The following is a 288,358-nucleotide window of genomic DNA, read 5'->3' on the forward strand; positions in this document are numbered from 1 at the left end:
ACACAATTGCGTTTATTGTAATGCCGGGCATACATTATGTGAGATAAAATGTTTGTCAGACCAACAGACTTTTCAGGGGCGCTAAGAGTGGGAGGAAAGGGTACTAATTGCCTGGGCTTTGTTGTAGGGGCACTGGTCTGATGCCAACCCCCCCTTCCTTACCTGTCAGCAGCCCAGCACATGCTGCAGTGGGAGGGGGAGCGATGGCACTGAACGTGCCAGGCCCCCCCCCCCCCGAATTTTGCTGGGCTGAGGGGCCCCCAGTGCTCCCCTTCCCAGTGCTTCACAGCGCTGCAAAAAAAGGGGTTTCTAAGGGTGCATGGTTACGTCTCCCACAATTAGGCCATGCCCCGTTAGCAATGGGGCCCGATACGGCTCTCTACAGCCATGGACATACACTGTGAGATATGTCAGTGTGTGGCCCATGATATCTGCTTTCCTTGCCTGGGGAGGAAACATTTCCCCATTCCTCCCTTGTGAAGAAAAAAGGGGCATTGTTGGTTGGTCGAGGCAGTGCATACACAGCCAGATGCGGCCAACTGACTGATCATTGTTAATCCGTCATGGTAATACACTATGCAACATCATCTTGATCCACTGATAATCTGTGGATAGGCACATTAATTGCATAATGTATGCCCTACATTTCAAATGCTGTGTTAATGGAGAGCTGCAGTGTATTGTCTAGACTTTTGAGCCATTGTCTACCGTCTATCATTATAACACTTAAAAAAAAAAATACTTCTACTCTGGCCTATTAAACCATCATGGATGTATGAGTCCCATGGTGCTGTTAGTTTTGGATTCTTATTAACTGGCTGTTGGTAAAGATGAGGTTGCAGGTAAGGAATTCTTGCCTTGTTATATTTGGAGGGGTGGGAACTGAACCTAATAGATGGAAGTGGTTGCCCAATAGAGGACAACCTGTTCAATTCATCTACTTACACAAGCACAAACATTGCAAAGGGGTAAGTGTTATCCCATTTCAGACGTACCAATATATAACTTGGACTTTACTTTGCACTATTAACTAACTCAAGGGTATAGTAATAGATAGATCGCTTCAAATAATTTTTAAGAACATAACTATGTAGAACAGAGGCCTCATGTCTCCATTATAACAATAAATCCAAGTGGCTGTCTTGCCTGTGTGTAGGCTTCATAAACTCTTTTTTTTAAGCTATTGGGTTGTTGCAGCACCTGATACGATATTGTCAGATTCAGGGATTTGTTCAGATTCAGGCTGGGACCACTGATCTAATCTTGATAAGTGCTGGAGTAGTGAAGTTGGCACATGAAAGTCCGCTACAGTTGGTATTACCTTCAGGAAATACAAACCGATGAAATACCATGTTTATTACTGAAGTGTCTCAGGCACACGGTGGTGTAATAAGTATTGTAGACCACTGGACTGGATCCTGAGAAAATCTGGTGAGTAGAAACTAAAGCTGGGTACACACTGACAAATATACTGGACTATCAATTGAACGGCAAATATATCTAGTGCCTGTCGCCCAGTGTGTACCAGCGATATTTCTGTGAACGACGTCGTTCACAGACTTATCGCGTCGGCTGTGCTGCACAGCCGATGGACAGATATATCTGTCCATCGGCAAGTATGTACGGGCGATCAGCCGATCGCCCGTACACATGCAGCCGCCGGGAGGGGGTGGACCTGCCCCGCCCCCCCGGCCAGCGGGACCTGCGGCTGCCTGGAAGATGATGGTTGTTCACTTTATATACACGACCATCATCTGCAGATATCTTTGCAGTGTGTACCCACCTTAAGTACTGGGCACAATGGAATGCGTGGTAACACAGTTGCAGCTGAGATTAACAATGAGAATACAATGGACACTTGTTGATAACAGACTGGAAGACAGCAATGTGAGCATTGCACTGGTTTGCAGATAGAGCTGCAGTGTGACAACTGCAGACTGGAGTTTGTAGATATTCCGCAATGGAAAACTGTAGACTGGTGCTTATACTCTGCAGTGTGAGTTTGTAGAGATTCTGCAGTGAGAACTGCAGGCTTGAGTGGATACTCTGTAGTATGGAAACTGCAGACTGGGGCTGATACTCTACAGTGTGTAAACAGTATGGTGACTAAGGAGCCAGGACTGTTACGGTACTGGAAGTAATGAGCTTCTGACACTCCTAGAAGACTAGTTGAACTGGTAAAGCACAGAAATGTTTATATAGGACACTCTGGATCAGGATTGGATTCTGGAATCATGTGAGATATAATCCTCCTGTAAATGGCTGCAATAGTGTTACCTGACCTCAGGTAAGATAGCGATGACCACGCCACACTGAACTGCAGCAAAAGGGAAATCCTAATATGACTGGCCGGCGCACATATGCTAGCCAGAAAACCAGCAGAGCTGGGTGAGGTAAGATGGTCTGGGTACCAGCAATGTGACAGATACATTATTGAGGTAATAGATAATTACTTTTATATTATATCTATTGCTACAGTAGGGTCTTTCAACCCCTATTATATTTTCTCTCTCTTTGGCACCATTTATTTATTTCTAAACTGTTATTTACAATTAGGAACACAACAGCAATAAGATCAGACTGGTTATTAATAAAAAGACAAAGAAAGCGCTGCTGACCCTGCTCACAAGCTGCAATCTATAGGGAAATAGTCATTTGATATAGGCGGATAAGTGCTGCATATTGCAAATGGTCAAGCCAAATTGCAAACGTTCATGGTGGGATCCATAAACCCAGTCACACAGCAATGTTGTGCAGGGGTCAGTGGGATGTGTGACTGTAGAAAGAGAACATATGTAAAGTTATGTGTGGACCAGGGCTGGTTCTTAGACTGTTCGACCAGCGTTGTCGAACAGGAGTGCCACCCCATAGAGTGTGCCCATCCCGGTTTCAGCAGGATAGTCCCGCTGTTCCACCCGCGGACCGAAGTGTCCAGCGGACGGGAGGTTGAGGACCGCTGCAGCAGCGCAGCGATGCCAGACCCTGGAGAAGCTAAATGGATGCCGTGCGCCCCATTCAGGGCAGCCCAGCTACTGACTGAGTGCTGGGCTTGCCCCCAACCTGACGTTAAACAGGAGGCGTGCCATGAGGGCACGCCCCCAAATAATGTAATTTAGGGGGTGTGGCAAATGGCAATTAGGCCACTCCCTCTTTTTGGTCGCACGCAGCTTTGCCGCGCATTGGGGATAAGGTGCGACCCATTCCTATTCTGCAAAGGGCGCTGCTCCTACTGGAGCCGGCCCTGCTGTGGCCTATAGAAAGGGGAGCTATATGGGTAGAATAGCCTATGGAGATTATCTGAGTGGATCTGGAATTTAATAAGTTTGATCTGGTAAGTTTTCAGGGAATGTTTGGAGGCTAGAAGAAAGTCTTGTGTGAGGGAGGGCATTCCACAGAGTGGGTGTAGTCCGAAAAAAGTCTCATAAGCATGAGTAGAAGCAGGTGAAGCGTGCGGATGAGACACAGATCTTCGGCGAGCTGCAGATATTTTGAGAGAAATTAAATGATGCAAGTTGGTGTAGTGTAGTTTAAGGCTCTGTATGTTAGCAAAAGTATTTTTTATTGGATTTGATAACATATAGGCAGCCATTGTAAGGACAGACAGCGGAACATTTTGCAAGGAAACCAACCTTTAATACCTCTGAACTCTAACCCAAACCCCTAAACTAACCCAAATTGCTAAGCTAACCCTAATACCATATTCCTAATATAATAACCCAAACCTGTAAACTAACCCCAATACCCTAACCCAGAGGCCCTCAAACTCTGCCATTAGAGTCCACTTTTTAAGGATATCCATGCTTGAGCACAGATGGCTTAATTAGTATCTCAGTCAATTTGATTTAATCATCTGGACTCAAGCATGGATATCATTAAAACCTAGACTGTAATGGTGGAGTTTGGGAACCTCTGCCCTAACCCTAAAGGACAGATTGGATGGGCCATGTGGTTCTTATATGCCATCAAATTCTATATATCAGTGTTTAAAATCAGTCTAGCTGCTGCATTCAAAATAGATTGTAGGGGCGATAGTCTGGATTGGGGAAGACCATTAAGGAGGCTATTGCAATAGTTAATGCAGGAGAAAATGAGAGCATGAATTACAGTTTTTGCAGTGCAGTCTGTGAGATATGTGCGTATTATGGAAATAAGATGTAATTCTAGACTCAACAACACCCTAAGTCTTATCATTTCATGTAGACATCCGACACATATCTATATGTATGTGTATATCTATATAGTAAACAGTGACATGCAGTGAGGTAAATGGCTGGGGAGGCACATATGGGGTGGGTCTGAGTGCCGGGAGCCTGTCTTACCCCCTACTCACTGTACTCCCCCTCACTACACACAGCTTCAGTGTCTATTGAATCTCCTACTTGCATCACTGTCTTTTCTTTTCCTCCCCCTGCTGCTGATTGAGCTTCGGTGGGTCTCTGAGCAGTGCACTTCCTGGTCACATGACACATCCAAGGTGTCCATCAGTGCTCAAGCCACACACACACCCTCATAGTAAGCCATGCCTCTTTTGGCTCTCTTTCTGTGCAGTATTACTGGCCGTGGTGTGGCCCCGTCCCCAGCTCTGCAGGCAGTGTCTGAGGTGAGGCTGAGCTCTTGTTGCCTCACCTCTCATCTCTCCCTGCAATTCTAGGTCCGCAGATTTGGCCAGTTTTAACTAAAAAACTATTACAATAAACAAAGATGATGTTTATAAGTTATAAATATCTTCTTTGTATTATTCTAATCGTTTTTATATCAAAACTCTGACTGCACATCCCTGATAGTAAAGCAGGGTGGTGCCTTGAGACATGCCACCCCCAATGTTCAAATCTGCGATTTGCAGCTGTTTAAGTGGGGTTGAGGCTGTGATAAAGCAATTAGTGCAAATTGCATCATCTGACCTTTGGGCTGTCCACATCAGCTAGGTGGGAGTCTGGCCAACTCTGTTGAGAGGCCAAAGAGAATCCACCCAAACTTTCCGGGAGAGACGGCATGTATAGGTTAAATCTATATTGTGTTAAAGAAAACATGTAAGGAATGATTGACATGAATGTGCAAAGATATAAATAATCTAGTATGTGTGATATCAGTGCTTCCACTTTGTGCATGTGTGTTTATTTGTACAGTGAAAAAAAAAAAAAAGATAAGGTTGTCAAAGCACGGGGAAATAGTGTTGCCAGTAATACTACAATGTAGATCAGTGGCTCTCAAAATATTTTGCTTTAGAACCCCCTCTCACAATACATTTTTTACCCCAACAAAATGCTGCAGAATAGTGCCACTTGAAAAATCATCAACTGCTTTGTCCAGATAGTCCTACTTTTGAAATCTGTTCAAGATTCTACCAATCGCTATATAGGGAACTGTATGTAGTTTAAGAGTAGCTGGAGGGATGCTTATTGCCCACTCCTGGCCGAGCTACTCCCCCTCAGTAAGCCGACTGGTTTCACAATGGAAGCACTTCTGCAAGACCCTTTTGGACTTCCAGTCCGGACTAAGCTTAAGAGAAAGCTCTTCCAATGTGAAGACACTTCCACGCTTCATTGGCAAATATGCCTTCCTTCTTGGGGCAGCATGCCAATGCATTCACGAGAGGGCATCAAATTGTGTATGCGCACACTTTTAGTCCCTCCTCAAAGCAAAAAGAAGGAGCTGTAACTGCTTGGTATTAAATATGACAGTGGTAGTGAAGTGGTAATACGAGCCTTGCTTTGAGAACCACTGATGTAACTTAATATGCAGTATTCTCTATGTAAGAATGGTAGTCCTATCCATGGCATATATATTATAACAGCCAATATAGATGTAAATACTTTAAAAATAGATGTACACAGAATTATGCTATAAACAAGAGTATAAACTTCAAAACTTATGTACACACAATCTAACAAAAAAGATTTGCATAAAAAGTGACTATACTCATACTCTGACATGTGACCGTGGTCACAAGCATCCTGCTAGCCAGCAAATGGCAGTACAAAACAAAATAATAATTATAATGTTATTTATATAGCACTTTTCTCCTAAAGGACACAAAGTGCTTTACATTTGCCTTTACAGCACAAAATACAAAACACTCTTAACAAGGGACATTAGTGAAATGCTTGGGTGAATAGGAAAGTCTTGAGTCTTTTTTGAAGGATTCTAGAATGGAGGGTTCTTGAACTGTGCGGGGAAGCGAGTTCCATAGAGTCTGAGCCACAAAGCTGAAAGCTCGACCCCCAGATGAATTCCGGGAGATTCTAGGTACTAGTCCTTTGTCAATGTATCGCAGTAACCGAGTGGGACAGTAAGAGATCAGAAGCTGCTTCAGGTACCTTGGGCCCTGGTCATGTAGGGCTTTGAAAGTCAGTAGCCAATCTTGAAAACAATTCTCCATCTGACAGGCAGCCAGTGAAGGGAGTAGAGATGGGTGTTATGTGGCTGCAACGGGGCTGGTTGGTTAATGGCCTGGCAGCTGTATATTGTACCATCTGCAAGCGGTGCAATTCTTTTGCTGGGAGCCCAAGGTATAGGTCGTTGCAGTAATCTAGGCGTGATGATATAAATGCTTGTATGATTTTAGGCAGATCTTCTGAGGGAATTAAGTGCTTGATTCTGGCTATGTTCCTCAGATGAAAGAATGAGAATTTGATTGTGGCTGATACCTGATGTTTAAGTGTCAAGCCACTATGCAGGACAACACCAAGATTCCGCACATGTTCAGTGTTCTGTAGTTCTGAACCCCCAAGCGTAAGTCCCGTTGGTTGACTGTGCTGCAGTCTTGTCCTGTGACTTATCATAAGGACCTCTGTTTTATCAGTGTTCAGTCGCAGCCAACTGGCACTCATCCACTCCTGGAGCTCAGCTAGGCAGCCATTTAGGGTAAAAGAAAGAAAATCCAAAGCCGATTACTAGATATCTGTCACAGCTCGGCGGGTGAGGGGAGCTGGCTCACGGGGCTTACCAGTCCGGGTGTTTGGTCCACTGGGGAGCGGCGGGGACGCCATGTGCAGCAGGGAGAAGACTGCGGGAGTACCGGTCCTGATGGCTGACTGTGCTGACCCCCAGTGTCCGGGGTCTGAGGTGGTCTGGCTGGGACTCCTTGTGGTAGTGTGTTCTAGGATATGGATGCTGCCATATTGGAGACCATCCAGCTGACTGCTGGGACCAATAGGGCGACGGCAGGGGATCTCTGGCCAATCAGCTCATTGCAGGGCTGGTAAAAGGGAATCTGTATGATTTACCGTCAGACCCCTGGCCGGCGGTTCAAATACCGACAGCCCGACAAGGATGAAAATCCCAATCGTCCCCAGGTAAGTATTCACTAATCTATTCTACCCCTAACCCTCCTTTAGGGGTGCCCAACCCTAACCTTCCCCCCCAGTGCCTAACCCTAATCCCCCCTCTAAGTGCCTAAACCTAACCACCCCTTCCCCGCCGCCTAAACCTAAGTCCCCTGAGGGGTGTCTAACCCTAACCCTCCCTCCCCCTAGCCTAGCCCTAACCTCCCAGGGGGGGAGCCTAACCCTAAGTCCCCCCGGGAGCCCTAAACCTAACTCTCCCCCCCCCGCGCAGCTGTCCGAGCTCGGCGCCTGGCATCACTTCGATCGGGATGCCGGGCGTCGGTCTCCTGGCGTCTGTAAAATGACAGGCGCCTGTCATTTAACCCTCACCGGGATTAAACAGTCGGGAAGGCGGCTGTCGAGATTAGGTCTGCCGGCTTCCCATCTGCATAACGGTAAAAGGGGGCTGGACGCTGGAGTTATTGCCAGTACAACAAGCCACTACTTTGGTTAGCAGCTTGTTACTGTGCTCCCGTAGCTGTCCACAGCTGTACCTAGCTTCTTGCAGCTCTGCGCTGCCCTGCAGTGTTCAGCCAGGGTCCATTGGTGCTTCAGCCTTCATCTGCTTAACGTGGTTCCCTCGTTGGCTAGTTTCATTATCCTACGTTCTCAAAGGTAATCCCGTGTAGCTGGTGCTGCTCGGCAATCCAGCATAGTCCCATGTAGCTGGTGCTGCACCATAATCCAGCATAGTCCTGTGTAGCTGGTGCTGCACCATAATCCAGCATAGTCCTGTGTAGCTGGTGCTGCACCGTAATCCAGTATAATCCTGTGTAGCTGGTGCTGCACCGTAATCCAGCATAGTCCCATGTAGCTGGTGCTGCACCGTAATCCAGCATAGTCCTGTGTAGCTGGTGCTGCACCGTAATCCAGCATAATCCTGTGTAGCTGGTGCTGCGCCGCATTCCAGCGTAATCCGTAGTAGTTGTACTGCTTAGCAACGCCTGCACTTCTCATGGCATATCTAAAATCTCTTTCTCATCTCCACTTTGAGAAGTAATCCCAATTCTAGTAGCTACGGCTATTCCATTAGCCCATGAGCAGGAACTACATTCGCTCACCTCGTCTGCTTCCATCGCGTCAAGTCCTCCCCACCAGTGGCCAGTACCTCGCCGGAGACTAACACGGAACCAGCCTAAACAATATCAGTTCACCTCATATCATGACAGAAACCCCAACAGACATAAGCTTACAATATTATGTGCTTCATGAACTACTATTGTAGTGAATTGAAAACTGATTAAAAAGTAAAATCTTTGAATGCTAAACAATAAGAAACAGGAATCTGTAAAGCACAAAACAGTTAGAAACTAGACGCTGCAATGGTTCATAGGCTACTGTCACATCTGTGAGTAATGGCAAATGATCAGAGCCCACAGAGGGGCATATTTATCAATTATCGGGTTTTACACCTGATCATTTTAATTTCTTATAGCTGCTATTTGCACATTTGCCTGACTGTATCAAATGATCATACTTGCCTACCCTCTCGATTTGGCCGGGAGCCTCCCCGCAGCCGGCGACCCCTCCCCCACGATTATAAGAGAATCACCAGCAGGGGGGGCCAGTGATGCAATTCTCACTGAATTGTGTCATTTTGGCCCCGTCCCCTGCTCCGCCCACAAATGCCAGCCACGCCGCCTTGATTTGCCGAGCTGGCTGCCCCCTCGCAGAAGGGGCAACCAGAGTGTCAGCAACCCTGCAAAAGACACATGCAAGAAACAGGGTCTCTGAAAAGGAGCCCATCTCTGCGATGTGTCAGGAGTGAAGCGATTTCAATCACTTCACTCCTATCAGGACCCTGTAATGCTACTATGCATGTGTTGGTCTACTGACTACGCATGTGCGGCTGCCACTGCCAGGGAGTGTTCCGAAGAAACTCTCTCCCAGTAAGTTCTGCGGAATGTAGGCTACAGCCGCTGATGCCATGTTCAGATTGCAATACATTAGCTGCCGGGTCCAAACTCCAGAATACTTTGCACTGTTTTCTTTAACTAGTGATAAGAATTAAAAATCAGACAAATGGTGCTTGCACTGTGTAGCATTACAGAAACGCACTCATTACAATATGGTCAAGACAAAAAAATATTTTGAAAATACACCAGAGACTGAAACCTTGTGACAACAAAACATAAATGTACTAGTGTAAAGGCAGCAGCTTTAGTAGCTGTTACTACACTGTCAGTCAGAGTAGCCTCTCCTTCTTGGCAGTGTCTGACACCATATGTCAGAGGCATCTGCTTACAGACACTGCTAAACCACTTCTGCTCATGAAACCGTGCATGACTGGAAAAAAAACACTTTCGGTAACCAGATATCGAACAACATGATAGTAAATCAGCAGTTACCTACTTTTTTTCCTTTTTTTTTTTTTTTTTTTAACTGTCAGATTTAAGTACTCGCTAATTATGTAGCTAATTATTCCCATTGAAACACTTTAGAGACCTTTGCTAGATGTAATTTATATAATAAACTACAATGGAAAACCTATAACTATTGTTCTCTGTACATTTAGTGCCTGGTTTAAAGTAAAGATGTGATTGGACACTTGTATTTCTATGTCTGCATATGGAGATAAATGCTTTATAATAGGTGTCCGGTCAGATGATTGGCAGTAACCACATCGACATTCATAATGTTGACATGGTTCAACATGTCGACACTGACCAGATGTCAATATTCTGATGGTTAGGGTTAGGCGCTGCCAGGAGCATTAGGGTTAGGCACTAGAGGGATATTTAGTACTAGGAATAGGAGGTAGAATATTTAACGGAACGCCACTGCGGAGATATTGCCATCAGAACTGCTTCTTGCATGACCACCAGGACCCGTAAGAAGACATTGGTGCTGCAGCTGGGAGAAGGTAAGAAGCCACTAGACCTCCAGGGATAGTTTGTTGACAGTTCATCATCTCGAAGTATCTGTGTAGACATAATGTCGACAGTTCGACCATGTCGATATGATGACTGCCAACAAATCATAGATACCTGCAACCAGTGTAAAAAGGTGCCGGTACTCACCTAAACTGTTGAAGATCATGTTGCCCAAACCCCCTTGCCCAGCCCAGCCAGAGGCCACACTGTGGAGTAAGAGCTTCTTTTCCTACCCAGTCTGTTTTATGATAGGTAATTAGAGCTCAATCAGCCAGAGAACACATGCACTGTTAGGGGAATCAATTCTATATAACTTCTATAGTGTTCATTAGTAATGTTATGCTATATAATGGACCTGAATCAGAGTTGTACACTCTTCCGATGTTCTAGCAATTAAGCAATTATCGGTCGTCTTTGCATGTGTCCCAGCCGCAAAGCGCACGTGCGGCAATTGAATTGCGTTTATGGCTGCAGTGAGGATTCGCCACACAAGTAATTGATCGAAAGCTAATGTTTTGTGGGAGGTAACTGAGAGTGATGCCTAAAACGCAAGCATGTTCCGGATGTTTTCGGGGCATATTTCTGGCAGTTTCTGCGATTATGTAGGCAGTGGTGCAAAGGGGGTGCAGTTGCTATGAGGCCCATATTTCCTTTTCAAAGTTATATATATTTTCCACCATTGGGTGGTACATAGGGGCCCTTACAAACTTTTGCTTTAGGGCCTTCAAATACCTAGTAATGCCCCTGTACGGCGGCAATGCTGCGCGACCATGGACCCACTCAAGGAGTCGATATTTGACCTACATCTGATGCTGCGTATGTGTACACAGTTGCGGACAGCTACTAAGGCTCCGTTGGATGTTTCAATACAAGTTTCTGCAGCTGTTGCACTGACCTATTTTGGCACATCAACGTACAACTGTGAATCAAGCCCTATACAGTGCATTCGGAAAGTATTCACAGCGCTTCACTTTTTCTACATTTTGTTATTCCAAGATGGAATAAATTCATTTTTGTCCTCAAAACTCTACACACAATACCCCATAATGACAACGTGTAAAAAGTTTTTTTTTAGATTTTTGCAAATTTAATTTAAAAAAAAAACCCACTAAGAAATCACATGTACATAAGTATTCCCGGCCTTTCCCATGAAGCTCAAAATTGAGCTCAGGTGAATCCTGTTTCCACTGATCATCCTTGAGATGTTCCTACAGCTTAATTGGAGTCCACCTGTGGTAAATTCAGTTGATTGGACATGATTTTGAAAGGCATACACCTGTCTATATAAGGTCCCACACTTGACAGTCCATGTCAGAGCACAAACCAAGCATGAAGTCCAAGGAATTGTCTGTAGACCTCTGAGACAGGATTGTCTTGAGGCACAAATCTGGGGAAGGGTACAGAATAATATCCGCTGTTTTGAAGGTCCCAATGAGCACAGTGGCCTCCATCATCCGTAGATGGATGAAGTTCGGAACCACCAGCACTCTTCCTAGAGTTGGCAGGCCGTTTAAACTGAGCGATCGGGGGAGAAGGGCCCTAGTCAGGGAGGTGACCAAGAACCCGATGGTCACTCTGTCAGAGCTACAGCATTCCTCTGTGGAGAAAGGAGAACCTTCCAGAAGGACAACCATCTCTGCAGCAACCCACCAATCAGGCCTGTATATTAGAGTGGCCAGACGGAAGCAACTCATTAGTAAAAAGCACATGGCAGCCGACCTGGAGTTTGCCAAAATGCAACTGAAGGACTCTCTGGTCTGATGACAAAGATTGAACTCTTTGGTGTGAATGCCAGGCGGTATGTTTGGAGCAAACCAGGCACTGCTCATCACCAGGCCAATTCCATCCCTACACTGAAGCATGGTGGTGGCAGCATCATGGTGTGGGGATGTTTTTCAGTGGCAGGAACTGGGGGACTAGTCAGGATAGAGGGAAAGATGGATGCAGCAATGTACAGAGACATCCTGGATGAAAACCCACTCCAGAGCGCTCTTGACCTCAGACTGGGGCGACGGTTCAACTTTCAGCAGCACAATGACCCTAAGCACACAGCCAAAATATCAAAGGAGTGGCTTCAGGACAACTCTGTGAATGTCCTTGAGTGGCCCAGCCAAAGCCCAGACTTGAATCCAATTGAACATCTCTGGAGAGATCTGAAAATGGCTGTGTACCGCGCTTCCTATCCAACCTGATGGAGCTTGAGAGGTGCTGCAAAGAGGAATGGGCGAAACTGCCCAAAGATAGGTGTGCTAAGCTTGTGGCACCATATTCAGAAAGACTTGAGGCTGTAAATGCTGCCAAAGGTGCATCAACAAAGTGCTGAGCAAAGGTTGTGAATACTTATGTACATGTGATTTCTTAGTTGTTGTTTTTTTATTAAATTTGCAAAAAAAAATTTTTTTTAATCCAATAAGTTTTTATTGATTTTTTTTTATTTTTTATGCATACTAAAACAATAACAAATGACATAAAACAATACCATTAGTTAAACCGCTTGTACAATATTACATACAATGGTGTTTAATAAAGAGAAATACAAAGATACTGATACATGTGTGGTCTCAATTCTTACCATTTGAACAGCACAGAAAAAATAAATAAGAAATTCAGATAAAACAATCAAATTGAACACCAGGTTGCACATAGTACATTAATAATATAAAGAAACTTGAGCATTATATAAGGGTTACCAGTAAGAAAAGATGCACAAAGCAAAACTTGTTGCAATATAAAGAAAAACATATCCATCATGTTGCCCCAGAAATAGGCATAAGAAATCTGGACAGGTCTGCCCTTGTACGATCATAAGGAGAGTCCAGCCATCTAGCCCATACATCATAATATTTCTGTACTATATTTCTAGCCGTATAAACATATTTTTCATGTGCGGCAACTGCACTAACCAGGGAAAGCCAAGTCTCCAGATTCGGCCCACTAGTCGCCATCCATTCCCTTGCTATGCATACCTTAGCAAGCGAGCAGAGATTGGTGGTATATCGTATAGCATGTTTATCAATTGTGTCTACATCTATTACAGGCAAAGTACATGAAATAGGAGTAAAAATATCTTGAGGTATACCCGTAGAAACAATAACATGTATTACATCTTGCCAAAAAGAATTAACTACAGGACACAGCCATAAACGATGCCAAAAGTTTCCCTCAGGTGAATTACACTTGGGGCATTTTGAATCGGTCCTTCCCCCTATTCTGAGTAAACGGGCGGGTGTTATGTATATCCTATGAATTATAAAAAATTGTATCTGTTGATACCTTACAGACATAGTGGCTAGGCGAGGACTAGCAAGAGCTGCTTTCCAACATCCTCAGCAAGTGCCCCAATATCAATTTCCCATTTCTGTTTAAGAAGTAATAGATCAAAATTATGATGGTTATTCAATAAAGTAGAATAAATCACAGATATTAAACTAGAACTAGCAGATTGCAATAATATTTTAATAGGAGATTCCTGTATGGACAGAGGAGCTTCAGAAAACTGGGCATTAATAGCATGTCTGAGCTGAAGATAACGAAAAAAAAAAATGTTTGGGTATTTCAAATTCTAGTTGTAATTGATGGAAGGACTTCAGAATTCCCGCGTGAAATAACTGTCCAAGGGATACTACCTCCGATCTACCCCAGGACTCTCCGACCTGTAGAGCAGAGAGTTCCTTGAGACCCCTGGTGTGAACAAGGGGAGTATCTGGATCCATGCCCTCTGCCTGCACAACATTCGAGACAAGTCTCCATATCATAATGGCTTGCCTAACTAATGGCATGTTAACTACATAAAGATTATCACTTAAGAGTAACTGTAATGGCGAGCAAAAAAACTTTTTACACGTTGTCATTATGGGGTATTGAGTGTAGAACTTTGAAGACAAAAATTAATTTATTCCATTTTGGAATAAGGCTGTAACATAACAAAATGTGGAAAAAGTGAAGCGTTGTGAATACTTTCCGGATGCACTGTTAATGCTATTCGGTGTATAAGAAGACGGATGTGTACACATGTCCAGAATTGGTGCTAGGTTCTTCTGATGCTCCCCCAGAATCTGCAGAGCAGGGGAATTTGATTGTGGAATGGTGCCCACCCGAAAAAAAAAAATATATATATTCAGCGCAGGTGGGCTGGCCCTACTGCCACATCTACCAGCTTACCATGATAATTGGCCATGTATGTGTCTGAAGTATTACAAATGCTGCACTTTGTATGAGGCAAAAAACTATAGCTTGTTGCCTGCCAATTACGCCATACTTACCTACTCTCCTGGAAGGTCCAGGAGACATCTGATTTTCTGGAAGTCCACTGGACCCTTGAAGAATGGGTGGATATCCCGCCCTCTTTCTAGTGGTGGGCAGGATGGGGAGCATAATGGCGAAAATTGCAGATATATGGGGAGGGGGCGAGCAAATATGACATGATTCAATGAGAACTGCGTCATTTTGACTTCATTCCGCTTGTTAGACCAGCAAATCGCAGGATTATGAATCAATGAGGTTGGACTTAATGGCACAAAGCTCCAGGCTCCACCCTCCATAACAAGTCGCAACTCCTCTCTGGGCTTTTACCAAAGATGAATTTTAAAAAGTCGCCAAGTATGGATTACATTCCCTTTATGGGCTGGTCACACTTACTGTAAAATCAAGCTTTGGAATCCCCCATCTAGAAATGTTTCCTACTGCTGATGATTGGCAAATATGCCAAGTGTATACCTCTTGTAGATGACTGCAAAGCAGTCATCTCAGTAGTGTAGCTGACTACACCTGTTCTGCATCAACCAAACTTCTCATAGTAACTGTACCAACCAGTGGCGTAAATTCATCCCAGACGCCCGGAGGCAAGTTATAATTTGGTGCCCCTACCCCCCTCCATCACAGCGGTAAACACTGTAATGTAGCAATTCGCATGCAGACAGGCTATAGATAGACAAAGGCAGCAGCTGATGGTCTGACATAAGAGCTCACCACTAGTGCATGGTGGCTTCTCAGGTGCCGGGAAGGGGTGCCATGTATTGGGCGGCTGTGATGGTACACTCCGGGTACATAGTTACAGCCCTAAGTGTGGTGAATATGTTGTGGACAATGGAGGAGGTGCCCCTTCAGAGCTGGAGCCCGACTTCATCTATCTCTGGTACCAACATATATAATTATGGATACCGTTGTTGTCAAAGGAAGCCTTTGATAACTTATCTCACAAATAACATGAAATTACTAACTGGCTGCAACTTACTTTTTTGTGTTTCGGAACTCGTCAACTTCCCTTTATTAGTGGTCAGTTACACTATGAAGTTGGACTAAGTATGCAGAGCCCACCATTGCATCCAGTTAATATGGTCACCTGATGCCATGTAAGACTCCCTGAAATGACCCCAGTCTTGCCTTTTGTTCCCAACTCCTGACACTGGGCTCCTTCACAGAGCCTGCATGATGTTGTGTCCCAGAAGTGCAGTGCGCATAACGTCATGATGTCACACATAGGCGTTAGCAGACGCTGACACAGGAGGTACCACTTTGGCACTTCATCCTCCGCCAGATCATGGACACACCTGGACAGCCAGGTGAGAGATGTATGTCCCGGAGAAAGGAGTAGTCCATGACCCGGCAGAGGGGGAAGGGGCACACGCACACGCCTATGATGTCACAACGCAACTGAGCATTGATGTCACAATGCAACTGTGACTTCTTCACTTTGAAAGGGGTGCTCGGACCTCTAGATACGCTAATGGTCATAGAAACTACCACCAGCCATGTCTATGCCTGGATTGTATCAGTCACATGGGGCAGGAGTCAATCTGAACTCCCCCAGGCTCCTATAGTGGTGGCAATGTTTAGAAGTATGGTTATTCAACTTATTCTGCAGACAGATTTAACAACTTACCTGGCATGGTTTTGCATCAGATGCGACTATGCCAAGCTGGGCTTCCCCTGGCACAATCACATCAGGCGAGTCAGATCACTCCACAGCGGCTGCTGGAAGGTGATAATTTTTTTTTTTCATAAATGCTCCCAAAATTGTTTCATTTTTAAATGATCAAACTATATAAATAATAACTATTAAAACATGATTCTATATGTATTTTTTAACAAATATTTATTGGTTAATAAAATTATACTGAATCAGGTTTTGTTTCTGCTACTTTTATGCACAGAAAGCACAAGCAAATGCAACATGCAAACTATATATATTAATCCATTGTTGTACTTTTGTCTTCGTTTTGTTTATGGTATTTTTAGTACCATAGCCACAGCCGGTATTACTTTGATGTCAGTTCAATTATTATTTATTGTTCATCTATTTTCATTCATTTGAAACCGTGGACAAAAACTAGCAAATACTGCTGTGTTTTCGCTCTTCTAAAGTAATACTTTGAAATATTCAAGTGAATTATAGATCAATGTATTTTCTCAATATTATTGGTTATGTGGGTTAAAATATCTTACTATCGCTTATGTGCATAGTACTGGGGGGACCACTAAGCACCAGCAATGCAGGAAGTAGCAGTCACTGTAGTGCAGGGCAGTGACCACACTGACCTGTGTGTATGGACTACGGCTGTCTCTCGAAACTGCGGTTACTCATCCATTGGCGAGGTGGGCGTGACCTTGAGCCATACTTGGAAATTCCGTCACGCGGTGGGCGTGCCCGATGGTGTATAGCGCGAAGGGGCGTGTCTCTCGGTCGGATCCGTGGGCGTGTCTCCGGACGCGCCGGAAGCGCAGTCCTCCACTCGGTCCGTGTGTGTTTGCGGCCTGTGTGAACGGAGAAGCCTGGAGCTGGAGTAGTGGCTGCCCGGACACGGCACGGGGGGAGGGAGAAGGGATGGGGGGGAGCCCGGGCCAGGCGTGACCCACTCCCCGGGGAAGTGTGCAGGTTAGGACAAGATGGAGGACACTTGAGGCCAGAGAGAGGGTGAGTGAGATCACTGCAGTAGCTGTGACTTATACAGGAGGAAAATGCAGTAACCTTTCTCTGCTAATTGATTGGTAGTGCTGGCTGTGTGTGTGTGTGAGATTTGATCATTTTTGGCACAAGTCAGTCGGCATGTTAGATTGTACACAATGTACACAGAGGATCACACCGTATGTATTATTAGATACCATGCATAGCAGTTATTGGGGCTGCCGTGTAAATCTCCTAGGTCATTTTAGAACACGTAACATAAATATAAGGTACACATGATACAGAGTCCCCAATCTAGCAGAGCCATGCACTGTAGTGTCAGGTGACGTTGCCCTCAAGTCCTAATCATCTGTTTATAATCTGATGTCTGCGTGGTATGCAGCTTGCTATGGGATGATTTGTGCTCTCATGCTATTTATTTATTATTTATTTATTAACAGTTTCTTATATAGCGCAGCATATTCCGTTGCGCTTTACAATTGGAAACATTGATAGAACAAAACAGGGTAATAACAGACAGACATAGAGGTAAGATAATGCTAGATAATATAGCATTTATACATAAGTTTACAATGTGCTAACGCAGTAGCAAATGTTCTTATTATATTCAGTGTAAGCATGCAGTCCAGCTCCCCAGAGCAAGAGGGATTTTTTTTTTCCACTTTTTTTTTTCTTGGAAACTGTTACTAAAACATCACCATGATTGTACGAATACGGATATACTGTAGGCAGTAATCTATGTATGCGTGAGAGAGACAACGTACATGACCTTACGCTCTACATAGGTAATACAACTATGTGCATGTATATTACACACACTGTAAAATGTCCCTAAAGTTAATCCCTTATGTGTGAAAAGTTACTACTTGAAAGTTTGTCCTATAGAACCATCTACTACTTACATACAGACTAAAACTGTGTGTAGTAAATTTTAGTTGTATAGGTTTTAGCCTGTGAAAGGTACAATATTTTCTCCTGTTAATGAATTGGGCATCCTGTATACAAAATTACATATTTGGTGTATAGTACCCTCCATTTACCTTTTTAGATCTAATTATTTTACTGTTTCAACCTATTTTGTATCACAATGTTTTTTTTTTTGCATGGCCTAATTTTTTTCTCTTTAAATGTCTATACATTCTACTTAATGTACCTGAATTATATTAGTGGATGTCATCAGTTTTCTTTGTTAAGATATTGTGGTATGCAATGCAGCGTACATTTGGAAGCTGTTGGCAGTGTAGTCGATGACCATTGCCGTATAGCTTGTGATTACCTAATGTGGCTACTGTCATATTCCAAAATAACTGCTAGCGTGTTATTCTTGTACGTTTACACTGCAGCTTTTATACATATCTAGCTAATGTTAAGTTTAAGTAGAGAAAAAGGCTGAAGTGTAGCAGATGCTGAAGCCACTTTCCTGGCCTATTTAGTCTCCCTTGTGTCATTCATATTATCTTAATTATCTGTCATTTATAATATGCCTACTAAGTCTATAGTGTAGTATTAAAGGAGTCAAAACATACAGTGACAAGACTGGCACACACATTTAGCCAACAGAGGAGATGACGGGAGTTGACTATCTTAACCGCTGACTTAAACTGTCCCCCCCCCCCCCCCCCCCATTTTGTGTCCTCCAGATTCTGTGTGGTGTTGATGTTTCTTGTAAATACTCCAGCCAGTCCTGTAACTTCCATTTCCAAGCTGCGGAATATGCACAGGGCAAGTGTTCCTTATTATCGGTCAAGAGCGCATAACCTCTGGTGTAAGAGCTGTCCCTCAGTATCACAGGGATTAGACGTGGGAAACACCGCCCCCTCCCTCCATCCATCCATCCATCCCCCACTCTGATTGTCTAGGCTCTCTTTCATCCTAAGCATCTGCAGTAGTAGATTGGGTTACAACAATAATACTGCTATCAAAGAGGCTGCAGCTGCCCTAGCCCCCTCACTCTACACTGTTTCCCTCCTTGTCTTGTTTCTTCATGTCTCCTCTGTCTCCCTCTTTCCCTTTCTTCCATTCATAGTCCTTTCCCTGTTTTCTCCTATACCTCGGCCTCCATATCACACCTCCCCCTTCGGTTTTCCTCGCTTGCTCTCTGCTTCAGTACACATCCCTCATGTACCTCCTCACACTCCAACCTATATTTATGTACAAAACACTTTATGTGATGGGAGTGGGTGATTCAAGGACAGGAGAGAATATCTTGATACATGCCAGGAGTCTTCCTATGTAACAGGCTGGTTATGGAGGAACAGAATTGTCTTTTGTTCTGTATCTGATGTTTACATTCAGCCCAGTGTTGACCCAGACTCTCCTTTAAGGTTCATTAGTTAAATATAGAATGTTAGATACATGTACACGTGCGTGTATATGTGTGTGTGTGTGTATATATATATATATATATTACACACACACACACTTGTGCATTGCTTAAGCAAGTTGGAAAATACACATGTAAAGAGATGCTAGTTACCAGGTTAACCTAATCAATGATAAAATGTCTTACAAAAGCATATTTTTTTATTTTTTATATTCTGATGCCATCGGATTGTATGTATATACATGTAAGAAATAACTTTGCCTTATTGTTAATCAAATGACGTTCCACACTTCTATATGTACCCGATTGTTTATTTTACTTTGCTGGTAGTAGTCCATAGTTCTGTCCGGTGTCTACTTCTTGGGAACTTAGGGCCGTATTCAATTGCCGGCTGAAAAAGTCCTGGACTTTTCTCAGTCATCGTCCCTTTTGCCTCCGGAAAAGCATCACGCTCGTCCCCGCAATTCGCCCTATTCAATTGCAAAGGATGTGAGAACGCGTCCCGGCGAAACTTAGATCGGTGGAAAGTCCTGTCAGATTTGGGGAAATCAGCCTGACACCCCCCCCAAAAGATGCACTGACATGGGGGATCACTGTGGATACCCCTGAATAGCCCTGCTGAAGATGTTTGGGGTACTTAAATGGTCTCCATAGGTGCTAAGTTGCGTATTTGCATATGTGGTGAAGAATAGCATTTAGCAATATTTTTCCTTCAAAATAAGTAGTCCCAGCAAATTTGCTAAAGTGAAGTTTTAGAAATCATGGAAAAACCACCTGCCACAAACACCTGCAAAGAAAAAAAACACCTGGGGCATACTTGGGGACTCCCCTGGATTCTATTTCGCTAGTTTTTATGTTTGTCCCCCAACTTTGCACTTTTTCGCCCCCAAAACGAAAGTACTTTTTGGGGGTGTTCTATTGGTTTTTTTGACGCAGTTTACCTTTGGCGGGCTGTCCTAACACTGCACGGGGGTTCCCACAACTTTGCACCCAAAAACTACACTTTTTTTTTTTTTTGCCTCCATTAAGTGGCAAATCTTTTCTGCCTATCTGAATGCATTGACTTTCCGCTTAGGCGAAAAGTCATTGCAATTGAAATGGGCAGAAAGTTTCCGACAGGCGAAATTATGTCATCAGCGAAAACTTTTCGCCTGCAATTTCGCTGAAGGAAACCACGGATAGGAGACTGGACTCTTGTCTCAAATCAATTTTTTCGCTGGCAGGAACGACCACCCGCCCAGCTATGGCCACTGCCTGGGTAGCAAGAGCTATTGAGGAGTGGGCCAAATCTCTTAACAGAGTCTTTACCAGATGCCTCTAAGGAGCAACTGGATATGATCTCCTTTATTAGAGAAGGGGCCTCTTATTTGGGTGATGCCGCCTTGGATGCAGGGATCCTTTCCTCTAAAGTTTCAGCTGAGTCCGTGGTGGCACGTAGGATCCTCTGGTTGAAGGATTGGAGGGCAGATGTCGGGTCCAAAAAGGCCCTAGAATTCCTTCCATTCACAGGAGGTGTGCTCTTTGGTCCAGAACTGGACAAAATTGTATCCTCCATGGCAGCCTCAAAGACGGCAGGTTTACCATCAGCAACCTCGTCTAAATTGAGGAGGGCATCCTTTCGGGGGTTTCGGCCGCAGGGCAAGGCCAAAGGTCAGAGCTCAGCGAGATTTCCACCAAGAAAGGCAGGACCCAGGAAGCCCTGGCAGAACAAACGTCTAGAGTTCAGGATAAACCAGTGGCATGATGGGACGGGCCTGCCCCTGGGGGATCCCAGGGTGGGGGGCCGACTGCTTCAGTTCTCAGAGCCCTGGCACCTCACGACGGAGGATGCCTGGGTTCGGGGAGTTGTTTCCCGAGGGTACGCCCTGACGTTTTGGAGGACTCCTCCTCAAAGGTTCTTTTGTGTAAACCCGCAGGTGGGTTCAGAAAGAGCTTTGGCCCTTCAGAAGGCTATTCTTGCCTTACTAGCATCAGAAGTAGTGATTCCGGTGCCAGAGAACCAGTTCCGAGAGGGGTTTTACTCCAATCTGTTCTTGGTTCTGAAACCGATTGGGTCATACCGGCCTATTCTAAATCTGAGAGAGCTCAACAAATTTGTCTGAGCCCCCGGGTTCAGGATGGAAACATTGCGATCGATTGTGTTGGCAATGGAACAGGGGGACTATATGGTGTCCCTAGACATACAAGATGCCTACCTTCACATCCCAATCACACAGGCTCATCAAAAATTTCTTCGTTTTGCGGTAGGGGAGGAACATTTTCAGTTCCAGGCCCTGCCGTTTGGCCTGTCCACAGCCCCTCCGGTATTCACCAAGGTGATGGCAGTGATGATGGCATGCCTCAGGTGCCAAGGCGTCAGGATTTTGCCTTACTTGGACGACCTCCTGTTGCTGGGGCAGTCCCCACAGCAGTTACAGGATCATTTGAGGCTGACCGTATCATGTCTGTACAGTCACGGCTGGATCATAAACTGGCAAAAGTCGTCACCCTGTCTGGTACAACAGATGTGTCATTTGGGAGCGAGATTGGACTCCGTGGTGCAGAGAATATATCTGCCGGAGGAGAAGATCCTTGCTCTACAATCACGAATACGCAGGTTGCTTCGCAACAGGCAAATATCCGTTCTAGTAGCCATGCAGGTCCTGGGGTCGATGGTGGCCACCTTCAGGATGGTGGAATACGCTCAATTCCACTCCAGACCACTGCAGCAATTCATTCTGTCTCCCTGGAACAAGAATCATCGCACGATCAGGTCCCAGCTGCTGCATCTGCCTCCAGAGGTACGGTTGTCCCTGACCTGGTGGTTGCAGACAAAGCATCTCAGGCGGGGTCGCCCCTTTTGGGTGTCGGATTGGACATTAGTCAAAACCGATGCCAGTCTTCAAGGTTGGGGGGCGATGACGGGGTCACACACTTTCCAAGGAAAGTGGTCAGTGACTGAAAGCCGGCTACCGATAAATATCCTGGAACTAAGAGCTATATTCAAAGCTTTAGTGCAGGCTCAGGAAATCTTAAAGGGCAGGTCGGTGCAGATACAGTCGGACAATCGCACCGCGGTCGCCTACCTAAATCATCAAGGGGGCACGAGGAGTCGGGCCGCCTTGGCAGAGGTATCAAGAATCCTGGTATGGGCAGAGACTCATCTGCCCACGATATCTGCCATGTACATTCCAGGAATCCTGAATTGGAGGCCGATTTTCTCAGTCGGCAAGAGATAAATGCAGGGGAATGGGCCCTACATCCACAGGTTTTTCGGAACCTTGTGGACAGGTGGGGTCTACCAGAAATAGATCTGATGGCATCAAGAAGGAACAACAAGGTTCCCAGGTACGGATCCTGGACAAGAGATCCGAGAGCCGAGTTTGTAGACGCACTGATAGTAAAGTTGCGTTACAAGCTGGTATATCTGTTTCCCTCGTTTGCTCTTCTGCCCAGAGTGGTCAGAAAGATCAAACAAGAGGACAGCACCGTCATATTAATAGCTCCGGCATGGCCTACGGTCTCTCTCCATATACACTCCATGGCCTCTGCCATTGAGACCGGATCTGTTGCTACAGGGTCCCTGCTGGTACCCGGATCTTCATCGGCTATCTTTGACGGCATGGCTCTTGAGGCCTCCGTCTTGAGGGAAAAGGGGTTTTCCCGAGTCTGTTATACGGACGATGCTGAAGGCATGGAAACCATCCTCAGCCCGTATATATTATAGGGTTTGGCATACTTTCTTTCAGTGGTGTGAACTGAAAGGGTATGTTCCACATAAATTCCTGATATCCAGAGTGCTGGATTTTCTTCAAAGCGGTCTGGAAAAAGGGCTACGCCTGGCCTCTTCAAGGGTACAGGTGTCAGCTCTTTCAGTCTGGTTCCAACATAAAATTGCTCTGAGACCAGATATAAAGACCTATTTTCAGGGGGTGTTGAGGATTCAGGGGGTCATTCAGTCCCGCTCGCAAGCGGGTCGATGTTACCCCAATGTGCATGCGCACGACGGAGGGAGCTCTGTCGTGCGCAATGCGCGAGACCCGGACAGCGACGGCCAAGCTGTCGCTCCGGGTCTCGCACCAAAGGGGGCGTGCTGGCGATGGTGACTGACAGCACGCCCCCTTTGGTGGGCGTGCCGGGGGCATGGCTGCCAAACGGAGGCGTTCCCATGGGAACGCCTACCGTCTGGGTCCGGCCCCACTGACATCACTAGTGATGTCAGTGGGAGTGACTTTTGCTCTGATAGAGCCAAAATCTCTCCAGGGCTTGCGGTCACCGAGACCCTACCGCAGGGTCTCGTCGCAAGCCCGATGGTCACGGTCTTGACCATCGCGACCATCTTTTTGGCCGCTCGCATATGCTGTGGGTGGTCACCCACAGCATTGCGAGCGGCCAGGAGGCCGCTCCATTTTTAGGTAGGAGGGCACTGATTTAGAGCGAGCGCTCTGGTCAGAGCGTCCGGCTCTGAATCAGGCCCTCAGTCTTCCTTCGTTTCCCCGGTTGTTCCGTGGGACTTGACTCTAGTTCTGAAGGTTTTACAGGCTCCTCCGTTCGAGCCTTTAAATTCAATAGACATCAAGTGGCTAACAGCAAAGACTGTATTCCTCCTTGCTATGGCATCTGCACGTAGTGTGTCGGATTTAGCTGCGCTTTCCTTCAGGGAGCCGTTCTTGATATTTCATCAAGATAGAGCAGTACTAGGAAGGGTTACCTTCCGAAAGTGATGTCTAAATGTCATATTAATGAAGAAATAGTAGTTCCAGCATTTCAGGGCACAAGTCTCTCACAAGGTCAGGCTTCCCTGGATGTGGTCCGTGCGTTGAGAGTTTGTTAAACGCACGAACAAATGGAGGAAGTCCAATTCACTTTTTGTGCTTTATGGTTGTCATAAGCATGGCTGGCCAGCCAATAAACAGACACTGGCCAGGTGGATTCGCATGGCTATTTCATTGGCTTATACACAGGCTGGTATGAGTGTGCCAGATTCAGTGACGGCACATTCTACTAGGGCGGTAGGTCCATCATGGGCGGCCCGCCGGGGTGCTTCTGCTGAGCAATTATGTAAAGCAGCCACATGGTCTTCCATCCATACCTTTGTCAAATTTTATGCCTTTGACACTTTTGTCTCTCAGGATGCCTCCTTCGGGCATAGGATTCTCCTCTCTTCCGAGAGTCAGGAGCGTCCCCGCCCATAGGGTTAGTGCTTTGGGATATCCCCAACGTAATGGCTGTGGACCCCATGGACCCCGAAGAAGAAAATAAGAGTTATGGTATAACATACCTTTTGTTAACCCTTTTTCTTCGAGGTCCATGGGGTCCACAGGACACCCACCCAGACGCACCTGTAGTTCTGGGGGAGGTTTTCCATAGTTTCTTCTCTTGAGAGTCTGGACTCGTAAGTATGGGTCTTTTCTTTCTTACCCTTTGTTTGTCTCTGCCTGCTTGAGCTTGGTAACGAACTGGCTACCTGAGGCAGGAGGTGGGGTATATGAGGAGGAAACCCGGTGCACCCTGGGAGCAGAGAGCTCGTTTGTATTAACTGTTTGGTGACTGGGATTCATACCCAACGTAATGGCTGTGGACCCCATGGACCTCGAAGAAAAAGAGTTAACAAAGGTATGTTATACCATAACTCTTATTTTTGGAATATTTGTATGCAATATTGGGAATGGGACCCAAATCAAAACACAGAAAGCATTTATGTATTATATACACCTTATACTCAAAGCCTGAAAGGAATTTTATACAATATTGTCAATAATTTGCGGCTAAAACAAATTTTTTATGTAGATTAAATACATTTTTCATATACACCTTATACACATAGCCTGAAGGTAATTATATACAATTTTTTTTTTAGTACTTTTGTGCCTAAAACACTGGTTGTGTACATTGATCTACTATCTCAGTCATTCTAAAAAATAAAATTCTGTATTTCGGAATATTTGGATATGGGAGACTCAACTTGTATAATATAGTCTGCATTATTTTGTGTCCCAGAAGTGCACTGCGCATATAATCTTCCCCATGTCAAAAAAATACAAATTTGTTAAATGATCAGACAGAATTTACATAGCATAAAAAAGATTCACTGTCTAGAAAGACTAAAATAATAGCTACAATGAAAATGGGTTGTATTATGCTAGTTGATATCTCTGATGTCGACATGCTTAGCATGTTGACATGCTTAGCATGTTGACAGTGACCTTGTTGACATTCATCATGTCAACCTAAAGTCCCTGGTAGCCCAGCGGACTCTTACCTGGTCCCAGCGACAGCAGCATCTCCAGCGTCATCTTCCGGGTCTTAGTGGCCATGTGCCCAGCATTTCCGGTGGAGCCCCAATCCCTAACCACCTCCACCTACAGCCTAACCTTAACCTTCCTGGCGGCGCCTAACCATAACTGTCGGTATTTTGGGAATGTGAACATTTTACATGGTGACATTCTAAGGATGTTGATATGTTGAGCCGTGTTGACACTGTAATGTCGACATTGCGGTGTGGACGTAACTCGACTGTGTGACCAGATCCCATGGAAATTATCTAGAAGTTTGAGAAAGAAAATAGTCCAAAAGTGCTGCGAGATGAGATCAATATTTTTTTTATTTAGTTTAGATTCAATATACGGGTGGAATTCACTTGTTTTGTGGGCACCCATTAGCAATTAATTGTTGCTTTCATCAGGCGCGAGTACCGGAAGCCCTTGGAATCCTGCTCGCACCCTTCTCAGGAAGCGAGCAGAAATAAGCTAAAAGTCACCTCTTCTCCCAAGCATTTCACTAATTGTCCATTGTTTAAGTTTATTTGTACTGTAAAGGCAAATGTAAAGCACTTTGAGTGCTTTAGGAGAAAAGCGCTATATAAATAAAATTATTATTATTTATACAGTCCAAGTAAAAGTAAATTTGTTGCAATGCATATATACAAAGAAAACATACCTAGAGCTAGCATATCCATATTAGCCATATATTAATAATGTTTTTAAGGTTTTTAACCTCTGTTAGAGGTGTAATAACACTATACCTCCTTAAGGGCCGTATTCAATTAGCCACGAGAAGTGCTGTTTGGGGAAAAGTTTTCGCAGATTTGGACTTTTCGCCTGTTTTCAGCATATATCCGTATTCATTTGCAGGAGTTTTCGCCTAAGTGGGGGGAAAAATAAGGCAACATTTTTTCTCTAGGTATAGGTAGGTGAATTGGAAATGCAAAAGCTCTATTTTGGGGTGCAAATGTGGGGATTTGAACCAGAACCCTTTGGACACCCCGCCTTCCCCTGATGACTAATCAGTCCAAAAAACTTTTAAACATTTTTAAGAAGACCCCAAAAATGACAAGTGTTGGAAAATGTGTAAAAAGTGGGGGGCTTGGTACTTTGGGGGCTATATGGATGGGACAGGTGTTTTTGGGACTGCACGAGGCTGCAGCAGGTGAATGTTTGAGATTTTTAAAATCTTCATTTTAGAGACATCAAAATATGTTAGTTTTCATATACCCCAAATTTGACCTCTGTAATTATTTTCCCTAAAATAAATTGGTTTCTATAATTTTTCAGCACTTATGCATATAACAGCCAATTCTGACACTTTAAGAACACAAAACACTCTTATTAGGTCACTTCTATATTGATTTCTAATGTTAGTGCAGTTTTTTCTGGGGTACAGATTGATTTCCCCGAAATCTTAGGGACTTTTCGCCAGTTTCGCTTTCCGGCGATTTTGCCTTTTTGCGTCTTTTGGAAGTGAAAACAAAGATAAGCGGAAGCGCGCAGGGAAAAGTATTGCCTGAAAACATCGTGGCTCGGCTTTTGGCGACTAATTGAATACGGCCCTAAGGCAGATCAGTGGTATTTATAAGGCTAGTGGCACACAGACACTTTGCTCATGTGACAGAAATTATGCACAAACACTTCCTGCTATGTTCAAGCAATTGAAGTGTATGATTTGGCCCATATGAGTCCTCTGTTCCTAGTGCTAAAATAAGTTTTTGCATAAATAATGCCGTCTGCACTGACCTCATCATGTATACTTCTTCCTATGTGCAAAAATACATTTGGCATGTAAAAGCTGTGCTCAGTTCGTGGATGCAGGAAGCTCCAGGTTGCCTTAATTACAAAGTAAAGCTCTTTTTAACTTCTATTTTTATTCTGTATTATGTTGGTTTTTATTATTATTTTCTGCGTTTAGGAAGATGGAAAATATCTCTGCAGAGCTAATTACTTGGGTATAGTAACGTGTCTTAAGCTTAAGGGCTTGTTTACATATGCGTTGGAACAATAGGTAAATCACATTACATGCGCTTTTAAATTGGCTAGCTGCCCACTGCAGGGGTTGAGGCCATGGGCTAGCCACACACTGTACAGACAGAGGCAAAGAGACAGACAGCCATTTTCCAGAAAAGATCTTCTCTGTGCCCCCACAACAGTACAAGGTCATTATTATGCCATGGTGCAGTGACTGCAAAGGTAACAGCACTATTCACTGTGGCTGTCACTAGATACAGTATGTAGTAGCTGACCTTACACAGTTCTCGCTTTTGATCCATGTACAGGTTGCTGAAAATCAGTGTTCAGCCACGCTCCTTAGAGGCATCATTTCAACAGTGCATCTAATCTGTGAGTGTTATGGTTTCAAATTCTTGTTCTTTATGGGATTGGGCATATTAGGTGGAATTAAATTGTGTAAATCTACAACCAGTTCCTGCCAAGGTGCAGCGTTGGGGGGGGCAAGCCATATCATATGCCGAAGGCCTCCATCAGATTGCCACTATAAGGTTAATTAGTATCTGGTAGCATGGAGCCACTATGCAGTCTTACCTAGGTCCAGTATGTGGAGTCGACTAGGAGTAGTTGAATCCATTTGCCACAGGAGAAAGTAGAGATGGATTCCAGGATATTCTGTAAATACTCTTGACCAAAACCTCCCATTTATCTATATACACAGCCTGGTAAAGTAATTTTGTGTAATGTATATAATATGACTATTTGTCCCTGGAAGCTTTAGGTGTTAAAGATGACAATACCAGGGATGTTTGAAATGTTTATTTCTGTATTGTTAAATTGGGTTTCTGAGCAGTGATATTACTGGAGTTACCCATAACAGGATGTGGTCAGAATGGCAACCGCTGGGATTCCGGCGGTCAGAACACCAGGTCCGCCATCCCGACCACCTGAATCCTGAAGGTAAATACCGGGGTGTGGGGTAAAGGGTTAGGCACTAGGGGGGTGGTTAGGCTTTTGGTGGGGGGGAGGGGGTGGTTAGGTTTAGGCTGTGGGGAGGGAGGGTTAGGTTTAAGCTCCAGGGGGAGGTTAGCTTTAGGCTGTGGGGAGGGTATGGTTAGGGGTTAGGTTAGGATTACTTACCTGGGGCTGTTGGCATTCTAACCTGGTCAGGATTCTGGCGCTGGGATGCTGAACGCTGGTGTCCCGAGCGCCGGGATCCCGTAACTATCACCCCATAACATAGTGCTGCTCATTGTTATATTATTCTTCCAGTAGCATGAAAGATAGTAAATTCTTTGCAGTCCTTTGCCTTTATACGATTGCTACATCAACCTTCCAACATCAGTGGTTCAAATAGAATTGTGTGAAAGTCTAATTGTGCTGCTCGGTTCAAGCCCAATAACAAGTGTTTTCTGTCCAAAATGTGAGTTTCCCAAGCATTTTTCTTTGTTCACTTTATACAGTGCCATTAAAATATCACTTATTAAATATAACTTACTATGGTACAAAAATACAATCTTGTAAGTTCCAATAGTAATAAAAAAATAACAACAAAAATTGACCATGGTAGACTATAAAATAAATGTCAGCGAAACAAGCATGCTCCATAAATGTGTTATTTAATGTAGTCATTAACCCCTTTGCTGCTGAATCTATTTGGGCACTTTTTAGGCTGATCAGGTCCCAACATCAATATCCATAATTATTTATGCAGTACCCATACAAATTCTACCTTATTTTTTTCTGATGTCTCTATTTCCAAAAAATATCCTTAGCATGCTGATTTCTCCTCACACGGCAAAGAAAATGTATCCACAATGGCCAAAAGTGAACTAGAAGAATATTTTTTTGTTACCATCACTAAGACATATGGAGTGGTTCTTGCTTCAGCATTAATTCACATATCCAAAGTGGCAAAAATACTGTTTTCATAATAAAATCTGCACTTGAAAATGAGACAGCATTTATTTTTAATGTGTTTGAATGATATGCACCAAATGTGTAGAAATAATATGATCGCTCAGCAAGGAATAGTAAAACATACAGTAACGGCTATGGGAGAACATTGTTTGAAAGAGGGGACTCCCCTCTTTGAAATTAGGGTGTTCCTGAGTGTATAGGTAACAGCTATGGTAAAATGTTACATGCCCTCTCCCATCTGCCAGCTGTTTTAGTATTTCTGCAGTGCAGGCTAATATTGTCTGCACGTCAATAAGGGTCAATGTCGTTTGAACGAGGGGACTGTACACTTTCAAATAAATAAATTTAAGCCAGGATGGGAGATTCTATAATGATTTATTCAGTGCAGGGGAACGACTTCTTTCAAACGAGCCTACCTCTGTATGTGGGTGCCAGGATAAGGGAGCAGAAGCAGTTTTAATATGCTCTTCCCTATTTCCTGGCTACAAAAAAAATTCTGGGCCATAATGACGTCATTGTGGCACTGAGGTGATCACATTAAGATCCCCCCTCCTATGTTCGAGCAACAATAACTATAGGGGGCGACAATTAAGGTAGGACTCCCCATTTTTAATTTTGCAGTGTTTAGTTCCCATTCATTCTTGGCAGCGGAGGAGTTAAGGTATGGAACGCTCCGGGTCATAATGGTACACCTGTAGTGATCGTGAAAAGCGGAAAAATTTGTGGGTCCCAGGGACCCTCCCTACTCCACCGTTTCTGGGTCCCATCACATATTATGGTGGGGTGAAAGCAGGCAGCAGCTGGGGCAGTGATGGTGGGCAGGTAGCAGTTGGGGTAGAGCTGGGGGGTAAGGCAGGGAGAAGATGGGGTAGAGGGGAGTAAGGCCAGGCAGTGCTGGGGTTAGGGAAGGGGTAAGTGCAGACAGCAATTGTGACAGTACTGGAGGGCAAGGAGGGGCAAGAATAGATTACAGCTGACACAGTATTGGGGTGCAAGGAGGGGGCGAGATGCAGACAGTACTTAGGGTAGAGAGGGGGCAAGTGTAGATAGCAGCTGAGGCAGTACTATGGGCAAGGAGGTGGTTAGGGGCAGGCAGTGCTGGTGGTAGGGAGGGGCGAGGATAGATAGCAACTTGGGCAGTACTGAGGGAAAGGAGGAAGTTAGGACCTGGTAGGGAGGGTGAAACTGTAGGTAGCTGGATCAGTACTGGAGGCAAGGGGCAGGCAGTGCTGGGGTAGGGAGGCTGTAAGAGTAGTCAGCAGCTGGGGCAAAGAGGAGATTAGGGGTAGGCATATTTACAGTGCATCACACAAAGGAGTACCCCATAAATATAGTGGCCCACACACAGCAGTGCATTTAGAGAGTGTAACACACAGGAGTACCCTTAATTTTTAACAATACTATAGTGGGATTACATTGTAATGAAATAATGTAAATAGTCCCTCACCAGTAGTGTACAGCTCCCTGGAGGACACTACTTACCCAGTCACCAGTACTGCAACTCCCCAGGGTCCCACTCTTTCCAGCTGGTAGATCTGCAGCTCACTGGTGGTCACTACTCCTCCGCGCTGGTAATCCCCTCGGCACGGTCACTATGCTCCCCGCTGTAGGGGCAAAAACAGGATTTTTAAGGGAGGGTTGATAGATCGATCTTTGTATATAAACAAACACACACGCATGCATGCATACATACACACACAGCATGTGCACACATAGCTTACATATACACATAGTTTACACATACGCAAGCGTACTTATACATACACAGCACACATACACAAGCATACTTACACACACACACAACATACATGCATACTTATACATACACAAGCATACTTACACAAGCATCCTTGCATGCATACATACAATACATACACACACATCAGCACTTAGTGTACACACACCAGCATACATACATACTTACAGTATACATATGCATACAGTACATACATACACACACATCAGCAAGCTTAGTGTACATACATACACACAGTAAATACTCACCTAAGCATACTAGTACACACACCATACATACTGTATACATACAGTACAGACACACATCAGCATACAGTACTTACTAAACTGAGGGCTGAGCAGGAGTAGGAGATCACTGCCGGAGTCCATGTGGGTGGAGCTGCTGCTCGGCATATGTAGCAGCTTCCTCAGACATCCTGTGCAGAGAGCTCTTCTAGTTGGCTCTCTGTCTGTAAAACTGTAGCTCCGTCGCTCCTGCGGGTGGCCTCATCCAGGGGCAGAGACAGAGACAAGGCTGTCTTCTCTCTAATAAACACATTTGGTTCACAGGGGGGTTTCTGCGTGCGCTAGAGGGCTGTACTGCAGCTCCCAACAGCGCATTTATTTTCTTCCCTGCTGCAGTCAGTGCTGTTGCTCCCGCGGTGTGGTCACTCTCCTCCCCACTGCTGACCGTGCCGCAGGGAGAAGGAAGAAGCCTCGTGGCAGGTGAGAATTCCTCCGCGCAGACGTGTAACATCCCGCCCACTCCAATAACTACCAATAGCTACAGCTAAATTACAGAGGGAGGGGACCAGCCCGGGAAGCATATTCTCCTCTGCCTCGCAGCCCAGCCCGCCCTTGTCGGTCACTTAATTGTCGGCAAGGGATTGGCTGTAGCGGAGCACGTCCCCAAGGACCCACCCATTTGTAAATAATGAGTACTCTGTCCTCAAAAGTGTGTAAAATATGCTTTATAGCGCGTATTTGCGAACTCTGCCTGTAGTTTAGTGTTCCATTCCAACTGGCAAGGTTACTTTCTTCTTCAGGGTCCACGGGTATGTGGTTAGAGAGATCCGGGCAACAAACAATAAAAGTTTTAACTCCCAGAATGCACTGGTCCTCCTCCATATATACCCCCCCCCCCCGTTCCCCTCCCCACCCCCGTTCCCCTCCCCACCCCCAGCCATTCAGTTTTTTAGTTTGGTGCTCAGCAGGAGTTCAGACGCACCTTTAGAACAGGGGACTGCTCTGGCAGTCCCAAGCTTTTTATTTTATGATTTGTTTTAGTTACTATTTTACTGGGTAAGCCGTGCTGAGCGTCCTAATAAGACTCATGCACTGCGATGATTCCTACCTCCACCGATGCCGCAATACCAGTAATGTCTCTGGTGATTTCAGCGGGTCACAGCGGATCTTAGCTAGCAGTGATGCTGGAGGCCTGTACTGCACTCGGATGCACAGAGAGGTCAGGTAACGTGATTCCTCGTTTACGGGGAATAGCACATGATAGTCTCCTTGCTTCCGGCAGTGAAGGCCCGGCCGCTCCAACGCATCCTCACTAGACCACCGGGACGTTATCGTCTGACGCCGTGGATCGGCAGCAGACTCATCTACTGCCGTGAGGCCAGCCTACCCGGTAGGTTGGTGCAGCTTAGGGGAGGTAGACTCTCCTCCGGCCGCCCCTCCAACGACCCAGACGCAGACCCAACGAAAAAGTATTCATGCGTCTGTGTTGTTCCTCCTACCCGCCTCATTATATGAGACACTCACAGTCCACCATCTGTGCTCTGCTGAAGCTGTTGCTCTCAGAAGGTTTGGGTTTGTCTCCCTGTATACCTTTCCCCTGCGTCAGGTATATAGTGCTCTACATCCTACCAAGCCTTGGCTGTTGGTCAGTTGATTCAGAGCTCATTGCGATTTAATTGCATGGGCATTATGTGACTTGTGTTGGCTCCTATTGATACTGCCTTTTATTTCTGACTGTCAGTTAGAACTATGACTGTTTTTATCCTCATCCCTCTGTAAAGGGTGTGTGGGATTTTCTGTGTACTTCACAAATACTGGTACTTGTGAAGACTATTGCATTGCATTTATACCTTAACCTTTAATATATCAATGAATAAAAGGTTTAAGGATAAATCAGAAGGTTGAAACTCCTGTGCTGGTGTCATGTAAATCCTGTTCAGCAGGCCTTTGGGCTCAGAATTTCATACAGGATGGTTTGTGTGCTCCCTGTTATAGGAGATAGCTACCTCACCAAATCCAGTACACCAGATAGAAAAGTACATTGTTACCTTTGTACATATATATGCTAAGCATAAAGGGAAACAGGAGTTCATGCAAGTTTTATTTATGTCTGTTATAACTATCACTGCTGTTGCTCCATTTTGACCCTCAACTACCAGGTGTGTAGGGGTTAAATTGTACTTCACATTTGCTTGTTAAGACTGAGCTGCCCATCCCCCTCTCTCCTAATTAGTTAAAGAAGCTCAGCTGCAATTGAGTGTTTACTGAGGGGAGATTTGGTCTCTCTCTTTGTATACCTTTTCTCTTAGAACAAAGATATATAGCACTGGAATCCTACCAATTTTTTGGTTTGTATAAGTTGATTCAGTGCCTATTTGTATGCCACTTGTATCCTACCAATGTAACTATGATATAGTGCCCATTTGCAAATCTATTGAGATGCACGTAGATCCTACCAAAAACTTGGTAGACCTATGTGACCTATGCTAAACTCTGCTGTTGAAAAAAAAATAAAATAAAAAAATATAGGGGTTAGAGAGTACTTCACATTTATATTTATCTGTGAAGGAGGTCACATTGCATTGTTAACCCTACACTTGTTGTAGGTTATTTGCAAATATTTCCCATGTCTCGGGACAAAGGTAAACAGGAGATTGTTGTCCCTGTGCTGGTTCCATGTAAATCCTCTCAAGTAGGCCTCTCAGGTTTTTATACCACCTCGCCAGCACCTGTTCAGGGGTCACCTTGAAGGTCCTCATGGTCTCCGGTTATGACACAGTTGGTGAACCGCTTATCAGCCCCCACAACTGCATCCCACTTTGGTTTTCCCACAGTGATTACAGCCTGCTATGTTTCCTCTTCCCATGCGTGCTTCCTGGAAGGAGAATTATGTACACTCAGACCCGCTCGCGAGCGCAGGACGCTCACAAGCGTGTCGATGTTGCACATGCGCACAATGGAGGGAGCTCTGTCGTGCGCATGCGCGAGACCCGGATAGCGACGGGCTCTCCGTCGCTCCAGGTCTCGCACCAAAGGGGGCGTGCCGTCGATGTTGATTGACAGCACGCCCCATTTGGTGGGCGTGCCGGGGCGTGTCTGCCAGACAGAGGCGTTCCCATGGGAACGCCTACCGTCTGAAGCCGGCCCCACTGACATCACTTGTGATGTCAGTGGGAGTGATTTTGGCTCTGATAGAGCCAAAATCCCTCCAGGGTCCTACCGCAGGGTCTCCGTCGCAAGCCCGATGGTCGCGATGGTCTTGACTATCGTGACCATCATCGTGGACGCTCGCATAAGCTGTGGGTGGTCACCCACAGCTATGCGAGCGTCCAGGAGGACGCTCCATTTTCATGGAGGAGGGCACTGATTCAGAGCGTTCGGCTCTGAATCAGGCCCTCAGTTCATAATCTGGGTTTTACCATCTACCTATCTGTAGAGGTTACAGGCGAATAAGACATCAGCCGTTTAAGCATATAAATGGTCTGCACCATCCTCTCAGTCCATCCTGTATTCAGATTCTCATCTGTCATCTGAGGAGGCAGAGGATACACAGGTTTCTCCCTCTGGGCCTATCTCGGAGAGGAGGAGCGTAATTCATCAGTGTATGTTCCACTCTAGCAGGGGCGGTTAATTCAATCCTCTTTATAGAAGATGAAGTACCGGCTCCTAAAGCCTTATAAACCTGGTCTTCAGACACATGAAGGTGATTTAGGCTGGATTACCTCAATCTAAATAGCTCACTGCATTTATGGTGGAAGCATGGAACACTCCACATAAACTGTTCCAGATTCCAGGATGGACTAATGTCTTTTTACCCTCTGCAGCGGTGAGAGTGCATTAGTTGAAAAAAAACAGACGGTTGTTGGCACAACTCCCCTGATCACGTTCTATCTATGGTCTTGTTCTCTAGTTGACCATTCATGCCCTGCTCAGTTAAGGGGGAATAATCCCAGTTCCTTTGGCCATCAGGGAAGGAGTTATTACTCAGATTTATTTTTGATGCAGAAACTAAATGGGTCTCATGCTCTATTCTGAATCTGCAATCTCTCAACAGGTTCATCCATGTGCCCAAGTTATGTATGGAGACCCTGCGGTCAATTATTCTGGCAGTAGAACTGGGAATTTCAGGGTTCCCTGGATATACAGGATGCATATCTGCATGTACCTATTGCACTATTCCACCTGGGGTTTCTGAGTTTTGCTGTTCGTCAGCAACATTACCATTGCCCTTTTGGTCTATCCACAGCCCCTCGGGTGTTTACCAAGATAATGGCAGTCATGACTGCTATTCTCAGACGACAAGGAGTCAGGATACTGCTATACTTGGATGACTTCCTGATATTGGGTCATCTCCAGCTGACCATTGCCTATCGACAAGAGCAGGCTTGACTAGCAAATTGCTCCGCAATCGAAGAGTCAATTCACTCAGCAATACGGGTCATGGGGTCCATGGTATCCACTTTCGACTGTTGGCAATATGCCCAGTTCTATTCCGGGCCCCTGCAGCGATGGATTCTGTCTCAGTAGTATGGTCAGTATCATCTGATAAAGTCTCAGACGATCCTCATCTTGCCAAAGATTTGGCTCTCCCTTTCATGGTGGCTACAGACAGCTCATCTGAACAAGGGTTGCCCATTATGGATCCTATATTTTGTTCACCTTACCACGGATGCAAGTCTTCAAGGATGGGGCGTGGTGACAGGTCATCATACCTTTCAGGGAAGATGGACAGCTCAGGAAAGTCACCTGCCCATAAGCACTTTGGAGCTTTGTGCAGTGCACAAGGCACTCATTCTGACACAGGACCTCCTTCGGGGTAGGCAGATCCAGATTCAGTCTGACAACGCGACCACAGTGGCCTACTTCAATCATCAAGGAGGCGCATGAAGTCCGGCAGCCATGTGGGAAGTGGCGAACATTCTGGTTTGGGTAGAACGCCATCTTCCAGCAGTATTCATCCCAGGAGTCCTCAACTGGAAAGCGCACTTCCTAAGTCGTCTGGACATACATGCTCTCCACCCGGACGTTTTTCAGCTCCTGGTGGACAAGGGGCAGACTATTTAACTCCCTTAAACATTTAACACCATCAGTGCCCCAAAGCACACCACATTTTTTCCTTACATTACTATTGTTTAAGAGGCCGGGATACCTCTATTTGTGGAGCAGCTAGGGACACTATACACAAAACCCAGAGCGCAGTACTTCAGCCAAGTGTTTACTGTGGTAACTTCTATTGGCCTGTGGAAATATAAAAAATTCTGTTTTGGAAATATTAAGTTTGAGGTGGCGAGATGAAATGATCTCCTCAATGTCTGATAGTGCCCTCCTAGCCCCTGCTGAGGCAGACTTTCCTCATGCAAGCAGCATGCTATCCAGCTACATCACACTACAGATCATTTCAAGCACAGCATTAAAATTGTAAAAATGTAGACTTGGGTGCAAAATGGTACTTCTATAATATTATGAAAATTAAACATATGGATAAGGTTTTCTACAATTGTTACCATACATAAGCAATCTACAGCCCAGATTGGTCTTGGAAATCCAACGTGTTGGACAACCTAATTCACCAATTCCAATCACTTTTTAATTGGAATCTGCGATCTGCAAACCCCATACATTGCAGATTTTTTTTACCCAATTATCTGCAAAATGCAGAATTGCCCCAATTGTTTGTTGTATGGGAGCCTTTAAGAGTCTTATTGTCCAATATCATCTGATTGATAAGATTGAAAGTATGTTTGGCATTTAGGAGTGGTAGATACTAGAATATTTTTGGAAGTAGGAGGTTTTTGCCAATGATATTTTGTGTGGTGTAGGCGACTAATTTTCTTTCTGTACCACAGCTGATATTTGGTCAATGTTGAAAAGTAAAGGGCCCCATATACCAGCATTCTCAAAAAAACAATTCAGAAATTCTGTGCTTCCCCTACCCTGATTTAAAGGTTCCCCAGTCCACCTATCTGCGCCCATGCACTACAAATATGTTTTAGTGATTTACATTTTCAGCAAATCACCGATCTGCCAATCTAGACAGGCTCATCATTATACTTGCTAGAATAAAGATGGGAAATAACAAGTTGTAGGGTCCAGTTGTTGTGTGTTCTGCTAATACACATATCTATATTATTTTCGTGCGAATGTTCGGCATGTCTTTTCTTTTCTGGCCCATGACATGCTCAATGGGATGTTAGAGAAGGGCACCTTTTACATCACTGCATTACAGTGGCATCTAGGGGGAAAATTCAGTTGTTTTTTTGTGTGTCCAAAGTATTGGGAACCCAACAGTCATTCAATTGTTGTTTCGGCGGGCGCAAATGCTGCAGGCGCCCATTACTTATCACACCCAAATGCACCGGCACAGCTAAATGTCTAAACTATTGGGCACACTGCCAATTTTTCGCGCATTTCTGCTCGCCACCTCCAGGAGGATGCAAGTAGAAATAATGGGCGTCTGCGGCACTTGTGCGCGCGATTGCTGCAGCAATTTAAATAAAGGAGTCGTAGTCCTTACTTTAAATGTCAAATTAGATGTGAATAAAGTTAGTGACCAAGGTATGTCTATGGCTGCGTTTCAATTGAATAAAAGACAATATTCCACTTTTTGCAGGGATTTGGAGCCCTAACCCGCCATATGAGCAGGGGCCATTCTCTATTATTTACAGGGCGCCTGTTCATATGGACGTGGAATTTGGAGGGGACAAAATGGATAAAGGGGTGGGATGCATTTCGGGTGAAGGGAGATTTAATTCAAAAGTTAATTTGCATCACTCGGGCAACACTCCCATCGGCCAATTTTGTATTTCTTTGGGGATTTTTTGGTGTCTCCTGCACCTCGTTGTTATATCACTTTCATTAGTGATTTATTGATAGCTAATATGTCACTATTACAAGTAATCTCTTTTTATTACCTAGATTATATCGTCCCTCTTTTGAGTGATGTCCTGGATGATGTAGCCAGGTTTCCATGGCAATACTAAGTGGAAGCTTGCGGTTAGCTTTAAGGTTGCCATTAGGGACAGAATGACAAAAAAAACATGCCGACGTTCAAACAATGTTGATATGTTCAATGCCAACGTTCTCATGTTGTCATAATAAATTCAGAGTGCTGTTAAGTATTTCTACTCGCACCCCTCCAGGGGAGCGAGCAGAAATCCGACAAAAGTACAGGCGCAATGCTGTTTTCTGCCCTTAGCGCTGCGGAAACAGCAGTCAGAGTGCCCGTTCTCGCGACTACACACCCGGTTTAAGGCGGGAGAATGGGCATTCTCTTATCTAACAGCACGCTGAATTAAATAGCTCCGGGTACTCCCTTGCGGCGCTTTTTCATTTGCATTCACTTGAATCGAGCCCTTTAGACTCTTTACTTCTTGGCTATTGGTGGTAGTAAAACCATGCATGCTGGGGAACACTGAGCAGGTAACATATGAATCCCCCACATGTTCCAGCCACAACTATAACATTTTTTCCAGTAGGATGTAGATTTATGTAGACACGTTTGGCAGAACTTGATGTATGACATTTGCACTGCTGCTGAGTGTAAGGCTGGGTACACCCTGGACGATGTGTACTGGGACGATATGTTGGGTCGACATATCGTACCGCGGGTACACGAGAGTGGTTCTATGAACGACCGAACGATCACTCGTTCCGTCCTTCATTAACATGAATGGAGCCATTTGCGATATCGTCAGGTTTCATGTGCAGCACATCAAACCTGACAACATCGCATGCGACCGTGGGAGCGCAATATCGTGCAAAATCACTGCACGATATGTTGTTAAATTTTGCCCAAATCGTAACGACATTGTCATAGTGTGTACCTGGCTTAAGATCTATTTTTCTTGTGAGCCATTACAGCATTCTGAGACTTCTGGTGTGCATGGATAAAAGTCCCCCTGCAACCACACATGATTGAGGCAAATATCTTTTTTTATTTTCTAAAGCTCGTGAAACTTTTGCAAATATATTTGTTATGAATAGCTTTTTTTTATTTTATTTATTAAGATAAATGGGTTGCATTAAGTATATTAAAATGATAGATTTATATATAGTAATGATCTAGATGAAAAACAAACAAAGCTTCTTAATTTAGGCACTTAGTAATTCCATTTGCTTCTCTGAGTAGCTTTTATATTAGGCAGTTTGTTTTTTCTAGGGTTAGAGATTCATTATTCTAAGACAGTTCAGTAATATTCATAAAAATGCGTTTCACAGCCATGCTGTAATGCCCGGTACACTAGACGATATATCATGCTATCCGGCAGATCGGACGATATATCGGGCACATCGGCCAGTGTGTACCCGCTATGCCGCTAACTATGCGTGCTCCCGTGCGTCGTTAGCGACATAGTCTTTCGGACCTACATGCATTCAGCAGGGACCATGCAGCATGGCAGTCGCTCCGTCGCTGCTGGCATATACACTTGCCAATACTGGCACCGCCGCTCACACGATCGCGCTGGGTACACATCGTTTCATGTGTACTTAGCATAAGTCTGGCCAGTGAAATCTTGCACCTACAACACACACATGGGAACACATGTATGTTAATTTTAAGTATTTAATGTTTTGATGTTGATAATACCAAAGATAATGTACATGAATGGATTTGTACACATGCTTTGTGACAAGTGAATGGCTTGTAAGTATTCATGTTCACCAAAATGCAATGTAGATGTGAATGCTATCAGTACATGTAGTATGTCCATTCTATTGTTCAAATGTATATATGTATTACTACAAACCTCTGTCCACACTACACTGACTGCTTTCCATGTCTCTACACACTGTGCCATCTCCTCCCTCCCTCCCATCCCTCCCTCCCATCCTACCTCAGCTGTCTTGCACACCTTCCTACTTACCAACATCGACTTATCCTTTCGCCACTTGGACCCCACCATCCTGCAACTTTAATTGTGTAGCCTTCATTTCCTCTCCTTGCCAAAAGAATCACCAAGCTTAATGTCCCTTTTAGTTCTTACTATGAGTCCTCTAGAATGCAAGGTAGATCCTCATGTCTGTCCAAACTCTGTTGTACTTATTTGTCCCTATCATGTTGTATGTTGAATTGTTTAAGTACAGTTGTGTCCTCCTACATCTGTCCTCAATACGCCATGCAGTGCAACATGCCGGGCGTGAGTGAGCTGCCAGGTCCTGTGCATCTCTGCTATCGTTGGGCGTCTTTTTTTTTTTTTTTTTTTTTTTTGCTGAAAAGTGTCTAAGTCACGATGTGATGTGACTAGAATGCACCAGGAGACTGTGCTGATTAATTTGATATGTGACACTTGTATATCTGTGTGCCACTGAGTCTGTAAACGGAACTTGGCGTGGAAAAAAATATATCGGCTGCATCATAGCACTTCGTAGTGTTCGTTCTAGCATCCTGCACCTGCACAACCCATGCAGATCCTCTTTCCTTCCTAGGGAAGTCTGTCTCTGCTCTGGTACTTCTAGTACACTCTGGTCTGTATTTCAGCAGTTAGTTGCATCAGCTGAGTGTGCTAGAAGCACCAGAGCAGAGAGCAACACCCCAGGCAGGAAAGAGGAACTGCACGGCTTGTGACAGGTGCAGGGTGCTAGAGTGAACACTGCTTCGCATGCTGATTCAGACTGCGACATAGACTCATTTACAAGCAAATAAAAACGTGAAAAAGATGCTTGGTGCTAGCTGAGTCCCACCGTATCTGGTGCACCGAGAGGGGATTTTTGGTGTGACTGAAGCAAAGATTGCTTAAAAATGAGCCAGTCCTGCAGGACGTGTTGTGTATTTGCTGCAGCAGCAAATCACCACCGGCAGCATCTCCCCATCCAATCGCCGCCTGAGACCTCCATCCTTCCTTCCCTGCCCACGAGTATGCTCTCCAGGCTCTGTATCAGGCATCCTCCTTGGTAGCAGCAGCAGCATTGTCGTGGTGCTGGCCCCTCCAGCAGCCTGCGCTCCATCCCTGACCCAGCATCCTTAAGCTGGGTACACACTAGACGATATGTCGTCCGATCCCACGGGTCTTGCTGGGCCGACGTGGGATGTAGCTAACTATATCTGTAGCATGTCGCGTCCATCCCCCCTGTCCGACCCGGCATCGGCAAGTGTTGTATACACTTGCCACATCCCCCGGCTCCCGACGGGCTGGGTATACATCATCTGATGTGTATCCATTTTTAGAGAATCTAGAATGTGTATGTACACATGGCCCAGAGCTGGAAAAGACCACACAAGTGTTGCAGTCCCTTATACTGGGCCTTATAGTAATAAATACTGTATATGCAGTATGCACTTCCATGAGCTCTTTTGTAGTCTTTCACCTTTTTGGGTAGTGTTACAGGAGACGCAGCTTAATGGTTCGTACACACGGTCCGATAAGCTGTCAGGTTTGTACGATAACGATCCTATCGTTTAAATCTGACAGCTTCTGGCCCCTGCAAACGATGGTCGATGCGCGGCCACGTATGGTCATTATAGACCAACGTCTGTAGTCCGTGCAAGCAGGCATACCTGGTCTATATCAGTTGGTTGATACCTGGCATACCTGGTCGATCGTTAATCGCAGGTCGTTATAGTTGTAAGGGGCTTGCAGCATGTGTTGGATATTCAATAACGATCATCCAACACATGCAGGACGATCAAATAATGATCCGTAAGCCATGAATGTGTATGACAGACCTTGGGGCATCTAAATTCTGAAAACGGAGGTACAGATATTAATCTTTGTTTCTGTTAGCTGCAGACTATTGGAATCAGCTGCTCTCCTAACACATTCAATATTTTGTGCATGTCACACTAGTGGATTGGCACTGGTCCTTCAATGCAGTTAAGTAGTCTTTATATAGTCATTGCAGCATGACAATTGTAGATATGATAGACCGGAAAGTCTATACCTTCTATAATGCAGTGTTAGGGATTACAGTCACATTGGCATAATGGCTGCTTTTCTTGCAAAGCAACATGAATCTGAGCTTTTACATTGGTCATTAGTTTGTGTCTCCATTGAAAAAAATCCCCAGCCCAATGTACCTGGTCCCTAGTACCCATACCGTAGACCTTCCGGACTATTCACATCGCTAAAACTAGACTACCAGTTCATTAATGCTGAGCTAGTTAAATGTTGAAACCGCAAGTATGTGGCATTTAGCACTCACTGACCCAGACTGTTAAATAGGAGTACCTGAAACAAGTCTTCCTCCAGTGAAAGAGGGTAGAGTGCCCTGGTGACTGGGATTTGTTAGCCCTTGTGTAGATTATATCCACTTCAAAGGGTAGGTTGCGGTCCTTACCGGTGTGGGTGCTGTGGTGCGGTCCTTCTGTCGGGGGAGCTGGCATTGACTGTACGCAGAGGTCTGCCAGCATTGGGCCTTCCTGGCAAGGGGAAGTCTAGCTGCGTCTCTGTGTCACAGGAGTTTGGGCGCCACCATGTTGTCGGGCCAATCGTCTGAAGTTCACCTGCTCTCTCTGGCCTCTCATGATCCGCTACTGGGTACTTAAGGGTGTTTGGAGCTGCCTGTAGTTGCCAGTGCAACGTGGTCACAGCGTAGCTGTGAGAGAGAGTTCTCTGCGCTCCTGTTCCCCTAGACTTGTGATCTGGTTCTTGCCCTAGCTCCTTGTCGGCCTCTGGCTCCCTGCATAGCCTGCCTTGCCTTGCTCTCTGCTGGAGATCAGCCCTGCACCTTCCACCAGACCCACTCCTGCCTGAACCTGCCGCCTCAGTTAACCCATTCCTGCGCAGCCATCATCACAGCCTTTCCGGCTTTCCCTTTCAGCCATCATCACAGCATTACCGGATATCCCCTTCAGCCGCTATTCAGTAAACCAGGATATCCACTTCACTCTCACAGTCTTATCTGGATTCATCTCTGTCACTAATCTGGACATTCGTTTACTCCCATTCACTACAGTTCCCTTCAGCCACATATATCTGGTTGTTTATTACTGGACTTTAGTTTATCTTATTGTTCATGCCTACGAACATTCACATTAAACAACCCACCTTTCAGTTTAAACCTGTTCCGGTGTCTGCTCCTGTTTCCACCCCTGGTCCACAACAAACACAGTCCGTAACAATTAGGTTTGGCATCATGCGCGTGGCCGCTAAGGGGTGGGGGGAGAGGTGCTTTGGGCCCACGTTCACTTGAATAGAATAGGTTACATAGCACTCTGTGCACAGGGCACACAGTAGCATTGGTGTGAGTGGTCTGTGAAGGCGCTGCTGGTCATGGGGGTCACTCTTGTGACATGGCCCCTATGCAAAGCAGTACAACTAAAACACTTCAAATAAAAAAAAATGTTGGAAGAATCGATTTCATTGTGGACAAAGCTACGAGCAACAGGCGGTATGTGATATAAGTGGACAATAATGTTTAAATAAAAGTACCTGCTTTGTCTGCTTCTGTCCTGGCTGACAGACCACGTGATGATTGCATAATGACAGATGCAGAGACGTCAGCGTGCCGTGGTAGACCGCATCGGGGAAAGCGAAGTACATTAGTTTTTAATTTATTTGACTGCTGCCTACTATATATTTATATTTTAAAATAACCTTAAAACGTATTTTGCCCAAATTAGTATATGCACAGATGGATATTCTATTTCTCTGTTTCTTAAACTGGCAGCATTGAAACATAACAGTCAGCATGTGCCACTCCTGTGCCTGGCACATACCTGCTTTTTTTCTTTCTTTTTTAAAACATTTCCCAGAAAAGCTCTAAAACAAATGCCAGTATTGGGTGTATTCTATTGCTGCTGGTACCTTTATTGAAAGCTGTCAAAAATTAGAAGAAAGCACCTTCAAGTTCTTAGACTTTTTCTGAGCTCCAAAATTAGGAGTTGGCATTGGGACCTGTAATTCAGTTTCAATAATGCATTTAATTATTATATAGCAATGGTTCTCGCTTGGTTCTCAGGACCCCAAACAGTTCATATTTTCCAGGTCACCTAGCAGGTTTACAGGTGTAATCATTACTCACAAATTACTAACAAATGCACGTCGCTTCTCCTGCCATTTCATTACTTCCTCCCACTGCCGCCTCCAAGATTTTGCCCATGCTGCTCCCTACCTCTGGCACTCTCTCCTTATCAGACTCTCCACCTCTCTACAAATCTTCAAAAATACTCTTAAGACTTACTACTTCATCATAGCCTTCCAGCTCTCATCCTAACCTGCTGCTTCATGCTCCTTTCTCACTGTCTGCCCCATTTGTGTCACCCCTGTCTGCCCCTCCCCTTTAGAATGTAAGCTCTTACGACCAGGGCCCTCTTCCATCATGTGCTTCTTCTTCCCTTACTCATCTAACGTTCCCGCTAGGCTGTTTCAATGGGGCGTCGCGCCCCACTGAAACAGCCTGCGGGTTCTGTCCCCTCCCGAGGTCCACATTGTCGCGCGATTGGCGAAAATGGCGGTGCAGCGGTCACCGCCGCATCCGCCCAGCATCCATTTAGTGACCACAGTGCTTAGGTGCTGCCAGGCACACCCCCAAGAGTGACGAAAAGGGGATGTGTCCTAAAGACACACCCCTTTTCATTGGCCACCCCCCTTTTGGGTACATCTACTTTTCATTAGCCACGCACCTTAGGTGCGTGCAAAAAATGCTTTTTCTCTAGGTCCAGCACCCTGCCCAGCACCAGACCTAGAGTGAACACTACTCATCTCTTCCTAACTCCACACTGGGGCACCTTGGTTGCTAACACTCTGCTGCTTAGTGGAGTGTTATGATCACTATTGCAGCAATGTTTATAAACCACTTCCTTGTCCTGCTTTGTTTTGTACTGTAATGCTGGGCATACATGGCAAGATAAAATGTCTGTCAGACCGACAGACATTTTATCTCACAGTGTATAGCCCAACATCTGTGCTCCGCCCCCGGGGGAGGAGACATTTCCCTGTTCCTTCCGTAGGAAGGAACACAGGAAATGTTTGTCTGTCGGCCGCGCTGGGCATACACTGCCCAATGCGGCCGACAGTTACCGGGTAAATATCGCATACACACACAACGATTTTGTTACCAACGATTTTCTGTCAGATTTTTTAAAGTGTAATGAACGATTTTTTGAACTACAAACAATTTTTGCATATTCCCTTAATGAAAATCGTTCAGTTGGTCAGTCTGACTGAACTACAAACGTGAACGCGCTTGAACAATAATCGTTCATCGTTTTAACTCAGAAAGTGAACGATTTTTTCAACGATTAAACGATAAACAATATCGTTATCGATCGTTCAAAAAATCGTTTGTGTATGCACCTTAAGACATTAGCTAGTTAGAAAATAAAAGGACAATATCAATTTGTTTATAAAGAGTAATATGTAATGGTTAAAAATATTTTTTATTTTTTTTTAATTATACACTTATTTTTCTTAATCAGTTTTTCCACTCTACCCGAAGTGTCAGTGACATTCTAGTACAGGGTTTTGTAATTCAAGTATCCCTGTGTTCCTATAGAACAGTGTTGGCTAACCTTGACACTCCAGCTGTTGTGGAACTATATATCCCAGCATGCCCTGCCACAGTTTTAGCATGCCCTAATAGCAAAACTGTAGCAATGCATGCTGGGTTATGTAGTTCCATAACAGCTGGAGTGTCAAGTTAGCCAACACTGCTATAGAAGGAAATCCTCCAAAATTCAGGGTGTAGGGTGTATTTGGAGGGGCTGGGTATGGGTTCCGGTGAAAATATCGACAGCGGCATCCCGACACCCGTAATAAGTATATTACTACTAAGCCTAACCCCTACCCTAACCCTCCCTCCCCGGTGCCTAAACCTAACCTTCCCCTCCCTGCACTCTAAATCTAACCCTCCCCTTTTAGTGCCTAACCCTCCCCCCTAGTGCCTAACCCTAAACCTATCTCTCCCTTAACCCCTGATACTTACCTTAGGGTAATTTTATTACATATGCATTGTATGTGACTGTTTGCTAGCTGCTGTATTGACACTGTCTTTTATTTCTGCCTGGTAATTATAACTATCAATGTTTTTTATCTCCATCCTCTTGGGGTGGAGGTGTTTCTTTGAGTACTTCATTCATTTAGATTTTGAGAAGGTCACATAACATTGCAAGTATTTCCTTTTACTGAACATGTCAAAAGATAAAGGGATACTGGAGGGGGAGCCCTCTATGCTGGTTTTATGTAAAGCATGTATGACTTATTTGTCCCCTCAGGACATTAAGGATGGTTTGTGTGTTTTCTGTCATAAAGAGTCACCTACCTAGTTCAATGCACATGTTCCTGGACAAGAGCCTTCTTGAGTAGCCTCTTTTTCCCATGTAATGAAGCAGTTTGTGGATCGTATGGCTGCTCCCACTATGCCTCCTTGGATGGGTTGTCCACCGTATGCTATGCTTTCACCTCCTATGCATTTTTCCTGGAAGGTTGTTGATGGCCATTCTAGTCAGAGTATGGTACCGTCTAATGTTGATAGCAGACCTTTAGTTACTAAGGCGCCTAAGCGTGTTATCTTTTTATCAGTCTGCTCTGCTATGGATTCAGATGATGTGCAAGGTTCCTCTCCAGGGTCTAGCTCGGGGGAGGATGACCATCCGTCCACAGTGGATGTTCCTTCTTTGGTGAAAACAGTTACATCAATCCTAGACATTCAGGATGATGAACCAGCTCATAGTAAGAAGGCTCCAGTATTTAAATTCCACCGGAAGGTGGTCAAAACGGAGTTCCCTGTATCTGAACAGCTCACTAAGCTTATGGATGAGGCATGGGGTAACCATGACAAACGTTCTTATGTGAATAAGAGAATAACATCGTTGTATCCTTTCCCAGCTTCTGTATGTACTAATCTGGCGGTGCCTCCTACTGTGGATGCTCATGTAACGCATTTAATAAAAAATGCTACATTACCTATTCCGTCAGCATCTTCCCTGCAGGATTCCACGGATAAAAAGATTGAGCCGTGTCTTAAATTGATTTTTTTTCATCATCTGAAGCTGTTACCTGTCCAGCTATGGCTGGAGCCTGGGTAGCCATAGCGCTTCAAGAATGGATGGGGATCATTGGAACATTCTTTACCAAATGCTACCAGAGAACAGAGGATGTGTATCTCTCATATACAGGAAGCAGCTTCCTATCTGGTAGAAGCTGCTGTAGATGCTAGAATTTTGGCTTTGAAAGCATCAGCAGCTTTAATAGTGGCATGCAGGGCCCTTTGGTTAAGATCTTGGAAAGCTGATACAGGATCAAAGAGGGCGCTAGAGGTTTCACCTTTCTATGGAAAAGTACTTTTTGGAGCAGAGTTGGATAAAATAATAGCTACTCTGGTGGCTTCAAAGTCAGCAGGTCTGCCATCTACGGTGACTATAAAGTCTAGACAGGTTTATTTCTAGACTGGATCTGGACCTGCTTCAGGGCAAGCCGGTCCAGATCCAGTCCGAAAATGCGACAACAGTGGCCTACCTCAATCATCAGGGAGGCACAAGTTACACAGCCATGAAAGAGGTGACACGGGTTCTGATTTGGGCAGAACATCATCTTCTGACCATCTCGGCAATATTCACACCGGGAGTTCTCAGTTGAGAAGCATACTTGCTAAGTCACCAGGACATACACACCGAAGAGTGGTCTCTCCATCTGGGAGTGTTTCAGCTTCTGGTAAACAAGTGGGGTCTGCCAGAAATAGATCTTATGGCGTCACGTCACAACCACAATGTCCCCAGGTACGGGTCCAGGTCCAGAGACCCATGAGCAGCCTTTGTGGACGCACTGGCAGTAAGATGGGACTTCAAGCTGGCATATCTCTTTCCTCCGATTTACCTCCTCCCAAGAGTTCTCAGAAAATTCAAACAAGAAGGCGGAACGGTAATACTGGTAGCTGCGGCTTGGCCCAGACGTCATTTGTTCACCAACATACAAAAACTGTCAATAGACAGCCCGTATCCTCTTCCTCTATGGCAGGATCTGTTAACGGAGGTTCCTTGCCTGCATCCGGACTTACCTCGTCTGGCTTTGACGGCGTGGCTCTTGAATCTTCCATCTTAAGAGCAAAAGCTTTTTCGGTTCTGTAATTCAGACAATGCTTAGCGCATGAAGGCCAGCTTCTGCCCTCATCTATTACAGGGTTTGGCTTTCTTTTGGTCAGTGCTGTGCCCACAAAGTATTATCCTAAGGTGTTCAGGATTTCCTGGATACTGGCTTTTCTCTAGGCGGGTTTACACTGTGGTCTCCGCCTGGCCACTTTGAAAGTGCGGGTTTCTGCTCTGTCAGTCTGGTTCCAGAGGAAGATTGCCTCATTACCAGATATTAGAATTTTTTTTTCAGGGCGTTCTGTGAGGTCAGCCTCCTTTTTGTTCCACCGGTAGCACCGTGGGATTTGTCGTTGGTTCCTATGGGGCTACAAGCTCCCCCATTTGAATCCTTGGACTCTGTAGATTTGAAATGGTTGACAGCAAATAAACTTTTTTTTTTTCTTTCTCCTTGCTGTCTCTTCTGCACGCAGTGTCTCTGATTTGGCAGCACTTTTTTGTCGCTCCGCATTTTTTTATTTTTCACCAGGATAAAGCTAGGGAGGGTTACCTTCCTAAGGTAGTGTCACGTTTTCCTGTAAATGAAGAAATAGTAGTTCCAGCTTTTCAGGCTCCAGACCTTTCTGTAGGTGAAGCTTCCCTGGATGTAGTTTGTGCTCTCCGTATCTATGTGGAGCGTACAAACTCTATTAGAAAATCAGATGTTCTTTGTATTATATGGTTTTCACAAACTAGGATGGCCAGCTAATAAGCAGACTCTGGCGAGATGACTACGCATGACTATCTCTCAGGTGTACACACAGGCTGATCTCTCTGTCCCAAACACGGCGACAGCACATTCTACTCGGTCTGTAGGGCCATCGTGGGCGTTTAGTTAACTGAACAATTGTGCAAGGCAGCCATGTGGTCTTCTGTCCACATTTTTCTTAGATTTTATGCCTTTGATACTTTTGCCTCTCAGGATGCTTCCTTTGGGTGACAAGTTATCCTTTCTGCACAGGAGCGTCCCCCACCATAGGGGATCCCTGTAAACCCTGGAGATGAAAATAAGATTAATGGTAGACTTACCCAGATAATTCCTTTACTCCGAGGTCCATAGGGTCCACAGGGCACCCACTCTGACACACCTGGCTGCATTGGGTATTTTTTCAGTGATGAGCCAGCCAGCCAGGCGCCACCACTCCAGGCGACTGCAGAGGAAAGCAGGCTGCTTCTCCTCCCCATAGCAGCTGGGACTGTAAGCACCGATCCCTCCACTCCCTCCCTCTCTGCACTGTGGGATGACCCGGCCGCTGCTTCTCCGCAGCCGCAAGGACCTTCAGTGCTGATCTCTCTTTCCCCACCACCATCACCTGTGTGTGTGTGTGTGTGTGTGTGTGTGTGTGTGTGTTGACCGGGGAGTAGTGATGACCTTCGCCCATCAAGGTTTTCAAAACATCGATGGTTGCTGGCTGGTCAACTACTTTTGCCATCGATGGTAGAGATCCATTTGTTTTGTCATCGATGGATGGGCAGGATCCGATGGTTGGTTTTCCTTAATACTCCCGGTTCACCTAAGCTCCTTCCCCCTGACTTTTATTAGCCCACAACCCGCCATACACGCGGCACCGGTGACCATCGAGTGGTGCAATCCATTGATGATTCACCATACATAGTTTTTGTGCCATCGATGGCCAGCTCAATTCCCTAGTTCCCACAGTCAGTCCCGATACATCGGAAAAAACTATTTTATGCTCAACCATTGATGGTTTAAAGCAAATCATCCATTGATGGTACAGCTGTCGATAATCATCACTACAGTATACCATAGAAAATGCAATTTTTATGGTATACTCTGTTTTTAAAAAAAACATTTATATAAAATTGTGTTGGATAAGTATTAAATGGATCTTCTGGACCTAATTTAATCATAAAAAAACCCGTCAATTTCTAAGCTGTTTTTGGAAAGAACTATTGTCCGTTAAGTGGTTATTTTAAAATTTTTTTATATATCTGCATATTCCATTGCGCTTTACAATTGGGAACAAACTGTAATAAAATCAGACTCGGTACTAACAGACATGTAGGTAAGAGGGACCTACTTACAATCTATAGGGAAATAGAGCTACCTAGCTGTAGCAGAGCGCCACGCCTTGTGATTTTAAAACTGCAAAATGCGCCTAGCACTTAAGGCGGCACCCTGCTGAAACAACCTGCCGGATACCATCCCCACCCACGGCGTCTTTAAGCAGTGGGTGGAGAGCTTGGGGGCAGTCCAGCATGTCCATAAGTGCTGGGCACGCCTCCAAGAGTGATGAAAAGGGAGCACATCTTAATTCTACGTCCCCTTTTCTTGTGTCCACACCCCCTTTTTACAGTTTGGTGTCCTGCCCTGCGCCAGACCTAGAATGAACACTAAATGAACACTAGCTGTCTATTGTATAATTGTCCAGCCAGATTGCAGAGGTACATGTAGAATGATTTATCTCCTCTGTGACATCTTTACCAAGCTGACTACAACCTCATTGGAGCAGCTGGGGTTTGAATTGTGCTTGCAAAGAGCGTCCAGTTACAGACAAGTAAAACAGAAGGATGTTTGAGTTGTGAGGGGAAGCCAGACAGTCCTAAGACTAAACAATGTCACTCCACAGGAGGTGAGAAATGGTATAAACAGAATGTCACAACTACCCTGTTTAGCAATTCTGCATGTTTGGTCCTAACAGCGCTTGACTGTAACATAAAGGACTTTTACACTTTTTGATAACTGTAGTTCTTCCAGTATGCTAACATCTACTGACCGCGAGGCTCAGTGTTTAAGTATATTTGTGCAAAATGGCAATTATGGTAATAACATCCTTAATTTTTACTTGTATCATGATCAGTCCCTACACATCACATGGAAACATATCCAGCGAGGCTACTACTGAACCTTGCTGCTATTTGGTTCACCCACTTGGAGTGCAGAATTTCATGTATGTTGAATTAGTATTGTAAACAACTGAAGGCTTGAAGTGAACCTCTGTAATTTAGTGTGGACAGAATTTAGTTGCCCACATGCTAGGGCCACTTGCCTAATACCCAAGTGTGTTTTGACCAAAAATACAGAGATGCCGTAAATATCTTATTCATTTTAAAGGATTATTGGCAATATATTTGTTTTTGGGTGCCCATTATAGCGCTTGCGCGCCCACAGCAATGCCAGAAGTCAGGATCAATACATTTAGGGCTAAACAAAACTTGCTGTAGTCCAGTACATAAAGTTGGATCTGCTGAAAATGGGTATGGGCCAAAGCCAAACGGGTGAGCCATGTATCGTCCACTCATCAGTCAGGGGGCCCACGTCACTCTCCCACCATGATCTCAATGAGGGCAATTCAAATGTTTTTCTACTTCAGGGTCCATAGGGTATCCACAGGATACCTTGGGGTATAGGTGATGATGTCAGGCATCGGGCACCATAGAGTTCAAGTTTTCAGCCTCCCAGGATGCACTAGGGTCCCCCTCCTATACCCTGCCCCCGAGCCAAGGCCTCTCAGTTTCGTTTGGTGCCCGGCCGGAGTCAGATGCACCTGTTAGAGGGGGGCTAAGAAGAGCCCATGAAGTTTTCTACAATGTAGCTGTGGCTGCACATCTGCAAGTACAGCATGGACAGTCAGTACTGACGTCCACGCTGTCTTCCCTACACCCCCGCCGGTACCGATCCGGGGATGCTGGTAAGCATCTGGGGGTCACAGCTAGCGGTGACCCCAGATGTTTGGGACCATGGCCGGATCTAAGGGGGACAACAAGGTAAGCAGCTGGGTCCCGCGGTGGGACCCTGCTGAACATGGTCCTGAGTCCCCAGGGAGGGGGCTCCCTGGGGACTGGCTGCAGCGTGGAGCCAGGTATTAACCTGTGCTTCCACTACCCCCCTGGGACAGCGGACCGCGGCAGAGTCCGTTTATTCCCTTGCGGGGGGCAGCTAGGCCGGCTATGGCCATATGTTGGGTTGCCAGAGCAATGGAGCGCTGGGCTGATACTTTGGAGGCGTCTTTTGATTCCGACTGTTCGGCTGAACAGACCGAGTTGATCGGCAGTCTCCGGGATTCGGCCACTTATATCAACGAAGCGGCCCTGGATATCAGTACCCTGGCGTCTCGGATTTCTTCGGCAGCTGTAGCTGCTCGTCGCACCTTATGGTTGCGATCTTTGAAGGCGGACACTGATTCCAAAAAGGGCTTGGAAGCTTGGCCTTTTAATGGAGAAGTCATATTTGTTCCGGACCTGGACAAAATTGTAGCCACACTGCAGCAGCCAAATCTGCATGTCTCCCATCTGCTGCAGTTCCTTCCAGTTCAGGTACGTCGTCCTTTCGGCCTTATAGGGCCCAGGGTAGGCCTAAAGCACAGTCCTTTCTCCGACAGGCTGGCCCCAAAAAATCGGCCAAGCCCTGGAAGCAGGCCTGGAGTACCAGACGTCCGGCCCCTAAGCCAGATGACAAGCCTGCGGCCTGACGGTCCGGGCCTCCCTTTGGGGGATCCCAAAGTGGGAGGCCGCCTGCTGCAGTTCGCCCGGTGTTGGTCAGTCACCACGACAGACACTTGGGTTCTCGAGGTGGTTTCTCACGGGTACGCCCTCTCCTTTTCAGCACAGGCCCCCGTCTCGATTCTTCACCACAGGTCTTCCATCAGACCGGAACAAAGCCTTGGAACTGCGGAAGGTTTTGCACACTATGCTCCAGGCTGGAGTTATAGTGCCTGTTCCATTCTCCCAGAAGGGCCAGGGGTTTTCTATTCCAATCTGTTTTTGGTGCAGAAACCCAATGGGTCGTATCGTCCGATCCTCAACCTCAATGCACTCAACAAGTCTTTGCGGGTGCCAAAGTTTCGGATGGAGACCCTACGGTCCATCATTCTGGCGCTGGAACCCGGGGATTACATGGTGTCGTTGGACATACAGGACGCTTACCTGCATGTCCCTATTCTTTTACGCCATCAACCGTTCCTCAGGTTTGCAATCCGCAACGACCACTTTCAGTTCCGGGTGTTACCTTTTGGGCTGGCGACAGCTCCACGTGTTTTCACCAAGGTGATGGCGGTCATGGCAGCTTCCCTGCGGCTGCAGGGAGTCCGCATGTTACCATACTTGGACGACCTTCTCTTGGTGGCAGGATTTCCAGAGCTCCTTCTACGCCACTTGAACCTGACCATTGCGGTATTGCAACGGCACGGCTGGTTGATAAACTGGCAGAAGTCCACCCTAATCCCGTCTCAGCGGATTCTGCACCTCGGAGCCTTATTGGACTCCGGACAGCAAAGGATCTTTGTGACGGAGGAAAAGATCTCTGCCTTGCAGTTGAGGGTGCACAGTTGTCTGCAGAACCGCCGCGTGTCTCTGCACTCGGCAATGAGGTTACTGGGCTCCATGGTGTCGGTATTCGACATGGTGGAATATGCCCAGTTTTACTCCAGACCTCTGCAGCACCTGATCTTGTCCAAATGGAATGGACTGCCTCAGAGTCTATGGTCCCAGATGATGGTACTCACGCCGGAGGTTCGCCTGTCCCTAGCCTGGTGGTTGCAGACGACCCATCTCAACAAGGATCGTCCGTTCTGGGTGGCGAATTGGGTCCTGTTGACAACGGACGCCAGTCTTCAGGGCTGGGGAGCAGTCACGGGTCTACACTTGTTCCAGGAGGTGGACTTGGGTGGAAACGGAGCTTCCGATAAATATCTTGGAGCTCCGCGCAGTGTTCTATGCTCTCCAGCAGGCACATCGGGTTCTCCAAGGTCACCCGGTGCAGGTCCAGTCGGACAACGCTACCACCGTGGCCTACATAAATCGGCAAGGAGGAACCCGAAGTCGGGCGGCTCTCGTAGAGGTGTCCCGAATCCTGGTTTGGGCGGAGCGCAATCTCCCGGCCATATCGGCAGTATTCATCCCGAGAGTCCTCAACTGGGAGGCCGACATTCTCAGTCGCCAGGACGTTCATCCGGGGGAATGGTCTCTGTACCAGGACGTCTTTCAACTGCTGGTGGACAGGTGGGGTCTTCCAGAGATCGACCTCATGGCGTCACGGCACAACAACAAGTTGCCGGTGTACGGGTCTCGCGCAAGAGACGAAGGGGCGTCTCTGGTGGATGCTCTGTCCGTCCGGTGGACGTTCCGGTTTGCTTATCTGTTTCCTCCGTTTTCCCTTCTTCCTCGGGTAATCTGGAAATTGAAACAGGAAGGAGGAACGCTCCTGTTGATGGCTCTCGCGTGGCCCCGGAGGCACTGGTTCTCAGACCTCCAGGGACTGTCTGTGGACATTCCTCTGCGGTTGCCGTTACGACCAGACCTTCTGTCACAGGGTCCTTGTCTTCACCCTGACCTGACTCGGCTGTCTTTGACGGCGTGGCTGTTGAGACGGCCATGTTAAGGTCCAGGGGGTTTTCCAGCTCTGTAGTACGAACTATGTTAAGTGCTCGGAAACCGTCTTCAGCAAGAATATACCATCGTGTGTGGCATACATTCTTTCAGTGGTGTCGACCGAGAGGTTATGCACCTCGGGAGTTCCGTCTGTCTAGAGTGCTAGCCTTCCTGCAAGCGTGACTAGACCATGGGCTTCGCCTTGCTTCTTTGAAGGTGAAGGTTTCTGCCCTGTCTGGTTCCATCGTAGGATTGCTACAATCCCTGATGTGCGCACCTTTATGCTAGGTATTCTGCGAATCCAGCCGCCATTTGTTCCACCGGTGGTGCCTTGGGATTTGGCTGTGGTCCTGAGGGCTCTCCAGGGACCGCCGTTTGAACCACTGGGCTCAGTGGATCTTAAATGGCTGACAGCCAAAACAGTTTTCCGTCTGGCCATCGCTTCGGCCAGACGTGTTTCTGATTTAGGGGCTCTCTTGTAGACCCCCTTTCTTGATTTTTCATGGGAACAGGGCAGTGCTGTGCACTCGTCCTGATTTTCTTCCCAAAGTTTCCCGTTTTCATATCAATGAGGAAATCGTTGTGCCGGGTTTTAACTCACCTGGCCTTTCAGTGGGTGAGGCCACTTTGGATGTTGTGTGGGCCTTAAGGATCTGTGTTGACCGCACGTCTTCGTTTAGGAAGTCGGACGCCTTGTTTGTCCTATGGCTTCCGTAAAAAGGGTTGGCCTGCTTCAAAGCAAACTTTGACAGCTTGGATCCGTATGGCAATTTCAGAAGCTTATCTTCATGAAGGTCTGCCGGTTCCACCTTCTGTGAGGGCTCATTCCACTAGGTCTGTGGGTTCTTCGTGGGCAGCTCGACGTGGTGCCTCTGCAGTTCAGATCTGCAAGGCGGCCACGTGGTCCTCTGTCCATACCTTTGTGAGGTATTACGTGTTTGACACCTTTGCCTCTCAGGATGCTTCCTTCGGGCGGCGGATTCTCCTTTCAGCACAGGAGCGTCCCCACCCTTAAAGGATACTGCTTTGGGACATCCCCAAGGTATCCTGTGGATACCCTATGGACCCTGAAGTAGAAAATATGAGATATGGTAAGAACTTACCTTTATCTTTATCTTCTACGAAGTCCATAGGGTTCCACAGGACTCCTGCCCTGTCGCACCTGTCCTGCAGATGGGCTTTGCTCTGTTCACCTTTTTTCCCGTCTCCCTCTAGTGAGAATGTGATTCTTGTGTGTATCCAGATCTTTTTTCTCTCTTCCTTCTCCTCCTCCGGCCTATGGCTTGGTACGTAACTGAGATGCCTTGGCTCAGGGGCGGGGTGTAGGAGGGGGACCCTAGTGCATCCTGGGAGGCTGAAAACTTTAACTCTATGGTGCCTGATGCCTGACGTCATCACCTATACCCCAAGGTATCCTGTGGAACCCTATGGACTTCGTAGAAATCGAGATAACAAAGGTAAGTTCTTACCATATCTCATATTTTTAGGGGCATTTAGCAGCTAATCCCATCTAAAGTCCTGCTTTGGGCCCCAAACAGTCCACTTATCACACAATTCTGCTCGCCATCCTTGGAGGCTGCAAGCAGAAATGTGTGTGTATTTGAGCCGGAATGGAGCAACAATGGAATTTCTCCGTTGGGCTCCAAAAAGAAATAGCCATGGCTAAAACAATTGAATTGCCCCCTATGAATATAAACCCTCAACTCCAGAATGCACTATCAAGGAGGAGTAAATATAGGAGATGCGCTTCTTAAAAGCCAGTGTGCGGTGCGGAGTATGGACAGGTCAATTTGCATATAGCCTGGACTGTATCCCCCAACTGAGCACATAGAGAGTGATGGAGTTGCAAATATCTATAGAACATACTGTTCAGGTGATCACACTCAATCCTAATGTGAGAAAAAGAGCGGAGCACACCATCCTGATACAGCTGACCCACAGTTCCTACTCCATGAGACAACAAGAAGGGTCCACCCTCAAGGACAAGGCGTTCACAAAAAAAGGGATTACTCCATAAAGACGAACAATCATCTATAATGAAGTCCACTAGTCTCTTGGCTGCTGACTGCCAGACTTTGTAGGCTTGCACCAAAATAGGTAAATAGTGCTTTAGGGAAGATGTAGCAAGCAAAAACTGAAATGTACTATCAGCCTACTGAAGTAAAGCCCAGTGCGCTTCCCCAAGGTCAGATTCAACAACCCATTCCTGGAGAGTCACCAGCTGAGCAGCCTAATAATCTATCAGAAAGCGCAAGGCCCTCCTCTCCCCTGGGACGACATAGGCTTTTGTTTGCAATATGAGCTGACTGTTCCCCCAAATATAGGTACTCACTCGCATGTCGGGCAATTAAGAAGAATAAAGAAACAGGAAAAAAAAAAGGGTTGCCAGTAAACCGGAGAATGCTCCAAAACATAGTATTTTGGTCATGTTTACCCTACCTGTAACTAACAGAGGTAGCCACCGCACAAGGTACCGAGCCTTAAAATAATCTATCTATGAGAAACATATTCATTAGGTGAGTGGGTTTATTGAATATCTAGATATCTAAATTGTCAATATCAATATAAAAGGACATTAAAAGACACTGGCTGAAAGTATTTATGCCGGACAGCAAAACCAGTGACTCCTGAAAAATAACGTGAAGTATCCCCCAATAGAGACATCAGAGAGTGTGGTATATCTGACAAAGAAAATAACATATTTGCATACAGCACAAGTTTTTCCTCACGACCATCAATCTACAGATATCTGGAGACAATGGAATACCACAAGTTAATGGCTCTATGGCAATAGCAGATAAGGAGAGAGAAAGCGGGCAGCCCTATCTGGAACCCCTACCTTAAAAATAAAAAAGGCATCTGTGACAAAAGTAATACAAGCTCTAGACCCAGGGCAGGAGTACAACAAATGGATCCAACTTATAAACCCATCACCCACTCCAAAACAGAGTACAGCCCATAAATGAGGCCATTCCACCAAATTAAATGCTGCAACAAGAGACACGAACAAAGCATTCTCCACACCATCATGGACAAGTTGTAGATAAGTATACAAACGTCTTACATTAATTAACAGTCAATTTTCCTGGCATAAAGCCAGTCTGCTCGGGACGAATAAAACATAAAGGAAGAATATTTGCCAATATTTTTTTGTTTAAAAAATCAAATAGAAATAATAGGTGGGGAAAAAGAGAAGGAATAAAAGGGGAGTGGTGGGGGGGAAAAGGCAACATACAATGTACTACACAATCCTGTGAAGACCAGCATCACTCTAATCCAGGAGGCCGTCTGTGAAATATGGAATACCAAGGGTCCCAAATTTGTGTGAAATTTTAATACAGAATCATTGAGAAGAGCGGTTCTGTATTCCATAGAGGCTAAGAACCACACTTTGACAGCTTGCATTGACGGGGCTCGATTTGCTTCCAGTTCACAGCAATTAAGTCTAGCCACACTAAAAACATGGCCACAAATTCTGTTCTGAGGTTTGGAGAGGGATATAGAGGGTTTGCAAAGAAGCATGTGTAATGGGTCTGGTGGGGGAGATGCCGATCGCTTTATTCACCAAAGATATGACTTAATCCCAATATTTAGATATCATGGGGTAGTTCCACCACATAAGCATAAAAGAACCAGTGTGGCCACACTGCCTCCAACAAAGATCTGATGTCCCTGGAAAAATCTGGTGCAACTTGGTAGGGACCAGATACCACCGTGAGTACACTTTCTAAGAATTTTCTTTTGGTATTAATGGATGCTCTAGCTACCCACTGTCTGATGTCCACCCAATCATCAACCTCTAAGGTAATATCTAAGTCCTAGCTCAAATGGTTCTTTAAACCAGGAGGGTGAGGGGGATAGTAGTAAAAACTTGATATAGAACCCTTGCAACCAGGATTGTATATGCATCAACATTCAAATGGAGTGGGTTTATGTATTTTGTGAGATTTGCAAAGTGAACGGATAAAACTACAGATTTGCATGTATGCAAACTGAAGACTATTGGACATATTTTTCACATAATTCTGTAACATTTTGAGGAGCAAAATCACCTTGAATATGCTTAATTCTGGTTTTCCTGCATGACACCCAGGGACGTATATATGAAGACATGCATCCCAATGAGAAATGTGGATGACACCACAGAGGGGTCAAGAGGGACGGGTAAGGTGCTAATTCTAGACTTTTGTTCATTTTGTCCCTCACCTGTAAAAAGGCCTTCACGCAATAGACTTCCTGGACCAAGGCTGGTCTCATATTCGGGGGAATCCATGGAAGGAAACCAACTTATTGGTTACCCACCAAGTCACTTTCAAGTAGTACCCATTTTTTTGCTACCTTCCGTTGTGTGCCAAGATGCTACGTGGCTCAGCTGCGTTGCAAAAAAATATATTTTGAAAATGGGAAGCCCCAAACCACTGTTAATTGTTGATTTGGCCAAGCAAGCTCTGCGTCGTCTAGATTTTTTATTAGACCAAATAAAAGAGCCGCATAGTGATTGGATCTTACGGAGGTAAAATGCCGGGACCGTAATTGGAATAGTCTGGAAAAGATAGAATAGCCTAGGTAAGATATTCATCTTGATCGAATTAACTTTGCCTGCCCATGAAATGCAAAGCGGGACCCATCTTTCTATGTCCTTTTGAATCGCGTATAGTAAGGGGGTGTAGTTAGCCTGCAATAACTGGTCGTATGTCTTTGTGATAGTTATCCCTAAATATTTAAAAGATTTCTGACGCCAAATATATTCAAAATTAATCTCTAAAAGTTGTGTGAGACAGAAGATTAAATGCAAGTGCTTCGGATTTAGTACTTTTTAGGGAGGTCAACGGTGACATCAAGGTTAAAAGCACATCATCTGCAAACAAAGAGTTTGTATTGTGACCTCTGTACCGAAACCCCCTGAATATCTGAGTTATTTCGGATTTTGGCCGCAAAGGGTTCAATGCTCAAGACATAAAGCAAAGGCGAAAGAGGACAACCCTGTCTTGTGCCGTTACCCAGAGAGGAAAGACCATTAATTGAAACCAAGGCCGTTGGACCGTAATATAAGGCTTTTATAGCTGACAAAAAGCCAACACAAAAGCCATATGTCGTTAAGGCCTGAAACATGAATGGCCAGGATAACCTGTCAAAGGCCTTTTCAGCGTCAAGTGACAATAATACATCTGGTAATTTGAGTTTATTGATGTAAGAAATTAAGTTAATTGTCTGTCTGGTATTATCCAGGGCCTGTCTCGTGGGCACAAAGCCCACTTGGTCGGCGTCAATCAACTAGTAAATATGAGTTCACTCTATTTGCTAAGAACTTTGCAAACAGTTTAAAGTCAACGTTAATTAGGGAAATGGCCTGTAATTGGTTCGACAAGTGGGGTCCTTTTGAGGCTTGGGTAACACAATAATAACTGATTTGAGGGAATCAGTGTGAAAATGCTCCCTTTTCATAATCCTGAATAAATACAGAAAAGTATGTAGATAACAAAGCTGAAAAAGTTTTGTAGTAGGCCTCGGGCAAACCGTCGGGGCCAGGGGCCTTAGATGGTTTCTGCGATTTCAGGGCTGTATCTAACTCCTCATCGGTAATGGGTGAGTTCAATTTAGTAATAGCAGATTCAGACAGTTTAGGAAGTCTGCATGAGTCCCAATATTCCTGAACAACCGATGAAGGTGGAGACTATGCCTGGTGGGGTGATTTAAGATTATATAGTGCTTTATAATCGTTATAAAAGCAGTGGGTTAATAGCTGACGGGTCGTAGGTAAGCGCACCCTTACTATCACAATTTGCCAATATTTTGATATCCGTTTACAGAAGGGAAATGGGATGATAGGCGTCTGGATAAGCTGGATCCTTACCGGATTTGGGAATGAATATTATCTCAGCTTCTTCCATAGATGGAGGCAATGAGCCAACCTCCAGGAGTGCAACAAATACCTCCAAGAGTTTAGGGACAAAGAAACACAGATGGGTCTTCTACAGTTCAATAGGGAGCTTATCAACTCCAGGAGTTTTGCCAGAAGGGAAGGACTTGATTACAACCTCCAAATTCTTTTCAGTAAGTAAACCCTTCTATCCTCAGTCAACTTTGGGAGAACTATCTGGGCTAAATAAAGAGTGAGATCGGTTACAGAATAACAGGCCTGAGAGGCATAGGTTTTCCGAAAGTTATCATAAAATACTGCAGCTATTGTTGTGGGCAGGGGTGTGAACAACTCTGCTGTCTAAAGCTGGGTACACACTGACAAATACATTGGCCAATCAATTGATCGGCCAATGTATCTGCTGCCCGTCGGGCAGTGTGTACCCGCGATATGGCGTTCACCGACATATCGCATTGGCTGTGCTGCACAGCCAATGGACAGATAAGTCTGCAGACATATCTGTCCATCGGCAAGTGCGTACGGCCGGTCGGCAGACCGCCCGTACACACACAGCGGCAGCCGTGAGGAGGGGGGCCGGACACGCCCCCTGGTCGTTGGGACCTGCGGGCAGACACAGATGATAGTTGTTCAGTGTGTACGAACAACCATCATCTGCAGATATATCTGTATAGTGTGTACCCACCATAACAATCTGTGTACAGTGAAAGAGACAGTGTTGACCCAAGCCATATAGGCCATAAATTGGCTTGCCTTTTCCACCTGGATGTAGTGATCTTGAGAAGAGAATTGAAGTCTCCTCCAGGAGACAGAAACTGATAGAAAAAGAGGTCAGACCAATCCCTTATGCGCTATAGCCATTCCACCTTATTGGTCAAAAGGTGACCAATAATGTATCTCTCCTCAAGAGCATAACATCTTTTTTTCATATCATCCTACCTTTTCTTGTGGGACACCTTAATCTGAGTCCCCTTAGATCTCAAAGAGCCCTGTAGAAAGGCCCTAAAAGCATTCCAAACTAACAGGGCAGTGTTCTATAGGATTATCAGTAAAAAAAAATTCACCCCACACCACCAGGTTTGTAAGCCGCCCCCATCTGTGATAGCCAAAAGGGGTTAGATCTTAAAAAGTAGGCACCCCTAGGTAGCTTTAGATTCAGAGTAGTTACCAGAGAAGAGTGGTCCGAGTCCTCCTTCCTTCCGGAAAAATATCCTACCTCAGAGATCGCCGGGAGAAGGGGTTGAGAGACTAATAACATGTCAATCTTAGAGAATGAGGAGTGAGACGAAACATCTGAGTCTTGCGCCAGGCATCCTTGAGGTCCATCTCCACTATTAACTGGGGAACGCAGTAGAACCCAGAAAACGTGATGTGATTTATATTTATTTATAAACCTTACTTGTTATAAGAAGATAATGAAATAATTCACACAAATACAGATTCTAAAATAAATAACAATGCTTTTACTTTGACAGCAGTCTCATACATGTATTTCGCCAGTGCAGAGTTACAACAAAAAAACATAACACTTAGGTTATTTTAGCAGCAGTAGGAATACTTGTAAAATAAATTTTGTGACATCTAGTTCAGCATACCAGTCAGCCAATTTCATACATACGTATCAGCACCCCCTTCAGACCCTCGATGTGCTCTCTCTCCCTTATCCTCAGACTGCTCCCCCCTCCCTCTCTCTGGGGAGTTTTTATACTTAATCCTGGCTATACCTCCAATTAACCCAATGGGGAATATTAATTTATTTCATATTTGTACGTGCTAGTCCTTAATTGGTTATGTGTCTCTTAACCAAAACATTGACAATATAATAGGTAATCTTCTTTTTCTCTGTTCCCATGTAGCCTCTAGCTGCTGCTTCTTGCAGGCCAAGGCTTTCTTGATTAACTCTTTTTATTTATAAAGTCTGAGACTTGTCTGCTGTTCTGCACAAGCTAAATACTGACATTTTAAACCCATCATTCCTACTGCTAGAACAAAATGGCTTACAATTCTTATTGTAAACAAGATGGCTGCTGCATCAGACACAGGATTTGCCTACTTTAAAGGAGATAGACAAGGTCCTATCTGCTCTAGGTTGAAGCCATTCGACAAATACGGTCTTCTGCAACTCGCACAACTAATTTATATATTCTCAATTATTTCTATACATTCGCAATAAAAGTAATAGTGATATACATAAGCATGCATATATTCGTGAATTGCTGACAGGATGTGTACAGTTCGCATATTCCTGTGTTATGAACCCCAAGAGTGGGTGCATCCTCTCTCCACCTATCTAAAGTGTTGTCCAACACAGCATTAAAGTCGGACACTGGCGAAGTCAGTCAGAAAATTACAACATTATCGAAAGCACGTCAGATTAGAAAGGATGGGATATAAGCTTCCAGTTAAACAGGGAAATCATTAAATGTGCTGCTAAGAAAAATAAAACGATCCAAAGGAACGATCTGTAATCGAAGACAAACAAAACATAAAGACTTATGGATAAGAACCAACACCCCCCCCCCTAGGGTTTTTTGAGGGAGAGTATTTTACTACCCACCAAGTAGGTCTCCAGAAGAAGGCAAACAATACCATTGACATGGGCCTTGAGCTGGCACAAACCCAGTGAGCGCTTTATCTCATCATTAAGTTCCTTGATGTTCCTTGAAAAAAATAACATTTAAATTAAAGAGGGGACATTTAAAAACCTCAGGAGCCATCACCAATACCAAGAGAACAAACCAGGAGCAAAGTGCCCGCAGGTGTCCCGCCACCTCATTTAACAAAATAAATAACTGTGCTGCACAAAGTAGAAGATGGAAAAGTATATATGAGAAACATTTACAACAACAAAACAAGTAGCCAACTCATCCCACCCTGCTTACAAAATCCCAAAATAAGTATACCAAAACCCTAAAAATTAAATAACTAGCAAAGCAATGAACAAGTAAGAAAATAAGATGCCTAAATTTGGGGCAACTACACCCATGTCCCTTAAGGGTATGACTTAACCAGCCCAGGAGTAAAGAGCTAGCAGAGACTGCCCTGAAAAACAAAGCTGATAATACTCCTGACATCAAAGTTAATGGAGACACATTGGAATACATAGCCTACCCATATATCAGCAATAACATAGATGTAAAAAACTGGATGAACTAAAACAGCAGCGTATAGGCAGCAATGTAACTAAAACATTCAAGCATTATATTCAGACAGAAAAGATTAATCCCGGAGATCCATTTCGTGTTGGAGCCTGAAGGTCTAGCCTGGAAGTAACACCTCGCAGAGAGGTGAAGAAGTGGGTCCTCCCACCCAAAACAACGTGGAGCCGAGACAAAAATAACATTACGTAGGGTAATCGTAAGTCCTGTTGCCTCATGCTGACAAGCCACCATTTTTGGTTCTAGGAGGTCAAATGTATTGCGAAGGGAGCAGTAGTATCCTTAAGCATAGAAATACGGGTCTCCATTTCACCAATCCGTTTCCTTATCTTCTGCATACCCTGGCAGAGTAGTGCGATATAATTTTGCACCTCCGCCACTTTGCCAACCTTTTTTCTGAGTCTGTAACGGCCTGTAACAAATGCTCAGTGGTGAACCCCCCCCATAAGCGAGGGAGAGATTTGTGGAACATCAGAAAGAGACTGAACATATGCCGAGGGGATTGGGGGAGAGATGTGTGGAGAAGTAGATGTGGAATAATCCACCAAGGCCTGGTATATTTTACTCCTTATGAAATAAAAGTAGGAGGCAGGGGCCGCTCTGTCCAGCAGTAAAATCACACTGCGATACAGGAATCCCAGTGGCGATGAGGTGCAGGAGTGACAACAGCTGAGACCAGGACACATAGTGTACTTGTGTTGGCTGGGACTTGTGGTGCCTGGACACAAGTCCCACCCAACACAAGTACACTGCTATGTTAGTAAATGTCCCAGAGGCAGTGGGATGCAGTCAGGAAGCCGACGGTCGCAATGTCGACCGCCGGCTTCCCGACTGTCAAATCCCGGCAAGTGTCTAATGACAGTCGTTGAAATCCCGACACCAGTCATTAGACCTACGCCGGGAGCCCAAAACCCGGCTTACCGATAAAAGATAAGCCGGGCACAGACAGCCGCAGCGGGGGGAGGGTTAGGTTAGGTTCTCCCAAGGGGAGAACAATGGTGCCTGACGGGAGATCAAAGCCCCAGCAGGATCCTCCGGCACAGGAGACCTGGCGGAGGCAATCAGAGCAACAGGTGAGCCTTCCAGAGCAGACACACAGGCAGGCAGCTCAGTCCGGAGACTGGGAACTGAGAGCTGCAAGAGGACTAGAAAATGTATTTCTCTTTCATCCACTAGGGGACACTGGAGTTGCTTACGCTGGGGTATAGAGGTGTGGTTAGCTGGAGCTGGCACTTTAAATAATTAAGAATTGTGAAGCTCCTCCCCCTCTATTCCCCATCAGCCCTCAGTTTAGAAAATGTGCCCTAGGAGCTGGTCACTACAGGCTGTGCTCCAGCAATACATTTAATTTTTTTATTTTAATAGGTTAATTTTTTTTATTACATCTTTTACACTGTATTAGGTACTCTTCGCCACCTCTCTAAAGGTGGGGTCTGGGTACCTGGCGCCCTGTTCTTAGTAGAGCAGGAAGGAGTGCACAGTGCTTATTCTAAAAGCAACTGACAGCTCCTTATCGCCACAGCACACTTCTACAGTGACAAAGTCACAAGAAGAAAGAAGAAGTGCTGAGCAACGAGAGAAGAGACCTCTGAGGGAGCGCAGTGAGTACACTCAGCTGCGCATCCCCTGTCTCCCTGCCCTGCTTCCTGATTCTGGTTTAGAGCAGTGCTGCTCTCGATCTATTAAGTCTCCCCTCTGCCCGCTAGTTAGAACATCGCGGGCAGTAGAGGGGCTGACAGGTGCTGCAGCCAGCGGTACACAGGCTCCCCTTCCCCCGCTAGTAGAGCGGCAAGCAGCTGTTACACAGCGGGGCAGTCAGAGGGGAAAGTTAGTATATGGCCAGCGTTAAGCAGCCATGTTGCATGCCTCAGGAGGAGGAAGGGGGCGGAGTCTAATGAGCGGGCTCTCTATACGCTGCAGTCGGCTGTTACAACAGCCTCGCTGCCGTTTCTAACACACTACCTGCATTTCTCCTCATTACAGGAGAGTGCAGAAGCCACACAGTGAGCACATCCCTTATACAGGGTCCTTTCCAAAAGGGGCTGTGACTGGTGTGTACAAAGTGCAGGGAATCTGAATTATTGGGAGGCAGTGGTGTGAGCCGCCTCCTCTGATTCCCACTAGTAATCTGTCTCTGTATTCTGTCCCTGTGTAAGCATAGAATCTGATTCTGTGTGAGTGGCTGTGTGTGTATGCCAATGACAGGACTTAGGCTTACCAGAGATGGTTTGTTTGTTCCAAATATAACAACAACCTAACTAAGACAGATGCTGCTGGCACCACGCTATGTGATGCTTGTTTAGTAACGATCCCTGTTACTGTCTCGCTTACTTCTCCATGGGCCACTGACATGGCAGGTGTTATTGCGCCTGTAACGTCAGAATTGACGGCTAATAGGAGGCAAATATCTGGACTGGTACAGATTGTGTACCACTTCTACATTGTCCTCCACTGCCTATCATAAGCCTGCACTAAGCGTTCTCTGCTAACTGTCCTCCACGGATGAGGAAACCCTTGCAGCTTCGCGCCGCAGGTTTTAGAATCTGCCTTTCGGGGTGGAACCTTTTAATTCTAGCGGTCAGGTAGATCCTTAATCTACCGGAGGAAAGTAGTTCCTGCAGTTCAGGAACTCCTCTTTGATAACCAAGCAGTTTTCTGTAGCATGGAAACAACTGGATAAGCGGTTCAAAATCCACGATGTTTCCCCTCCGGCTATCCATTCCCATCATCTATGATAGAACAGCGTGAAACACCTCCTCAAGTAGATGCGTTTGTTTCTTCTTTTTTGGGGGGAAACTATGCTCCCTGTGCCGGGTGCTACATTATTTAAGGACTCTTCTGCTCGCAAGTTGGAAGCAACACTGTGATCCATTTACACTGCAGCGGTAGTCCAACTTAGGCCTACGCTTGTTAGCGCCTGAGTAAACGTGCTGTAACTTGCTGGGCGGGCCAGTTGATACGCCCCCTATCTGGGGGCCATATATTAAATGGATTTTTAGAGCAGGATCTTGGCCTTTTGGCTAAGATCAAGTGTAGTTTCTGTTCTTATCAGTTTAATATCTGAGAGCTTGCACTGTCCACTCCACAAAAAACTTGGACTTCCAGAGCAGAGTTACGACTAGCAGAACTCTCCGTGAGTCAGCAGTTTTCCTGACCAGAGTTTCCTGAGATGTTAGTCAGTGCTTGTATGTCTGCTTCTGTTATTTTTGCCGCAGAATTCTCTGCTTGTGCTCTTGGCAGGCGGACGCAGAATCCAACAAAAGAGCGCATGCCTTGCATTTATGAATCGTGCTGTTGAGGGTCTATGGTCATAGGTGATATTCTTTTTGGCCCAGAACTGGACAGATGGATATCCCAAGAGGGGATAAGTCGTCTTTCTTCCCTTTGACTGCTCCGTCACCCAGGAGGACTGGTCCCTCATTTCATTCCTTTTGTGCATAGCCCTTTAGTTAGAGGGCCAGAGGTACCCCTTGGCACATTAGGAGTGGCAGAGGTGGAGGTCGCAAACAAACAGTTGCACGTCGACAGGATCAGAAACCAGTTGACCAACAGTTGACTTGACTGTCTCCCATCCCACCTGGGATCTCATGTGGTGGGACCTCGCTTACAGACTTTTCAACAAGCTTGGAACCAGACCGCTTCAGATCTGTGGATTCGCAAACTGCTTTCCGCGCGGTTCCAAATAGATATCGAGGTTTCTCCTCCACATCGGTTCTTCTCTACGAGTCTGCTGGTGGCCAGGGTTCTGCAGGAAGCAATTCAGTTTCTGCAAGAATCGGCAGTGCTAGTCTCAAGTTACGTTGCAGGCAGGCCCCTGTTAAACCTAAAGTCTCCTAACCAGTATCTGAAGCTGTATCGTTTCACTATGGAGTCGCTTCAGTCATTGCGAGTGTGAATCTGGCAGAGTTCCTCATTTCTCTGTATATAAACACATCTCCATACCCCAAATTGGGAACTGCATCAGGCTTTACTGCATTTTGCAATTTGGCATACTGACCATTGCCATTTGGTTTATCCTAGCCTCCCCGTGTTTTCACTAGAATGTCTGTCATGACGACCAGTTAATCAAGACTCCATCGGAATCTATTCTCTTGGACCATGTCTCACTGACATAATCAATTTAAAAATCTGAGTGCGTCCCAGAGACTCCAGTTCTGGGGTTCTGGGGATATTACAGAGGATTTTCTTCCGGAAGACAGGGCCCGGGATATCCGGTTGTTCTTTCAGCTAGTCCTCAGACCAAAGAGGGTGTCCTTGCTTCTGGGTCTTCGTCTCTTCGGGAAGATGGTAACTGCTTTCAAGGCACTACAATTCGGACGATTCCACTAGCAGGTGTTCCAGCTGACCCTGCTAACACAGGGGTCAGGGTCTCACCTGCATCTAAATCAACAGATCTATTCAGCCCTGGAAACCATCTCCACTGGGGGATACAATGCAGCAACCTCTTGGTGGGTCGAAGATTCGGAGTGTGGGATTGGATAATTGTGACAACGCCAGCCTCCAAGGAGGGGGCGCTGTTGTCCTCGACTCACTTTCAGGGAAGGTGGTCCCTACAGAAAGGACGGTGGCCCATAAAGGTGTTGGAACATGCTCTGCTAGAAGCAGCGCAGTTTCTAAGGACCTCTCCCGGTACGAGTTCTGTCAGACAAAGCGACGGCCGTCGCTTACATCAACCACCGGGACCGGCACTCGAGGTCGCATGACCATGCGAGAAATATTTCAGATTCTCTAGTGGGCCGAAAGTCAGTCAGTAATCCGGTCGGTAATATTCATCCCTGGAGTGGACAACTGGGAAGCAGATTCCCTAAATCGCCAGGATAACCATCCCGGGGAATGGCAGCTTAACCCACACGTGTTGCATGCACTGGGGTTGTCAGGCAGACCTCATGGCATCTTGATTAAACATCAGCGACCAATATAAGTGTCAAGAACTCTGGATCCGCAGGCACAGGCAGTCGAAGCCCTAACCGTTCCGTGGACCTACGACATGGTTTACCTGTATCCTCCGATTCCACTAATTTCTTATCTACTAAAACGAATAAAACACGAGTTGGACTTAGTCATTCTCGTGGCACGGAACTGGACTCGGAGTAGTTGGTTCTTTGGTCCTTCTTGGCAGTCGATCCGGGCCTCTTCCTCTTCGTCCGGACCTTCTGCAGCAGGGTCCTTTTGGTCCACCGCAACTTAGCGCAACTGAGTGTAACAGGCTGGTTCTTGAATCCAATATCTTTAGACGGAAGGGCACCCCAGACTCTGTTATTCACACCATCAGACTCGGTTATTCCCACCATTCTTCGCGCCAGGAAGCAGGTTTCTGCTGCGCATTATCATCTCATCGGGCGCTCTTCTATCATTTGGTGTTAGTCTGGGCCTTCCGTCAAGGAAGTTTTGTTATCCTGTTTTTACTTCTCTCCAAAAGGGATTAAATTCTGGTCTTTACCCAGGATCATTAAAAGTGCAGGTATCTGCTCTTTCTGTGTTCTTTCAACGCAGGATTGGCCCTCCTACCGGCGACGCTGACATTATTCAAGGGGTTTTGCGGGTGCAGTCTCTTTTTGTACCACCGATGGCTCCCTGAGGCTTCTACTTGGTACTTTTTTCTCTTTAGTTTTCCATGTAAGAACCTCTTTAGAGGTTGATAATAAGTATTTGTCTTGGAAGACTGTCCTCCTCCGGGCCTTGGCTACGGCTCGTAGGGGTTTCGGTAGGTGGGGCTCTGTCCTCCAAGCTCTGTGTTTCATGATGATAGGGTGGAGCTCAGAATGCAAGTTACTTTCCTTCCTACGGTTGTGTCGGCTTTCCACATAGATCAGCCTCTTGTGGTGCCTTCTTTGGTAGGGGACTCCGGTGTTCCTTATACCCTGGATGGGGTTCGAGCTCTCCGCCTCTATGATTGCTTGGATGGCGTCCTTACGCTAGTCTGTCTGTTTTTTTTTTTTTTTTGTCCTCTATGAGGCTGTTCGGAACGGTTGGTCAGCATCCAAACAGGGTAGGCTTGTTGGCTTAGACTGACAATCCGTTTAGCTCATCTCAACTATGATCATCAGTCTCCTATGTCCTTGTCGGTTCATTCCTCACGTACTGTGGGTACATCAGACAGCACGTAGGGGTGCCTCGACTTCACTTTTGGGCCGTGTAACCACTTGGTCATTGGTGCTCACTTCTGTGAAGTTTTTTATAGATTTGATACATTTGCGGCTTCAGCATCATGCTTTGCCGCATTGTTTTGCAGGTTCCTCTGAGCGCTCCCGCCCGTGGGGAAAACTTTGTGACGTCCCCAGCGTAAGCAACTCCAGTGTCCCCTAGTGGATGAAAGAGAAAATTGGATTTTGGTACTTACCGGTAAATCCTTTTCTCTGATTCCACAGGGGACACTGGACGCCCACCTCAGCGCTCTTCGCCTGCCTGTTCAGTTTTTTCCATATGTTGTATGGTTTTGTTGTTGTGTGATCTTCTCTTCCTTTTATTCCTGTTGTTCTCCATCTCCTCTCGGTCTTCATTATCTAAACTGAGGGCTGATGGGGAATAGAGGGGGAGGAGCTTCACACTTAATTATTTAAAGTGCCAGCTCCAGCTAACCACGCCTCTATACCCCAGCGTGAGCAACTCCGGTGTCCCCTGTGGAATCAGAGAAAAGGATTTACCGGTAAGTACCAAAATCTGATTTTTGCTTTCTAGGCATGGCCTTTAAATTTCTTCCATGTCATTCCCCTCAGAGCAGAGTTACAGCAGGCTGGGTACGCATTAGACGATGTGCAAACGAGGCGATGATCGTCCCAATTTCCCTTCATCCCAAGAACATATAATATACTGCGTACATACTATGCAATCCTTCAAATGACCGAACGCTGTATTTTGCATCGTTAGATCGTTAAGATATAATGTTAACATAATTCCTGGTAGTCTGATTGGGCGTACACACTTCATGATTTGCACAAAATCACTAAACATATCTTCTCATCTGCCCGTGCATTTACAGCAGATCAGAAGATGCGAGGAACGACACACGGGGGAGTGCACAATAGTGCTTGTACATTAGACGATGTGGACGATTTGTCGTTCCAATTCGGCTCAAAATTACAATTCTTCCAATTTATCATCTTTTATGTACTCAGCTTAAGAGATGGCCAATTTGGCAGCGTTACAATTGTTATGGGTGCCACAATTATTTGGCACCCAATGTAGCAATTCAAATGTTTATGGGCGGCCTTTATTTGTCACGCCCAATTAGATAGCATTTAAACACGTATAGCCGCTAAATCCGTCTAAAGTCCTGGTTATGGCGCCCAAACCATGGACTTTTTACACATATCTGCCCGCCTTGCTCCGTCAGACGCCCCACACTGACAGAGTACCAGGGATCATGTGTAAGACAGGCATTATTATTGTACAGTTACTGGTGATTTCCTATGTGATATACTGTACTGCAAGATTTTACATTCTAAATATCAGTGCTCACATGTGACAGATAGGACATTAGTATGTGTTTATCTCAGGCCTGTGTACAATGCTAAATATTAGTAATTTTGCATTAGAGTACTCCTAACTGACTCTGCTGACTTTTTCACAGTAATGGGTATCTCAAACTGGACTGTATCCACTTCAGAAGTGAACCCCTCCACTCTGCCTGTGTATAATTCTAGCATTAATAATATGGATGTCATAGCATGGCTCTGTGTAGCCACCATGTTTAGTGTGTTGTACAGACTGAGGGGGAGGAGCCATGTGCTCCCCAACTGCCGATCCTCAGAACACTACTCAGCTGGTTGAATTTTGCAGTGTGACCGTTCAGTTTGTGAGCTGGTGACTGTGTGCCAGGTACGTGTTGCGCATTGGTCCAAGGCTCACCAGGGGGCTCGACTGGTACTCTGGAGCCAGGCCCTTTTACATTATAGGTTATTGTTAATTTTAGTTCTTGCTAAATGGGGTGATACTCACACTCTGTGTGTATCTATATATAATAAATAGGCACATCTATATATAATGTGTACCTATATGTAATATATATTTTTGTGTGTATATATGTGTGTGTATATATACACACACACACACACACACACACACACACACACACACGCGCACACACACGGTGCCTAACCCTACCCTTAGTGCCTAACCCTAAACTCCCCCTAGCACCCCGATACTTACCTTCGGGATGCCGGCGGTCGGGTTTTCAGCGCCGGTATTCAGACCGTTGACATCCCACACGCCGGGATGCCAACTACTACATATTACACATGCTATCATGCAGCTTTTCTATGCTTAGTCATGTGACACAGCACTTATTACACGTTAAGCATCGTTTCCATATTGAGCCACATGACACCTCCCATATTACACACACCATGCAGCACTGTCATGTGACTCTTCCCTCATTACACATGCTATCATACAGCACTTCCATACTGAGTCCTGTGACACCTTCCTTATTATACACCATCATGCAGCACTTCTATTCTAAACCATGTTACACATCCTTTATTATGCGCGCCATCATGCAACGCTTCTATACTGAGCCATGGGACCGCTTCCAAATTACACATGCTATCATGCTTTACTTTTATACTGAGGCATATGGGACATCCCCCTTTGTACATACTTTATCATACGGTTCTTCCATTGCTGGTGACATTGTGAGTAGCATGCTCATTTTATATATGTATAAAGCAGTCATAGTGCTAAGATCTGCGCATGGGTGCAGCAACTGCAATACAGTCCTTGAAAATACATTGGGGCTCAGGATCAATGTGGCACTTAGCAGCAAAATGTTTTTAAATGTTCATCATTGTTGCTCTAAACTGGAGTCCAATCGTGGTCCTACAATGGACCGTACACCACCTCCGTCCTGTACAATAAGATAGTGTTGAATAAGTTGTTTTGAGAGTGGTTTATGCTAATGCAAAAAAGGAACGTCCCATTCAACTCTTTCAATAAGGAAAGTCACCAAACATGAATACATATCCAGCAACAATAGAAACAAGTAATACATTTTACATTAACCTCAAACCCAGTGCTCTATAGTGTTCAACCAGATGATTACTGTGGGAAAGAAATTATTCTTTAGTTGCGTAGTGTGACTCAAAATAGTCTATTTGAAGGCAGTGGGCTAAATAAACCACAATTTGGATTTTCTTGTCAGCAATTATTCCATGGGACTTCCTTAAAATACATTTCTCATAAATTTCCCAGAGACAGGGCAACTTAAGCCCAATCACACGTCCATCTGTTTCGATCACCCTCTCAAGATCTATGCTTGGTAGCTGTACAGTTTCCATACAACAATAGCATAAGTAAAGGCAGCCTCCAATGGGATGAGTACGGGATGCCAGCGTCGGGATCCCTGCGGTCCAAATCTCGACGCCAGCATCCCGACAGGGTTAGGATACCTACACTTGTCTGTCAGTATCCTAATCCTCTCCCTACCCTAACCGTAATCCTCCCTCCCTGATGTCTGAACCTATTCTACCCCCCTAGTTATTAAACCTAACCTTCCCCTCCCTGCACACTAAACCTTACTCTTCCCTAGTGCCTAAGCCTCCCCCAACTCCGCTACTTACCTTCGGGATGCCGGCACCAGGATTGACAGGTGTCGGATTTCCGGCGCCGGTATTCTAAGCTTCGGCATTCTGTGTCGGGGTGTTGGGTTCCCGGCGCCGGTACTCTAAGCGTCGGCATCCTGTGTTGGGATACTGAATGTGTCCTGTCTACACTATACATAGCTAATTCTATACATAGCTTACTCATGTCTGCAGCCCATACCCTCCCCGGAAAAAAGCACCTGTAACACCAGTGACTGGATATGAAGAGATAAGAATTTTTTTTTTAGATATTAATCCCTAAAAAAAAATCAAGACTTCACATTCTCCACTTCCAAGCCATTTACAACTACTTGCTGAGTAGACAGTCTCTTAGCTTGTCTAAAAATAATCTTTCATTTTATTAACATTTAAAATAAAATTATTATTTTCACTCCATTCAGCTCCAATTACAAGTGTGCCCATTTATACCCGTATCTAATAATTTGGACATTAGGGCAACTGGAATAACTGTATTGAAAGGGATCCTAAGACAGTAATTTTTAGGGCCGTATTCCATTAGAAGCGAAAAGCTGTTTTCACATGTTTTTTTGCGATAATTTCGCCTTTTCTTTTTTTTACTCCGTATTCAATTCCATTCCGTTTTCGCCTTTGTGAAAAGTCAAGGCATTGAAATCGGCTATACCAGTGGTTCCAAAACTTTTTTGAATCATGGCACCTTAGAGTATTAGCATTGTTTTTACGGCACCCCTAAGTTTAAGTTTGTTGTTGTCAAATTCAGAAAAAAAATTGAGTAAAATATTAAGTCTAGTGTGGACTAGAGAAGTCACCCAAAAAAAGGAAGAAAAAAAAACAGGAACACCCCAAAAAAGCCTTTGAAATTTGGGGCGAAAATGAAAAAAGTGGGGAGACAACTTGAAAAACTAACTAACTAAGGTTCTGGAGGTGCTCTAAGAAGGGACCAAGTGTTTTTGGGATTGCAGGAGGAATTTCACTTTTTCTAAAACTTCACTTTAGAAACATTAAAATAGGCTAGTACCCATTTTCCAGTACCCCAAATTTGATGGAACTACTTTTCTCCAAAAAACACTGCCTTATGCCATCTTCACCACTTTTATCAAGAATAGCGGGAACACGCACAATAAGTTTTCGAGCCCAAAACATGTGATGTTGACAGAAAGTCCGGCAGGCCGAACTTTTTTACGCCTGCAAATCTAATTGAATACCGCCCTATGTCTCTTATACCACTTTCAGACATACGACCCAGGAATTTCCCTGCTCAGTCCCGGGTTTTCACACTACACCTGAGATGCGGGAAATTCCCAGGTCGACCCCATTCAGACATAAGCCGGGTCTGCCCTGGCATTCTAACAGCCAGGGCTGCCAGGCTGCTCTCGTGTCACACTCATACACACACATCAGTGTTCTCCCCAGGTTGTTTTTGGCGTGTGCACCACCCGGCACTTTGGAAGCCTCCAAGTGGGGACAGTATCTGAGAGCTGTATAAAAAGGACCAGATCCTACAGACTTTGCAGCTTTTTCAAAATTCGACGACTGGGCTCTAATAAGAGGAGGAGAATTAATATATAAAATGTTATTTCAAATCATTATAAGGTCAAGGCTTAAAACATTTTATTATTGCGAAGGCCACACCAGGCTACTTCTTGATGCCACTTGGCTGGAAAAATTTTCTGTGGAGAACACTGCACATACATGTCATATACACACTCGCACAGTCACGCACACCTTCTCCAGCCAAAAGACCTCACAACGTATAGTGTCTCTGTAACTAGTGTGCGGTAGCTGCTTCTACACACTCCAGCATGGACCGGACTCCTCTTTCCAAACCATCGGGTACTTGGCCTTTACCCCTTGTTATAAGGGCTGCGAAACCACTGATTCTCTCCCCACATCCAGCGTTGAGAATTTTTTTTTACCTATAGTAGGAGGACATCCTTCCCCCTCCAGGCAGGCCCGAACAGCCTGTCAGAGGCCTCTCGGTGCCTACCCGGGACTTACGTCATGGGAAAAACCCTGGCCAATAGCAGGGGCGCCGACAGGTTGGTGCCTTTCAGACATAAGTGAGACCCAGGTAGTTTGGCCGAGCCCCAGCAGCAAAAACACTGGACTCTTGCTATGTCTGCAAGGGGTGTAAAATTAATAAATACATGATGCACAACAGTTGATCTGTTTTCTCTATGCAGTGGTTGCCAAACTTGGTCCTCAAGGCACCCTAGCAGTTCAGTGTTTAAGGATATCCTTTCTTGAGCACAGGTGACCTAATCAGTACCTTAGTCAATTTGATTTAACAATCTGTTCTCAATAATGGATATCCTTAAAAAAACGGTACTGTTAGGGTGTCTTTGAGTATTGAGTTTAGGAACCTTTGCTCAATAGGCAAACTGAAACAGATCAAAGGGCCTGATTCAGCAAGGATCGCTATTGCGTATGCAGCTGCAAATCCTTATGGAACGCTGCTAATGCCTGCCACATAGCAGTGGGGCAAAGAGACTCCCCCTGTTGCTTTCTCACATCCGCACTATGTCACACTCCGGTATATACATCGGCACTCAACGGCCCTTCGCGCACAATTTCAACCAGGTCTGACCAGCCACAGAAACTGCAAGTCTCGTCGCACACCCATAAAACTGCGTTCAAACGGACAGACACGCTTGCGTTTTTATGACCATTCCCCTGCCACCACCCCCAAACACTTCATAGCCTGTTACTCACTGTGCGATGTCTTCCTCTCTGCATCTGTAATCTCAGTGCGGTCGCAGCGCACACGCATGTACACTAATGAACAATCAGCCGATCTGATTACGCAGTTGCATCTGCGAACGCTGCTGAATCAGGCCCAAAGTCAGCAATACAGGACCTATTGTGTTGTCACCACCAGTTTTTCAAAACCACATCACTATAAGTAAAGTTAGTGCAATAGAACAGTAATCATTTGGGACCTTACTTAACCTTACCGGTTTTTGGAATGGTGACTACTATTGTAGACTTAACACATTTTGGGACAATGCATTGAGCTAGCAACAGATTAATGATTATAGAAAAGATCCTCGCTAGTTTAAATCAAGCATTTCTTAAACTTTTCCCGGGTCCTGTCTGGGCCAAGGGCTTTACCTGGATATGTCTCCGGATGAATCAGCAGTGAGTAGCATTCACAGAACAGTGCAGGCTACTCACTGCTGATTCATTCGGAGACATATTGTCTAATGATGTTGCGATCTCTCTATATGGGTATTTATTTTCCCTATCAAATAGGGAATAAAACATGTTTCTCTGCAAAACAGTTCTCCATCCACCCCAAGTCAGCCTTGTTAATTCTATAGTCTGTAAAATTTGGTATACCATTCCCTTCTATAGCCTCCGATTGAAATGCCTTCTCTCAAGCAAGGAGCAAACCTCCCTGTTTATCCATGGTTCTTCAGTTACTCCCTACGCCGCAATTTATATAACAAAAAAACAATATAGACAAGTATCATTGATATTATCCTGACTACATGAATAAACATGTCGTTTAGATTTGACTAATTTTTTTAATCTCATTCAGCATCTTCTTTCTCCGTGGGCTCCACTTCCTCTTGCAGCTCCAGCCACATCAATTTGATGCATCCTCTGGCCATGTAACTCCCTGAAGCCCGATCATATTGTGCGGCTGTCCTCTCTCTCTCTCTCCCAAAATGAGCCCCGCCATAAAGACATAGTCTCCCAGGTATACGATACCCCACACAAGCCTGTCCATCCAAGCGCACTAAGAAAAGTAAAATGGTACAAAGTCTCCTCGCTCTCCTGGATATGAGAGCGCTCACGGGCCGCTGCGTCCTTGCGCGCCGCCATCTTGGAATATAGAAATAAATAGTGCAGACATGACAGTGTCTTAATGTAAGTATACAGTGAAATTATTAATCAGTAGATCATCCTAAAATAAACAACTTCTTCTGTTTTTTTTTTTTTTTTTTTTTTTTAAATCTTCCTGCTCCCTTCCCCCAAATTTTGGCCCATATTTTCAGTTTTCCGTTGCAGTGTGTTGGGTCATACTGAGGCATCGAGCACTCCTGTCACATGGAATGAATGTATGATCTGCCTTAGGACATGGACAGAAGTGTTTTGTCTGCTTTGTTGGAATATTCTTTTTCTTACTTTTTTCTTCCCATCTTTCTTTATCCAAAATAACAGAAGTGAAAGATGTAAGAGATTTGTGCAGGCTACTAAACCAATGCAAAGCAAATAACAGTGTGTTAAATCATCAGTGAAAATGGTGGAAGCACATTGTGGTTTTGCTGCCCTCCCCCCTGTATTTCATAACAGTAATAAGGGAAGCACTTCTGCCCAGGCCTTACTGTGTAGCATAAGATGCAGTGGTTGCTATAACCCATGGGTTGGGTGCTTGTCAGTATAAGCTGCTCAGTGTGGGCTGTGGAGCACAGGTGAATAAAAGGTGTTCTGTACCTGCTGACATAGAAGGGTTGCTACTAAATGTGCCATGTGCTTATTCTGTGCACAATGATCAAATCTCACATTCTGGAATAGCCAAGAATATGTATAATAATCAGTAAACCTGAATATACTTGTTATTTTTGCATAGTGGTAACTCTGCAACATCATTTTCTACTTGGTGTCCAGAGAAAAAGACTAGATGAGATTATGTGAATTTTGATAAAGTATCTTTTACGTGTAGTAAGTGCTTCGTAGGCCCATGCTACTGTACAGTAATCAAGTCCATTGGAGCAGGATCTACAAACCAATGGTTGACATCTTCAAGTTCTATCACTGCCAACACTAAATATTAATGTGGTGTGGCACATAGGAACGGAGGCATCAGTGCTCCCTTATGGTTTGCTACAGCATTTGTGTTGAGGTTTTTTAAACTGCTTGGATGGCTGGTTTAGGTGGTCACTTTACAAAATTTACCTGACAGTATCTTAATAGGGTGCTGCAATGCTCACGTTAGGACCAGTCCTGTCTATGCTTTCTCATGCTTCCCCTTTTCCTTGTTCTCTATGGAATTTTTTTGGGCTTCTATTAGTAGTAAAACAAAATTGGGGATGAAAACTTTTGGAGCCATGCTGTTTATCTCCGTTCAGCCACTGAATGAATTTGATGATGTCAAGTTATGGAATGTTGGTGCTGGGTTTTGAAATCTTAAGAGTGCTCGAATACACAGAAAATGTTTTAAACCAAACTACAGATTTCCTATTTTTCACATGTTTTGGAATTGTGATTGGTAAACTGTGTGGGTTGAACCATACTTGTTTAATTTCAATATTCTGCCTACTAAGTGGTTTCCATATGCTTTAGCTACTGCACTATATATCAGCATATATCTGCAGAAATTCTTGTACTTGTACATTTGTATCATTTTTCCCTGCAATGCGAAGATATTGTTTTTGCCTTAATACAGTTTTTTCTTTTTCCATTAGTTGCATGTAAAGATTTTCTATAAACTCTCATTTTTGATCACCTCCTTTTGCCAGTATGGTATGGTATGATATTACAAGACTGTTAGCATGTACATTATTAGTATAGGCTCCATCCAAAGGAAAAATTGACCAGTTTTGATTCTGAATTGATTAACTTTTCTTGCAAAGGGCTTGACATACAGTCAGGTCCATAAATATTGGGACATTGACAGAATTTTCAGATTTTGGCCTCTATTCACCACCACAATGGTTTTGAAATGAAACAAACAAGATGTGCTTTAACTGCAGACTTTCAGATTTCATTTGAGGGTAATTACATCCAAATCAGGTGAACAGTGTAGGAATTACCACAGTTTCAATATGTGCCTCCCACTTTTAAGGGGCCAAAAGTAATGGGACGATCAACTCAAAAGCTATTTCATGGACAGGTGTGGGCTATTCCCTCATTATTTCATTATCAATTAAGCAGGTAAAAGGTCTGGAGTTGATTCTAGGTGTGACATTTGCATTTGGAATCAGTTGCTGTCAACTCTCAATATGAGATCCAAAGAGCTGTCACTATCAGTGAAGCAAGCCATCATTAGGCTGAAAAATCAAAACAAACCCATCATAGAGATAGCAAAAACATTAGGTGTGGCAAATCAACTGTTTGGAACATTCTTAAAAAGAAAACGCATCGGAGAGCTCAGCAACACCAAAAGACCCAGAAGACCACGGTAAACAACTGTGGTGGATGACAGAAGAATTATTTCCCTGGTGAAGAAAAACCCCTTCACAACAGTTGGCCAAATCAAGAACACTCTCCAGGAGGTAGATGTATATGTGTCAAAGTCAACAATCAAGAGAAGACTTCACAAGAGTGAATATAGAGGGTTCACCACAAGATGCAAACCATTAGTGAGCCACAAAAACAGGAAGACCAGATTAGAGTTTGCCAAACAACATCTACAAAAGCCATTACAGTTCTGGAACAACATCCTATGGACAGATGAGACAAAGATCAACTTGTACCAGAGTGATGGGAAGAGAAGAGAAGGAAAGGAACTGCTCATGATCCAAAACATACCACCTCATCAGTGAAGCATGGTGGTGGTAGTGTCATGGTGTGAGCATGTATGGCTGCCAATGGAACTGGTTCCCTTGTATTTATTGATGATGTGACTGCTGACAAAAGCAGCAGAATGAATTCTGAAGTGTTTCGGGCAATATTATATGCTCATATTCAGTCAAATGTTTCAGAACTCATTGGACTGTGCTTCACAGTGCAGATGGACAATGACCCGAAGCATACTGCAAAAGCAACCAAAGAGTTTTTAAGGCTAAAAAGTGGAATGTTATGCAATGGCAAAGTCAATCCCCTGACCTGAATCCGATTGAGCATGCATTTCACTTGATGAAGACAAAAGTGAAGGGAAAATGCCCCAAGAACAAGCAGGAACTGAAGACATTTGCAGTAGAGGCCTGGCAGAGCATCACCAGGGATGAAACCCAGCGTCTGGTGATGTCTATGCGTTCCAGACTTCAGGCTGTAATTGCCTGCAAAGGATTTGCAACAAAGTATTAAAAAGTGAAAGTTAGATTTAGGATTGTTTAGTTTGTCCCATTACTTTTGGCCCCTTAAAAAGTGGGAGGCAAATATAGAAACCTTTTGTAATTCCTACACCGTTCACCTGATTTGGATGTAATTACCCTCAAATTAAATCTGAAAGTCTGCAGTTAAATCACATCTTGTTTGTTTCATTTCAAAGTCATTGTGGTGGTGAATAGAGGCCAAAATATGAAAATTCTGTCAATGTCCCAATATTTATGGACCTGACTGTATATACAGAAAAATGTTAGAAATGACAACCATATATTTATTTAGGTGAATTCAACCACTCTTTTTAGACTAAAGGTGCGTACACACCTAAAGATTATCTGTCCAATCATCCAACTAGTTGATTGGTTGGAATGAAAATCTGGTAATATATGGGAGTAACTGATGATCAGCAATTTGCTCCTAAATGCCAGAAAACGGATGAAACTGGTTGTCAGACAAGTTGTTTAATGTTTGATCTAAACAATTTGTTCAAACAGTTTTTGTCCATTTTCCGGCGTTTGGGAGCAAATTGCTGATTGTCATTTGCTTTCATACCTTACCAGATTTTCATTCCAACCAATCAACTAGTTGGATAGTTGGAAAGAAAATCTTTACGTGTGTACCCAGCTTTAGGAGCTAATGCAGAGTGCTACACCAGTGTGCATAGTATTTCTTGCATGAAAACGCTCTGTCCATGTCCACAATGCGAATGCACGCATACCTGCCTGTGCAGGCATGTGTGATCCTGGCCCTTACAACCACCCTTACCTTAAGAAGCGTGACAGGGTTGTGAAGTGGCGTTCTAAAGTAGACCTAGTACCGTAAGGGCGTCTTTGCACTATTGCAAACAGTTTCATACCGAGACTCTCACACGTGAGAAAGCCGTGTTTGTGGGGAGCGTGTCAATTGTTGCTGATGATGTAAACTGTTTGTGATTGGCTGTCTGCAAATCTGATGCTGATTGATGGTTTCTTAGTTGCTTGGGTATATATTATGCTTTTTTGTGTGCATGTTATTTTTCCTTTCATACAGAGGAGAGTTGCTCCTACTGAAATAGGTTTTATTGATATGTAACTGTGAATTTGTATTTTGTAAGTAAAAAAAGATATGGTTGAAAACAAGTGTGTATGTGATGTATACCTGGTGTAAACTGGGCATGTATGCTGCTGGTCCCAACATTCACAGATCTTAAGATGCATATGCCTCAGCATTAGCTCTTTTTTTACATGCAGCATTTTTAAGGGTTCGTTTGCAATTAGATCTGCATCAGGACATTATTGGGCAAATGAGGCTTGAGTGTTATGCTGGGTACACACTTGTCAATATATCGTTCGTTCGATTGACAAACGATATATTGTGAGTGCATCGGCGGTTGTTAACACCCGATATGTCTGTGAACAACGTCATTCACAGATGTGTAAAGTCGGCCCAACAGCACAGCCGATGCTTAGCGTTCATTCTAGGCTGTTTTAGCCCTCTAAAACAAACTGCCGAGTGTAGTCTTCACCCGCGGGACAAATAGCAGTGCAGCGATCACCGCTGATGAATAGATGCCGGGCGCAGTTAGGGGAGAACTATGGGGCAGCCCGGCATGTCCATAAGTGCAGGTCACGCCCCCAAGAGTGATGTAAAGGGGACGCATCTTAGAGACGTCCCCTTTTCTCGTGGCCTTTTCGGGCGTGTGCAGAAGTGCCCCTTTCTAGGTCCAGCGCCGGACCTAGAGTGAACTCCGATTTTATGTGAAGATATATTGGTGCATCTGCATGTGTGTACAGGTGACCCGCCGACCGTCCGTACTGTTACTGCAGGGACCGCCGACACTAAAATCTCAAATGGATGGGCAAATTTAAATGCCCAACCAGTAGTGATGTCAGCCCATACATATCAAGTGGCCAATTGATAAGTGTGTATCGCTAACCAATCGGTCGCTCTGACAGTCAAGCATAAGTGCACAGCTCTTGTACTACAACTTTGCGACCAACAGGTGGTGAAAAATTCCAAAATTTTTTGACATTTCTACATCTGATTGAAATCTTTACACTTCTAATGAATTGATATGCATATATAAAGCATGGAAGACTTTATTTGAGAAATTAAGGGATGTCACCTATCACTTGCAAAAGCTAGCAGATGTAGATTATTCATAGTAGAAAACATTTATCATTTGCACTTGTGCTTTGCTGAAAGACTAGCACTACTTTGCCTGGGAAACAATTCAGTTAATGAATGACTTGATGTGTAAATTTGTCTGTAACAAACAACATTTTGATTTTTTTTTTTCCCCCTGTCTGTCCAAAAGTATGAATTAACTTACACCCCACTTTTACTTTTCTTTGTCTACAGTTAGAATGCTGTCTCTTCAACCTCTATAGCCTCCGCATCCTGTCAGTCTGCCTCTATACTTGGCTAAATTGTTGCACCTTATCCAGGCTGGAGAAGAGAGGCTGGCGACGTATCACATCCTGGAACAATTTAAGGCCTCCGAAGGGTGCGCACACTTAAGATGTCCTTGAGCAGTGGCGCACCAGGAGGGAAAGGCCTGGATACAAATCCCGTGGAGACCTATGACAGTGGTGATGAATGGGACATTGGAGTGGGCAATCTGATCATTGACTTGGATGCCGATCTAGAGAAAGACCAGCAGAAGCTTGAGATGTCTGGATCTAAAGAGGTGGGCTTGCCAGCCCCTAATGCAGTGGCCACTCTCCCTGATAACATTAAGTTTGTGACACCTGTGCCCAGTGGCCAAAGCAAGGAGTCAAAGTCTAAATCAAAGAGAAGTAAAAGTAGCAAAGATGGAGGTAGGAGTAGTCAGACCTCATCTGGACTCTTTCCAACAGGAGAAGCGAGTAAAAAAGAAGTGTCTGGACGTTCAGCAGATGGTGGGGGGAACTCAGGAGTTTCCTCCGCCGCAGCAGTTCCTTCAAAGGGAGGAGAGAAATCTGGCAAGGCTGCCCGCAGCTCCTCTAGCTCTAAAAAAGAAAGCGGGAAGGCTAAAAAGGACAAGAGTGAAGTATCTGGGGCAAGTGGAGAGAAAGAACCCATTAGTGTTCTGCAGCCAGCTCCAGGAGTTGGGGGACGGGGAACATCTGTGCAAGAGACTGTGGGGACTGCAGTAGAACAGCTTGCTGGGGCAATGGCAACAGACAGTGGGAATGCAATGAATGTTATAAAAGCAGAGAGTGAGGATCCTGAGCTGGATAATCGAGGACTGAAAAAGGTCAAAGCTGAAATGGTAAGCGTGTGACAGTTTATACATTAAACAGTGAGTTTCATTCTATCCAGCTGTTGAACCTCACTCGGTCAAACTGTTGATTTATTGACCTTATTAATATACATAAAATACATGAACGGTATATATGTATTTACGTGTCCATCATACGCTTTGTTTTTAATTATAAGCATAACCGATATTTACTGCAGATATTTTGTCTGTACGATTTTGCTCACTGTCTACATATCGGTGTATTACTTTTGTATTAGTTGGTCTTGTACAGTGAAGGTGGTGGATGGGTCACTAGTGCAAGCTTTGAGACTGGGCATACTAATGGTCTCTACATGCAACAAAGTAAAGTAAAGCAGGAATGGGGGGGTATTCATGAAAGCTCGGAGAGAGATAAAATTGTGAGAGATAAAGTACCAAACTGATCCGCTTATTACTGTCATGTCACAGGCTGTGTTTTGAAAAATGACAGGAGCCGATTGACTGGTACTTTCTTTCACAATTGTATTTATTTACAAGCTTTCATGAATACCCCCATGATCACTTGCAGAAGTCCTCTGTAATGGATGGAGTCCCGCATAGCTTATGAACACTGCATTTCTAAGCACACAAACCCATCACATGCAAAAATATTCTTCCTGCGTGCCTAGTAATATCATAAGTCTAAAATATATTACAGTAGGTGCTGTAACTGTATGCACACCAACGCTTTAGAATGCTTTATCTGATCTGTTAAGCATGCACAGAAAAGAGAACACTCTTATGGTAATTCCATTTGCCTGCAATCAGAGCAATACAGCTATTGTCAAATTCAGGGTGATGAAAATGAGCAGACTTGTTTGATAACCTTTTTTTAAAGAAGCAAGGGGTTAAAGCAGGGCTTGACAAGTTTTTCTAAAATCTAGGAGCCAGGACAAAAATGTAGGCGCCAAACCCCCCCTTCACCCAGGACAGTATTGCTGAGCACCTGCTCCCTCTCCCCTTCACAGGCATAGGACACTGCCGCGGCTGTTGCTTAGCAGCCGAGTGCAGTCTCCCACTGCAGCCCGGGACACAGCAGCATGTGCTGGGCTGCAGTTAGTTATGCGGAAGGGGGGCTGTGCCGGACCCCGCTGGGCCCCTCCAGCAAGCCCAGGCAAACAGTACCCGCTCCCCCCCACCTCTCCTCTTGGCGCCCCTGCTCATACTTACCTGCTGGCTCCAACAGCGACTGCAGAGTACTGGTGGCGGGGGACAGCTCTGGCAGCAACGTCGGTGGGCGCCCTCCTGAGCGCAGGCAGCTGTGTCATAGTACATTTCACTGGCCGGGTCAGGGCGCCCTCCTCTAGGTGGCGCCCTGTGTAACCAATGTATATGTAAAACCTCCCTCCCTGCAAAATCTGGTCGCTAGGCACCAAAATTTGGTCGCCATGGCGACCTTGCCCTCGGAATTTGTGGAGCCCTGGGTTAAAGAGTGCCACTCAGTGGTGTAGTGCATATGGAGTGGCTTAGTCTTCATTCTAGCACCCTGCACCTGGCACAACCTGTGCAGTTCCTCTTTCCTGCCTGGGGTGTTGCTTTCCGCTCTGGTGCTTCCAGCACACTCGGCTGATGCAACAAACTGCTAGAAGCACTGAAGCAGAGAGCGACATCCCGGTAAGAGGAACTGCATGGGTTGTGACAGGGGCAGGGTGCTACAATGAAGACTAGTGGCTGCTAGCCAAGGGGTTTACCACAACCCTAAAGACATATAGCTCTAAAACAAGAAAAAAGTAGCGCTTATCCTTCAATAACACAGATTGGTCTATAATAGTGATATTGAAAATAATAAGTAATGTGGTAAAAGCTCTGGTAAGCACCAAAGGATAAAGTATGTAACTAAAACACATTTTATTGTATCATAAAGAACAATAGGGTCCTAATATGTCATAAATATAAATACTGTATCTGCAGGTATATCAACCAATCGGAGTACATAAATGTTCCATTAGTCAATGTGGAAGCAATAAAAATGTAATTATCTACTGTATAAAGTGTCACACACAGTCATAGGAACACTGTGATCCCAATAGCTCACCAGATAGAATCCAGTCCTGTGTTTCCCAGAAGGGAAGGTACAGGTATAAATGTATGATGCTAAATCTACAGTGACCTCTACACTAGAACACCAGTGGTTTCCCACTTTATACAGTAGATCATTACATTTTAATTGCTGAGGCTTCCACATTGACTCATGGAACATTTATGTGCTTTGGTTGCTATACCTGCAGATGCTGTATTTATATTTGACATATCTAGGACTCTAAATTGTGTTTTAGTTACGTACTGTATCATATAAAACAATATTGTATCATTTGGTGCTTATCAGAGCTGTTATCACATACGTTATTATTTTCAATACTTCTATTAAAGACCAATCCAAATTTTGGAGGATAGGTGCTACCTTTTTTCTTTCTTTAACATTTCTTAATGCTCTAGATTGTGTTTACAGATGTTTGTGTGCAATACTGTGCAGGGCAGCAGTCAGACAGATCCTGGAGACCTGCATATACCATTTAACAGCAGCTTGTTAGAAGTGTATAAATCTAAAACACTGCAACAAAGGAACAAATGTATGGAGGAGGATGCAAAATGGCTAAATAAAATAGAAACACTGTTAACACTGAGAGATGATAGCACTGAGTAAGATAACCTACTACACTTCTCATTATTATGAAGTCTACTCCATACTGTGCATGTTCGGCCTTCTAAAGGGTATATGGATTGTAAGATTTGGAACTGTGCCATGAGAAGATAAACCCTTCCTGTCTTACTCTGCAAACATACACAGTGGTCAGCATTGCTCCCTTACAATGCTGCGGCAACGAGTTGTATTCTGACATCTGTATGGATTTTGTATGATGTGTTCTACTTTTATAGTGCATACACACGGTCAGATTTTTCTTCAGATCTGAATAACAATTGAAAAAATCGTTCATATCTGTAGGAAAATCTGACATGTTTGAACAATGAACGATGCACGTTCCCGATGGTCAGATAACGATATCTGACATCTGATGTGTTTGAAATCGTCCAAAACTGACTGCAGTCATTTTAATGCAGTCAAAAATCGTTCGTAGTTCAAATAGTTAGCAAAATCGTTGGTCAAATAGTTCAATCGTTCAAATCGTTCATCTGACACATCTGACCGTGTGTATGCTCCATAAGTCTCTCGTGTCCCAAGTCCAGAAAATCCCTAAAATGAACAGATTTCTGTGGTAGAGAAAAGAGTATCATTCTGTGTAAGGTTCTGTGTTATGCATCTTCTATGAATAAGTTGTAAACAATATTATAGTGTTCACTCTAGGTCTGTCGGCGGTGCCCGAAAAGGGGGCGTGACCAAGTAAAATGGGGCGTGTCTTTAAGACGCGTACCCTTTTCCCCACTCTTGGGGGTGTGCTCGGCACTTACGGATGTGCCAGGCTGCCCCCAAGCACTGCTGTCAGTGTGATTTGGATGCTTGGCGCATGCGCCCGCATACATTCACCAGTGGTTACTGCTACACCCGGTTTTCCCGGGACGGCACCCGCAGGCTGTTTCAGCTGGGCACCGCGCCGGAGGGCATGGCGCGGCGCCTCGCTAAAACATCCTAGCAAGAATGCTAATAGTTATAATTATAAGATCTTAATAAATATTATCTTGTTGAGCGAGTTTAGTTTGTTTGACTTGTGTGTATGTGAGCAACTGCCTTAATCCTTTCCAGTCTTCACAGTGTACGAGTCTCTAGTCTGCAAGTGAAATACAGAACAGTAATAAGATGAGGATTGTGTGTGAAGTGATCTTTAATTTCTCGGGTATTTCAGCTCTGTCTTGTGACCTACATGGCAAAAACCCATTAGCTTTTTTTTTTTTTTTATTAGGCGGAGAAGGGCCTTGAGCCTGTCACACAGTTCCTGTACCTGGGGCTAACCAACCTTCCATCACACTCCTCTGTGATGTTCAAAATATACTAAGGAGTATTGCTCGGCTCAATACAGTACAAATACATTTTATACCTGTTTTTGTTTTTCTGTTATTCTCTGTTAACAGCAGGGTTAATGTAACAGAGATCACATGTTGCTATGAGGGTTGAGTCTATGTATCCTACATGTATCCTTTCCTTAGGGAATCTATGCACGTGAGAAAATGTGCACGTGTGCTTGTGTTAAATCTAATGTAAAAATATTGATAACAAATTAGATGTGATTTATTTTTAAGTCTAATGATGGGTACACACTCGTACGATGTGACAAACGATACTATAGTCGTCCCACGTTCATAAAGTACCAGAACACACTATATAGAGCGTACAAGCAATGCAATCGTCCGAACAACAGCCCAATATATTGTTGGGCTGATCGTATACAATGAATTGTCTCCTGTACTCAGGCAGTCATTGTGTAGATCAGGGCTTGACCAATTTTACTAAAATCTGAGCCGGGATGAAAGTGTAGGAGCCAGACTACAGTCCCCCCCCAAAAAATTACAGGAGTGAGTGAGGAGCTCTGTGTGTTATGCAACTGTTATACACACTATACTAGTCCACAAAATGGTCACAGTTGAATGGATACAGTAAAATGGGGGCCCCCTCACTGCTCTGCACAGCTCCCCTGCTCCACCCCTCACCCTCCAGTAATAACGAACCACATGGTGCCAGAAAGTATAACAAAACCCCCCTCCTCTCGTGGTCACACCACTATCCCTCTGAAGCCGCTCCGCAATTCCTGGCCACGCATAGACCCTACTACAGGAGAGGTCTATGCAGCCAGAGATAAGATACAGTTGACAGCCGGGACGTACTGGAGGATCAGCATAGACTGGGCATGACAGCAGGGATCAGAGCAGGTCAGGATGGACAGAGGCACAGCAGTCACCGCAGGCGACACTCAGCACATGCACTCCTCTGCATGATATGAACACCGCAATACTATAAGCACAAATCTCTGCCGGAGCTGATGAGGATCTGCTTCCTCCCTGACTGCAAAATCTAGTAGCTAGGCAGCAAAATCTGGTAGCCATGGCGACCTGGCCCCCAGGATTTGTCGAGCCCTGATGTAGATCACTGGCAGTTCATGTCTTCAGAGGAAAGATTGGACCAATATATTATGTGGTCTTGCAAACACACTACATGATGTGCACCACATCATTCATCGCATCGTGCAGCTGAGCCGATGAGATGACCTGGTGAACGATGACCAGGGACAATGGATTGGGCGTACACAATACGATGAGTACAACATGTTGTTCCGATCCACGTCAGAACGATTTATTAGACACGATAACGATATTGTTATCGTTCAGTCGTTCACTATATCGTTTTTTTTTGTTTTTGTTTTTTTTTACACAAAAACGATGAACGATAACGACGATGCACGTGGGTCGTTCGTCATTGTCGTTCATCGGGCTAACATGCAGGCCAACCTGACGATATCGTCAGGTTGCTGCATGTTGGGGAATGGGGGAGAGAGACGGGCGCTAAACGATATCATTAATTATATCGTTCAGCGGGTGTGCTCAATGTCATGAACGACATTGAGCACACCCTGCCAGGGACACACTAGACAATATCGCTCAGGGAGCATATAGTCTAGTGTGTATGCTCCTTTAGAGTGTGCTCAACTTCGAACTGGCTACACACTATATGATCCGTAGAATATATCTTTCCGATCTGCGTTGGAACGATAGATCTTATAGTGTGTACGCCCGATTGTTGTATTCACAATTGTCGTTGTTGCATCATCCCAACCGCTGTACTGCACAGCAAATGGGGCGATGCAATGCACAATGCCATGCCGTAACATGCAGCATAGAACGATATATTGCTCTATCCGTACCCTGGCTCGTGTATCGTTACATTAAGTCGATCTGTCCTTGGGTACTTGGATCGTGTAGCAGTGGTTCCCAAACTTTTTTGAATCATGGCCCCCTTGAGTATTGACATTTTTTTCATGGCACCCCTAAGCCAACAGTTTGTTATTGAGAAATACAGAAAAAATTTTAGCAAAGTAGTAAAGTGAAGTAAATTGTGCTTACCTGTCATCCTTAGGTTTGCGCTGCTTTTTGTCAACATATTTACATTACATTGACCATAAATAATTTGATTTGGTGCTAGACCACCAACCTGAGGCACCCCAGACTGCCACGATGCACAGTTTGGGAACCACTGTCGTATAGTGTGTACCAGCTCAACGCTGATCAGTTTGCTTGCAGTTTTGACTTTCTTTGGTCACATCACTGCATGTGAATGTATAGAACCTCCTATATCCTTGCCAGTGATATTTTGATAACAGTTTAACATCCTACTCCAGTCAGAAATTGACGGTTATCTTCGGACAACTTAGAACTGAATAGTGCGTTGCATGCATAGACCATTCTCAGCAGCCAAGTGGCTTTAGTACCTAAAAATGTACCACAGTCATCTGACTTTTTTGACTTGGTTTCTATAGATCTCTATGGGTGTCTCCTGTCTGCAAGTTTTGACTGTCTGATCCCTCAGTTCTAGTTAACTGAGATTATTGGATTATTGTGGATGATCATAGATATTGAAATGTCTGGACTTTTTGAATAATATTGACATTTAAATTTAAGTCGACATAAATTGGACACCATAACACCTATTTAATCAACGTGTAATATAGATGTGTATTATAGTATGTATATATGTATATGTGTGTGTGTGTGTATATATATATATATATATATATATATATATTATTCTCTGCAGATCCTGATGAAGAGTATCAGTCATGAAATAATGGGTAAACAACGCAGTCTGGCGGACTTTGAAAGTATTTGCTGGCACTTGCAGCAGCCAAGTCTTAGTCCGGGTACACACTAGAATGATATCTTGACGATTTGTCATTTCTAGACTAATTGGAACGACCAATTGTGAAGATCGTTCAATATGTACCGGCAATTGCGGTCGTATATCTCGTATAGGGTATCTTTTAGTTGGCCCTGCTGCAGGTCAATCAGAAGATATCGCATACCACTGCAAAGTGCAATGTGTACACACAGTGCAATATGTCGCCTGACGTTATAATGTGTACCAAGGCTTAGTATAAATCTCTCATTTAGTCACTGGCTAAGATATATATGATCTTGTCACAAGCCTTAATATACAGATGGTCTTTCCAGGAGAGCCTTTCTGCCACTATAGTTGGCGTCTCATCCTTCAGCTGAAGTACCCTGGTAAATGTGTTGGCATGTTATTACTTCATTTATTTAAAATACATTTATCCACACTGTGTTTTGGGAGACAGTGCAGTGTCAGAAATGCCATGGTGAAAACATTATCAGAGGGACGTGGCATCAAAGGATGCTCTCTAGCCTCACACCAGCGCTTTCTATTCCCACTTTGTAGCTGCTGACAGATCTCTGGCTGTTTGCCACTTCCATATTCTCTCTCTCCCTCCCTCCCGTCTCTTCCCAGCACCCCAGGGAAGGGAAGCATGGCGCAAGAGTGGAGAGAGTAAAAGGCTAATTTACAGAGGCCTGAGAATATAGAACTTGTCAGCAGCTAAGGAGAGTGGGAGGGAGGGGGAGAGATGCCAGAGAGACGGACAAATGAGAGTTGGCAGCTACAGCCAGATGTCAGCCACGGTCACGTAGCTGGACTAATAAAAGTGTGAGACAGTTTGCTTCTCTGCTAAAGATCCCTCAGGGAGCAAAGAAGTGTTTCCAGATAGAAGTGATTTAGCCAGGAGCTTACTGTAGCAAATCTCTGCTGCCTGCTTGTGTGACTTACATTTTGTAGGGCTCTTGTTTACTAGGTCATTGCACGAAGAAGATCCAATGATACAGTATGCATGTATTAATAGGGAATGTAATCAAAGTGTCGACATCACAAAGTTGACAATTATGATATCGACATTTAACATGTCATGTTTAGAATGACATGTGAACACCGACACAAACCGATAGCGGAGGGTTAGACTAGACTGCGGGAGGGGAGGTTAGGGCTAGGCTACGGGAGGTTGGGGTTAGGCACACTCACCATCGGAAGTCATTATCAGCTAACCGCCATACTAGGCGAGTCACAGCCAGACCACCAGGGACGTTCTGACTACATTCTAATCATGACAATATTTTCAGTGTCATCATGATGAATGTTGACCTGGTCACTGTTGACATTATAACCAATTCAACATTCTCATGTGCACGTCGACAAAATATACCACTCCCTATTAATAGATTTATTTCTTATGTTCAGAAGCTCTTATTAACGTTTCACGAAGCAAAGCAACATAATTTTATAACGCTGAACCCTGAGAAAATGTCTATAGTTATCTCTTGTTTACACAGTTATCTTGGAAATGTGGACAATCTTTTACAAACTTTTGAAGGCCACAATTCCTCCCTAGCAGAATTGCTGGAACGTGTTCATATCTTTCAGGTTCCCACCCTTAAAGGGTATGTCTACTCTTAAATTAATTCCATTATATGAGATCTATCTATAAGTAGATAATGGGCCTGGGTTTGCGTACAACTGCCATTGTTGGAGATCTGAGCATGTGCTGGTCTCTTTCTGCTACTACGTTCACAGTATCCCTAAGCAATTTGATTGAAATTCTGTGGCAGTTTGGAGGCGGGGAATGAACGGCAAAGGGCAGCGTACCAGAAAATGGGCGTGTTGCCCCCGTTTTCTGAGTGCGGTGAGGCCAGTGTCTCTGTCTTCCAATGCAGATTTACTTGCCTTGGTCATTCTAAGTAGCCTTAGGCTCACTGATTTTATTATCCTTTATATGGCGCCACAAGTGTTCCACAGCGCCTTACAGAGTACATAAACTAATAAGTGAACAAGAAACTAGTAACTTACAGTACATTACAATGCAGGACAAGGACATGGTTTATATACATTGCTGCAATAGCGATTTAAACACTCACAATAAGCAGCAGGGAGTTAGTAGTCAAGTGTTAGGTGCCTTTGTGGGGGGGGAGTAAGGAGTAGAAGAAAGTGTAAGGAGAAGCATATGAGGGAAGAGGTCCCTGCTCGTGAGAGCTTACATTCTAAAGGTGGGGGGGCAGACTGACAAGCGTGACATGGAAGGGGTAGATACGGAGGAAAGAGCATGAAGTGGGTTAGGATGAGAGCTGGAAGGCCTTGATGAAATAGTGGGTCTTGAGAGCCCGTTTGAAGATTTGTAGAGAAGTGGAGAATCTGATAGGGAGAGGAAGAGCGTTCCAAAGGTAGGGAGCAGCACGGGCAAAATCTTGGAGGCTTGAGTGGGAGAAAGCAATCAATTGGCAGGAGAGACTACATGCATTTGTTGAGCGAAGTGGATGGGCGGGAGTGTGAAGGGAGAGAAGGTCAGAGATGTAAGTGGGAGAGGATTTAGTGAGGGCTTTGTAGGCGAGTGTAAGAAACTGGAATTGGCATCTGAAGGGGAATGGGAGCCAGTGTAGGGCTTGAAGGAGAGGGGAAGCAGATGTAGAACGTCTGGAGAGGAAGATGAGCCGAGGAGCAGCATTGAGGACCGATTGTAGTGGAGAGAGAGGTGGGAGACTGGGAGGCCAGCTAGAAGATAGTTACAGTAATACAATCTGGAGATAACCAGCGAGTGGATGAAAGTTTTAGTAGCATAATATTTTTGAGATGGAAACGGCAGGACTCCTATTACTGATGCCACGTCTCATGGTCGCAATGGTGATACGATGCTTATTTGGATGCAGCACTCTGATCTGCAATGCCGTTAGGGGGCATCTTTTATCCTCAGATGCATCTGAATCAGGCCCATAGATCGATTATCTCTCTCTGTATACATTTCCGCAGGCAGAGATATTTGAGTATTGCATATCAGATTAATTAGCACAGTCTCCTGAAGCAGTTTGCGACTACCACATTTTCGGGCGAAAGATGCTTGGTGCAAGCTGAGTCAGATGGCACCTGGTGTGCCAAGAAGAGCTGTTTGCTGTGATGGACACACACACACCAACACACACCAACACACACACACTTCTAGCCTGTCCAGCTCTAACTAACATAAAATTCCCTCTCTCAGCGTGGAAGGACCTAGGGGTTTATTTACGAAGTTACACTTCTGTTTGTCTGTATACCCGATATTTAACCATTGTGCACTGCTGTGTTACAGATCTTGTTAATAGATGACATTATTCTTTACATTACCTCCCAACATTTTATCCAGGAAAAATCAGGACATAGTAAACCCAGCCGAAGATTTGTGTAAGGTACACCCATATTTCACCTAAAACCATGCCTAGGCCATCTAGCCATCTGATGAAGGCCCGCCAACTTTTCTGTAAATTTCCGTTCTAGGGTCTGGGAAATGCCAAAATCAGAGCTATAAGGAGGTATGCTTTAAAGACCACTTACAGTGAAGGTGCCATACTGACTTAAGTAATGTCTGTGGCCAATTACTACAGTTTTTTTCTCTGTTACTACAGATAGTCACATGACTTTGCTGTATTTTCCTGTTTCATTCTAAGTATTCACTGTGCAATTATTTGGGGCTGATCAGCCATTTCTTGGCTGGCTGCTCTGATTGATTGTACAATCGATTGACGTTTGTTGGTCCCGGCAAGCCGATGACATACAATAAATGCAGTGTGTACAGACATGGTCTGACAAACTGCATGTAAAACATTGCATCAAAAAATGTATCGTTCATATAGGAAAAGTTCCTGTGCTATAAACTAATGTGAAAATAATTCCAATGTTATCAGCAGTTGTAATCTGTGATTTTTAATGTCCATAGTTTCAACTTTGCCTTCCAACCCTTCAAATACGTTTTAAGCAAGTTGCCAAATGATCTGTTTATTTAGGGACAGATTCAGAGATGTACGCTAATCACACAGCCGCGGCGTCTTTGTACACAGTGGCTGTGTGATAGTATTCTAATCCTGCATGAGAATGGGGTAGAGGGTGCGGAGGGTGCGCTCGCCCTATGGGTGTAATGCTGGAGTAATAGTATGTTGTGGTCTTTTGTGTTCGATCTTTTGTGTGGAGTAATGGGGTGTAGGGAGGGAGGGGGTTCGAATGGACTGGAGGTGGTGGGTGAGAAAATGAAGACCGAGGCAGAAATGGGGGCCAAAAGGTTTATTGGAAAAAACACAGTACTAATCTTGTTCGGTCCCAGGTGGGGTGAGCGATCCACTTGGGGGTGTGTGTGGGTGGAGACTGGGGAGGTGAGTGGAACCTTTTAGGGGGCTCCTTTCCGTGCAGTTCAATAGACCGGCACGTTACCCCTGCTGGACCTTTGGTCAACAGTCTTAGGATGTCTCGGGGGGAGGAGAGTGGTGGGTTGGCAGCGGGTCTGGCGGTTGTGGATGTACACCCTGGCGGCGTCCCGCACAGGGGTATAAGTCTCGAAGTCACTTACCTACCGGTAGGATTTGTTGGTGAAGATAGCTTGGGCTGCTGGTAGCTGGTGTTGGAGTTTCCTTTTGCAGATGCGGTGTTGGATGGCTGCTGCAATGTCAGCGGTTGGAGGAAGCTCTGTGTGTGGTGGTAGCTTGCTGGTGCACTGTGGGGCTTGGTGCACCGCGTTGCTGGCGTTCTGCTCCCGCTGCCTGGTGGGTGCCTGTTTGTGTGGATCGCTTAGGGATTGCTGCTGGACGAACAGCTGCGAGTGGAGCTGGTGTTGGTTGCTCCCGGGGGGCACTGCGTGGTCGCCTGGGTCATGCAGGCGGAGTGGTGATCAGGAGGGGTGCGCAGGGCTTTGCTAGGTGTGATGCCCTGCGGGTAGTGGGTAGAGAGGGTTCTGGAAGCAGCAAGGCTCGACCGAGTTCTCCGCGGGAATGAAGAGCTCTGGTGTAAACTGGCTGTGGTGTCAGGATGTAGGGGGTCTCCGACGCGTTTTGGCAGGGGCTCTGCCTTCTTCAAGGAGGTAAGAAGTGTGGCTATGCACGTGTGGGGTTTAAATGTGGAACTTCTGGGTTTTCTGTCAGGTGGTGGAGATGACCAATCGGGGCAAAGAGTGGGTGTGGCCCATGTATCTGTTAGGTCGTGGGTGATTGTGCGAGGCTAAGCCTGTAATTGGGTGATATCGTCACGTGGTTTGGGCAGCCAATGGTGTGCTGCGCTGCTGTGGGTGTGTTAGCTGGGGCTCGTGTCTGGGTGCGTGTGTGGCTGCTATGGGGATCGTGATCAGCTGTGGATGGTCAGCGTCGGTCACGTGGTGTTGGCAGCCAATCGTTTGCACTGCTGGTGTGGGTGTGTATGCTGGGGCTGGTGTACTGTAATGCATTATGCGGTTGCTATGGGGATTGTGAGCGGTTGTAGTTGGTTGGAGGTGGTCACGTGGTGCGGGCAGCCAATCTTATGCTGTGTAGGGTTTCCGTGTGTTTACATGGGTTGAGGTGACAGCTGGTTCTGGCGTGCGTTGAGCGGAGGAGGTATGTGGAAAAAGTGACTGAGTGAGTGCTTGGTGGAGGATTTAATGATCGGGCAGGGGCATATGGCGAGTGGGATGGGGGGGTCAGGGGCACCGGGGTGTGTGTGGCAATTATTGTGGAGGTGGGGATGTGAAACCACACTGTTGTGGTAGTTAAGTCCCGTGGTGCGGGCGGCCAATCATGAACTGCACGGAAAGGAGCCCCCTAAAAGGGTCCACTCACCTCCCCAGTCTCCACCCACACACACCCCCAAGTGGATCGCTCACCCCACCTGGGTGCCTGGGACCGAACAGGATTAGTACTGTGTTTTTTCCAATAAACCTTTTGGCCCCCATTTCTGCCTCTGTCTTCATTTTCTCACCCACCACCTCCAGTCCATTCGACCCCCCTCCCTCCCTACACCCCATCACTCCACACACAACATCGAACACAAGACCACGACATACTATTACTCCAGCATTACACCCATAGGGCGAGTGCACCCTCCGCACCCTCTACCACATTCTATTGCTACACAAGACTTTTGGTACTCCTGCTTTTAGGAAGGTGCAGCACCCCGACACAAACATCTCACATTCCATCTGCCCATACAGCAGAGCGCAGTTCTAACCCATTATTTGCAAGTAATCCTGCATGAGGCGTTTTGTGTAAATTAACACCCCCGCCTGCTTTTCTGATGCGTCTCAAGATGCAGCATTGGATCATCTATATGAACATCGGTCATCTGCTGAAATCAGTGAAGCTGCGTCTAAGGACTCAACCACTAGCTTCAGCACGCTCAAGAAATTGCGGCAGTAGTCCCCCCATTTACTCTCTTTCGACCACTAGGGGACACTGGTATCTAATACACTGGGGTATTGAGGCGTGGTTAGTTGGAGCTGACGCATTAAATAATTTAGAAGTGTGAAGCTCCTCCCCCTTTATGCCCCACCAACCCTCCGTTTAGAAAAATGTGCCATAGGAGCTGGTCACTCAGGACAGTGTTCCAGCATTTTGCTTTAATTTTTTATTTTATTTTATCTTATCTTTTAACTTTAACATAGGCAGACTGCCTATAGGGACCCTTCGCCACCTATCCAAAGGTTGGGGTCTGGGTCCCTGGCACCCTGACTCTAGTAAGGCGGCAGTGCACAGGGCTTCTATTAAAAGCCTCTGACAGCTCCCCTCCGCCACTGCACCATGAGAGCCGCTGGGAGTGCACAAGGCTTCTCCTAAAAGCCTCTGACAGCTCCCCTCCGCCACTGCACCATGAGAGCCGCTGGGAGTGCACAGGGCTTCTCCTAAAAGCCTCTGACAGCTCCCCTCCGCCACTGCACCATGAGAGCCGCTGGGAGTGCACAGGGCTTCTCCTAAAAGCCTCTGACAGCTCCCCTCCGCCATTGCACCATGAGAGCCGCTGGGAGTGCACAGGGCTTCTCCTAAAAGCCTCTGACAGCTCCCCTCCGCAGTCGACAAGACGCAGTGACTATGCTGCTCAGTAACGCAGACTGTAAGGTGTTCCGGTATTATCCAGTCTCTGTTCCAGACACACATGCACTCAGGCTGTAGAAAACAGCGCAGCGGCTGCTCCCACATGCACTCCCCTTTCCCCCACCAAGAGCTTTGCTTCAGCGGCTCTGACTTATTGCCCCGCTGCTTCTGGGACATGGAAGCAGTGGGTGTTTATGCAAGTCTAGCAAAGTGCTAGCGGCAGCTAGTAACACGGGATTGGAGGGTTAAGAAAGCAGTGTCTATGCAGTGAGCCTCTGCTGATACAGTACTACTATTGGAAATGTGTGGCCAGAGAGCAACCACACTTTACAGCTACACACACGCTGTAGGAAACAGCGCTGCGGCTGCTGCTCCCAACACGCGCTCCCCTGTCACCTGCGGCTCTCACTACTGTTCCCCCACTGCTTCTAGGACACGGAAGCTTGTACAGCCAGCGGCAGCTTGTACAATTATTATCTGGGCACTGGGATGGAGGAAAGGTTGGGGGAGGAGCTTCATAGTGTGGGCTCTCCCTGCACACAGGCTGTACAAACAGCGCTGCTGCTGCTCCCACTGGATCTTACACATCTTCTCTCCTCTCAGGCGTCAAGTTACAGAGGCTACAGTGATTCTTTGGGCACCTTCTGACATCCAGGGGCTGTGAGTACACTGGGATGTTCAGACAGGTTGCTGCTTACAGGGAATCCATTAATTGGACAAGGGAGCAGTGTGATTCTACCCCTTTGTCTCCCATTAGCCTTCTGATCTCTAACTATATATTTTCCTGTTCTGTGTGAGTGGGTTGTGTGTCTCTACGAAGGACAAGGTAGCCTCCAAAGCTTCTCTGAAGTTGTTTGTTTGCTCCATAGCAATGACAAAACTTACACAGCCAAATCCTACTGGTACCACAATCTGTGATGCGTCTACAGTAGAAGATTGCCCTGTTACTATGATTACTCGTTCCTCCGTGGGCCGCAGCCTTAGCGGGCGTTATGATTTAGTGCTCTTGTAGTCCGCCTGGGGGGCAGGACTGGCCAAATCAGGTGGATATAGGTTGCACTAGTAGAATGCCCTCCAATTCTAACCAAAACGGTACCACATTAATATCTGGAACTCAGCGGGTAGAGCCATTAATCTTGGCGGTCAGCAGGTACTTCTTTTTCCGGTAGACATACTACCTAAATAGTTTTATCTATTTGGTAAACCGCAAAAGAAGTCTGTTTTTCCCTTTTCACAGTAATCCAGCTATCTGTGGTCTGGAAGCAACCAGATACACGTTTCCAGATTCCAAGACTTTTCGACCATCCGTTTCCTTTAGCTCTGATAGAAAAGCGGGAAACCCTTCCACTAGTGAATGCATCTGATTCTCGTCTATCAAAGAACACTTCAGGTCCCAGATACGTCGTTTATGGACCCTTTGGATTGTAAGTTAGAAACAACGCTTCGATCTGTGGCCCTGATTCAGAGCCGGACGCTCTGACAGAGCGCTCGCTCTGAATCAGGGCAGTCCCTCCTCCTTTTTGGAGCGGCCTCCCGGCCGCTCGCATAGCTGTGGGTGACCACCCACAGCTATAGCGAGCGGCCAAAATGATGGTCGCGATGGTCAAGACCATCGCGACCATCGGGCTTGCGACGAGACCCTTGCGGTAGGGTCTCGCTGCCGCTAGCCCTGGAGTGCTTTTGGCTCTATCAGAGCCAAAAGCACTCCCACTGACATCACTAGTGATGTCAGTGGGGCCGGCCCCAGACGGTAGGCCTCCGTCTGGGCAGCCACGCCCCCGGCACGCCCACAAAGGGGGCGTGCTGTCAATCACCATCGACAGCACGCCTCCTTTGGTGCGAGACCCATAACGACGGCTTGGCCGTCGTTATTCTGGTCTCGCGCATGCGCACGACGGAGCCGCCTCCGTCGTGCGCATGCGCACTTGGGTAACATCGACCCGCTTGCGAGCGCTCAGCCCTCACGTGCGGGTCTAAATCAGGCCCTGTGTACACGGCAGGAGCACAATTCAGACAAACAATTGTTAGCGCTTGACGTTAACAAGGCTGTAGCCGGTTGAGCGGCACAGTTCATAATGGGTCTGGACTTCAGTGTTATCAGAGTTACGATTCCTAGCCGAACACATTAGTGCAGTGGTTCCCAAACTTTTTTGAATCACGGCGCCCTAGAGTATCAGCATTGTTTTCACGGCACCCCTAAGTTTTAAGTTTGTTTTTGAGAAATTCAGACAAAAAATAAGTAAAGTAGTAAATTGTGCTTACCTGTCATCCTTAGGTTCAGTTATGTGGTGGTGGACAGGTTTGCACTTCTTTGTCCACATATTTATATTACATTGGTCATAAATAATTTGATTTGGTGCTGGGCCACTAACCTGAGGCACCCCTACAAGTGTCCCGAGGCACCCCAGGGTACCACGGCGCACAGTTAGGGAACCACTTCATTAGTGGATCGGCTGTGTACCTGGGAGAGGCTTCCATGGCTATCAGCCATATTAGTGCACGTATATCCGCTTCCGCTATTGCAGCCCGCAGAGCTCTCTGGCTGCGCTCTTGGCAGGTGGACGCAGAATCCTAAGGGGGAAGTGAAGGACTGCAATTCACGGGTGATACGATTTTTGGTCCTGAACTGGACTTATAGATATCCCAAGCCACAGGGTGTAAGTTTACTTTCCTCCCTTCATCTGCCCCCCCCCCCCCCCATCCAGAAGGGCTTCCACTGGTCCCAAGTTCCATTCCTTTCATGCCCCGCAACCGTTTCTTGGTGGAGCCAGGGGTGCTTCCATGCACACTAGGGGTGGCAGAAGTAGAGGTCGCCAACAGACAGTAGCACATCCAGTGATAACTTTAAAAAAATGGGGTCCTACCTGACCATTTGTGGGTCCCATCATAATTTATGCTTTAGAGCTCCCCATATGTCTCAGACCTCCCCACATGCCACCACACATCCCCACATGCCCCTAAAATGCAGATCTGATACCCCCAACAGCATCAGATATGCCCACAAGCCCCTTAAATGCATGTTTTAATGCCTCCATGATCTTTCAGGTAATATGACTTGTATGTTCCCAAAACCCATAGTGCATAAGTAGGCTTACCATATCATCCCTTTAAACTGGGACACTCATGGATTACACAGGTTCTGTGGCTCATTAAAACCCGGTGAAATCTAGGCATGAAGTAAGCCAGTCATAGAACCTTTGTAATTAATTCACGTGTCCCGTTTTAAAGCGATATTATGGTTAGCCACTTTAGGTAATAGGCATATTTATCAAAGGATAAATGCCCGGTCGTTACACATTATTTCTACTTCAGGGTCCATAGGGTATCCACAGGATACCTTGGGGTATAGGTGTGACGTCAGTCGCAGGGCACCAAAGAGTTAAGCTTTCAGCCTCCCAGGATGCACTGGGTCCCCCTCCTATACCCCGCCCCCGAGCCAAGGCACCTCAGTTTAGTTTGGTGCCCGGCCGGAGTCGGGTGCACCTGTTGGAGTGGGGGCTAGAAGAGCCCCTGAAGCTTTTTCTTCATGCAGCTGTGGCTGCACATCTGGATGAACAGCATGGACAGTCAGTCCTGATGTCCATGCTGTCTTCCCTACACCCCGCCGGTACCAGAACGCCGGTACTGATCCGGGGATGCTGGTGGGCATCTGGGGTCACAGCTAGCGGTGACCCCAGATGTTCCGGACCATGGCCGGATTCAAGGGGGACAGAGGTAAGCAGCGGGGTCCCGCGGTGGGTCCCCGCTGATCACATGGTCCTAAGTCCCCAGGCAGGGGGCTCCCTGGGGACTGGCTGCAGCGTGGAGCCAGGCGACCAACCTGCGCTTCCACTACCCCCTGGGACAGCGGACTGCAGCAGAGCGGTAGCGCTGCGGCGTCCCAGGGGTTAAATGCATGCCAGGGGAGCGGGCCTTCCCTGTCTCACAGCCGGCGCCTTCCCCGCTGCACACAGCCCTCTCTGCACTGTGCTGACTGGCCCTGTGTCAGCGCTCCTCCCCCAGGCCAGCCTCCTCTCTGCTCCTCGGCGGCCATCTTTTCCAACGCATGGTGAACGCTGCTGGAAGCACTGGATGGAAGCATCGTGGTCTGGGTCCCCCCGCATACCTCTCCTCTGCTGTGGTCAGGTCTGTGTATGCAGCGCTGTGTCCTACCAGGCCCTGTGTCTGTGTAGTTGAGTGATCAGCGCTGTTAGTGCAGGAATTGATTTTCTTTGCATTGTATGTGACTGTGCTAGCGCTGTCTGTAACTTTTCTTCTCTAAACTGTCAGCTTTATTACTGTCCCTGTTCTTTCTGCTAAGCCCTTGCGGTGCGGTGCTGCAGGGTGGTCTCTCGCCTATTTAATATATAATTGGTGAGAGGGGTCACATACGTGGTGCCATCATGTCTGAAAGTGATTTTCCCTTCCGGCTACAGTGTACCACGTGTAAAGTACCGTTAGTGGAGGGGGAGGGTAGCGCGGAGGGCCTTTGCCGGCAGTGTTTGTCCATGGCGCGGCCTCTTACAGTTACAGCACCGTTACAGGAGCCGCCCTGGGCTTGTTTCGCTCAGGCGCTAACAGTTTTAGTGGGCCAGTTAGCTCCGCAGCCCGCGTTTATTCCGATGGGTTTGTCCCAGCAGTCTGTGGTGTCGTCACCCATGCAGGGTTTCCCATGACAATTGGTGGTACCCCACAGTCTCCCTATTTCCCCGCTCCCGGTTTCTCAGGAGCCAGCGTGGGTTAACTCCCTGACGAGTTCTGTACAGCACTTGTCGGATGTATTGCATGGGGAGTCTGTGATGCGGCCTCATAAACGGCCGGTGGCGTCTCTGTCCGCTCCTTATGAGGATGACGAAAGGACGTCTGATGATGGGGAGATTCTGGATCCTTACGATCTGGAACCTCTCCATACTAAGGACGCTGATGCTAAGTCCAAAGTATATATTCCTGGACTTATTCGGGCGGTCCGCACAGCCTTGGTGATTGAGGACGAAGTTCCCCCAGCGGCTAAGTCTAAATATGCCTTTTTCAAAGATGTGAAGGGCGATGCCACAGTCTTTCCTCTTTCGGGTCAGTTGGTGGACCATTTAGAGGAGGCGTGGAAACAGCCTGGCAAAAGATACCAGCCGCAGAGACGCCTGGCGGTGGCTTATCCGTTCGCGGATAATTATTTTGCTAAGTGGGAATCCCCTCCACAGGTGGATTCTCACATGACCCGTCTTGTCCGTAGTGCCACATTGCCGATGCCATCCATGTCCTCCCTTAAGGATGCTACGGACTGCAAGGTGGAAATCTGCCTGAAGTCCGCTTATTCCCTTGCGGGGGCGGCAGCACGACCGGCTATGGCCATTTGCTGGGTTGCCAGAGCGATGGAGCGCTGGGCGGATTCATTAGAGACTTCTTTTGATTCCGACTGTCCGGCCGAACAGGCGGAGTTGATTGGCAATCTCCGTGATTCGGCCACTTACATCAACGAGGCGGCTCTAGACATTAGTACTCTGGTGTCTAGAATTTCTTCAGCAGCGGTAGCTGCTCGTCGCACCTTGTGGCTGCGATCCTGGAAGGCGGACGCAGATTCCAAGAAGGGTCTGGAAGCCTTGCCGTTTACCGGAGAAGTTCTCTTCGGTCCGGATCTGGATAAGATCGTGACCACGCTGGTGGCAGCCAAATCGGCTTGTCTCCCGTCGGCCGCTGCTCCTTCTGGTTCTGGACCATCGTCCTTTCGGTCATCTAGGGCCCAGGGCAGGCCCAAACCACAGTCGTTTCCTCGACAGGCTGGTCCTAAGAAATCGGCCAAGCCCCGGAAGCAGGCATGGAGTACCAGACGTCCGGCCCCCAAGCCAGATGACAAGCCTGCGGCCTGACGGTCCGGGCCTCCCTTTGGGGGATCCCAGGGTGGGAGGCCGCCTGCTACAGTTCGCCCAGTGTTGGTCGACCACTACGACAGACACTTGGGTTCTGGAGGTGGTTTCCCACGGATACGCCCTCTCCTTCCGGCACAGACCCCCGGCTCGATTCTTCACCACGGGTCTACCATCAGACCGGAACAAGGCTAAGGAGCTGCGGAAGGTATTACACACTATGCTCCAGGCTGGAGTTATAGTGCCTGTTCCATTCTCCCAGAGGGGCCAGGGTTTCTATTCAAATCTTTTTTTGGTACAGAAACCCAATGGGTCATATCGTCCGATTCTCAACCTCAAAGCACTCAACAAGTCTTTGCGGGTCCCGAAGTTTCGGATGGAGACCCTACGGTCCATCATTCTGGCGCTGGAACCTGGGGACTACATGGTGTCATTGGACATACAGGACGCTTACCTGCATGTCCCTATTCTTTTGCGCCATCAACAGTTCCTCAGGTTTGCAATCCGCAGCGACCACTTCCAGTTTCGGGCGTTACCTTTTGGCCTGGCGACAGCACCACGTGTTTTCACCAAGGTGATGGCGGTCATGGCGGCTTCTCTGCGGCTGCAGGGAGTCCGCATGTTGCCGTACTTGGACGACCTGTTATTGGTGGCAGGATCTCCAGAGCTCCTGTTACGCCACTTGGACCTGACCATTGCACTGCTGCAACGGCACGGCTGGCTAATCAACTGGCAGAAGTCCACTCTAATCCCGTCTCGGAGGATTCTGCATCTTGGAGCCTTATTGGACTCGGGACAGCAAAGGATCTTCGTGACGGAGGACAAGATCTCTGCTTTACAGTCAAGGGTGCGCAGTTGTCTGCACAGCCGCCGGGTGTCCTTACACTCGGCGATGAGGTTACTGGGCTCCATGGTGTCGGTGTTCGACATGGTGGAATACGCCCAGTTTCACTCCAGACCTCTGCAGCACCTGATCCTGTCCAAGTGGAACGGGCTGCCTCAGTCTCTGAAGTCCCAGACGATTGTGCTCACCCCGGAGGTTCGCCTGTCCCTTGCGTGGTGGTTACAGACGACCCACCTAAACAAGGGACGTCCGTTCTGGGTTCCAAATTGGGTCCTGTTGACAACGGACGCCAGTCTTCGGGGCTGGGGAGCAGTTTCGGGTCCACACTTGTTCCAGGACAGGTGGACGCCGACAGAAGTGGAGCTTCCAATAAATATCTTGGAACTCCGTGCGGTCTTCAATGCTCTCCAGCAGGCACAGCGGTTTCTCCAGGGTCACCCGGTGCAGGTCCAGTCGGACAACGCTACCACCGTGGCCTACATAGACAGACAAGGAGGAACTCGCAGTCGGGCGGCTCTCGTAGAGGTCTCTCGGATCCTGGTTTGAGCGGAGCGCAATCTTCCGGCCATATCAGCGGTCTTCATCCCGGGAGTGCTAAATTGGGAGGCGGACTTTCTAAGTCGCCAGGACGTTCATCCGGGGGAATGGTCCCTGCACCCGGACGTTTTTCAACTACTGGTGGACAGGTGGGGTCTTCCAGAAATCGACCTCATGGCGTCCCGGCACAACAACAAGTTGCCGGTGTACGGGTCTCGCACAAGAGACGAAGGGGCGTCTCTGGTGGATGCTCTGTCCGTCCGGTGGACGTTCCGGTTCGCATACCTGTTCCCTTCGGTCTTCCTTCTTCCACGGGTAATCCGGAAATTCAAACAGGAAGGAGGGACGCTCCTGTTGATAGCTCCCGCGTGGCCCAGACGGCACTGGTTCTCAGACCTTCAGGGTCTGTCCATGGACAGTCCTCTGCGGTTGCCGCTACGACCGGACCTTCTGTCTCAGGGTCCTTGCCTTCACCCGGACCTGACTCTGCTGTGTTTGACTGCGTGGCTGTTGAGACTGCCATGCTGAGGTCCCGGGGGTTTTCCAGCTCTGTGGTGCGTACCATGTTACGAGCTCGGAAACTGTCTTCCGTGAGGATATACCATCGCGTGTGGCATACGTTCTTCCAGTGGTGTCGACTGAGAGGTTATGCACCGCGGGAGTTTCGTCTGTCTCGGATCCTCGCCTTCCTGCAAGCGGGACTAGATCATGGGCTTCGCCTTGCTTCTTTGAAGGTACAGGTTTCGGCCCTATCTGTCTGGTTTCACCGTAGGATTGCTACAATCCCGGATGTGCGCACCTTTATGCAAGGTGTTCTCAGCATTTAGCCGCCCTTTGTTCCACCTGTGGCGCCTTGGGATTTGGCTGTGGTCCTGAGGGCTCTCCAAGGACCGCCGTTTGAACCACTGGGCTCAGTGGATCTTAAATGGCTAACAGCTAAGACTGTTTTCCTTCTGGCCATTGCTTCGGCCAGACGTGTTTCTGAGTTGGGGGCTCTTTCTTGTAGACCCCCTTTCTTGGTTTTTCATGGGAACAGGGCAGTGCTCCGCACTCGGCCCGAGTTTCTTCCCAAAGTTGTTTCCCAGTTTCATGTTAACGAGGAAATAGTTGTTCCGGCCTTTAACTCACCGGGTCTTTCCGTGGGTGAGGCCTCTTTGGATGTTGTGCGGGCCTTAAGGACTTATGTTGCCCGCACTTCTTCGTTTAGGAAGTCGGACGCTTTGTTTGTCCTTTATGGCTTCCGTAAAAAGGGTTGGCCTGCTTCAAAGCAAACTTTGGCAGCCTGGATCCGTATGGCTATTTCTGAAGCTTATCTTCATGAAGGCCTACCGGTCTCTCCTTCTGTGAAGGCTCATTCCACTAGGTCTGTGGGTCCTTCGTGGGCAGCTCGACGTGGTGCCTCGGCAGTCCAGATCTGCAAGGCTGCTACGTGGTCTTCTGTCCATACCTTCGTGAGGTATTACAGGTTTGACACCTTCGCCTCTCAGGATGCTTCCTTCGGGCGGCGGATTCTCCTTTCAGCACAGGAGCGTCCCCACCCTTAAAGGATACTGCTTTGGGACATCCCCAAGGTATTCTGTGGATACCCTATGGACCCTGAAGTAGAAAATATGAGATATGGTAAGAACTTACCCTTGTTATCTCTATTTCTACGAAGTCCATAGGGTTCCACAGGACTCCCGCCCTGTCGCACCTGTGCTGCAGATGGGCTTTGCTTTGGTCACCGGTTTTCCGTCTCCCTCTGGTGAGAATGTGATTCTTGTATGTGTCCAGATCTTTGTTCTCTCTCTTCCTTCTCCTCCTCCGGCCTATGGCTTGGTAACTAACTGAGGTGCCTTGGCTCGGGGGCGGGGTATAGGAGGGGGACCCAGTGCATCCTGGGAGGCTGAAAGCTTAACTCTTTGGTGCCCTGCGACTGACGTCACACCTATACCCCAAGGTATCCTGTGGAACCCTATGGACTTCGTAGAAATAGAGATAAGAGTAAGTTCTTACCATATCTCATATTATTGCATTGTCCGGGGGCGAAGGGATCATCTGCAAGATTGCCAGTCGTTCTAGTGTATACTAGAGATGTGCAGGCTCGGAGTAGTTCGGATTTTCCCGCCAAAAATCTGGTCTCTGAGGCAAAACGTCATCTTTCATGGACAAATATCATCATTCCTGGACAAAAGTCCATGAAAGATGACGTTTTCCCTCTTTCTGAGACCTGATTTTTGGCGGGGAAAATACGAACTGATCAGAGCCTGCACATCCCTAGTGTATACCCACCCTAAACCTTCCGATCTAATGAAGTATCACTCAGTCTTCATTGAACATTGTCTTTTATTAAATATATTTCTGAAAAAGTACTGTTAATGCCTCATTAGCAATAAAAGATCAATTCACTATGAAGATGCTACTTTCTGCTTTTGGTTTAAAGTTGAATCGTATTACTATCTTAAATTTTAATGTGTACTGCAGTGTACGGGAACACAAAATGGAAGGGAAGGTCTGTTTAAATACAGTGATCCCTTAGGCAGGAATGTGGATGGGTGCCAGGATATTATTGTTTCAGAAAACCGGATCCAGCAACTTTTAGGAACTCTGCTGTGTGGTGCAGACAATCTTTTATCGGGATCACAAGCATATGTTTATCACACAGGCATAACTCAGGTAAGAGTCATTTTGTCCATCACACGTCTGTTATACTAGTAGCATGTAAATGATTAGACATTTTTCTTTATACTTTTACGTAGACTGTCCTTAACCAGCTTCACTGATAGGACACTAGACCTTTCCTCTTTCTAAAAATTTTATTATGTCATGTATATTACGTGCCTTGCAATACATCAATTTCCAGCTCCCTAGATGTGTCCTGTATAGCAGTTGCATACCACTTCATATAGACATGAGGATAAATAGGCTTATATTCAGGACCAGATATATATATATATATATATATATATATATATATATATATATATAAATCCATTTGCTTTAGGAAATGTTTTTCAGTAGTTGAAATAGCTGAAAACTGAAGAGTTGCAATGCTGTTCCTATATGATAGAGATTTCATCATGCTCATATTTATGTAACTGCTCGGTTTAGCAAGCAACAGAGGAATGTTGTCCTTTTCTTTTCTAATTTAGTTTTCTTCCTTTATTTTCTTTTTTTTTAAATCTGTTAGTTACTCTTGACCAGCCACCCCAAAGCCAAGAAACGGCAGGTGGGTGTTGGGCATACAGTTTGCCATACGAATCAGTTTAGGAGAATTCAAACCGCAATACATATCAAAGTATAACTCTACCTGTAACATGTGCTGAGTGTATGTGTTACTGGTATGCTCATTAAGTAAGCATGTGTTCAAAGTACTAGAAGAGAATGTGAACCAGGGAGGCAGAGAGGGGTTACTGGAGATGTAGAGTGCGAGTCTGAGGGTGTACTGGAGTAATGACTGAGCATACGTAGGATGAGTGTGGGCTTTTCTGGGGAAGCTGCTAAAATAGAACACTGGATAGAAAAGAATTAGAGTGGGACTTGTAAACGTCGCACATCCTGCAGATTCCTGGCGTTCCATCCTATTCATCAGACCACTTTAATCTACCTGTAACTTAAGAGAATATTTTTAATTCTCCAACATCGTCATGAAGGGATATGACATGCTTTAGTCACTGCATTCCCAAACAGTCGCTATGTTCATATTCCGCAAGTTGCGTGTTCCGCCTTTGATAAAATCGCTGCTTTAAATCCTGCAACAAAAATCACAAAGTCTGTAGCATGAGGCAAGTCTACCACTTGGCTCATGTGATGATCAGTAGGGATCACTTTCCAGTTTCATCACAAGTGGGAAGGATGTATTGGACAGATATTGCTGATTGGCACGCTGCCTGTTAGTGTGGTTATAAGATGACTGGGCACAATGGCCACTACTTATGACATATGGACATTCCCATTAATGAACATATTGGTATCATACTTTGTGTTAGTTTTGAGACCACACACACAGTTACATTGGGACAAATTGAAAATATATGTGACTAGCGTTAATAATCTTAGGCAAGCTATATGATCTGAATTGATGAAGGAAAAAGAGCAAAAGGTGCAAGGAAAACGCAGGTTTTATACATTCATTTAAATAGCTTGATTTCAGAACGTAGCAAAAATAACTTGGTAGAATAACCTAATATAACAATCGGAGAACACACAGCATCGTCATCTCTAATTGGTCTGCAGAATTCATTGGTCTGCCCAGTAGTAGTTTCTGCCTGATTGGATCACAACACATCAGGTTTTGTAGGGGGAATTTATGGGCAACAGTGACCCCTTCCTATTTCCTCAGCATTTCACACTGAGGGCCTGATTCAGCAAAGATCACTCTTCTGCTAGAACGCACGCCCCGCAGTTGCTAATTATTGCCGTGAAATGCAAATGTTTGCAAACGAATTGTGATCACAGCTTACCATAAGGAGGCCCACTTCCCCTTACACACATCCGTATACTTGGGCAACATAGCAAAATAATCGGTAACATCGGAACCATACGCACAGTTAAGGCAGGTCAGATCTCACTCAGGAATTGCTAACTTCAGGTCACGCTATGAAGCCTCAGGCTGTGTATGGTATTGCAATGGATAATTTATGCACGCCCCTGCAACGCACTGGCAGGCCTGCGTTCGCCCGACACGTCACTGCCCACAAACTCCACTTCCTGTCAATCAATGTGCTCTCGGTCTGCGTAGCCTCTGCAAACGCATTTCCCATTGCAATTGCTAGTTCGCACACTGCGATGCATGCTCGGTGCAAATTAATCGACCGATTGCGTGCATCTTTGCTACTGCGATCCTTGCTGAAACAGGCCCTGAGTGCTTGATTTAGAGATGTACGCTAACACGATGGTTTGCGTACATCTCCAATGTTCAAGCGACTGTGCAATTCCATCCATCTAAAATGCTGATGCAGCAGGAGGTGTTTGTAAGAAACAAACACCTCTTCGCTGCATCTGCCATCCTAGCTTTGTGACCAAGGTCGCAGCCTGGAATTACCAATCGCGATGGTTGCTCCTTTGGCCAGGCTGTATAGGTTGAAGGCCTTGGCAGTTCCTGGTCACTTGCGAGGCCAGGAAATCTGTGCCCACCAAAGCAGACCCTGGCCTCGTCCTTCCCTGGCACCCCTCTGTTTCCGGTACTGTAACCAGCCACGCCCCCACTCTGACATCCTACGGCGTTTGGTGGGCAATCAGTCAATTATGCTGCGGCTTGGGAGGGTCACAGGCAAGATCACAGGACCCGTTCTGCACATGCGCTTGCGCAGAACGCTCACCATCGGAAATGTACGTTAACCACCGGGTTATCATACATCCCTGAATCAAGACGTGTGATACCACTTTCAGACAGAAAATGGCAAAAAACCCGGCATTTGCATGCCAGGTTTATTGCCATTTTCTGTCTGATACCCCTTTCACACTGAAAATTAAATTACCGGGTTATTCAATTTTACCCGATAATATGGTAAACAACCCGGGATTTTTCCCTGTGTGAAAGGATCATCCCAGAACTAAATTCCCGGGTCTCCGACCCTGCAAAAAACCAAGGCCAGAGACCCGGGAATTTAGTCCCGGGATGATCCTTTCACACAGCGAAAAATCCCGGGTCGTTTAGCAAATTACCCGGTTATATCATTTTCAGTATGAAAGGGGTGTGATTCCAAATACAAGATCTAAAATATAATATCCTAGCAGCATTGCAATACATCTGCACCTTTACTGAACATTAGTAATTGCGCGAGAGCTTTTCCTTTCATCTCCCTTTAAAAATCTTTAATATGCTGTTTGCAGTATAGATGCAATCTTAATGACTTGCCTGGATTCTGTATGATTCATTTGCTCACTACCATTGCACAAAATGATAATGCAGCTGATCACTATAACTTTACCCATGCTTCTCTCCTGCTCTTCGGTTTTACATGTGGGTGAAAGCAGGTCAATACATTTTTATCCGGGGCCCACCCCTCTTTAAGAAATGCTTGAAAAATGTTATATTAAACTAATTAATACAATTTAAGTTTTGCAATAATTTTATTATGTTTTTGGATGAGCAAAGCAAACAATTGCAACAAAGCATGACATTTTAAGAGAGTGCTTTTCTAATGGATGGGTGATAAGATTAGAACGGGATATTCCCAGTGACTGCAGATCAGAAGATCAGCTGTTTACAGTACTATAAATTATACTGTAAAGAATATATATATATAATAAAAAAAATGCAATATAACAGACAGGTGCGCCTCACAACATCCGTTATTACTGTGTGAATTCACTTAAGTACCCACACACTAATTACAGACAAAATGTCCCAGCTTGACTTGATCACAGCACTAGGTCTCCAACTTCTGAAACTGCAACTGCAGCTCCTCACTTCAATACTTGATATCCCTCGAGTTAAATATCTGTCAACAATAATAAGAAAGGGCGCCTCATAGTGCATAAAAGTATTTAATATTAAAAACTGTATAACAATTGTGCCCGTGCCTAAAACAAAACTGTGTGGGCTTGATACCACATGGTTTAATATATAAACATCCACCAACAACCAGCTCCTACCGCATCCAACGCCAGGGACAGTTTTCCGTAATCGCCTGCTGCCAGACACCGCAATGGCCGCTCTCTGCCTCTTCATGCTAGGACGCGTCCTAGCATAAAGACGCAGAGAGCGGCCATTGCGGTGTCTGGCAGCAGGCACAATTGTTATATGTGCACCACTGTGTTTGATAGTAAATACTTTTACGCACGATGAGGCACCCTCTTATTATTGTTGACATATATATACCCCCAGAAAGTTATTTTACATAGGTAAGTAGTTGATACTTGTTCATTGATTGTGACAAGGACTGGCAGCTCCCTGGATGTATTAGTGCATAAGCACAGATGTTTTTTTCTTTACAGCAGCAGCTAAGTATTTTAGTCCAGTCCATCTGGGGCATGTGTGCTGTGGACGTACTTGCTCCGCCAGAATTGCTGCTTCGTATAATAGAGTAAGGGTGAAAACTTTAAGTGTTTGTATCATTCTTCTGTTTCTTCTTTTTCTTTTTCTCAGCCAGAGATTACTTTGCCCGGAGTACATCCCAGGGTATAATCATAGGAATTCGTCTGACAATCTCACCCCCATCCCCCTGTAAAACCTTCTTGTTTTAGATAGAAACACCTGAGACTTGAGAAGATTTCTATAAAAAAACATAAATAAAAATACGTAAAATATTTCATTTATTTGTCAAAAGCTACTGCTCTTATAATACAATGAAGAATAACGTCACAATTGAGCTAAGTATATACAGTATTTTTTTTTTACATATAATGTACATTTAAAATTGACCTTAATAGGAAGTCACTGTGTAGCCACCAGCAAATACTTAGGAGTGCAGCTTAGGTTAGAGAGGTGTATTTTGTACAGCAGGATGAATTAGCTTGTGATCGCCCACTTCTCTATATATTAAGAATTATATACAGATTTTTATGTTGTTATATTCACCTTCTCTTCTGTTAACATTGAGGTTTATTGTTACCGTATATACTCGAGTATAAGTCGACCCGAATATAAGCCGAGGTACCTAATTTTACCACAAAAAACTGGGAAAACTTATTGACTCGAGTATAAGCCTAGGGTGGGAAATGCAGCAGCTACTGGTAGTAATCCCCCCTCTGGTACTGTCCCCAGTAGTAATCCCCCCTTGGTAGTGCCCCCAGTAGTAATAACCCACCCTGGTAGTGCCCCCAGTAGCAATATCCCCCCCTGGTAGTGCCCCCAGTATTAATCTCCCCCCTGGTAGTGCCCCCAGTAGCAATATCCCCCCCTGGTAGTGCCCCCAGTAGCAACATCCCCCCTGGTAGTTCCCCCAATATTAATCCCCCCCCTTGTAGTGCCCCCAGTAGCAATATCCCCCCCTGGTAGTGCCCCCAGTAGCAACATCCCCCCCTGGTAGTGCCCCAAGTATTCCCCCCCTCCCTGGTAGTGCCCCCAGTAGCAACATCCCCCCCCCTGGTAGTTCCCCCATTATTAATCCCCCCCCCCTCTGGTAGTGCCCCCAGTAGCGATATCCCCCCCCTGGTAGTACCCCCCGGTAGTAGCCCCCCCAGTAGAAAGAAATGTAAAAAAAAAAAAAAAACACTTACCTGTAACCCCGCTCCTTGTCCCGACGCTGCTACAGGCTCCTCCGCCGCTTTGCATAATGGGAGAGACGTCGTCATGACGACGTCTCTCCCATTACCCACTGCGGGAGCCGGAAGATGGCTCCCGCAGTGGGAGCAGCAGTAGCCGCTGAGAGTCTGACAGACTCTCAGCGGCTGCTGATTACACCAAACACATAGCTGCCGGCTCCGGCGGCTGTGTATTTAGCAGTGTGTAGTGCTGACCGAACTCCGTCCGGTCAGCGCTACACACGCGGTGCAGGCTGTGTCACAGTGACACAGTCTGCACCGCGGCCCGCATGGTAAGCTACTCAGCAGCGTACCATGCGGGCATGACTCGAGTATAAGCCGAGGGGGTGCTTTTTCAGCACAAAAAATGTGCTGAAAAACTCGGCTTATACTCGAGTATATACGGTATGTCTGTGTGTCAGCAATGGCTGCTGCATTATTGTATATAGATGATGCCTGATTTCCAGTCTCCTCTGGCCTCACTAGCCATAGTTCTATATTTGCCTTTAGGAACATATCCAGAATCTTAGCTGATCCTTTTATGGAATGTGGCCTTAATGCTTTCGTTAATCTGTCCATTTATTGATGTTGGCTAGGAGAGCAGTGAGCTGGCAGGATGCCACACTAACCCTGTCCTGAAAAACGAGGAGACATGTTCAGCATAGTCAAAAACCAACCCCAAAGATTTGTGGAATTAAAAACGATATAAATGTGCCAGATAAAGTGCAGTCCTGTAACCTAACAGACACATTATTATTTATATGGCACCACAACATTCCACAACACTGTACAGTAGCAAAATAGAGCATAGAACATGTTTGCAAAGGACTAATTATGTACAATAACAGGACATTCAATCACCATAAAGGAAAAAATTTCAACAAAGTTATACTGAACATAACGCATAAAGGGTAAAGTATACAGGTGTACAAAACATGCAGGAGACATGAAACAAGGACACAGGTGCATCTTGTGAGAGTGTACAATTTGATGGCTTATGCTGACCATACACCTTAAGTTAAAACTCCCCATGGGGGTGATTCAATTCAGCATTATGAATCATGTCGACCTTCTTCCATGTCAGCCTTTTAGTGTGTTGGTTTTTTTGTCCCTGTCGACCCTTTTTCCCTGTGACCTGTCTCATGTTCAACATCTGGTTTCTATCTAGACATTGTCGACCTTTGAACAGTCTGTCTATAGTTAGGTTAACCGGCTACCTGAGTGTTGACTCAAGAGCAGTTCTAATAGCTATTCATTTTAAATCTCCAGAGTCTTCTGTGCATTTAGATGCCGAAGTCAGGCCAGGCATGTCTTAAGCAGAAAGCGGTACTGCTTTCTGTAGTGCCACAACCCAGTATGGCAGTAGCAAGCACCAATGCAACTGGAACATGCCGTTGAGCCTGAGCCTATGTCCAAATAGCCCAAGTCACTGGCTCAAGTTTGGCATTATATTAAGGAGTGTATTCCTATTATTGCAAAACTGTATAGGTCAGAAATAGTAATAGTATGTGTATTTCCAGTACTGTTGTAGAGACTTTAGGAAAGATGATGCTTTTTCACAAGACATATACCACTTGTGATTGTATTTTCTTAGCTGAAAGAAGTGAAAATGTTTTTGCAAAATTCAACCTACAACATTAGGAAATATGCAGCCTTATTTATAGGGGTTGGGTATGAAACACCAGCAGTCTAGGTGCACGTGGTCAGGTAAGTGTACCAACCCTCCCTTCTTGCACCCTACCTCTCCCCACCCCACACCCTAACTCTCCCCATTAGTGCCTAAACCTAACCCTTCCCCCTTGCTGCCTAAACCTAACCGTCCCCCCTTAGAGCCTACACCGTGCCTAAGAAGCCTAAACCTAAACACCCCTCCCCACGTGGCTAACAGCAAAAGACGCTCTGGCTTACCATTGACCTGGATGCCGTCTGTCAGGATTCCGGTGTCAGTATGTAGGCTGGTGTTGGGATTTAGCCGCCTATGTGTAGTGTCGGTACGGGATTCTGACGCCGGGATTTAAACAGACGGCATGCCGGCCATTGGTATTAGAACTACATCCCGTTTATATTATAAGGGTTTAATTGCATGGATGAAGCAGGCTTATGTTACCAGAGAGGATCAGAATGCTAATAAAACGATTAATGTCACTACTGCTAAACTAGGGGTTTGGAGAGAGAAGTGGAAGAGATGTGCACTCAGAGCAAGATTCCTCCAGTGTTGTGGAGAATTCCTCTACATAAAATTCAGAGGAAATTGATGAAACACACAAAAAAGTGAAATTGAATGGAGACTTCTTTTTAAACTTGTGTATGTATAGATATATATATTTATCTATATATCCTTAGGGATAGATAAAACGGCTTCATTAGCATCTGAACAAATGTCTTTGTTTGAAAGACTTCCACTATGAAGGAATTAATCCTGAAATAGTGGTCGCAATTGGAGAGACATCAGTCTAATACTAACAGACTGGAATGTATGAAATGAAGACATACTGGAATAGTCCCTATAGTAGATGCAGCTGGGATGTAGTTCATATGCTGCCATACGTGATGCCGGCAGTCGAAATCCCGACGCTGAAATCTGAACCATTGCCATAAGTCCGGCAACGGAATCCCGATTCCGTTGAGATGTTGATGCTGGTTAGAGTTAGGCTGCAGACAGTAGGGGTTAGGTTTAGGCACTAAGGCAAGAGTGGGGAACGTTTTTTCTGCCGAGGGCCATTTTGATATATATATATATATAAAAGTATTTGCTGGCATGGTGCAGGTCACGCCCCCTCCGTGTGACATCACACGGGGGCAGGGCCACAATTGCTGGTGATTACAGCAATGCCCGGATCATCCTGAGGATGCTCCGGGTAGCTGTAAGGGCATTGGTGTGACCGTCTGAAGTGTCCTAAGGACACTCCAGGTGGCACTGCTGCATAGATTCTGGCAGCAGGGTGCCATTCTCAGCACCCTACTAGCCAGATGAGGCTAGCAGGAAAAAAAAAAAGCTCAGAGGGCCAGACCAAATGATTCCGCGGGCCTTATATTGCCCCCGGGCCTGAGGTTCCCCATCCCTGCACTAAAGGGAGAGGGTTAGGATTAGGCACTAACAGGGAGGTTTAGGGTTTGGGGGGGATGGTTAGTATACTTATGGGAGCCCCTGTCAGCATGCTGATCATCGGGGTGTCAGGTTTTTGACGGACGGCTTCCCGACCGCCGGTATGTCGTATCACACCCGATGCAGCTATAGCTAACTGTACTTTCATTAGAAGATGGGTAGAAACATGGAAAATGGCTTATGAAAGGCTCAATATTTCCTCACCAACAACACTGAATTCTGGCATTGCTTTATTTTCTAGAGCCCTCAAACTATGGGGAAAGTCTCTTTAGATTGATATCTGGGTTAAGGTAGGCCTAAACAGACAATGTAGCCAGCCGGGTGACATTAAGAAGTAGCTGGGTTGGCGGCAGTGTAATACTTCACAATAATGAAACTATTGAAATCATCATATAGATTTGAAATCGATATTAACAATTTTAAATTAAATATATTTTTAATGACTCTTGCAGATATTGTTACTTGCTGGCTGGACACAGATATAATTGTGTCCAGCAATGCACGCTGAGATATAGTGCATGTCTCCACTCTAGATCTATCCTCTTTGTAATGTTCCCGTCGTCCAAGTTGCACCCCGACTCTTAAAGTCGCGGAGGGATCTCGGTTACTGTGCCTGTCACCGTAATGTAAGCATAGCACAATTCTGATTTTGGCCAACAGACCCTTGGAGCAGGATAGTGCCGGGTGGCATCTAAAAAAAAGTCTGGTGGAGCTCCCATGAAATTGATCATGGTGAGAACACTGGACAATATCTACTAAAAAGTTTGCCTTATACAGAGATAATTTGAAGCTATGTGAATTATTTTTGGGCACCATAGCGTCTTCACCCAGAACTATGGCATCATCTGTAGTAGTTAGTAGTTATTTGTTAAACTCCACCAGGAGTTTAGAATAGCTTAAAACTAAAAATCTGGTTAACCGGTATAACAGACACACATGTCCTACTTCTTCCAGGCAGCTCATTTCAGCCTCTAAACTAGGGGTGGGCAATAAGCGGCCCCCCAGCTGTTGTAGAACTACACATCCCTGCATAGTCTGCCACAGTTTTGCTATTTGACCATTGCCAGATTAAGGCTTATGGGGGGCTCCAGGGCAACTTAGTTGTGGGGGTCCCCTCCAAGCCACACAGAGCCGAGCCTATCCCACCAACCCTCCCCCGTCCAGGCTACATGAAGACAGGGGCAAACACACACACACGAACAGTATACACACATACATACACCGTACACAGTATGCCTAACACATATGCACAATATCACATACACACACTAAAACAGTACACATAAATACTTCAACTTGATGCAGCTGCTGCTGCTACAGGTTGCAAAAGGACCCGGCAACACCTCGATTCATTAGGCTCTGCCCCTACGATGTAATGACGCGATTTGCGGTGATATTGGGGCAGGGCTTGACATGTTGGCTCCGCCACCAATGCGGCCAGTGGAGAGGAGCCATGCGGGAGTGTAGTGTAAAGCTGGCCCCTCTCCCCCTTAGAAAGCTGATGCAGCAGTACTGACTGTGCTGCTGCATGCAGTCTGTTGAACAGCTGCGGCTCCAGAGCCTCTACCAGGGAACAGGTGCCGCTGGACACCTATTGTTGGCGTCACATCGACCATGTGTGGGGGCCTCCGGGCCCCCCCCCCTTAATTTGGCCCTGGTAAATGAATATTGTTAGCATCAGTCCCATCTAACACCAGTAGGGGCAGATAAGCTTAATATGCATGCATTTGTACACCGTCCATCAAGGATCAGTGGGTTCTGCAGATTGTAGAAGAGGGTTGCTGAATAGAATTTCTCCAGTTCTCAAATGGAAACGTATTTATAAAATGAAAAATTCTAACAGAACTGAAACCTCTACAGGACAGCTTTCAAGAATTAACCACTTTCCTGGCATTTTACAGAAACCACCTGGTAAGTCACTTGAGCCTTTGGGTCACGGGAAGAATGGGGGAAGCTCTATTTATATACCTCCTTTTTTTTTTTTTTTTTTAAAGTCCCCTTTCTTTACCTATCAGAAGTGCACTCATACTCATTGTAACAGCTGCCATGGAGTATTTTCAATAACCGGAATTATCGGTGAGTTATTTAAATGTGAGTTGGGCTTTACCTGTAATGCGGCTTGAATCATTGTAGGAGCTTTTGAAGGTAGACCGGGGTTAGCATGGGCACTCTGACTGATCTGCGGCTACACAGCCCCACACAATGCACTGTGTGTTCTGACACCTTTTTATCAGCATAAACTTTTTCATACCTTTTTAGTTTTAGCGATGCTCTAACCCAGTCACCTAGCCATCACAATTTGGCCCTTCTCAAAGTCGCTCAGATCCTTACACTTGCCTATTTTTCCTGCTTCCAACACATCAACTTCAAGAACTGCCTGTTCACTTGCTGCATAATATATGCCACCCCTTGCCTGTTGCCATTGTAACGAGATAATCAATGTATTTCACGTCACCTGTCAGTGGTATTAGTGTCATGGCTGATCGGTATATATATATATGTAATTTATGGAATGGGATTGAAATGCCGGCGGTTCAAATCCCGACAGCGGCTGCCCGACAGGATGGAGATCCCGACAGAGGCAGGTAAGTACTCTAACCTCCCCTAACCCTCACTTAGTGGTGCCTAACCCTAACCTCCCCCCCCATGGGGTTGCCTAACCTCTCCTTACCGCTCGCTACACCTAACCCTTCCCGGGGGTGCCTAACCCTAACCAGGGTTTTTCATTTTTTGAGCGGCGGGAGTTATTTTTCTCACAGCTGCAGAACACGTCCACTTTTTCCCAAAATACATATTTTTAGGAAAAATGGTTGGGAATTGCTCTTGGATCCCTGCAGCACTCCCCCTAATGACTAATTAAGCAATTGGAAATGTGTGAGTGTGTGTATAAATTGTGTGTGTAATCCAGGGGTATCTGCTTAAAAAACCCAGCGGGCCGAGTAAAAAAAAAAAAAAGATACTTACTGGTCCAGTGACCTTGGGAATGAGGTCTTTTGCGGTGAGAACCCAGCATACCCCCCAAATCTCCATTTCACCTGTTTTTTTTTTATTAATCAGCCACAGAACCTGTGTAATTAACCTGTTTCCATAATTAAAAGGATGATATGGCAAGCCTATATATAACATATATCTGTTTGGCTCTTGGATATGTTTCATGTCGCCCCTCGTGCGGTAATCGCCACTTACTATCTGCTTACTATCATTGGTATATTATTCTAAAGCACCATTTTGTCACCATAGTTACTGTATATTTTCACTGCACCATAACATCTATTGTGTTTTTAAAACTGTGGTTGCAGCTTTTTTTTCCTCTGTATACAATATACAGGGCATCATTGAAGAGATTTCAGTCCTTGCAAGTAAAGCTTCATCTGCAAATAAATAAATGCAGAGTTTATTATTCATAAAGCATATCTAGCTCCAATTACAGAGCCTACTAATGTCTATTATATCTCTTTTCCACCAAAATCCCAGGTCTGACCCGGGATTTACCCCATTTCCACTGCCTGTCTATAATGGCATTTCCAGTTTGAAACGACAGGTGTGCATCTTTAAAATAAAAATAAATAAAAGATGAATTCTGAGAAGTGTTTGACTGTGTAATGGAGTATTGTGAATTGTAGAATGTAAGCTCTTGTCTTTTGCTTTCCTTAAGTAATTATGTCATTTGTGGGTTGTGATTATGTATATATGTTAATTTGTTAAACCTGTCTGTAATGGCCTACTTCTGGGTTTCCCGAACTTGATCCTCAAGGCACCCTAAAGGCACACATCCACTTGCCGATTTCTATGAGCGATTGAACGATAATGATATAGTTATTGTTCAATCGCTCATGAATTGTGCATGAATCGGGCACATTAATGTCGGAAACGACCAGCGATGCGCACTCCAGCTGGTTGTTTCCGCCATCAATCATCGGCCGAACATGCTGGTCAACCTGAAGATAACGTCAGGTAGAGCATGTTAGGGGATGATTGATGTTCCTACACTGAACGACTGGTCGTTCAGTGTAGGCGCAGCACAGACTGAAACGACTGCACAATTACAATGTTGTAATCGTGCAGTCATTTCAAAGTCTGCTAGTGGATGTGTCCTATAACAGTCCAGGTTTTAATAATATCCATCCTTGTTCATAGTTGGTATAATCGAACTGACTGAGGTATGTACTAAATAAGTCATGTGCTTATGGATATCCTTAAAACCTGGACTTTTAAGGTGAACCATTGGTCTACATTGTTCACCTTTTATCTATGCAATCTTGATGAATGTTCTATCCCTATTTATGATTCTTCAGGACACTTGAGGAGCCATATAAATAAAAGGTAATAATTTAAATACACCTAGGGGTAAATGTACTAAAAGTCGATTTTACAATTTGAGATTTGTGAAAGTCAAAACCAGCAGAAAATTGACAAAATAACCTGACTTTCGACCTAGATCGAACATCGGACCAACAGTGATTTTTTTTTTTTTTTCTTAGGAAACTATAAAAAAAAAACTGAGTTTTACTAAAGGTTGGTTCTAAAACCAGATTTAAAAAACACAGCTAACCAGTCCAAACAATAGACCAGTTTGGGAGAAGCACTGCATAGATCACTATGATCTCTGTACAGGCTTCTTAGGGTTACAAGTAAAGAAAGACTTAAAAAACAAGCAAAAAAAAGAAACTGCATGGTGTCCACCCGTTAAATCCATAACCAGTCCTGGACCTTTTAGCTTGGTCTGGTCATGGAAAATCGGGGTTGGGAGGACTGGCAAAGGTTGCCCCCGAATTTTCCATCAACCTGCACCAGGCTGAACCCTTTTTTTTTTTTATTATTTTTTTAAATTTCTTTGCTTGTAACCCTAAAATATCTGTACAAAGGGCCTGATTCCATAAGGATCGCTATTGCGATCAAATAGCGATTATGCACGCAGTCTCACTGCGCAGATATGACAATGATTGCAGTCGCAATGCCGTCGCAGCCTAACATAAGGGCGCCCCCTTTACCTGACACATACATAATACTTAGCAAGACTGCGAAACCATCGGTAACATCGAGTTCAATCGCAGCCTCACGCACACTTGCTCAAAGTCTGACCTTACTTAGGAATTGCTAACCTCATCGTATGCAGGAAAAGCCCAAGCTGCGTATGGCATCGCACTAGCTAATTTATGTATGCCCCTGTAACGGCGTTCAAACACACTAACACGTCTGCGTTTCTGCCGACCAATTCCCCGTCCGTCCGTCACCACCCCCAAATGGTACTTCCTGTCAATCAGTCTGCGATGAGTCTGCATAGTCGCTGCCATCGCATTTCTGATCTCAGTGGAGTCTTCGCGCACTTCGATGCGTGCGCAGAATGCAACAATCTGCCGATTGCGTGCATAATCGCAGATGTGAGCGGTAGTGAATCAGGCCCAAAGTTCAAAACTGACGGCATTTACAGCTGCAAAATCCACCTGACATAGATGACTGGTTTCAATTGAAGTTGAAATCCGACGGATGATAAATATCCTTCACTGTCTACCCCATCTGTGTCACCCCTGTCTGATGTCCGTCCCCTTTGGAATGTAAGCTGTCACGAGCAGGGCCCTCTTCCCTCAGGTGCTTCTCCTTCCCTTACTTATACTTTCATCTACTCTTAACGCTCCACAAGGGCACCTAACAGGGTTGCTGGCACCCTGCTGCTTATTTGAGTGTTATGTTTGCTAATGCATTAATGTTTATAAACCGCGTCCTTGTCCTGCATTGTTTTGTACTGTAAATCACTGTTTTCTTGTTCGCTCATTTGTTTATGTACTTTGTAAGGTGCTGTGGAACCCTTGTAGCGCCATATAAGTAAAGGATATGTGGATTGCTATCGTAAATCCTGCTGATTTCAACCGATTTTAAAATTGATCTAACATCAACCTTAATAAATGTACCCCCTAGTGGGCAGCATTTTTTGCACTTGTTTACCAGTAGATGCACTTAGCTATCTTTCTAATGACTGGTAATTAAAATACAATACAAAATTATGGTTTGCGGACTTTTGTAAACCTTTTAAGAGGTGCGTACACACTAGACGATTTTTACACAACTGATTGTATAAAATGTCAAAATCGTGAGAGTCCAATCACAATCATGATGCCGATGCGTGTCCCCGAGGGTCGTACATCGCATCTTCAAATCTTGCCTACAGCAGTCAAGATCTGCCAATCTTGTACATTAAACTTTTACTTTGTACGGTGTGTGTGTCCTGTTTATTTTAATATTGCTTTTGCTGTGGAACTACAGGTACCACAAGGCCCGCAATGCCCCGCATGCTGCTACTTGTGGTTCTCCAAGTACCAGCATGTGGGGGAGGTTTGCTGGGACCTGCAGTTCCACAGCAAAAGACAATGTTTTCAACACTTTCAAATGCACTATACTACATAATCAACCCGGCACCCACCGCGCAGGGGTGCCGGGGATTGCCCTGGGCTATCAGCCTAGGCCTGGGGTACCCTGGAGAAGGGGACCCCTTTATTGGGAGGGAGGGGGGGGAAATCCCAGCTCCCCAAGGTTTTGTTTATTAAAATCAGATTGCAACAATATTATATAAATTATAATATATATATACATTGCACATTGCAGCATAATACACAATAATAATTCTTTACTTCTTATATCCTCACACGTCACCTCACACCCTACCCTCCTATTAGACCCACACAACAATAACAAAAGAACACACCACACCCCCACCCCACACTCCCTCCCCCTCATACACCTAAGCTAACCCTAAGTAGCGGAAACTTAAGTACAGCCATCTAGATGTATGTAAAGCATTTCTCTAAATTTGACTCAACACCATTCCTGTGACAGGACAGAAAGCCTTTAAGAATTGACAAGAAATAAGATTTTCCAGCTCCCAAGGTATCCCAGCCCTAGGGTGACTAGCGGTCAGGGTTAATGCTTCGGCCGGGGGACCCGGTGATAGGATTCCCCTGGCTGTGGCATTAGCCCCCCCTAGAAAAAGTGTGGTGCTGGTTCTGGTAAATACTCATGTTTTCCCCTGTATTTCCATAACCAGGACCGGATCAGAGTGCAGTGCCGGTTGTGCAAAATACGGGGGACCCCTAAGTTGTTTGTCCCCTGTATTTTGGTAACCAGGGCTGGTTCTGACTAGCCCGCTGCTGGATGTGCTTAAATACGGGGGACCCCTACATTATTTGTCCGCTTTATATGGCTCAACCAGCACTGGGCCACTAAAGCCTGGGGCTGGTTGCTCTTTGGGGGGGTGGTGCATGCTGTCTTTTTTTTTTTTTTAATTTCACACAGGCTTTCATTTTTTATTTTTTTTAAACACAGCAGCACAGACGGATCTCACTGATCCGTCTGTGCATCTGTGTTTATTTTTTTACAGACAGATACATGCATCACGGTTATCCGTGATCCATACAAGCATCTGTCTGCTATCCTGCACGATCTAAAGATTACCAAAACTTTAGATTGTGCACGATAGATCTTGTGAATCGTGTCCTTGAGTGACGGGGAGAGTTCAAGGGAAATTGCTCACGATATCGCATCGTGAGTACATAGTCTAGTGTGTAAGCACCTTTAGACAATTTTGTTTATCTGATTCTTGGATTTGTCTGGCCTTGATTTAGGGATTATCCTGTGTGTTTTTTATTTTTTTAAACAGACATGCTAGTACATTTTGGGCTTTTATTAATCCCTTGGGATCACAGGACCTGTTTTTTCTCTCAGGATGGAAGTTATCATTTCTCTGTAATCACAAATGTATGGATCATCTTACTGAATTCTGTGCATATTTTAGAAGCGATATTCTTACCTTTCTGACTTATCTATAGTAACTGTAAATCACAACATGGAACTGTTCAAAGCTGAATAATATGGTGATGTGTACATTTAGAAAACATAAAGGTCCAACAAAATTTACAGGTTTGCCAAATGTATTTTTGAAATACATCAGAGCCTGCAGTAAGTTGTTTTTGTTTCTTTAGTAAAGGAAACTTTGGGCCTGATTCAGACCCACTCGCGAGCGGCTGTGCGCTCGCAAGTGGGTCGATGGTCTGCACTGAGCATGCGCACGACGGAGGGAGCTCCGTCGTGCGCATGCGCCAGACACGACGAGCGAAGGACTTTCCTTCGCTCGTTGTGTCCGATCAAAGGGGGCGTGCTGTCAATGTTGATTGACAGCACGCCCCCTTTGGTGGGAGTGCCGGGGGCATGCCTCCCTGACGGGGGCGTTCCCACGGGAACGCCTCCCGTCAGAAGCCGGCCCACTGACATCACTAGTGATGTCAGTGGGAGTGATTTTGGCTCTGATAGAGCCAAAATCACTCCGGAGCTTGCGGTTGAAAACCTCAACCGCAGGCTCCGGCTCGCAATTTCGATGGTCGCGATGGTCACGACCATCGCGGCCATCAAAATGCACGCTCGTATAGCCTGTGGGTGGTAACCCACAGCTATACGAGCGTCCAGGAGGACGCTCCATGAAAATGGAGCCCGGCCCTCATGCAGAGCGTGCGCTCTGCTCAGAGCGTACGGCTCTGAATGAGGGCCTTTGTGCGGTCATTTAACCAGATAGACGTTTTATGTTTGTCTCCTTATCCTAATATTGCACAGACTCTAGCTAGCTACTTGCAGATGGCAAGGCTATATTATTACAGTGTTTTGCCAGCATTATATAATTGTTATTGTAAAGTGCAGCGACAAATGCACAGATCTAATGTTGCCAACTTCTGGGTGGTGTCTGCTGTTGAAAATATGGGCATTTTTCCATCTCACCTTAGTTCCCCTGGGTACTGTGACTACACTGCATGCCTCACAGGTATAGCCAGTGTTTGTTTATTTGCTTGTTGCTACCGTTTTAAAAACCAGCTGAACCAGCTTTCATAAATGTATGAATCCCCCAACCTACGTGGTCTGGTAGGTGAGTAAGCAACAATGGTAAGTGCTAAGGATATTTGGTTTCACAAAATAACGCCATGATACACATTATTTAGTGATGGCCCACATCGGGGGGTTCTAAGCTTGTGTTACTGCATAACTTGCAGTTTAATTAATATAGAAAACAGTGGATCTATATTATGGTAATGTCTGTTCAAGGTAATGTATAGAAAAATGCTACAACAAAACATATACTGTAATCATTATATAATGTATATTCTCTTTTACTTGCATAAAAGTTTTATTGACTAATGAACTCTACTAAGCATCAGTCATTCAAAGCACTGGAAATGATGTTATTGAATGCGTTGCCTGGTCACATCTTATAAAGTATACTAATGGATTTGTGTCATGTAGCTTTGAGTATTGGGCAGGGCCAGATTGCATGGGGGTGGACAGGGCGGTTGCCCAGGGACCCCCACAATCTGGAGGCCTCCACACTACCCAAACATTGCCCCCTGGCTGGCTCCCAGCAGCGCCACAATGTATTACATCACGTCTGCTGCCGGGAGCCTGTTCCCAGCAGCGTTGCGGCATGATGCAATTTTGCTGCAACATGAGCACCTGCAACTTAGTTATCCCAGGACCCCCACAAGCTTTAATCTAGTATTGGGTAGTGTCCTTAAATGTTGGGGAAAAAATGTAAGTTAACATTTTCTTTCAGTTTGTGTGGGTCATGCTTTTGATCTTAACCATTGACCTATCTGTGTAGAGTTGGAATGTCTTCTCACATATAAGCATGGTTTCCGCCTGGTGTAGTATTGAATTTAGACTAAGCTGCAATAGGGCAATGAGTGTTGTGGATGATGAAATATTCTTTGTACAGCGCTGCATAATATGGCGGCACTATTCAAGAAACAATAACAATTGTATGTGACCTATATATCTACAATGGTTGTGATTGGTGGTGTGTCTGTCCATTTTCTTATTCTCGGCTATACTATCTAGACCTTCTTTCAAATACTACCTAGCTAGAGCACTCTGCTAATTTACAAGATTTGCCTGGGAGACATGTCACCTGTGCATGTTTGGCAGGCACCACGTGAATGTGCTGCAGCCAAGGGGGAGAGTAATGCTACTCCAGTAAGCCTTCAAAGATGTATAACAGAGTGTCTCCAGCGCTCACCAAAGTGTATTTCCTTCAGAAACCTTTAGTTATTGTGGTTCATTTATCCTCTTTGGTTGAAATATGGAGGTGGAGATAATAGTATTTTTGTATTAGAACCACAACAGAAGAACAAATTTTTCACGGAACAAAAAAGTTCAGTGAAATGGTAACTTTGGAAGTGAGTTTTATTATTTTATCTTTTATCTTGATTTTATGCTTTATTTATATAAATTTAAAGATCTAAATATAAATTGTCTTTATTTTATTTTTTTGACAAATATTTTTACAGAGGTATTAAGGTTTGGATCTGAAACTTGCATACTGAATCAATTTATTATTTATTAACGGTTACTTATATAGCTGTAGTATATTCTGTTGCTCTTTGCTATTGGGAACAAGTTGTAATAAAAACAAGGTTGGGTAATAACAGAAAGGCAATGAGGTGCCGTAAGAGGGCCCTGCTTGCAAGCTTACAATACTTGTATATAGTTTCCATACCAAGACACTGTTTAATCAATAAAGAATATAGGTTATTTTTGAACCTGGCAAATGAGTTGGGTAAGCTTGTGTTTCTAAATCATTGATTAATAGGGGCCGATTCAACTCAGCGGGCTGTGGATAGCGCCAGGAGTGAGCTCCTGGGGCTATTCAATTCAGCGCGCTATTTAGCCCCACAGTTACAAGTTAAGTCAGAAAATGCTGGTTCTCGCGACTTAACCTGGGTGTTTAGTTGCGAGAACCGGCATTCTGTGACTAAAGTGTCGGCCGCGAGGCTGCTAGCGCCGCACTAAGCCGTAAAACAGCCTTGCGGCTGGAACTTTAGTTGGATTTCTCATTTAGTTGCCCTAACAATGCGGAAATGAATAGCTCCGAGAGCTACTTCCCCGTGCTATCAACAACACTCTGAATTGAATCGGTCCCATAGGGGGGAATTCAATTCAGTGCGATGTTGAATAGCAACGGGAGGGAGCTCCCGCAGCTATTCAATTCAACACGCTGTTTGGGCGCGCTAAGGATTTCTTCTCGCACCCCCTGGGAGTACGAGGAGAAATCCGACAAATGTGCCGGGCGCACAGCTGTTTTTCTGCAGAGCGCGTTGCTAACAACTGCGCGCCCGGCATTTTGGTCAGAGAATGCCTGTTAACGCTCCTTAACACCCTTGTTAAGGCGCGATAACTGCCATTCTCCGACCACACAGCGCACTGAATTGAATAGATCTGGGAGCTCGCCTCGGCGCTATTCAATTTGCGTTGAATTGAATTCCCCCCTTAGTGAGTAAGATTGGTTATGTCACTCTCCATGTTTCAACCATAGAGGATAAATGAGCCCCAATAACTAATAGGTTCATGAAGGAAATACACTTTGGTAAACTGAAGCGATTGTCTTCGATGGGAACACGTTGTTATATACATTTCTGTGCAACTGTGTCACATACTGTGATCGGCTTACATTCTATAACATGAATGTAGAATACCTGCTGGTTATTTTAAAGGAATCCAGGCCCAATTGTTTACACACAAATATAGTGTTTACAATGTAAACGCTATACTTTAGTCTCCCTTTAAGACCTGTTGTGTGGATTGACTGTAATAATAAAGTGTAGTAATGACTGAGGGGAGTCTGTAGTGCACCCATTACCAGGACTAATCCCGGCTGGTGGCAGTAACACATGTACATTTGCTATCACTCCTATCACTAGAGTGCACTAATGGGGATGAGTGTAATAGATCTATTTTGTCTCTACATAGTGATTTAATTTATTTACTAATGGCTGATATTTAAATATAAGTATGTAAGTATAAAAAGTAAGGGTGAAAGGAGAAAAACAATAAAGTAGCAGAAACACCCTCATCTGACTCAGACCTTAATGGACAGAGTGCTAATTTAAAAGATAATATAGAGGACCTGCCTCACTGCGATCAGAAGGCTAATATATATTTATTTTAGCCTCCTGATCACAGTGAAGCAAGTCCTGTATATTATCTGCATAAAGCTCTGTTCCTGGTTATGTGCTTCATAGAGAGCGATTTCACTCTTCTCTCTGCCTCACTCCTACACTCAGTTTTCCTTCCCCTTTGTTTCTCTCTGTAACAGGAGAGTCCCTGAATCCTTATTCTCATCTCAGTGGTTTTGCTTCCAAGCTCTCAGTAATTGTAGGTGTTGATAAGGGGCTACTAGACTCCCCTTCCCTCGTCTCTAGGCGCACACGTCTCCTCCCAGCCTGCAGGTAATAGCAAAATAAAGACTTGGCGGCTATCACCCCGTCGTGTCCTTGTGCCTTTGCTAGAGAGCTCCAGCTTCTGTGTGAGGCTGGTAGTGCTGGAGTGTGATTATGAGCAGTAGGGAGCTGTGTGGGGGAGGTGGTGAGGTGTCAGGTGAGTACATGTCTGTGTGTGCGTCTGGTGCTGCCTGTCTTGTGCACGTGTTACTATATGAATATTTCTGCAAATGTGTCAAATTGTCTTTTTATTTGTATGCTTATAGTGTGGTTGTGTGGATGTTATGCTTGAATCCTCACAAGCCGCCTTTCTCCTGCAATACAAGATCCTGATTATAAAAAGGATTCTAATTGTGCCATCCTCTCCTTCACACTCCCACTATTCGCTCTTTGCTATCGCCACCTCCATTACCACTTCTCTTGGTTCATTAAACGCCTTGCTGCTTGAGACTACTGACGTGCATTAAATCAGGTTAACCTCTTCCCAGCCACTGTGCTACCACAGCATCTGAGTAGCAGAATCCACATCAGATATTACCCACTTTGACATTCAAATGAAAATAACCTTTCACAGAAAACCAATCAAAAGACACAGCCAGGCTTAATAGCTGTTGTTGAGGTGAGTGCTGTGCATCCCATCTGAAGCTAACACTGCTGTGTTGAAGAGCGCTTTGCATTTATGCCTGTCAGGTGGCTGCACACAGCCATGTCCATGTGAAAAACTAGTGTAAGCACTCTGATTGTAGTGCAGTACAACTGGAAATTCTTGATATGGGCAGCAGTGCTTAGGGGAAAACATTGGTGTAAACTGCTATGGCTTGGCATCTGTTACTGAACTGTGAAAAATTCTAAAGAGCCTTTGCCAGCAAGCAATATCCAATTTTTCTGCTATGTAAGCTCTTCTTGCAGCTAATCACTTGCGTTACTGATGAAACTTGCCTTTAGCTTTACTTGATGTAGCTATAAAGCACAGATAGATAGATGGATAGAGATATACATATATATTTGTTAATTTAATTCTTAGAATATAATACAAGCTTTAAAATGTCACATCTGTCAGTGGTATAATAATATCAGTATTTCTCAAATCATTTAGCATATGTGGATCTGACTTTGGCGAACTGCATGTGCTTCCAGGAATTCTTATTTTACATTTGACAATCTGTTAGACTTTAGGGTTTGCTCCACAATGTACATACAGCATCCAACATGACTGGCTTGGGGGACCTCAGTAGTGCTTAGCTTTGTGGCTTAGGTGAACTGGTTCAGATGGATGTTGGTTTTGCCTTTGAGGAATGCAAACCATAGAACACATAGCACGCTGGCTTCTTAGACAGAGCTTGATAGGTCATTTTTCCCCTTCGTTGAAAACCATCTAAAATCTATGGTATAAGTCACCTATCAGTCCTTCTTGTTTTCTCTATAATGGAAATGTTTAATGTAAATCCTACCACCCAATTATTAGTTGTAAGAGCAGCTCCGTTGATTATTCAGTGTGCCGTACAAATTAACATCACGACTGATCGCTAATTAGCAGAACTGCTGTAATTAAACTTCTATTGTGTTCATGCGGATTGTTTCTTTGTAGCTGCTCCACAACTATTCATTTCCTCCCCTCCTTGTGACAGGGTAATGAACTTATTCAGCCAAGAGGGATTCCCTTTCTTTTTACCACTTCTGTGTGCAGTATAACATAACATAAATATTGCCCTGGCTGAAAAGACTGTTCTTGTGTAAATGGTTATTCTCTTGTAAAACCAGTCTGTGCTTTCATGTTTGAGAGGTGCCATGGTATTACTTAGAATGCATGGTTTGCACTATTATCTTTAAGGGTTAGGGAGTCTAGCGAGGTTAGGTTTGGGGGGGGGGTGAGGGGGAATAAGGGTTAGGTACCATCCCGGGACCGTTAGGTTTAGGGAGCGGTAAGGGGAGGTTAGGGTTAGGCACCACTAAGGGAGGGTTGGGGGGGGACAGGGGAGATTAGGTTACATACCTGCCACTGTCGGGATCTTGATCCTGTCGGGCATCTGCTGATATTTGAACAGGCGGCATTTCAATCCCTTCCATTTTAAGATGTTTCACTAGTTCCCAACTAAGTGCTTTTTTTGTCATTCTCTGGTGATGAATTTTGCTTTAATGAGCTGAGCAAGTGTCCCTTTCTCAGTGTACAAGTTCAGACATTATTTGCATAAGTGAAAAATATATTTTTGACCTTCTCTTTAGGAAAATGTCAAGTGCAGGTTTGGCATAATCAAGCAATACTATTTATGGCCATTGTTGTCATCAATAAACATTGCTGCTACAAGTTGGGTGCCAGCAGTAAATTATACTCCTTTTACCCTGACCTGAAAATCCCAGGTTGATGCACGTGAACGCGCATCGACCCGGGATTTTAGTCAGTGTAAACGGATCCACCCAGGTCCTGAGTCCCGAGGATCCAACTCTGGTAGCTTGCAGGGTTGGCCACGGGTCGTTCCCATGTCATCCTGCCATGTAAACTGTGCGATCCGGGTCACGATGACACGTATAGTGCTGCATGCTGCCCGATTGGCTGGCTTCAGTGGTGCTTGGAGATGATGTCATCTCCAAGCGTCCACTGCAACGCCAGAAGAGCTGGGTCACTAGACCCGGCTTAGGTGTGAACGGTGCCGAACCTGGGATAGCCTGGGTCTTTGCCACAGTGTTAAAGGGGTCTGTTCTGGGTCAGACCCCCGGACTTTGGTGTAAGATATTATTCTCAGACACTTGGGAATTGTTCAGCCCTGCTTTATTATTACAGCACAGTACAATGAGATAATTCAAATAATAATTTTCTTAAACTTTAAGTGGCAAATATGCTTAGTACTTTCCTGATCAATTAAAGGATTGTTGAATCCTCAAAGTTTGGATTCAAACTGTAAAGATTTCCTTATATGCCGTAATAATCCTTTGTAACTGTTGCTGTAAATCAGTGCAATTTCCGCATACACAAACCAAGTTCTGTTCTCAGTATTGAACAGAACATTTGCTGCTAACTACTGTATGAGCAAGAAGAATGTTACGTCCTGTATGTGACATTTTAGCTTAGTGGTGCTCTATAATGACTTATGTGACCCAGGTATAAAGCTGTATGTTATATTTTTTGGAAACTAGCATTGTCACATAAAACTATATTTTTTATTGTTTAGTTTTTTTTTTTTGTTTTTTTTTTTGCATTAACCCCTTCACTTCAGTAACTACTCCATATTAAGCTACTGTTTGTCTTTTCATAGATGGAGTCCCCGGTGTGTGCACCTTCTGGGATACCTCTTCATCTGCTAGTCCCAATGGTGAACAATGACATCTCCGCTCCATGTGAGCAGATCATGGTGCGTACAAGATCAGTGGGTGTCAATACCAGTGATGTGGCTCTGGCTACTGAGCCTGAATGCCTTGGACCTTGTGAACCTGGCACCAGCGTTAACTTGGAAGGCATTGTGTGGCAGGAAACTGAGGATGGTAAGTCCGAGCATTGCTTTTGGGTTGTGTATGTATTAGGTGTCCATATGTGTATATTGTGCAACATATTAGTCTTTCCATTGTTTTTTATGGAATGTCCAAGGGCATTCAGCATGCTGCAATACATGTGCCTCCTGTGTACAACTGCTGCCTGGGACTGTGTCGCTCACGTGTCATTCATTGTTTTACTTCTGGGTTGCACAGTACGGCCAGAAGGTAACTGTGTAACGTGATATCCACCAGTGCCGACTGTACACATCTGCCACACGTGAACTTTGTCCACTGTGATTACAGGAGGCACTTTAAGCAGTATGCACGTACTGAAAGACCAGCCACTGTAATACATTTAAGGATGCTCACAGACAAAACAAGGTTAGATTAAACAGAAGGAGTGTGTCTTGTGGCCCAACTATACTTTTCCTGCTGCTGTTTGCCTGAGTATCCGGATGAAAGCTCGACAGTTTTTATAGGTCAACACCAAATTGTCAACATGAACTAGGTCGACAAAAGATCGACAGGTTCAAATGGTTGACACAAATGGTTACGGTTAGATTTATGCACTAGGGTTAGGCTACATTTAGGTTTAGCCACTAGGGGGAGGGTTAGGGTTAGGCACCAGGGGGGGAGGGTTAGGGTTAGGCACCAGGGGTAAGGTTAGGCACTAGCGGGAGGGTTAGAGTTAAAATAATAAAAGAAAAGTGTTGACCAAGTGTGTGGCGATCTTTTGCACTGTCGACCATTTGGTGTCGCCCTATTTATTGCCGATCATTTATACCACACCCGTTTACCTGTGGCTGTAGCCCAGAAGATTAGTAATGGATGGGTCATTTTCAGACTGGCAGAAAATATGCAGTGCTTGATTTTACACTGACATTTAGTTTTTATTAATTTATTATGAGTTGTATAATTGTATATTAGTTAAATAAAGTGCTTATTATTAATACAGATAAATAAAATAACACTGGATATTTTTGTTTTCTTGCACACACTTAATGGCACTCACTCTGAATTTGGCTCAGAAGCCATTTGGTCATGGCCCCTGCCTGGTGTAAGTGCATATAGTGGTGAGACATGGAGCCCAAATTTACATCCCAGGACAGTTGAATAAGCAAAATTTTCCATCATACTTTTATGTTATGACTTTTTTGAGTTTTAATTATTTAATGAATGTTACATTTCATCTTCAGTGTAGACATTGTATTCATTTATTTGTTGTATTACTGGCATAATCGTGGATTGAAATATACTTTACAGCAGCTGCATTTGAGGAGAAATTTAGGGTCCTGCTACTTTGTCTCCCCCACAACATGCATTTGCTTCCAAAAACAGTAGCAGACACTAAGGCGTTTTCACAGTTCCATCGATTATATACTGTCCACTATCTCCTGAAATACTACTGCATTGGCCTTACCCACTCCCAGAGCAGCTTGACATTTAGCTGACAGCTCTTTATCTCTGCTTCATCTTCAGATCACATGTACTGCCCTTGTGCCATTGTTGAGATTCCAAAAACTGTATGTGTCATATGCTATAGCTGCAAATTACCTGTGAGTTCCAGTGAGTTAATTATGATAACAGATGTTCAGTGCAGACAAACCACAGGGATCAGATTTGCAGCAGTCGGTGAGCTTCTGATCTAATGTAATATGGGATTCCGTGGAGCTTGTAACAGTACCATTCTGTCTGCAAGGCTGTACCACAGAGTACTTGAAAACCGGGTAATTCATACCTGCTAACTCTGCATAGAGCCCTCATCCGCAGCTGTGCTGCCATCTGCTATCTAAAAATAAACCTAAATGCAGGTGAGACTAGGAACTGCACTTTCCCAAAGTTTCAGAGCCGTGGGTGCTTTAGTTCCCCATTGGCACATGGATATAGACTGAAGCAATGTATGCATATGCTGAACGATTTTTTATGTGAGTAGTCTTTTTTTTCTCCTTCTTAATCTCCAGTTAAAACAAGAAGCGAACTTGTCAGTGGCTCTAAATGATCAGTGCTACTGGTCCACTGAAAGAGTAAAGTAGCAACTTTGCGCCCAAATTGAAATGCTTTATACAACCTACAGACCTGGATTGTGGGCCTTATTCACAGAAAACTGATTTGCAGAGCCGCACGCAAGCAGCTGTGCAAATCCGTCCATCCCAGATGCAAATGCAGAAGGTGGTGTCAGTCGCCTCCTTGCTGCATTTGCGATCCCATTACTGCAACCGATGGTCACTAGTTTGGTCAGACAGCGGGAGCTGAAGCTTCCTGCAGCCTGGCCGGTGCCTGGACATGTAAAAGGCCAGGAATCTGCGTCCGCCAACGCAGACCCTGGCCTCGTCTCTGGCCTCGTCTTTCCCAGAAGAAACAGAGGCGACACGAGTTCCGGGAACAGCAATCATGCTATGGCTTGGAGGGTCTGCAAGGTAGATTGCAAGACCCGTTCTGCGTATGCGCAGAACATGTCCTGTGCAGACACGGGCCCCCAAACATCTCTCAATTAGGTCCTGTATGTAGAAAATACCAGGGAGAGAACATAGTGGGAGATGTCCACTGTCTACATTTATTTATGAAGTTATTTATATAATGAACATACAAACTTCACAACGGTAGTGCCTTCGGACCCAAGACCTCAGTGCTGTGAGGCAGCAGACTGACTCTTGCACCACTGCTTTGCCCCATAAAATTAGTTAAAGTGCTATGCATTTTAATAGAAAGATTCCAGAACTTGGTAATCAGTTGTCTTTAATTTGTAGTATTACTTTTATTTAAATTATTTTCTTCTTCATCCACTAGGGGACACTGGAGTATATACCATGGAGTATAGACTGCTGATGAGTGGAGCCTGGCACTTTAAATTTTTTCAGAAGAGTAGTTGGCTCCCACGCCCCCATACCACACCATAACTCAGTTTAGATTAATTGCCAAGGGAGCCTGATGCTTTTCCAGTGCTGTCCTCAGCCATTTGTTTTCTTCATTTATTTTTATCTCTCTTCAACAGACTGGCTGTGCCAGTCTGCTTGCACTGTGAGAGCCGCCGGCGGGACCCGCCACAGCTGCCTGCGGCTCGTGTCTGGATCCCGAGGCCATAGGAGACCCGCCGCAGCTGCGTGCGGCTTGTGTCCGTGTCCCACATGCCCACCGCGCAACCGGCCGGCAAAGCAGGGGTAAGTATTCCCATCCCCCATGAGTAGCAAGAGGGGTGGGGGTATTAAAGTCGCGGACCCCCCAGCCCATGGCTATTATTCCACAAGTTCTTTCCAACCATGTTGGGTAGATTGTTCAGACAATCCAGAGATTTTCTGTTTCTGTCTCCGCTCCCTCCTTCCTCGAACAACACACCTTGTCTGAAATACACTGTAGGTTTTGGATAATTCTGCAATTATTACTAGTGATAGGGTGCAGATTCTGCCTTCTCTATCTGTTCTCCGCATCAGTTGTCCTGCGACCTGATCTTCAAGCCTTCGGCAGGGAGTTCTTGAGTCCAGTTATTTTGGTACCTCCTGCTGCTAGATGCAATTTCAACCTGGTGGAGTTTTCCTACATCAAGCCCATTTTATCTTTTCAATTGGATGGATTTGAACTCCCAAACTATATGGACCTCAAGTATGGTTCTGAGCCATAGTTCTGCGGTTGGTTCTTGCTTTCGCCTGATAGTGTCAGAGTTTACGGCTCTGTCCGGTCATTCTCCTTATTTTATTTTTCATTACATTCAGATTGTGCTTCGCATGAAGCCGGCCTCTTTTGTAACTAGATAGGCCTTCATTATTGTGGTGGTTCTTGGTCGGCTGCAGTTGCTTCTTCTAGATGTGCTTATGTTTTTTCTTGAGTCTTCTGCTTATATTTCTTCCATGCTACAACAGTTTCTTGTTGGTGCTCTCTCTCACTTTGTTTTCAGTGGTTTTCTCAAGGGTGGTCAGGTTTGTCGCCTCGGTTGGCTGTTCTTGGTCTTGGACCTTCTTAGTTGGTTCCTCCTCCTCCTTGTCTCTCCTCCTCTATTGGTCTGCTATCCGTCTCCGCTCGGCTTGCTTAATCTTAACTGAGTTCGGGTGGGGTATAGAGGTGGAGGAGCCTGCTACTCTTCTGAAGAAATTTTTAGAGTGCAAGGCTCCACTCATCACCCGTCTATACACCCAATGGTATATACTCTAGGATCCCCTATGAATTCAGAGAAAGGGATTTATCGGTAAGTACCAAAATTCTATTTTTGAATAAAACAGCTCGTCCGCAACAGAAACTAGTCACTTTTATCAGTCTCTTTGAGGAACCTCTACTTAGGGCCGTATTCAATTAGTTTCGCATCTGCGATAAAGTTTTGCATGCCGGACTTCTCACCTACATTGCATCTTTTGGCCGCAGAAACTTATCGTGTGCGTCCCCGCTTTTCGCCCTATTCAATTCCAGAAGACGCGAAAACGGCGACACACAAAGTCAGAACAGGCGGAAAGTGGTGTCAGAATTTGGGAAATCGGCCTGAATCCCCCCCAAAAAGATGCAGAAACATTCGGGATCAATGCAATAGTGCCCGAATAGCCCCAATAAAACTGTTTGGGGTACTTAAGTTGGTATAATTACCTCCAATTAGCGTCTTTGCACAAGTGGTGAAGAATGGCATAAAGCAGTATTTTTGGGAGAAAATAAATAGTTCTGTCAAATTTGGGGTACCTGAAAATGGGTGCAAGCATTTTTTAATGTCTCTAAAGTGAAGTTTTAATGAAAGTGAAATTCCTCCCTCATAAAAACACCTGCAATCCCAAAAACACTTGACCCCTTCTTAGAGCACCCCTAGAATCTTATTTCGCTAGTTTGCGAAGTTGTCCCCCCACTTTGTACTTTTTCGCCCCCAAATTCAAAGTATTTTTTTAGGGTGTACTTAAGTTTTTGTTCAGGAATTTTTTGACGCAGTTGTCATTTGGGGCTGAGTGATTTCCCCACCTTTGCACCCCAAAACAACAATTTTTAACTTTTTTTTTTTTTCTCCTGCTATTCAGAGGCAAAACTTTTTCGCTTATTACATTGCATCCACGTACGTGAAAAGCGGGTGGAATTGAATACGGAGATAAGTTTCCGATAGGCGAAAAGGCACAATCGGCGATACTATTTTGCGGATCTCAGTTTTTCGCTTCTAATTGAATACGGACCTTAGACCTTAGTCTGCAACAGGCCCTGTAGCTGTTTTTTCATTAGGTGATATAATTATAATTGTTCTTAATTTCTTTTCATTTTATGTGCAGACTGCTAATAAATTCATATTCTTGAACTCTTTGAAAATTATGCTGGATTTGATTAGAACAAAAAAATCTGATATGCGTCATCAGTTTGATCAGAGTTTGACTTTCTAACAATAGTTTACTCATCCTAGTTCTTTCTGCTTGAATATCCTTTTGCCTCTAAGTGACTTTGTGTTTCTTCTACAGGAATGCTAGTTGTAAATGTGACTTGGAGAAACAAGACCTATGTTGGTACCCTGTTGGATTGTACACGACATGACTGGGCTCCACCTAGGTGAGTCTGGTTCCTGAGATGTGGTGTGTTTGACCACATTGTACTACAGAAATGAGGAATGTTTGTGTGGGAAAGTGTAGGCATGCGTTCACAACACATGGCCTGCTACATTGGAATGAATTTTAAAACACGCTAGGTATGTCTGATGCAACAGTAATTTAAATATCTTAGAAATGTATATTTATTAGAAATGTATATTTAAGTAAGTGGACTCACTTCCTCCCTTTCTTCCCCTTCCCCCTCCAGATTCTGCGACTCTCCCACCAGTGACTTGGAGATGCGGAACGGACGGGGTAGGGGTAAACGCATACGCCCAAGTAGTAATGCTCCCATTGCAGAAGGCACACCAGCCCCTGAAAGTAAAGGCGCAAGCAGCAGCAGCAGTAATAGTAAGACACGGGCTGGAGCCAACAACAAAGGTAGACGAGGAAGTCAGAATTCAGGTGAGCATCGTCCACAGCCTTGCAACACAACAGAGGATATAAAAGCCAGCCCATCATCTGCCAGCAAACGCAAAAGTAAGACTCCTTCTGACATGGAACTGACCTCCAGCTCAGAAGACTCCAAGGGAAGTAAGCGTGCGCGCACAAACTCCATGGGGTCTTCATCTGCCCCGGTGTCTGTGTCCTTGCCTTTAACAGTGCAATTAAATACTATCAAGGTGGAACCAACTGCACTAGACCGGAATTGTTCCTCACCCATATTAATAGACTGTCCCCATCCCAACTGCAACAAAAAATACAAGCACATTAATGGCCTGAAATACCATCAGGCTCATGCACACACAGATGATGACAGTAAACCAGAGGCAGATGGAGACAGTGAATGTGGTGACGAACCTCATCTTCATCTGGACATGGGTAGCTGCAATGGTAACTTTCAGTCACAGAAGGGATCCCTTTCACCTGCCCGATCTGCCACTCCTAAGGCTCGTTTGACTGAGCCACACAGTCCTCCTCTTTCTTCAAAGTTTGGAGGTAAAGTGATGGGCAAGAAAAAAATAAGTACAGAAGGAGACACAGACCCTGGAGCACTTTCTAATGATGGGTCAGATGATGGTCAAATGGCAGCAGATGATACAAGTAATGATGGCTTTGAGTCGCAGGAAAAAAGACTGGTAGAAAAGGATGCAGTAAAAAAAGGAAACGGAAGCAACAAGTCAGACAAATTGACTTCATCTAAGAGTGTGAAATCTGCCCGTCCCATTGCCCCTGCTATAGTACCTCAACAGATATACACTATCCAAACTACCACCTTCACTGCTGGAAGTCCTGGTTCCTCCACTGGTCTCACCACTACAGTTGTCCAAGCCATGCCTACTAGCCCACAGCTTAAGCCCATTCAGCCTAAACCAACAGTAATGGGAGAACCATCTAGTATTAATCCAGCTTTAACCCCATCTAGGGATAAAAAGAAGAAGGAAAAAAAGAAGAAAGAGCCAAGGGAAGAAGAAATTCCTGGAACCTCCATGAAAGTTGGTCGTCCTGAAGAAGGGAAAAGCCCTTATGGGGATGCCGTGAGTGATTTAGTAGGCAAAGGTGATGGACTTCTCAATGGCTCAGATTCTCACCAGAGCCGCTTGGCCAGTATAAAGGCTGAGGCTGACAAAATATATAGCTTCACAGACAATGCACCTAGCCCTTCTATAGGAATGGGAGGAAATACTACAAACCGAATGGAAAACCCCAGTCCTGGTCAGCCCATGACACCACTACATGTTGTGACCCAAAATGGGGCAGAGGGGACTTCAGCTAAAACCAACAGTCCAGCTTATTCTGACATTTCTGATGCAGGAGAGGATGCGGAAGGTAAATTGGAGGGCACAAAGGTTAAAGACCCAGAGCAGCTTGTTAAGGAAAGTGCCAAAAAGTCCCTTTTTCCACCACAACCCCAGAACAAGGATTCCCCATACTACCAGACCTTTGAAACTTACTACTCTCCCAACTATGCACATTCCAGTCCAGGTGCCATGAACCCCACTGGTCAGACGACACCAGAAAGTCAGCCTCTTAAAGTCAAGAAAGAAGAAGATCTGGAGGTTACTGAAGTGAAAATGAAGGTTGAGCCTCCTGAGGATAAAAAGCCAGAGCTCAGCAGCACTAGCCAACAACCCTCAGTTATTCAGCAACGTCCTAACATGTACATGCAGTCCCTCTATTACAATCAGTATGCCTATGTGCCTCCTTATGGCTATAGTGACCAAGGATATCATGCCCATCTGCTCAGCACTAACCCAACATATAGACAACAGTATGAAGAGCATCAGAAGCAAAGACAGAACCTGGAACAACAGCAGCAACAGCAGCAGCGCAACATTGAAAAAAAAGCTGAGATGGCCATGAGAGACAGAGAGGCTACTCTGAAAGAAGAATGGAAGCACAAGTCTTCAGTACACCCAACACTCACTAAAGCACCAAGTCTGACAGATTTAGGGAAATCTGGGTCTAGTAAATCTAAGGAGCTGGTATCTGGGCCGGACACTGGCAAGTCTGTGATTATTCCTAAACCAGAGGACTCTGCAAAGATACCAGTGCAGCAAGCAGAGGGTTTGAAAGCAAAAGTTTCAGAAGGAGGAGGACATATAGGGAAGGAATCTGCTGAAACTTCGAAAACTATAGACTGCAGTAGACAAGCTGGACTGGATTCTGTCTTGTGGTACAGACAGGTAAGAATCTATATTCAGCTTTTATCTGGTTGTGAATCTCAGTTGATTTTTGAAATAATTGTATGTTCTATTGAATTGATAATCTGTCTTTTTAAATGTTGTACTTGTTGAGTAATTCCCTCATCTACCAGTCTCTGTCAACCGCGTTTCTCTCGCTCTCCGCCTCCCCTCATCTCTAGCTCTCTACTTCCCTCGTCGCTCTCGCTCTCTCCCCTGTCGCTCTCGCATTCTCATGCTTTCGCCCTCCTAGTCTCTCTCCATTCCTCCCGTCTATCTTGATTCCTCCATCACCTGTCTCTCCCTCTACCCCGTCTCTCTCTCGAACTCTCCCTCCCCTTGTCTCTTACGCGCTTTACTTCCCCCGCCTCTCACGTGCTCTACTTCCCCCTCTCTTGCGCTCACTCTTTCCCTCTGTAGCACTCCCCACCTAGCACCGTCTCTTTCCCCCTCTCTCTCTACTCCCTCCTGGTCCTTGTGTTTTTTGTTTAATGGATTTATTTAAATTTTAGTCTTGTTATGTCACTAATGTTACTGTTTTGTTTATTCCTTGTGGGCTTGGTTCATATGCTTTCTTCGGGAAGTTTGCAAGCATCTGTCTAATTTCTGTTCTGTTTGACGTTCTCTGTATCTTCTTTCTGATTTGGAGGCTTGGTGTCATGGTGTAATTGTGTAAAAGGTTTTTATAGCTTGTGTATATAGCAATTTTTGATGTGTTCAATTAAGTTATCTGTAATGACATAGTCCACCACTCTGCTACCTACATGTTATGCTGCCCATCCACTAGGCGATTTTGACAGGCGATTGCACGGTAACGACGTAGTTATCGTGCAATCGCTTGCAAATCGTCCGAAAGTCGGGCAATTTAAAGTCGGAAACGACCAGCGATGCGCATGCTGGTCGTTTCCGCCATCAATCATCTGGCAAACATGCTGGTCAACTTGACGGTAACGTCTGGTTTAGCATGTTGCCAGGTGATTGATTGAGCCTGCACTGAACGACTGCTCGTTCAGTGTAGGCTCATCACAGACATAGAAACGACAGCACATTGCAATGTCGTAATCGTGCTGTCGTTTCTATGGTCTGCTAGTGGATGGGCAGCATTAGTTGAACATATAACTCTGATGGGATAGGCTTAGGGACAATGCTTTATAGATTTGTATAGTGATCCTCTTACTGTCAGTACCCTGCCATTACTGACCACTTCTACTGGTATTTCTGAAGCGTGTTCCCTTAATTGCCTGCTTACTGGTTTTGATCAGCAGACAGTGAATAGCCTAAACAGATATAGGGAAAAGGGGGAGCGCTAAAAGCTTTTTGTCTTACAACTTCTGGCTATTAATAAAGGCCATCATCATCAATTATTGAGTCCCCTCTTTCAAACTAGGTTTCTACTATTTATTTATTGTCTAGTGATTTATTGCAATTGCTGGGGAAAAAATCAAAAGTGAGGTGACTTCTTTAGAAACCAAATTTCTACCTTATTCAGTTGTTTTCTCAACTAGAGTAATATGTGAAAAATGTGTGCATTACAAGCTTGGGTTTCATGTGGTAGGTAGTTTAGTTTTATAAATTGTAGATCTTAGCATAGTCTACTATTACCTGAATGCATTGGAAAGTATAAACGGTTGATGGGGCAAGCTATCCAGTAGGGTATCACTTTTATCATGAGACCTGCAGCTATTCACATGGGCATCACGTAAAAAGTTGTCTTTTTATGATTGAAATAGGTCAAGAACATCATTTTAAAAAATGTCCAACGCGATTTAGGAAAAAAAATAATATATATATATATATATATATATATATACACACCTATATACCGTATATACTAGAGTATAAGCCGAGTTTTTCAGCACAAAAAATGTGCTGAAAAAGTACCCCCTCGGCTTATACTCAAGTCAAGTGTAGCGCTGACCGGACGGAGTTCGGTCAGCGCTACACACTGCCAAACACACAGCCGCCGGAGCCGGCAGCTGCGTGTTTGGTGTAATCAGCAGCCGCTGAGAGTACTCTCAGCGGCTGCTGCTGCTCCCACTGCGGGAGCCATCTTCGACGTCTCTCCCATGCAAAGCGGCCGGAGGAGCGGACAGCGGCGGGACCAGGAGCGGGAGTTTAAGGTAAGTGTTTATTTTTTTTTAATTCTTTTCACGTCTCTCTCTACTGGGGGGGGGACTACAGGGGGCACTACCAGGGGGCGATGACTACAGGGGGCACTACCAGGGGGCGATGACTACAGGGGGCATTATCAGGGGGCACTACCAGGGGGCGATTACTACAGGGGGCACTACCAGGGGGCGATGACTACAGGGGGCATTATCAGGGGGCACTACCAGGGGGCGATTACTACAGGGGGCACTACCAAGGGGCATTATCAGGGGGCGATTACTACAGGGGGCACTACCAGGGGGGGATTACTACAGGGGGCACTAAAAGGGGGGATTACTACAGGGGGCACTAAAAGGGGGGATTACCACTGGGGGAACTACCAGGGGAGGATTACTACAGGAGGCACTACCAGTGGGGGATTACTACAGGGGGCACTAAAAGGGGGGGTTACTACTGGGGGTACTACCAGGGGGGGATTACTACTGGAGGCACTGAAAGGGGGGATTACCACTGGGGGCACTACCAGGAGGGATTACTACTGGGGGCACAACCAGGGGGAATTACTACTGGGGGCACTACCAGCTGCTGCCATTTCCCACACTAGGCTCATACTCGAGTCAGTAAGTTTTCCCAGTTTTTTTGGGTGAAAGTAGGTACCTCGGCTTATATTCGGGTCGACTTATACTCGAGTATATACAGTATATGCGTGTGTATATATATATATATATATATATATATATATACACACACACACACACACAGTGCCTTGCAAAAGTATTCACCCTTTGCATTTTTCATGTTTTGTTGCCTCACAACCTGGAATTAAAATAGATTGTTTGAAGGTGTGCATGATTTCATTCACAGAACATGCCTACAACTGTGAAGTTGTGGTGTTTTTTTATATTGTGAATAAAACAACATTTAGAACAACATAACAGAAAACTTCAGCGTGCATAACTATTCACCCCCCTAAAGTCAGTACTTTGTCGAGCCACCTATTGCGGCAATTACAGCTGCAAGTCACTTTGGATAAGTCTCTATGAGCTTGCCACATCTTGCCCCTGGGATTTTTGCCCATTCCTCATGGCAAAACTGCTCCAGCTCCTTCATGTTGGATGGTTTCTGCTTGTGTACAGCAATCTTCAAGTCTGACCACAGATTCTCAATTGGATTGAGATCTGGGCTTTAACTAGGCCATTCCAACACAATTAAATGTTTCCCCTTAAACCACTCGAGTGTTGCTTTAGCAGTATGCTTCTGGTCATTGTCCTGCTGGAAGGTGAACTTCCGTCCCAGTCTCAAATCACAGGCAGACTGAAACAGGTTTTGCTCAAGAATATCCCTGTATTTAGCACCATACATTTTTCTCTTGACTCGAATCAGTTTCCCAGTCCCTGCTGCTGAAAAACATCCCCACAGCATGATGCTGCCACCACCATGTTTCACTGTGGGGATGGTGTTCTTAGGGTGATGGGATGTGTTGGGTTTGCGCCAGACATAGTGTTTTCCTTGGTGGCCGAAAAGTTAAATTTTAGTCTCGTCTGATCTTCCTCTATACATTTGGGGAGTCGCCCACATGCCTTTTGGCAAACTCAAATCGTGTCTTCTTATTTTTATCACTAAGCAATTACTTTTTTTCTGGCCACTCTTCCATAAAGCCCAGCTCTATGGAGTGTATGGCTTATTGTGGTCACATGCACAGATACACCAGTCTCTGCTGTGGAACTCTGCAGCTCCTTCAGGGTTACCTTTGGTCTCTGTGCTGCCTCTCTGATTAATGCCCTCCTTGCCCGGTCTGTGAGTTTTGGTGGACGGCCCTCTCTTGGCAGGTTTGTTGTGGTACCATGTTCTTTCCATTTGATGATGATGGATTTGATGGTGCTACGGGGGATCATCAAAGATTTGGATATTATTTTTTATAACCCAGTCCAGAATTGTACTTCTCAACAACTTTGTCCCTGACTTGTTTGAAGAGCTCCCTTGGTCTTCATGGTGTGATGCCTCTTGCTTAGTGGTGTTGCAGCCTCTGGGGCCTTTCAGAAAAGGTGTGTTTATACTGAAAGATCATGTGGCACAAAAGCAGGGTACACACGTAAAGATTTTCTGTCCAACCATCCAACTAGTTGATTGGTTGGAATGAAAATCTGGTAACGTATGGGAGTAACTGGTGATCAGCAATTTGCTCCTAAATGCCAGAAAACAGATGAAAATGGTCGTCGGACAAGTTTGTTAAATGTTCTAAAAAATTTGTTCAAACAACAGGTTTTGTCCATTTTTCGGCATTTGGGAGCAAATTGCCGATTGTCATTTGCTTTCATACCTTACCAGATTTTCATTCCAACCAATCAACTAGTTGGATGGTTGGACAGAAAATCTTTAGGTTTGTACCCAGCCTTAGATTCCACACAGGTGGACTTAATTTCACGAATTATGTGACTTCTGAAGGTAATTGGTTGCACCAGAACTTTTGAGGGGCTTTACAGCAAAGGGGGTGATTACATATGCACATGCCAATTTTCAGAATTTTATTTATAAAGATTCTTTTTTATATATACTTTTCTCATTTCACTTCACCAAATTAGACTATTTTGTGCAGATCCATCACATAAAATTCAGATTAAAATAAAAATTTACAGGTTGTAATGTAACAAAAGGTACAAAAGCCAAGGGGGGTGTATACTTTTGCAAGTCACTGTACTATATATATATATATATATATATATATATTATATTATATTATATTTTTTTTTAGAGATGAGTGGGCCTGGTTCTCTGAGAACTGGGCCCACCCAAACAGTGCAGTTCCGAGTCTGATCCAAGACCGGCTCGGGTTTTCCCGCCTGACTCGTATCTCAAATCAAGGCAAAACGTCATCCTCCCGCTGTCGGATTCTCGCGGGTTTTGGATTATATAAAGGTCCCTGCGATCTGCACCAATTTCACTCTGGCTGTGGAGAGACGCTAGCAGACGTGTAGTCACTGTCAGTCATTCAGTGTGTGTGTCCAGTCAGGGTCTTGGGCTGAAGGCTGCTGCTGTGTTGTCCATAAAGGGGCTTAGGCTGCCAGTATATAAAGGAGGGCTTCCTTCAGTGGGTGCTGCAGCTGCTGTGTCACTTGTCCAGTCAATTAACTGTGGCTGCTGTTGTGGTATTGTCCTGTCCATCAGGCTAGGGCTGCAGTCCATAAAGGGGTGCTGTGTTGTCCAGGGGTGGGTGCTCTGTCAATTAGGGGTGCTCTTCCCCAGTGTAAAAGTGCTTTTTTTTCTTTTTTTGTGTGTTAGCAACATAGCTGCGCTATTATTGTTCGGTGACACTGCCGTGGTTTATCGTCCACGTATTTGTGACTCTGAGGGTGGTCTGTCCGCACTTGACGGGTGCTTATTTCTCCATAAAGGGGTGCTGTCTGTGTTGTTCATCAATGGTCTGCTCCCTAGTTCAGGGGTGCTCTTCCCAGTGTCAAAAAGCATAAATGGGTGAAATAAAATTATCCATCCACAAAAAAAAAAGATATATATATTATGCGTTTGCGACTTAGCAGCGCTATTATTGTTTGGTGACACTGCTGGCCAGACTGAAGTTTATTGTCCTCGTATTTGTAACCCTGCAGGTGTTCTAGCAGCACCTCTACCAGCAAGGCCACCTAATTTGTATTAAAAACCCTTCTCCAGATCAAAGATGTATTTTACGAACTGAAGAACTTGATCCTGGATTGATCTTCCCTCATAAATGTTTTTAAGAATCAAAACATTAAAATAAATAAATTAAAATCTAATCAATCCTTCCCGTCCTTTCCCTGTCTTCAGTCCATAAATATATTCCAACTCCGTTGGGCCTCTGACCGAGTTAAGGAAAACATTTTTGGCTTTTAAACTTCCTAGGGGTTGTATAGTTTATTAAACCGCCATCCTGTCTTCCACTGCAATGCCACTCTGTGCCATGTTGAAAGCTGAACTGCCACATGTTAGTGCCACCCACTGCTGTCGCTTAGCTTAGTCAGCCAGCTAGCTGGATGCAACCTTTTGGCCCTAAACCAGATGAAATCAATGTTGTGAGCTGTGAGGTGGTAAAAATTTACTGTAAATGACTGGAAATAAATGTTAATGAGGTTAATACTGTCGGAACAAAAAAAGGTCCAAATTATGTGATTTTTTCTGTTTTTTTTTTATGATTTAAAAAAAAAAAAATACAGAACCAAAACACACAAAGGGGTGGTTTTGAAAAATCCATATCCAAAACAAGAGGAAATACAGATCCAAAACAAGGGGGATACAGATCCACAACCAAAACACGGGGGTTGGTGCAAATCCCTTAAGTATTCACAGTGCTTCACTTTTTCCACATTTTGTTATGCTACAACCTTATTCCAAAATGGAATAAATTCATTTTTGCCCTCAAAATTCTACACACAATACCCCATAATGAAAACGTGTAAAAAGTTTTTTTGAGTTTTTGCAAATTTAATAAAAAAAAACAAACTACGAAATCACATGTACGTAAGTATTCACAGCCTTTGCCATGAAGCTCAAAATTGAGCTCAGGTGCATCTTGTTTCCACTGATCATCCTTGAGATGTTCCTACAGCTTAATTGGAGTCCACCTGTGGTAAATTCAGTTGATTGGACATGATTTTGAAAGGCATACACCTGTCTATATAAGGTCCCACACTTGACTGTGCATGTCAGAGCACAAACCAAGCTTGAAGTCCAAGGAATTGTCTGTGGACCTCCGAGACAGGATTGTCTCGAGGCACAAATCTGGGGAAGGGTACAGAAAAATATCTGCTGCTTTTAAGGTCCCAATGAGCACAGTGGCCTCCATCATCCGTAAACGGAAGAAGTTCGGAACCACCAGGACTCTTCCTAGAGTTGGCCGGCCGTCTTAACTGAGCTATCGGGGGAAATGGGCCCTAGTCAGGGAGGTGACCAAGAGCCCGATGGTCACTCTGTCAGGGCTATAGCATTCCTCTTTGGAGAGAGGAGACCCTTCCAGAAGGACAACCATCTCTGCAGCAATCCACCAATCAGGCCTGTATGGTAGAGTGGCCAAACGGAAGCTACTCCTTAGTAAAAAAGCATATGGCAGCCCACCTGGAGTTTGCCAAAATGCACCTGGTCTGATGAGACAAAGATTGAACTCTTTGGCATGAATGCCAAGAGTTATGTTTGGAGGAAACTAGGCACCGCTCATCCCCAGGCCAATACCATCCCTACAGTGAAGCATGGTGGTGGCAGCATCATGTTGTGGGGATGTTTTTCAGTGGCAGGAACTGGGAGACTAGTCAGGATAGAGGGAAAGATGAATGCAGCAATGTACAGAGACATCCTGGATGAAAACCTGCTCCAGAGCGCTCTTGACCTCAGACTGGGGCGACGGTTCATCTTTCAGCAGGACAACGACCCTAAGCACACAGCCAAGATATCAAAGGAGTGGCTTCAGGACAACTCTGTGAATGTCCTTGAGTGGCCAAGCCAGAGCTCAGACTTGAATCCGATTGAACATCTCTGGAGAGATCTGAAAATGGCTGTGCACCAACACTTCCCATCCAACCCGCAGCCTGAGAGTTGCTGCAAAGAGGAATGGGCAAAACTGCCCAAAGATAGGTGTGCCAAGCTTGTGGCATCATATTCAAAAAGACTTGAGGCTGTAATTGCTGCCAAAGGTGCATCAACAAAGTATTGAGCAAAGGCTGTTAATACTTATGTACATGTGATTTGAGTTTTTTTTTTTTAATTAAATATGCAAACATCTCAAACTTTTTTACACGTTGTCATTATGGGGTATTGTGTGTATAATTTTGAGGAAATAAATAAAATAATTTATTCCATTATGGAATAAGGCTATAACATAACAAAATGTGGAAAAAGTGAAGCTCTGTGAATACTTTCCGGATGCACTGTATATCTGGAATAATCTGCAGTACTCCCAAGGGATTTTCCAAACTCTCTGACTGCGTAGGAGGAGTTTATTTTTAAACACAGTATAGCATAAAAATAGCAATATTTATGATATACTGTGGAGATGGCTATTGACAGCTGTACCATCGATGGAACAACCATCAATAAACATCATTGATTGTTTGAAATCGCAGCTACCGAAGTTTCCATAACATCGGTTGGGGCTGCCAGTGATGATGCAGCTTCGGTGCCAGTCAGCGATGGAAAAACGACTAGTTATCGGTCATAGGGCCTGATTCAGAGATGAACGCACATCCCCGATGTATAAGGGTCTGCACCTGCACAGGAACTGTTCTGGGCATGTGCAGAATGTGTCCTGCGATGTGGCTGACACCTCCTTCTGCATTTGCATCTGAGATGGACTGATTTGTACAGCTGCTTGTGTGCGGCTCTGCAAATCCGTCCATCTCTGAATCAGGCACATAGACCGATGGTCGGTGGCTGTCCCTAGTATACTGTATAGCAGGGCTTGACAAATTTTTCTAAAATCTATGGGCCAGGATTAAAGTGTAGGAGCCAGACCACCGTCCCCCCCCCAAAAAAAAATGACAGGAGTGAGGAGCACAGCTGTGTGTGTTATGCAACTGTTATACACACAAAATGGTCGCAGTTTAATGGATATAGCAAAATGGAGGGCCCCTCACTGATCTGCAAAGCTCCCCTGCTCCACTCCCCTCCAGTAATAACAGACCACATTTGCACATAAAACAATGGTGCCAGAAAGTGTTACCCCCCCCTCTCCCCGGGGCCACATTCCTGAGTACCTACCACACCCTGGGCAACCAATCCCCAGAACCGCCTCCCCCCCACCCCCCGCGGCCACATCACTGAGCAGCTATTTACATGTTGGTCTGTAAGTAAACAAATTTAGCCCCTGCAACAAAAAAGCACACACATTGGGCCCCAACTGGAGAATATAAAACACTTACTCCACATAAAATACATTGCAAACGAGTGATCCACATAAAATAATGCTTTTAGAAGGAAGGAAATTGAACTTGCCTGCCATCTTTATGTTGGTAACTAGATACTACATTTGGGATCAAATAACAGCGCTTTAAAGGCTTGGAACCATCACGTTCAGGTACATAAACTGAAACGGATCTAGACACAACCACTACTAGGGGATGGGAGCAGGAAGTGAGTGATGCCGGAGAGAGGAAGGGGAGTGACAGAGTGCAGGGAAGCTGCTGCTGAGATGATAAAACACACTGCAGCCACGGACAGATAGGGGGCAGTGGTGAGGAAAAGCAAGCAGTCATTGCGAGACAGCAGCGGTGGCATTTTAAATTTGGCACCGGTCGCAAAACCTGTCTGAGCACACAGACCCGCATCCAATCAGGAGTCGTTGCTTCGTCCGCACCTGATTGGCTGCAAGTCCGCAAGCTCCTTGTGGCTTGCGGCCAGTGCTGTTTCTTCATGTCTGCCTGCCGGTCTGCACCGCTGCCACTCAAGCCCCCCTATTTCCGTGGTGGGAGATGCAACTACTGTATCTGCTCGGATGGGCCTCTCAGCGGCCGGACCGGCCCATCTGGCGTTTGCCGAAACTGCCAGATGGCCAGTCCGGCCCTGAGTGACAGACTTTGCATGGGTCCACATTTAAAGAGTCTTTGACATCAATTCTAAAAAAACATTCAAATCCTGCCTGTTCCTGCTGCTTATTTCAAATCTCATTGTAATGAGGTAATAATACACCTTGTAATTAGCTAAACTGCACAACACAAAAGGATTATGATGTATTTAGAGGTGTATGGGAGTTCATTATTTCTTCTTCAGGGTTCATAGGGATCCACAGGGATAATGTGGTTGGAGTAATCCAGGCACAAAGCAATTAAAGCTTTCAGCTCTCAGGATGCCTCTGGTCCTTCTCCACATATACCCCACCCCTGGCCACAGGCATTCAGTTTTTCGTTTGGTGTGGCAGGATTCAGACACACTTTTTTGTAACAGGGGACTGCTCAGGCAGTCCTAAGCTTTTATTTATATTTTATATTATTTTCTATGTTTTTGAAGCCGCTGCAGTGAGGTTCCGGAGCATCCGCGTCCTCACGAGACCACCAGGGCATTATCGTCTGACACCGGGGATCGGCAGCAGACGCTTCTGCTGCCACGCGGCCAGCGTACCCGGCTGGTTAATGCAGCTTAGGGGAGGTAGGCTCTCCCCCCGGCAGCTCCGACCCAGACGCAGTTCCTTCAAAGGTTTTTGCATGTCTGGGTGGCTCCTCCTACCCGTTTTGTGTATACGAGATGCTCACAGTCCACTATCGGTGCGCTGCTGTAGCTGTTGGTCTCAGGAGGTTTTGGGGTCAGTCTCCCTGTATACCTCTCCCATGGGCCAGGTATATAGTGCTCTATATCCTACCAAGCATCGTGTTTTGAGTAGTTGATTCAGAGCCCATTGCAACTAAATTACATATGCATTGTATGTGACTGTTTGCTAGCTGCTGTGTTGATACTACCTTTTATTTCTGACTGTCAGTAACTTATAACTATCACTGTGTTTCTCCTCATCCCTGTATTGCAGGTGCATGGGGATTGTTTTCTTTATACTTCACATTTACTTGTTATTTGAGAAGGCGATCACATTACATTAGTTTGCATTGTTACCTTTATAATTGATATGTCAAAAAGTATAGGGATTCAGGAGGGGGAGGCCCCTGTGCTGGTTTCATGTAAATCCTGTTTGGTGGGCTTGTCTGTTATAAAGAGCCACCCCACCAGTCCAGTATACCAGTCCCTGTACAGGAGCCATCTTGGGTGTCGTCCTTGTCTCGGGTAATGAAGCAGTTTGTGGATCGTATGGCTACTCCCATGTTGCCTCCTTTTATGAGGTACCCACAGCATGCTATGTTTGCACCTCCTATACATCCTTCCTGGATGGATGCTTATGCCCACTCAAGTCAGTCAGCTGTTGCGAGCAGACCGGTAATCACTAAATCGCCTAAACAGAAGTTATCTTTTTATCTGTCTGTTCAGCATATGGATTCAGACGTATTATCGGAGGGATCAGATGATGCGCAGGGTTCTTCTCCATGGTCTAGCTCGGGAGATGTTCCTTCTTAGGTGGGGGCGGTCAAATCAATCCTAGATATACAGGATGATGAAATAGCTCCTAGTAAGAAGGCTCCAGTGTTTAAACACCAGAAGGTGGTAAAAGCTGAGTTTCCTAAATCTGAGCAGCTCACTGAACTTATGGAAGACACATGGGGTAACCCAGATAAACCGTTTTCCCAGCTTCCTAATTTTACTAAGTGGGAAATCCCTCCTACTAAGGATGCCCATGTGACACACTTAGTCAGGAATGCTACGTTGCCTATTCCGTCAGCATCTTCTATTAAGGATCCTACAGATAGGAAAATTTAAACATGTCATAAGGTAATATTTTCATCACCTGGAGCAGATACTCATCCAGCTATGGCTGGGGTAGCCAAAGCGGTTGAAGAATGGATGGGGGTATTGGAGGATTCTCTACCAGATGCTACCAGAAAACAGCTCGCGTATATCTCCCACATACGGGAAGCAGCCTCCTACTTGGGAGGAGCTGCAATAGATGCAGAACTCTTAGCTTCTAAAGCATCAGCAGCCTCAGTGGTGGCTCGTAGGGTCCTTTGGTTAAGGTCCTGGAAAACTATTCAGGGTCAAAGAAGGCTCTGGAAACCTTACCTTTCTATGGGTATACTTTTTGGGGCAGCGTTAGATAAGATGGCTACTCTGGCAGCTTCAAAATCTGCAGGTCTGCCATCTACGGCTACATTAAAGTCTAGGCAGTTTTCTTTTCGGTCCTTTCGTCCCCAGAGACAAGCAAAGGAACAGTCTTCTTCCAGGCAGTCTTTTCACAGGCCAATCGCAGGCTGACTAAGAGCTCTGTGCCAGCCAGACATCCAGCTTCTAAGCCAGAAGACAAACCTTCTGCCTTATGGGGTGGTCCTCCTCCTGGGGGATCCCAGGGTGGAGGCCGACTTCTTCAATTTGCGGATTACTGGCATCAAACAACAGACACCTGGGTCCGAGAAGTGGTCTCTCAGGGGTATACTCTTACTTTCCGAAGGCATCCTCCTCAGAAGTTTTTGTATACAAATCCCCAGATGCGATCAAGGCCTTGGCTCTTCAGGAGGCCATTTACTCCTTGCTGCAGGCAGGGTTGATAATCCCGGTTCCTGGGTCTCAGCAAGGAAGGGAGTTATTATTCCACTCAACAAGTTATCTTGTTCCCAAGTTCCGTATGGAAACTCTTTGGTCAATTTTTTTGGCAATGGAGCCTGGGGATTTTATGGTTTCCCTGGACATTCAGGATGTGTATCTGCATATGTGCTTTATTACGCCATCCCACCAACAATTTCTATGGTTTGCTGCCCTGCAACAACATTACCAAATTAGGGCACTACCTTTTGGTCTGTCATTGGCCCCTCGGGTCTTTACCAAAATAATGGCGTTATGACTGCCTTCCCCAGGCGTCAGGGACTCAGAATACTACCATATCTAGACTATCTTCTGACATTGGCACAGTCTCCAGCTGTTTTACAACACCACCTCCAACCAACCATTGCCTGCCTACAGAAGCACGGCTGGATCATCAATTGAAAGAAATACTCTCCTTCTCTTTCATCTACAGGGGACACTGGAGTTAAGACTGTAGGGCAGCATTTTTCAACTGCTGTACCGCGGCGGTTCCCAAGTGTGCTGCGATGATCCGATCCCAAGTTCCCAATTGTGCTGCTGCAATCATTATTACTGCGATATCGGACTTGAACAGCACTGGGATTTACCAGGCGCCCAGACGCGACGCGGCCCACAACCTATGACTCATAGGTCACGCATGTCACGTCGCCTTACCACCCGCCCAGTGCTGCTCCTCGCCTGCCTACCCACCCACCCAGGCCAGCGCTGCTCCTGCTCCAGCTCCAATGCTCCGTAACATAGAAAGACTGGCACTCTGACACTCCCTCTGCATAAACTTCTGCTGCTGAAGGAGGGAGAGGAGAACAAAGCTCTTTCAAAGTAGGGGCCAGTGAATTTTTATTTATTTTATTACTGTGGGGGACAATGTGGGTGTAATTGCTATGGGGGCCAAAGTGTTTATTTTATTACTGTGGAGGCCAATGTGTGTGATTACTGTACTGTGGGGGCCAATGTGTGTTATTACTGTACTATGGGTGCCAACGTGTGTAATGTCTGTACTGTGGGGGCCAACGTGAGTGTAATTACTATGGGGGACAATTCTTTATTACTGCAGGGGCCATTTTTTGCTGTAGGGGCAGCAATGTGTGTTTGTTTTTCTGTGGGGTCCAATGTCTGTGCTTTTTTTCTGAGGGCCAATATGTGGGTATTTTTTTTCCCGTCGGGGCCAATGTGTGTGTTTTTTTTTCCCCATGGGGACAATGTGTGTCTTTTTTCCCTGGGGAGGACTGATGGTGTGCCCCAGCAATTTTAAAATCTTGTTCAATGTGCCGCGGTTGAAAAGGGTATAGACGAGTGGAGTCGGTACTTTAAGAAATTTAGACGTGTGACTGGCCCCCCTCTATGCCCCTCACCTCTTCAGTTTTTAGAAAAGTGCCTTGAAGGGAGCCGGTCCCTGGGCGCACTCCTTAGAATTTTTTTTAATTTATTTTACATTATTACAACAGGCAGACAGTTCGCCCCTGTCTGCCTGCAACGGGGGAGCCGCCGGAGGGACCCACCACCACTACTTGAAGCTCGCACTCGGGTCCCTGACCTTTCATTACTCAGCCATACAGGCTGCTGTTATATTAGACAGGGGACCCGCCGCAGCTGCGTGCGGCTGGGTCCGGGTCCACCGCCCCCCCCCCCCCCCCAGCTGCATGGCGGGTAAGTAGTCCCAGCCTTCCCAGATAGCAGGGAAAGGACTGGGTTTCCCCAATACGCGGATGATAGGAGCTGGTTTCGTACTCCGACAGCTCACAGGAGAAAATCACACCGCTGCGCTGTCAGTGGTCTTCATTCCAGGTGTCGACAACTGGGAAGCGGACTATCTAAGTCGCTAGGATCTTCATCCAGGCGAATGGGCTCTTCATCCTCATGTTTTCCAGGACCTACTTCAGCGCTGGGCAAGCTCCAGATCAATCTTATGGCGTCCAGACAAAACCATCTGCTCCCTCTTTATTGCTCCCACATCCGGGATGCGGAGGCATTGGCGGTGGACTCGTTGATAGCTCTGTGGCCGTTCCAGTTGATCTGTTTCCATCTTTTCCCCTTCTACCTCAAGTGCTCAAACGCATCAAGCGGGGGAAGGTCAGGGTCATTCTTGTGGCTCCGAACTTGCCTCGCAGGGCCTGGTTCTCAGACCTAAAAATGCCTCTTCGTCCAGACCTCCTTCATAAGGGTCCTTTTATTTTACCCCGCCTTACACAGACTGCATTGACACATGGTTGTTAAAACCGTGATCTTGAAACGGATGGGTCTTGCACGAGCGGTTAGCCCTACTATGATCCAGACTTGGAAACCTGTGACCTCAGCCCACTATTACAGAATTTGGAAGGCCTATGTGGCATGATGGGAAATCTGGTGTTTCATACCTTTCGTTTGGGTCATCTTTTGGGTTTCCTTCAGTCGGGCCTGGATGCGGGCCTTCACTTGGGATCATTGAAGGTTCAAGTTTCGTCTCTGTTTTCTTCCAACGCAAATTGGCATTGTTTCCCGAGGTTCAGACTTTTGCAGTGAGTCCTTTGTATTCAACCACCCTTTGTTCTTCCGACAGCACCTTGGGATCTTAACTTAGTTCTTTCTTTCTTTCTCCTTTCTTTCTCCTTTCTTTCTCTTTCTTTTCTTTCTTTCTTTCTTTCTTTCTTTCTTTCTTTCTTTCTTTCTTTCTTCCTTCCTTCCTTCCTTCCTTCCTTCCTTCCTTCCTTCCTTCCTTCCTTCCTTCCTTCCTTCCTTCCTTCCTTCCTTCCTTCCTTCCTTCCTTTTCTTTCTTTCTTCAGTCTTCCGTATTCGAACCTTTGGAGACTATTGATTTAAAATATCTTTCTTGGAAGATGGTTCTATTGCTGGCCTTGGCATCAGCCAGGAGAGTCTCAGAGCTTGGAGCGCTGTCATGTCGCTTTCCTTATCTAATTTTTCATGCGGATCGGGCAGTCCTCTGTACTTGCCCTGCCTTCTTACCTAAGGTTTTTTCTTCTTTTCATCTGGACCAGCCTATTGTGGTCCCGATGTTGCAGGAGGACCTTCCGTCCTCTAGTTGTTTGGATGTGGTGCGTGCCTTGCGTATTTATGGCGACCGGACTGCTTCATTGCGCAAGTCTGATTTTCTTGTATGTTCCGTATGAAGCCGCTAAAAGAGTATGGCCTGCTTCTAAACAAGTTCTGGCACGTTGGATACGTCTGGCTATTCATCAGGCTTATTTAGCAATTATCTCTGTCCCCTCCTGCTTCCATTTCAGCGCATTCTAAGCTCTCTGTTGGGTCATCTTGGACGGCTGCCCGAGGAGTTTGTGTCTCAGCTCTGCCGAGCGGCCAATTGGCCGGGGACTCATACGTTTGTTTCTACCGGTTTGACACTTTTGTGGCTTCTGATGCTCAGTTTGGCCGTTCAGTTTTGCAGGTGTCATAGCGCTCTCCCTCCCATCTGGGTGGCTTTGGGACGTCCCAACAGTATTGACTCCAGTGTCCCCTGTTGATGAAGGAAAAAACAGGATTTTGGTACTCACCGTCAAATCTGTTTGTCAGATTCCACAGGGGACGCTGGACCCCCTCCCTGTGCTGCTATGTTTTGGTTGTGGTGTGACTGCTGTGTTCTTGTAGTTTGTTGCTGTTATTACTTTTTATTCTGCATGTTCACATTTTTCCTCCTTCTCTAGCGGTTCTTCTTCTCCATCTCCTCTCAGCTCTTTTCTATAACTGAAGAGGTGAGGGGAGATAGAGGGGGAGGATCCAGTCACATTTCTACACTCTGCACCCATCTATACCCCAAGGTCTTGACTCCAGTATCCCCTGTGGAATCAGAGAAACAGATTTAACGGTGAGTACCAAAATTCTGTTTTCTCCAACACAGCAGGTGGTACATCTTGGGGCACTTCTGGATTCTCAGGCACAAAGTGTATTTCTGCAGAGGACAAAATTGTGGCCCTACCTTTGCATATACGCAAGTTGCTATGCAAGCGAAGGGTATCCAATCTATTAACGATGCAGGTCCTGGGGTCAATGGTATCCACCTTCGACATAGTGGGATATGCTCAGTTCCATTCCAGGCCTCTGCAAAAATTGATTCTGTAGGCGGAACGGGGACAGTATCATCTAATAAAGTCCCAGAGGATTCTTCTCACTCCAGAGGTTCGTCTCTCGCTTTCTCATGGTGGCTACAAAAGGATCACCTGGACAAAGGTCGCCCATTCTGGATTCCAAATTGGGTGCTTCTCACCACGGACGCCAGTCTTCGTGGATGAGGGGCAGTGACAGGTAATCACACCTTAAACTTCCTAAGTCGTCAGAACATACACGCCGGAGAGTGGTCTCTGCCCGGAGTTTTTTCAACTTTTGGTGAACAAATAGGGCCTACCAGAAATAGACCTCATGGAAAATTTAAGCAGGAAGGTGGAACAGTAATACTAGTGGCTCCTGCTTGGCCCAGACGTCATTCGCCCACCGACATACGGAATCTATTCATAGGCAGTCCGTATCCTCTTCCCTTATGGCTGGATCTGTTAACGCAGGGTCCCTGCCTGCCTCTGGACTTACCTCGCTTGTCTTTGACGGTGTGGCTCTTGAGTCTTCCATCTTAAGAGCCAAGGGTTTCTCCAGCTCTGTGATTCAAACGATACTTAGGGCACGAAAGCCTTCCTCTGCTCGCATCTATTACAGAGTATGGCATTCTTTTGGACAATGGTGTTCCCACAGATATGATAATGTGTTTAGGGTTTCCCAGGTACTGGCTTTTATCCAGGCTGGATTGGACCTTGGTATCCGCCTTTCTCCTCGCTATCAATTCTGCATGCAGAGTCTCTGATTTGGCAGTGCTCTCTTGTCGCTCCCCATTTTGATTTTTCACCAGTTTAGAGCTGTTCTCCGCACAAAGGAGGGTTACCTTCCTAAGGTAGTGTCCCATTTTCATGTGAATGAGAGATTGTGGTTCCAGCTTTTCAGTCTTCAGACTTTTTTGTAGGTGAAGCCTCCCTTGATGTAGTTCATGGTGACAGCACATTCTACTCTCTCTGTAGGGCCATCATGGGCGTTCAGTCCTGGTGTCTCTGTTGAGCAATTGTGCAAGGCAGCCATGTGGTCTTCTGTTCACGCTTTTTCTCAGGTTCTACGCCTATGATACTTTTGCCTCTCAGGATGCTTCTTTTGGGTGACGAGTTCTCCTTTCTGCTCAGGAGCAACCCCACCCTTATGGGAACTGCTGTAGGACATCCCCATGGTATCCCTGTGGATCCCTATGGAACCTGAAGAAGAAAATAAGACTTATGGTAGACTTGCCATTGATAACTTTCTTCGAGGTCCATAGGGTCCACAGGGCACCCACTCTGACGCACCTGGCTGCATTGGGTACATTTTATTTTGGTCCCGGATTCCCTCATCTTGAATGAGAGTGTTTCTGGTGTATGATAGTTCTTCCTTCTCCTCTTTCCTTCTCCTGCCTTGGGCTTGTTTACAAAACTGAATGCCTGTGGCCAGGGTTGGGGTATATGTGGAGGAGGACCAAAGGCATCCTACGAGCTGAAAGCTTCAACTGTTTGGTGCCTGGGTCACTCCAACAACATTATCCCCATGGTATCCCTGAGGACCCTATGGACCTCGAAGAAAGAGTTATCAATGGTAATGGTAAGTCTACCATAACTCTTAATTTTTTTATTATTTAAACTCTTAGAGGGGAATTCAATATGAAATGTAAACTTCGCTGTCGAAGTTTACGTTTCATATCGGAGCTTTTACCTGGGATAAAGTATCGGGCGCGTGCCCGCTTATCCCGTATTCAATATGAAACTAACGAAAACTGGAGCCTGCGAAGTGGGATTTGCATAGTTACGAAATTTTCCTTAAAAAAATTGTAGGACCCCCCTAAAGTTGTAAAAACATGGGGGATCACTATGGGTACCCCAGTTTTAGCCTTTAAATGAAAGTCGGGGATTTAAGTAGCCGCAGCAGGTGTTTTTTCCCGACATTGAAGAAGTGTTGTAGAAGAGCACTTAGGTTAATTTTTTTGTTTTTTTAAGTGGTCCCATAAAATTTGGGGTGCATGAAAATGGGTACTAGCATATTTTGATGTCCCTAAAGTAAGTTTTTAAAAATTCTGCAATTGTGCACCTGCCGCTATAAATTTATTCTAGAAAACACCTGCTGCATACTTGCAGAATAGCCCTGAACCTATTTCCCTGTTGTTAAACAATTTTTTCCCATTTTTTTTTTTTTCACCCCAATTTTTAAATAAATTTTTTGGGGTGTCCCTATTGTTTAAACTTTTTTTGACACAGTTCTTTTTTAAATGTCATTCCAAGGGGGTGCAGGCTATTTTTTTTAAATACCCCAATTCTGCACTTTTTTTCGACACCTATTCAATGGTGAAAAGTTATCCCCGTTTTTTATCAAAGACTTTTCGAACCTGCGAAGTCTTTGAAATTGAATACGGTGTAAAACTAAAACCTGCGATAATGACGTCATAGGTGCGATATTAACGCAAAAACTGAGTTTTCTCTCCCATATTGAATACCCCTGTATATCTATCGCAAAAATGTACTGTTGACATTGTGACCATGTCGACATTAAGTATGCTGACCCGTCACATGTTAACATAACCTCCATATTGACATTCTGGGTTGTAATGTGTAACTTGGACTTCTAGTCCAGTGTTTCCCAAACTCATTCGTCAGGTCTCCTCACAGAATCACAAGGGAAGTAATTAACTACGCCTAGAGATCTTTTAAAGTGTGTCAGCCATTAATGACTACACCTGTGCATCAACTAGGAATAATGGAAACCATGCACTGTTTTGCTGGGTACACACTAGACAATATGTTGTCCGATCCAGGTGGATCAGACGACATATCGGGCTCATTGTGTAGTGTGTACCCGCTATGTTGTTGACGATGCGCGCTCTCGAATGCAGAATGGCCCGTTGCTTTGTCGCTGCCGGCATCGGCAAGTGTGTACGCTTGCCGATGTAGATGCTGGCACCCCGCCCGGGTGCAGTTGCTTACGAGGTAAGTACACACTAGGCGTAGTCTAGTGTGTACCGGCTCTTAGTGCTGAGAAATGAGTTTGGGAAACACTGTTCTAGACTGCTGTTGGACTAGTTGTCTCCTTTGGTGCAGCCTTCACTCTGATTCACATTATAGGTGAAAATTATTTTTGGATTTAGCTTTAATTAGGTTTTTAGTCTTTGCAGTGTCTGCAAGTTTAGTTAAAGTATTTATCTGTTTGGAGATATCTATTAGCTGCTTTGGGAAGTGGTCAACTCATTTTTTATGTGGTTGTACATGTGTATGGAATCATGTTGTTTTAATTGTGTATTGAATTTTGAGAAGGGTTGGTTGCCAGCTCTCTTGCCGTATGTGGTTCCTCCGTTGGAAGCCAAGAGGATATGTCTGGGGATAACTATAGCTCTCACTGTCTGTTATAGCCTCTTACTGTTACGGAGGTTATTTGTACCTGTGTGCATTATGATCTGTTTTTGGTCTCTGAAGTATGTTAAGGACATCTGTTGCTCGTTTATAGTTGTGCAGCATATTTTGGTCTCCATTGTTTACTGTTTTTCACATGTCTCAATATCTTCAGTGGTTTTAAAATTGTTTGAAGATTGCCCTGAATGGGTTTGTGTTGTGTTTTTGTTCCTGTTTGGTATGTTCTGCACCGTTTTGGGTACATCCAATATGTCTGTGACCGATGTCGTTCACAGACACTATATGTCGTTCCCCCGCTGCATCAAATGCATGGCATCGTCAGTCACATCTTCAGATTGAGCAGCATGTACGGCAGATCTGAAGATGCGACTGACGACGCCGCTGGAGCTCGCATAGTGCTTACACACTGGACAATTAGAACGATTTGACGCTCTGATCCGCTGGAAAACGACAAATTGTTTAAATAATCATCTGTGTACCCAGCTTTAGTGTGATGTACATCACATTGTATATCTTGTAGCTTTACCATGTATTCAGTTTTCAAGTTTCTTGTCTCTTCTGTTAGAGCAACAAAAGGAAGATGTTTTATTATCACAGAAAGTGTAGTTTTGATTGAGAATTTACAGTCTGCTTATTGAAGTATGTATATAATTATTTGGGAGACTAAAAGTAAACTGGAGATCCCATTACTATAATGCGCTTTCTATATCCATTTCTAAAATGTTTTTCTACCGCGTGTCATTGTTCATTTGCTTGGTAACGCAATTAATCTGTTTTACACCATCTCCAGCATCAGGAAGCAGAGTCACGGATGTGGTCCTACGTTTATCCCAAGTACACAGATGCCCTTAAAGCTGATGATGAAAGGTGGAAAGAAGAGCGGGAGCGGAAAGTCAAGGAGGAGCGAAGCCGGAGCAAGGAAGTCTCTTCCAAGGAAGATGGCAAAGAGGCAATTAGTCTAGATGTAAAGGGACCACAACTAAATGACGATCCTCGTGTGATGCCCAAGGACCCCCGTACTAGTACTCATGTGCCCGTTTCCTCACCGCTTACACAGCATCAGTCATATATCCCATATATGCATGGATATACCTATAGTCAAGCATATGACCCCAGCCATCCAAGTTACCGTGGAATGCCAGCAGTCATGATGCAAAACTACCCAGGTATTCGATAGCATTATAATATGTGCTGGTGAAACTACACATACTGAAGAGACCATTCACTATAATACACAAGTTCATATGCATGCTTGTAAAGCCAATGCCATAATGTTTTGCATAAATGTATATTATGTTACACTGCTTTTATTGAGGTAATGTGTATGTTAAGCCAGGGCTCGACAAATTTTGCAAATTCTAGGAGCCAGGACAAAAATGTAGGAGCCAAACCCCCCCTTCCCTCAGGACAGTATTACTGAGCACCTTCTCCCCCCCCCCCCCCCCCACCCGCAACCAACCCTCACGGCCACACCACTAATGCTGGCCCTTTTTTTGGTAAGTGGGTATACATTTTGGCGCCCCTCTCACTCCACATTTCATCACAGTCCCCTCAACGTAGCCCCTCTCACTCCCCCTCATCACAGTCCCCTCCATCACAGTCCCCTCCATCACAGCTCCTCTCACTCCCCCTCATCACAGTCCCCTCCATCACAGCCCCTCATATCCCCCTCATCACGGCTCCTCCAACGGTCACCTCCATCACAGCCCCTCATATACCCTCTTCACAGCCCCTCTCATTCCCCCTCATTCACAGTCCCCTCCATCACAGCCCCTCTCCCTCCCCCCATAACAGTTCCCTCAATCACAGCCCCTCTCCCTCCCCTCCATCACAGCCCCCACTCAGACTCAGGGCTGTCGAGAGCCGTGCAGGGCCCAGGGAAGGGGGCGTGGCTGCGAGCTGGGGAAGCGGGCGCTGTGAGACCCTCAAGCCATGGGGGGGCGCGATCAGTGTGATCGCTCCCCCCCACAGGCATATGAGACTGTTGTGGCTGCTGCTTAGCAATTCCCAATGGAGGCTGACACTTAATGGCCATGGCCGCGCTGTCCACAGAAAGCAGGCAGGGTATAACACTTTACTTCTGGCCGGACATTACCTCTGCTGAAAATGGGACCAGCCAGCGCTGCATCTGTCACTACCACCCCCTACCCCCACTGTCCAGCCCGCCGCTGACTTCTGCTACTCCTTGTGAGCCGGGTCTCCACTTCCAAACAGCAGGAGGGGCGGCAGCGAATTACATTTTCTCCAGCTTTTAAAGAAATAGACAGGACAAGTTTCTATTGGCCGTAGTACACAGCATCTCAGCCAACTCAGATGCCCATGGATTGGCCACCATTTTTTTTTTAAGCAGCTCTCCCCCTACTGTATTATTTGCAGACAGACACTCCGTAGCAACTTGATGCCAGCCTAACTCCCGCCCCAGCCACTGTTCAATGCCAACACCCAAAAAGAAGGCCTTAGGCCACCATATTAATATCAAATCAAAACAATTGAATTTACATGCATATATTTGATTCAAATACAGTCTCTCAGAATACTGTTTACACAATTTGCTGTAAGATTTTCCACTCTCAAGGTAGAAAAAATTCCATCCTTATTTTAGGGGTACAGATTTTAAGTGCATGTTTAACGTGGATTCTACAGGTTCTTTACTCTACACGTTTTATCTTCTTACGAGACTTCATCAGGGGTTATCGCAATTATATAAAAAATAACCAGAAGATGTGTATAACACAACCATTCCACAATTTCTTTTCTGCTAGAAACAGCCCTTTTTGGTGCTGCTTGGCCACCAGACACTTCACCAACTGTGAGTGGCAACTGAGCTCCACTGTAGTATCCTCATTTGTCAGAGAGAGTAGTTGTTGCCATCTCCAGGCTCCTCTGGTACTTGGAGTTGATTACTACTTGGTGGTGTGTGCAGTTGCTGCAACACCTTGCTGCGGCACTGCAGAGTAGAAGGCAAAGTGTTGACCCTGGCTTTAACAAAGGACAGCCAGAGGGAGGGTTGCAATATATGTTAGCTCCTAATTGTTGATCACAGAATTTCAACACATATAGTTATATTGCTGGAATAGTGCATGATCTTTGTAGCCATACGCACATGCTTTACATGGTATTTTACTGCCTTTCTCATATGCAGATTTTACACACAAGTTGCCTGGAAGTGTAATCCAGCTAACTACCACCACTAGACCACAAGGGTGACCTTTTGAGAGCTGACATTCATCGTATGGGGGATGTGGCGGGTGAGGGTCATGTGGGAAGGTGGTTCCAGCCAATGACACACAAATAGCACAGCAATACAGGGTTTGGGTCCTAGTTATGCATTAACAACAATATTTGAAACCTAAACTATATTAGCAAATTATTTTTAAAAACATTATCATTCCACATGTAGATAATACTGATGTATTTTCTCTTATTCCCCACTTCAGGTTCTTATCTTCCCTCCAGTTATTCTTTCTCTCCATATGGTAACAAGGTTGCTGGCAGTGAGGAGCCTGAGAAGTCACGAGCCAGTCCGAATGTCAGCTGCAAACCCCCCTCCGACTCTAAAGCCCTCGATTTACTACAACAACATGCAAGCCATTATAAGAGCAAGTCTCCCACAGTGAGTACACCTTGTGTCTTTCAGCAGGGTCCATTCATTAAAGAACACAACAGGTTGTCTAGATGTTCTTAATGAACAGTTGCAATAATCCGTAAAAGATCAGCGAAAACGTCTAAAGGAAATGTAGTAATTATTAGCTCATGGTTTGAAACGCTAATTTTTGTACAAGATACTGGATCATTTCTAAATGTTGATACAGTTAAGACATGATTTCACAGATCATTGTAAATGATGCTCCCATGATTACAGTTATTACAATGTTAATCTCAGTGCAGTGTTTCCCAAACTCATTCTTCATGGAGCACGAACAGTGCATGTTTTCCAGGTCTCCTCAGAGAACTACAAGTGAAATAATTAGCTCCACCTGTGGATGTGTCAGCTAGTAATGATTATACCTGTGCACCAACTAGGAAAGAAACCATGTACTGTTACGCTCCCTGAGGAATGAGTTTGGGAAACACTGTCTTAGTGGAAGGGTGTTGAGTTAAAGGGAAAGGTCGCTCAGGTCAAACCACTCATTACACTTGATACTGGAAGAGTCTTTCGCAGGTGAGGTATTAAGTCACAGTATTAGTTAACCTGGTGGGTAGGCAGAAAATGTCTTCAAGTAGTTTTGTTTCCACCTCAATGTGTGTTCCAAAAAGCAAATAGTGAACAGCAATAGTATACACTGTATAACTGACATAAATAACAGAAAAAAAATGTAATTGTGCCAGTGCTTTCACTAAATATAGGAGGCTATCACACTTTGGACAGTTATAATGGGGTCCGTCTGTAATTGTTAAATGTTGTATGTGGATAATTTATTTCTGACAGACTGCTGTTCAAAGATGGTAGCTTCTCATGAGGCGATTCAATTGTTCAGCCAGGAGCAATTCAGTTTTTGCTCCGTGAATAAAAATAGTGAAATAAAATCATTCATGAAAAAAATAATGTAACATGAATAAATGGCAAATGGTAACGTAGTAAAAAATGTACCAAGCCCTCTTTTCACAGCTCAGGTCTGCTTCTTTAGGCAAGTCATCTTGAAAGTGATTCCATTAGTAAACAATTTTTACCTAAACCTCTTCTTCTACAGCCAACATTATAGTAAACTATTATAATAATCATCAAGAGTCTTTAATAAATAAGTATTTGCATGACTGTTAGGTAAATATGTGCTGTAACATAAAATCCTGACAACATGACACATAATCCTATTGGTAAATATAAGAAAGTGTAAGAGTCAAACCCCACTCAAATATTCGCTATACTACTGTATTTAATAAGTAGATGTTCTCTATTAGATTGTGCCTTTTTGCTACTGCTTGTGTAAGGTTTCATCATTTTTACTTCTCAGTCTGTTTTATTTTTATGATTAATAAAGTTTGTGTCAGGTTAAAAATAGATCAATTCAAACTAGCAACCATACAAAGGACTAGTGCTCTGTGACATCTGTATTTTCCGTTTATATACAGATCACAGACAAATCACCGCAGGAACGAGATCGTGGTGGCTGCAATGTACCTGGAGGTTCATCAGGAGGTGGCTGTAGCAGCATGGGTGCACCAGATCGAGGAGTTGGTGACAGGAGCTCTGAAAGGCCCCGTACTTCTCCTTCCCAGCGCTTAATGTCCACACATCACCACCACCACCATCTTGGCTACTCTCTGCTACCAGGCCAATATCAACTGCCCTACACCACAGGTAAAGTCATGGACTGAAGATTTAAATTGTTCCTGGAAATAAACCTGAAAGTGTTCTCATTTGGACAGCATGACCAAATTGTCAGTAGACAAATTGGTGGGGGTGTACACTCTACCAGTGCGGATGCCATTACCACACCAGAGTACATAGCCATTAGTGTTAGTTTGCCGCACATGGTAGGATATGTCTTCATATTCTATCTATCTTTGTGTTAGAAGGCACTTGCCAGTCTTCATGTGGATTTACATTTATTGAAGAAACATCTAAAAATCTCTGTCGATGTTTCAGTGTGAACATACACCCTTTCCTTTTCCAGACATATCCAGACATGCACATGTTACCACCACCACAGATTCATGAGGAATAAAAAATATATATAACCTCGCTTACAATGTATTAATGTTTGTCTCCCTTAGAGACCTGCTGTGTGGATTGACTGTAATAAAGTGTAGTAATGACTGAGACAGGTCTGTAGTGCACCCATTACCAGGACTAATCCCGGCTGGTGGCAGTAACCCATTTACATTTGCTATCACTAGAGTGCACTAATGGTGGTGAATGTAAAATGTGTTTTGTTTTGTTTTTTCTCTCTCTACATAGTGATTTGATTTTACTAATGGCTGTTTTTTCAAATAAAAGAGTGTAAGGGTAAAGAAAAAAAATAAATTAAAGTGGCTAATTTCTAATTTTAAAAAATATATCACACACACACCCACACCCCCACACCCCTTTTGTTATGGTCCCTGAGAAATATCTCCAATTTAGGAGGTTGAAACGTCGGAAGGAATAAACCCGACCAGTTGGTGATTATTTCTACATTGAAAGTCCTGTGAGTGCCGCTCGAATCTGGGTATATTGTGCAGTGAGATTTTTTTTCTACCTGGGGAGGGCACCTAGGCAAGCATTATTTATTTCAGCAGGTGGAGTGCCGGTCAATTCACTTTTTTTTATACATAGATATCTATCTATCACACTCTTATGACATTGATACTTGCGGTACATCCATACAAAGTAATAGTCCACACGCATCTCTTGAAGCCCAAAAAAATCGGGATCAGGATGATAAGGCAGAATATAGTTTTATTTAGTGGAAAACCACTAGTGTGGTGTTGAAACGGCTGTCGCTGACACTGCGTACTGCATACAGATGTGTCCTAATACCCCTTTCCTCTTTTGCTTCACTTTGCACGACATGCCAGCACGGCTAAGATGCACCACGACGAGTAGCAAAGTATTTATATTAAGTATCAGATTAAAGTAGCAAACGTTAAGAAAAATCACAAGGCGTGGCACATTTGCCCATATGGCTAGATTTTAGGAAAGGTGTATGTGGACACACTGTATATATTATTTATATATAGCCATCTAATCACCCCTGCACAACACACAGAGCCAGAAGTCACCAAATATACCATTGACATTCCGGCTCTATATTAACAAAAGGAATGGTTGCTTCCACATTATTAAGCTGAGAAACTCATGTCACCCCCCTTTATGGTCAGTCCTACACGATAAATCAGAGTAAAGCTTGTAGGACAAATGGTGTGTACATATTTATCAAATATATAAATATTTCAATCACATAAAAAGTTATGGGGAAAAAAATATAAACCTTAAAACAACTGATGGTTAGACCCGTGGTCAACTCCCCTGGATGAACTCCTATGCTCCTTCCATCTACTATTGATAACTGAAAAATATATATAACCATGTGTTATTGGAAGCTGCGCAGATAATTATCTACGATCTTCCTAAAGCTGGCCATACACGCTACAATTATCGGGGTGATCCGCTTGATATCGGCGGATTGCCCCGATAATTGTAGAGTGTGGGGGGGGCGACCAAGGGTTAAATATTGCTCGGTCGGGCGTGCCGGATTATCCAGCATGCCCGTCCGATGCGATATTTACCGGTAAACTGTCGGCCGCATCGGGCAGTGTATGCCCTGTGTTTCCTGTGTTCCTTCCTATGGAAGGAACAGGGAAATGTCTCCTCCCCCGGGAGCGGAGCGCGGATGTCTGGCTAATACACTGTGAGAGAAATCTCACAGTGTATACCGGCGACATCTGCGGCTGGCAGGCTGCCAGATAAAATGTCTGTCGGTCTGACAGACATTTTATCTGGCCGTGTATGCCTAGCATAAGTATTATTCCATGGACATAAGTAACATTCTAACATTTCCTAAGCTGGTTAATTAAATAGGCTAATGTTATATGCAGTGGTGGATTCTACCTAGGGGCTGTGGAACTGCAGCCCCCCCAGCAAAAATTTGCCACTGTGAGTCCTTAGTGAGCTCCGGTCCTGGGGACTACACTGCTCCGGAACCCCCCTCATGCATCGGCATTAGCGCAATCATCCTTAGCACAGCAGGGAGCAGGAGACAGTCTGCATGTGTTGGCAGTGTAGTGGCTTCCTATTGGAAGCCCTACCTGCTAATCTCACACAGGGCTGGCAGTCTCAGGGGAGGAAACTCCTCCCCCTGTGGGACTGCCAGTCCAGAGTGTGATAGCACAGTAAAGCCTGGTACACACGGAACGATGTGCTGCATCAACAATATCGCTGAGCGATATCCCTTGAGCTCAGGACAAACGATATTGGGTGTACACACTGAAAGATATCTATGATGGATATATTTCAGTGAAGTCACCCTGCCACATCTCTGAACAGGCAATTGTTGACGAACTCGTCAGAATTGGCCTGCATGTACGGACGGACGACCAGATATCGTTATAGTCCAGCGGGAGCGCGCATTGTTGGTTGTTCATTCATACACACGGAACGATATATCTTTATCGTTCAAAGATATCGTCTCGTGTGTATGCCCCTTAAGAGCTTCCATTAGGAAGCCTGCTCTGTGCTGATTGCTGGCTGTAATGTTCATCTGTGCAGCCCTAGAAGCTGTTATACTCCAGCTGCGCATGCACAATTTTTTATTTATTTTTTTCTAAATTCCCATCTATTTCTTCTCGGAGCCCGGCTTCTGCGCATGGCAATACTAGGGAGTCTGGGTCAGCGCTGACCTAAGCTGCAGCCCCCCAGACTGGCAAAGGTAGGAATCGCCACTGGTTATATGTGTGGGAGATGCTAATTTACATCATTTCTATTCTTTGCAGGTCTGTCTTCTACGGCCATCGTAGCAAGTCAGCAGGGCTCAGCCCCATCGCTATATCCACCCCCCAGGAGGTGAGAACGGTAAGTTGTCTATACAGCATATTTTATTTTATTCCAACTATTTACATTCATATTGATCCCCTTTAGTTGCTATAATGTTCACAATGCAATATCTGAGTGGTTGTCATGTCCCCTTTGTTGCATAATCCTTGGAGTTGTACATTTAGCTAACCTCCCAGCAGTCACCATACCGCAACCACTCATCTATCCATATAGTAGGGTAAGCACAAGAGATGGAGAATTGAGTCTGACGTTCTGCAGATGGAAGCCAGCCCTGGAAAATTAGCACTAAACTTTAATGCCATGAAAATTCACCAACCTGAAAATGTTAATTTTAAAATAAAAAAATTGTAGCAATCTCAAAATGTAGGCCCCTTTTGTGAAAGTGTCAGAGTGACTGTAGAAAGACCCTGTCTTGCTGGCAGAGGTTAAATGCAGACATAATGGTGAATGTACAGTTCTCCTTCAGCTGTTAATAAACACTATAAAAACCTTGTGCTTGAGGCATTTGTCTATTCTGTCTACTCCATGTCCAGCGTACATGAGAAACTACCACGTTTATGACCAGACTAGTTTTCCCATTCCTTCATGTTGCTCTTACCCACTCTCAGAACATGCATGTGTAGTTTATTTTTTAGTAGGTATGTTCTAATGTTTCCCTTAATCTTCTTTCTGGAAGGAAATGGTCCCCGTCTACACGTCGTCATGTGACTGGATCACAGGACATGTCTGGAATGAGCCAATACATCAGTTGAATGGTGTTATTTCTTCAACCAGAGTTTTCTGCCAAGTTCCCATTCTGATACAGGAGACACAAGTCCAATCCTTCCCCCTCGATGAACTCTGCTCTCCTCTTCCTACACTCGGAATATCTGATATTGCAGAATGGGACGGTATTTATTCAGAGCACCCTCCAGTGGACTTGACAATGAGGGGAAGACTTGGGATTTTCCTCCTCACTATGCGCCTGAGGGAAATACTGTTGTGCAGCATTGAACACCTCATTCTTATAATAAAACTTTCTGGGTCAGGATTATGTATCCTGTACCTACAGACTTTGTTAAAATGTTATTTTGAAGTTACAAGATGATTCTTTTTTTTTTTTTGTCCCTTTGCTGGCACACTCCATCAGCCATGGCTAATACGTTTATGGAGTCATGGATATTATTGACCACATGTGACCTGGTGTCTGATGGTCACAGCAGTCGTGGAATGGCATTGCTCCACTTTTGCCCTACAGGGTTTTGTGTGGGAGAGGGGGCATTTGGACTCTGCGCAGTATAGTTTTGTGTTTGTCAGATGCTGTGGGAGTGACTGTTGGAGCTGGGTTCAGTTTTTGTTTCCTTATGCCTTTCTTCTGACATTATACCTGAGTTTTGTCATGGTTATTGCCAGGTCAAGATGTTTGCTTGGTGTCTGACCGGAACAAGGGCCAAAAAGCATGGGAAGACAGAACGCTTAATTCTTTCTTGTATCAACCGTCTCCATATGTTTTGTGTTTTTGTTTTTCTTCTTAATCGTTAAGCACCCACTTTTTCTTTTAACCACAAAGCTCTTAGCCACAACTTTTTAATAATCCTCTTACAAATAGGCTATGTGATACAGCTGTGATACATAAAAAGTACCAGGATGCCAATAATATAATAGTACTGGGCTCACACAGATGCCCTATGACTGTGTATAATGTATATAGACCTGGCAAAGGTTCTTTTATAAGACACTAATCTGGAAAAAAAAAAAATATGGGGATATATTTCACATGTGTGTTTTTAAATCTGTTTAACCACTAAATATTTTGTGCCCTCGTGGCAGGATCTGTCATGGTTTAGCAATTACATACCTTAGTCTGTTGCTGATTCCCCACTTCAGAGAATACAAAGTACATTGTGGACCCATGTAATTGCAGGAAGGAGGGGTTCTCCTATAAGAGAATGATACAATATGCAAGGATTGTGTACCTCTTGACTAAAATGCACTTTGTCTAATTGCTGACTGTATACAGTAGACACACAGACACATTGTGGATGAGATGTCTTGTCTAGGAAAACATGGCATTTCCTTCAGGAAGCCGATTTTTAAAAAAAAAATTAACTTGCCCATTAGGTGGAGGAATACAATGATTTAACCATCATTACTCGGCTCTTTCACAGTCATGAAGTGTCTTATTGTATTTAACATATTATTATGTAAAATATCAGCAATGGGAATTCACATTATTCACATCCTAGAAAATAGATTTTTATTGGTCTAAAATTAACTATAGAGATGACAGTTCTTGCAATGTCCGATGTCAAACAATGGTCATCATGGGACCATCAAGGCTGCTGCTATTTATCAACAGTTGGGTGGGATTATAACCATCTTAGTCTTGTACTTTATCTCCTGCCAGCAAATATATCTCAGACCTCTGTCGTATAAAATTCAGTTTATATACTGCTTCTCCTCTGATGCTGAGCAACAATTACATGACCTGGTCATCTACCATTATTTTATCTTCAAGTCATAGTTCAAATTCCCAAGGCCCTGCCCAGGTGCACAATGCAAAATGATATTTCAATGTTTTATTTTTTAGGTATCCCCCCTCTGCTAGTTTCGCCTCTTCCACACCAGGAGGTGACCTGAAGGAATTTTCGTTAAAAATGGAAGAAAAAAAAAGAGCCCTTTCTGAAAGTTTTACAATAAAGTTCTTTTCTATTGCTTGGTTGTAAACAGAACTTATTGTATATGGAATAAACATTTCCCCACCTACCTTTGAACTCCGGTAAATGGGGAGCTTTAACCCCATGGGCTCACCTTCTCAAAAATCCTTACTTAATTGTATAAATATGTAAAGTTATATTTGTTATGTAGCTTTTTTTTGTTTTTCCTTCTTCTTTTTGCAATCTCATTTGATGTCTTTGTGGCAAAGTTGAATTTTTATTTCTTGCAGTTTAAAAAAAAAAAAAAGAAAAGAAAAAAAAAAATACATCCATTTGTTTTACCAGAGTGGTGGTATGACTTATGACCTATAATATATCAGTATACTATGGAGATTGTGAGTGTACTAATGTAGCAAATATCTCTTCATTTGCAGTATGTTTGTATGTTCACTACATGGCTATGGGGGCTTATGTATCAAAGCTTGATGAGAGAAAATTGTGAGAAAGTATTAACTAATCAGCTCCTAACTGTCATTTTTCAAACACAGCCTATAAAATGTAAGTTAGAAGCTGATTGGTTGGTGACTTATATCTCACATCACGCTTTGATACATAGGCCCCCTGGACATCACAACAATATTGAACATCTCATTCCAAAACCAGGGCCATTAATATGGACTTGCACATTCCTCCCCCCCCCACGCCAGTTTTATGTATGGCTTGTAGTCTGGTGTTTGACAGGGTTTGCTGCAATAAACTTAGCGATCCTTTTCTGCTTCCAAGGGTAGGGTTCATTTGGAGGGCGTAAGGAATGTAAAATGAGGTGTATATAGTACCTACCTCCTGCTGCTTGATGGATGGAGATAAATCCATTTACTGAGTAAATATTAAAATGTACACAGTTAACTTTTATACATAAATCTGGGTACGCATTATACAATGTGTGTACCCAGCGACAGAATGACGAGATATAACGATACATCCGTACACACTACACGATCCGATGTACGATGGCGCAATGTATTGTTCCATGCTGCATGTAGCAGCATGGCGTGTTTCATTGCATCGCCCCATCTGCTGTGCAGAGCAGCAGATGGGACGATGCGATGAGCGTCCAACGCGTACGACGGCCCGGATGCACACACTGCATGAACCATACGATATAGCCCTCTGATCTGCAAAGGGACAATATATCATACGTTGGCTTTAGATAGATTTGTCATCCACCATACAAAATTGCATTTTCTACTTCAGGGTCCATAGGGTATCCACAGGATACCTTGCGGTATAGGTGTGACGTCAGTCGCTGGGCACAATAGAGTTAAGCTTTTCAGCCTCCCAGGATGCACTAGGGTCCCCCTCCTATACCCCGCCCCCGAGCCAAGGCACCTCAGTTTAGTTTGGTGCCCGGCCGGCGTCGGGTGCACCTGTCGGAGTGGGGGCTAGAAGAGCCCCTGAAGCTTTCTTCAGTGCAGCTGTGGCTGCACATCTGGATGTACAGCATGGACAGTCAGTCCTGACGTCCATGCTGTCTTCCCTACACCCCCGCCGGTACCGATCCGGGGATGCTGGTGAGCATCTGGGGTCACAGCTAGCGGTGACCCCAGATGTTCCGGACCATGGCCGGATCCAAGGGGGACAAAGGTAAGCAGCGGGGTCCCGCGGTGGGTCCCCGCTGGTCACATGGTCCTAAGCCCCCAGGCAGGGGGCTCCCTGGGGACTGGCTGCAGCGTGGAGCCAGGCGACCAACCTGCGCTTTCCACTACCCCCTGGGACAGCGGACCGCAGCAGAGCGGTAGCGCTGCGGCGTCCCAGGGGTTAAATGCATGCCAGGGGAGCGCGCCTTCCCTGTCTCACAGCCGGCGCCTCCCCCGCTGCACACAGCCCTCTCTGCACGCTGCCGACTGGTCCTGTGGCAGCGCTCCTCACCCAGGCCAGCCTCCTCTCTGCTCCTCGGCGGCCATCTTCTCCAGAACGCATGGTGAACGCTGCTGGAGGCGCTGGACGGAAGCATCGTGGTCTGGGTCCCCCCGCATACCTCTCATCCGCTGTGGTCAGGTCTGTGTATGCAGCGCTGTGTCCTACCAGGCCCTGTGTTTGCGTAGTTGAGTGATCAGTGCTGTTAGTGCAGGAATTGATTTTCTTTGCATTGTATGTGACTGTGCTAGCGCTGCTGCCTGTAACTTTTCTCTAAACTGTCAGCTTTATTACTGTCCCTGTTCTTTCTGCTAAGCCCTTGCGGTGCGGTGCTGCAGGGTGGTCTCTCGCCTATTTAAGTTATAATTGGTGAGAGAGGTCACATACGTGGTGCCATCATGTCCGAAAGTGATTTTCCCTTCCGGCTACAGTGTACTACGTGTAAAGTACCGTTAGCGGAGGGGGAGGGTAGCGCGGAGGGCCTTTGCCGGCAGTGTTTGTCCATGGCGCGGCCTCTTACGGTTACAGCACCGGTACAGGAGCCGCCCTGGGCTTGTTTCGCTCAGGCGCTTACAGCCTTAGTGGGCCAGTTAGCTCCGCAGCCCGCGTTTACACCGATGGGTTTATCCCAGCAGTCAGTGGTGTCGTCACCCATGCAGGGTTTCCCACGACAATTGGTGGTACCCCACAGTCTCCCTATTTCCCCGCTCCCAGTTTCTCAGGAGCCAGCGTGGGTTAACTCCCTGACGAGTTCTGTACAGCACTTGTCGGATGTGTTGCAAGGGGAGTCTGTGATGCAGCCGCAGAAACGGCCAGTGGCGTCTCTGTCGGCTCCTTATGAGGATGACGAGGGGACGTCTGATGATGGGGAGATTCTGGATCCTTACGATCAGGAACCTCTCCATACTAAGGACGCTGATGCTAAGTCCAAAGTATATATTCCTGGACCTATTCGGGCGGTCCGCACAGCCTTGGTGATTGAGGACGAAGTTCCCCCAGCGGCTAAATCTAAGTATGCCTTTTTCAAAGATGTGAAGGGCGATGCCACAGTCTTTCCTCTTTCGGGTCAGTTGGTGGACCATTTAGAGGAGGCGTGGAAACAGCCTGGCAAAAGGTACCAGCCGCAGAGACGCCTGGCGGTGGCTTATCCGTTCGCGGATAATTATTTTGCAAAGTGGGAATCCCCTCCACAGGTGGATTCTCACGTGACCCGTCTTGTCCGTAGTGCCACATTGCCGATGCCATCTATGTCCTCCCTTAAGGATGCTACGGACCGCAAGGTGGCGATCTGCCTGAAGTCCGCTTATTCCTTTGCGGGTGGGGGGGGGGGGCAGCACGACCGGCTATGGCCATTTGCTGGGTTGCCAGAGCGATGGAGCGCTGGGCGGATTCATTAGAGGCTTCTTTTGATTCCGACTGTCCGGCCGAACAGGCGGAGTTGATTGGTAATCTCCGTGATTCGGCCACTTATATCAACGAGGCGGCCCTAGACATTACTCTGGTGTCTTGAATTTCTTCAGCAGCGGTGGCTGCTCGTCGCACCTTGTGGCTGCGATCCTGGAAGGCGGACGCAGATTCCAAAAAGGGTCTGGAGGCGTTGCCGTTTACCGGAGAAGTTCTCTTCGGTCCGGATCTGGATAAGATTGTGGCCACGCTGGCGGCAGCCAAATCGGCTTGTCTCCCGTCGGCCGCTGCTCCTTCTGGTTCTGGACCATCGTCCTTTCGGTCATCTAGGGCCCAGGGCAGGCCCAAACCACAGTCGTTTCCTCGACAGGCTGGTCCTAAGAAATCGGCCAAGCCCCGGAAGCAGGCATGGAGTACCAGACGTCCGGCCCCCAAGCCAGATGACAAGCCTGCGGCCTGACTGTCTGGGCCTCCCTTTGGGGGATCCCAGGGTGGGAGGCCGCCTGCTGCAGTTCGCCCAGTGTTGGTCGGCCACTACGACAGACACTTGGGTTCTGGAGGTGGTTTCCCACGGATACGCCCTCTCCTTCCGGCACAGACCCCCGGCTCGATTCTTCACCACGGGTCTACCATCAGACCGGAACAAGGCTACGGAGCTGCGGAAGGTATTGCACACTATGCTCCAGGCTGGAGTTATAGTGCCTGTTCCATTCTCCCAGAGGGGCCAGGGTTTCTATTCAAATCTATTTTTGGTACAGAAACCCAGTGGGTCATATCGTCCGATTCTCAACCTCAAAGCACTCAACAAGTCTTTACGGGTCCCGAAGTTTCGGATGGAGACCCAACGGTCCATCATTCTTGCGCTGGAACCTGGGGACTACATGGTGTCATTGGACATACAGGACGCTTACCTGCATGTCCCTATTCTTTTGCGCCATCAACAGTTCCTCAGGTTTGCAATCCGCAGCGACCACTTCCAGTTTCGGGCGTTACCTTTTGGCCTGGCGACAGCACCACGTGTTTTCACCAAGGTGATGGCGGTCATGGCGGCTTCTCTGCAGCTGCAGGGAGTCCGCATGTTGCCGTACTTGGACGACCTGTTATTGGTGGCAGGATCTCCAGAGCTCCTGTTACGCCACTTGGACCTGACCATTGCACTGCTGCAACGGCACGGCTGGCTAATCAACTGGCAGAAGTCCACTCTAATCCCGTCCCGGAGGATTCTGCATCTTGGAGCCTTATTGGACTCGGGACAGCAAAGGATCTTCGTGACGGATGACAAGATCTCTGCTTTACAGTCAAGGGTGCGCAGTTGTCTGCACAGCCGCCGGGTGTCCCTACACTCGGCGATGAGGTTACTGGGCTCCATGGTGTCAGTGTTCGACATGGTGGAATACGCCCAGTTTCACTCCAGACCTCTGCAGCACCTGATCCTGTCCAAGTGGAACGGGCTGCCTCAGTCTCTGAAGTCCCAGACGATTGTGATCACCCCGGAGGTTCGCCTGTCCCTTGCTTGGTGGTTACAGACGACCCACCTCAACAAGGGACGTCCGTTCTGGGTTCCAAATTGGGTCCCGTTGACAACGGACGCCAGTCTTCGGGGCTGGGGAGCAGTTTCGGGTCCACACTTGTTCCAGGGCAGGTGGACGCCGACAGAAGCGGAGCTTCCATTAAATATCTTGGAACTCTGTGCGGTCTTCAATGCTCTCCAGCAGGCACAGCGGTTTCTCCAGGGTCACCCGGTGCAGGTCCAGTCGGACAACGCTACCACCGTGGCCTACATAAACAGGCAAGGAGGAACTCGCAGTCGGGCGGCTCTCGTAGAGGTCTCTCGGACCCTGGTTTGGGCGGAGCGCAATCTTCCGGCCATATCAGCGGTCTTCATCCCGGGAGTGCTAAATTGGGAGGCGGACTTTCTAAGTCGCCAGGACGTTCATCCGGGGGAATGGTCCCTGCACCCGGACATTTTTCAACTGCTGGTGGACAGGTGGAGTTTTCCAGAGATCGACCTCATGGCGTCCCGGCACAACAACAAGTTGCCGGTGTACGTGTCTCGCACAAGAGACGAAGGGGCGTCTCTGGTGGATGCTCTGTCCGTCCGGTGGACGTTCCGGTTCGCATACCTGTTCCCTCCGGTCTCCCTTCTTCCACGGGTAATCCGGAAATTCAAACAGGAAGGAGGGACGCTCCTGTTGATAGCTCCCGCGTGGCCCAGACAGCACTGGTTCTCAGACCTTCAGGGTCTGTCCGTGGACAGTCCTCTGCGGTTGCCGCTACGACCGGACCTTCTGTCTCAGGGTCCTTGCCTTCACCCGGACCTGACTCGACTGTCTTTGACGGCGTGGCTGTTGAGACGGCCATGCTGAGGTCCCGGGGGTTTTCTAGCTCTGTGGTGCGTACCATGTTACGAGCTCGGAAACCGTCTTCCGCGAGGATATACCATCGCGTGTGGCATACGTTCTTCCAGTGGTGTCGACCGAGAGGTTATGCACCGCGGGAGTTTCGTCTGTCTCGGATTCTCGCCTGCCTGCAAGCGGGACTAGATCATGGACTTCGCCTTGCTTCTTTGAAGGTACAGGTTTCGGCCCTATCTGTCTGGTTTCACCGTAGGATTTCTACAATCCCGGATGTGCGCACCTTTATGCAAGGTGTTCTCCGCATTCAGCCGCCCTTTGTTCCACCTGTGGCGCCTTGGGATTTGGCTGTGGTCCTGAGGGCTCTCCAAGGACCGCCGTTTGAACCACTGGGCTCAGTGGATCTTAAATGGCTAACAGCTAAGACTGTTTTCCTTCTGGCCATTGCTTCGGCCAGACGTGTTTCTGAGTTAGGGGCTCTTTCTTGTAGACCCCCTTTCTTGGTTTTTCATGGGAACAGGGCAGTGCTCCGCACTCGGCCTGAGTTTCTTCCCAAAGTTGTTTCCCAGTTTCATGTTAATGAGGAAATAGTTGTTACGGCCTTTAACTCACCGGGTCTTTCCGTGGGTGAGGCCTCTTTGGATGTTGTGCAGGCCTTAAGGACTTATGTTGACCGCACTTCTTCGTTTAGGAAGTCGGACGCTTTGTTTGTCCTCTATGGCTTCCGTAAAAAGGGTTGGCCTCAAAGCAAACATTGGCAGCCTGGATCCGTATGGCTATTTCTGAAGCTTATCTTCATGAAGGCCTACCGGTCCCTCCTTCTCTGAAGGCTCATTCCACTAGGTCTGTGGGTCCTTCGTGGGCAGCTCGACGTGGTGCCTCGGCAGTTCAGATCTGCAAGGCTGCTACGTGGTCCTCTGTCCATACCTTCGTGAGGTATTACAGGTTTGACACCTTCGCCTCTCAGGATGCTTCCTTCGGGCGGCGGATTCTCCTTTCTGCACAGGAGCGTCCCCACCCTTAAAGGATACTGCTTTGGGACATCCCCAAGGTATCTTGTGGATACCCTATGGACCCTGAAGTAGAAAATATGAGATATGGTAAGAACTTACCCTTGTTATCTCTATTTCTACGAAGTCCATAGGGTTCCACAGGACTCCCGCTCTGTCGCACCTGTGCTGCAGATGGGCTTTGCTCTGGTCACCGGTTTTCCATCTCCCTCTGGTGAGAATGTGATTCTTGTATGTGTCCAGATCTTTTTTCTCTCTCTTCCTTCTCCTCCTCCGGCCTATGGCTTGATAACTAACTGAGGTGCCTTGGCTCGGGGGCGGGGTATAGGAGGGGGGACCCTAGTGCATCCTGGGAGGCTGAAAAGCTTAACTCTATGGTGCCCAGCGACTGATGTCACACCTATACCCCAAGGTATCCTGTGGAACCCTATTGACTTCGTAGAAATAGAGATAACAAGGGTAAGTTCTTACCATATCTCATATTATATCTCCTCAACCAAACTTTACTGTTGGTATTGCATTCAGGCAGCAAGGATTATCATTGCATCTGCCAAACCCAGATTAATCTGTTAGACTAGCAGATGGTGAAGAGGGTTTTGTCATGCCAGAGAATGTATTTCCACTGCTATGGAATTCATTGTTGGTGTGCTTTACACCACTCTATCCAGTTGTGCATGGTGATCTGAGGCCTGTGTGTGTCTGGTTAGCCAATGAAACCCAGCCAATGAAGTTCTTGTGCTGACATCAATCGTGAGTGTTGCAACTGAGGACAGATTTTTGTGAACTACACACTTCAGTATCCTGCAGTCCTGTTCTGTGATTCCACCGCACAGTAAAAGCGTTTACAGTTGGCCGTGGCAACTCTAGCTCACTTGTTGTATAGGTGTCATTCTATGACAGTCTGTCGTTGAAAGTTGCAGAGTTCTTCAGTACAACCCATTTTTATTGCCAGTGCTTGCCTGGGCGCTAGTTATGCCCAACATTGCAGGGTTTTTTTCTCCCCTACCTTCCCATCTCTGACCCTCTCTCACCCTTATCCCTGTCTCTTCTTCCCATCTCTCCCGTTCTTTTTGCCCTTTCTTTGCCCTCTTTCTGTCCCCACTCCCTATTGCCCTCTCCACGTTTATTCACACTCTACCCCTATTTTATTTTATTTCTTTCCCCTCTAGCTGCATTTTAGTGTCTCTCCTGTAGTTTGTTCCTCTGATCAGCCTGTGTATCCTTATATTTTTATTCTGTCACCACCCCAGCCGAGCTCCTTCACCTTCTCTTTTATCCTTGACTTTATTTTTTTATTTAACTCTACTGCATATTTTTTTTTCTCTGTAAAAATAAGTGATTTTGCTCTTTGCTGCCCATCTCTCTGTGCTGGTCTGTGTGTATTTGCTTATTACCACTAATGTAATGCATTGGCAGCTGTCTTTTTTTATTTAATTTTTTTAAATCATTGCAATGCATGTTCAGTGCCCGCGGTCTTGCCCATACCACCTCATCATGGAGGAGCTGTCCCAGCATTTGCTGCTGATGGAGAGACACAATGGATCAGTTTGGCTATGCAGAATTGCAGTGATGTGTGGTGCTATTAAACAGTAGGGTGTTAATGACAACAGAATGTTGTCTATCAGACAACTGATGGCACAAGAGAGCCATCACTGTGTGTGTCACTGACAGACTTTTCACAGGATTATAATGTATGTATGCATACAACATGGTTATTAACACACTTCACCTATTCATAGCTGTCTGCGGTTCTAACGAATAGGTAGGATGACACCAAATATAGTAAGTACAATTTCCAAGGCATGGGGAAAGGGATTTTATTAACAATTAAAAAAAAATAGTTCCATCATCTGCCGATAGGGAAATAATGCTGCCATAAAAGGTAAACCGTACAGTTTTTCCCTAACAGCAGAGAGCTATAAAGGTACAGTGTGGATATCACATGCATATCCTGTAAATTTATTAGTCGAAATGGGTCTCATTCTGCCTGATTATACTTTAATTGTGAAGTTTTTCTATGATAATGGCAGTACAGCAGCTGTTCTGTGGTAACTTAGACACTGTATGAACTTACACAAATGTCCTGTCTCAATTGGGGCAGAAGACATTTGAAGATACTGGATTATTATTATCCTTTATTTATATGGCGCCACAATTGTTCTGCAGCGCCTTACATAGAACTAATAGGTAAACAAGAAATAAGTAACTTACAGTGCAGGACACGGACTCGACTTATATACATTGCTGAAATAGTGATTAAAGCACTCACAATAAGCTGCCGGGAGTTGGCAGTCCCGTGTTAGGTGCCCTAATGGGGAGTAGAGAGTAGAAGAAAATTAAAGAGAAGCACATGAAGGAAGAGGTCCCTGCTCGTGAGAGCTTACATTCTAAGGGGAGGGGCAGACAGACAGGTGTGACACAGAAGGGGAAGATAGGGAGGAAAGAGCATGAGGTGGGTTAGGATGACAGCTGAAAGGCCTTGAAGAAGTAGTGGGTCTTGAGAGCCCGTTTGTAGAGAGGTGGAGAGTCTGATGGGGAGAGCATTCCAAAGGTAGGGAGCAGCATGGGCAAAATCTCGGAGGCGGGAGTGGGAGGAAGTAATCAGTTGGCAAGAGAGGCGGCATGCATTAGTTGAGTGAAGTGGACGGGCGGGAGTGTGAAGGGAGAGAAGGTCACAAATGTATGCGGGAGAGGATTTGGTGAGGGCTTTGTAGGCGAATGTAAGAACCTTGAATTGGCTTCTGAAGGGGAAGGGGAGGGGAAGATGAGCCGAGCAGCAGCATTGAGAACCGATTGTAGTGGAGAGAGGTGAGAGACTGGGAGGCCAGCTAGGAGAAGGTTACAGTAGTCCAATCTGGATATGACCAGTGAGTGGATGAGGGTTTTAGTGGCATCCTGGGTGAGGAAGGGTATAATCCTGGAGATATTTTTTAGGTGAAAACGGCAGGACTGCGAGAGGTGCTGAATGTGCGGTTTAAAGGAGAGGGAGGAATCTAGGATAACTCCAAGACAGCGCACTTTGGGGCTAGAGGAGATATTTGTGCCATCAATAGATAATGAAATTGTGGAAAGTGATGTAATGGAAGAGGGTGGGAAGATGATCAGCTCAGTCTTAGACATGTTATGTTTAAGAAAGCGCTGGGACATCCACGAAGAGACAGCAGAGAGACAGTTGGAGATACGGGTAAGGAGCGAGGGGGAGAGGTCAGGGGTGGAAAGGTAAATTTGAGTATCATCTGCATAGAGATGATATTGGAGGTCAAAGGAGTTAATGAGTTCACCTAAAGAGGTTCAAGAACAGAACCTTGGGGAACTCCAACTGTTAGTGGATCATTGGAATACCTCTCTGAATAGAGAAACTAGGCACTACCACCTTCAAGATGATACTTACATTGTATTTTGGTGAAACAACTATGCAATTTATTATCAGGATCTCACACAATGTGCAAACACGCATCCAATTTTCCCTTGGCAATCACTAGCACTAAGCTAATTATGTTCATCTCTTTATTAGATCAGCCATCTTGTCTATCAGCAATTGCCCCATCCACAGGAACACAGTGCACAGCACTCTTAAACCCTAAATCTATCCTAATTAGTTGCTTTTAAATGCTTTTATAGTCTGAGAACTCCCTCTTTCCCTATTTAAGGCTGACTAGATCAAGTCTTCCATTTGAATACAGCACCACCCTGAAGTGACAACACGGTCCTTTACTTTGCAACAATATAATGTGTGCAGACAACACGATCATGTTATTAATTTAGGCATTCATTACAATATTCGCTCTTTCAACATTCCACAATCTTGCTCTAATTCGGTGCACCTTTTACTGGAAAAGTAGAACACATTATCCTCTGGAGTGGTCTACATAAGGGAACAGTGAAAACCAGTGTGGCTGGTGCAGAGTGAGTACTACACTAGTTAGCATGTCGTATACTGAATAAGTTAGCTGATGACTATGCAGTTTTCAGTGCTTCCCGCTGTTTTGAACACTCCTGGGAAAGCCATATTTATTTCTGGGTGGTCAGGAGCAGGTGAAAATAGTAGCCGTGATTGCTGGCACTAGCAAACTGTTTATGATTGGCTGCTTATGAATGGGCCACTGACTGGTACTTTCTTTGCTGCTTGGGTATAGATTATGGTTTGTGACCATGTTTAACAATTATTATTTTTTTTCATCTTATACGTGACCTAGTTAGTTGTTTATGCTGGGTACACACTGAGATGATGGATCAGGCGAGCGGCCCATTGGTAAGCTATATACACTTGTCAATCAGCCACTTCATATGTCTGAGCTGATATAACAACTGGGTGGGCATTTAAATTCTCCCTGTTGTAGGGATGGACATTGGAAATCAATGGTTAGAAACTGTCGATGTTTCCGATTCAATGGAAGTACCTTTTCCATTGAATACCAGGAATTCGATGGTTGCCAGCCATCCAATGGCTAGCTGCGGGGGTAAAGCGCACACTGCTGCTCTGCATAGCGGGTCAGCAGTGGGAGAATAGATGCTATGCGTATGCTCACGGCATCTGTTCAGTGTTCGGGGGAGTCTGGGGGCAGCCCAGCATCTCCAAGAGTGCTGAACACGTCCCCACAGTGACGTGGGCAGGGGAGCTGCGAGGCTCTGCCCCCATTCAGTGGATTCTGCCACCAGCCCTTTAAATAGTTTTTACCATCGAATACTTTTGATGCGATTGTTAGTTACCATCTTATCAAAAGTTTCAATGGTGGAAGCCCAGCCATCATTTGATGGTGGGCTTCCGATGTCCATCCCTACCATGTTGTGATGGCGGTGGTCCCTACAGCAAGAGTACAGATGGTCGGCGGGTCGCTCGTACAAACATGCTGATGCACCGTTCTAGCTTTCATATACCTGTATATCCATATTGGCTGTGCTGTGGGCCGAACCAATATGCCTGTGATCAACGTCATTCACAGACATATTGTGTGTATAAACCTGCCGATGCAATTGGTGGATCGCTCGTCGATCAAATTAACAACATTGGCAAGTGTGTACCCAGCATGAAAGAGGTGGATTTTGTTTTATATAGTTATTATTATGATTTATTTATAAGTGTTCCACAGCGCCTTACAAAAGTTATAGTTTATGCCTAAACTTTAATACTTTTGTTGCATAAATAAAATAAATGGTTTGCAACAAATGAAATGTAAGTGTGTGTGACATGCTTGGCATAGACTGGATGCCTATGCTACTGTTGCTGACTAAGGGCATGATTCAGAGTTGGGAATAGAGTAAGTAACTGCATCTTGGTAACCCCACGTGCTGCAATGCAGGTGGGGTTACCAAGATATAAAATGTGCAGAGAGAATTAGATTTGGGAGGGGCGTGTCCTAACAATGCTAATTTACAGTGTAAAAATAAAGCTGTCCAGCATTTGTGGGCTACATGGAGAAGCAGCCAGTATTTACCCCACATGCAAAATTCGCACCCCTTGCTTTGCAACATCGTTTGTCCAGGTACACAACTAACTTATGCTCACTTTGGCTAATGCAGAGTTGTCTGCAATCTATTGAGACTATTTTGTTTCTAACAGTAGCAATATACAATTACTGCTCTAAAATGTGTTATCACCTCTGCCAGACAGGACTTCTAACGTGACAATTCTATATACTTAAGGATCATGCACAAGAGCATCATTTTGTTGATAAAAAAAAAAAAAAGTAGACTTGCATTCATTTACTTTAAGATGCAATTTAATGTATTGTTAACAGACCCTAATAAGTTGTTTTGTGAGAATTTGCAAATGATCAGGTTATTACATTGGTACACTGCACCTTAATTACAGTGAGAGTATGAAAAAAGTGCAAGAAACAGAACAGGAAGGAAAGTAAAGAACGGATAAGCTTGGAAGACATTGATTTGCCTCAGACAAAGAGAACATCTGACCTAACTGAAAGTAGGAAAAAAACACTAAAAAAAAGGTTCTGACACTGGAAACGTGTAATGTGTTCACAGAATGTTAATGGGCCAAGGACCCCCACATACTTCCATCAACTAGAACCGGATCACATGATGTTCTAGGCAACCCCCACCCACCTGAGGTCATATTCATCTGTATCCCTATTTATTTATGCAGGTTTCTATAATTAATTATCTTTTTTTCCCTCCTCATATTTAACATTATAACAAAACTAAACATGTTAATGCTTTTATTTCTATTAACACTGGATACAAAACACTTTACACCCAAAACCAAAAAAAGATGCTGCTGCACCCTCTAAGTGCACCGATTGTCAAAACAGATATAATAAACTCTACAAATAACATGACGTATAATTGAGGTTTTTAGTGCATATCTTCCCAAACAAGAACCCATCAGATGGGTCAATAACACTGCTAATGCTGGACATACACTATTCAATTATCAGTCAGATATCTGTCCAATCTGGCTGGTTGTAATGAAAACCTGGTAATGTATGGGAGCCAATGACAATCGTCCATTTGCTCACAGATACTGGAAAACAGACAAAAATGGTTGTTCAGACAAATTGGTTAAAAAACACGAATTTAACCAATTTGAACAATTTTTTTTTTGGTCCTTTTTCCAGTACTTAAAACCATATGATGGACTGTCATTTGCTCCCATAGATTACCAGGTTTTCATTCCAACCAGCCAGATTGGACAGATATCTGACATATAATTGTATAGTGTATGCCCAGCATAGCATCCTGACTGCCGGGATGCCGCAGGTAATTAATGGGGTTGGGCACTAAGGGAGGTTAGATTTAGGGTGTGGGGAGGGGGAGGTTATGGTTAGGCACCAAAGAGTGTATTTCATACCGATTCCATACTGACATGCTACCAAGCTGAGACTTGTAGTGACATGAAAAAAAAACACGATGCTTTTGCACACTCTAAGCCAGGGGTTCCCAACCACGGTCCTCAAGGCACACTTATGGAGCATACACACGGTCAGATTTACGATTTTACCAAAGATTTTAACGATTTTTGACTGCATTAAAATAAATGGACCGTCCAAGTCTGACTGCAAACACATCAGATGTCAGATATCGTTATCTGACCATCGGGAACGCACATCGTTCAAATCGTTCATCTGACAGATATGTCAGATTTTCCTTCAGATATGAACGATTGAAGGATTTTTTTAAATCGTTATTGTTCAGATCTGAAGAAAAGTCTGACCGTGTGTATGCACCATAACAGTTCAGGTTTTAAGGATAGCCATAGTTGAGCCCAGATGACTTAATTAGTACGTTAGTTATTTTGATTTAACCATCTGTGCTTAAGCATGGATATCACTAAAACCAGGACTGTGCCTTGAGGACCGAGGTTGGGAATTACTGCTCTAAGCACTGATAATCAAACATATAATAAACTGCAAATAACATGGAGTGTAATTGATGATCTTGGTGCATATTTGGGCAAATGTGCTGTGGCTTCCACTGCCCATGACATAGAAGGGGCAGCTTATGGCATGATATAATAGATACAGTACACAAGGCATCCCAGTGACCACCATAAAATCATTTTATGAACACCACACATTATCCACTCACCATTGATTAACCCCTCTGCAAACTTAATTTACGCCTTTCACTTCATCATAAAAAACTCAACATAATTAACGCCCTTATCTCCATTAGTAATATTAACCCCTTCACCCTCATCATTAAACCCTGTTATACTAACCCCTTCTAAACATCTGTACCTCCTGCTACCCCCTTACCTCCACTCAACTGTTGCTGAGTCGGTTTTCCTGTGCGTGCTGCCCCCACAGCCATGGAGCAAAGGTAGTATAACTAGTCCAAATGTAAACAAAAATAGTCATATTACAAGCCAAAATAAACTCACATCTACAGACGTGGACAAATTTGTTGGTACACTTCCACAAAAAAAAAGAACCCAAGGTTTTCTCCGCTATAACTTGAACGTGACAAAAGTAATTGGCATCCATCATTGTATATTCCATATTTTATAGAAATCAGACTTTGCATTTTATTTTTGATTAAACAGAATATTTTAAAACAAATGAAAATGTCATGGACAAAAATGATTGGACCCTTAATCTAATATATTGTTGCATAACCTTTAGAGGCAATCAAGCAATTTTTGTAACTCTCAATGAGACTTCTACTCCCTGAACAGGTAGTTTGGCCCACGCTTCCTGAGCAACCTGCTCCAGCTGTCTCATGTTTGATGGGTGCCTTCTCCAGACTGCATGTTTCAACTCTTTCCGTAGATGTTCAATAGGATTCAGATCAGGGTTCAGAGTTGTCCAATGTTTTATATTCATTTTTGGGTGCTTTTAGCTGTGTTTTTGGGTCATTAGCCTGTTGGAGGACCCATGACCTGCGACTGAGACAGATATTTCGGACACTGGGCAGTCTTTTTCGCTCCAGAATGCCTTATGCCAGACGTAGCCCCAAAACCTAACCGAGCCTCCTCCATGTGTCACAGTAGGTATGGTGTTCTTTTCTGTGAAAGATTTATTTTTTCATCTGTGAACATAGAGCTGATGTGGACTTGCCAAAAAGTCCCAGTTTTGACTCATCTGGCCAAAGAACATTCTCCTATAAACTTAGTGGCTTGTCAGTATGCATTTTAGAAAATTCTAGTCTGGCTTTATTATGTAGTTTTTCTTTTTTCAAATGTGGAGTCTTCCATTGAGCCCATTGTTGCTCAAAAGGCGTTGGATGGTGCGATCACTGACGTACCTTGACTTCGGAGTTCAGCTTGTACCTCTTTGGGAGTTTTCCTTGGATTTTTCTATCAATCTCACTATCCTTCTGTTTAATCTGGGGTCAATTTTTCTCTTGTGGCCGCATCCAGGGAGGTTAAACTTCATAATAATATTTGTAACTGTAGTCACAGGAACATTAAGCTGCTTATAGATGTCATTATAGCCTTTACCATTAACGTATGTGACTATCATTTTCTTTCTGATCTCAGGCAACTCTCTCCTTTGCTTCCTCTGGCCCATGGTCAGTGGTTCACACGATTATGCCACATCATGGTTCACACGATGATGCCAAAAAGCAGGGTGACTACATTTCTCTATTTAAATAGGCTGAGTGACTGATTAGGAGATTGAAAATATGAGTGATACTAATTCAAGAAAGCAATTAGTTTGAAATATCACTATAATTCAATTCATTATTATATTTTCTTAGGGGTACCAACAAATCTGTCCAGGCCATTTTAAAATATCATTGTAGAATAAGCAATAATAGCTCTACTATAAGTTTCTGTGCTTTATTCTATGACATGTCGAAGGCATGCAGGTATACATGAGACAAAAGCTTTTAATTTAATCACTTTTCAGGAGGAATGAAGCATTGTTTCTATGAGCTGTGAATACCAACAGTTTTGTCCATGTCTTTATATATACTGTTTTTGTGGAAAAAGCAGATGTAGGTCTAACAAATTTATACCTAACATCGATGAACAAAGCAGAATTCTGAAAATCATGAGGTACACTCGGGGCCGGACTAAAGGGGTGGGTGACCGAGACGGCAGGCTTGGGGCCTCCACACTCAGAAGGGCTCCCATACAGGGTCAGTGTGGCCCTGCTGAGAACAGGTGCCCAGTGGTAACTGTTCCCGGATGGGGGCTTTGTTGCGGCAGCTGTTTTCTGCTGCATATAGTGCAGAGCGGCTCCCGACTACTGAGTTCCCTCATCAGAGACATCAGTGATGCTGATGAGGGAACTAGGGAGCACCATAGCAGCTCTGCCGGAATCGGGAGCATGACAGGTAATTTTACAGGGGAGAGGATGGAGGCATTTAGAGCACTGTGTGGCTTAGGGGGTGGGGGAAAGAGCGGGGTTTGTGGGCTCCGTGAGGCCTGGGAGGGGGGGGTAGGTCCGTGTTGCTTGTAGGGGCCCCCACAACTTAGTTGTCCTGGGGCCCTCACAAGCTTTAATCCAGCCCTGGGTACACTTATCATACACAAGGTGCGTGTGAGGGGACAGGGCTCAACCTTACCTATTTATTTGTGGCTAGAGGAAGGGGGTTGCAAATGGCGATCCATTCCTGGACTGGTGGTAGGACCTAGGTCTGTGTGATGCTTAGCTGCAGTAATTTTAACTTGTAACTTCAGTGCACATATTAGCATTGTGGGAAAAAATGGTCCTCCCAGGTACAACCTGATTCTAGATGGCTGCCTATACTGCTTTTTCGATAATCCTGCCCTGCCAAGAACTTTTTTCAACAACCCTAATAGCTTTGAAAATAACCAGATATAGGGGCATATTCAATGAGAATAGCAAAAATCCCGCACCTGCAGGGTTTTGACTGGAGGTGCAGGATTTTTCCTATTCAATTAGGTGTGGTTTTTTTTACTTTTTTGCGCTCCAGGAGGGTTTTTTTTTTTTTTGCGCACCTCCAGAGCATGGCCAATTTTTCCTAAAATCCCCAATTTTACGAAAAAAAGGTCGGTATGGGTGCTGGGAGATCTACATCTCCCAGCAGCCTGTGCCCCTCCCACCAGCCCCCAGGACTCCCAGCAGCCCCCTCTCCAGTGAGAAGATAGAGGGGAGGCCATCAGGAGCCGCGGAGACCCCCGGGCAAGTGCAGAATTTTTTTTGTATTTTTTTTTATGCGGCGCAGGGCTTTCAGAGCTAAAGCCCAGCGACCACTGTTTGTAATTGGATATCACGGGTATCAGGAGCGCGCATACCTGCGGTAATCCAAAATTGGGAACGAGGGGCGCAAGTTTTTTTCCTCGCTAAACCTCACGCCCAATTTTAATATGCCCCATAGTCTAGCCCATATTATAGAAATAAAAATGCACAGTGCGCTGCATAACTTGTCAAAAGCTTTACATATAGACAATGGGGTTACCATTACAGACAATGCTCTGCATTTACAGACTTAAGTCACCACTGGCAATGCTATAAATTGCAGTTAGCCATGGTCATCAAACAAGTTGACACGTCAACCACAGTAAATGCACAGAAGCAGAGCCAGTACTCAAGCACGTTCTGCAGATATGCCAGTCTGCGTCAACAAGTAAAGCATAGCAGCGTGATGCAATGAAGTAGAGGTGTCGATTTAATAAGAAGTGAGTTTGCAAAAGCGAGAATCACATCCGCCGCGTCATTTGCATACAAAAGAAGGAATGTCGGTCGTACATCGAACATTTGAGCAACCCTGCATGTCTGTGTTTTTCTAGTCATACCCCACTTCCTCTCCAAACACTGACTACCTGTCACTCACTTTGCAAAAAGATTCCTCAGTGTGACTGCCATCTCAAAATCATCGCCGTACGTGCATAATGTGGCTTTGGCGCATGCGCAGTTGCCAAATATTGCTCCATTACGTCTGACTTCAACACTGCGTGCACCTCTGAATCAGGCCCATGTCTGGTGTAGTACTAGTTGAGAAATAGAGACAATTCCATTAAACAGTATGTACCAGCTCAGACCATAAGGTAGTGTGGAGCTCTTCATTGATGAGATAACACATTTTTCAATTCCTAGATGATAGTATTATACCACTTTTATACCAAAGGGTTCCAATCCGGAACAGACCCTGAACTTACCCCTTTCATACAGCAGCACCGACCCAGTATATTCCCGAGACAGTGCCGGTCACAACTGAGCCAGGTCTGCAGTAACCCGCCTCTTCCGGCGTTGCAGTGGACGCTTGGAGATTGTCCGGCTTCAGTGGCGCTTGTAGATGACAATCGGCGGCATGCGGCATGATCTGGGTCATCGTGATCTGGATCGCACAGTTTATAGTGAAGGGTGCCAGGGGAACTATCAGTGGCCAACCCTGCAAAGTACCTGAGTTGGATCCCTGGGTGGATCCATTTACACAAACAAAAATACTGGGTTGATGCGCAACAACCCGGGATTTTTAGGTAGGTGTAAAAGGGGTATTAGTGGTAAAGGTGGAAAGTGTCCTCTTTACATTGTATACAACAGAGGTTATATTAGTATAATGGGGAACTGATCCAGGTCTCCCTCTACACCTAACCTATGATTAATCTTTTACAATCAAGTTATCACAAAAGTGAGGGTGAGACACAGGGAGAACGAGATCTGAATTCCAGGACTTTTGTTAAATGCAGGCCATTTTTGAACCAAGAAATGTGTAATTAGCAGGGCCGATGCAATACGTCCAGAGGGCTCTGCAATGTAGAGAGCTGTGGGGCTACAGAGGCGCCGCCACTGCCTTCTTCGTTTGCCAGGTGCCCGCTGAGATTTTGTTACCAGCGGGTGCCCGGCGGCTCCTTCCCTGCAGCCAGAGCTCACTCCTGAGCTCCGCCTTCCGGCTCCTGCAGTGGGTGTAGGGAGAGATGTCATAGTGCTGGGTGTGAGCAGCTGTCAGATGGGCGGTGGGCACAGGAGTGGGGTTTCAGGTAAGTATAGTGTTGTGTTTACCATTATGTGTAAGGGGCACTACTACTGTGGGCATTAGGTGTAAGGGGCACTATTACTGTGGGCATTGTATAAGGGTCACTACTACTGTGTGCATTATAGGTATAAGGGGCAATATTGTGTGCATTGTGTATAAGGGGTACTACTGTGTATCGTAACGTGAATAAGGGACGCTACTCTTGTGTGGTGTAATTTGAATAAGATGGTGCTATTGTGTGGCGTAATATTAATTGGGGGTACTATTGTGTGACCGCGACTCTTTCTTGTGAGACCACACCCCTCCTTTGTGAAGGTGCACAATGTCCCTTCATGGAAAATGGAAAGGAGAGTGCAAATTTATAGTTTGCAGTGGGCTGCTGAACACCCTAGCACCGGCCCTGGTATTTAGGCATTGTGCTTTTGTATAATTATGAGAATTAATTTGAGAGCAAATGTTTAAGCTGCTTATTTCTTAATGTGCACATGGTGGCAGCAGTGTTCTACTGCATTCTGCAAGATAAAAATATAATACAGTACAAAGTAGCTATGGCAACAGTCATGGTATATATTAGGAATGGCCGATTGGAGAGCTCAAATTGATCTTTTGGATCGATGCGTGATTGTCACTATGGAACCTGTAGGGTGCAAATGAATATTTGACCAATTTGCACATGTGTACTGAAGAACGCTTCTCTAACTGCAATTATCAGTACAGCAGGTATATTGCTATATAATCTCAGTATTGAACCAAAATATTGATAATCAGATGCAACAGCAGCGCCGTATCTAGGGGCATGCGACCGGTGCCGCTGCACAGAGTGCAGGACTCTGTGGGTGGCACCATTGCCGCCCCACGGCCTTTGTTTGTGGCTAGCCTGGAACGGGCACCCTGCAGTCTGTGCAACTGAGCAGAGCATCCTCAGGACTCTCTGTTCAGCTCTGCACTTTCCCAATGCTGCTGGCCCTGCCCCCTCTGTGTAACATAATGACATCATGCATGCAATGTCATGACATCAGGCGCTTAGGGCATAGGCTGGCACAGGGCGAATCTTAGCCTTGTTATGGCGCTGCAAAGCAGTATGTATTTATACCCAGAAACTGGCTGGCAACTTTTAGCCTGGGGGCAGACGCATGCACAGATTGCTGGAAAAATGGCTGCGGCCGCCATTTTCCGGCATTTGAACAGCGCTGGGAGACCCGACGCAGGACTTCGGAGAGGTAAGTAATACAAAGTATGGGTGCAGAGTGTGCACCGCACACCCTCCAGCCATTATAGATACGCCCCTGGACTAAGCTGAGACTATTCTAGTGACCAATACACAGTGCAGGGACCACTCTAGTGACCGTTAAACACTGCAGGAACCATTCTAATGCAAAGAAGGAACTATTCTAGTCCATATGTAGTCCATGTTTCACGTAAAAAAAACCCTAAAATTTATCAGATATACAGCAAAAAATGTAAGTGTAAAATAGTGACAACTGTATATTTGTGTAATAAATACTAATTATTACCATTTGTTTTCTTTTAATTGTTTAAAGTAAGAGCCTAAATCTGCTCCCCCCCTCCCCTTACGCCATACTTGCCTACTCTCCCGAAAGTTGCTGGAGGTTCCTGATTTTTTTGGTTAGCCCCCGCACCCCCAGAAGATAAGGCAGGTCTCCCGCATCCCGCACACTTCCTAGTGATTTATGCAGGATGGGGAGATTTTACGTGTAATTTGGGGTCTGTAGGGAGGGGGTGGGCTAAAAAAAAATAGCAAATTGCATCATTTAGCTCCGCCCTTTCCTTGCGGACCTGCAAATCATGGCCTTTTCCCGTGAAGGGGCAGGGCCTAATGACATCTACAGTCCGGCCCTGCCTCCCGAAGCTGTCAGCAGCATCTCTTCTCCAGGCTGCTCCTGGAGAGGAGTTTTGGAAAGTCGTTAAGTGTGCATTACGCATTAAAAATCAGATCCCAGAACTGACACCCCACCACCAGCACCTCCCTCACTGACACCCTTCCATTGCCACCTGACTCAGTGACACCCAACCATCACCATCTCCCTGCCACCACCCTCACGGACACCCCACCACTGCCACCTCTCCCACACTGACACCCCACCACTGCCACCACCCTCACAGACACCCAACCACTGCCACCTCTCCCACACTGACACCTCCCTCACTGACACCCCACCACCATCACTGACACCCCACCACTGCCACTTCCCTCACGGACACCCCACCACCGCCACCTCCCTCATTGCAAAGTAGTCCCTAGATCGGATCTTCTCCTGCTTCAGAAAATATCATACCCCAGATAGGAATTCCTCACACACCGTTAAAGATACCCCATACCCTAGATCTGGACAAACTAAATAAAAATAAACAATGAAGAATCTAGGAATGGAAAACCCAAAACCTTGCTAAAAATCCCTTTTCTAGAAAAACTGGTGCCTCCTACTACATGTGAATACTAGTTATATTATAGCTATACATACACACTATAAATTTACAGCTGCAGTTGGATAGATATATATTATTTTTATGCCAAAAAAGACTATGGGGCTTATGTAATAAGATGCGACTTGCAGCTGCTGTGGGAACTCCTGCGAATCTACCTGTATTTTTAAAGTGCCAATCATTAAAAAGCTAAATCAGCTTGGTTTTTACTTTAAAATGATTACTGCTTTAAAAATATGGGAAGACTCGCAGGAGTTCCCGCAGCGGCTGTAAGTCGCACCCTATTACATAGAGGTGTGAACCAAAACATGAAACTAGGAAGAATTGTGTTTGCATAAACAATAAATGACACATATATATATATATATATATATATATATATACACACATAATTGATATCAATACAATATTATTGTATATTAATTGCTAATTAACAAAATGACATATGAGTTTATGGATATTTTGTTATTGGGAAGATTTTAAGAAATGTAATAGTTGTTTTTACTGACAGATATCTGTAAATCTCACTCAGGGTTTTGTGGCAAAATGTATCAAATGCAATGATAATATAATGATGTACACACCTCATGCAATACTTGGATTAGCTGTGGTAAAACTTGTTGGACAAATGGGCCAAATACAAAATTTTAGATAAGAATTCCCTTTAATCAGGAGCAGGACTAGTAATAAAAAAGCACTAGATGACCATAAAGTCCAGATTCGGAGTGTTTGTACTAAAGTGACTCCACTATTTCCCTGGAGAAAGGAAGTCCTTATATTTACAGGAAATGTACACATCTAATTCCAGGCTAGTCTATAAAATGCTGGAAAGTCCATTAAGCAGGCTGTATCTACTGCAAATAAGAAATACAGTATGGGCCAAATGAAATAGGGTGAGAGTTTAGAAGATGTGAGAGTAAACCCTCTCACTATTACATTGGTCGAGTTGTATTTTCAAAACGGGAAAACATCTGGATGAGAGTTTAAATTGTGAGAATTATTTTAGTCTGAAAAACATGCGAGTTTGCATGTTCTCGGACTCTGGGCCTGATTCAGCAAGGATCGCAGTTGCTAAGATGCATGCAAACGGACGATTGTTGCGAACTGCGCATAAGTATACATCGCAGTGTGCGTGTGCAAACCAACCCATCGCAGCGTGATTGACAGGAAGTGCTGTTTGTGGGTGGTGACGGGGGGTGGTCGGCCGAACGCAGGCGTGCCAGTGCATTTCAACGCCATTGCATGGGCATGCATAAATTATCCACTGCGATACCACTGCGCTGAAGCAATTCCTGAGAAAGGTCTGACCTGCCTTAACTGTGCGTATGGGTCCGATGGTACTCAATTGTACCGATGTTTTTGCAGTCTTGCTAACCATTATGGATGTGCGTGTAGGTGAAGTGGGCGTCCTTATGTAGTGCTGTGGCGGCATTGCGATCTCTACGGATTAGCATACTATTGCAGTTGAACTGCATGTGTACGCTATATTGCATTCCACAGTGAATCAGGCCCTCTATTACTCTGGGCGAGTTTAAAAAGTGAGAGAGTTTTCTCTTACATTTTCTAAACTCTCACCCTATTACATTTGGCTCTATAGATCCAAAATAATTTCTTGGCATCGCCTGATTGTTGCGTACTGCGCCTGCATCGCAGTGCGTGAACTAGCTAATGCGATCGGGACTGTGATCGCAGACCCCTCGCAGGTTGATTGACAGGAAGCACCGTTTGTGGGTGGTGATGGGGGGCTTGTCGGGAAAATGCAGGTGTGCCGTTGCAGGGGCGTGCATAAATTATCCACTGAGACGCCATACACAGTTTGAGGTCTCATAGCATGCATAGTTAGCAATTTCTGAGTAAGGTCAGGGCTTGTGCAAGTGTGCGTGAGGCTGCGATAGTACTCGACTGTACCGATGGTTTCGCTATTCTGCTAAGTATTACGGATGTGTGAAATGTAAAGTGGGGGTCCTTATGTAGTGCTGAGTTTGCATTGCGATCACAGTGGATTAGCATACTATCACAGTTGAACTATGCGCGTACGCAATGTTGCATACCGTAGTTAATCAGGCTCTGTATCCATAATATTGGTTGGTTTTGTGATACACAAAGCTTGAAAGCTTCGATGATATTACCAGGTATAAGTGAAGTTAACCACAAATTGCAGTAAATTAGTAGATTAGGAACATAACAACAAAATGTGTATGATGAAAAGCTCAAATAGTGTCATAAATGAAAAGTTTACATTGCACAAAGGGGCATATTTATTACAATTCGCATCTCAGATGTGGATTGGCTGTGATAAATTTGCCCAATATCGAAATGCGACATTTGAATACATCACAAGGATGTATAAAATATCGCATGTAGGGACAGCGATAAAGCTCTGTCCCTGCGAATCCACTTCACACACTTTTCACAGTCAGGGACTGCACTTTATAGCAATAGGCTGTACAGCCCCTGCACTGCACAGAGGAGAAAGTGTAATGTGCGGTCTTTTAACTTAAAGGAGTCTATGTACAAATAATGGCGGGACTGCTGCGATTATTATGTATATCGCCGGGGGTGTTTTCATTTATAATGAAAATATTCCAGCTATGTACAAAGGGGAACTGTCCCTGCAAGTTATGGCCCCAGAAAATTGTAGAAGTCTTTTACAGAAGTGAAAGACTTCTTTAGGGGAAGCTGAGAGATCGAAAGCGCTCTCTCCTGCTCTTGGAAACTCCATAGGCTTATAGCAGTGTACACCAGGGGCTGGCTGGCAACTTTTAGATTGGGGGGCAAATGCATGCAGGCGGCCCTGGCAGAGGAGTAGCGTGTAGCTAGGGTGCCCGAAGAACGTGCGTGCTACAGCGCCCCCCCCCCCCTCAAGTGTTCCAGGGAGGAGGCTGGCCATATGGGATTAATGTAAAGTAAAAATAAAGATTAGGGACAGCCCCATCATGGTGCCCATATGCAGTGCCCCCCTGTGCCCCAGGAGAGGATCCCCTTATGCAGGCCTCCAGTAGTGCCTCCAGTAGTGATCCCCCCTATGCACTGCCCCTTATACAGTGCCCCCAGTAGTGGTCCCCCCTGTGCAGTGACCCTTGTGCCCCCAGTAGTAAGCCCCTTATATAGTGCCCCCAGTAGTGGTACCCCTTATGCAGTGCTCCTTATATAGTGCCCCCAGTAGTAGTCCACACCCCATGCAGTACCCCCAATAGTGGTAACCCTTATGCAGTGCCCCTTAAATAGTGGCCCCAGTTGAAATCTCCCCCCTATGCAGTACCCCCAGTATTGCCCTTTTTATAGAGCCCCCAGCAGTGGTCCATCGATGCAGTGCCTCTAGTAGTAGTCCCCTCCCCCCTATGCAGTGCCCCTAGTAGTTGTCCCCTCCCCTTGTAGTGCCCATAGTAGTAGTAGTCCCCACCTTGTAGTAGTAGTCCCCCCCTTGTAGTGCCCCCAGTAGTAGTCCCCCCCTTGAAGTGCCCCCAGTTATAATCCCCAGTAGTGATCCCCCCTTGTAGTGCCCCCAGTAGTGATCTCCCCCTTGTAGTACCCCCAGTAGTGGTCTCCCTCTTGTAGTGCCCCCAGTAGTAGTCCCTCCCTCTTGTAGTGCCCCCAGTAGTCCCCCCCCTTGTAGTGCCCCCAGTAGTAGTAGTCCCCCCCTTGTATTGCCCCCATTAGTAGCAGTCCCCCCCTTGCAGTGCCTCCAGTAGTGGTTCCCTCCTTGTGGTGCCCCCAGTAGTGGTCTCCCCCCTTGTAGTGCCAGCCTCCCCTCCAGTAGACACACGTAGTAAAAAAAAAAAAACCACTTACCTTAATCCCCGCTCCCGCCGTCGCCATCCGCTCCTCCGTCTGTCCTTCCCGGGCCGGGCTGCTCTGCATTATGGGAGAGACGTCATATGACATCATGACGCCTCTCCCATTGCCCACTGCGGGAGCCAGAAGATGGAGCGGCTCCTGCAGTGGGCGCAGCAGCAGCTAATGAGAGTCTGACAGACTCTCATTGGCTGCTGATCAAAACAAACACACAGCTGCCGGAGCCGGCAGCTGTGTGTTTGTCACTTGTGTAGTCAGGGCTGCCATAAATTATGGAGCCCGGGACTACCAATATAGGCAGAGCCCCCCCCCCCCCTCCCCACAACCCCAGACACTTAACTAAGTTACCAAACTCCTCTTATTATTAAGTTCTAGCTGCTCCCCAGTCCTCACATGCTGCGGCTCCTCGGGGAGAGGCAGTGGCTGGCAGGAAAGATAGGTGAATGGTAGATATAGTGTGAGATGGAGAGGTAGTGGGTGACAGGAGAGGGTGAAGGGGATAGGCAGTTGGTGATGCCAGGGAGAAAATTACAGAGAGAGGCAGTGGGTGATGCCAGGGACAAGGTGACAGGGAGAGGTAGTGGGTGACGCCGGGGATAGGGTGACAGGCAGTGGGTGACAGGGAGAGGCAATGGGTGACGCCAGGTAGAGGGAGAAAAGGAAAGGCAGTGGGTGATGCCAGGTAAAGGGTGAAAGCCAGTGGGTGACAGGTAGAGAATAATGGGGAGAGGCAGTGGGTGAGATATAGGGGGGCACTGGGCTGGATGGAAAGAGGGCAGTCAGATGGTGGTGGGAGGGGGGAACACTAGGCTGGAGAAGGTGTACACTGGCTGGGATGATGGCGGAACACTAACTAGACTGGCTGGGGTTCTTGCTGAGGGGCAGTTAGATGGAGGCAGTGGGCTGGTTGGGCAGGAAAGGGGGTAGACACTGGGATGGGGGAGTCAGTGAGATGGTGGGGGACACTGGGCTGAATGGGGTGCACTGGACAGGATGAGAAGGGGGATCACTGTGACTGGACTGTTTGCATAATACCTGAGCCAAATAGAGTTGCACATGGTACATGTGCTGGGGTTTTGGAATTGCAGAGAGAGAACAGAGCAATCATCTGCAACACAAAACGTGTAATCTGTAGAACTGCTTTTCCACATTTTTTGTTTTGCAGCTCATTGGACTCTCTCTCTGCAATTCCAAAATCCGGCACATGTACTATGTGCAATTCTAATATATCTGGCACAGGCACAGCATGTGAATATGAAATAAAAAATACACCTGACCTTACCTGTATGGTGGTTTCTCTGTGATGGGGAACCTCTGAAGAAATTGATCCTCCCTGGGCAGATGGTGTCTTCAATCGGTATTCACTATTCATGTAGGAAATCCCATTGTCCGGAAAATGCCTGTTTGTGTAGGAATATAACTAATGTCATTATCATACAACAAAGGTTCAACCAGACTCGTCACCTGTGTCTCCTCCGGCCTGCTGCCCATGTGTCACTCCAGCCTCCTGCTCCATGTCCTATCTATCCCCTTGTCTTTCCAGCTACATACCCCATGTTATCTCCAGCCTCCTGCTCCCTATGTCACCTCCAGATCCCTGCAACATTCCAGATTCCTGTCCCGTCTCCCCTCCAGATCCCTATGTCACTCAAGCCTCTCTGCCCTGTGTCATCTCCAGATCCCTGCGCCATTCCAGCCTTCTGTCCACTTTCCTCCCCGTCTTTCAAGCCACCTACCCCCTTGTCTTTCCAGCCTGCCACCCCCTTGTCTTTCAAGCCTCCTGCCCCCTTTCCACCCCCGTTTTTCCAGCCTTCTGCCCCCTTTCCACCCCCATTTTTCCAGCCTTCTGCCCCCTTTCCACCCCCATTTTTCCAGCCTTCTGCCCCCTTTCCACCCCCGTTTGTCCAGCCTTCTGCCCCCTTTCCACCCCCGTTTTCCCATCCTTTTGCCCCTTTTCCAGCCTTCTGCCCCCTTTCCACGCCCGTTTTTCCAGCCTCCGGCCCGATCCACCCCCGTTTTTCCATCCTTCTGCCCCCTTTCCACCCCCTTTTTTCCAGCATCTGCCCCCTTTCCTGCCTTCTTTTCCCTTTCCAGACCAGCCCCTTTTCCACCCCCGTTTTTCCAGCCCCCGGCCCCCTGTCCACCTCTGTTTTTCCAGCCTTTTGCCCCCTTTCCACTTCCGTTTTTCCAGCCTCCGGCCCCCTGTCCACCACCGTTTTTCCATCCTTCTGCCCCCTTTCCACCCGTTTTCCAGCCTTCTGCCCCCTTTCCACCCCTGTCTTCCAGCCTTCAGCCCCCTTTCCACCCCCATTTGTCCAGCCTTCTGCCCCCTTTCCACCCCCGTTTTTCCAGCCTCCTGCCCCCTTTCCACCCCCTTGTTTTCCCAGCCTATGTTCCTTCTCTTACCTTTTACATGATCCTCCATTAGCTGGTCCGGGTCTCAGTCCCACGCGGCCGGCGGCTCCTCTCTTCAGCAGGGAGCGCGACATGACATCACAAGGTCAGCGTCGCGCTCCCAGCAGTCCTTCAGGTAGGAACTGTGTCACAACAGGAACTGCCGCTGCGCTGCCGAGCAAGACCATATAACTCGGCGGCGCAGCGGCAGTTCCTGCTCTGACACAGTTAATAATAGTGATGGATGTATGGCGTGGGAGAGCTGCCGGCAGTACTAGGAGCGCCGCGGGCAGGGTCCCCACAGTGTCTGACTGCTGCCATGGCTTGTGCAGCAGCAAGGCTTAGCAGCAGGCGGGCCCCCAGAGTGTCTGGCCGCGGCTGTTAGGGTGCAGAGCAGGAGGACTTTCCTGGGCTTGGGCTGCAGCGGACGGGCGGGCCCCCCGAGTGTCCGGGCCCGGGACTCCAGTCCCGGCAGTCCCCCCCTGATGGCGGCCCTGTGTGTAGCGCTGACCGAACTCAGTCCGGTCAGCGCTACACACGTGGTGCAGTCTGTGTCACAGACTGCCTCGGCCTGCATGCCGCTGCGGCCCGGGGGGCACATGGCACCCTGCCCCCCGGCCCAGCCCGCCACTGGTGTACACCATCTGAAGATGATGTAAACTACCAGGGCTAAATTCCGAAGCGCTTCGCTTTTTGGAGTTTAGTACATAGGGGTCAGATCGTTGACCCCATTGATAACAATGCGGACTGTGATCTGGAGTGCTAATTAGCACTTTGCCAGAGATTTCTGTGAAATTCCTGCATTGTGCCATTAGTACATAGGAACAATACTAAAGTCTCTGCATCATTTTATGTAACAGCTTGATACATAAGCCCCAAATTACACCTCCTCCTCTGTGCAGTGGACATGCAGCCTATTGCTATAAAGCACAGTCCCTGACCATCCGCGGCCGCTGCGCCTTTCAAATGGTTAGAGGGTGTTGAGCTGCCCCCTTGCCCCCCCCATTCTGACGCCCATGCCGCAGTTGAGTATAAGAGGCCAGAGATCCTTGCCTGGGAAAGGGAGACATTTGCCGCCCCCGCCCAGAAACGCCAGCAGACTGTCAATTGCTGACAGTCTGCATATGGACTGCTTGCGGGTACGCAACCTGTACTGCACATGCGCAATACGGGTGAGGCGCATACGCAGATTCCCGATAATCGGGAATCTGCATGAATCCTGTCACTGTGTCTGCAACTGAATCACCACCTGAAATCACTCTGCACAACAACATTGAAGACCATGTCTAGCAAGCCTGGCTTCAGGGGAGTTAATGGTCTGAAGTCTTGTTCCTGGACAGAAGGGACCCGCCCACAGTGGCACTGTGTGGCTGAGATCAATGTCCCCTGCTGCTTCCCAGCCAGGGGCAGCTGAAGGTACAGACTGACAGGGTTCCCAGCTGCCGTCTGTTGCTGATAAAATAGACTCCCTGGCCTTGCCTATGATGACTTGGTGGACCAGTGGAAGTGGCGGAGTCACAGCCCTTTGAGGGCCCGAGGGGCCTTGTGAGGGGAAGACCTGAGGAAAGCAGATCACAGTGTGATATGAGGGGGGGCTGCTGTGTGAGAGGTGTCAATGAGTTTCAGTGTGATTTGTGAGGGGGAGGCTGTGTGAGGGGACTGTCACGCTGTCTCAGGGGACAGTGTGATCTGTGAGGCGGGGGCTGATGTGTGAGGGGACACTGTGATCTGTGAGGGGGGCTGCTGTGTGAGGGACAGTGTAATCTGTGAGTGGGGACTGCTGTGTGAGGGGACAGTGTAATCTGTGAGGGGGGCTGATGTGTGAGGGGTCAGTGTGATCATGGAGGGGGGCTGCTGTGTGAGGGGACAGTGTAATCTTTGAGTGGGGACTGCTGTGTGAGGGGACAGTGTGATATGCGAGGGGGGGCTGCTGTGTGAGGGGCCAGTTTGATCTGTGAGGGGTGGCTGCTTTGTGAAGGGCAAGTGTAATCTGTGAGGGGGGGCTGTGTGAGGAGGCAGTGTGATCTGTGGGGTTCAGCTGCTGTGTGAGAGGACAGTGTGATCTGTGATGGGGGCTGTTTTGTGAGGGGCCAGTGTGATCTGTGAAGGGATGGGGCTGCTGTGTGATGGGCCAGTGTAATCTGTGAGGTGGGGTTTATGGGTAAGGGGACCCTGCTGTGTGAGGGGCCAGTTTGATCTGTGAGGGAGGGGGGGCTGTTGTGTGAGGGGACAGTGTGATCTGTGAGGGGGGCTGCTGTATGAGGGGCCAGTGTGATCTGTGAGTGGCCAGAGTGATCTGTGGGGTTGGGCTTCCGTGTGAGAGGACAGTGTGATCTGTGAGGGGGGGCTGTTGTGTGAAGGTCCAGTGTGATCTGTGAGGGGGGGGGGCTGTGTGAGGAGGTAATGTGATCTGTGAGATAGGGTGTCACAGAGCCGCTGAATCCAGGTTGCCCTCACCTGGTCTGGTGACGCTGGAGTCCGGGCCGGTGTGTGAAAGCGGCCGGGAGATCCCTGGCACCCGCTGTCAGCTGCTCTCCTTCTCCCCCGGCGTATGCAGGCGGCCACGGCTTCCTTAGAAGCGCGCGCGCCGCTCTGTTAAATATTTAAAGGGATAGGCACCTGTAATGGAAGCGCTGATTGGGGACTAGTTGAACTCTGACAAATAAAAGGAAGTTCCTGGGAGAACTCCAGTGCCAGAGTATAGGCTCCATTACCATACTCCAGCGTTCCTGTGCATATCCTGATTATTGGTTCTGACACTTGGCGAGTTTTGTGACTCTGATTCTGCCTAACCCCTGGTTCTACGTTGATATCTGGTTCTGACCTCGGCTATTCCCTGTGACCCGTTTACGTCTGCTCCCTGGTACTGCTTCGTCCGTTTGGTTCTGACCCGGCTAAGTCGACTACGCTCAAGTCTCCCGTATACTGACCAAGTGCCAGCACCTGTATAGGGAAACCTAACCTGAGGGCCTCGACCTGTGTGTCAGGCACAGCCAAGTCCATACCTTCTTGCGAGGGTCCCTGTGAAAACCGCCGGCACATTAGACTCCGCGAATCAGGAATAGGTCTAGCCAATTCCCTGAATACGGGTAGCATCCACTATCCGCCCGTGAGTTTGTGACAGAATACTCTGGCCCCAAAAGCATGGATGCTGCTGGTAACCCATCGCCCCGAGACTTACTCGAGAACCTATTTGCTAGAGTCGAGAAGCAAGAACAAGATCAAGCCCAGATTATGCAGTGTCTCCAGACTTTAATGCAACAATTCAGTACCGCTCAGCCAGCACCGTCACTATCAGTCCCACCTCCTACGGTGACTGTACAGGTCGCAAGTGCTTCTGCACCATTACACATTCCGGATCCCACGAAGTACAGTGGGGACCCAAAGGACTGTCGAGGGTTCCTGAACCAGTGCTCACTCCAATTTGAGGTTCAAGCTGCAAATTTCACCGTCAGAAAGGACGAAAGTGGCTTACATGATCTCGCTGCTGTCCGGTCAGGCCTTGGCTTGGGCCTCTCCTTTATGGAAAAGAAATGATCCTCTGGTTAACAATAGCACCGAGTTCCTGAAGGTTTTCCGGAGGGTCTTCGATGAGCCTGGTCGAGTAACCTCTGCGGGATCGGCTATCCTACAGCTGAAACAAGGCAATCTGCAGGACAATATGCTGTGCAGTTCCGGACCCTTGCTTCAGAATTGGGATGGAACAACGAAGCTTTAGTAGCCGCCTTCATGCAAGGTTTGTCCAATCAGATCAAAGATGTACTCGCATCCAGGAAACTGCCAACATCTTTGGATAACTTGATCTCCCTGTGTATCTGGGTAGATATTCGCCAAAGGGAGAGAACAAGAGAAAAGGAACAGTCTCGTCGGTTTACCTTTAAGCTCGCTCCACGTTTCATGACACCAGTGGAACCTCCAGAAGAACCCATGCAGGTTGGGAAATCTCGTCTTCCTGTCGCAGACAGAGAAAGGAGGTTTAAAAACAGACTTTGTATTGTCATGAAACAGGTCACCTTCTCTCTGGCTGTCCTAAACGTCCGGGAAATGAAAAGGCCTAACTGATCGAGGGGTGGTCAGATTGGGTACATTTCAACACACCCCAAAGAACCATGTAGTTCCTCAATTCTCCCTTGACGTGACCCTGGTCCTGGGAAAGTCCTCTGAAGTCATTAGGGCTTTCCTGTACTCAGGTGCTGATGGCAACTTCATTATGGCTAAGAAAGTTCAAGAGCTGGGAATTCCTATTATGCCACTTCAAACACCTCTCAGCATCATCGGAGTGGATGGGAATAAACTTCCTACAGCGTCCATCCACTCGCGGACGTCAGAAGTTATCATGCAAGTAGGGGCCCTCCATCGAGAATCTATAGCATTCTACATACTTCTATCAGCTGAGAGTCCTGTCATCCTGGGTCTTCCTTGGCTTCGCAAACATTCTCCTGTGCTAGATTGGGAGGAACCTCAAATCCTGGCGTAGGGCCCTCGATGCCATGGCTCCTGTTTGTCATCTGTCAAACCTCCCCAGCGAGCCATTCGGAGTTCAGTTATCTCTCCAGAAGTTCAGCTTCCAGCTGCATACCAGTCCTTCCGACATGTGTTTAGTAAGAAGGCCGCTGAGACACTTCCTGCTCATAGAAACTGGGATTGCGCTATTGATCTATTACCTGGGAAAAAGCCACCTCGGGGAAGAACTTTTCCTCTCTCACTTCCCGAGTCCCAATCAGTGACTGAGTAAATCCAGGAGAATCTGGAACATGGTTTCATCAGGGAGTCCAAATCACCCGCGGGTCCCGGTCTATTCTTCATCAAAAAAAAGGACGGAGGTCTGAGACCATGTATTACCGGGGCCTGAATGCTATTACCATCAAAGACCAGTTTCCATTACCTCTGATATCCAAACTTTTCGATTGAATTAAAGGAGCAAAGATTTTTACCAAGCTAGATCTTCGCGGGGCCTACAATTTGATCAGGATTCAGGCTGGAGATGAGTGGAAGACAGCCTTCAATACTCGTGATAGTCACTTTGAGTACCTAGTCATGCCTTTGGGTTAAGCAATGCTTCCTGGGATTCTGCAATTTCTATCGCCAGTTCATCAAGAATTACTCAATCATAGCAGCTCCCATTACTGCACTCACCAAGAAAGGACAAGATACTCGTATATGGTCTTCCGCAGCTGAGGAGGCCTTTGTTCTTTTATAACAGTGCTTCATGTCAGCCCCTATTCTAAGACAACCTGACTGCGATCTGCCTTTCTTCTTGGAGGTGGACGCCTTCACGGTGGGAGTTGGGGCAGTACTGTCACAGAAGGATGAGTGGGGCAAGTGGTACTCCTGTGGGTTCTTTTCCCGTAAGTTTTCTGCTCCAGAGAAAAATTATGCAGTTGGGGATAAGGAATTACTAGCCATTAAGCTAGAGTTGAGATATTTGCTGGAGGGGGCAAAATTTCCGGTGACAGTCTACACAGATCACAAAAACCTCACCTATCTCAAAACCGAGCTTTGCCTGAATTATCGCCAGTCCAGGTGTTCCCTGTTTTTTGATTGTTTTAACCTGGTTATTACCTATCATCCAGGTTACAAGAATGTAAAAGCTGACGCCCTGTCTCGAGCATTCAATGTGGCCCAGGAGGATGAAGTAAAGGAAGACAAACCAATTTTAAATCCTGGGTGCTTTGTTGCAGTCACTAAGGACAAAATCGCGCCACGGAAAACATTTGTAGCACCCGAACTCCGGTCTAAGTTACTCCAGTGGGCCCATTCTTCTCGTTTATCAGGTCATGCAGGAATGGGGAGAACTTTGGAACTGATCCTTAGGAGTTTTTGGTGGCCGACTGTACGTCGCGATGTCAAGGACTTTGTGGCAGCCTGTACTATCTGTGCTCAGCATAAGGTGCCTCCTCAACTTCCATTCCCTGGTGGGCCCTTCACATCCCAGTCCGACACTGTATGTGGCTGTGGGAAAAGTGGTATAACACTTTGCGGCTGCCAGTCATAATTCCGACGCCGGAATACAGAACGCCGCGGGCCCGATCAAGGTAGGTACAGGCGCCCGTTCTCTTAGCCGCGCGGGGGGGGGGGATTTGGTTTAGGGCCCCCTGGGGGGACTTAATGTTAGGCAGGGGCGTTTCTAGAGAGAAGGGGGCCCATGTGCAGTTTCCGACACGGGCCCCCTCCTCTCCGCCCGGCAGCACACTGAGCTGTGCGTGGCCAGTGCCGGAGTTATAGACTCTGGGCACTAGAGTGTGCCCAGAGTCTATAGTGTATGCACCAGATCACCGTGAAAATGGCCGAGACTGCCATTTTCCCTGTACTGCGAATGCGCAAACAACGGGAAAATGGCCGCTGTGGCCATTTTCCAGTCGTTTTACAGTGCCGGACGCCAGCGCTGACGTGGGACTCCGAAGAGGTAAGTAATATTATGGGTTCAGGGCCTCCCTGGACCCAGGGGCCCGTGTTCCCCGCACCCTTTATAGATACGCCCCTGGTGTCAGGTACCCCCCCCGGGAAGGTTAGGTTTAGGCACTAACGGGGGAGGTTAGGATTAGGCACTAGGGTGGGGAGGTTAGGGTTAGGCACCCCTAAAGGCAGGCTAGGGGGGGATTAGAGTACTTACCTCAGCCTCCTTGTCGGGATTTGAACCAATACCATTCCCACCGGGACAGTGCCTGTAAAACAGGACTGTGCAGCTGAAATCGGAACAGTTGGGAGGTATGTATCTTCTTCCATCGGGCGTCGAGTCAGCTGGGATGCACATCTATACTGATGTGTACACGGCTTTTCGGAACAGCAAATGCTAGGACTGGTACCGACAGCATGCAGTGCTGAAGAAATAGATAGCAGCTATACATTTGTACTATCACACTGCTGCAGGTTTATGTGCCCACTTCAGATGCAACAGAAGAGGATATTGAACAATTTTATGCAGACCTCCAACAAGCAGTTGATCAAATTCTTGCTAAAGACATCGGGCCTCATTCAGAGTTGGTCGAAGCGGCCGCACGGAAAAAGGGGCCGGATATTCAAATGATTAACTCTCAAGTTGCGTCCCTAAGTTCGGATCGGTAGTTGGCCGACCAAGGGGAGGAAGCGGTCGGAAGACAAAAAAATACGCCCCCTTCTCGTACGCATTGCACGTCATCTCCGGGCATATATGGATTAAGCGAGACCATCGGGAAGAATATAAGGATTAATCGAGACCATCAGGAACCGTCGGCACTGGTCGTAGAGCTTAAGGTTGACCATACCCTCTCTTAAGCTCTACGATCATGTCAGTGTAAAAACCTCCCATGTCACATGTGCTATGACGCTACTTTGTTAATTATGCACTCCCATAAACCGTATGCACTCCCATAAAACGCCGTTCACATAATTAGGCACGCCTGCGTTCGGATTTCCACTCCCCCGTTTTCAAGCACCTTCCCGTTACCACCCACAAACGCCTCAATCTGTCACTCAAACTACCGACCTGGCTGTGTTCAAGGAGAGAGAAATTTCTGATCGTAGTGGCTAGTTTGCGCACGCGCATTGCGAACTTTACGCATGCGCAGTATAGCGAACATCGGTGGCGTACGACCGTGCGGCCGCTTCGACCGATTCTGAATGAGGTCCATCATCTTTATTGCTGGAGATTTCAATGCAAAAGTAGGCAAAGGAGAAGAGCCACTGGTCACAAGCAAATTCGGATTAGGAGAACAGAATGAGGCCGGGGAGCGACTGGTTCAGTTCTGTCAAGAAAATCGGCTACTGATCATGAACACGTGGTTTGAACAGCCTAAACGCCGTTTATACCCATGGACATCTCCTAACAGTCAATATCGCCATCATATCGACTACTTTCTCTGCCAACAACAATGGAAGAGCTCAATACAAGCAGTTAAAACACTCCCAGGTGCGGATTGTGGCTCTGACCATCAGCTACTCATCGCTAAAGTGAAACTCCGGTTCAACACCATCAAAAGGACACCTACAATGCGACGTTTTGATACCAACAATATTCCAGCACAATATGGAATAGAGGTAAAAAACCGATTTGAACTGCTGAGTACAACTGGAAAAGACCCAGACGATCTGTGGGAAGAAATGAAAGCAATCATAGTGGATGAAGCGAAAAAATTTGTTCCGTACAAAGAACCAGCAAAGAAATCGCAATGGTTATCAGATGCGTCGATTGAAATTTCAAGAAAGAGACGAACAGCCAAGGCCTCTGGCAATAGTATCAAATTCAAATTGCTAAATGCGGAATTTCAGAGAGAAGCGAGACGAGATAAGGAATGTTACTGGAATGAACAGTGCACAAAATTGGAAGAGTCAAACAAGCAAGGCCACATTCGTGAACTGTTCGCCTTTGTGAAGCAGACACGTGCACCATTTACGTCACGCAAAGCAGCGACCATCAAAGCCCGGAATGGTAAAATCCTACTGAATGAAGACCAAATCAAGCACAGGTGGAAGGAATACACAATGGAATTATATGCAGGCAATTGACTAAATCAGCCCATCGGCCAGGAAAATCCAAGCGAGTATGAACCAGATGTTCTAGAGGAGGAGGTTGCCTGGGCTTTAAAACAACTACCAAACAGGAAAGCCCCAGGCGTCGACGGTTTACAAGCCGAATTACTCAAGCCAGTACCTGTCTCAACACTAACAGCACTTTGCCAGCAGATATGGAGAATGAACTCATGGCCCAAAGATTGGATTAGATCAGTCTTTGTCCCGCTTCCAAAAAAGGGCGATGCACAGGAATGTGGCAACTATTGGACTATTGCACTCATATCACACGCAAGCAAAATATTGCTGAAGATTATTCAAAGACACATGGCCTACTTTGTAGAGAAGGAGCTCCCAGACACGCAGGCTGGATTTCGCAGGGGTCGGGGGACCAGAGATCAAATCGCAAACCTGCGATGGATTATGGAAAAGACACGAGAGTATCAAAAGGACGTGTACGTTTGCTTCATTGACTACAGCAAAGCATTCGATTGCGTTGATCACGACAAGTTATGGAAATGTTTACGGCAGATGGGCATTCCGGAGCACCTGGAGAAAGTGATGCGATCGCTCTACATGAGTCAAGAAGCCACAGTCAGGACAGCTTTTGGCAACACGGATTGGTTCAAGATCGGAAAAGGTGTTCGACAAGGCTGTATTCTCTTGCCAGCTTTATTCAATCTTTACGCCGAAATGATCATGAGACGATGCAGTTTGGACGAGTCTACAATTGGAGTAAAAATCGGAGGGAGGAACATCAACAATCTACGATATGCCGATGACACGACTCTGCTTGCTGAAAGTAGAAAAGACCTAGAATATTTGGTCAGGAGTCAAAGAAGCGAGAGCAAGGGACTGTACCTCAACATCAAGAAAACAAAGATAATGACTACGGCAAGTGACGATGCAGTCCATATTGCAATCGATAATGAGGAAGTCGAAACAGCACGAGACTTCCTCTTTCTGGGTTCTAAGACTGATCGCAGTGGAGAATCATCTACTGAAATAAAGCGATGAATTGCACTTGGCCGCAATGCTATGCTAGGAATGACGAAGATATGGAAGAGCAACAATATCAGCAGCGCAACAAAAGCACGGTTGTTCAATGCAATTATTTTTCTGATCTTTATGTATGCATGCGAAACCTGGACACTCAAGAAGGCAGATCGCAAGAGAATTGACGCTTTTGAATTGTGGTGCTGGAGGCGAATGCTGCGCATACCATGGACAGCAATGAATACGAACAAGGCAACCCTAGAGCGGGTCAAACCAAAAGTATCTTTAGAAGGCAAGATCACCAAACAACGACTCTCGTATTTTGGACATGTCATGTGGGCTAATTCCCTAGAAACAGCGCTAATGCTTGGATTCGTCAGCGGGCCCAGAAGAAGAGGACACCAAAGAACTCGTTGGCTGGACACAATAAAGGCTGACACAAACATGCCCATAAATGACCTGAAGATAGCGGTCAGAGAAAGAGAAGTGTGGCGTTCACTGATCCATAAAGTGTCCGAAAGTCGATGTCGACTAAACGGATAATCATCATACATTTGTAATTATACCATTGCCTGGTGCCATTACCTCCTCTGTCTTTTCATTTTGCAAGCACCGAGGGATTGTCTGCCCGCAGCCTGTGTAAACTCACATCGCAACGCTATCACTACACGACGAGCACCACTGAGCAGCAGGTTGGGTGCACCAAGATGGCGGTCACCTGCGTACAGGTGCTCAATGCTCATGCGCCGGACCTCGCGGAGGACGTCTTGCCGTTAGGCTTGGCGTGCGCCATTACGTCAGATCAGTTGCTTCGTTGTGTGTCGGGAGGGGCCTAGTGAGGCTTGGAGGTTGTAGTGAGACGGAAACGGAGGGGAAGCTGGGGCGGGCGGCGAAGTGGCCATAGGAGAGCGCGGTGCCGAGCGGCCTGCAGGCTGACGGGATGGTGGAGAAGGCCGACTGCGGGAGAGAGTCGATGGTGAGGGCAGAGAAGGGCCTCCTAGTACACACCGGGCGGGCGGCGGGGCGAGGGTCATCAACCACCAGCACACCGCACCCTGGGGTCCCACACCGGCGACCCCCATGCAGAGAACGCATCGCCGGCTCCCTCTCCAACACTACGGCTGCCCGCCGCCACGTACTCAGTGTAGTTGGAGATTTGGGATCGCTGGTTGGCGAGACCACCGGGGTGTCCTGTGGTGCGGGCCATCCGCTGCATGGCTACATGGGCGGATGTCATTATACATGTACAGGATAAGTCGCATGTGCCAACATCATCAGCCCCCAGTAGTGTGACCCCCTCGCCCTGTAGCCCCTACACGGCATATAATGTGCCTGTTATGAAGTAGGAAGGGTCTATCGTTTATAAAGTACTCATACATATTTTTAAATGGGCCCTCATCTACCATATTAATTTTACGAGTCAAAGTGTAATGTCCCCTTTACATGGTGGCACTCAAAATATTTACAGTCTGCTCATGTATTCAATATCACCAATACTCTTACTACTTCACAATTCGAAGAACATTCAGTGGTCTCAGCTGTATGTCCTAGTGATTAATATTATAGGATTGCTGTCTTTTAAAAGCTGACTGGTCTATAAGCTGTATGTATATTAGCAAATATATATATATATATATATATATATATATGTATGTGTGTGTGTCAGGTAAATTGGTCGTCTCACCTGGTTTGTCTTTCATTAAGAAATGTAATGGTTCTTGGAAGATAGAAATGTTTCTCTTATTCAGAGCCACTGACCGCACATGATCTTTTTTAAAGGTTTAATATATATTTTACCTTGTGATATGAATGTATTTGTCTGCATGTTCACCTAGAAGTTCATTTGTAATGGTAATTATTTGAAAAGTAAGTTTTCTGTTAAGATGTATAATATCCTTTCAAACACAAAGCACCTACATGTGGAGTTTAGATAATAGTTTATATGGCAGATGAGCTAATGGTAAAGGATTGTATTTCAAAGGAAAGGGCTTATAGATGTGACCGTTTATTTGGTTCTTTGAACGTACTTGTATCCATAAGATAGTTAGGTTCTGCTCCCTCACCCCAAACCTCCTGGTTTTGTTTCTAGTTCATGTATTTGGAAAATATATATATTTTTTGCTTTTGTAACTTTTTTGTATAATTGAAGCTATAAATGATTCTCAGATGCTGTGAATTTTAGGAGGGTAACATATAGGTGTCTTATTTGTTTTTTGCACACAGAGCCATTATACCATATGCAAAAAACGCATCAGGGTCCCATCTGGTACTAGTACTGTGCTATTCATGGTAGTTTTACCTTTGCTATCCTTAATTCTGCTTCTGACAAGTGTGTGCTTGCATAGTGTTGTTAACCAAACAACCAGATGTGACAAATGAAACATAGTTCTTAATCTGAACCAGTTAGTGTACTAGGGATACTTGTCCTTCTGCTTTTTTATTTCGTTAATCTTAAACCAAAGCAGAATCTGAAACAAAACTTCCAATATTTTTGAGCGTGTAGTTGCGACTATCCATGCAAGAGTACTTAGAGAAGATTAAGTCAATAATGCCTGCTTTTTGTGTTTATGCCTTGTTTTTAGCCCTCGCTGATTCAGAGTGGATTAAACCCCACCCTTTCGGGCACTTCTCAGATGCACACCAAGCAGGGCATGAAATTGGAGGCTGTGATGGAGCAACTCCAAAAGCAACAGCAGCAAACGGCTCGCACTAAGGAGGAACGTGAAAGACAGATTAGAGAAGCGAGACGGCTCTATGCCCAACAGCTGGCATCACAGCATGCATTGAAATCCATGCCTGGTCCTGCCATTATGTCATCTGCTAAAGCCCGCCCGCCCATGGCACCTCCACAGGGTGCCAGTGATCCTGATGATGAAGAAATGGAGGATGATGTAAGTGATGGAGGAGATTCATTTGGAGATGAGGGTGATGACGGGGAAGGCCATGCATCCATGCTAGCACAGAAGTATCTTCAGGCTCAGAGGGAGCAGCAGGGAATAGTTCCTCCCAATTTGCAAGGCAACTCCAGTCATCGACACCCAACTGTGAAGGAGGAGCCTCAAGATGAAAACTTTAACCCTTCACCTTCTAAATATCCCAAGCAAAGTTTGGAAGAGCACATTAAGCCGGTAAGATCACCATTAGCAGTCTAAAGGGGCAATTCAATTAGTGGCGATGGCTGAGAGTTGCTGGCATTCTGACACATTCTCCGACATCACGGGACCACCAACATCGAGTATTTTTCCTCGCACCCTATAGATGTGCGCAGAAGAATCTGTGATTTTGGGGTACCATAACTAGTGATATGAGCAGTCTCCCATCACACCTAATTGGATACGTGCCAAAATATTCTATAAATCAACAAGTTAATGTATTTAAAGTTTTCAACTTCCAGTATATGGCTAGAAATGTATATTAGTGTTGCATTTATCCTCTGCCAGTACCATTAAGGTTTTGTCTGTCAGTGTTTTCCATTCTACCCATGGGAAACATAGAGCATTTTCCTGTGGCACCTAAAGTGCTCTTTTCTCTTGTGTGACCCAAACTGCTATACAATTTACAAACCACTATGCACATGGAAGACAGCTGCAGCTAAGCCAAGTCTGAAAGGTGTGAAAGCTACAGAGAGCAGGCTCCAAAATTGTCGGGTGTTTTTATGATTGAATTAGGTCAAGAACATCTTTTTAAACGTATTCATTAGTATTATATTTGACTTTTTTTTTTGTTTAAAACACAGTATACCATAAAACAGCAATTTTTATGTTATACTGTAGTGATGGCCATTGACAGCTGTACCATCGATGGTTCAACCATTGTTAGAAACCATCGATTGTTTAGTGATTGGTCAAGATCTGTGTAGACCACAACTGCTGATGTTTCCTAAACATTGAGGGTTGCCATCCCTAATCAGAGGCTCAGAGATATCTATCTCGATAGATATATATAGATATATATATAATCAATATCTATCTCTGTTCCAGTATTCTCCCCAGGCTATTTTTTGCGGGTGCACCACCCGGCAAGAAACAGCCTACCACCCGGCACTTTGGGAGCCTGTAAATGGGGACAGTATCTGGGAGCTGTATTAAAAGTACCAGATCCTACAGACTTTGCAGCTTTATCATAATCCGATGACTGGGCCTCTAATAAGAAGAGGAGAATTAATATATAAAATATTATTTCAAGTTTAAATCATTTTATTATTGCGAAGGCCCTCACAGAATGCTTGATAGAACACCGGCACTCAAGAAATAAATCCAATATCCTGCTCCGGTGCCTTCCTAGCGGGATAGCATTGCCAGCGCTGGGTTTCCCAATCTCAGTGATCGACACACATGGAGAAGCCGCGAGTACAGAGGGACAAGGAGGTCCCTCTGAGATTGGCTGCTGCTGTAGGATTGTCATTTGTGTCTGTCCACAATCTATGGGGGGCGATTCAATCCAGTGCTATGTACCGAGAATTTAGATCCACGATGTGCTTTTATAGGTAATCTCCACGCAATCTTTCCTCTTTCCACACAATTCAATTAAAAACTCTCTGAAAAGCTTCACCGCAAAATCACATTTGTTCCCTTGCACCCCCAAGGGTATGGGAAAAAATGGGGAAATTTATTAAATTTATTTATTTTTTTTAAGTTAAAAGTGACTGGTCACAGCGCAGTACCTCTGACATACTTCTGACAATAATCAGGCCCTTGGAGATATTTGAATAGCACAATATGGACAATACTGACATGACCGTTTTTAAGTGAATTTCGGTAAAATTCTTAAAAATGGGATAAATGTCGGAGTGTTGCATTTATGGGGAAGTGTGTTTGAACTTGCAGGTTGCAAACTTGTCTTTAAACACTGAATAAAAACATTAAATACATTTTTTCTGTACTCCAAAATATTTTAGTTTGCTGAAAAACACTTGCTGCCTACCATTTTTCTATCATTACTGAAAAAAAAAATTATCAACAATTTGACACCTTTAAAGAAGAACCAGTACTTTGCTTATGTCTGCTATCCGCCTTCTGATACTGTACTGCTGTGTTGTTTGGCACTTTTGGAGGGTTCAGGGTGATTTCCCCATTTTTTTAATCATTTTCTCCCACGTCACATGTAGAATTAAGGTGCCATATTGCCACAATTTACGGGAAGGGCTTTTTACAGTTGAATTGCAACCGATGCGGGAGCGCGCTTCATGAAAATGAGTTGTAGTGCGTGTAATATTTAATTTGCGAATTCGTGCTCCCAAAGTTCTGTTGAATTGAATTGCCTCCAAGATATCTACCTCATGGACACACGCCACTATCAGAACAGCTTTAATGTACAAGTGTTTTTTGATTTGTGGGAGGAAACCCACCCATATAGGGGCTGATTCCGAGTCGCATGCTGCTGCAACCACATTGACTTTATGCAAATTCTAGTATCAGTCCTTCCTCTGGTGTACAACCGTTCATAAGAATGCACATTTACAGTTGCAACCATCACAAGTTGCACCAACCCCATGCTAGGTGCAGAATCTGTCAGAGTATGACCTCCAGTGTACGTGATTAAGCGCCTGTGTCCGCAACCACTTCTGCGACACTCCCATCGCACACCCATCAAACAGAATATCTGTGTCCTTTTAGTCACTGTCCAATACAAACCAAAGTCAGTGCGGCTTAATTGCTCCTCAGTCTGTGCACAGGCACTGTGGAATGCATGCACTGTGACTTTTTAGGGATTTAGACGCATGTGCAGTTGCAAAAAAAAATGCTAATTTACCAGAACATCTGCTTTGTGTCCCACTCCGAATTAGCCCCATAAACATATTTAGGTCCCTATTTTGGATGAAACCCACGACTCTAGTACTTTGAAGCAAAATAGCAAACCACTCTTTCACCATGGTGCTATTATACTGATATGCAATTGTTAATTTCATTTGGGAGATGAGAATGTGTTTGGGCAGTTAAAGGGGCAGATTCAATTACATGCAAGCTGCCATCGGCCAGTTACGATAGGCTAATTCTTGTAGCACCTCTATAGACTGCAAGCAGAACCAGCTTTCCTCGAGGTACTGTGCAAAGTCGTTCTGGTGGCTTCTCCGCTTAATTGAATTAGCCCCTGTGAACCGGTTTGGTTGGTTTCATGTTAGTCTGATGCCAATAGAATTGGTACAATCAGACCTATATGTATGAAGAGAACACTTAAGAGGTGAATTCAATTATTTTTGCGCACTTGCTCAGCCATCTATCCCCCCTAAGAATGAATCTAAAATTGTGGTTGTAGCATTTCATCCAAACAGCAAAATTTTACTACACCTTCAAGGGCTATGTGAACACTGTTCATTTATAGGGCTCGATTCTATTCAGCGCGATGTAAATAGCTCCGGGAGTGAGCTCCCGGAGCTATTCACTACACCGTGCTGACAAGTCCGACAAAAGTCCCGACGCGAGGCTGTTTTCTGCCCTTAGCGCCGGGAAAACAGCCTCGCGCCGGGAAGTTAGGTCGGGGAATGCCCGTTATCGCGCCTAAACACCCTGTTTAAGGCGCGATAACGAGCCTTCCCCGACCTAACAGCGCGATGAATTGAATAGCTCCGGGAGCTATCTCCCGGCGCTATTTACATCGCGCTGAATTGAATTGTGCCCATAGTTTGCACATTTTGGAAATAATGGTGGGACAGGTAATTGCAAAAACCAGTGACATTTGCTTTCATTTTCTAAATAGTGCTAGGACTATTTCATACAGATCACAGTTCGTAATCAAACTTTGTGCAGGCTACAAGTCATATTGTATTAAATTATGTATATCTATTAATTTAGATATGCCATATATTTAAAAAAAAAATGGAGATTTATGTACTTTACTAAGATTTATGTTCATAATTTTTATGAACACAAAGATTCCTACAGTACTGTAGTGCCAACTAACATAAGTAATCTGGAATACAATGTTCGGAGAGAGAGGTATATGTATATATATGTATATGTGTGTGTGTGTATATGTGTATATATATATATGTATGTGTGTGTGTATGTATGTATGTATGTATGTATGTATGTATGAGAGAGGCTTCAGAGCCTAAGTGGGGCAGCTAGTGGTTGATTTTATAATTGTTTTTGGATTAGTTCTTATTTAAGTGCCATAAGATGCTGCGTTTTGTTTTAGGTAATGACAGAATCTGCTGCTTGTTGGATTTATCACTTTTTTGCCAGTTACCTATTATTCAGTCTAATAAATGTTCTATCTTATATGTAATGTGTCCTTTTATCTGGTTTCTCATTTATTTATATAAGAACTAAGAATAGGTTAAAATGCAATGTTTATGCTGCAGTTGTGGGGACCTTCCAGGTTCCAAGAGCCAGCCATGATCCTTGTAGCTGTGTCACTGGTGTGGCCATGTTTTATGTGAAACGCTTAGGGTTGTGACCCATTAGTGCAGTGGTTCTCAAACTGTGTCCTCAGAACCCCACACAGGTCACGTTTAACAGGTCACCCAGCAGGTGCACAGGTGTATTCATTACTGACTGACATTTTAAAAGAACCACAGGTGGAGCTAATTATATTATTAAACTTTAGCGGGGGAGGGTTAGGGTCAGGCACTAGGGAGGGGGAAGTTAGGTTTAGTCACTAGGAGGGGTGGTTAGGTTCAAGCACAGAGGAGAGTCGGGGGAAGGTTGAGATAATTACCTACAGGTGTCTGTATCCTTACCCGGGATGCGTTCAGCATCCCAGCGCCGGGATGCCGAAGGTAAGTAGCGGGGTTGGGGCTAGGCAGTAAGGGGGAAGTGTTAGGTTTAAGGTGCGCGAGTTTAGGCACCAAAGACAGAAGGTTAGGGTAGGGAAAGGGGGAGGGTTAGCAAACTGACCAACAAGTGTCGGTATGTTAACCCTGTCGTGATCCCGGCATCATGATTCTGACCACCAGAATCCCGACTGTCGGTATTTCGTACGAATCCCTCCTTACACTACTGGGATTCCGGTGTCTGGACCGCCGGGATCCTCAGCGCCGGCATCCCGTACACTTCCCAGCCATCCAACTAAAATGTAGACTTATAACAGAGAGACTAGTTATAACACCACTTTTGAGTACATGTGGGACATAAAAGGAATTTCTTTCAAGGCATGTACTATATACAGAGCAATGTATACAGGCAATTTTTAGAGTCCATTATTTTTCAGTTTGAGAGAGGACGTTTTTTTTTTTTTTTTTTTTACTTTTTTACCAAAGATTCTTCTGGAAGTTTAGCATCCACCCTTGCAGCGATTGGGAAGGTGATCTGTATATGGAGGTAGCAATAAACCACAGGAAATGACCTATGCCTTCTATGTTAACATGTTTTCCAGCAGCCTGATGTTAGATTATCTGTACCTTGGCCAATGTATTGCCACCTAATAAGATTGATCTAGTATACATAGAGCATGCTATAGTGACCTTACATTAGTATATTTAATTTCCCTTGTACTAAATATTCATGCTTTCAGCTAAACCGTACATCTCAGAATATATTTAAATGTTTACAGCATATTTACTATCCCTGTAAAATGTCTATAGTATGGCATTATGATCTCCATAGTGGGCTATGAAAAGACCATTATGTTGTACTGTGTAACCTACAACATAGGGAATTGCTGTGCTGGAAGTGTTCTGTTTTAACAACCAACGAAGGAGTTTAACACACGAATATTTTTTTCCTGCCCGACTCCTCACTTGTTTCTGCACAAATCCTGACATAACACTAGTTATTTCACTAATGTATGTTTCTACAATTAGGTACCAAATATACAGTGTTTTTGTGCAATGTTGGGTATTTTGGTAAATGAGGAGTTAAGTTTTGCAGCTCTGTAACTCCTCCCCCATTGTAAGCTGCCACATGTTGGCTATGCAACCCCCAAACTCATTAAATGGAGAGACCAGTTTAGCCTGACCAACTGGCCACAATAACACATAAGAATCTGGTTTTACTTCTTATTCCTTGTTCCAAAATCAGGTCGCCTGACCTCCCAGCATGAGACACTTGAAGGCCGAATTTGCTTGCTCCATGGTTATATGTGCTTGCTTTTTGCTCATTTATATTGTTTAGCTCTTGTTTGTAGGAATTTGAACTTAACAGTTTTTCTGGTTTAATATTCCCATTTATTCACACTTTATATGATTCCCCAGAGGTCTTTTACGTTCTTAGAAATGAATATCCAAGATATGCAAATATTATTGTTTCTGGTAGTTTGCAAGTGTGTTTCTTGTTTGGTTTTTTAAATGAAGCCCACACCTGCACATCTATAGGCCCCCGTACATCAGCAATTGATTGCAGCAATCGTGCAATTTGCAATCGATTATGTATAAAAATCTTTCCCTTTTTCCATCGATTGCAAATTGCACGATTGCTGCAATCAATTGCTGACGTATGGGGGCCTTATGTTTCACATATTCTTTAGTGTAGATCAGGGGTATTCAGCTGGACAACCGCATGTTGAATACCCCTGTTGTAGATGACTATTGGTTTTTTTTTTTGTTTTGTTTTAATTGTACACACTTTTTTCGGATGCAGTAAACCTCAAAGAACACAGTTAAATATTGTACCTATACTGGTTCTAGGTAATAAAACACTCTTTCCACATATGTGGATCTTATACAAAGCACTAGATGTAATTGTTTTCTTTGCTTTCCTCTCCTTACATTTATTACTTTTTGTTTGAGTGCATTGCATATGGTGGACACAGTATGTGCTAATAATCACGGTACTGCCGCGATTATCATCTGTCCCGCTCACAGGAGAAATGAAAATATCCCCGCTATGTACAAAGGGGAACTCGCATGGTCAGCGGTTGTGGTAACCGCTGTCCCTGCGAGTTATATCCCTGGCAAATTGTGGAAGTCTTTCCCAGGGTACGCGGTCACTGCGCATGTGCACAGTGTCTGCTTCCGGGACTGGCTGGGGGCTGGGAGATCTCTCTCCTGCCCCTGGAGCCTCCATAGGCTTACAGTAATGTACACCATCTGAAGATGGTGTAAACTACTGGAGCTCAACTCTGAACAGCTTCACTTTTTGGAGTGTAGTACATAGGGGTCAGTTCGTAGTCCCCATGGGCACTGCGATCTGCAGCGCTAACTAGCACTTTGCTGGAGAGTTCTGTGAAATCTCCTGCATTGTGCTTTTAGTACATAACTACACTACATAAAATTTTGCAGAAACAGCAGATTTTTATTTTGGGGGGAGGCGGCTTGATACATAGGCCCCTTAGTGCTAATTAATCTCAAGACAATGTCTGCCATTTCTATAATTTATTTTTTCCTTATATATATATATATATATAAATAATTTTTTGTGACTATGGTTTAAAATGATCCATTATAAGAATGGCAGTGATAGAAAAGAGAATCTTATTTGTGCTTGTAGCATTCAACAGTGTACTTGCAACTGTCGTCTTTCTGCAATGTGGCACAAATAATCAATGCTAATGTTGAAAAAAAACATTCATGGTTAGCGTTACTGCCTCACAGCACTGGTGTCTTGGGTTTGATTTGCACTATGGCTTTTGTATCTCTGTGCTTGTGTGGGTTTCCTCCAGGTGCTCTGGGTTCCTCCCACAAGACAAAAATATAATGGCAGGTTAATTGGCTCCCGACAAAAAAATAAAATAAAACTAATGTGTATTTGTGTACATGTGGTAGAATATATTTTGTAAATTCTGACAGTGAAAAGCATCACCTGGGCCAAGGGATTAGGGAGTGGCAATTGTCACCTCTTTGTTTACAGTGTAATGGTAAAGGGTCATTAAGGCCGCCCCATTTCTTTATACTGTCATAATGATAAATGCACACGATTGTTATAGGTTTTTAACAAATACCCATTTCTCCTTCATCCACTAGGGGACACTGGAGGCTTCATGACAGTGTGGTATAGATGTGTGCTAACCGGGAGTTGGCACTTTACATTTAGAAAGTATGACTAGCTCCTCCCCCTCTATACCCCACCTACAAGCCTGTCTTAGTATTGTGCCCAAGGCAGCTGGTCATACTTTGGGCTTCTTCTCAGGGCATAGTTTAGTTTAATAGGTAAAGAAGATGCTGAAACAAGCGTTGAAGACCTGACAGGCAGCAGCTGCTTGCGGCTCGTGCACGGGTCCTCGGCTACAGAGACAACTCTCTCTGGGGTAGTACCAGGACGCACCGCGTGCGGAACACGTCTAGGTCCCCCATTAGCCTCACCGCCACTGCCAGCCTCGGCAGTTATTGAGAGTATTATCCTGGCTCCCCGATTAGTGGGGTTGCCAGGCACAAAAAAGGTGGTGCATACTAGCAGCGGCAGTCCGCGGGCGCCATATACAGTATTTAAAACAGGAGCCATAGCGAGGGGCGGAGCGTAAAGCTGAGGTGTGCTCCTTGCTCCCAGCTTGCTCGGCGTTTCCATAGCACAGCCGACGGACATTACCGGACTACTGCTGCTGGGCTGCGCTGATCGTTTTGACAGCGCTGAGACTGAGACAGCCTCCCCAGGATTCGTGAGTGACCAGTGGGGTAAAGCTGGCCACACACTAGACCAACTTTCATCCAACCATCCAACTAGTTGGTTGGAATGAAATCTGGTAAGGTGTGAAAGGAAATGACAATAAGCAATTTGCTCCCAAACGCCGGAAAATTGACAAAAACTGTTGTCTGAACAAATTGTTTAGATCAAACCTGAATGACCATTTTCATCTGTTTTCTGGCATTTAGGAGCAAATTGCTGATCATCAGTTTCTCCCATACCTTACCAGATTTTCTTTCCAACCAATCAACTAGTTGGATGAAAGTTGGTCTAGTGTGTGGCCAGCTTTAGACTTTATAGGAGCACAGTCTTATAATATTGCTGTGATTTATGCATAGCGCTTTTGGCACTGTTAACAGTGCTGTTTGGGCGGGTATGGCTCTCCTCCCTCTCTGCCCTTATCTCCTATTATATATCTGTCTCTACTCTTACTGTCCACTACACTACTGTATTGTTTGTATGTCAGTGTTGTGTACCATGGCCGGAAGAGGGTCTAAAGCTTCACAGAAAACTTTTTCTTGCACAAAGTGTGCAGAAAAGTTTACACAGGGGCAATCCTCTAGCTCCCTGTTGTATGACAATTGTATTCAGAGCAGCAGGCTCAAAGCTCACCCCAGATGCAGGAACCGCCGGCTTGGGCGGCACAGTTCACTTCTGTTATGTCACACCTGTCTGCAGAACTGGAGGCCTCTCGTAAGGATAGAGCGGTTTCTACTCTCACCCCCTGAACCAGCCTGGGCTCGTTACCTAGTTAAGTCGGTGGAGGGGCTCACAAAAGCCATGACCTTTCCTGTGCCCCTTCCGCAGGTACTTCACCACAGGTTCCCAAGAATAGGCTGTTACCCTCAGTCCTACAGTCAGATGACTCTGAGGTTGAGGATATGGCCACACTAGAGGAGGGCGAGTTTCATGATTGTGGGGACGAATATGTTCCGGACGATCCGGAAACTTATTCCCAGGGGATAGAAGCTCTGATTTTAGCAATATGTCGGGTATTAAACATTGAGGAAGAGGACTAGGGTTCTGCTCAGCCTTCTATCTTTCTTACGAAGCAAAGACAGGATGCCTCCTTTCCAGCATCTGAAGAGCTGGATTCTATCCTAACCACTGCCTGGAAACACCCGGATAAAAAATTCCAGGTAACCCATCAACTTTTGTCCTCCTACCCTTTCCCTACAGAAAGCAGGAAGCTATGTGATAATCCACCCTTGGTAGACCCCTCAGTGTCTCGTCTGTCCAAAAAGACGGTTCTGCCAGTACCAGGGGCCATTTCCTTAAGAGACAGGAAGTTGGAGAACACCCTAAAGTTCATTTACACAGTAGTGGGCGTGATTCTTCGCCCTGCGCTAGTGGGCTGCTGGGTCAATAAAGCGATTGAAGCCTGGGCTAAACTACTATCCAAAGGATTACGGACTGGACTCCCAGCTGAGAATCTTATTCCTTTAGCAGAACAGATTGGGGAGTCGGCTGCTTATGTTGGCGAGGCTTCAAAAGAGATATGTAATCTCATTTCTAGGTCTTCCGCTCTAGCAATATCGGCCCGCAGAGCTCTTTGGCTGTGACAGTGGCAGACTGTTGCAGAATCAAAGAGGGCGGAGGAAGCACTTCCATTCACTGGTAACATCCTGTTCGGACCCAAACTGGACAAGTAGATCTCCCAGGCTATGGGGGTAAATCTACTTCTCTTCCGTCAGCTGCTCTGGCTTTCCTGTCCTTTCGTGCCCCAGGAAAATTTAGAGGCCATTCCAGAGGAGGACCTACCACTTCTCGTGATTCCAGAGGTAGTGGTAGAGCCGCAGCAACCTCTACACACCAGGACAATAAGCCCTCCACCAAACCCAGTACATGACTGGTTTTTCTCTCACCTGGGGTACCCCAGTGTGGGAGCTAGTCTTCGAGATTTCAGGACAGTGTGGGCACAAACTTGTCCGGACACCTGGGTTCGGGACCTCATCACCCAGGAGTACAAACTCTATTTCCAGATCCAACCACCTCCTCACAGGTTTTCTAGTCTCCAACGACAGACGGGTTGTGATACAAGAAGCTGTAGACAAACTTCTGAACACTCGAGTGTTGGTACATTTCCCCACACATCATTTAAAACAAGGGTTCTACTCCAGCTTGTTTTTGGTTCTGAAGCCGGACGGATCGGTCAGACCTATTCTGAACCTGAAAGATCTCAATCCCTATCTGAGCGTATTCAAGTTTAAGATGGAGTCACTTCAATCTGTCATCGCGGGGCTCGAGGAAAACGAGTTTCTGGTGTCTTTGGACATAAAAGATGCCTACCTACACATTCCCGTCTGGCACCTTCACCAAGCGTTCCTATGATTCGGGACTCACATTTTTCCATTCCAGGCCTTACCCTTTGGCCTATCTTCTATTCCCAGGGTATTCACCAAAGTAATGGCAGTGATGATGGCTCTCCTTTGGACTCAGGGAGTCACGATTGTCCCTTACCTGGACGATCTCCTCCTGAAAGCTACTTTGAGGAACCAATTATTACAAAACATACTGTTGACTCACTGGCTCCTCATACAACACAAGTGGATCCTGAACTTTTCCAAGTCCCTTCTGCAGCCAACACACAGGCTTCAATACTGGGGATGATTCTGGACACGGTAAGTCAGAAGGTCTTCCTACCTCAGGAAAAAGCATCTTCCATTCAGGAGATGGTGCGGCTGATCTTACAACATCGACTAGTATCTGTGCACCTGTGCATACGACTCCTCGGGAAGATGGTTGCGACCTTTCCATACGGCCGCTTCCACTCCAGGCCTTTTCAACTGGACCTCTCCCAGTGGTTGGGATCCCATCTATTCCTTCACCAACGAGTGAAGCTGGCCCTAGAACTCAGATCTCTCTTCTCTGGTGGCTGAATTAATCTCACCTGTTGGAGGGCAAGAGGTTCGGAGTGTGGAATTGAATTCTCCTCACCATAGACGCGAGTCTGAGGGCAGTGACTCTGGAGAACCATTTCCAGGGCTGCTGGACTTTACAGGAAGCGAGACTGCCCATAAACATTTTGGAATTACGAGCAGTGTTTTATGCTCTTCAGCTAGCGCATGACATGTTGCGGTTGTCAAGCCGTCAGTCCAGTCGGACAACGCCACGGCGGTGACGTACATAAACCGACGAGGTGGCACCAGAAGTCAGGCAGCAATGAAGTAGGTAAGTCGCATTCTTCTCTGGGTGGAGGAATTTGCTGTAGCAATATTTATTCCAGGCGTGGACAATTGGGAGGCAGACTACCTCGGTCATCAGGACGTACATCCCGGGGAGTGGGTGTTTCAGCCCCAGGTGTTTCAACAGCTTGTTCAGAGGTGGGGCCTTCCACAAGTCGACCTCATGACGTCCAGACGCAATCAACTGCCTCTGTACCCGGAGGCTGTGGCAGTGGACGCACTCACAACACCCTGGCGGTTCCGATTAGTCTGTTTCCGCCAATTCCTTTTCTGCCTCTGCTTCTGCAACGCATCAAGTGGGAAAGGGCCAGGGTTCTGTTAGTGCAGTGGTCAGGGAACAGGGGTATATTACCCCACATGGGGTAAAAATTAAATTCCTGGGGGAAATGGACGGACAGCCGGGCATGCATATGAATCATTCTATAATTTAGAATGATTCATATGCATGCCCAGCTATGCCGCAGGGAGGCTCTAAGCCGGCCGCCCGCTGAGATGTTATTACCAACGGGCGCCCGGCTCCTTCCCTGCAGCGCCGCGTTAGCCGGAGGCTGGAGTTTTTTTCTGAGGGGCATTATATGGGGCACTACTACACGGGCACTATATGGGGGCACTACTATGAGATTTCCTTCCTTTCAAATCAAGGGGGTAACCTCTGCATATCTAAATATATTTTGGGGTAAAAGACAAAAAAGTTCCCTGACCCCTGTGTTAATGGCTTCAGATTGGCCCCGCAGAGCTTGGTATTCCAACCTGTCTACTGCTGATAAACGATCCGTGGCTTCTAATGCTGTGAAAGGATCTCCTGCAGCAGGGTCCTTTTGTCTATCCAGACTTAAGGCGGCTACGTTTGATGGCATTGCTTTTGAAAGGGCAATCTTAAAGGGGATCCCATCTACTGTAATCCCTACCATGCTCCGTGCCTGGAAGGAAGTTACTTCCAGACACTACTATTGTATCTGGAAGGCTTATGTGATCTGGTGTGAACGTCTGGGATCGCCCCCTACAAGGTGTCCAAGCTCTTCCTTTTCCTGCAGTTACTATTCTCAGTGGGCCTACATCTTGGAGCCCTGAAGGTTCAGATTTCAGCACTGTCCATTTTCTTCCAGAAGAAACTGGCCTTACTCCCAGTTCATACCTTTTTGCAGGGGATTATCAGATTGCAACCTCTCTTTGTCCGTCCCCACGGCTCCGTGGGATTTGGATCTCGTCCTCTTTCTTGCAGTCTTCACTGTTTGAACCATTACAGACGGTTGAGTTTAAGTACCACTCGTGGAAGGTGGTACTTCTCCTAGCCCTGGCTTCGGCCAGGCGAGTGTCTGAGCTCGGGGCTCTTTCCTGTCGTCCTTGATATTCCATGCGGATAGGGCTGAACTCTGTACGCAGATGGCATTCCTTCGTAAAATGGTCTCTGAGTTCCACATGAAACCAGCCTGTTGTGGTGCCAGTTCTTCCAGAGTACTCGCCAGCTTCCAGATCCCTGGACGTCGTTAGAGCCATCAGGATCTACGTGGATCTCTAGGAAAACAGATTTTGTTTGTCCGGTATGATGTCGCTCGTCCTGGTTGTCCGGCTTCCAAGCAGACTGGATCTGACCATCAGGCAGGCCTATGTGGCCTCCTCCAAGGAACCTCCGGCTTCCATCACAGCGCATTCCACGCGCTAGGTGGGTCCCTCTTGTGTGCGGCTGCCCGCGCGGTACCCATGACTCAACTTTGTCAAGCGGCCACTTGGTCGGGCCAACATATCTTTGTCCGATTTTACCATTTGATACTTTTGCGGCCTCTGCCTCGCAATATGGCCGTGCAGGGTTCTCAGCGCTCTCCCTGTCGGGGTGGGAGCTCTGGGATGTCCCCACTGTCATGAAGCCTCCAGTGTCCCCTAGTGGATGAAGGAGAAAACAGGATTTTGGTACTTACCGATAATCCCTTTCTCCGATTCCACAGGGGACACTGGACACCCACCTAGCGCTGTTCCTTCCTGCCATGGTTGGTTGTCTTTCTACGTTATGACTGGTTTATTTTTCTTTGTTCTACTGTTTTTTAGAACCTTTTTATACATGTTCTGTTTTGTTTGTCGTCATGTGTACTTGCTTCACCTCCTTCTCTGCAGTTTCTTTCCAGCTCTCCTCGGGGACAGACTGGCTTGTAGGGGGGTATTGAGGGGGAGGAGCTAGTCACACTTTAAATTTATAAAGTACCAGCTCCCGATTAGCACACATCTATACCCCACTGTCATGAAGCCTCCAGTGTCCCCTGTGGAATCGGAGAAAGGGCTTTATCGGTAAGTACCAAAATCCTGTTTTCACCCCCGCCTTGCCAGATCACACCTTGAATTTTGTACACTGGTCCATCACGGGTGTGAACCGGTTGAGACCCCTTTTAGACTGGCTACCCAACCCGGCTTATTGACTGGTCAATAACCTCACCGACTTCATGAACCGAGCCGGTGTTTGGAGATGAGATCCTCTCCAAGCGCCGGCTCTTCCTATGGTGTGAACGGATCCTGGGTCTCATCGACCCGGGTTACCTGTTCACACTGCACCGCGAGCCATGTTGAACCCTTCTCATTACCCAGGTTGAAATGCCGGGTTGCTTGACACCGGTTATTTCAACTGGGCCCTTTCCCGGAGCTATTCAATTCAGCGCGCTGTTAAGCCTGACTAAGGATTTCTTCTAGCACCCCTCACAACTCTTGGCATGATGCGTTTTTCTGCCCTTAGCACGGCGGAAACAGTGTCGCGCCAGGCAGTTAAGTCAGAGAATGCTCGTTCTCGAGACTTAAACACCATGCTTAAGCCGCTAGAACAGGCATTCTCCGACATAACAGCGTGCTGAATTGAATAGCTCCAGGAGTTCCTTCCCGGCGCTATTCAATTCGCGTTGAATTGACTTGTGCCTTTGTGTTCCAAGGGGTTATCTAGTAACCTATTGGGAAGTTTTTATTGTACTCCAATGCCTCTTGGTCATGTAATTCATGTGAATACTTTTAGGGGGGAATTTAAGTTTTTTTTTTGTTGTTTTTTTTTTGGGTGCTGACCGCTTTTCAATTATTGCTTCAATCAGGTGCAAGTGCCGCGAACGGTCGGATTTGTTTGTACTGTTCTGAGGTGACAAACAGAACTCCGCAAAAAGCTGACTGGGCGCACTCTGCCGCTACTTTAAACTGGTTTAACAGCGATAACTAAGTCACTCAAGTTTAATCGAAGCAACAATTGAATTGCTTTGTTGGGTGCCCATTACTAATGGGTGCCCAAAAAACAATTAATTTCCCCCCTTATTGTCCACGGCAAATGGGGGGGAAAAACATATGACACAAGCGGCTTGGCAGGATAAATATTTTGATGGAGACAATCACAGGCAGTTTCCCATGCCAGCAGTCGTGATTGGCTAGTGGTAAGGGTAGTCCTGGCACTCCTTGTTTTGGTCACACATTTATAACTGTTTGTAGGTGTACACAGTGCACTGATTGGACTTTCAAATGACATTCTTTGACCTTATTGTGTAGGTGTAAGCAGTATTGGAAAAAAGTGAATCAACAGAAGTGCACCAAGACGTAAGTCTGAACGTAAATGTATAATTACACACGCAATAGTGATTGTGATTCAGTGATTACAGTGACCCCCTGCACCAAAAATAGAAAAGTTTGTACTGTATACCATCATTCACTGCTCACTATGCACTGAGTAACGGATATGTAATGTGTTCATTGGGGACGATTCAATTGTTTAGCCGCTGGCTATTTTTTTTTTTTAAGGCGCCCGACTGAGCAATTCAAGTGTTACTCCGTCTGAGCGCGATAGCCGCTGGCATTTCTGCTCGCACCCTCAGGAAGGTGCAAGCAAAAATGTGCAAAGAAACCCGTGGTTAGGGCGCCCTAACTAGGACTTAAGACAGGTTTTACGTGGCTAAACCCGGTCTAATATGGCGTCAAGAGGACGATAATGAGCGCCAGAACAATCGAATTGCAAAACTGGGCGCTCATTAATTATCGCCCACGCAACAATTGACTCGCCCCCTTTGACTGAGCCAAGTCTTCATAGGAGTCTAGGGGTGACCGCTGGTTATCATGATTTCTCTGTAATGCGCATCTAGTTCTATTATGCATTTATACAGATGTGTCCTTCTACATATGCCATGCAGCATGACATGCCTGGTGTGAGTGATCCTCCAGGTCCCATGCATCTCTGTTAGCGTCGGGCATCTTTTCTTTTTTTTTTTTTCTGAAAATTCATCTTAGACGCTGTGGAGACTGTGCTGATTAATGTGATATGTGACATTTGTATATCTGTGTGCGACTGAGTCTGTAAACGGAACTTTGTGGAAAAGAGCTGCACCGTAGCACTTTGTACACTGATTCTGAGAGTCACTCGCACATAGATATACAAGTGTCACACATCAAATTAATCAGCGTAGTCTCCTGGTGTGTCTTAGTTGCATCACATTGTGACTTAGACCCGTATTCAATTTGAGCCGAGCCAAGTTATCGCAGCCCGGACTTAACGCCGACTTCGCCTGTTTTGTATGCGTTAAAGTATCGCGCGCGTGCCCGCGCATCACCGTATTCAATTTCAAAGTACGTGTAAACGGCACCCGGCGATACTCTAACTGGCAGAAAGTACTGTCATTTTTGGGGAAATCAGCCTGTCACCCCCCCCCCCCCCCCCAAATGATGCTCTGACATGGGGGTTCACTATGGTACCCCCCGATTTGGCTTGCTTGAAGGTATTTGGTGTTTTTAAATGGGCTCAATAGCTGCTAAATAGCGTTTTTCTATACCTGATGCAGAATAGTATTTAGGAGTATTTTTTCCAGAAAATAAGTTATCCCAGCAAATTTGGGGTACTTGAAAATGGGGGTCAGCATATTTTAAAGTTGAAAAAGTGAACTTGAAAAAATCGTGAAAGATCCACCTGTCGCAAACACCTGCAATGAAATAAACACCTGGGGCATACTTGGGGACCCCCCCAGAGTCAAGTTCGCTAGTTTTTAACTTTGTAACCCAACATTTTTTCTCTTTCATCCACTAGGGGACACTGGAGGTGCTTACGCTGGGGTATAGAGGTGTGGATAACTGGAGCCGGCACTTTAAATAATTTAAAAGTGTGAAGCTCCTCCCCCTCTATGCCCCATCAGCCCTCAGTTTAGAAAAAGTGCCTCATGGAGCTGGTCACAATCTGCTGTGCTCCAGCAGCACATATGTTTATTATTTTCTTTTATTTAGGTTTATTTATTTTGTACACTTTTTTTTACACTATATTAGGTACCCTTCGCCACCTCTCTAAAGGTGGGGTCCGGGTACCTGGTGCCCTGTCCTTATAAAAGGCAGGAAGGAGTGCACAGCGCTTATATGAAAAGCACTGACAGCTCCTTACCGCCACAGCACATTCTCAACATGGAAGAGGAGAAGTGCTGAAGCTGCAGAGAGACTCCATCGGGGACCACGCAGTGAGTAACACCTGCGCATCCCCCGGCTCCCAGCCCCGCCGCTGTCAGTGGTTTTACATAATTAGAATGCTGGGCAGCTATTGCAGAGCACTATGCTCTCCTGCTGGTAAGCGCGGCACCCGGCTCAGCCTGGTGCGGGGCAGCTGATAAAGTGCGCTACCTGCTCTCCCTCCTCCCGCCCGGCTATCCCTCTCCCCGCTGTTTCAGTAGTGCGGGGCAGGGGATAAGTGCGCTACAAGCGTGACCAGGCGCCTGCTCTCCCTCCTCCCGCCCGGCTATCCCTCTCCCCGCTGTTTCAGTAGCGCGGGGCTGGGGATAAGTGCGCTACAAGCGTGACCAGGCGCCTGCTCTCCCTCCTCCCGCCCGGCTCTCCCTCTACCCGCTGTTCAGTAGCGCGGGGCAGGGGATAAGTGCTCTACAGGCGAGACCAGGCGCCTGCTCTCCCTCCTACCCGCCGGGCTCTCTCTCTCCCCGCTGTTACACACGGGGCAGCTGACAGGCGCCTGCTCTCCCTCCTTCCGCCCGGCTCTCCCTCTCCCCGCTGTTACATGCGGAGCAGAGAGGCGGTAAAGCAGTCCGCTGTACACGCGGTGTGGCGCGCCTGGGGGAGGTTAATGGCCACAGAAGCCATCTTGTAAAGCCCTTTAGGGCATAAAGAAGGGGGGCGCAGGTTAAAGGCAGCGTGGGTCTCTCTCTAAGGGGCAAGCAGCTGTATACAGCAGGGCTGCCGCTCTTCATTACACAGCAGCTCATACTGCATCTCTATATAGGAGATTGCAGTGTAAGACACAGAAGGCCGGATTCTTCTGCTGCCATTCCTGTGCTGCAGGACAACATCCCCTGATTACATCTCTGGTAAAGAGGCTGTAAGTAACTGAGGTGTATGTGCAGGGGAATCTGATCTGAGGGAGGGGGGTTTCTCCTCCTCTGTGTCCCACAGCCTTCTTGTTTTTATATGTCTGTGTCTTTTCTGTTTTATGCTGTTTCTCTGAGTGACTGTGTACCATGTCCAACAGAACCAAGGCTTCTCAAAGGCTGTTTGTCTGTTCCAAGTGTAACAACAAACAGACCAAGCCACATGCCACTGGGTCCACATTGTGTGATGCTTGTATAACAACGGATTCACAGATGGCGATTACTAGCTCTCCTGCTCCGCCATGGGTCACTGACATGGTAGGAGTTATGTCAAATTTAACATCGGAGTTGGCTGAGGCGCGCAGGTCTCAACCTCCCTGGGTAGCGGACTTAACCAAGTCTCTAGACACCCTGGTTCAGATGATGGGTACAGCGGTGCTTCACTTCCTACCAAAGCCCGTCTCAAAAGCGTACTCTGACTGTTCTCCAGACAGAAGAGTCGGACGTAGATTTCCTCGCCACAGAGGATACCGTAGAGGGTGAATTGGAGGAAGTTTTACAAGAAATTAACAGGGCCTGGAAACAATTCCAAATTTCAAGACCTGGGTTCAGATCCCACGTCCACTGACTAATGTGTATCCAGAAATGGTGCAGAGGGTAAAGCACCCAGATGTTCTGCATCTGGGCGTAGTTTTCCGTCTAGCTTCCCTTTTCCATCATCCATGATGGAGGAGTGGGAAACTCCTCCTCCTGTAGATGTCTGTTTCCCGTCTCACTAAGAAAACAGCACTTCCGGTGCCGGGAGCTACTGTTTTAAAGGACACTTCGGATCGTAAGTTGGAGACAACACTAAGATCTATATATACCGCAACGGGAGCTCAACTTAGTCCTAACCTTGTTACCGCCGGGGTTGACAAGGCTGTGGTTTGCTGGGCTGACCAGCTGATTTCAGGTTTGGACTCTGGTACTTCCAGAACAGAATTACGTCTATTAGCAGAACACATCCGTGAGTCTGCAGTTTACTTGGGAGAAGCTTCAAAGGATATTAGTCAGATTAGTGCTCGCACGCAGAGCTCTGTGGTTGCGCTAGGCAGGCGGACACAGAGTCCAAGCGTGCGGTTGAGGGTTTACCATTCACGGGTGACATGCTTTTTGGCCGGAATTGGACAAGTGGATATCCCAAGCCACGGGGCGGTTAGTTCTCTTTCCTCCCGTCTACTGCTCCAGTTCCCAGAAGACCTTATACTGGACCTTTGTTTCATTCCTTTTGAGCCCCTAATTCCTTTCATGGTAGAGCCAGAGGTGCTCCTACGCAACCGAGAGGAGGTAGAGGTCGTCCACACACGGTTGCACGTAGACCAGAGTCTAAACCAGCTGAGAAACAGGTGGCATGACGGTTTTCCGTCCCACCTGGGGTCTCCTGCGGTGGGAGCCCACTTGCAAGAATTTCAAATTCTACAGGAGGCTATCAGGTCTCTAGTAGTGTCATCTGTGTTAGTTCCGGTTCCGGAGCATCAGGGAGGTATGGGGTTTTACTCAGGCCTGTTTGTAGTGCCCAGACCGGAGGGGGCGGTCATGGCCATCTTGAACCTCAAGTCATTAAACCTGTATCTAAAGATGTATCGTTTCAAAATGGAATCTCTGCAGTCCGTTGTTGCGAGCTTGGAACCAGGGGAGTTCCTATTATCCCTGGATATCAGGGATACTTATCCCCATTTTCCCATGGGAACCACACAAAGCTTTTCTGCATTTTGCCATATTGAAAGATCATATCCTCGGCTCCCCGCATATTCAACAAACTCATAGCAGTCATGATCGCTCTCCTTCGGTCATCAGGAGTAAACATAATCCATTATTTGGACGATCTGTTGCTTCAGTATCTCTTCTATCAGATCAAGCACAGAGGTTAGTCCAGCTGGTCCTCAGACCAAAGAAGGTGTCAATGCTTCTTTGTCTGCGTCTCTTAGGAAAGATGGTAGCTGCTTTCGAGGCACTACAGTTCGGCTGGTTTCACTCCAGGGGTCAGGGTCTCATCTGCTTCTACAACGACAGTTCCGTCTGAGCACAGTTACCAGAGTGGCCTTCTCTGGTGGACGCAATCCACCAATCTTTTAGCGGGCCGGAGATTCGGAGTGTGGAACTGGATCATCGTAACTACGGATGCCAGCCTCCGAGGATGGAGAGCAGTAGTCCTCGATTACCACTTTCAGGTTCAAAGGGTCCCCTCTAGAACGGAAGTGGGCCATAAAGGCGTTGGAACTCAGAGCGAACAATGCTCTGATAGAGGCAACAGAGTTTCTAAAGGGCTCATCCGGTAAGAATTCAGTCCGACAGCGTGACAGCAGTCGTTTTCATCAACTGCCTGAGTCGCATTGCTCTGCGAGAAGTAACTGAGATCTTCCGGTGGGCCAAGAACCAGTAAGTAATCCTGTCGGCGGTATTCATCCAGGGTGTGGACAACTGGGAAGCAGATTACCAAAGTTGACAGGATGTCCAGAATGGAAGCTTCATCCAGACGTGTTCAGCGCGCTGATACGTCGATGGGGATGTCCTCAGGTGAACCTCATGGCTTCACGACTGAATTGTCAGCTCCCAGTATACGTGTCAAGAACTCGAGATCCGCAGGCGGAAGCAGTAGCCGCTCTGACAAGTCAGTGGATCTGCGACTTTGTTTATCTTTTTCCTCCGATTCCGCGTCCTCCTTGTCTTCTAAAAAGGGGAATAAACAAGAGACAGCCTCTGTAATTCTCGTGGCTCACAACTGGCCTCGGAGAAGTTGGTTCTCGGACCTTCGGTCCCTATTGACAGAAGATCTGTGGTCCTTTCCTATGCGCCCGGATCCTCTACAGCAGGTTTTGTTTTCATACACCCCAACTTAGCACAACTGTGTTTAACGGGGTGGCTCTTTAAACCGATATCCTAAGTCGCAGTAGCATCCCAGACACGGTTATCCCCACCATGATACGTTCCAGGAAGCCAGTTTCGGCTGCGCATGATCATCGCTTCTGGCGTGCTTATATCTCATGGTGTTCCGGTCGGGGTCTTCTGTCTAGGACTTTTCGTTTATCCACGGTTTCTGCTTTTCCTTTATACAGGTCTGGATTCTGACCTTCGTCTAGGAACCTTAAAGGTGCAAGTCTCTGACCTTTCCATTTTCCTTTCAAAGGAAATTGGCCTTCTTTCCTGAGATGCTGACATTCTGTAAGTGGTCTTGTGCGCGCAGCACCCGTTTGTACCTCCAATAGCTCCCTGGGATCTAATCTTAGTGCTTCTGTTTCTTCAGTCACCCATGTGTGAACCTTTGGAGGATGTTGATCTTAAGTACCGGTGTTGGAAGACGGTCCTCCTCCTGGCTCTTGCTTCGACTCGTAGAGTTTCAGAATGGGGGGGCTATGTCTGTTAAGCACCTTACCTTGTGTTTCATGCTGATAGGGTGGAACTCCGGATGGTAGCCGCTTTCCTTCCCAATATTGTGTCGGCTTTTCATATCTATCAGCCTATTGTGGTACCGTCGTTGCTGGAGGACTCTGGTGGTTCTTCTGCCTGGACGTGGTTACGGCTTTCCGCACCTATGTTGCCAGGACAGCGTCCCTCAAGTTTGAGTCGTTTTTTTGTCCTCTATGATGTTCGGAGGGGTTGTCCATCGTCTAAGCAGACTTTGGCACGTTGGCTTCCCTCAAGTTTGAGTCGTTTTTTTGTCCTCTATGATGTTCGGAGGGGTTGTCCATCGTCTAAGCAGACTTTGGCACGTTGGCTTCGGCTGACTATTCATCTGGCTTATGTTAGTGCCGACCGTCTGCCTCCTTCGTCCATTTCGGCTCATTCCACACGTTCTGTGGGTGCGTCATGGGCGGCCTGTAGAGGAGCCTCCTCGCCACAATTGTGCCGTGCGGCCTCTTGGTCTTCAGTTCACACGTTTGTCAAGTTTTACAAAGTGGATATGTTTCCTTCTTTGGCATCCCGGTTTGGCCGCCTAGTTCTGCAGGCACCTCAGAGTGCTCCTGCCCATGGGGAAAAAACTTTGGACGTCCCCAGCGTAAGCACCTCCAGTGTCCCCCTAGTGGATGAAAGAGAAAATGGGATTTTGGTACCTACCGGTAAATCCTTTTCTCTGATTCCACAGGGGACACTGGACACCCACCTCTGCGCTCTTTGCCTGCCTGTTCGGCTTGTTCCGTATGTTGTATGATACAGTTATTGTGTGGTGTTCTCTCCTTTTCTTACTCCGCTTGTTCTCCATCTCCTCTCGGTCTTCATTTTCTAAACTGAGGGCTGATGGGGCATAGAGGGGGAGGAGCTTCACACTTCTAAATTATTTAAAGTGCCGGCTCTAGTTATCCACGCCTCTATACCCCAGCGTAAGCACCTCCAGTGTCCCCTGTGGAATCGGAGAAAAGGATTTACCGGTAGGTAGCAAAATCCCATTTTTTCCCCCTTTTTCAAAGTCAAGTTTTGGGGTGTCCTTAAGTTTTTAAAAAAAACAAACAAATGTTGATACAGATTACCTTTGGGGGACTGTCTGAAGGCTGCACGGGGGTTCCCGAAACGTTGCACCTCAAAACCCCAATTCTGCACTTTTTTCCGCCTGCCATTCATAGGCGATACATTACCGCCTATTACATTGCATTGACTTAACGCCTAGGCGGAAAGTCTTTCAAATTGAATACAGGGTAAAACTAAAACAGGCGATAATGATGTCATCGGCGGTAACTTAACGCGGATCCGGACTTAACGCTTCAAATTGAATACGGGCCTTAGGCGCATGTTTGGTAAAAAAAAAAAAAAAAAAAAAGATGCCGGGCGCTCCAAGAGGGGCTATTTGGCGCAACTGCAGCAAATATGGGCGAGGACACATCTGTACATACAACCATTGGTAGCTGGCATTGAATAATCTTCAATACTCGTACATTTCATAGTAATTTCCCCTGTATCTGTAACTGCTTTTCTGGGAGAATCATTTTGTTTCTAAGCAGCTGTTCTAATCTGAGTTTTGTACTGAAGTTATGAAAACTGTTGTACAGCTAACCATGCAGCTTTGTAGCTAAAAGCAAATGTCTAATTGCTGTGTGTTTCAGGATATTTTATTTAATCAATTATCATTCAAGCAGTTGTTATAAATTAATACTCCTCTGTGCCCCACCTGCATTGCATAAAAACCCCAAACTTTGAGTACTTTTTTCGGTATCCCTTCTCATAAATAGTATGGTCATTGAGACTGATGCATTTCATTTTTGACTCCCAAAAGGGTGTAGCTGCCTAACCACCTAGGTCTTTTTGTTTTGAGGCATGAAGAGCAATTTATATAATTCAGTCTGAGAGGAGGGGAAATGATTGTAGAACCTATGAAAGGACAACAGGGATGTATTGACCTCTGATCTCAGACAAGGGTGAGTGTAGCTCATGGAAAGACTGATTAGCTGCAGTCATTATGTAAAGAATAGCTGGTTAAGTCCACACCCTTTGAATCACAGTGGCACAGCTCTTGGTGCTCGGGAAAATATAGTAATGCACATAACCAACCAAACATGTGATCTACATCTATTAATGTATTTTAAAGAACAATTATCTTGTATACTTATTTTTTATTGTTTGCTTTTGCCTACTGGGAACTGCCAAGTAGTAACCTTATTTAATTGAGCATAACTGGGATATAGAATTTAGTTGCACAGTAATATTCTAGCATATATAATAAAAGTGCAGTTCACCCTCCTCTGCAATAATACTGCAATAAAAAGTGTAATTGTTGCTCTTAGTTGCTGTCAAAAATGAATGTTTCAACCCATGGCATCAACCATACATTATCTTGTACTCTAGTGAGCTCTTAACTGTACATGATTCATCCATCAGGACTAGTTTCCTTTTTGTTTTTATATAAATACTATAAAGCCAGGCACAATTAAGAGTTTGGATGAAATAAGTAGGGAGATGGTGCACAGCAGTACAACTGGTGTAACATATGACTATAGCCCAAATGTAATAGCCAGCGATTTGTGGTCACTGTCCCGATTCCGTTAACATGCTAGATTTAAAGCGCCAGTTTTGTTTTAATGCAAAACAAAGTTGATTTTGCCCTAAAACTAATTGTTGCTTTAAAGTCAGCGGGTATTTAATCATAAGTTACAGAACCAGTATGAAAATAAACTGCCATAAAATGTATGAGATGCCAATGGTCAAGACACCAAAAGCTGCAGAAACCTTTCTTTCTACTTCACGGTCCCTAGGGGGTCTACATGGTTGTCCTTGGAGGGTATAGCTGGATCTGGATCCATGGGCACCACACAGTTAAAGCTTTTGCTGCTCCCAGGATGCACTGGGTCCATCCTCCTCTATACCCCACCCCCGAGCCACAGGCACCTCAGTTTAAGTTGGTGCCTGGCCGGAGTCGGGTCTCCCTGTGCACAGGGGGGGGGCTGCATAGCAGCCCCCTAAGCTTATTTTATTTTTAGAGTTTAATTTTATTATTTATTACACTCTTCAGAGCGGCAGTGTTAGACTGACTGTCCATTGGACGTCCAAGCTGCCGCTCCTACACCCCGCTGGCGCCGCAGCGCCAGTACAGATCTGGGGATCGTGGCGAAACCCCAGTCTAGCCAGGCTCTGGAGAATGCCACGACTGCTGCCGGAGCGCCGGGGATCAGGTAAGACGCTGTGACCCGCGGGTATATGAAGTCGGCTGCCTCCAGTCTCTGGGGACGGACCGGAGGCGCTAGCAGTGGCGGCGGGCTCCCCCTCTACGGAGGAATACCCGTAGGACCACTAGACCACCAGGCAGTAATTTGCTAGCAGCGTGAACCGGCGTCCCGGGGGTTAAATGCTAGCCAGGGGAGGACCGGACTAGGTCCATTCGGAAGTCGGATTCCATGTTTGTCTTCTTTGGTTTTCACAAGAGGGGCTGGCCTGCCAACAAACAAACTTTGGCCTGTTGGCTTCGTTTGGTTATTTGTGAGGCTTATGCACAGTAGGGTTTGCCTGTTCCGGCCTCTATTAAGGCTCATTTTATCTGTGGGTCCCTCATGGGCTGCTAGCCGTGGCACCTCAGCTGTTCAGCTGTGTAAGGCGGCCACGTGGTCCTTCCATCCAGACCTTTCTGAGGTTCTATGCTTTTGACACCTTCTCTCAGGATGCATCCTTCGGGCGCCGGATTCTCCTTTCAGCACAGGAGTATCCCCGTCCTTAGTTGAACTGCTTTGGGAAATCCCCAAGGTCAACCTTGTGGACCCTCTATGGACCCTGAAGTAGAAAACAAGAGATATGGTAAGAACTTACCTTTATCTCAGTTTCTACGAAGTCCATAGGGTCCACAGGGCGCCCACCCTGACGCACCTGCCTTCATATGGGTTATGTGGCTGGTCACCGGTTTTCCGTCTCCCTTTCTGTGAGTGGTTCTTGTGTGTTCCAGTCTTCCTTCTCTCTGTTTTTTCCTCCTCCGGCCTTGGCTACTTACCAACTGAGGTGCCTGTGGCTCGTGGGCGGGATATAGAGGAGGATGGACCAATCCTGGGAGCAGCAAAAGCTTTAACTGAGAGTTGCCCGTGGATCCAGATCCAGCTATACCTCAAGGTCAACCCTGTGGACTTCGTAGAAATGGATAACAAAGGTAAGTTCTTACCGTATCTCTTGTTATTAGTAAAACACAGATTGATTGATAAACCTGTGAAGCCTTTTCTCCTCTATTGCATGTTTCTTCCCATTATTATTGTTCGGCCGAGATTCAATTGTTCTTTGGGCGCCCAACGGAGCTATTCCATTATTGCTCCATTTGGGTGTGAGTGCTGCTGGTGCCCATTATTTCTTTTCTGTGGCAAGCAGAATCGTGCGAAAAAGTCGCTATTTGCGGTTTGGGCAGCACTTTCAATAGTTTAGACGGGTTTAATCGCTTTGTATGGCTAAACCTGGTGTGCTTGGGCGACAAGTATTGGTCACCCATGGAACAACCATTAAGTAGCTCCGTCGGGCGCACATTACTTTTGAATGTGCAAAAAACAATTTGATTTCCCCCAAAACACTTTAAGCCCATTTGCACAGAGAAGATGCTCCTTTTATATTTCTTGTACTGTAATTCAAAATGCCATTTTTGCTTATTTTCTTTCCATCCAGTGGTCTCCATATCTCTAGGACAACATTTTTGGTACCCTTCCAGGGATAATGAAGAATCCATATTTTGCTCTGAAATAATGTGAAAGTTTACTAAAGTAATTGCATCCATCATTGGGCTCAATCCAATTATTTGCAAGTTTACAATTGTGGGTTTGTTTTATGAAACTCGCACACTTTGCACTAATGCGCGCTCCAGAGAAACGCTCAATCCAATTAGAAATGCCAATTTGCACTACTCACGGTGAAGTTGCACAAATGTTGTACAAAATATAGCAGGCTGCTAGTGGCCATAAGTTAAGTACTGGAGGCTCTTAAAATGTGTCAAATGTGTTATTTGCAATTTTTAATAATGGTTGAAAAATGATAGGAAGCAAGTGGTTTTCATCAAATTAAAGCCTGTCTAGTATTTTTCCTTCAACCGCTAGGGGACATTGGAGGCTTCAAGACAGTGGGGTATAGACGTGTGCTAAGTGGGTGCTGGCACTTTAAATTTTGAAGTGTGACTAGCTCCTCCCCCTCTATACCCCCCCTACAAGCCCAGTCTAAATTTGTGCCCGATGGGAGCTGGTTGTGTATTACACATTCTCCCTAGGGTCTTTTAAATAGAACGCTGCTGCGCTGAAGATAAAGAATTTTCAGCAGCAGAGAGAACAAAGGGGCAGCAGCTGCACTGCCTGTCTGCAACGATGGAGCTGCTGGGGGGACCTGCTTGCAACTGCACGCAGTTCGCCTGGGGTACCCGACTACTAAGACAGCTGTCTCCATATAGGACCGCGTGCAGCTGCTTGCAGCCTTCATAGTGGTCCTCCATTAGTCAGCCGGCAGCAAAGCATCGACCGTGAGTATACCCTGGCTCCCCGGCTAGCGGGGTAGCCAGGTTAAACGCTCAGAGGCGACATATACAGCAGCAGGCTGCTCCGTTTAGCTGGCCAACACAGCAGAGCACGCTAATAATTCGTTTTAAGCGCCATAGCGGGGGGCGTAGCTTAGCTCAGGAGCGTGCTTTTTCCTCCCAGCAGCTTCAGCGCTGTCCTCAAGGTGCACTGGCAGCCATTACACAGTCTGCTGCATATTAAGAAACACTGCTGCAGGAAACTGATAAAGCCTAACCTGGTCTGTGAGTAAACAGTGGGGTTTAGGCTGGTCAGGAGAGCAATTAAGGCAAGACTCCTTACAGTGGTTACTTCCTTTATATGCCTAGCGGTTTCTGGCACTGCTAGGAGTGCTATTAGGGCTAGCGTGACTCTCTCCTGCCTCTCTCCTGCCTCTCTGTATCTGTTTCCTCTTTTGACCTTTTTCACTACACTATACTGTTTGTATGGGTCTGTATATATCATGACTGGTAGGGGCTCTAAGGCGTCCCAAAAGTTATTTACCTGCAAAAAGTGTGGAGAAAAATTACACAGTCCTCCAATCCCCTGATGTGACAATTGCAATCCTGAACAACAATCTTCAGCTATGTCCGGTCCGCCGTCTTGGACGGCGCAGGTTACGTCAGTTATGTCACATCTCTCTGCTGAGCTGGAGGCTTCTCGGAAAGAAAGAGAAGCTTCCAGGTCAGTGGCTCTAGAAGAACCAGCATGGGCTAGGTCCTTGGCTAATTCTATTGATGGGATATCAAAAGCCATGGCTCTTTCCCGTACCACAACTGGATCCTCTCCACAGGTCTCAAAAAAGAGACTGTTGCCTTCAGTCCTCCAATTGGAGCAGGAGGATATGCCAGTGTTAGAGGAAGGGGAAGATTCGCCTAAGGAACTCCAAGAGGAGTCTGAGCCGGTGTCCGATGGGATAGAGGCTTTAATTTCTGCAATCCACCAGGTATTGCAGATACAGGAGGAGGACACATGTTTCTAAAGAAACATAGACGGGCTATTGCATTTCCAGTTTCAAAAGAGCTGGATTCTCTTCTAACATCAGCTTGGGAACATCTTTTTATATTTTTCCTGCAGATTGCAGAAAATCTTGTGAGACTCCCCCTACAGTAGATCCTTCGGTATCACGGCTGTCTAAGAAGACTACGCTACCGGTTCCTGGGGCAACGTCTTTGAAAGACACATCGGACAGGAGATTGGAGAATACACTCAAGTTCATTTATACAGCGACTTACCTTGGAGAAGCGTCCAGACGTTAACAATATGGCTTCCAGAACTTCAGCTCTGGCGATTTCGGCACGTATGGCGCTGTGGTTTAAACAATTGCAAGCGGATGCAGAATCAAAGAGCTGTGGGTGCACTTCCATTTACGGGAAGCGTATTATTTGGAGCGGAGCTAGATAAGTGGATTTCTCAGGCTACTGGTGTAAATCCACTTATCTTCCGTCTGCGGCTCTTCCTCCTAGAAGATCTTACACTGGACCCTCATTTCGGTCCTTTCGTGCTCTGGGTCGTTCACACAGTCACTTCAGAGGAGGACCATCAACATCCCGTGGTTCTAGAGGACGTGGCAGAGCCGCAACAACACCTGCTCAACAGGAGGTTAAGTCCAAGCCTAGTGCATGATGGGCTTCCCTCTCACCTGGGGGACCCCAGAGTGGGAGCACGTCTTTGGGACTTCAGAGATTATGATGAAATCTTGTACGGACGCTTGGGTCTGGGATCTCATCACTCGGGATACAATCTCGACTTTCGGTTTCAACCTCCACCTCGGTTTTTTTATCACAGGTTTACAAGTTTCCAATGACAGGAATGTCGTTCTGCAAGAGCAATAGACAAGCTTCTATCCACGAGAGTTTTGGTCCACGTTCCCAGAAATCAGACCGGAAAGGGTTTTACTCCAGTCTCTTCGTGGTTCCGAAGCCGGACGGCTCGGTCAGGCCTATTCTGAACTTGAAGGATCTCATTCCATACCTAAGGATTTTCAAGATGGAGTCCCTTCAGTCGGTGATTGCAGGACTAGAGGAAGGTGAATTCATGGTATCTCTAGATATCAAGGATACCTATCTTCACATCCCTATCTGGCCACCTCACCAGGTGTTTGATATTTGCAGTTCAGAATTTACATTTCCAGTTTCAGGCCTTACCCTTTGACTTATCAGCCCCCAGGGTATTCACAAAGTTCATGGCTGTGATGAGTCTCCTTCGGAAATAAGGGATCACTATTATCCCTTACCTGGACCATCTCCTGCTGAAGGCCAATTCCAGGGACCAATTACTGCAGAACACCACAGTGACACACAGCCTTCTCATTCGTCATGGATGGATCTTGAACTTTCCCAAGTCTCATCTGCAACTGACGCAGAGGCTACAGTTTCTAGGAATGATCATGGACACATTATCTCAGCCGGTGTTCCTCCCTCAGGATGGTCCTTCGACATAGTCAGTGATCAGTGCACGTTTGCATTCGACTCCTGGGGAAGATGGTTCTGGCATTCGAGGCCATTCCTTACAGACGTTCTCACTCCAGGACGTTTCAGCTACACCTCCTCTCACAATGGACAGGATTCCATCTTTTCCTTCACCTTCGGGTAAGTCCCAGAACTCGGATATCCCTTCTCTGGTGGTTGAACTCTGTACACCTAATGGAGGGAAAGAGATTCTGAGTGTGGGATTGGACTCTTCTCACCACAGACACGAGTCTGGGAGGCTGAGGGGCTGTGATTCAAGAACATAATTTCCAAGGCCGCTGGACATCACAGGAAGCGAGTCTGCCGATTAAACATATTGGAACTAAGGACAGTCTTCTACTACGCTACTCAGACAGCAGATCACCTGTTGTGGGGCCGAGCAGTCAGGGTCCAGTCGGACAACGCCACGACAGTGGCATACATAAACAGACAAGGCGGCATCAGAAGTCGAGCGGTTATGAAAGAAGTAAGCCGGATTCCAATCTGGGCGGAAAAGTTCGCAAGGGCGATTTCAGCAATCTTCATTCCAGGTGTCGAAAATTGAGAGGCAGACTATCTCAGCCGGCAGGACATGCATCCAGGGGAATGTGCACTACATCCTCAGGTGTGTTTCACCAGCTTGTCCAATGGTGGGCTCTTCCGCGGGTCGACCACATGGCATCCAGACAAAATCATCAACTGCCTCTTTACTGCTCTCGAACGAGAGACCCAGTGGCAGTGGACGCACTGTCAGCGCCGTAGCAGTTCCAATTTGTCTATCTGTTCCCTCAGTTTCCTCTTCTCCCTCAAATCCTACAACACATCAAAGGGGAGAAGGCCAAGGTTTTATTGGTGGTTGCGGGTTGGCCTTGATATCGGAGGTGCAGACTTTTCTGCAAGTTATGATTCTGTTACAGCCTCCCTTTGTTCCTCCTACGGCTCCATGGGATTTGGATCTCGTCCTTTCCTCCTTAGTCTTCTCTGTTCGAACCTTTGGAGTCTGTGGAGTTAAAAAAATACCTTTTGTGGAAGGTAGCACTTCATCTCGCACTGGCATCAGCCCACATCATTTACACCTTCACTTACCTATCCCACATCATTACCACCTTCACATACCTGTCCCACATTATTTACACCTTCACATACCAGTCCCACATCATTTAACACTTTATTGAGGTTTTTTAGAGAAATTCACCTACAAAAACGGTCATGTCTTTTATTGGATAAATTTCTGCTAGTTAAACCCCTCCAGGTGTATGATCATTCACTAGGGGGTGTGTGCCAAAGGTTCTGCACTGTGTCCCAACATTTTTATCTTAAAATAGATTTTCCCTACCTTTTCACCTGCTCATGGGGTGCATACAAAAAATGTACATTTCCTCTGAAAAATCAATGCAAGTTTGGAATTGGGAGGAATGAAGCATTGTTTTAATGAACCATCTGCAACCGACGATTGCCAACAAGAGTACCAACAAATTTGTCCACATTTGTATACTGTCTTTATATAGTCCCCAACTTTCATTCATGTATTTATAAAAATAGGGGGAGCGATTCAATTTATAGCATTGGTTGTTGTCATTGCTGGGCGCCTGATGGAGCAATTCAGTTGTTGCTCTGTTCGGGTGCGAGCAGGTGCTGACAATTCTGCGCACTCCCTCCCGAGGAAGCAAGCTAAACTGTGCGAGAAGCCGTGGCTTGGGCGCCCAAACGGCAGTTTTGGAGCCCTAACCAGGACTTTAGACTGGTTTAGCTGTTTTACGCGGCTAAACCCAGTCTTAGGCACGACAATCACTATAATTAATGGGTGCCCAAAAACAATTAAATTGCAATATTGGGCGCCCATCAATTAGTGAGTCTTAAAATTAACAACTAGGGGACGATCCAATTGTTTTTTGAGAAAAGCAATGGCTTTGAGTGCCTAATCCTAAGAGAATAGGAATTACCCATAAAAGGTGTTTGCAACCTGGGAGGTAGGCAGTATGGAATGTACACAAGCTCCCAACTTGAACCACAGCAATTTTTATTACCCACCAGATTGTATATATGTTTTGTGCGCTAGTCTTAATTAGGGAATTGGCTTTCAACGACTATTCTACCTGTATGATGAGCCAATTTTTTTATATGTACAGCTCTAACTAAAATACGTTCAATCCTTGTTTTCTGGAGCTGATAATGTCTAAAATGTTACTGGAAAAGCTGCATGTTGGGGAAAGGTCCCGAAATTTCCTGTATTGGGGGGTCTGCATGTTTGGGCTCATGTGTGCTATACTTAGTCTGCCTTACAATGCCTCTATAGTATGCAAACATTCTACTTACTGTATATTTCTGCACATCTACAGGTGATCTATTATTGTTAATTTAAACCATGGCTTTAATGTGACACTTTATTACTATTTGTACAATAGTAAATATTCTGTCTCCGTGCTTAGCTTTCCTTGTTGGGCACAGAATGGAAGGTGATTGAGGAGAGGGGGTTGGGAGATTTCCAGACATCTGAGATCCTTTCTAAGTAGATGCCAGGTGGTATGGTGGTAATCCCAGCTGTGTGCTCATCTCCTTAATTACTAGGAACATCTCTCACTTCCCTTCATTTGTAGTATATATGTGACTGTATAGAAGGATCAGTGTTTATGGCATACTGTACCCGATATACTCCTGACTACACACTCCTTTTCTGATTAGCAAGTAGTTTAGGAATTTCAGAGTTCATACAGCACTACTATAATTTGAGACACAATTTGCAACTTTTTTTTTTTAAATAATCCAAATACTACTTATCTGCTTTTATGATAAAAAAAAAAAATCAGACCGCAATAAATTTTCACTAGTCGCTGAAAAGAAAGAAATCTGAATTTGTTCAAGGTAACGGAGTTGCTTTGTGGATGTTTTTTTTTTTTTTCTGTCTAAATAGTAGTTTTAAGCACATTTGAGTATGAAATCCGCTTTATAACGTCAATGTGATTTAAACCATTTTACAAACACATCAAAGACATTTTATGGCCTATTTGGGGATATTGACAGATGTAGTTTGGATTTAGTGAACAATTGTGGGTGCTAATTTGTCACGGTCTGAACTGTAGCAATCAATGCTTTTGCAGTTTTGGCCTATCTCCCTTTAGTGTCTTTAATTATAAATGTGCGTTTGAACTCTCTTCACACATCCTGGCGACTGTAATACATGTGTGATGCGTTATAATTACAATACTGCTTAATTATAAATGGACTGCACTGCTTTTTCCCAGTACATAAGTATATTTCATCATTGTCTCCTGTAAGAAAACTCTCCTACTGAATTTTATTTGACTTTGCAAAACACCAGGGGCTGATTAACCCTGAAAAAAAAACAATGTTAAATGCAAACCATTGCTGCCGCTGAGTAAATAGAGCTTGGAAAATTAACAATACGTGCATCATTTTCCATGTGCATTGTGGTTACAGAAATGCAAAAATATTATGGGGGAAGGCTAACATTACACTAGCTAAATATTACTTGTAGCAATATAGTAAAATAATGCATAACAAAGTAAATCTGGATGTTGAAGTTTGAGACTGAGGGAGATGTGTCAAGAGTGGTTATGTTGCCCATAGCAACCATTTGGCCTATAGTTAGCATTTATCACGTACATTCTATAAAATGATAGGTAGAAACTAATTAGTTTCTATTGAGCAACTTCTCCACTCCCTTACACTCTATACATCTCGCCCTATGAGGAAATTCAATTCAGTGCGCTGTTGTAAGCGTGCTTGTCACCCCCCCAGTTCTTTTGGGTTGGGCATGATGAGCACAGTAATTAATGGGCGCCCAAAACAATTGAATTGCTCTGCGTGCGCCTATTAATTATCGCTGTCCAAAAAAAAAAATTGTGGGGGGGGGGGGGGGAGGCAGCTAATTGCCCCCATAAGCTTTTTTTATTTTCTTTTTTCTTAATGAAGTGTGTGTTTTGCTAGTGTCTTATTATTTTGTATTTGACAAGTTCCTAGGTTTGGGTTGCCATAATGTACATGTATTTGGCTTCCTCTGGATAGTGTTATTGGAATTTTTTATTTTTTTTGAAGTTTGATTTTAGTTATGTAAAAATTGCCATTCAGTATCCACTAATGAACTGTTCAGATGTGTCCAGGTTACTTCACTGGAATGGCCTTTACAGCTCTGATCTTGATCAATTGAAATGGGGGTTGTAGAACAATGAGAGGTTGATCTTGATGGACATGAGATTTCTTTCATCCTGAATTAGTGTTATAGTTCTGTATTGCGTTTTCTTCTATTATGGTGGCATACCTGGGAGATGATTCCTACTCCCACAAAAGCTGTACTTAAATATATTAACATTTATGTTAACAAAATGTAAAATAAAAATAGTGTAGTAGTAAATTCAGTTTAAATGTATGCCACCTATATAAAACTTGTTATATTAGTGTTTCAAGTTTTATGTAACATACACCAGCATAGTAGTAAATCAGGAAATTACACAGCACAGTGCTTTTTCATTAGGTGTGCAGGTAGAGCACCTAAAAGATAACCAAATGAAATAAAGGTAGAAATATTATAGATTGGGTGACTCAACCCTGATTGTCTCCATATAGTTATTGCACATTTCACTTGCTTTGAATATCCTTGTCTTTGTTATTGGATGCCATTACATCTTATGTGAAGACCTATAGGTTTGACCAATTATACAGTTTATTCAGATCTTTGGATGTTCTCATCAGAGATACCTCCAGGCTGTACTTTAGATCTAGACAATTTGGCTTCCTTTCTTTGTGATTCTTGATCTGCCAAAGGGCAAGCAGTCTGCAGTCTTCCATCTGTTTGTATGGAAACACCCACATTGCTTTAGGTTTAAGGCTGCCTGCTCACTACCCTTTCAGATGCATTTTTCAAAGTAATGTTGGGTACACACTGAGACGACCAGCAATCGTTACGACTTTCCAGACTATTTCCCTTCAGCCTAGAACTAGTGAAATTGAGCGTACACACACTGCAATCTTGCAAACGACCGAATGATATATCATATTGTTTGTTCTTAATAAATTTATTGTTGCTCCTGTACACACCAGAACAACAATCTTTACGTTCACTGGCTGGGAGTAGCAAAGAGGTGTTGTCTTCAGAGGTAAAATCGGAACAACCTATAGTCAGGAAGTCCGGTTGGCTGTACACACTAGGCCATGTGCCCCATTTCGCTGGCGATATCGTCAGGTTTGATGTGAGCACGGAAGCGTGCATATTCAGCATACACACTAAATGTATTTGCATGCTGAACAACTCTTACAGCATTTTTAAGCTTTTTAAGCTTCAGTTGCGTTAATGTATTGCAAATATGCTGTGTAGCATTTTCCCGTATAATTCATACTTTCATCCAGGCCAGCCATCAAGGCACTCACTGGGGGAGATGTATTATCGAAGTAGGAAGCACTAACTATGAGCTGTATTAACATCTCATCGGCCTAAGCAGGGGAGTGATAACTCCCCCCTCTGGCGATCCCTGCCTGAGTACGCAGCGCATCAGCCTAGTGCTGATGTGCTGTGTCTCAGTCCCAGCCGGCTCCACTGAGCATGCGCGGGATCTCGCAAGTATCGCATTAGTCTTTGCATTAGTCTTTGCAGCTGCCAGACTGAAGAACAAAGACTGCAAACTACAGCCCCTGAAGGAGTGGAAGCCGCAATCGGGGAAGCGCACACAGCCAGCCACGACCAGAGAGCCTTTGCAGTAGACGTCCATGGTGTCTGGCGGAGGCTTGGACACTTCCGGCCTCAAAATTTAGCCCGCGTCTTCAGCAGCGTGACAGGGCTGCGGCTATAGATGGCTCACGTAGAGACCGGAGACCCACGTATGCCGATCAGCAGGTGGTATATCGCAAGCAGAGCGGGTTCCAGGACCAGATGGTGAGTGGAGGGCTCATCCTAATTGGGTTCAGGAGTGCTGCTAAGGGAGAGCTCAGTCGTCCATGGCTCCCAAAGTGCTCAGTCTTTTGTGAAGCGGGCAGCATGGAGCGGCGAGGCTGCTGGCTGTGTCCATCACATATTGCCGCAAGGCAAGCTACTGCCGTAAGGTGAGCTACCAAAATTACAACAGCGAGGTACTGGTAGCTCGTGAGCAACAGGTTGGCGACCACTGCTGATTGATTTTTTTTTATTTATTTATTTTTATTTTTTTAGGGTGGATTGACCTTTTTTCCCCAGTTGTCTTAATAAAGAAGTCTGTGTAGAAAAAAATACTACTTCCATATTTTAGCCACGCTAAGCGCTAAATCCATCTCAAGTACTGCTTTTGGTGTCCAAACTCCCGATATCCCACATTTTGGGCAACACAGACGGTGTAATGGTTAGCATTTACTGACTCACAGCACTGAGGTGGTGGGTTCAATTCTCCCTGTGCTTGCGTGGGTTTCCGGTTACTCTGGTTTCCTCCCACACTCCAAAAAATACACTAGTAGGTTAATTGGCCCCCAACAAAATGTAACCCTAGTGTGTCTGTGTGAGCATGTGGTAGGGAATATAGATTGTAAGCTCCATTGGAGCAGGGACTAATGTGAATGGCCAGATATTCTCTGTAAAGCGCTGCGGAATGTGTGCGCTATAAAAATAACCTAGTAATACATTTCTGCTTGCCACCTCTGAAAGCCGAAAGCAATTGAATTGGTCCATTGGGAGCCCATCAGTCAGAGACGTGGGCACAAACAATTGAATTGCTCCCTAATGGAGGTAATTCAATTGTTTTTGGGCGTCTGGTGACTGCGAACTATTCAATGGACAGGAGTGCTGTGGCCGTCCATTATTTCTGCTCGCACCCTCCTGAGGTGGCAAGCATAAGTCCCCAAAAAGTAAGGCTTTTGGGCGCCAAAACTACTATTGTGCGTCTAAACCAGTGCATTTGTGTGCGATATTCGTGGTAAGTAATCGATGCCGGCGGCAGTTGCGCCCATCGGCAAAATAATTGTCTATCGCATGTCAGATGCTAGTAGACAATTGAATCCCCCCCCCATGCGTCCGCACACACACTCCACAATTTCCTCTGTTGAAGTCCATTGTGCTTCAATTTTAACCTAGACTTCTCCTTAATTCCCCCAACATTCAGTTGATGCTTCCATTTTTGCAGCATCATCAGGATTAGAACCCTTCCTCTACTCCACAGAAACTCTTATCCACTCCATATTCATCTCTCGCCTTGTTTGTTACAACCTCATTGCCTCTCTGTCTGTCCATCTCATTGACTTCTGGTCTCTTCTTAAAGCCGTTGCAATTTTGCTCTTCATCTCCCTCCCCTATGCCAATCCCTATACTGGCATCCTACAAGCCCATGTCCTATCGAACACTCCCTCTATCTTAACGTCATCTCTCTCTACATTCAAAAAATGAGCCCTGCCTTACCTCCCTTCTGATGACCACTTCACGCTCCTGCCTTCAGGACTTTATCCGTGTTGCTCCCCACCTCTGAAATGCTCTTATTCATTCTAGCTCTGGGGCTCTGCCACAGTCATGCATGCCCTTATAGGAAAGCTGAAGCATGGCCGCATGATAAACTTCTGTTCTAGCTGATCCCTAAACACTCACCTGTTCATGAAATGCTTAACCCCTTCCCTTCAGACCCTCCTTTACCAACTTCTGTCCCCTTTCCCACCTCCCAGACTTTCTTACCCTCAATCTGTTATGTTATTTATGCTGTTTCTGATCTGCACATTGTCTATTTCCCAGTGGTTCTCTCAGCTACTCATGTTAGCCTTGTAAATTACCTTTTGTAATGCTACTTGTTTTTTACTCTCATAGTATCTTTGACACTCGTTATGTAATGCAGCCAGTGTTCTTTTAACAATTGTTTTACAAGCACTCTGCATGTTGCTGCAGAATTGTGTGGCGCCCTAGAATTCTGCAGATTATAATTTATTAAATCTGTAGCATATGTTACACTTTATTTCCCTTCAGTTTATTTGATAGTCCTTTTAGCTTGTCAGAACTTGATATGTCCACATACATCATACGACTGCGGATGTATCTGTATGCAGAATACTACGTTAGTGTCAGCAGCTGTGGCACTGTAACGTAGCGTTTTGCAGGCAGATATAACCCTATTTGCATTTGTGAATAAGACTCATTTGAAGGTAAACAGTCGCATGAAAAGACGCATGGTGCGACTAGAAGGGCTGTTCAATGCTCAATGTATGTGGACACATCTGTACATTTTGCTGTGCAATTGAGAGCAAATTATTAGCTATAGCAGACTAAAGCTGGGTACACACGTAAAGATATTCTGTCCAATCATCCAACTAGTTGATTGGTTGGAATGAAAATCTGGTAACATATGGGAGTAAATGATCAGTAATTTGCGCTTAATTGCCAGAAAACAGATGAAAATGGTCGTCAGACAAGTTTGTTAAATGTTTCATCTAAACAATTTGTTCAAACAACAGTTTTTTGTCCAGTTTTTGTCCATTTCCCCCAAATTGCTGATTTTCATTTGCTTTCATCCCTTACCAGATTTTCATTCCAACCAATCAACTAGTTGGATGATTGGACAGAAAATCTTTACGTGTGTACCCAGCTTTAGGGTCAGATTCAATTAGCAGCTGTACTTACCATGGGCTTGTAGCCTTGGACTGTAACGCTCAGGGCTATTCAATTACAAGCCCATTTCCTTGTGCCGTAAACCCTATAGCCTAGAGCTGTCGGTTAACACGCTTGTCACAGTAAGCGCAGAAAGCTGTACTTCAGATTTCTGTTCGAGCCTCAGGAGGGGTCGAACATAAATCGGTGGTGCCTGCAGGATTACTGCAGGCTGCAATTGAATAGCCCTGGGCACTGCTACAAGTCTGTGGTAAGTACTGCAGCTATTTGAATCTGGCCCTAAAGCTATCCACACAATACTGTCTGACCCATGCATCAGGATGGCTTTCTAGTTTGGCCACACTTAGGTACAAGAATATTACACAGAATCTTATAAGATGCATTGGTCTTTACACAGACCTTTTTGTTTCTAATAGTAATATGGACACACAATTTTAATGACGACAATACTACACAAATCAATAGTGTAAATCACTAGAACTGTCTGATATGATTTGAAGTCTGCAGTGTTTGTTTCACACTGGAATGCTAAGCCATGTCAGGAATTAATTTTCACCTCCATTATGCAGTAACAAGCACTGAAAGTGGGTCCGTCTTTCCCAGCCGTCCTCTTTCTTTCACCAGGATAATATATATATGTTTGTTAATGCCTGGAGGGAAGTGACTGTTGAACAAAATGTTTAGTAGAGATATCAGTCCATTTACTAGCACTAAAGCTAAAAGGGGATTAAAAGATGCAATTTAAAGCTGATCCCTTCTAAAGTCTGATGGCAACTTAATGACATAATGGGAATCCTAATTTAGCAGCTCTTCAGTCTCCTATAGCACAACATCATAAGGAGTTGTATAAGTAATTGAATTGTTTTTTTCATCCGGGTGGTTTCCAATGGCGACATCATGTCCATTTCACTAAACTAGCCTGTGACCAAAAATTTAAACGCTAATCATCTATATTTTGCACGTTCCTACTTAAGATTGTTTAGTTCCATGTATTTGTTTAGAGAAATGTGACCCTATATAATCTAGATGGAACATCACATTAATGTTTTGAAGGTATCTATGGTCTCTATAGACGTTCTAGCTATGCATTTTGTCTTCTCTTGGACATGAACAACTGCTTAAGAACACATAGACGATATACTTGACTTTACTTTAGAACTCCTAAAATAATCATCTTCCTAAATGACAGCGCACCATGCGATTCTGATTTATATTTACCAAAAATTACCTTATATGGTATGATTTAGAAAATTTAATTTTTATCGTTTGTATTTAAAACTAAATTGACATTTAAATTGTTTTGTCATTGTTCCTTTTATTTTTTCTAGGAAATGCACCACAAACTAAAGTTATTAATCATGTCGGCATATTTTGTGCGCTCATTTCTTATATTTCCTGTTGCAACCAAATCAGTTTAATTTATACATGTTTATTTTAAGTACTATAATAGCAATGATAATGTGACATTTTGTATAGCTACATTTGATCTAATGCCAAGTCTCCCAATAAAGTACAATCAAACTCGTGCACACTACGCTTTTCACATGCCACCTTCACAGAACATGTTCTGCGATGTGTCTCTAGCCGTTTCTGTTGGCAAGGCAGGCTGGTCTGCATCCACAACCTCTCCAGGCCTCATCTGGTGTTTGTTATGCACTGTAATTAAAGACTGCACTGAATGGAGGCATCCTAATTAATTTGTGCTCTGTTCACCACCCCCACCTATCTGGTTGATTTACAAATGTTCAACATAAGCAGCAAACATAAAACAATTTATTTATAGTCATTTCCAAAGTTCTGGCTAAGAGGATTAATGCTATGTTGATCTACTGTATTTATCTCTGCCTTTGCCTGGGAAACATTTTCTGCTACACCTATAAATTCCTGACTATATTTTGAGTGATTTAATGATTAATCCCAGAAAAATGTTTTCTCCAGAGATCATAGCAGCCTCATATGTTAGCAATTTCACATGTATTTTGATATTTGTGCACTCTACTTTATTAAGGAGTTATTTTTAGTTGTTCTGCTATCCCTCTCATTTGTCTGCTTTGTATCAGAAGCTGCATTTCCCTCTTGTTCTGCAGCATAACATGTTCGGTGGGTCAACTATTTTTATTTCCTCTTCAGGAGAATACTTCTTGGTGTGATGATATGGATGGACGTAGCAGAGAAGCGTCGAGGGATTTTGCAAAGGTAGTGCTAACCTAATCATAAATTATGTATTGTCCTCACCTTGCATGATGTAACAAGCTATGCATATATATGTGTGTATATATTGTTCTCCCCAGAAAAAAATTCTAGCTGGGTGGGGCCTTCGCAATAATAAAATGTTTTAAACCCTGACCTTATAATGATTTAAACTTGAAATAACATTTTATATATTAATTCTCTTCTTATTAGAGGCCCAGTTGTTTGATTATGAAAAGCTGCAAAGTCTGTTGAAACTGTTCCTTTTCATACAGCTCCCAGATTCTGTCCCCACTAGCAAGCTCCCAAAGTGCCGGGTGGTGCACCTGCAAAAAACAGCCTGGGGAGAACACTGATATATACATGCTTTATTGCTTGACAAAAATGCTACAAAGCGCTGAAACGCTGCATGAAGCTTGAGCGTGTTTAGCATTATAACATATACCAGAGTGCTGCCGGGTTTTCTGCATTATATATATATATATATATATATATATATATATATATATATATATATATATATATATATATATATATATATATATATATATTAGACACTGAGAACCAGGCTCAATATTTGTTTTAAGTTAAAAATCAATTTAATGTATAGCACTCCTCTGATTTACCAAGTGGCCAGTCGTTCATACTGTTGTATACAATACTTGTCTGTGACCTTACAGTAGGGAGGGTTATGTGGCTCATTTTACTGGCCTGGTTTCAGTTCACTCATTACCTCAGAAGTCAAGTTCAATGCTTAATGGTACCAAGTAATCATCGCTGCATGTTAAATAATTTCTTTCCTAAAAGGATGTTTGTTCCAGGGTGACAATGCCCCCATCCACAAGGCATGTGTGGTCACCCAATGGTATGATGAGCATAATACCGTTATACAGGTAATCGCTATCTCAGTCAACAGATCCAGCCAATCGCTTACAGCATATTCAGGAACAATAAACTTTTAGACTACATTTAAACAGGTGTTGCTTTAGTGACACTCATGTTGGAGAATGATGTTGGACTCAGTATCTATATTGGTCAACACTTTTAAATAACTTTACGTTGGTGGGGCCATGTTATTTTGCTCACTACAAGTACATTTTTCTAGCCAGTTTATGATCACTACCATTATCTCATAGTACTGAAGTGTGCAGGATTAAACTTCCAGCTGTGAATTCTGTGTAATGGAGCCCAAACACCAATTGCTCAATTCTCCGATCAGATATTTCAAGAAACGGCACAAAAAAATGACATGTTAGAAATCCTCAATTCGCTGATTGCGGTAATTTTGGGGTTGAAATCAGCAAATCGAGGATTTCAAACATGTTGGATTTTGCCTTTTTTTTTGTGTGTGTGAGCTTCTTAAGTATATGAAATGTATCTTCTTTGCTCCTGCTCAACACAAGAACACTACGACTAGGGTTTGTTTGATGAAATCTGTAGTGCTATTTATGCAGTTGAGCCACGTATCCACTAGCCGATATTAATGAGCGATTGCACGATTACAACATTGTAATCGTGAAATCGCTCATGAATCGGGCATGAAAATGTCGACCAGCGATGCGCGCTCCCGGTGGTCGTTTTTGACATCAATCATCGCCTGCACATGCTGGTCAATCTGCCGATAATGACAGAATGACCATGTTCAGGGATGAGGGAGGCTGCCTACACTTAACGACACATCGTTTAGTGCAGGCACTGCAGGGGAAGAGGAACGAATGTATGTTTACGATGTTGTAATCGTACTGTCGTTTCACTATCTGCTAGTGCAAGGGGTCTTCAACTTTAAAGGTAGTGTGGGCCATATTAAAAAATTCAACGAAGCCGTGGGCCACTAAGCTATACTGCGGTATTTAGACTCTGCCCCCTCCTCACACAATTATGACCCATAACTTCCCCCTTCTACAATTTTAATTATGTCCCATAACTGCCCCCCCCTGCAGTGCCCCCAGTAGTGGTCCCCCTCAATGCCGTGCCCCCAGTAGTGGTCCCCCTCAATGCCGTGCCCCCAGTAGTGGTCCCCCTCAATGCCGTGCCCCAAGTAGTGGTCCCCCTCAATGCCGTGCCCCAAGTAGTGGTCCCCCTCAATGCCGTGCCCCAAGTAGTGGTCCCCCTCAATGCCGTGCCCCAAGTAGTGGTCCCCCCCAATGCCGTGCCCCAAGTAGTGGTCCCCCCCAATGCCGTGCCCCAAGTAGTGGTCCCCCCCAATGCCGTGCCCCAAGTAGTGGTCCCCCCCCCAATGCCGTGCCCCCAGTAGTGTTCTCCCCCCCAATGCCGTGCCCCCAGTAGTGTTCTCCCCCCCAATGCCGTGCCCCCAGTAGTGTTCCCCCCAATGCCGTGCCCCCAGTAGTGTTCCCCCCAATGCCGTGCCCCCAGTAGTGGTCCCCCCCCCCAATGCCGTGCTCCCAGTAGTGGTCGTCCCCCCCCCCAATGCCGTGCTCCCAGTAGTGGTCGTCCCCCCCCCAATGCCGTGCTCCCAGTAGTGGTCGTCCCCCCCCCCCCCCCAATGCCGTTCTCCCAGTAATGGTCCCCCCCCCCCCAATGCCGTTCTCCCAGTAGTGGTCCTCCCCTAGTGCCGTACTCCCAGTAGTGGTTTCCCCCCCCCCCCCCCCAATGCCGTGCTCCCAGTAGTGGTTTCCCCCCCCCCAATGCCGTGCTCCCAGTAGTGGTCCCCCCCCTAATGCATATAGTGCCCCCAGTAGTAGTCATCCGTCCCCCCCCTTGCAGTGCCCTTTATATAGTGCCCCCAGTGGTAGTCCCCCCCCCCCTCCTTATGCAGTGCACCCAGTAGTGGTCCTCCCTGATGCAATGGTCCCCCCCCAGTAGTGCCCCAAGTAGTTGTCTCGTCTCCCACCCACTGATGCAGTGCACACACATACGTAATAGAAATAAAACGCTTACCTGCTCCCGCCGCCGTCCGCTCCTCCGTCTTCCCGGCCGGCCCGCATGACTTCTCCCCCATCACCCACTGCGGGAGCCGGAAGATGGGGCTCATGAGTGAGCTTCAGCCCGGCTCCTGCAGTGGGCGCAGCAGCTAGTGAGAGTCTGTCATTGGCTGGCTACCAAAGCAAACGCACTGCTGGCGGCAGCGTGCTTGTTTCTGCGTGTAGTGCAGACTGCATTCACTGCGGTCTGCACTACAGTAACCATTGGCGGGCCACGGAGAACGGCTTGGGTTGTGCTAGTGGATACACACCTTTAGATTGTCTCAAGCTACCTTGGCTTCAGACGACAATATCAGTTACTTAGCAATAATACAGTTGCCAGTTTGTTTTGGGTTTGTTTGATTAAATTTTATTTTTTATTTCTTTTCACTGACGTTAAAAATGTAGAGTTTTATATGTTTACAAAAAAATGTCCTGTGCTTTTAAACATAAATGACTCAAAAAAATGTTTCTAGTGTCCCTTTTATAACGAAAATAAAATCTTATACAGAGTAAGTTTGTGTTTCCAACTTCTAATTTATGAATATATTTTTCATCTTGCAGCTCTATGAGCTTGACAGTGATCCAAAGCGGAAGGAATTCCTGGACGATCTTTTTGTGTTCATGCAGAAAAAAGGTGAACTGAGGACATACAAATTCTATATTGCCTATTCTTTATAGCCATCGATTTCTGTGTTGGGCAGGCTTTGTCTCCACAGTAAAGTGGCAGCCATATATATTTTATTTATGACCAATTATTTATATAGCGCGCACATTCTGCAGCGCTTTGCAATATTTGGCCATTCACATCAGTCCCTGCCCCGGTGGAGCTTACAAACTATTACTCTACCTCATGAACACGCACAGACATACACACTAGGGTTCATTTGTTTGTTGGGAGCCAAGTAACTTACTAGTGTATTTTTGGAGTGTGGGAGAAAATTAGAGTACCTGGAGGAAACCCACGCAAGCACAGAGAGCAAACTCCATACAGTTAGAGCCGTAGTGGGAATCGAACCCATGACCCAGTAGTATGAGGCAGTAATGCTATTACACCTTCTGTGCTGCCCAGTTTGACTCTTTACTTTTCTTAGCCAGGCTACTCCATTTTAGATAAGGTTGCATATTTTAGATAAATATTTGTTAATTTATAGCTAGCGATGTGAAAAATGTCAGCATGTTTGCTAAAGAGAGCTTTATTTTTAGAGAAATATGTATTTAATGTTTTTTATTGGCAAAGAAAAGAAGCAATTTGCATTTATGTAAAATTTTATCTGAAATTCTGAACACGCATTACACTGTATCTGATTACATTGCAGCTGCATTGTGCTCTGGGTTGCCCCTTTCACAGCTGACACAGGTAGTATCTAAGGGTCCTGCCCTGCCATCAAGCCATGGGGCAGGTGCAGCAGCAGCAGGTGAGTAGTAGGCTAGGTACATCCTTCTTCCCTGCCGGCAATTCACTGCTTAATAGTGGAGGGAATATATTTATGATGCTGGGTCAGGTGATGGCAGCCTTTTCTGTGCTGCATTCGGTTTGTAGTTACAGCAGAAGGGATCATAGGAGCTATTCAAGGTCAGGCCTGGTTAGTACTTGGAAATGCCAGGCATAGAGCTGGCTGCACATGCCCTAATTGTAGGCAATGAGACCTATGTCTCTACTTTTACTGATTCGCCAGTGAATTCCCCCATGCATCTCAGTACATTCTGCTAAAGGTTAGTGGATCTCTTGAGTGACACCTCGAGATGAGCTGGTTCAATAGTAGGACAAAAAGTAAACCCTTGTGGCACTAAATGAGATGGGTAAAGCTGCCGTTAAGAGGGGTTGTCCAGTCCCTAACTTGGCGTAAAGGCAAACAATATAAAACTAAGCAGTGCTAAGATTCAATATATCTATATATGAACATTAATAAATATATGTGCACTGTTTAGTTATATGTTCTATGGGAGACCCTTTATCACTGATAATTTCCATCGATTGAGTGATTGTCTAAGGCAGTCACTATTCACTTTCTGAATGCTGCAGCCTTTGAGAATGGAACAGACGGAAAATGCTAAATTATTTTTAACTTTATTAAATAGTGGCTGGTGCTTCTTCCAATTTAGTCTTGGCATGGAACGACAAGGTGATCGAGTGATCAGAGAAACTTAGAAGGCATGCAGGACGACAGCATAGAAACCTTTCCTTTGTCCGCTCACAAACTGATGACCAAGCCCTCAGACAAAATGTCTAAATGGCGTGCATTCTGTCCACCCAGCAGAGACTGCAGTGGAAACCCATGTGCTGCTTTACTAGGGTCAGCGGTTCAGTTCCACTTCAGATTCTTTGTTATGGGATGAATCAGGCATTATTTTATTGTTCTCCTCAGATCCGTTTTCACAACAGGTCTTCCTGTAGACCAGGAATAGTGCTTGGTCATGCAACTAGCCATTTACACAATACTTGCCATGGGTGTGGTTATAATGAAAGAAACGCATGGAGGTGGCGTTGTGCTCGAGCCTTTTCTTTATTCAGAAACCAAAACTGGTTGTCTCTGCCCATTTTGAATATCGATGCTTAACGCTCATGTATGGATAAAGAGATTCAATCAGTCATCAATGGCATGGAAAGGGAAAGGTATGGGGTTAACCATTGATGTCCAAGTTGCTTATTTGCATGTTCCATGCTAGGAATGTCACCAATACCTTCTCAGATTTGCAGATCAGTCCCAACAGTTTTTAAAAAAAAATCTATGGTCATGACTGTTCTCCTGGTGATCAGTGGTAACGATGTGTATTGCCTATTTGGACTAGATCTTGATCCAGGTTGAGTCTTCAAGTGTCTTTTAGGTGCACTGCACAGATACTAGTCCCATTATCAATTTCGAGAAATCCAATCTGGTTCCAACTGAGAGTCTGGTCTCTCTGTCTGTTGTTTGATACTCAACAGCAGAGGGCTATTATTTTATGTAGCAAAATAGCTTCTACATGGAAAAAACTTAGGTGTTCGTCTTTTTGCTCAGATGGCTGTCAGCTCTTTCTGTAATTAGAGTCCAAGGAATGATGGTCTCAACATTGAAAGCTATGCAATTCCCACGATTCTGTTCAAGGGCTTTTGAAGACTAACTTCTCTCAAAATGTTGTACACTAACTTAGACAGATAACACATTTAGTCCATTTTCAAGAACATGGTCGCTCCCATGGTGGATAGGAGACAACATCCTTGTCAGAGGCTATCCTTCTTTCATATGAAATTCAATAATTATAATGACAGATGCCAACATCCAGAGTTGGGGCTGTCGTCCTTTATATTCTGTTTCAGGGTCCTTGGTCTTCTGTGGAAGCCAAGCTTTTGATAATGTTCTCTAATAGAGAGTGGTCCTAAATTCCATGTTCCCTTCTGGTTAGGGGAAAGCCATAAGGTTTTTAGCCATTGCATTGGCATATATCAAGCATCAAGGAGGCACAGAAGGCTCCCATGTATTGAATGACAGGATTGGTTGTTTTGATAACCAAGTTGGGAAACTGGGAGGCCCATTAGTTTAGCACAGTGGTTCTCAAACTCTGTCCTCAGGACTCCACAGAGGTCACGTTTTCCAGGTCACCCAGCAGGTGCACAGGTGTATACATTACTGACTGACATGTTAAAAGATCCACAGGTGGAGCTAATTATCTCACTTGTGATTCTGTGAGGAGACCTGGAAAACATGCACTGTTTGGGGTCCTGAGTGCCGAGTTTGAGAACCTGTGGTTTAGCATGTACATCCTGTAACCTGGAGAGGGATCTCTCATCCTGGACATGTTGCAACCCCTTCATCCGGTATCCGTATGATGCGGCCGGCGGTTCAAACCCTGATAGCAGAAGCCGGCAGTAAAAATCCCGACAGGTGGGTATTTTTTCTATTTACTAACCTAACCCCCGCCAAGTGTCTAAACCTAACCCCCCCCCTTCCCCGCAGCCTAACTCGAAGTCTCCCCTAGCCTTAACCCTAACCTCCTGGGGGGGTGCCAAGCCCTAAGTCACCAACCACAACCCACCCCCGTGGCTGTCGGGACCCGACTTACCTTCGATCGGTAAGCTGGGCGTCGGGCTCCCGGCGTTGGTCTAATGACAGGCGTCGGGATTTCGACGCCGGTTATTAGACACTTGCCTGGGTTAGACAGTCTGGATGCCGACAGTCGGCATTTAGACCATCGGCATCCCGACCACATCCCCTTCATCCAGTAAAGCTCACTTTCTAATATTTTTGCAGTGTGGCTTAGATAGCTGGTTAACAGGGTGTCCCTTTTTAAAAAATGTAGATCTCTGCTTTTAACTCTATCGGAAGTGCAGATGTTATCTGCAGAGCATTGATTAATTGTATGAACCCTTCAGCCCCCCCACAACTCCCTTGAGACTTAAATTTAGTGTTGACTGCTGTACATTAACTTTGTTTTAGTACTGGCTAACTTCAGTGGTACTAAAAAGTTTTCCAAGTGGCAATTTCCAAGGCCCACTGGGCTCTGTCATGGAAATATACCAATCTATTTACTATGAGGAAAGGCTGGCTATCCTGGTGAAACAGTCTTTTCAACCTAGTCTTCTAAGTTTCACTTGAATCATCATATGATTTTTGCACTAGATCAAAATCTATCTGTGAAGTAATAGGGATCTCTTATTTGTGGTTGTTATAGTATGTCAATAGGAGAACATGAGTTAAGGGAAATTGATGATCTTAAAGGTCTACTTGAGTCATAACTTAGCCAAGTAGATCACATCACATCAAGATTTTGATACTTTGGGGAATATTTACTAAAGTGCGGGTTTTTAGGATTGGAGATGTTGCCCATAGCAACCAATCAGATTCTAGCTATTATCTTCTAGAAGGGTATAGATAAATGTTTAATAATCTGGTTGCTATGGGCAACATGTCTTCTAAAAGCCAGCACTTTAGTAAATATACCCCTTTAAATCATTTTGAGTACAATGAGAAATTCTGAGGGTGCTTTTTGAAGGATCAGTTTGTCAAAATTTTATTTTGTTAAGGGCGCGTTTTATTTAGTTTGTGTTTTCAATGTAGTGGTGTAACATAAAGGCGAATCCAATTCTGTGTGATGTGCTGCTTTTGCCGAAATGCCCGGCTACGCGCTTATCAGTCAGTTACAGTAGTGCCGACTTCACAAGTTTTCCGTTGCACCTGTATGGGGGTGAAAGAGAAGCTTGCTATGCAGACGGATGCGATATACCGTTCCACATTGATAATGATGAGTTCCCCCCTTTGTGATTTTTTTCTGGTTCTAAGCGGCAATTTACATTTTTGTTTGCGGCTGCAGCTCCCATCTAAACTGATGGGAGCTATTCAATTGTTTGTGCAACTGGTCGCTAGTGCTGCAGAAGGCTATCATTTATCGCCCAGAATGCAGAGATTTAGGGACAAATCACATCTGAGGAGACCCAAAAGCCGCGCATGATGAAGTTAAAGTTCCCAAAAGCCCTACCTTGGTCGGATTTCTGCTTGCACCACAGGATGCTGCGAGTAGAAATAGACACCCGCAGCACCTCCAACCTGCGACACAATTGAATAGCTCCCATCAGTTTAGACTGTATCCCCCCTTCCCCATGAGGGAGTGGCACAAATATTTAGAATTAAAGTGCCAACATCATAAAAGGAGGATCTATAACCCATAGCCAGTGTCCAGATTTACTTGAGTATACTCTCAATAACACCTGTAATATGAAAGCTGTTAAGGCATAGTGGTTAGCATTACAGCCTCACAGCAATGAGGTCTTGGGTTAAGTTACTATCGAGGTCAAATGTGTGTGGAGTTTGTATTTCCCCCTGTGTTTGAGTGGGTTCCCTCCAGGTGTTCCTCCCACAATCCAAAAAACAGAGGTTGGTTAACTGGCTTCTGACAAAAAATGAACCCTAGTGTCTGTACATGTAGTAGGGAATGTAGATTGTAAGCCCCACTGAAGGAAGTACTGTTGTGAATGATTAAAATATTCTGTAAAGCACTGTATAATATGTATGTTATATAATTAACTTAATAACGAAATATTAAATAGCCTTTGGAAAAATGTAGTTGTAAGCATTCAGTTTTTCCATGTAATGTTAGACAAATGTAGATAGTGGCACTTGACTTTATAAGTGCTATTCTGTGAGGTATATATGCATCACTGTTTTTAATGAGATGAAAAAAATATATTTTAATATATCCTATAGAGTTTACACATTGGACGTGCGCCCTATAGACAAATACCTCACACGATAGCACTAGTAAAATGTGGTGACCACAAAGGGGTCACATTTGTCCAAGCCTGCGCTCCAACCTCACAAAAGGTAAACATAGTAAGGCTAGTACATCAGTTTACACTACATTGGTCTGTTTAGAGGAGCGCGAGAATCATATCCAAGTTTTACAATTCCATTCAATTTGATTTACTGTATGCTGGGTACTTGTTTACGAACACCAGCTCGATGAACCATGCACTGCCCAAACTCGCTCGCTACACATCCATTTTTTTTCTGGCCATTTCTATAATTTGGATTGAGCATGATCTTTGTTTCACACAGATGCTACAATGTTTGTATGATTTACATGTTTGATGATAGTGAGCAAGAGATTACTAGTTACACGGCTAATATTACTAATAATAACACAAGACACTGGGGAGAAATGTACTGTACAATAATACACATTAAGCCATTACTTTACTGTTCCTCAGAGAATGGAGATTAGAAGATTAGATAGTAGCACATTTGGGTGTGATGTGAGGAGTTGAACAAGACATTGCATATCCTTGAATAACCTGTATAATATGTGGGACTGACTAGATAACTAAATAGCATTTGAACACCTCCCCGTCATTAGTTTATAAATAAGTCCACGGCAATTAATCTCTTTAATACTCCATTCCATTGATGTGGCCCTTTCTCTTTACATTTTTTTTGTTTTACGCTGTAATTTAAAAACGTGCTGTATATACATAAGTTCAGATACAATATAATAGGATTCCTAAATAAGTGTCAGCTGTCTATTCTGTGTGTTTCAGAGTGGAATGCAGAACACATGAAAATGCTAACAAAATTCAGAGTGTACATGTGTGCTTTTATGACAGGATATGCCATGCAGATGTGGCCTGTAATCATTCCTCTCCATAAATGTTTTTTTTTTTCTTTTAAACATTGTTGCTTGCTACCTATTTGAGTGACTGTGCAGAAGCCAATCCTGCCCAAGTCTATCAACAAATGTCTCTTAAGGCCCCCCTTCCCCCACATGGTACGATTTTTTTAAACGATCTGGCCGTTTTCGACCGATTTGGAACAATATCTCTTTTAAAAAGTGTAGTGTGTGAGCATAACTATGCCGATGCGCGCTCCAGCTGTTGATCGTGATCGCTGATCTCTTGAACTTGCAGAAAGATCTCGACCTGTCTTTCACGATTTGGCACACATCGTACCGTGTGTATGCATGCTGAATGATGTCATAGACGATACAGATGCAGGCACGGATCAGGGAGATCCATGAATCTGTGTGGGAAAAATAGACGCAACGGACAGATCAGTGAAATACGTGTGTAGGCCCCCCAACGGAAAGATATATCAGCCGCATCGCTCTGTGTGTACAGCCAATATGCGCATGGCTGCTTGTGACATTGTCCAGTCGGCAATGCTGCAAGTCCAACCGGACAATATCACAAGCGTCCCCGTTGCAGGTAATGAAGGACAGGTCGAGTGAACTTTCTGTCGTTCATTACCTCGTTCTGATGTGTACCCATTATCCCATATGTCGGCCTGTCACTAAGTGTGTACCCAGCTTTTCACATTAGGAAAAATTGTATGACCACGAAAAACAAATAAAATCCTTGTTTATTGAAAGTTCTGGTATTGGTAGTTTTGAGCACCTGGCTCATAGTTTAAATATTTTAAGCATTCTTTCATTTATTTTATTTATTTACTACAAGTTATTTATACAGCGCACACATATTCCGCAGCACTTTAAAAAGAATATTTGCCCCAGTGGAGCTTACAATCTATATTCCCTACCACAGGTAAATTTTTTGTTGGGAGCCCATAAACCTACCAGTATATTTTTGGAGCGTGGGAGGAAACCGGAGTACCCGGAGGAAACCCACGCAAGCAGAGGGAGAATATACAAACTCCGCACAGTTAGGGCTGTGGTGGGAATTGAACCCATGATTTCAGTGATGCTCATATCATGTGTACGATAGAATTTTTTAATTTTTTTTACCTTCTTATTGCTTTGTATGGGTATTTGTGTTTCACTGCTGGTGACCCTTAAGGTCTTCTAAACCTTCCCCTCCTCAAGGTCACACTCCTTTATTGAAATAACCTGGGCTGCTGTGAGGATTCCATTCACCAATTTGGTTCTATACCCCTTTTTCTACTGCAGGCTCCATAGTGCTCCACAGGAGACCTTGGGTTATAGGTTGATGACGTCAGTCGTTGGGCACCTCATAGTTAACTTTGTGCTCCCAGGATGCATCGGGCCCCTCTACTATACCCCGCCCCCAGGCCAAGGCACCTCAGTTTCTTAGGTGCTCGGCACGGAGTCGGTTCACTTCAAGGGGGGCTGCAAACAGCCCCTGAAAATAGTTTTTTTCCTACAGAGTGGTCAGCATGGGCTGTCCAGCAGACTCCCATGCTGCCACTCCAACACTCTGCCGGCGTCGAGACGCTGGCACTGCGCTAGGGTTCGCGGTGGCTGTCTGGGGGTTTTGGCTAGCAAAAGCCCCCAGATGCCCAGAACTGTGGCCGGACATCACTGGGGACGTAAGGTAAGCAGCGGGTGCCCGCTGATAACGCAGTTTCTCTTTCATCCACTGGGGGACACTGGAGGTGCTTACGCTGGGGTATACAGGTGTGGATAACTGGAGCCGGCACTTTAAATAATTTAAAAGTGTGAAGCTCCTCCCCCTCTATGCCCCATCAGCCCCCAGTTTAGAAAATGTGCCCTTTGGAGCTGGTCACAATCTGCTGTGATCCAGCAATACATTTATTATTTTTTATAGGTTTTTTTTATTTTATACATCTTTTACATACTGTAGGTACCCTTCATCACCTCTTCAAAGGTGGGGTCCGGGTACCTGGCACCCTGTCTTATTAGAAGAAGGAAGGAGTGCACAGTGCTTATATTAAAAAGCACTGACAGCTCCTTATTGCCACAGCACAGGAAGAGTGCTGAAGCGATGTAGAGAGAGACCTCAGCGGGGACACGCAGTGAGTATCAGCGCTGCACATCCCCCGGCTCCCGCCCCGCCACCCAGCGCTCTCTCTGCACTTAGTAAGAAGTGCCTGCGCTGGGTTAGGAAGAGTAGCGCTACAGCGCGGCTTCCTGCTTCTCCCTCTCCCCACTGACAACACGTGCGCAGCGCGGAGGGGGGAGGATATTACGAGCAGCCATCTTTGAATCCCTCGAGGCAGAAATGGGGGTTGAGCTTAGGCAGCGCGGGCTCTCCTCCAAGCGGCTGTGTAAAACAGCGTGGCTGCCGTTTATTATTACTAATGCTGCATCTCTCCTTCAAACAGGAAGTGTGCAGTTTTTTAACAGGATCCTTGGCAAAGGATTACACAGAAGGCTGACCTGACTGCATCCCTGGTACAGAGGCTGTGAGTATCACTGGGGTGTAAGCAGGGATTCTGATCTGTGGGAAGGGAGTGGGGTGTACTCCTCCTGTGTCCCAAACCAGCCTTCTGTTTATTCTGTTATTCTGTCTATACTCTGTCCTTCTGTGTGGAGTGACTGTGTGTATCCATGTCAAACAGAACTAAAGCTTCTCAAAAAATGTTTCTGTTCAAAGTGTAACAACAAACCAAGCCGCATGCCGCTGGGTCCACGTTGTGTGATGCTTGTATAGCAATGGATCCATCTATGGCTATTACTGCCTCACCTGCTCCTCCATGGGCCGCTGACATGGTAGGAGTTATGTCAGACTTAGCGTCAGAGTTAGCTGAGGCACGTAAGTCTCAACCTCCCTGGGTGGCGGGGCTAACCAAGTCTCTAGACACCTTGGTACAGGTTATGGGTACAGCGGCATCTGCACCCTCCACTTCCTGCCAGAGATACTCTGACGACTGTTCTCCAGTCAGAGGAGTCGGACGAAGAATTTTTCGCTATGGAGGATACCGAAGAAGGGGAATTGGAGGAAGCTTTACAGGAGGATACCCCTCAGGAGTTAGAGTCCACCTCTCCCGGGGTGGAATCTCTAATTTTGGCGGTCAGAAGGACCCTGTATTTACCTGAGGATATAATTCCTGCACCACAGGAGCTTGAATTATTTCAAGAACAACCTAAGATCTCTGCGGTTTTTCCGTTCTCACAGCAACTTCAGCAACAGCTCTCGGTGGCCTGGAAACAGCCGGATAAGCGGTTCCAGATTCCGCGACTGTTTTCGTCTAGCTACCCTTTTCCATCATCCATGATGGAGAAGTGGGAAACACCTCCTCCATTAGATGCGTCTTTCTCCCGTCTCTCAAAGAAAACAGCACTCCCAGTACCAGGAGCTACAGTACTAAAAGATCCGTCGGATCGTAAGTTGGAGACAACGCTAAGATCTATTTATACTGCAGCGGGTGCTCAACTTAGGCCCACCCTGGTTAATGCTTGGGTTAACAAAGCGGTGGTTTGCTGGGCTGACCAGTTGGTTACAGGTTTGGACTCTGGTACTTCCAGAGCAGAGTTACGTCTACTAGCAGAACACATATGTGAGTCTGCAGTTTACATGGGAGAAGCTTCTAAAGATATCAGTCAGATTAGTTCTCGCATATCTGCTTCGGCGATTTCGGGCCGCAGAGCCCTCTGGTTGCGCGCTTGGCAAGCGGATGCAGAATCCAAGCGTGCTGTGGAGGGTTTACCATTCAGTGGCGATATGCTCTTTGGCCCGGAATTAGACAAATGGATATCCCAGGCCACGGGGGGGTAAGCCTTCCTTCCTCCCGTCAACTACACTGGCTCCCAGAAAAGCTTACACAGGACCTTCGTTTCATTCCTTTCGTGCGCCACATTCCTTTTGTGGTAGAGCCAGAGGGGCTTCCTCCCAAGCAAGAGGCGGCAGAGGTAAAGGCCGCCCACACACTGTTGCACGCAGACAGGAGCCTAAGCCAGCTGAAAAACAGGTGGCATGACGGTCTTCCGTCCCACCTGGGACCACCTACAGTGGGTGCCCGGCTGCAAGGATTTCAACATGTTTGGAACCAGACGTCTCCGGAACCGTGGATCCGCAGACTAATTTCCCTGGGGTACCGAATAGACTTCGAGACAAGGCCAGTGTTCTACAGGAGGCTATCCAGTCTCTAGTATCATCTGTGCTCGTTACGGTTCCAGAACATCGAGGTATGGGGTTCTACTCGGTCAGGCACATCTTGAACCTCAAGTCATTGAACCTGTATTTGAAGATGTATCGATTCAAAATGGAGTCTCTGCAGTCCGTTAATACGAGCTTGGAACCAGGAGAGTTCCTATTATCCCTGGATATCAAGGATGCCTTTCTCCACGTTCCCATCTGGGAACCACACCAAGCCTTTCTGCGTTTCGCCACATTGAAGGATCATTATCAGTTTCGGGCATTGCCGTTCGGGTTATCCTCGGCTCCTTGCATCTTCACCAAACTCATGTCAGTCATGATTGCTCTCCTTTGGTCATCGGGAGTGAACATAATCCCTTATTTGGACGACCTGTTACTCAAGGCGCAATCGGTATCTCTTCTTACAAGTCATGCCCTGCTGACATATCAGACTCTTAACACAACATGGTTGGATAATCAACTTCAAGAAATCAAATCTCAATCCGTCCCAGAGGCTCCTGTTTCTGGGCATGATCTTAGATACGGCATCCCAGAGGATCTTTCTTCCACTAGACAAAGCCCGGGATATCCGGTTGTTAGTTCAGCTGGTCCTCAGGCCAAAGAAGGTGTCCCTCCTTCTTTGTCTGCATCTCCTGGGGAAGATGGTAGCTGCTTTCGAGGCACTACTGTTCGGCCGGTTCCACTCCAGGGTGTTTCAGCTGGACCTATTGACACAGGGGTCAGGGTCTCATCTGCTTCTACATCGACAGATCCGTCTGAGCCCAACTACCAGAGTGGCCCTTCTCTGATGGACACAATCCAACAATCTTAGCGGGCCGGAGATTCGGGGTGTGGGACTGGATCATCGTAACAACGGATGCCTGCCTTCGAGGATGGGGAGCAGTGGTCCTCGATTATCACTTTCAGGGTCGATGGTCCCCTCTAGAACAAAAGTGGCCCATAAATGTGTTGGAACTCAGAGCAAATTACAATGCTCTGATAGAAGCAACAGAGTTTCTAAGGAATCGTCCGGTAAGAGTTCAGTCCGACAATGCGACGGCCGTCGCGTACATCAACCGCCAAGGTGGGACTCAGAGTCGCAAGTAACTCAGGTCCTCAGGTGGGCCGAGAGCCAGTCAGTAATCCTGTCGGCGGTATTCATCCCGGGTGTGGACAACTGGGAAGCAGATTACCTAAGCCGCCAGGATATCCATCCCGGGGAATGGAAGCTTCATCCAGACGTGTTCAACACGCTGATACGTCGATGGGGATGTCCTCAGGTGGACCTCATGGCGTCACGATTGAATCGTCAGCTCCCGGTATACGTGTCAAGAACTCGAGTTCGGCAGGCGGTGGCAGTAGACGCTCTGACAGTTCCGTGGAACTTCGACTTAGTTTACCTCTTTCCTCCGATTCCACTTCTTCCTCGACTACTAAAAAGAATAAAACACGAGTCAGCCTCTGTCATTCTCGTGGCTCCGAACTGGCCTCGGAGAAGTTGGTTCGCGGACCTTCGGTCCCTATTGGCAGACGATCCGTGGCCCCTTCCTCTGTGCCCGGATCTGCTACAGCAGGGTCTGATACGCTTTTGCACAGCCGTGGACCTTGAATCGTATCCATATGTGCTTGTTGAAAATCTTTTTCAGATACAGTACCATGGTCATTAATATGGACTTGTTCTCCCCATTGCTGATATAAAAGCCTGTACTCTTCTGGGAAAACTTTCCACTGGAAAACCATTGAAGTTGGGCAATGATGTTGGGTGTTGAGGCTTGGCTCGCTATCAGTTTTCCAATTAATCCCAAGGTACTTGTTAGGGTTGAGGTTAGGAATCTGTGCAGGCCAGTTAAGTTCTTTCTAGCCAAGCTCAGCAAACCATTTTTGGATGGACCTCACTTTTGTGCACAGGGAGATTGTCATGCTGAACAGTAAAGGGTCTTCCCATAACTGTAGCCACAAAATTGGATACATACAGTTTTAGGGCAGTATGGATGATGTAATGGTAAGCATTACTGCCTCACAATACTAAGGTCTTGGGTTCCATCAATACCACAGCCCTATCTATGTGTGTGGAGTTTGTATGTTCTCCCTTTGCTTGTGTGGGTTTCCTATGGGTACTCCGGTTTCCCCACCACACTCCAAACACATACTAGTAAGTTAGTTGGCTCCCAAACAAAAATTAAGCCCCGTGTGTGTCTGATATGAATGGCAAAATATTCTCTATTAAACAATGCAAAATGTGTGTGCTATAATAAATAACTGGTAATAAATAATGTCAATGTATGCTGTAGCACTGAGATTTCCTTTCAATGGACCTAAGGTGCCCAACCTAAATGAAGGAAAACCAGCCTCAGGTCATTATTCATTCTCGACCAACCTTCACAGTTGGCAGTACTTATTCAGGCATTGAAGCATTCTCCTGGCACCCACCAGACCCAAATTCAGCCATCACACTGCCAGATAGTGAACTAATTTCTACTGCTCGGTGATGAGTTTTACACCACTCTAGCCACTGTTTGGCTATGCACATGGTGACCTGTGGCTTGTCTGCCATTTGAAAACCTAACACCTAAAGCTCCTAACAGTTCCTGTGCTGATGTTGCTACCAAAGGCAGTTAGAACTCTGCAGTATGCATTGCACTTAGGACAGACTATCCTTATCTGCTGCACGTTTCAGTACTCTATCCGTTTCTGTGTGAGCTTTTGTGGCAAACGCTTTGCATCTTAGCTGCTGTTGCTGTTAGATGTGTCCATTTCACAATAACTGTTCTCACAGTTGACTGAGGTATTTCTAGCAGGACAGAAATAGGACAAACTGACATATTGGAAAGATGGTATCCTATGACAGGGCCACTTTATAAAAAGCTTTTCAGTATGATCCATTTTACTGCTAATGTTTGACTGGAAATTGCATGGCTGCGTGCATGATTTTATACACCTGTTAACAATGGCTGTATCTTAAATTGCCAATCACACTAATTAGGTGTCTCCACATACTTTTGGCCACAAAGGGTAGATCAGGGGTATTCAACATGCGGTCTTCTAGCTGCTGTGAAACTAAATATCCCAGCATGCATTGCCACAGCTTTAGCATGGGCTAATAAAACTAGGGCAAGGGCATGCTTGGCTATGTAGTTCCCCTGCAACTGAAGGGCTGCAAGCTGAATACCCCTGGTGTATATGATATGCTCTTATCTGTATGCTCTTTAATGATAACTGGGTAAATCGCAAGTGGTCATGTCAAGTGACACAATTTTGACGATTGTCCCCACCTGCTGATTGTGGATTGGAGATAGTTGCACCCACCTCCACTTTGAGGGCCATAGTCTTGCTACTGTGCATATTTTGAACTAAAATTTTCCCAAAGTTAAGCTGGCCATGCACTGGACCAACTTTCCAATTAGTTGATAGGTTGAAATTGAAAGCTGGCAATGTATAGGAGCAAATGACAATTGGCTATTTCCTCCCAAATGCCTGGAAACAGACAAAAATGTGAGTCACTCACATTTCGCATCAAAAAAATGGGTCGACGTTTCGGTTCATCCGGACCTTTGTCAAGACATCCAGTAGGTGCAACACATACAATAATCACCAAATGTTTTTTGATGCGACATGTGAGTTCATTCATATAAAGAACTTTACCTTTATTGATTACTGGTGAGTGCCGCCTTTTTAATTTTGATTATATTGCGGGACCCACGGATGTGGATTCCCCTGTGTTGGATGTGAGTGCAGATTTGGATTATATATATATATTTATAAATATATATATATATATATATATATATATATATATATATATATATATATATATATATATATACACACACACACACACACCTGGTGTGCCCTTGGTATGTGACCACACCATCTACATAAAAATATCATACAAACTTTGCACTCGCTTTTCAAACTGCAACTCCTTTGAATACAAGGAATGTTGGTTCCAAAATATTGCAATAATTTGTTAAGCTGACCACCACTTCACGGTCATTCCCATCTGGCCAGTCCCTACACTGATCCTCAGATAGATGATCTTGGTCTGCTACCTCAAGCTTGCATATGTTTTAAACATGAATATGGGTCCTGGCTTAGAGACAGGACCACACCCAGGGATATCACTTAAGAAGCACCTGGAGATGTACAAAAAAAGTTTCTTATATTTGAAAAACAGGGGTGCCCTAGCAAGTGTGACGACAAAATTTAAATAAATTAATCCACGGTACTCAACCAATATTTTGGAACCAACATTCCCTGCATTCAAAGGAGCGCCGAGTTTGTATATTTTTTTATGTAGATTGTGTGGTCACATACCAAGGGCACCCCAGATGGTTGAGTGCCGTCGATTAAGCCTGAGATAGATGGATATCTATCTCTATTATACACACTACCGTCAAAAAGCTTGGGGGTCACTTAGAATTGTCCTTATTTTTGAAAGAAAAGCACAATTTTTTTCAATGAAGATAACTTTAAATTAATCAGAAATACTCTATACATTGTTAATGTTGTAAATGTATAGAAGCCCATTTCCAGCAGCCATCACTCCAGTGTTCTAATGGTACATTGTGTTTTCTAATTATCCATTAGTCTTCTAACGTGCTTAGCAAACACTTGAAAACCCTTGTGCAATTATGTTAGTACAGCTGAAAACGTGTTTGCTCGTCAGAGATGCTATAAAACTGGCCTTCCTTTGAGCTAGTTGAGTATCTGGAGCATCACATTTGTGGGTTCAATTATACTCTCCAAATCGTCAGAAAAAGAACTTTCATGTGAAACTCGACAGCCTATTCTTGTTCATAGAAATGAAGGCTATACCATGTGAGAAATAGCCAAGAAACTGAACATTTCCTACAACGGTGTGCACTACCCCCTTCAGAGAACAGCACAAACAGCCTCTAACCAGAGTAGAAAGAGAAGTGGGAGGCCCCGGCGCACAACTGTGCAAGAAAAGTGCATTAGAGGCTCTAGTTTGAGAAATAGACACCTCACAAGACCTCAACTGGTACCCGCAAAACGCCAGTGTTAATGTCTACAGTGAAGGGGGGACTCCGGGATGCTGGCCTTCTAGGCAGAGTGGCAAAGAAAAAGCCATATCTGAGACTGGCCAATAAAAAGAAAAGATTAATAGGGGCAAAAGAACAGACATTGGACAGAGGAAGATTGGGAAAAAAGTGTTATGGACAAACTAATCGAAGTTTCGGGGGTTTGGATCACACAGAAGAAGTGAAAAGATGCTGGAAGAGTGCCTGACGCCATCTGTCAAGCATGGTGGAGGTAATGTGATGGTCTGGGGCTGCTTTGGTGCTGGTAAAGTGGGAGATTTGTACAAGGTAAAAGGGATTTTGAATAAGAAAGGCTATCATTCCATTTGCAATGCAATGCCATGCCATACCCTGTTGACAGCACTTGATTGGAGCCAATTTCCTCCTCCAACAGGACAATGACCCAAAGCACACCTCCAAATTATGCAAGAACTATTTAGGGAAGAAGCAGGCAGCTGGTATTCTGTCTGTAATGGAGTGGCCTGCGCAGTCACCAGATATCAACCCCATTGAGCTGTTGTGGGAGCAGCTTGACCGTATGGTACGAAAGAAGTGCCCATCAAGCCAATCCATCTTGTGGGAGGTGCTTCAGGAAGTGTGGGTTGAAATTTCTTCAGATTACCTCAACAAATTAACAGCTAGAATGCCAAAGGTCTGCAATGCTGTAATTGCTACAAGAGGAGCATTCTTTGACGAAAGCAAAGTTTGAAGGACAAAATTATTATTTCAAATAAAAATCATTATATCTAACCTTGCCAATGTCTTTACTATATGTTCTATTCATCTTGCAACTCATTTGATAAATAAGTCAGTTTTCATGTAAAACACGAAATTTTCTGGGTGACCACGTGTATGTGTGTATGTGTGTGTGTGTATATATATATATATATATATATATATATATATATATATCTATGTGTGTGTAATTATAATTCAACTTACTAAACCGTATAACAAGACAGCGCCAAAGCGACTTCAAGAATTGACATCTTTTGGGTCATAGAACTGCGTTCTAATCTAGTATGTATAACAATTCTTGATAAGGTAACTCGTATATCCATGGGCTAATTGACCTCCACATACATAAAAACAAGACCGTATCAATGTCAGAATTAGCCTGACACTGTGAAAAGATGGCAAAGGACGGCAAAAACGGGAGTGTAAAAAAAAAGACGGAAATACGTTAGAAAAGACGGAGATTAAAATAAGACACCTGCTTACTCAGAAATTAGAATTAATTAGCAATCTCCTGTAATAAGTAATGAATAAGGCTGGGTACGCACTAGAACGATATCTTCACAATTTGTAGTTTCCAGCATATTGGAACGTCAAATTGTGAATATCGTTCAGTATGTACCGGCAATTGTGCGCTCCTGTGCGTCGTTTACAATATCTTTTAGTTGACCGTGTTGCACGGTCAATCAGAAGATATTATGTGCAATGCCATGCTGCTAAATGTAACATGTAATTGTACATTGCGCCATCTTACCACGGCTTTGTGCAGTGTGTACGCACAGTGCGAAATGTCAGCTGCCGGATCTTTGTAATGTGTTCCCGGCTTAACATTCTCTTAGGAATTTATAACGTGTCATGATTGGCACATAACCGCATAATTCATGTAGCAATATAATATTCTGTGTGCATGTTTCAGATTAAAATACCAGAAGCCAGGCACATATATTAAAGGGTCACCTCCAAGCCCCAATAATCGACATGCCCACATAAGAAATAGTAACAATCTAATATAATGTAGTATGAGATGCCGTTGGTCAGAATTACGATATTGGCATTCCAACAGGCACTTGTCGGTCAGTATCCTAACCATCTCTCCCCGGGTGCCTAAACCTAACCTTTCAACCCCCCCAGTGCATAAGCTAAACCTTCCCCCCCCTAAATCTAACCCTCCCCCTAACCCAAGTACTTACCATCGGGATGCTGGTGGTCAGGACTCTGACAGGTGTCCGGTTCCTAGCGCCGGCATTCTAAGTCCTGCATCCCGTCTGTCGGGATTTTGACCGGATCCCTATGGGACAAATATGCCGGGTGAAGTGCGATTAAAGTAAAGAGCTTCTGCTGTTTTTCCCATTATGCCATAGGAGTGAACAGGAAATGGTAGAGTAAACACAGGGGCTCGCAGAAATTGGTAACAAGATGTACTGTACAGTGTATATTTGAACTATTGACTGCAACATGGGTGTTCTCCATAGTGTTCAGTGATACTGTTAACTAAACTGTGTCCAAGCTGAGCTTACCATGTGTCAGGATGCAACTCAGTGCAGTTGATCATGTGGGTTTTGGTTTTTTTAAACCAGGAATTCTATAGAAGTTTATGGCACAGCTATTCCTCAGTAACATAATTGGTTTTAATCTCATTTTGTCTTTGCCAGGTGAATTCTTCAGGAGTATTACACGAAAACCTAGCTTACTTTTTACAAAACCATGTAAATATAACTTGTTAAACTATGAAATTGCACTGTGCCCTATAGAAATCCGCTCCTGTGCATGCATTTCTAACTTTGGTCTGCGTCACCTTCTTCACAAGTTACTGTATCTTCTGAATGTAACTGCATGTGTGTATGTGAGGGGTGCCTTCCTAAATAAATTGATACAAAAGCATTTTTCCTATGGCAAGAAAAAAGAAAGGCGGCACTCCCAATGATGAGGTATAAACAAGTGTTTAAATGGATAACAGCATGAGTACAGCTAATAAACAACATTTCAAAGCTCTAAAGCCTTTACATCAGGACTGTACATGCAAAAAAGCATGTACAGTCTTATCTGTACTCATGGTGTTATCCATTTAATCCAAAGAGCTGTCACTATCAGTGACGCAAGCCATCATTAGGCTGAAAAATCAAAACAAACCCATCAGAGAGATAGCAAAAACATTAGGTGTGGCCAAATCAACTGTTTGGAACATTCTTAAAAAGAAAGAACGCACCGGAGAGATCAGCAACACCAAAAGACCCGGAAGACCACAGAAAACAACTGTGATGGATGACAGAAGAATTATTTCCCTGGTGAAGAAAAACCCCTTCACAACAGTTGGCCAAATCAAGAACACTCTCCAGGAGGTAGGTGTATATGTGTCAAAGTCAACAATCAAGAGAAGACTTCACAAGAGTGAATATAGGTCCTGATTCAGAGCCGGACGCTCTGACCAGAGCGCTCGCTCTGAATCAGGGCAACCCTACCTAAACTTGGAGCGGCCTCATGGACGCTCAGCGCTTGCGAGCGGGGCTGAATCAGGCCCATAGACTGTTCACCACAAGATGCAAACCATTGGTGAGCCTCAAAAACAGGAAGACCAGATTAGTGTTTGCCAAACAACATCTAAAAAAGCCATTACAGTTCTGGAACAACATCCTATGGACAGATGAGACAAAGATCAACTTGTACCAGAGTGATGGGAAGAGAAGAGTATGGAGAAGGAAAGGAACTGCTCATGATCCAAAACATACCACCTCATCAGTGAAGCATGGTGGTGGTAGTGTCATGGCGTGGGCATGTATGGCTGCCAATGGAACTGGTTCCCTTGTATTTATTGATGATGTGACTGCTGATAAAAGCAGCAGAATGAATTCTGAAGTGTTTCGGGCAATATTATATGCTCATATTCAGTCAAATGCTTCAGAACTCATTGGACGGCGCTTCACAGTGCAGATGGACAATGACCCGAAGCATACCGCAAAAGCAACCATAGAGTTTTTTTTTAAGGCTAAACAGTGGAATGTTATGCAATGGCCAAGTCAATCCCCTGACCTGAATCCGGTTGAGCATGCATTTCACTTGATGAAGACAAAACTGAAGGGAAAATGCCCCAAGAACAAGCAGGATCTGAAGACATTTGCAGTAGAGGCCTGGCAGAGCATCACCAGGGATGAAACCCAGCGTCTGGTGATGTCTATGCGTTCCAGACTTCAGGCTGTAATTGCCTGCAAAGGATTTGCAATAAAGTATTAAAAAGTGAAAGTTAATTTAGGATTGTTTAGTTTGTCCCATTACTTTTGGCCCCTTAAAATATGGGAGGCACATATAGAAACCGTTGTAATTCCTACACCGTTCACCTGATTTTGGATGTAATTACCCTCAAATTAAATCTGAAAGTCTGCATTTAAAGCACATCTTGTTTGTTTCATTTCAAAGCCATTGTGGTGGTGAACAGAGGCCAAAATATGAAAATTCTGTCAATGTCCCAATATTTCTGCACCTGACTGTGTGTGTGTGTATATATATATTTATATATATATATATTATTTTCCCCGCTAGGCTGTTTCAGCGGGGCGCCATGCCCTGCCCTATTTCTGAAGGGCAGAAGGCACCCTGCCCTCCAGCGCAGCGCCCCGGTTCTGTCTCCACACGCGGGTTGCTGTGTCCCGCGGGTCGTCATAACGGCGGTGTGGCGGTCACAATCGGTGAATGGATGCCGGGCGCATGCATTAGGTTTAGGGTTCTCGATGGGGACTTAGGGTTAGGCTAGGGGATGGGGGGGGGGTTAGCGTTGGGCACCCCGCGGGGGACTTAGGGTTAGGCACCCCCCCTCCCCTGGGGTACTTGGGTTTAGGCGGCGGGGGGTTACGGGGTAGAATTAGGTTAGAGAATACTTACCTTGGACGATTAGGTTTGAGAATACTTAATTTCCTCCTCTCCCGGGATGCCACTGTCAGGATTCCAACCGCCGGGCATGGGTCCGGCGGTAAAGCATACAGATTCCTATATACATACAATACAGTGCCTTGCAAGAGTATTCACCTCCCTTGGCTTTTTATCTTTTTTGTTACATTACAACCTGTAATTTATTTATTTTTTTTAATCTGCATTTTATGTGATGGATCTGCACAAAATAGTCTAATTTGGTGCAGTGAAAGAAGAAAAATATATATAAAAAAGAATCTTCATTAATAAAATTCTGAACCTTTTGTGTGGGCAAAAAAGAACTTTATGTATTTGGGAGTTCAGATCACCAAAAATCCTGCATCTCTTTACAGTATAAACATCACTAGAGCTCTAACGGTACTCCACAGAGAGTTGGGAGGGTGGGGTTGTCTCCAGCTCTCTTACTTGGGCAGGGCTAGTCTGCTAAAAATGGTGTCTTTTCCTAGGATAATGTATCTCCTGCAGTCCCTTCCTCTCCTGCTGTCTTTAGAGGATACCAAGAAGATAAATACAGAGTTTGTAAATTTTATTTGGAGTAAGGGGCGTCGTAGAATAGGCCTTGTCCGTTTACAACAATTGAAATCGAATGGAGGAATAAACTTCCCTAATGTTACTCAATATAACCACGCGGCTATTTTACGTCATCTCCGAGATTGCCTGCATTGCACAGACACATATACTAACTCTGATTTTGGAGGGTGGCTTCCTCCCTGATTGTAATTTGGTATCTTTCCTACATGTCAGACCATGATATTCTTCCCAACTTGAGGGAAAATTCTCTTCTATGGAGCACGCGCAAACTGTGGTGTATATTGAGACACAAATCAAATTTAAATGCTAACAGATCAACTTTTAACTCTTTTGTGCTTAATCCTGAGTTTCAACGAGGTCAGGCTGGCCACCCATTTACCACATGGGCGCCAAACGGACTTGGATCAGTTGGATGTTTTAGACTATAATACAAAGAGGCCTCTCACGTTCCAACAGGCGGTGGGGAAATATGATTTTCTCATCTTTTCCATTTGCATACTATCAAGCCCAACATTACATTAGTGAAACTATTAGGTTCTTTTCTGCACAAGATTGGTCCAATTCTTTAGACCCCTTATTGGCCAATCCTCCACCCATATCTAAGGCCATCTCTATTCACTATAATTTTCTACGAGTAAAGCTTGATTATGAGAATATTCAAACAGGGCTATCACGTTGGTTGGACCATTTTCCGGAACTGTTAACTGATGATTTACTTAATGCATTAGAAAAATCTTATTTCATACCAGCTAGCTCTTACAGAGAATTATTTTTGAATATATTTCATAGGACATATATAAGCCCTCACAGAAGTTTTTTGATGGGGTCTTCCTCTTCACACAGATGTTATAGATGCCAGGAAGACAATGCAGATATATTTCACTGTCTCCTGGCGTGCCCTCTAGTGAGAATCTTCTGGTTGGGGGTCAGGAAATTTGCAATTGACCACCTAGTGAACTTTTTACCCTTGACTGCGGAGTGGGCCATATTGGGCATATTACCAGCAGATCAGAGGATATCTAGGGGAGGGTGGAAACTTATTTTGGTAATAAGTGCCGCAGCAAAGAAAACTATCCTTCAGATGTGGATTCAGCCAGAAACCCCTCCTTTTAGTATGTTTCGAGAGAAGTTCTATCTTTTCAGGATGGACTGGATAGAGGCATCCTTGGAGAGGGGAGAGTAGGGTTGGTAGGTTTTTTGAAATGTGGGAGAGCTATGTGAACACTCTGCCACTGAGTACATGGCAGCTGCTTCACAAATGCTTTTCTCCTACATCATGGTTCGGACTAAGAATGGTGGATAATGAACCGCCGATAGTGATATAAAGGGAGGGGGCCTCTATCCGCATGGTGGCAAGATTTAATAATTGTAATCTGCTAGTATAGAAACTAAAAAAAATTAACTATCAAAGTTATGTGCTATGTTTTACTGTTGGAATTTTGTATGGTATCAAAATTTTATTATATGCTGTACAGGGATGTTATATGTTTTACTTATATAAATGTACAAAATTGTATATTACTTCTCTTTGTGTGCTAAAGAGTCATAATAAAAATATTTTTGAAAAAAATAAAATAAAAATCTGAAAATTGGCAAGTGCATATGTAATTGCCCCCTTTGCTATAAAGCCCCTCAAAGTTTTGGTGCAACCAATTACCTTCAGAAGTCACATAATTAGTGAAATGAAGTCCACCTGTGTGAAATCTAAGTGTCACATGATCTGTCAGTATAAACACACCTTTTCTGAAAGGCCCAGAGGCTGCAACACCACTAAGCAAGAGGCATCACACCATGAAGACCAAGGAGCTCTCCGAACAAGTCATGGACAAATCAGTTGAGAAGTACAATTCTGGGTTGGGTTATAAAAAAAAAAAAATATATATATATATATCTCTCCAAATCTTTGATGATCCCCCGTAGCACCATCAAATCCATCATCATCAAATGAAAAGAACATGGTACCACAACAAACCTGCCAAGAGAGGGCCGCCCACCAAAACGTACATACCGGGCAAGAAGGTCATTAATCAGAGAGGCAGCACAGAGACCAAAAGTAACCCTGAAGGAGCTTCAGAGTTTCACAGCAGAGACTGGTGTATCTGTGCATGTGACCACCATAAGCCGTACACTCCATAGAGCTGGGCTATGTCTGTCGCAAACCCAGCACATCCCATCACCCCAAGAACACCATCCCCACAGTGAAACATGGTGGTGGCAGCATCATGCTGTGGGAATGTTTTTCAGCAGCAGGGATTGGGGAAACTGATTCGAGACGAGGGAAAGATGGATGGTGCTAAAGACAGGGATATTCTTGAGCAAAACCTGTTTCAGTCTGCCTGTGATTTCAGACTGGGTTAAGGGAAAACATTTAAATGTGTTGGAATAGCCTAGTCAAAGCCCAGATCTCAATCCAATTGAGAATCTGTGGTCAGACTTGAAGATTGCTATTCACAAGCGGAAACCATCCAACATGAAGGATCTGGAGCAGTTTTGCCTTGAGGAATGGGCAAAAATCCCAGGGGAAAGATGTGACAAGCTCATAGAGACTTATCCAAAGCGACTTGCAGCTGTAATTGCCGCAAAAGGTGGCTTGACAAAGTACTGACTTTAGGGGGGTGAATAGTTATGCATGTTGAAGTTTTCTGTAATGTTGTCCTAAATGTTTGATTCACAAAATAAAAAAAAAAACACAACTTCACAGTTGTAGGCATTTTCTGTGAATGAAATGATGCACACCTTCAAACAATCCATTTTAATCCAGGTTGAGAGGCAACAAAACATGAAAAAATGCAAAGGGGGTTGAATACTTTGCAAGGCACTGTACACACTGCTTCACTTTTTCCACATTTTGTTATGTTACAGCCTTATTCCAAAATGGAATAAATTCATTTTTGTCCTCAAAATTCTACACAAAATACCCCATAACGACAACGTGTAAAAAAAATTTCTTGAGATTTTTGCAAATTTAATTAAAAAAACCCCAAAAACTAAGAAATCACACATACATAAGTATTCACAACCTTTTCTCAATACTTTGTTGATGCACTATTAGGCTGCCATAGCAGAGGCTGCTTCAGCAACAGTGCCTAGATTTCAAGTGCTTATTTTAAAGTGTAAATAGAGCATTTAAGTTAAAGCTGGAGTTATTCAGGAATTATTACTTACTATACTAGTACCTGGAAAGAACTGTGATGTGATTTTTCATTTCTTATCCACAGGTAATTAACTACTGCACCCAACCTATTGCTGCTTGTTTTTTATTTGCACAGCCTTTAAATCTGTTAGGTAGTTAACTACAACTATTGCACCCAACATACTGATTAAACAGTATTTCATATTATTTTAAAATCTGTATCAAGGCAGGTAATTACTCTGTATCTGTGTACGTATATAGTCCTCTCACCATTTGTTTATTTTACTGCTGACCCTTTGTTGTGTGAGGGAGGGTGTTAGGGGTGGGAGTGGAATCAGTGTGGACACCTGGTTTGAGTCATACTTATTTGTCGCTATTAGGCTGCCATATCCGAGGCTGCTCCAACAACAGTGCCTAGATTTGAAATGCTTAGTTTAAAGTGTAAATAGAATATTTAAGTTAAAGCTGGAGTTATTCAGGAGTTAAACAGGAGGAGAACAGAAGGAGAAATTAACAAATCAGGAAATTTCTGCTATTAAGAACTGCTTTTATTTACCACCACATTTCCATCATGCCTATGGATTGTGCCTGCACCTGGATTTCCAATGCTGCCCTCATCCCTCCTGATCTCCCCATGTAATCTGCTTATCCACTCCAACTATGCCTTACCGAACGACGCAGCAAGGTGACCTCTCAAATGGTCCTTGGTTGTGGCCCCCAAATCATGAGGCTTGGTGCAATTTTGCTGAACTTATTGTTTTCTCTTAAGTTTAGAATAACCTTTCCATAGATGTTAGATTACTGTGACCCTTGTATCCAGCCTATCTGTCACCCATGTTTGTCTGCCCCCTCCCCTTTAGAATGTAAGCTCTCACGAGCAGGGCCCTTTTCCCTCATGTGCTTCTTCTTCACTTAATTATACTCTAATTTACAACAGCACCCAACCCTTGGTTACAGACACCATGCTGCTTATCTAAGTGTTATGCAGCAATGTATAAATCATGTATCTGTCCAGCATTGTTTGTACTGTTAATATCTGTTTTCTTGTATGCTTATTTATGTACTGTGTAAGGCGCTGTGGAACCCTTGTGGCACCATATAAATAAAGGATAATAATAATACACCTTTGGCAGCAATTACAGCCTCAGGTCTTTTTGAATGTGATGCCACAATCTTAGCACACCTATCTTTGGGCAGTTTCGCCCATTACTCTTTTGCAGCACCTCTCAAGCTCCATCAGGTTGGATGGGAAGCGTCAGTGCACAGCCATTTTCTGATCTCTCCAGACATGTTCAATTCGATTCAAGCCTGGGCTCTGGCTGGGCCACTCAAGGACATTCACAGAGTTGTACTGAAGCCACTCCTTTGATATCTTGGCTGTGTGCTTAGGGTCGTTGTCCTGCTGAAAGATGAACCGTCGCCCCAGTCTGAGGTCAAGAGCGCTCTGGAGCAGGTTTTCATCCAGGACGTCTCTGTACATTGCTGCATTCATCTTTGCCTCTATCCTGACTAGTCTCCCAGTTCCTGCCGTTGAAAAACATCCCCACAGCATGATGCTGCCACCACTATGCTTCACTGTAGGGATGGTATTGGCCTTTTGATGAGCGGTGCCTGGTTTGCTCCAAAGATCACGCCTGGCATTCACGCCAAAGAGTTCAATCTGTCTCATCAGACCAGAGAGTCCTTCAGGTGCATTTTGGCAAACTCCAGGTGGGCTGCCTTGTGCTTTTTACTAAGGATTGGCGTCTGTCTGGCCACTCTAATATACAGGCCTGATTGGTGGATTGCTGCAGAGATGGTTGTCTTTCTGGAAGGTTCTCCTCTCTCCTCAGTGGAATGCTGTAGCTCTGACAGTGACCATCGGGTTCTTGGTCAACTCTCTGACTAGGGCCCTTCTTCCCCAATCGCTCAGTTTAAACGGCCTGCCAACTCTAGAAAGAGTCCTGGTGGTTCCAAACTTCTTCCATTTACGGATGATGGAGGCCACTGTGCTCATTGGGACCTTCAAAGCAGCAGATATTTTTCTGTACCCTTCCCCAGATTTGTGCCTCGAGACAATCCTGTCTCGGAGGTCTATAGACAATTCCTTGGACTTCATGCTTGGTTTGTGCTCTGACATGCACTGTTAAGTATGGGACCTTATATAGACAGGTGTATGCCTTTCAAAATCATGTCCAATCAACTGAATTTACCACTGGTGGACTCCAATTAAGCGGTAGGAACATCTCAAGGATGATCAGTGGAAACAGGATGCATCGGAGCTCAATTTTGAGCTTCATGTCAAAGGCCGTGAATACTTATGTACATGTGATTTCTTAGTGTCTTTTTTTTTTTTTTTTTTTATTACCAAAAATCTCAAAAAACTTTTGACACGTTGTCATTATGGGGTATTGTGTGTAGAATTTTGAGGACAAAAATTAATTCATTCCATTTTGGAATAAGGCTGCAACATAAAATGTGGAAAAAGAAGTGTGAATACCTTCCGGATGGACTGTATATATGTGTGTGTGTGTATTTCCTGCGATTTTGTTGTTTTTTGGGCACCCAATGGATCAATTGAATTGTTGCGCCGTTTGGGCACCTATGTCGCTTGCGCATCCAAAGCACGGGGTTTAGCCGCATATTGCAGCTTACCTCGTTGAAAGACCTTCTTTGGGTGCCCAAACAGCCGACCTATTGCACATTTCTGCTTGCTACTTCAGGAGGCGGTGAGCAGAAATGTCTATGCATGCCTGAATGGAGGAACAATTGAATTGCTCCGTCAGGTGCCCATTAGTTTCGGTGCCCTATAAAACATTTGAATCCCCCCCCCCCCCCCCAAGAATGTGGAGAGATATAGATATATATATATATATATTTAATTTTAAGACATTATAGATAAATCGATCTTTACAGATATATCAAAGGGGGGTATTTATCAAAGTTCGGGGAGAGAGAAAATTGTGATACATACATTTTACATGCTGTGTTTAAAAAATAACACTTAAGCTGGGTACACACTAGGTAAACTGACGATTGGTAAGTGCATACACACTTAGTGTTCACTATAGGTCCGGCAGCAGACAGGGCGCCGGACCTAGAGATAGGGCACTTCTGCCCGCGGCCAAATAAAAGGGGGCGTCTCTTTGACTCGTCCCCTTTTTGACACCCCTGGGTACGTGCCCGGCTCTTACGGACATGCTGGGCAGCCCCCAAGCGCTGTGGTCACTGTGAATGGATGCCGGGTGCATGACTGCTGCACCGCCATTTTGACCCGTGGGTGGAGACAGAACCCGCAGGCTGTCTCAGTGGGGCGCCGCGCTGGAGGGCAGGGTGCTTTCTGCCCTTCAGAAATAGGAGAGGGCGCGGCGCCCCGCTGAAACAGCCTAGCGGGAACACTACACACTTGCCAATCGACGGCCCAATTTGTCGTGGCTGATGTTACAACTGCGCCCACCCAGTTGAGCTGTGTTCGGGTGGTCATCGTCTGTGCACACGGGCCAACACACACATGATATAACTACCATCCAACTGAACAGACAATATATGTACCCAGCATTAGGAGCTGATTGGTACTTTCTCTTGCCATTTTATCTTCTCCCAAGCTTTGATAAATACCCCCCTTAATCTGTTCAATTCACAGTCCACTCTGCTGCTACCCCCCTCCCTCTTTAACAGATCTTGAAATCTGATAAGCCTTGAAGAACCTGTCTGTATCATTTATTGAGGAAGTTGTTTGTGCTGGGGGAGGGGAGATACAAGGCAAAGCAAGCAGGACTGGGCGAGTTGAAGGTAGGGGGTGGAATCTGTCGTTTGAATGTGATTAATGAGCCCATTAGCTCCTGTTGGGTGTGATATGCATCTAAAGTCTGATTTCCTTCCTGGAAATGTAAAGAGGTCTATCTTGGAACACTGACAGAAGCTGCAAACATGCAACTTTTTTAGGGCATAATTGTAAGGAAACGTATGACCATTGTTTTTTGTTCCAGTATATAGCCACCCAAACTAGAAGTATAATCTAGCATGATCACATCCTACCCAAGTTCTGCTTATTGTAGGAGGATTTTCTATGCGAATAGGCAATTTATTTCCTTTTCGGGCTGCTTTGTGTGTGTGTGTGTATATGTATACAGTATGTATGAACAAATATATATATATATACGTACACATATATATTATTGTGTGTGTATATATGTGTGTATATAATATATATATATATATATATATATATATATATATATATAAAAAAAATGTAACAACTTATATAGCACCAGCACTTCACTATATATTTATTTATGTGCGTCTAGAAATGTATAATTTTTTAGCTGGAGCCCTACAGTCATTGCATCTTTTTATGTGTAAAAGCTATGCAGCCCTTAGTTAGGTGTTGGTGTGTACATATTGGATACTTAGCAAGAAATTGTGTTCAAAGAAACCAGAAACTGAGTTTCTACTCCCAATGTTCTGTTGTGTTACCCGACTCCGGAAGACCGGCATCTGAATATCCTGACAGGTAAGTATTTTTAACTATAGCTAACCTTACCGCCCCGCCCCCTCCCCAAAACCCTCCATAAGGGGTGCCTAACCCTAACCATAACCCCCCCTGTGAGTGCCTAAACCTAAGTCTCCTGGGTGTGTGCCTTACCTCGCCCGGTTGGGGTGCCTAACCCTAAATCACCCCTGGGAGCCCCTAACCTAACCCTCCCGCGCCCGCAACCTGGCTTGCCTTCGATCAGTATGCTGGGTGTCGGGCTCCCAGTGTAGGTAAAATGATAGGCGTCGGGATTTCGCCGCCTGTTATTAGGCCCCAACCGGGATTAAACAGTCGGGAAGCCGGTAGTCGGCATTTCAACGGTCTGCTTCCTGACTGCATCCCGTCTAATGCAGTATGGCTTTCTGTGTGCGGCACTGCGGGTCACCAAACTTTTATTTTATATATTAGCAATTTTATACAGTACACACATTCCGCAGCATTTTACCGAGACTTTTTGTAGTCTTTGAATACATTCCATGACAGCGTTTCAGCGGATTTGCCTACTCACTTTTGGCATTGCAGGGGATCACATACTGCAGCTTACATGCTAAGCCCTTAAATTCTGTGTGATGTGCACTGACACATTCATTTGTTCTTTTTTTGTGTTGTTTTTCTGTCTACATTAAGTAAGGAATCCTGTTTTCCACCTTAATGAATTCCTTCATTGCTTCCTATGTCATGCCCGAGTGTACAGTGCAAAGTACACATGCAGCACCGGGCTGAATTTGCCTAGTGACACCAAGCTACAGCTGTGATTGTCACACACCCTCCCTTCCCCCACTAGCCCCAGGTCTGAAAATAATGAGGAACAGAGCAGACACAAGGGAGTCCATGAAACCCTCCCCCAATCCTCCCATCTTCATTGCAGGAATTAGCTGCTGTCACCTCTGTGATGGATGATTGTCATAGGACACTCCCCATGATTTGTGTCACTAGGGTCAGATGGCTATATTACACAAGGGACTTCTGGGGGTTCAGGGAATCGGGGAATGTGATGGCTACAGATAGCAATAAGGAGGACTGGTGACTATGATCTTTGTGACAGATGTCAGTATGCATATTTAAAGATGTAAATACACAATAGACACGTATTTCTGAACCTGCTAATCATAGAAAAAAACTGCACTTTGGCTAAGTTTGGTCTTTATCTTCTACATTGCTGTCCTCATCAAGTTTCCGGTTAGAGGTGCATAAAGCAGACACAGAATTAATGGTACAGTAAGTGTATGTATTAAATGCTTATAGTGGTATTATGGATGGGGCTACAGATGTGTCCTCATACGTTTAGCTTCAATACGCCACGCAGAGCTAATTTTCTTGCGTGAGTGAACCGCCAGGTCCCGTGCTACTCTGCTCGCTTTGGGCGTTTTTTTTTTTGTTTTTTTTCACCAAAAATGTGTCTTAAGTCACAATGCGACTAGGTAGCACCAGCAGACTCTGCTGATTAATTTGATGTGCAACACAACAATACAGATTGAGACTCAGTCGCTCACAGATACAGAAGTGTCACATATCAAATTAATCAGCACATTCTGCTTCCTAGTTGCATCGCATTGCGACCTGAACGGATTTTCAGCAAAAGATTATGCCCGGCACTAGCATAGTCTCACAGTACCTGGGGCGTTGAGAGCGGCTTTTTATCGTGACTGCAGTAGAGATGTGTAGGGACACATCTGTAGCTTCAGTTCATCTGTGTCACTGGCCTGAAGTATGTGCTCCAATGGCTAAAGTTCTCTGAAAATAATGCTTAATATTACCTGTATAATGTCCATATTTTTTTATTTTTAACAATAAGCAACTCATAGAATTTTATTTTCTAGTCCTAGTATTTTTGTTTTTATCTGGTAAGCCCCTAGCATTACACACAGAGTACATGGAATGTGTGTTCTCCTTGAATGTTCTTGATGCCCATCCTGATACTATGTTTACCCCTTTCTTACCATGTTTAATGTAAGCATCTTCTCTCTCCACATTCATTTTATTTCCCTAGGCACCCCAATTAGTCGTATTCCCATAATGGCCAAGCAATTGTTGGATCTTTACATGCTCTACAAACTTGTGACAGAAAAAGGAGGTCTCGTGGAGGTGATCAATAAGAAAATATGGAGAGAGATTACAAAGGGGCTGAACCTGCCAACCTCCATTACCAGTGCTGCCTTCACCTTGCGCACACAGTAAGTAGCTGTTGCTAATGTCTCTCTTCTTGCATGATCTCATGCCCTATAAACTCAGCAAGCAATTGCTATGTTTTCTATTAATTGGAAACCGCTTTATTTTCTGCCTTTATGACTCCTTTCTCTGCTGACTTTAAGTAAATTTTGTTTCATAACCGCTCTTATATTGTCTACAAAGTTTGCATTTAGGTGCTATAGCATATCTATTATTTTTGAATTGACAGTGGGGATTAAATAAGAATGAAAAATAGCTGGGAGACTCAGGATGTGTTCTGGCCAGTCAGCAGTGCTGTTTTGCACGATCATTCTTATGCTCCAATGAAATAGGAAGGGGAGGAGGCTATGGCGTGTGTGCGCTCCAACTTTTCTATCCTTCTCAGCTCTGCACATGATCTAACTTTGTGCAACCTGCTTTGTGACTGTAATGGTCATGGTCTCCTATGGGCAGGGGATGAGGCTGGTGACATAACTGTTATAGAAGCCGAAGATGCCCTGCCTGTGGCACATACAGGATAAAACTGTGTTGTTCCGCAGGACTGCACTTGGACTGGGGAGGAGGCATTATGTGGGAATCATGCCCAGGGAATACACAGCTGAACTGGGAGTGGCTGGGAGGGATACAGAATGAGGCTGCCATGGACAGGAAGAGGAGAGACCGGATGGGGAAATATGTTGCAGAACAGAAGACAGGAATTATATCAAATATAGGAGGGTGGCACATTTCCTACATGCACATAGGGAGAAGTACATCGCTCAGAGTGGGCAATGCGCGAGTGGGTTCAATGTAATATCTGAACACGATGATGACATGACACAGGGCAGTGTCATATCACTGGGGAGGGTTGCCAAGTTGGGGTATTGTGTGTGTTGTCAGTGAGGGTAATACAGGTCAGTGGAAAGCAGTGGAGTGGTAGACCCTGGGGCATTATATATGTTATTGGGCATAATACATGTCTTTGGGGTAATGCAGAGTGGGCTACAGCTGGGGTATTTTATATGTTATGTCAGTGTTGGTAATACAGATCAGTGGGCAGCAGAGAAGGGTTAGCTGGAGTATTATATGCGTATTGTCAGTGGGGGTGATACCACTTGGAAGCAGCAGAGGGAAAGAATTGGGGTAGTATATATGTCAGTGGGGGAAGGGCTGAGGTGGTATTTGGCTCTGTGCACTAAGGACAGAGACAGTTTCTATATGACACTGCTGCTGTTGGTGGTATCTCTATATATTCTATACTGCACTTCCGTGTGGTCCTCCGAGCTCTGTGTAGTGTAATAATTACACTACACACACAGCAACAATAACCCGATAGTGCAACATCCACAGGATGCATACTGTTATCTACTAGCATAAGTGGCAAGCAAGGAGGTCTCAGAGCATGTTGCTGATCTGATGGCCATATTAACATATAGGTGGTTTGGGGGCATATGGTAGGATCTGATAATCATGTGGATCTTATGGGATATTTAAGGGCATGTGGGGTGGTCTAATGCCATGTGGGAAATTCAGGGGCATATGAGGTCACATAGGAAGTCTGATGGCATGTGGAAAGATCTGAGGGACATTTAAGGGGCATGTAGAGAGGTCAGGTTATATATAAATATACAGAGTTAGTCTTCACTTAACGACCTACCTGTTTACCGGCCGTTCGCGCGTTTCCTGTGGCCTCGGATGTACGATCTGCGCAGACCTTTAAGCGACCATCTCTGAGTTGCAACCCACCCAGACTCTTTAGCTACAGGCAGCGTGCGTGGGTCTCTCATAAGTCAGAGAGAAGGAGCGCATAGGAAAGGAAGGCTATTGATCTGGACTTGAAAATGAAGATCATAAGCGACTATGAAGCTGGAAAGAAAGTTAAAGAAATAGCAGGTGACTTGGAGCTGGCACATTCAATCATTTCAACAATCTTGAATGATAAAGATGCAGTGAAAGCATCAACAGGATTTAAAGCCATCATAACTAGGCAGAGAAAAGGCCTTATTCATGAAATGGGAAAATTACTGTCTATTTGGTTTTACGACCAAATGAAAAAAATAATGCCACTGAGCCTTTCAATTATTCAAACCAAGGCATGCAGTATGTTTGAGACTTTGAAGACGTGTGAAGGGGATGAAACAATTGAAACATGTATGGCAAGACATGGATGGTTTTAACGGTTTAGTCAGAGATTCAACCTGCATAATCGCAGTATCAGTGGTGAGGCAACAATCGCTGACATAGAAGCAGTGGAAAAATGTGTTGACCAATTTGATGAAATCATCAAGAAAGTCGGCTACCCTTCCGGTGGGCGGGGCACCCAGTGTGGTCGCTTTTTAAATGAACTCCAGACCTTGCTAGCTTCAACTGCTTTAAACCTAGTTTTTGCTCTGAGATTTACTGTTAGCTGTGAGTTACAGCTGCACTGATACTTTGGCAAGAACTTTGGTCCTGATCTTAGGTCTGGAGTCACCTTCTACACCACGGAGTCAAGCCTACAAAGTGTAAGGCGCATATGACTGCCCTCGGCCATCTTTGGGCGCAAAAGCTTGGATTGACTGAGCATCTCTCCTGCTGTGACAGCTATACTTCACGCTGGGGGCTGCTGTGATCGGTGGTCTCAGTAAATGTGAGCAGCACCCTTGTGGATCTCCTGGAGACAGTTCTCACTTACCGTGCTGCCTTCCTCCTCCAGTGTTGTCTGGCTTGCCTCCCTGCTGGACTGTCTGAGGTTCGGTCCATGTCCTGGAATGGAGTACCTGTGGTGCTCTCTGCAAAAGATCTCCATCCCTGCACCTTGTGTATATACCGCAGCTCTGGTGTCTAATGGGAGGCTCATCATTGGACAGTCTCTCCTGGTGCTTATTGTCCCTGCGGGATTCTGCCTTACCTTGCACAGAGGGCGGGTGTGGCTGGGAGATCGTGGCTCCTCTATCCTGCTGGTAGTTCTCAATTGCCTGAAGCTCCGGAGCTGCTGAGGTAACCCGATGCTGAATACTCTGCTGGGGTTTCCAGGGTGACTGTTTCTCACGGCTGAAGCTGCTCCTTTCTGACCATGTGCCACAGAACTCTCCTGTCTGGAATCACTGAAGTTCACTTTCATCTGGTGTCCCCCATAGCTGCCCAGCCATCACCTTGGCTCAGTAGCTGTATCTCTCCCCTGTTTGCCTTGTCTTACCCATCCTCTACCATTTTTCTCACATAGTATATTTCCCACACCCTGTTTCTCATCCCCTTCACTTTTATTATACTGAGGTT

At 45.4% G+C, this 288,358-nt stretch overlaps 2 protein-coding genes and 2 pseudogenes across 6 annotated transcripts in view; all 4 read left to right on the forward strand.

The window, feature by feature from the left end:
- The first annotated feature begins 16,850 nt into the window (after positions 1-16,850).
- Positions 16,851-170,647, forward strand: ZNF609 (zinc finger protein 609). Of its 4 annotated transcripts, XM_088446080.1 has the most exons (11): positions 16,853-17,111; positions 27,953-28,016; positions 82,779-83,670; positions 131,475-131,700; positions 137,100-137,187; positions 137,434-139,852; positions 160,271-160,646; positions 162,918-163,093; positions 164,551-164,779; positions 167,893-167,971; positions 168,630-170,647. In XM_088446080.1, exons 3-10 carry the CDS (start codon positions 82,939-82,941, stop codon positions 167,964-167,966), a joined length of 4,320 nt encoding a protein of 1,439 aa, XP_088302206.1. In that variant the 5' UTR covers positions 16,853-17,111; positions 27,953-28,016; positions 82,779-82,938; the 3' UTR covers positions 167,967-167,971; positions 168,630-170,647. The 4 variants fall into 4 exon arrangements, with proteins under 4 accessions (XP_088302218.1, XP_088302206.1, XP_088302199.1 ...); XM_088446092.1 differs by lacking the exon at positions 27,953-28,016 and having other exon boundaries at positions 16,851-17,111; positions 137,509-139,852; XM_088446073.1 differs by lacking the exon at positions 27,953-28,016.
- On the forward strand, positions 66,889-66,974 carry LOC148540418 (U2 spliceosomal RNA; annotated as a pseudogene).
- Positions 170,648-205,855: 35,208 nt separating the features above from the next.
- Positions 205,856-208,382, forward strand: LOC148540419 (uncharacterized; annotated as a pseudogene).
- A 185-nt stretch (positions 208,383-208,567) lies between these two features.
- ARID3B (AT-rich interaction domain 3B) overlaps positions 208,568-288,358 on the forward strand; it is a 106,233-nt gene continuing 26,442 nt past the window's right edge. For both annotated transcript variants that reach the window (XM_088446101.1, XM_088446108.1), the window contains exons 1-5: positions 208,568-208,715; positions 210,322-210,867; positions 250,834-250,899; positions 254,379-254,451; positions 284,943-285,126. In XM_088446101.1, coding sequence (XP_088302227.1) covers positions 208,680-208,715; positions 210,322-210,867; positions 250,834-250,899; positions 254,379-254,451; positions 284,943-285,126 — 905 coding nt within the window. In that variant the 5' untranslated portion in view covers positions 208,568-208,679. The remainder of the gene's footprint in view (positions 208,716-210,321; positions 210,868-250,833; positions 250,900-254,378; positions 254,452-284,942; positions 285,127-288,358) is intronic.

Source organism: Taudactylus pleione, unplaced genomic scaffold (assembly GCF_031769625.1).
Source record: "Taudactylus pleione unplaced genomic scaffold, aTauple2 ptg000019l, whole genome shotgun sequence".
NCBI classification, from domain to species: Eukaryota; Metazoa; Chordata; class Amphibia; order Anura; family Myobatrachidae; genus Taudactylus; species Taudactylus pleione.

Bases quoted from the DNA above. Each gene is read 5' to 3' on its own strand.
- ZNF609 (XM_088446080.1), top strand. From the start codon at position 82,939: ATGTCCTTGAGCAGTGGCGCACCAGGAGGGAAAGGCCTGGATACAAAT. The intron at 137,188-137,433 runs GTGAGTCTGGTT...TTCCCCCTCCAG, and splicing joins CATGACTGGGCTCCACCTAG to ATTCTGCGACTCTCCCACCA. The intron at 160,647-162,917 runs GTATTCGATAGC...TCCCCACTTCAG, and splicing joins CATGATGCAAAACTACCCAG to GTTCTTATCTTCCCTCCAGT.